The sequence below is a fragment of the Heliconius melpomene genome, chromosome 1 (genome assembly GCF_056956725.1).
Source record: "Heliconius melpomene rosina isolate 202511_hmr_F chromosome 1, ASM5695672v1, whole genome shotgun sequence".
NCBI lineage: Eukaryota > Metazoa > Arthropoda > Insecta > Lepidoptera > Nymphalidae > Heliconius > Heliconius melpomene.
In genome coordinates, this window is record NC_140389.1 from 16,287,615 (window position 1) to 16,575,972 (window position 288,358).

Here is a 288,358-nt window from a genome sequence, read left to right on the forward strand (position 1 = left end):
TCTGTAATTTACTTCAATCAGATATGACATAATGTTATTCAGAATACATCAAAGATGTCTAAGGTTTTATTAAGACACATCTATGTCTACAGACTAGGTATATTTTCTATAAGTAACTAATGTTATAAAGTTGTTTAGTAAGTTATTTTCTATAAGTAACTAATATTTGGTTTGGTAGAACGCGTTAATTTGCAACTATTATTTTGTTAGAAAATAATAGTGTAATAATGCTTGACTTATTATTAATAAAGAACAAGACACACACCTACATATATTCACAATACGTATTTATTTTGGAGGATTTCGTGGAGCAGTGGTACAGCGTGTGACTGTAACGCAACGCGACGGTTATGGGTTCGATATATTTGATATTTTTCATGTTTGAAACTATGATCACACCTGTTCAAAACATATGTGGATATTACAGTATTCAAGTTACACGTGTAAAGATCACATGATTGGGTAAATTTAGGTTCTCATTTCTTCATTGGGAGTTTCATCATTTTTTTTCCTTTCTTCCGATCTCATGTCAATAAATATTTAGCTTGTATAAATTATTAAGACAAAGTAATAAGAAATAATAATTTAGGTATTGTAAATACATTCAGAATAATATGATTTTTATTATTAATTTTCTGTATTTTTAAAAAAGCATAAACAGCAGTTTTAATTCCATATATTTTAATAAAAGGAGAAACTTAATATATAAAGCGCATTCAGTAAATATTTAAAATCAATAAAATTAAAAGTAAGTTAATATTAATACAAATTTTATTCGTATTATATTATATTCGTATTACCAAACGTAAATAAATATTGCTGCTTATTGAACTATCTGTCAACTGTCAAATATATTGCTGTCAAACATTCAAGTTTATGTTTTTCGTAAACAAAATTCCGTTTTATGAATATACTGTGTAAAAAACTGTAATTTTTAACATATCATATACAAGAAGCACATCCAGCGATCTAACTTTAGATGACTCTTGGACGAAAATATCAGTATTCTTCCGGGTAAATGAATCCATAGTCCTTGTACGGGAGTAACTGTTTAACCATGCATGAACCTCGGGTGAGAGTATTAATATGTGGAGGATTGATTTTTACCTATTTATAGGAATGCGGGGGACGCACGTAAGGTGTATGCTAGCCAGTCGAAGGTCGGGACTCTTTCAGGGTGCTCCTCTTCTGTAAGTGAAGAGTCTCATTAGTAATTCTTTATGCATGCCCGTGAATCACTTTTTCCTTAATAGTTGGTGTACGTTTGTATACGGTATGTTAGAAGCGTATATTTATTAACCTTCGCATGTTAATTAGTATAAATATTTATATTACTTACTCTAATTCTTATAATAGTACATAGCTATCTTATTAATGTACCTACATAAATTACTTCATCTATGTCTCTTATAATATACATAAAACCGGGTAAACTCAGGTTCCCTCTGCATCCCTGCTTTGTTGTTGTTTAAGACCCTGTTGTCTAAATATTTATTTGTTTTTGCTTTATATTAACAATGTACTTTTTTAGTAATGAACTTATGTGTTGGATACCTGGTTAATATTTAAAGCTAACAGACCCATTGTAAACTATGATGAAATGAATAGTCTTTTGGTTCATGTTCTTCCTAGGTTTGACATTTATAATCTTATCTTAAATACCATAAAAAACTTAATGTGTTCTGAATTTGCTTTACTTAAAAATAAAAAAACAAACTTTTTGTGTTGAAATTAAACATGCTACTCTCAATGTGAAAAAGTCAGTAGTTTTCTTAGTTATAACAATAGGTTCTACACTCAGAGGATTTCCCACCTGGCAAAGTATGCAGAAAAAATCAGGTCCGCCACATTCTCAATTAATATAATGCAAGGCAATTATTGAATATAGAAAGTATCTGACTAATTTTATGCTACTATGGAGGAGTGCCACATATATAATTACTGTAAGAGCTTCCTATACACTCTTTTTACTGATACAGACATATTTTATTAGTTAAGTCCTAGTGGATCAAGCTGGAAATGGAACAATAGTATATTATACAGGTTAACTTAACACATGTTAGATTTCCAGTTAGAGATTATTGTCCATTACTTAACTGCCTTTCCAGAGATATGGAATTTCCAAAAGCTCAATTCCTATTGTTCACATGATTACTGACGTGTAGAAAGTGGCACATACTCTCTTGACATTTTTACTTGTGAAGAAAAACTACTTAGGATACTCACCATGAGTAAAGGTGTTGTTGCTTGATGAGGCGCTAAGAGCTGGGCGCCTGGGACTAGCGACACATGTGCACATTGGTACTGTCCATCCCTCACTCTCTACCAACATCAACTTTGAAATGCTGAGCAAAACATAAAAAGCATTTTATGTCAGTCCTTGTCTTCCAACAAATGTTATTGATTATTATTTTCTTTTATAATTTGTTACCATCACAAATTTTTGGCTCAGACTTTTAATACTGATTCATATAAGTACATTCCTTATAATTTAACTAACTAAAGTTGTATGATTAAGCAAGATTGTGGATTCGATATTCACCTAAGGTAGCAAAGAATTTACCTCTGGTAAGACAAGGTGTGGACAACAACTCAACATGTGATATCACAAATTCCAACAAATAATGAGGAATAGTGTCCTCATACTAGGTTCTCACTGCCTACCCTGTTATTTATAGAAAACAATGTGAAGATAAAAATAATATTTGTCGTCCACTAGATATCTCTCTGCGATATGATCGAGCCGCCCGACTACGAGGAGGTGTGTGATAGGCTGATGGGGGAGCGCGACCCCCTCGCCTATCCCGCCAACGACATCGAACTGCTGACCGTGCCGCGTCGTATACGTACCCTGACCCATGTGCTGCCTGATGAGGATTTGTAAGTTATTTTTTGTTGTGTGAGAGTTGGAAATTCTTTTTTCATATCCATATATATTGTAAAATTTAATATTTTAAGTAAATTTTTATTAAATAAATCAGGCTCTTTATAAATTTCGACACAGCAACTTGAGTGTCTTTGATACTGGCTTCACTAACTGGCTTTTTATCTTCTATCTATTCTTTACCATCTTTAATAACTATTGAGATTCTCTATTCAGAAAATCTATTACAAAATCTGAACTAAATAACCAACTAGTTAATTTAATTTAATTAAATACATTTAAATATCATTACCATTACAAAAAAAGTACTTTAAGAAATTTCACCTTTAATAGAAGGATTGATACTTAAAACAACTTTTTCATCCCCGAACAGATCCAAAGCGCCAATGTTCGTCCGCGACTGTATAACCTGCTACACATCAGATTATACAGTAGTGGAGTACAAGTACCGCATGTACTCGGCGTCAGCGAGCGGACGTGAGAGACTTGGTGAACGTCTTGATAAATTACTAGCCGCACCTTCCCATCATTATGAGATAGACACCGAATTCAACTCTAGTTCTATGGAGGAATTGGCTTCTCAGCAGGTATCGTAATTTTAGGTTATTGTCATAAAAAAATTCATATGTAATGAATACACCAAATTTTCCGACTTCTTTTGAAAGGCCCAATAGCATAACTGTACAAAATCATCTTCCAGTTCGAATCGCAACCCTCAAGTGGTCGTCAATCAGTAGCTTCAATTTCCTCTTCATCATCATGCAACGAGACCCTTACACCACGAGGATCATGGGCCAGCCTGGACCTGAGAAGCTCATCTTCAGATCCCTTGTTACCTGACGTGTTTGAAAAGAAACCTCCAGAACAGGTTGATGCTGTTAATGAAGCTAAAAGGTGTGTGATTTTATTTACATTAAGTTTTTTGTGTTAAATTATATAAAGAACATTTACTATTATATAGAAAATAGTTTTGTCTAAATTAACTTTCACAGGCACATTGTAATGTTTTTCGTATAATAATGATTGTTTTTTACATAAATTCAAAATCTCGATGATTATCAGTCATTAAACTGGCTTAGGTGCAGGTCGCTGGTAACAAGACAAAGCGCGACGTTAAATTAACAACAATAAATTTTCATGTTCATTTAGACTAGAAAACCGTCAAGCAGATCTCCTAGGACTATACGCACCGTATCTTGATGAGGAAGAGGCGGTAGAGAGGAGACTCGCCGCCGAAATGCCTTGTGAACTAATGGGACACAGGATATTAGTTGCATGTCATCAGTTAAAGTAAGTTTTTGAGTAATTAGATTTTTTGTATTCCAATAGGTTAATAGGGGTAAAGTGTAAATGGAGGTTGTTTTGTTATTTAAACTCGTCTGTTTAATAAATTGTTTGTTACACTCTTCCCCACAATATAAATTAACATTAAAATTGACTCTCACGACTAGTATGTGTAGTAAAGATATAATTTCGCCATGGTATTTTATTTTTACAGTATCAGACTACACACTTTCTGAATGTGGTTTTATTAAATTATTTTTATATTGAATTGTAGTATGAAAATATTTTGATGTTTTTAAAATAGGAACGCAGAGCATCCCTCCTTTTACTGAATTATTTCTTCCTTAATTGCAAAATACACAGATAATATATTCCTATACAATTTCAGACTAGAACTCGACGTTGAACCATTATTCGCATCAATGGCGCTATATGACGCCAAGGAAAAGAAGAAATTATCAGAAAACTTCTATTTCAACTTAAATTCCGAGGCTACAAGGCAAATGCTATCTGGTCATGTCCCTCACGCGGACCTCTCAACTCTCAGCCGGAGTGCCATCTTCGATATACTGAACCCTTCGCCCGATGTGTTCCTTGTGGTGAGGGTCGAGAAGGTTCTACAGGGGGATGTTAACGAATGTGTTGAACCTTATATTAAAGATGATAAGGTTGGTTTTTAATGATTTTTTTTTAAAAAAGTTGTAGGTAAAAGTATATCAATGTGTATTGAACCATATGTGTATAAGTTCTAAAGATAGATATGATCCTGCAACTACATGCCCACTACAAAACTATAATACCTATTTTTCTACCATAGAATCGTGAAAAAGTCAGAGCAAGTGCCCAAGCAGCGTGCGCTCGTCTCGGCAAATACCGAATGCCATTAGCCTGGACAGCTGTCTCTCTATTGCATATATTAAGCGGGTCGAATAGCCTCGAGCGGGACCATGAACCCGCACCCACCACAAGTGTTACTAATACTTCCAATACTAATAGTTTGGGTAAGCATATGAACCTTTAATAGTTAATTCCACAGTGTATTCTAAGTTTGCCATTTCCAAAATTTTAAGTATTTGTAAAAAATTCTAACAAGTAAAACTTACTACACTGTACAAGAATATTTGGAGGATGAACATGTATGGAATTAATGTCTATTGAATGTCAGGCAGGATAGCTCCCAGCTAATGTAATAATAAAATATACCATTGACTTTGAAAAGAGCAACTGTTGAGTTTCTTGCCGGCTCCTCTCAGAACAACTGCCTTCCGAACCGGTGGTAGCTTTTTGTTGACATGTACATTCGACGATTCAAAAGTGCTTGTAATAGTTTATTTGAATAAAGAATATTTTGAATTTGAATTTAAATAACTATTATTTATTACAAATACATACTAAGCGAGTCGAAAAGCCTTGAGCCGGATTCTAAGAAGAGCGCCAAGATCTTGCGATTGAAAACGTTCATGTTGTGGGTTCGATTCTCACTCCAGGTAATGATATATCTTATATTTTTATTTCCTCGCTCTGGTAACGAGGCAAAGCGGAGCGTTGAGGTCTACCACTCGACATGTAATGCCTATAGAATTTGGCGGAAAGAATTTGAGGAACAGATGTGTCCTAATGGGAATGGAGTATCTTAATAGTGGGTTGCCAGGTTCCCTCTATGTGCAGGATGCCACATAAAGCTAAGGAAATACTTATTTTTGTCTCCCCCAGATCGTAAGGCATCATCTAGTAGTCTAGAACAACTCCGACGTCGTGCCGGAGAAGTAGGCGGGTCTCTTACAAGGAAAGGCTCCATAGAGAGACGGGCGCCCCCTCCCGATGAATTACAAGCACATTTGGATTGCTTCAAACCTATTGTTATCACTGTTACTAACTTTTTTAAACAGGTTATTAATCATTGTTGCTTTCATAGTCTTATAGAGTTTTAAATTTTAAAAGTAATGTGGCCGGATTTGAATCAAATTCTGTAGAAATGGTATGCATGTGCTCCAGCCATATCCTATACTAAATATATTAAATATAAATTTTATTCAGTTGCTGTAATTATATATTTTTTTGTAAGGAGCTTAAATTGGTTTTAATAAAGTGTCAAATTTGATGCTGGTTTTTATATAAAACTGCAATACATCATTTTATTCATTTGTTATTTAAATACATAGACATTTACAGTTTCAATATTAGAAGCTTCATTTATTTTTTGATATTTACATGTTTTTCTTTTTATAAATTACATATATTTCAATCAAATCAAAAAGATATTCATATAACGTGTTTTTTTTACTTTTTCCTTACATTTTTGTATTTTAAACCAGGAAACAGATAAACTGCGTGATGAAGATCTATACAAATTCTTAACAGAGATAAAAAGGCCGAGCTCTGCGCCCAAAAAACTGAAATGCATTCCCGGTACCTTCAAAATAGAAGTGTCGCCGTGTCCTGATGAAATTAAGAATGGTTTGACTCCAGAATTGGCGAAATTAGCGCCTTACAGTGGTAAGATATTGGTTTTATTTAATTTTTACTCTGTATATAGAGCTATTCGATGTGTTCTATATGTATTCTAACTAAACTTTGAAATTATTAGTGTATTTCTTTTAATTAATTATGTGATTTATGTATATGGAAGAAAAAAAATACTTATCTTATATATTGATGTTTAAAATTAATTTCACACTCCAATTATGTTTACTAATGACAAAAAGCTTTACATGCCTGTAGGCTTAGGCTAAGTCCGATATATTATCCTATTCTCTACTTTTCGTCTACTTTAATCATCATTTCATTTAATCAGCTTTACGCTGGATCCCACATACAGAAGGATAGACAGAGGGAACATAGTGGTGAAAGGCGGAAATTAACCCCGCGGTTCTGCCTCGGCATCAGAACAAAGAAATAAAAATATAAAATATTTCATTTCCTCGAGCGAACTCACAACCCGTCGCGTTTACAGTCACACTTTTGTGCCTTTACTGGCCTTTAAATTCATTACGACATGGATAACAAAATAAAACAACAATACTTTTAATATTTTTAAAAAGCTATTATACTTAGTGTAGTACAAGGTTTGTGCTACTATTACGTTATGATCACAGAACTCTAAATCTATCAACATTCAAAAGTTTATATGAAATTGGATCTATATTCCAGCGGAGGAAAAGGTCCGTCCGTGCAAGGAGGTACTTCCATTCCCGCTGTGCGCGCCCGCGCTTCCGCACGCGCACTACCGCAACCTGCTGTATGTGGGCGCGCGTGACCTCAACCTCGCCGCCTACGCCTCGCGTGCCGTCTCCGCCAGGAACATCGCCGTGAGCTCTCTCGCACTACTACACATGCTTTCGTACACGGTGTCCGAATTATTAATATATAAATATATTTTTTAACTTTTAGGTGCGAATTCAATTAATGGCGGGTGAAGAGCAGTCAGCTGCATTGCCCGCTATTTTTGGGCGAAGTTCCTGTCCAGAATTTAGCACTGAAGCTTACACTACCGTGCTATATCATAATAAGTAAGTTCAAAGAAACAATATGATTATATTGTCTACATAAAAAATCTTACTTTTTTTGTATTAGCAAATTCACCTCTCAGGGCCATCTTATTAGTGAGAAAATATAGTCGTATACGGGAAAGAGCGTGAAAGTTCCAAAATAATAATCATCGAATCTATCTCCAGAACGCCATCCCTCTACGATGAGATCAAGATGAAGCTACCAGCGGATCTCGGAGACCAGCATCACTTGCTCTTTACCATACTACATGTAGCGTGCCAAAGGAAGCCAGTCGCGCCGGAAATGGAAAAAAGCGTTGAAACAGTTCTCGGATACTCGGTTAGTTGGATTTTTATTCTAATTAGCCTTTTTATTGTGATTGAGAGGGTTATATTGTGGTATATTTGTGGTAGGCTAACTATTCTATTTTTAGATGAAGTATGAGTATGTGTTATTTATTCATCGTAAAACAACCGATTTTCAAAACATTGAAAATTTCATATATTAATAAATTAATACACAATGAGTCTCAGCTTGTCGTGAGAAATTTCACAAGATATATCTTAAGATCTATCTTGTTCCTATTATTGGCTATTCACAGTGGCTCCCACTATGCCGCAACGGCAAGCTCACCTGTGGCGAGTTCAGCCTACCTGCGATGCAAGAGGAACCTCCACCCAACTACTCGTATATCTTTCCTGATGTTCTGCTACCGGGTACAAGATGGATAGATAATCACAAGCCTGTGTTGAGTATTACTCTTGACGCCCATACTACTGTGCATCCGCAGGTAATTGGTTTTTTATCTTACTTATTTAGTTTAGTGACTCCCAAACGTTTTTGTGTAGATACCTACCTACTGGAGACCTACTGGAGTGTCTATTATCAAAACTACTTGGGAGATGTGGATGTTCAATTTTTTTTATTAATACACTAGGATATGGAAATTATGTTTACATACATAATTATATCTTTAATGACCAGTAGGAAATAAAGACTGTATTATCTTTAGCTTCACGCTGTACCCCGCACATAGTAGAGTATGCACCGAGAACCTTATCTTAAGACACTCGGTTCCCATAAGACACTCCCGTTATCCCCTTAATATTAGGTTCCCTCTGACTATGCGGAGTAAAATTGAAACTGCAAAATATACCTATTTTTTATTATATTTCTTTTTACTATATTAAGATAAAACGGCTCATATATTTTGGACATACACTTTTTTTAAGGCTAGTTGTGGCGGAAATGAGATATTTTATATTATCATTTTCTCGCTCTGGTAACGAGGCGAAGCGCGGCTCTGAGTTCCGTAATTCAACACGCATACTTACAGAATCTGGTTGAAAATGCAGAACGGAAGTGTCTTAACACTAAGTTCCCTCTGCCTACCCTACTATCTGCGCACACACCTAAACTTTTAAAAAATATTTTTACAGGATGGATATATCGAACGTTTTGCAATGGCGTGCGAGGCAGTGCAAGAGGGGAACATTCCGCCACGCATTGGACTTGCTAATATGGAAGCTGAATTGCGTGCCAGGTAGCTTAAAAAGCTTTGATTTAATAATAATATATTTTGAATTTTGTGTATTATATGTATGTTCATGTTAATTTGAATTTCGTTGAAGTATGTATATATTAAAAAATAGTAATAGAAATTACTGGGCATTTGACTATATTTAATAAAATTAACGTTTATAATACCAAATAGAAAGATTTATAGGGAAAATTGCCTTATATAAATCATACTTTTAAAGTAAATTAGTATTTAAAGACAAACTCGCCTTGTAATGTTTTCAATAATGAATGTCTATTATATCTTAGAAGACACTTAAGATGAAGATATCTTTCTATCTACCACATCATTTAAAATATGTTGCAAAGCACGAAATACAACGAAGTATCCTTTTCAGAATTACTCAAAATGCACATAATATATTTTTCTCCCAACACAGTATAGCGGAGCTACCAACAGCCAGCGTGGAGTCCCTATCGCGCTACTTGCCCGTTGTAGCGGACAAACTGCTGCAGCTGCTGGTGGCGCCGCCCTCCCTGGCCGGCGTCACGCTCAACATCGCGCAGGACGTATTCACGTGTCTCGCGCACCTGTTCACCGATGTCACGGTGCGTGTTAACCGACAGATAATATATGTATGCGATTATGGAGAAATCGTCATAGTAATTTTAATATTTTATTGATTTAACTTACTTTTTTTGCTTTATTGTATAAAAATGCACTTGTCTATATAAATTATAACTGTACCAAATTAGATATTCCTACGTCTGCACAATTTTCTTAAAAACTAGATACTAACAGTTTTTTTGTAAAAAAAATATTTTTATATTAATCATTCACACTGTTTTCTGTTTTTCAGAATATGAACGAAGGTGCAACATGCGACGCTCACGGGCGGAGCAGTCTTATCACCACATATATACAATACCAGTGTCATATACCAAGACCTTCGCTATCTGATAGGGACATTGGACTGCCCCTGCCGCCTTCTGGTAAGGATTCTACGATTTTTTAGCTACACATTTAGTCTTACATATAGCAAGATGGAGCTTAGTGTTATGATACAAATACAACTCAAGACACTGCATGTTGAGTGACGGAAATCATCGCCGGAAATTAAGATTCTCTTCCTTCGAATGTGCATTGAAACCATCCATCGATGGTTATAGGTTCAATGCCCACTATGGACTCTGTTGCAGCTATAACTTATTTATTTATTTTTATTCGTTACTGATATTGTGTGATCAAACTCAATGAGATTTGGACACGTACATATTATAGGAAGTATGTTACTAATAGCCAGAAGCTGAAGCTGCAGAAGTTGTAACAACTCCTATTCACTATGATATGTAAATAGATTTAGTGTCCATTAGTGTATAAAAATATATATAGACTCGCATAGTAATTTATATTGTCTGTTATTTCAGTACTTACAGACGGGTCTTGTAAGATCTTACATGAAGAGTTGGCTCTCCAGTGGGTGGTGGCCAGCGGCGCTACAAGGGATCTTGCTATGCAAAACTCTTGGTAAAATCTTTTAATATTAAAATTTTTTAGGAACATAAAAGCTTAAACCTAACGAGACTAAAAAAGCGCCTCTTGAAAATTGTCCAAACGCTCTAGTCTAGATTATCAAGCCATATCTTCCTTTGGAGTAACAATGAAATTCATCAGTGTGTGAAAAACACTAAAAAAAATCAATATTTTAATATTATAAAAAACAGCATTATTTTGTAATGTTATGTTGTATGAGCGACGTTTTCTTTTATTGAACTATTAACATATACTTAGTAATAAATGGCACATTTAATAATAATTAAATTTTAATACCTAATTTAGTTTTATTTATTTATTTAATCTGTACTTTAGTAAAATATTTTTTAATTTGTTTTCATTTTGATAGGGCCTTATTTGAACTGATGACCAAATCAATGGTGGAATACCTCTACTGGAGTGGAGCCTACGAGGCGCCACGAAAAGCACGTTTTCCGGACCAGTTCACGGATGATCTCAGCACGCTAGTTAATAATGTTACTGCTGAAATTATATCCAAGTTAGTTATTTGTATTTATTATTTAAGTAAATTAAGAGATTAATTAAAAAAAATACATATATTACTTAAATATTATTTAGTATTTAAGTAATATATGTAAATACTAGATGCCGTCGTGGCGTAGGGGCACAAGCGTGCGATGGTTGCGGGTTGGATTCCCACTCGGTGGACTGAAATATTTAATATTTCCATTTTCATGCTCGTAACGAGCCAAATCAACGCGCAATGCCTCAAGAACTCGGCCGAAAATGGGAACGTAAGTATCGCAATAGGAACTATACTCTGCCATTTGTTGTGAGATAAAACGTGAAGCTGAAATTAAATAGACTATGTGAGAATTGAAACCTACTTGTCTGTGATCATCGTGTTTGTTAGTCATGACAAACTATGATGACATCAATGTATTATAATGAATCTGATATACTTGGTACTGAAACATTTTAATGATATATCTTCAATAACAGATTATAACACTTCGGTTGTTTACGTAATGTACGTGTACGTGTAACTACAACATTAATTTTGTAATTCCAGATACGGCAAGAACAGTCGTTTAACACAAAGTTTAAACAACAGCCTCGCGTTCTTCCTGTTCGAGCTGCTCAGTATAGGCGACCGCGGTTACGCGCTGTCCCTGGTGCGCGGCTATCACAAGCAGATGTGCGCCAAGATAGCGTCCCTGCCGGACGCTGTGCCGCTTGTGCACTATAAGGTGGGTTTCGTTTTTTAAAAAAAAAAAATATTTTATATTTATTACTATTATTGATATACTATGGACATATTATGTTTCGTAATTTTTATTAACATAAGTGTTCTGTTCTACACTTTATGGTAACGATTTATAAAAGTTGTCTATCTATAATAATAATATCTGTCTTTTAGGTGGTCTCCTGTGCATCCTCCCGCCATGCAGGAGTCTCAGTGTCTGAGTACAAAAATGAAACTAATATTGATTCATCATGTTTCAGCTGTCATTCCTCCGCATCATCTGCTCTCACGAGCACTACGTGCCCCTCTGCCTGCCTCCTAGTAGGGACGGTGAGGGTGAGGGAGTGTCAGGGGCAGCCTCTCCCGCGCCCTCCTCCCGTTCAGCAGGATCTGAGGATGGCAGGAGGAAAGCGGTGTCACTGTCGGGAGAGTACCGGTCAAGGCATTATCTGGCTGGTCTGTTGTTGGCGGATTTGACGTCGGCTTTGGAATTGCAGTATGTGGATTTTTTGCTAGTGTATTTGTGGATGATAGGTTTTTTCCTCTTCTTTTTTTTTCATTTAAACCTAAAAAAATACTAACCTTCTTATATCGACATATAAGAAGGTTACCGTGATCAGTACATGAAAATTTTAATTGTTTTACAAAATTTTTATATAAGATATTCATAAATACGACTATTATTTTGAACCTTATTGGTTCATTTCAATTATACATTTCATAAATATCTTATATAAAATTTTGTAAAACAATTAATACTTTCATAAATCTTAACATAATTATGTAAATAGCATTTTTGAATCACAATATAAAATATTTAATATAATGTATAATATCTGAATTAATTTAAATTCTTATTTGCAATGTGATGTATAATTTATACATCAAAAAACACACTGTATTACACATTAACTCCTCCATCACAGAAGCCCAGTACTGCAATGCGCGGCGGTAAACGCCGTACTCTCTCTCCTAAGCGCACACGATGCGGATCCGCGGCTATCACAACCCGAGGCTAAAGCGCGAGTTGCGGCGTTGTACCTTCCGCTACTGGGAGTACTGATGGACGCGCAACCACAATTGTACAGAGGATTTGATGGGGGGAAAGGTATGTGATTCAAAATCTTAATATTTTATATCTAAACAACAATACGCCATAATGTATTTATGTACATACTTATTATAATTATAATTATAAAAACTCTATCTCTATTCCTCTAATTTTCTCACTACACCTAAATAATAAGAGACAAAGAGGGATAGAGATAGAGAAAATGATAATTACGGATGTGTAACAATGTCTCACTGTGTTCATAAGGTAAGAAATATTTATTTCTTACTTTATGAAAAAACTAAAATATGCGGATATACAGGGTGGAATTGTCAGCGGCACTTTAAATGAAACCACAGTTTTAACTACTCTATAAAAGCCTAATATAATTCGGAAAAAAAAATTCTCAAAAATGAAAAAGGTTTTTTTTTTTTTTAAATAATACGCCATTTGTAAAGTATAACATAGGCACGCACACACTTACCTGTCAAAGCGGCAACATCGCATACGTATGTGTGCGTGACACGAAATACAGGTATGGATAAAAATCGTGAAATGTAAAAAATGTAAAATCCTACGTCCAAACCGTTGAGGTACCTTGATTATTTTTTTTAATATTGGGTTTGAAATATTTTACCCTATATGCAGTTTCAGTAAAAGAAGCGCTGCCTCTTCCATCCTGTATATTATCTATGTTATAAAAAAATAAGTTGTGATTGATTTTCGATTTTTTTTTTCAGAAACGTTGCAACTAGACGGTGAGATGAATCAATTTGGCTATATGTATGCACCTTCATCACCTGATGATTTTAAACAGGTTAGTGTTGATTTAATGATATTTATTTATATCAGACCATCATACTGTAAAAGCGATGAATGTGGGTGCGATTCCTATCCCAATAGGATCAAAGAGATTATTTATATTTTGATTTTTTATTGTTTAGAATGGAAGACCACCTTTCAACAGTGAAACTAGTCGTAACCTCCTAATGTGTCTAGTATGGGTGCTCCGATGGGCTGAAAGGGGAGCTCTAGCGGCCGCAGTCGCAGAACTACCACCAGCAAGATTACACTGTTTACTTGCCCTTATTGATCTGTGCTTTAAATGTCAGGAGTATAAGGTTAGTGTCTTCGTATTAACTATCCTTCTTCAACGTAGCTTGACGTGAATATATGGCTTAGTGGTAAGAACACTTTGACGGTTTCCAAGGGGCGTAGGTTCAAATCTCGCTACGTTCAAATATTTATCTCTCAATTGGAAAATGATTAAAGTACTGTATTAAAGCCTAAAATAGCCTTCCTTGATAAATGGTTTATTCGACAAGAGAAGAATTTTTCGAACCAATATTTTAGTTCTCAAGATAAGTGTACTCGACCTATTCAGCTTTATAATATAAATATATGTATGTTTGTTTTGTTCTTAACAGGGTCGAAAGGAGATATTAAAATGCGCTCAACAGAATGTACGCAAGACTACCGATATAAAAGCCAAGTTGGAGGACGTGATCCTCGGCCAGGGATCTGCTCGATCTGATTTTATTATGCGACGTAAGGGTAAGTAAATTTAGTAAGAGATTTATATTAATTTCTAGCGACTCGCATGCGGCTCCGCCCTAGATTCCAATTTTCTAAATTAATAAACCGATAATTTTAAACTATTGTATGATATGAAAGATCTATATTATTAAGCTATATTGAGGAAAAGTGCAGACCCAAATAAATAGGGCTGCGATTGCCAATTTTCTTCAGGGATCCGATTTTTTGCAAAACATCACGAATTTTCAAGTTACTGAACACTATTAAATCGCGGAACATACATGGGAATTAAATGGATAAGTATAGAGTTACTAAAACTATATTGTTACAAGTACAACATATAAACCAAATGGAATGTAAAACTTTAGTAGTCCCTATTAGGTTCAACACAGCCGTAGACCCGAGCATGGGTTGGCAAGCGCTTGCAGACTCTTACAGCTAGGCAAGAAACAAATAAACAGGGTTGTTTATTGTTTATCCGCTTGTACTTACGTACGCTTGCCAAGTCTTCCCTAGCTTATAAATGGTTTATAATTAACACTACTATATTCGTATTCTACTCAGGTGGTTCGAGCACCCGCGGCGGTCGCGAGCGCTGGCGCAAGGAGTGGGTGCGCGGTGGGGCCCGCTCGCGCCCTGCCTCTCCCGCGCGCGCCTCTCCCGCCCTCTCTGCCGCCCTCGCCGCGGAGGTCGCGCTCACGCTGCTGCACGCGCTAGAGGTCATCGTGCAGGTGCGTGTGTGTGTTTGTCTGTGTGTACATATGGTCTCTCTGAAGTTACCCCGTTCTGAGATATAAAAAGGATAAAGGTTAGTATTAATTATTCCAAAGTATTTATGAAAAATATTAATACCATACTGTGTAAAATGAAATTAAATTTGTTATTATGTTTTGATAAATCGAAAGAAATATACAAAATGAATTAAGCCCGATTAAAATACTTATAAATTGCTGATATTAATAGTATTTTTAACATGTTCTAGGCGTGTAGCGGTCTAGAATGGGGACAATCGGCGTGCAGTGGCGCACTGGGCGTGCTGCTGCGCGCGCTACAACGCAACCAAAGTGCTGTTGTGTTGCAGCATATGTTTGCATCTGTTCGATCTCTTATATTGAAGGTATGTATGACATTGTTTATTACTGTTATTTATATAGTTGTTATTTAATTATATTTTGTATTTTAGTATTATTATACTAAACACAATAAACTTTTGACATAAAATTAACAAAAAGTTTTCACCTCACTTTTAGTTACATTACGATTGCTAAATTTTAATTATGAGTTTTTTTAGTGACAAAGTTATAGACATTAAAAAAATACTTTAAATTATTAGTTTTACACACATAAAATAATATTTAAACTATTTATTCTCCTGCTCTGGTTATTAGACAAATTTTACAATGGACTAAAAAAAGTGGAGGACAGAGTACCTAAAAAAATTGCTACATATCCTGCTTTGATGAAAACTAAAATAATGTCTTTCATATATTTATTACTTAATAATATCTACATATATATTGTCCCTAGTTGGGCTGGTCCTGGTGCTCAGAAGAAGCGGGTCCAGGTACCTGCCGGGTTTTGCTCCGTCACTGCGCGGCGCTCAGCGCCGCAACTCGTGCCCACGCCGCTGCTGCATTGTACGCTTTAATGCGACATCATTATCATCTTGGAAATGTTAGTATATATATTAGATAGTAATTTTTTTATTGTTAGCTGTTAATTTGGAAAAGTTTGGAAATGATGTTAATATATCATTTGCAAACTTTGTGTTTATGGTTTGAAATTCAAAATGGGTAATTAGATAGGGGACTTAATTTGAGCAAATAAGTTCCTCCTCTATCTAGCAGGTGTTTAATATAACAATTCAATCCATTGCTTATGTTATATCTACTAATACTTATGTATTTTATTTATACAATATAATATACGTTTATAATTTCTTCACCAGTAGGATTGCGTTGGCAAGCTCGTCTTCAAAAAATCTCACCTAAAATAATATGTAACTTACAGAATTTCAGCCGAGTCAAGATGCAAGTGACAATGTCTCTATCATCACTAGTGGGCACTTCCACCACCTTCAGCGAGGAGTCTCTGCGACGCGCACTCAAGACTGTCCTGCTATATGCTGAACACGATCAGGATCTGCAAGACACTACCTTCCCTGAACAAGTGGGTTTATAAAAAAATATAGTTTAGATCTTAAAAAATAATCAAATATATAGTTCCATATTACTTTATTTGATATTTTAATTTTACCAAATTACAACGTTTTATGAAAAATGTGTAATTTACTATGTATGTTTTAATGTGATTCTATCAAAATTGCGTAAATCTTAAGTATATAAATACAGAAAAAACTAATAAACATTGTCATAATAAGAATATTTTTATCCACCAGGTAAAAGACCTAGTATTCAATCTCCACATGATCTTGAGCGACACAGTGAAAATGAAGGAATTCCAAGAGGATCCAGAAATGTTGCTAGATCTAATGCATCGTATCGCACGCGGCTATCAACACAGCCCGGATTTAAGACTTACTTGGCTCAGTAACATGGCACAAAAACATATGGAGGCGAGTTCTTTTTTGCTTATTTTTCAAAAATGCTTGTAAAAGTCTATTTGAATAAAGAAGAATCCTAAATATAGGATAATATTTTTATAAATCTTAAAACATATTGAAATCCGTCAATAAATAACTGATAAGTCTACACAATCTATGACCGCCGAAGTCGTCTGTGAGGACTGCCCTAATCCTACACCGTGTAATAACCTAAATACTGCCCATAATAAGACTCCTAATCATAGTGCTGTAACTTTTTCTTAAACAATCATAGCTTGTCTGGCAGATAAAGCTGTCAGGGACTTTATCAGGCAGTGGTGAAACTGGCCCTACGTGACATATATGTATATTATCGATTCCAGCGCTCCAACCACGTGGAGGCGGGGATGTGCCTGGTGCACGGCGCGGCGCTGGCGGCCGAGCAGCTGCGCGCGTGCGGACGCGGCGCGGCGCTGCTCGCGCGCGTCACGCACAACGCGCTGGAGGAAAGCGCGCCCGACCCCCTGCCGCACCACCTCACCGCGCACGAGCTGCAGGTACTCGCTTACACACAAATACACACACTTACCAACTACTTTAAACACTATATTTCATTTTTACAATTCACGAAACATAAAGTGCCGTGAGTTAAGCCACTAAACACGCTCAGTCCAGAAAATTGGGCTAAAAAAACTGCACATTTGCACATATTGTTATCTTCAAACTATTTTTAGCTTCAAGCTATATGCAGGATATAACTGCATATGGTAGGATAAGCAGAAAGAACGTAGACTCCGTTTCCCACATTAAGCCCAATTTTTGAAAACATTCCATATTAGCTGACAAACCTCAACACCGCTCTTTGCCTACTTACCAAAGTGACCAATTGAAAATATTGAATTGCCCCGGGTGGTAATATTTAAAACGTAATTATGTTTCTCAGTCGGTACACACTTTTTACTTAAGTTATAACTCATTTCGTAAGAAGTTACAAAAAATTCTAGGAATATTAAAAATGCATACAAAAATAAAATTAAATGACTTACAGTAACATTACTCGTTCGGCGCTTAGTTCTGTCGCTTTTAATTTAGTAACTATGTTTATTTTTAAATATTAAGTGTATGTTATTTTCTTAAACACTATTGTCTTAGAACGAGAAAATATTAATGAAAATTAAATTTTAATAAAACAGGCACTTCTCGAGCATGCAGCCGGTGAATTAATGACCGCCGGCATGTACGAAGCCGTCAACGAGGTATACAAGGTTCTTATCCCCATCGCTGAAGAAAACAGGGATTATAAGAAACTTGCTAATATACACGGGTAAGAATTTTCGAATGTGGGGAACCGTTCTAAATGCTCTCTGCCTAAACTGCTGTATGCTGTAACTGCTGTAAGCTAAAAAAGCACTATTTACAGACAATGTCCAACCGCCGTCGGTTTGATCATTCATTTCCACATTTTAATAAGACAAAAGATTCGACCATTGAATTTCATCAGAAGGGTGGAGAACGGAGTGTCTTAATACTAGGTTCTCCTTGATCAAATTTAATTTAATTTAATCACCTTTACGCTCTATCCCGCAATCAGCAGCGTAGGCATGAGGAACCTAACATCAGAGCAAAGTACAGAAAAAATAAGTTTCATTTCTTCAAGTGGGAATCAAACTCGCAACCAGTTGCATTCATAGTCCCACGCTTGCGGCTGACCACCAGTCTAGTTTAATCTCTATTTAATCTATTTTCTCCATTATAGAAAACTGAACGAAGCCTTCACCCGCATAGAGCAGCTCCACGGTAAGCGCGTGTTCGGTTCCTACTTCCGCGTGTCCTTCTACGGTGCGCGCTTCGGAGACCTCGACGGCGAGGAATTCATCTACAAGGAACACGCTTTGACTAAATTACCCGAGATATTTAGTAGATTGGAGGTTTGTTTGTTGTTTTGTATTGATTTATTTGATTTCTTATTTGTAGGTTGTTTTACTTATGATTCTCAGTGACTTAATTGGGAAAAAATAAATTTTGTTTTTGACATATCGTTACAAAAGCTAAGGAAAGGACTTGTAATAGTTGTAATTTTTGTTTCCCCACTTTACGACTAATGGTAAATAGTGTAATTTACTCTTTTACTGCTTAAACTGGATGATGAAAAAAAAGTTATTTTTTGTAGACATTCGATCTATAAAATGTTTTAAAAATATTTGTTATGTCGATGATGATTATCCACCGTTTTAATTAAAATATATTATGAATCTAATCTTATTAAAATTTAAATTATAAAGACCTTTAATTCTTACAGAACTTCTATGGTCAACGTTTTGGTACAGAAAACGTAGTAATCATCAAAGACTCCAACGTCGTCGACGTGAGTTCCCTAGATCCGGACAAAGCATACATACAGATAACATACGTGGAGCCTTACTTCGAGCCACACGAGTTAAGAACCCGAATTACACACTATGAAAGGAATTATAATATTAGTATGTACTTTTAATCTTACTTTATTTAGATAATTTGAGATAATTTGATTGACTTCTTTATGCATGACTTAATTTGCTTACGTTAATGTGGTCTCCGAGTTTTTAAGTTTTTTAATAAGTAATTAAAAGTCAAATATGCAATACTTTTTTTACATTAATATTTATAGACGAAACATTAATTTATATTAAGTTACTGTTTGATCAGATATAGCCCAAAACAATTATTTACTTTCATCCAGCGAGTTGATTCAGTAATGCGCCGGGTGCGTTATCACCCAAAAGAATATTATATAAATTTTATTAAAATTTGCATTCCATATGACAAAGATTCGTATACATTTATTTTTTGTAATATTTATGTGTAATGTATATATTTTTGGGCATATTCCAGAGCGTTTCATGTACGCGACGCCGTTCACGCTGGGCGGGCGCGCTCACGGCGAGCTGGGGGAGCAGTGCAAGCGCAAGACGCTGCTCACCACCGCGCACCACTTCCCTTACGTCAAGACCCGCATACAGGTACTAGTGGAATATATATAGTACTTTACTACAGTAGAAGTTACTTTCAAAATAAGCATAATTATTAGTTATGGTATCAAATAAATAAATATATAATTTGGTATTTTTTACTCAGGTTGTACAAAGGACGCAGATAATTTTGACGCCCATCGAAGTGGCTATAGAAGATATACAGAAAAAGGTTACACAGCAATCATTTTTTCTAATTGTCTTCTCCGTTTTTTAAATACTCTATTTCCATTATTTCTAAATCCTTTTTACTAAGAACTATTTTGATTTACATTACATACCTGTGTTTTAACTTTTTTTATTGTATTTTTTTTTATTAGATCAATGAGCTAGCAGCAGCAACTAGTCAAGAGCCACCAGATCCCAAAATCCTGCAAATGGTACTCCAAGGATGCATCGGTACTACCGTTAATCAAGGACCTTTAGAATTAGCTCAGGTATTCAGTTTTTTTTATTAAACTTAGTTAAAATATACAGCATTGCATTGTTTTCATTATTTTGAATTTTTTTTTTTTTTTTTCAGTTTGTATTAGAAATTTTTGGTCTGGTTATATTACAAGTTCCTAGTTAGTAGTTCCTATCATGTTGATAATGATGATGACGGTGATGACAGTGGTAGTATTAAATATTATTTTGACTTCAGCCACACATTACATAATGCGAAAATAAATATGATTCGAACCGAAAAGAAATCATTATGTTCTATTTACTCAATCACTATTACTGTCACACTGCTATATACAATATTTTTGATGATAAGAAGAATACAAAATTATTTTTTTGAAGCCGCCGTGGCGCAGGAACTCACACATGCGACTATAAACACAACAGTTTTGGGTTAGATTCCCACTCGGAGGAACGAAATATAATTTCATTGTATGGCTCTGGTAATCGAGCAAAGCGTGGCTTTGAATTCCACTACGCGCAACGCCACTAGAATTTTGCAAAAAATAAGGGGCGGAATTGTCTTAATACTACGTTCCTAGGTTCCCTCTGCTTACCCTACTATGTGCGGGATACAGCGCGAACTTAAAATTATAATAATTAAAAATAAATCCATGTACAAATGTATTATTGAAATATACTGACATTGTATTTCATATTTAGGTGTTCCTGGCTCCAGTAGTTGAGGGGACTCAGCCGCCCACAAGACTCACGAATAAACTGAGACTTGCATTCAAAGACTTTTCTAAAAAGTAAGTTATGAATAACATCAGTTATTTATGCATATAATAAAATTGTTACTAATCGCTGCCTGTACACAGCAAATGTACTAGAAAAACTATCATTGGCAACGTTCGTCAATGTAATAGAACCCAATACAATATTTTTATTTATTTTTGTCTGTTTCTGTACCTATACGGTAATCTCAGGAATAGCTTAACTGATAAAAATATATTTTTCACTATTGGCAGACTCCAGATTTGGTGTTTGTTTTATTTCAATAGGATCATATATAAGAAAGTTATATAAATATTAAATATTTTGTTCGAAAAAAAATGCTGAATCTTTAGTTTTCAATGTTTAAATTTCAATAAATATTGAATTTATATCAGCATTGCAACATAGCAGCATTACATAAGTGAAAGAAAGCTTCCGAAAATAGCTAAAATAAAATAATCGAGCAGTGTCTTTTGTCTAACTTTTTTTTTGTAAAATAATTATATAGTTTGAAATATATTTGTTTTTCCGGTCTTTTAAGGCAAAGCACTGTGTAAGTTTCCTGAGTGGCAACATAGATGGCGTTGTAGGAAGTTAGATCGCGCTATCGTTACGTTCACATCGAGTGCATATATTCCGGGGACAGTTGTGGCTCGTTCGCTTTGTCTTACCTAAAGAGCGGGGAAATGAATTATTTATATTTTTGAATTTGCAGCTATCTGTACTGATATGCTGTAATATAAATCTTTATAAAACTTATACAAGTAGTAGTCTAGTAGTATGAAATTGTACATTGTCCTTTATTGGATGATTTCAATTCAAGTAGTTGTAGACATGTTTACAAGTTCGTCAAGTTCAATTAATGTGCAATGTCCAAAATTCCAATTTCTATAGTTTATTTCCATTTTCCACGATAAACAAGAGATATTGTCCGTTTTTATGCGCAAATCTAGGAAACGGATGAACACCAGACCGGTTTTATAACTTTTATGAGACTTCCACTAAAAGATAGAGGAAGAGGAGCTTGTGTCAAATTTATTAATATACGTATGGCATAGTGGCTAAACTCAGAGCAACTTGGAGTTTTTCCAAGAGGCGCGGATTCAAATTCAAATAAGTAAAAGGCAGTTTTTGAAGGCCACATTTGAACAGACATTGTATGTCATAAATACTATTTACTGCTATTTCTTCCACTGCAGATGTCACGACGCACTCAAGAAGAACAAGAACTTGATAAGCAGCGAGCAGCGCGAGTACCAGCGCGAGCTCGAGCGCAACTTCGCGCGCTTCACGGAGCGCCTCGCGCCGCTCATCCTCGCCACGCCCTCGCACGTGATGCACCTCACGTGCGTATCTACGTACTACCTAATATTATTTATCAATCAGGCCATTATTCTCTTTTGCATCGCCAAGTTGCATAAAAATGTCAGTATTGTTAGTCTTATAGAAAGCTACCACTAGCAGGGAAATTGAATTTTTTTTTACGGATTTTATTGTGTGTAACATTATTTGTTTTTTTAGAAAAACTTATATTGTACTAAATTATACGCAATTAAACAAATAACGTTTAAAATTCAATAATGTGGTACCTATAAACATGGGAATCAAAAAAAACCTAATATTGTTACTAATTTTAAATATTGTTTTTCAGGAATGGTTTGAGTAAAGGAGATTACAAGTACCAAGCTTGAGGCGATTCATGCTACGTGATAAGAATGAAAACATATTTGGTAGATGTACTTCTTATTATACAGCCAAAGACATTTTGCTAATCGATATTTAAATTGATAATTGTAAAAGAATCTGTTTGTAGTCGTTATATTCTATAAGCTGTATAATTTCTAAAAAACCATAATGTATGTAATGATTCAGTTTTAATTCAATATTTTAATATCTCTATGTATTATTCTCGTTTTCTTAAATTTGTAGAAATAAGTTTCATTTGTCTTATATTTTATTCAATATCAGACTTACTATCTTTAACTACTACAAAATATAAATAGTTTAATAACATTCAAATTAATACGTATTTAGGTCCTCATTTAGTACCTAACATAAGGAATTTTATTATTGCAAAGTATGTACTTTAATATTTTTTAATGAATACTAGTACTACTACTATAATACATGACCCAGTAACTGCTCAAGATAAATTAGATTATCTTTTATTGGAACTAAGATCTGTTTCAGTCAGTTATTTTCGAATTATTTTTTAGCTTAACAGGCAACCGAGTGTTTAGGAACTCCTTTCCCAACGCAGTGACCGAACTCAACGCCGCGCGTCGTCCTGTTACCCGAGCGAATAAATTAAAATAATTGATTCCACGCAGTGGGAATCGAACCCACTACATTAACATTAACTTACTACTAAATTTAATGCTCTCTCGTATATTAAAACAGATATTTTTGTTTTTTATAAACACTAAAGTCAGTCATTCATATAGTCTTTAAGTTTCCAGTCAAATGGTATTGACATGGTATTAAATAAATGGTATTGATTGATTTAGTGTCTGGTGAAATTGATGTTGACTTGTTCTACTCATAACAAGGCACTTTAGAGTAGGCAGAGCGAGGGAACCTGGGAACCTGGGCCACTCTGAGCCCATTAAGACACTACTAGTTAGTAATAACTTAATAAGAGATTTGTATGTTCATTAGTCAATACAATTTCATGTAATGGCTCCTAAAAATGTTTCCATAATAAACACAGCTTATAGTATAGTTGGTTTTATATAGCTTGATAGCGGTGCCATGTTTATAAGCATTGTGCTCTCTATTTAATTTCTATGTTAATTTTTTTCTTAATAAAATTAATAGTGAAATTTGTGTCAAAGGAATTGATTTTTCAACTAATAACTTAAATTTTCAATATTGATTATAAAAAATATATACTATTGAAAAAAAATCACTTTAATTCTTTTGTGAGATTTTCTTTCTTTGTAAGATGTATTTTTTTATTAGAATTAATTAATAATCGTATCTTTATTAAGTATTCTTGTATGTAATTTTTATTATATATTGTGATATATTACTTTGCATTTTTCTATAGATATTTTTTTAGCCTGGATTTTAACTTCGTCCAGATATGTTCGTGTTCGTTTTTTTTTATTTTTTAGGACTACTTTTTTGTTATAATGTCACGCACCCGGCCCCCCTTATTCCTACGACTGTACTGTTATTTAATCATATATTAAACTTTAATTACCTTATTATATTACACATTTAAATCACCATTTTGTAGGTTACACTTATCAATACAAAATTTTGTAAAATTCTAAACATAATGCCACTTTATTTGTAATGAAATCAAAAATCTGTTTCACGCTGTATCCTGTACACAGCAAGGTAGGCAAAGGTAACCTAGTGTTAAGACACTCCGTTCCCCACTTTCCGCCAAATTCTCGAGTTGAGAGGCGAAACTCAACGCCGCTGTTTGCCTCGATACCAGAGCGAAGAAATGAAAATATAAATAACTAGGGGCGCCCACCGGACCTCAATTTTGACTCGCTGCGCTCGCAAAATCTTGGTAGACATGTTGAGCGAAGCGAGATATTAATTTTTGAATTGTTAGAAAAAAAATTTCGCTTAAAAAGGTAAAAGTAGTCACTTGGTACTTGGTACTTGGTCATATCTATGTTTGCAAACTTTCTTCTTAATCGGTCAAACCGTTTGAGAGCCTATTGGTGACAAAGAGTGTAAAAATTCTCCAGTAGAACGGTTCGCTCGCCTCGCTCAAATATTTCATATCCTCGAGTTTCACGAACCGAGGAAACCGTAGCGTTACAGTCACACCCTTGTGCTGCTGCGCCTCGACGGCCTGATATTATTTGTATTAATCTCAAATTATTTATAGGAGAAATAAAAGTCATAAATTTAATATAAACACAATATATTCAACTTATTGCATTATAATTTGGAGCTCAACTATGAAATTCACGTCTTTGAACCCCCAATCACCTTGATCGAGCTGTTATATGATAGAAGTTCAGTTTTTATTCAGAAAATTTTATTAAACTTTATTCAATATGTATTCATTATATTATAACTAACATAACGCAGAGTGTGAAAGCGTAATAAAATAATTTTATATTTTATATAATATTCATTTCATACTAAATTGAATACAAATATAAAATATATATTTTTTTATTATAAAGAAAGAAATGGCATATATTATACAAATCCTTGGAACTTGTTCATCGAATTATTAGGGCATCTTTGCATTTAGCAATAGTAGCTACACAACTATCTTAGGAATGTTATTAAAGTAAAAATCATATATAAAAAAAGACGAATTAAAAACAACTTTAATTAAAAATAAACATAAGTTTATAGAACATAAATCAATTTCCAATCCAAAAATTGAAACAAACAAAAAAAAATACCAAAAGCATTAAGTAACTTATATAGTTATTATTTTGACATATATTTTGTACAAAAGAAATAATCAAATTTAATAACTTTATTACAATCTTCAATATTTTGTAATTGAACATCTTCACAAGATGGCCGCGCAACGTTTATCCGAAGTAAGTTAAGTAATATAAAAGTCCAGTATCAGTTACAATCACAGTCACTAGTTCACTCTGAATCGGCCGGGGTGTGCCAGGTCAGCCTCTCCTCGTAAAACGCTATTACCTGTTCAAATATTTATAATTTTATCATATTTTGTAATATTTAAATGATAATTGTGTAGATTTTAGTAATTAAAATGTCCATACACAGTTTAATTTGTTTCATTTCATGGAATCAGTTCACAATATCAGTCAAAGTGAGTTATTATTATTTTTTAGGTTTATGCTATATCCCCCTCGTGTGCAGCTGGGTAAATGCAAGGAAGCTAGTGTGCAAACTCTGTTCCCGTCTTCCGCTAAATTTTCGAGTTCGAATTAGTCTCTAAGTTTGCTTAAATTAACATCCCAATCAACTATCCCAATTCAAATCTACGAAAATTCTACTCTAACAGAGTAGCTAAAGCAAAATTCAACTTTAACAGAATAGAATTTGGCTTTGGCTACACAAATATTATCCCCCCATCAAACTTGTGTGTTGAAAAAGTTATTAATTTTTTTTTTATTATACATGGTAAAATAATAACATACATAGGTAAAAAAATTATGTATTTTTTTGTAAGAATTACCATTTGTGAAACGATGAAGGAACTGTTTTTACTTACTTACTATTTTTTATAAGTGGAATAGTTTAAAGTGATCATTTCAAATATAATTTTTACAATTATACTTAGACTAGATTTGAATAAGTTTTAATTACTCATGGAGTTGATGGGGATTTTATTTGTAATGGTATATCTAAGGTATTTTGTGAAATGCAATGTGAATTTCTGTTATTTAACTACTATTTTTATAGCTAATTTGACTGGAAAGAGATAATAATGATAGTAAAAAATAATCTTAAAATAGATCTACAAATGATGAAGACATAATATGTAATGCTAATCTCACCTGTTGTGGACATTTCACATTAGCAACTTTGGCGGGAACCAACTCCGCCTCATCGGAGTCCGCCCACTTCACCAGGAACATCAATTCTCCCGTAGCATCTGATGCCCCTATAAATAATACAATATGTGAAAATTATATACTTTTTTCAGCTACACACTGTTTCCTCCATATATAGTCATAGCTCGTCACCAGAGCCAGGAAATTAAAATATTAAATAGGTATATCATTTTCCTCGAGTGGGAATTAAACCCACAACATGATTGTTCAGTTGCATGTCCCTGAGTCATGACTGGCCTTTATATACTTCTGTATATGTGATAAAAAAAATTACTTTTACAAGTGAGAATTATCAAATTAATTTGACAGTAATTTGTATCTTCTTCTTCCTGGCATTAATCCCGGTTATTACCAGGGTCTGCCTAATTTGTATATTACACTATAAAAATTTACTATTTGATTTCATTTCAATTCTCATATTCTTCAAATTCTAGTCTGTGGTTCTTTATAAACTAATATGTACAATGAACATCATTTAAGTAGATGTTCATAAGCATGTGATAAGCTTATTTTGTATCAGCATCATGCAGTGTCCTGCATGTAGCAAAGTAGGCAGAGGTGTTAAGAGACATCTCTCCCCATTTTTACATTCTTAAGAGTGAAATAATTCTTTAAAACTAACCTATAATTTTCTCTGCCTTAAGCCCCTTTTCAAAACCAGATTTCAACTTATCATCTTTCTTTTCTTTCTTTGACTCTTTGCTTTCTTCTACAGATGATACACTGGTCCCTCTACCTTTACGGCTAGTAGTGCTTGCATCATCACCAGAGTCTCGGCTTCGTTTCTTTGGCCTCTCAGGCTCTGACTTTTTTGCCTTTGCCTAAAAGAAATTTTATAAATATAGCTGCAAAAGTATATATTTTTTGGTATGTAACAGCATTATAATATTCATACCTCCTTTTCTTTTCTTTTATCTTCAAATGCTTTTATTAATTCTTCACAATCTAAATTTTCTTCTGGCTCCCATGTGCTGTCTTCTTCTTTGTAGCCTTTCCATTTTAGAAGGTATTGCACCTATATAATAAAATATTTATAAATTAATAATATTTATATCTTCTATTTACAAACAGCGGTCAGTTAGAATTTTATTATATGTATAGTTATAGATTAATTAAGTCATAATCGTACCATTCATGTATTAAAGATCTCTATGGTTTGATATATAGTAAATGTTAAAATTATCGTAAGTTATTTTCAAATATTATTTAAGGTTTTTTTTCCTTAACTAAATACACTTACATTATATTTTAACTATAATATAATAAAATATTTATATTTACTAGATAGTTAATAGAGTCCGAATTCACGTGCAAATAAATGTGTGTATTTGTTAATAATAGTAACCAAGAAAGAATGTGACTTGTCTAATGATATATTTACATACATCGTTAAATCTTGTGAAACATTCGTAAAGCCGGTACGACAGTAGAAACGTTAAAAAAACATTTTAAACAATAACAAAATATACAGTAAGTTATTTTCATTTCTTATATATTTTTCCAAATAATAACAATAAGTATAGGCTATACATATTTATACAGGTTTAATATTTATATTTGTATACCTAAATTGCTGTTTAACAAACCTTTCCTTTGACGGTTCTTTTATTAAGAACTTTTTCTACAACGTATTCTTCTTCACTCGAACCCTCACTGGTCTCAGTTTTTTTATCTTTGCCCATTTTAATTTAATAAATTAATTGTACACAAAATAAACTATAAGTAAATATGCCTCCGAAGCTGTACTGAAATTAATTTCAGAAACAAAACCTCAAAATGGCGCGCGTCGCGAAGACGCAAACCACAGCTTATATTGAAAAGTTTGACAGCTAAATGTTGCCCATAATAAATATATTTTAACACTAGTGACCCCCTCGTGGCTTTTGCCCGCTGAACTATGCAATTATTTATTTAATAATATGAATTACTGTCATGTTCTTATATCAATACCATTTTAAAGACAATATCTATACCTTTCAAACTAAAGTTTGCGCCGTTTAAAGAACACAGTCATTTTATAGCAATTTTGTCAAGCAAAATACTCTATTTTCTCATTTCTATGAAACTTTTTTCTTTATAAACAGTTTCAAATAAACCTAACATTAAATAAAAATCAGCTTCACTTTGTATACTACATACACATACTTTGTACACTTTGTATACTACACAGCAGGGTAGATAGGGAACCCAGTGTTAAGACATTCCATTCCCCATTAGCCATCATGTTCTGGATGCATTGCGGATTGAGTGGCGGAACTCAACCCTGCACGGTCTCCGACACCAGATGGAAGAAATAAACATTTTAAATGTTTAATTTTCTCTTGTGGGGTTTTGGGTTCTATTATATTGACATACAATGACAAATATTCTCAATTCCCGAATTTCCCATAGATATCTTCTATTTACAAACAGCAATCAGTTACAAGTTTATTATATTTATAGTTATAGATTATTTAGGTCGTTTACCATTCATATATTGAAGATATCTACGGTTTGATATATTGTAAACGTTAAAATTATCGCAAGTTATTTTCAAATATTATTTAAGGTTTTTTTCCTTAACTAAATACACTTATATTATATTTTGAGTATGATGGCAACATCACACTATCAATATACACAAAATAAATAATAAAACACCAATATAATTACGATCTATTTATTATAATGTAGGAAGACCTAATAAAATATGAATACCTTTATAAAAGCTGATTAAAAATAATTTACTAACTGCACAGTAAAACTAACTTCACTATGTTTAATTTTCTCGAATACTCGATTGACTTGAGTTGTCAAAACATTGCACGGCCGCAATCCACCTCAGTTTCAGTCTGTTGACGGACTGATTAAGACGCTTGGACTGCTCGCGATGCACCGTGAAACTTAAACTGCTATTCCACAAGTGGTTCGTACACGAAAACGTACATTTTCGGATACTGTCGCACATTTCGGATGAAACAGCCAACAAAAAACCAGATAACGAGTGTCCAATAGTTAAGTGAACTGATCGAAAGTTTTATAAAGATTAAATACTGAAAGACTGCAAGATAACAAGTTTTTGTGTCGATCTGAGTGGTTTCAAATTGACTTTGACGTCACTAGGAACAACCAATCAGTAATCGGTACGCGCCAAATATTATGTAGTGGAGCGTGTTTATGATTACAAAACATCAAACAACTGTTGCTGAAATCCAAAGTTGAATGGGGACCACGTGAGCGTCGGAACTATGCTATTGAAATGTACTGCCGATGGGAGACGGATCAAAGTCAACGGAGCCCCGATCAGCCAGAGCAATGTGGCGAGAGGTATGTACACACAACTAATCCTATTACACATCACAAAAAAATATTTCTAATCGTAAGTAGTTGGTATTTATTGTACAAACGCTACTATCTAGACGGTAAAAGTAGATATTGTATCTTTATTTATTTTATTATGACACCAGTAATAGAATAAACAAGTTGTAATGCGCAAAGAATATTTAATTAGCTCGTGAAACTGTTTTACATGTGACTTTTACAATTTTATAATTAGGTATATTATTAAATATACATAATATATGTATATGTATAATGAGATACGATATTATAAAACATTGTTATGGCTTCTACGTATAATATAAGTAATCAAAAGATTAAAATAATATTCTAATTATAAAATGCCATTAAGATATTAGATATATTGTAAGCTAATTATATTAAGGTCTATTTTCGTATACACATTTGAGTAAATTATAAGTAAATAGCAGCTGTTATCTATATATTAAATATACAAGACAGGGCTTTTAATTATATAAAAATACATTCATTACTTATTTTATTCTTCATGGTTTTTAAGCCAGAGAACTAACAGTGAATACAGGTTATGTTATCGAAAGAATATGAATGAAAATAAGGGCCATTTTTTAAACGTATGCATGCATATCATATGCATATTTTGCATTTTTTGGTATAGAAAGGTAAATCTAGTAATCTTTTTTTTCAACTTTCTTTTCAATTTTCTGTTTCTTTTGTCAACCTACTGGTAAGATTATAAATTGATAATATTTTAGGCTTAAATTTTCATTGAAAAAATGTTTAGGCGAACCTTCATACATTTAACATGTAACATACGTACAACTTAATTGTTACGTGATTATTATACACTTTGATAGTACGATCGTACGATAATGATAAGTTTCTAACTTCTTATCGTGACGTTCATATTAGATCTTCTTAGAAAGGAATCATAACATTTTTTTTTTGAAAATTTATAAATATATTTTTAACATTACTTTTATTTTGTCTAAAATATATGAAAAACTAAATACAACGTCATTCTTTATTTTGTAAATTATTATCAATTTTTTTATTGTACCGATAATTATTGCTCTCTGTTAACAAAATGCGCACTCTAAGATGACTTGCAGTTGATAAACTATTTTTAACTTTTTATTTCTGTTGAACGATAACAGTTAAAATTACATAGCAATTGAGATATAATATAAAATACGTACATAACTTAACAAAACAAAAAAAATCGCGACACATTTAAAAAAATGTTTTAAATACAGTTTCACGGTGTATTCCGCATACAAAAGGTTAGGTTAAGGGAATCTAGAGTTAGGACACTCCGTCCCCAACTTTCCAGCGAATTGTTCGAGGCAAAAAAATCCTTGACTTCATATTTTCATAACAAAAAAAACTTAACTTATTCATGATCTCCTCTTTCAAAAATATGATATGTATACATACATTTACAGTATAAGTTTACATATACTGTAAACGTGACGGTTGTGGGTTCGATTCCCATTCGATTGAGTACCAAGGCAAAAGCAAATTCGGGATTCGGTGGTAAATGGGGAACGGAACTGTCTTAATTGCAACACTAGCTTCCCAGGTCCACTCTACCCTGCTATATGCGGGATAGAGCGTGAAGATTAAAAAAAACAACAATTTTTATACGTATTATCATATGTATATATATACTGTAAGTAGGTATATATTCCAAAAATATATTTACTTAACTCAACTTAAAAAATAAAATGTTTTAAGAGTTAACAAGTCAGATGTCCTTTATACTAAATATAAAATGTACATTTTCCACTGGGAGACTACACAGTTGCCTTGGAAACAGGGATTCTCTTTGAGATCTAAGCGTCGCGCGTCGAATAGATAAAGCTTCTGCGAAGGTTGCTTCTTCTATATATATTGTGTGTTAATTTTTCAAAGTGATTTCCACTTTAAAGATTAAGTAGGCTTGTTTATATTTTTTGATAGACATAAAAAAATGCTTATCTCGCCACATCTTGGTGAAAATTTATAAATTACTGTTTTTATTTTTGGGTCAGTTAAAAAAATATTTAGGAAGATTGGATTCCGTAGAACCGAAAAAATAGCGCGGAACACCAATATTCTGTTTAACTGGCATATAAAAAGTTATCTTTGTAAAAGACGTAGAATCATATTTTTAATATACAATACTAATATATAATAGGATAATAGATTTAAATGAGGTATTAAATTCTAACGCATCGAATGTATGATAATGAGGCACTTAACTCTTGGCAGTTTTATGAGTTTACGCTAGTCTTGTACTTGAACAATGAGTCTTCATTCTATAAAAAAATAACTGTTGCTATGACTCCTATGAGATATATATATATATATTTTACCATACAGCAGCATAGCCAGAGGGGCCCGTAGTCCACTGTGTTGAGTTGCGGTTTGTTTTGCCAGAGCGAAGAAATGAAAATATTTCAATCCCTGATTTAGGATCAAACCCACTACCATCGCCTTAACTCAATACGTAGTCGAGATCTTGTTAAAATGGTTTAACATTTGACGTTTAGTCAACAAAATGAAATAACTAAATATGTTAGAACTATGCCCAGTCCCCCAACGGCAAGAGCAACAAACAGAGTATTTATAAAGTAAGTGATATCGTTTTGTATATGAAAATATCCAAAGGCTTATTTATTTATACAGTTTATATGTCGGTCAATATTATTGGTCTTGGATCAAAGGAGCCACAGATCCGGCTCGCGGCGTGTAGTGCGGTAGCGACATTGACTGCCTCCCGGCGTAACTATCAAATGGAAACTAAACTAAAATAAAACGTTTAATTAGTTTTTTTTTCTTTCACGCTGTATCCTGCGCATAGCAGGGCATGCATAGGGAACCTGGGAAACCAGTGTTAAGACACTCCGTTCTAATTTAGAAACTTCTGTTTCCTACTATCCGCCGAATTCTCGAGGCATTAATAATTGAGTCGGAATTCAGCACCGAGATTTTTATTTCGTTATTGTCAATATATTTTTGTCCGTGAAATTGTCAGTTTCAATACCACAAATACTTAAATGACTGTAGTTTCAATTCAAAAATGGATTTCAATTAATCAATATTAATAAAATAATATTAAAGTAAGTTACAGCTTTTTTTAAACAACTTTCTTTCAACATCCAAAACAAACAAAACTCGCACCCACCGTACATACGATGCGATAGCCGCTAACCTAATTATAGAACGATTAAGTCAATACTTCAGTTTTTATTTACTTACGATACAATTATTAATATGGTGCCAACATAATTTGTTCACTAAACGCTTATAACCTCACCAAATAACGTGGCAACGGCACATGTAGTGTTTTGTTATAGTTGAGTGAGTATTCAATTGGTCGGTTATCGCGGTGATAAGCGGTTATCAGGCGCGCGCTATCAGGGGTCAGACAGGCGGCCGCTCTGTTTACTCCAAGATACGACCACGTCCACGCGAGAATCATATGACAAAGGCTGGTTAGCACCAGATATTTACCTGTCGCCATTATTCGATTATCGTTATCGATTTAGTGATGGCATGTTAAAAATTGTCTTATGTTAATTTAATAAATTATTTGTTCACGTTTCAGTACTTCTTAATAATGTTTGTACTGTACTTTTTGTACTATTATTATAATTCGAAAGCTCGGATACTTAGTAAACAAGTAACAATTGATATTTGATTAGGACCACTACACAATTAAAGGAGTGTCTTGACACTAAGTTCCCTTTGCATAACTTGCTGTGGGATACAGAATGTAGCCGATTTAATTTTTTTTTTTATTATAAATATATTTTATAAATATAAATTAAAATCGTACTCGATGTCATTATCACGTTGTGGTTAATATTTATCTCTATAATGTAAAGAAAAAAATATATTAGACTTAAACAAAATTCAGCTGAATCATTGTTTCATACAATTTTAGTTTATGAATTTGAGCGTACCTTGCGCCATTTAGTTATCGATATCACTCATTGGACAGGCAGGGTGACTGTGAGTGATGTGTCACTGGGTCGTCCCCGAGTGTAGATTTAATGATAGTCACCAATATACATCGTATTGCCTTTCTACTACAACTACCCTAATGTGCCTTAAAAACAAAAAAGTGAAAAATATGCCTGAACTCACAATAGCTTTAATCATAAGATCAAATTAAATAAATTGACTTGGACATGTTCATGTAGTGTATTTGAAAGTACATTGAAAGTAATTTTAAAAGCGTAACTTAACCATGGAGGCGAAGGGAGCCTTAGAACCTAGTATTCCCATCAATAACTAAATGAAGTCCTCACACTGTGAAATGAAACTCCACGAGCGTTCATCAAAGCTCGTACGATTTCTTCAGTCTGCCCTCCCCGCCTGATGACGCTGTAAAAACCAGACCCCAGGTCAACAGCAGTATAGCCAAGTCGAAAAAAAAAGTGAAATAAAAAAGTATGTGAATGAAAAAGCTTATCAGTTATTATAGCTTTCACCTTATACAATGTTTGCTTATCGATGTTCATTCAAATGCTTTTTACAAAATCAATAGAGTTTACGTTAGTCGCCTATCTAATTGAATGTAGGGAAGCCACAGATAAGATAATCGATTTGGGCGCCACCATTCAAAGTCGTTGACCGACGGCCACAACTCGATACATATGCACTTATCAATTGCATTCGATATTATATTTAATGTATATTTATAGATTATTTTTATTATATGTTAAGTTGAGGTTTTATTATCTGTGTATATTTTTTTTATTATCTGTGTTTTGTATCGTAATTGTGAAAGTAGTGTAAATATTTTTGTCGTTTTGTTATTTAATTATTAATGAACGTAGTTGAGTTTGTTATAGATGCGACGTAGGTATGAGTATTTTCTTTTGTAACAAATTTATTATATTTTTAAATATTATTTAAAATTTTGGTAGAATTAGTATCTAGTGTACATTTATGTATATTTTACAATCTGTTCTATTAAAAAAGTGCAATGAAATGTTTGATTTCTTACTGGTATAGCACCAGTTTTTTATATTAATAAATTTCCCACATTTCAGAGGACAAATGGTAAAAAGTTAGTCGCTGCGTTAGGTTACAAAAAGTGCGCGATGATTAAACCTTTAAGTTTCAGCGTTGATGGCGCAGCAGCAAAGCGTCTAGTGATAGTCAAACAAACCGTGTTGGTAACAAAACCCACAACGCGCAATGGCCAAAAAATTGGGCGAGACCCAGGCAACGGAGAGGTTTAACATTAGGTTCCCTCACCCAACCCAACTATATGCGGGATACAGCGTGAAATTTAAAAAAATGCAAGTGAAAAAACCAAGTCCACGGCTAAATTTATATTTGGTATAATAATTTGTAATATCGTTGAAAATTTACTTAGTCAAATGAATTTTTATGTTTTATTATCGTATACGATACGTTTTTATCACTTGTAATTTACACATACGAATCGCATCTATGAAGGCTAAAATCCAAATCAGTTCTTTGTTTGTGGCCCTTACAATATACTTGTAGATATGTACAAACAGTACAAAGTAAATAACGACGTCTTTAACTACCATTATTTATTTATTTATATTGTATTATTTTTAATATTCCCTTAATGGAAAATATTCTAATTCCTTTGCGCTGAGAATAAGATAAAGCACCGTCTAAATTGTTGCCATTCAACACGCGATGTCTCGAAAATTCGGCGGTGCCTATGGGTCGGAGTGTCTTACATTAGGTACCCTGTGGTTGTGGTGCTCTGCTATGTACGGGATACAGTGTGAGGTTAAAATAAATTTGTGACATAAATCTCTGTCGACTATTTTTTATTTTTTTATTAGTTATTTTAAAATCAGTTATTTTATAAGCATTTTTATGTGACAATGTAATAAATTGTTTGTGGTTATAATAATGTTAGAAGAAGAACATATCGTGTGAACCTCTAACATTATTTAAATTCATGCAGATTTTTATTAGTTTTTCTTAAAAAAAATTAAGTATTGAATATAATTATAATTCATAAATAAATAATATGAATTATTTATATTTATATTATATAATGTTCTACGCTTTATTAGTAAATGCCATATTTTATCACTGCTTAAATAATATCATAAAATTTAAATATAATAAATAAAAAAAATATTATATCATAAGTATATTTTTAAACCACATTTAATAAAGTTGTAGTTCCTTCGTTCTATTTTATAGAATGACGAAGTTTCAGATATTATAAAAATATATAAAAAAATATCGTGCATATAAAACACTGTAAAAATTGTCTATTCTATAATTATCTGTAAGAATCTGTCCATGCGTGACATTGAAGATGGTCATTGATGATCATTGGCCTTGGTGGTCTTTACATTATGACACGCGACAGAGAGTATAATACACATTAAAGTTCTTACTCTATATCTACAATATATTAATCTTACAAACAAAATATTTTTAAATTTGAATCCACATCCCCCAATTGCGTTATCTATTTATTTATCACTTTAAATTAAAAAAGTAAAGTAAAGAGAAAACTATTATTATATTATTTTCTTTTCTCTCCAATATATTGGAATGTAGCGAGTTCTATTTATAGTGTTCGTCCACAACGTGAAGTGTAGAACGTGACCTAACTCTTGGAATACTCAGATGTTATGATAGCGTTAAGAATATACCGATAACGTGCGTACTTCATGGCGGCTCCAAATGTTAATTGGAAATAATTTGCCGCATTTACTACCTCATACTGGTTTCTTTTTAAGAATTTTTTGGTGGATTAAATAGAATTTGAATAAGATTTATGTGACAGGTATTCTATTTTATAAAAGTAGTATAACGTCTGGATGTGCCCATCGCCGTCGACTTCCGCCATGTTATACGTAATGTCTCGAAAATTGGGCGGTGCGCGGGGTAGGAGAGTCTCAACATTAGGTTCACGCTGCCTACTTTTCTAAATGCGGGATACTTTTAATATTTTCGCGATCCCGAAACCAAGAATTTATAAAAATAAGATATTTATTGTAATAAGTATCTAATGAAGTTTATTTTGAAGCTTAAGCCGCCCTTCATTTGTATAAAACCAATAAATAACACAGTAAATATCCAAACTAAAAATATATTAAAGTTAAAATACAATCTTTTTAACTCACATTTGTAACTTACGCCCAATGTTAATAACCAATCCTAATCCAAAAATTGCTACCATAGATTGAAATAGACAGAGATGGAGGTAGGCATGCAGGTTAGTGATTGGATAGATATGTCCGACAGAACGAGATAGACGTTAACTGGAGATAGGAGATACATTATTAATATTGGGCGTTAGTATACTCGTACGTTATATGTTAAATATAAATGTGAGATTGACCATAAAGACAGGTATTTGGTGATACATTATTTTTTTGCTGCCTGCCAGTGGCGTAGCTAGGGGGGTGCGAGCGGTGCGGTCGCACCGGGCATCAAAAGGAAAAGGGGCATCAAAGGCGACGATTACTTTGTTTTTCTTTGTTTTTTTAGACTTTAGACCATTTTAAAGGGCATCAAGTCCCCTAAGCCGCACCGGGCATCAAAAGGAAAGGGGCATCAAAGTCGACGATCACGTTTTTTTTTTAGAACTCATCAAAGTCGGCGATCACTTTGTTTTTTTTAGACCTTAGACCATTTTAAAGGGCATCAAATCTCCTAAGCCGCACCGGGCAGCAAATACCCTAGCTACGCCACTGCTGCCTGCACGCAGTTTATCATACAAAAGAGATACAGAATTGCTGTATCACTAGATACACCCCCGTTTTCATTAGTGCTCCTTGTTAAAAATTTTAAATGTAGTATATTTTTTTTTTGCTATAATTATATCTGTTATAGTTTTCGTTTATAATAATTAATTTCGATATACAATTTAAAAAATAGAAAAGTTATTTACCTAATTTGTTCCAAGTGTACCCGTTTAAATTGTTCTCGACTAATTTCCCCTACACTAATTCCGTATAACTGTCGACATTATGTTTAAGTTAAAGTAATTAAACAATTACTATCCGCTGTCAGACATGATGCATTGCTCTAATTTCGTTAATGATTTATTTTCAGCGAGAATTTATTTTCAGCGGACGGCACTGAAGTCTTGTGATTGATCTCTTAGGGAGTTTGTAAACACCCACCGTGTGTGTTCCGTCTCGCTTGCGTTTGTGTGAATTTGTTGGGTGCGAAGGAGATAGATATATGTTTCACAACTTCGTACTGAGCGCAAGTTGCGGTCAGCCTTGACCTTGAAGAACTATCATATTTAGTGTTAGTGTTCGTCGAGTTATTTGCAATTTTGATACTTGTCGATTAATAAAAACTTAATAACCTGTTTATTGAGACAAAAAGCTTTAATTTTATTTATTTATTTATTTAATTAATAATTTTCGTTAGAATATTTTATATGTATAATTTTTTATTGTCATGTCAATTATTTATAATCTGTTTTTTTCTTATTATTTGAAATTATTACGTAAAGTATATCTATACATAGTTTTTGTGTAGCCTCAAAAATCTTATTTCTGTACTCATCAGCATTTCAAATATTATTATGATTTTATTAAAAAAAAACCTAACAAGAAAAAACAGTTGAAGCAGAACAATACATAAATCAATATGAATATGGCGACCTTGGCGAGATTCTCACTCGAAAAGTGCGTGCTCTAGGTTACGACATTTTTCAGCAAAAATGTGTTATTGGATCCACATAAAAAAACAATACCCAGTATAATACATTTATTTATTCAGCTTGTATATTCGTTTGCCGTATCCTATAAAGTGTTACATCACTGTATATTGTCGATGTTATGCAATACGCTGTACGCTACTTTGAATGAAATCTGAAAATAGGTTATTCTATCTATCTTTTTCAATATGGTTTTATTATCTATAAATATAGTTTGAGAGTTGTTTTTTTTTTACTTTTAAACTGGCTTTTTCTGCTGTTTTTTTTACTGCTAGCCTTACGAAAATACACAAAAGTACGTGTATAAAAAGTCTAAAAACAAACAAAATCAGATAAAAAAAAATAAAGCATGGTACTCAAAAAGAACGAAAGTACGTACTTAAGTTTGTTATTTTTACAGTACAGAACCCTCGGTGGGAAAATCCGACTCGCACTTGCCTGGTTTTTAACTTTAAAACCTTTTAACTTTTTTAGTAATTATAGTTGAATTGACGTCAGAAACGTATTAAGTGGCTGTATACAGAATCGAATCGAAGAATCGAATATAATGTTTTTGTGTGCGCGTTTGAGTTGCTAGTAGGCTAGATTCCATCATGTTAATGTTTTCTATGTAACCAAAAATTGACTGTCCTTTAGAAAGTACCATGTGTGATGTTTTGGTTCGATTCGATTCATGGGGGAAAATAGGGAACGAAAATATATGAATAGGGACAGGGTGTTTTAAGACTAGGTTCCCAGATTCCCTCTGCTTACCCTGCTATATGCAGGCTACAACGTGAAGCATATAAAAAGAAGATAAATGAATAAATCTGTAAATCTCTATGAGACACATCTACAAAAGCTTCCACAATTTCTTTCTCGAGGAGCAATAAGCTGACCGAGGTCGAGGGCCAGGATATTGCGACGTAATACCGCTATCAACTTTTATCACCGCTGCTGCTGCGTTACAAGTAAACAACCACTTGTAAAACCTAACGTTTATTATAAATATGAATATAAGTTCGATGACTTCTCGAGTTACTTTAATTGATATTGTTTGTTTTTAATATTTCCTTATTGGTGGGTTTCGTCTCATATAGTTATAGCGGCGGCCTGAGGCTGTTGTTGTGGATTCGAATCCACTCTAAAGAGATTTTGTGAAAAGTACTTCAATAGTAGATCATTAAAGTTCTAATATAACGAGATATAGATGGGTATAAAGAAGGATACATCGTGGCGCCTAACCGGCCGGGCCCTATTACTTTTTTTAATATATTGGCGTGAACACTTAATAATTAAAACTACTAAAAAAACAATTTATTTACTTTGCTGCAACAATGGAACTAATTTAAATTTGGTAATAATTTTTTTATTTAACACTTTTTTGATTTAATTATATGTATTTGGCATCTAATACATATTGCTTCGAAAGATCAACATGAATGATAAGGTATATATTATTTTCTTTATTGTATTTTGTAAATAATTACCTACTAAGTAAATAAAAACGTATTACTTGTGTAAAGATAGGAAATCAAACTAAAATATTTAAATCAAATTTTGATTAAATGTTATGTTGTAAAACAAAAGTACCTATATAAAAGCATTTATTTATAATTGCCTTATTTAAGTTCTGTTATAGTTATATGACATTTAGGTATCTTTTTTTATGGTAGCAACACAGCTTATTATTTTTTTAATTGGAAAAGTAATATTTTTTAAGAAAAGGTTTTTAAGTAGCTATTGATTTATATATATATATATTTTTAAAACATTACCGTTTTTTTATGTTGTATTTTTTTATAGTAATCAGTTTTTAAAAAAGATTTCTGTCTCTTCTTTTACAATCACTCAATACAAAAGCTCAGCTAAAGTCAAACTGTAGGTACCTACTTAATAAATGTTAAATTTAGTCTACTTCCACATGTTGCTCAAAAATGTACATTATCGAAATGACTCTCGGGCTTTTTTGCGAGTTTCTTCAAAATAGACTAGAATACGTTGAATATTTTTATTTACATATTTAAAAAAAAACGTATAGCTCGTGTGTAATGCGCACTGAGTGGTCTCCTTGAACTGTTATCGTACTAGACTTCTGACTTGTAAGCTTGAGATAAATACTAATACTACGGACATATCTAATATTTATAATTAGAACCATAATAGATAATTACCTTGAAAAGTATTAATAAAATAGTAATTATTATTAATTAATGTGCTAAAAAAATATGGAAGAAAAAAAAATACATTTATTTTTCGGTAGACACCAACCACGCAGTTTGCGAATTGAATAATGACTATTTCATTTTGGACGGGTCAGTTACATCCTGGTGTCAAACCGGTTGCTTTTTGTAGAAGAATACTCAACATTTATATAGTTGATGACGTTTGAGATATGTTTTTATTTCAAGGCAAAATTATATAAGTTTAAAATTTACAAAAATATTTTGACATTGCTATTTTATTTGAATTCAAATCTTTTAACTTTTAATAGTTTACCCATCTACAGCAATTAGAATACGGTAAATAATAGTTTAAAAGGTAAAAGCTTTTTTCGGTCCGCTATTGGTTGATTAGTTCTTTTTTTCTTTTCTTTAAAGAGCTGGCAAAGACTTAATAAAAATATTACTGATGTATGAATATAACTAGTAATTTCTAAAAGCTGCTTAGAAATTTATATGTAACTGGAGGTTCTTAAAATTTACATTTTCTATTGTAGTAAATGTAGGTGAACTAAAATCCTCGGTAAGTTTGTTAAAGAGAAATCATCATGCGAAGAGATAGAGAAGAGAAAGAATATTTTATTTAGCATCAGTCTTTATTCTAGCAGGGCAGCCAGAGAGAACGGAGTGCTAAACACTCTGCATACCTTTTTCAACTTGTCACAAGCTCTCCGGAAAGCTCTTATGGTATTTACATGACCTTTTTCGGTATCATTAATAGTGCTAATAATAATAGTGATAATAATTCCTAGTATTTTCTGTGAATTGTATGGTTAGTTAGGTATAAGTATATACCACAACTCAAATCGTTACTTACTTCATCACAATATGTCAGTTATGTAAGCTTCATCCCGATAAGAGAGGCACGTGCTCTTCTTCATATAATTTGAGTGACTACTCTTATTTTAATTATATATATGTTATCGTATGAGTTGTAGAATATTAGCATCAAAACAAACAAAAATTAAACAGGCGCAAACAAAAGTAAAGATATCACGCCATCTTTATTATCAGTTACAGAATGCGTTATCATAAGATATTATGTATTTCGCATTTCTTGATAATGATAAAGCGTCACATCACCTACACCTGGGTCAGTGAAGCTTATTATTCGACAACGTAATTTCAGAATTTGAAACGTGTACCTACCTAACTATGTCTTTCTTTACGACAGTTAAGACATTCCGTTCCTCACTTACGGCCCACTTTTCCAGACATTGTGCAATAAAAAAAATACTTGTAATAACAACATTTGCTCCAAATATATGCAAGAACATTTAAATATAAATAATCCCAAGTGAAATGAGAGCCAAGTTATAAATTAAGTTAATTAATTAAGAGGTATATGGGTGTCGATCTCTGTATTCATTTGGGGTAAAATGCAATTTTAAAAAATCTTAATATATTAAAATATATATTGTTGAATTAGAAATAGAACAATATAGCTATTTATTAAGTCTTACACAACTTCCTTATTTGCGGAATAGAAACAGATACCCCAGAATAAGATAAAGATAAGACTTTTCTATTTATAGTTCCCTTAGAAACTGGGTACGAGGTAAAACTTAACGCAAGAAACGCTTTGCTTAAGGAATACAATTTTTTTAAAATATTAACATTCCATCCAATGGATATTCAATACCTTTTTATTAATACAGTGTTTCTAGTGCTATTTCACACAAAACATATGAAAAAAGGACAAATAATAATAAAATAATCGTTGCCTTCCGTTGCGACAAAATAGTAGTAGAAAAAAAATTAGTACCTTAATAAATAAAAAAAATAGCCACTTCAGGACTAAAAATGTGGTACTGTCAAGGATTCTAAACAAGAATGCTTCAAATTAAGTGTGGTATTTGGGGCTATTTAATAAACTAGCGGACGCGCGCAGCTTCGCTAGCTCACTTAGGGGTGAATTCTAATAAACCATGCAACATGTGTTCAAAGAAATATTTTTGAGAGTCTAAATTTCTAATTTTACAAAAATCGGTGGCGATTTAAAAATTTTTCCATAAAAACTTTCAATCCCTTATTTGCGCCATTAGGGGGTGAATTCTAGAAAACCACGAAACACATGTTCAAAGAAATATTTTTAAGAGTCTAAATTTCTAATTTTATAAAAATCGGTGGCGATTCAAAGATTTTTTCATACAAATTTTCAACCCCTTATTTGCGCCCTTAGGGGGTGAATTCTAGAAAACCATGAAACACATGTTCAATTAAATATTTTTAAGAGTCTAAATTTCTAATTTCATAAAAATCAGTGGCGATTTAAGAATTTGTCCATACAAACTTTCAACCCCTTATTTGCACCCTTAGTGGGAGAATTCTAGAAAACGATGAAATACGTGTTCAATTAAATACTTTTATAAATCTAAATTTCAAATTTTATAAAAATCGGTGCCGATTTAAATTTTTTTCCATACAAACTTTAAACCCCTATTTCACCCCTTTAGGTTTAAAATTTTTCAAAATACCTTCTTAGTGGATGTCCAGATTACGAAAGTAAACTTTTGTCCAAATTTCACGTTTCTACGCACAGCGGTTACGGCTGTGAGTGCGTCTTACCTCAGTCAGTGAGGACAAGTCCTTTTATATATATAGATAATGGCATGTAGGGGCTTCTCACTCTGACGTATTCAATACTGTAATGAAAATTCTACCACCTCTATTAATTAGTCTGTATATAATAAGTATTTAACTTTTTTATGCAATGTTTCAAAATTAGACGGATGTGAGGTACGGAATGCTTTAATACTGGGGAACCCTCCCTCTACCTACCCTGCTAGGTGTATGCGGGCCTCTAAAGTGAGTTTGTATATATATCCGTTTCATATAAATAGCTATTAATACATATAATTTGAAATGAATTTAAATATTTTTAAACTTTATGCATTGAGTGCATGTAAAAGGCTAGAAAGAGACTACTTATACCCTGAGATCCGGCCGTTGAATCCTGCATATACGAGTTTTCTTAATTAAACCTATATTAATGAATAATACATGATTAGTAGAACAGATTACACCTGGGTTGCCTGGAAGAATCCTGCCGCAATCACCTTTAATTACATTTTTTCGTAACTCGTTTTTGGAGAAAATTGCACCCATACGTTTTTTATATGAATCGCACATCATTTGAAAGATAATCGCATAAGGAATTGGAAAATTAAGGGTTGCCAGCTCTCAGTCTGCCGCAAGTCTAGGGTTGCCTGGTTTAAACATGTCACTAAATGTTAATAATTTGCACTCATGTGTTTTTTTAATGAATTATATATCAAATTAAAGCTTATTTTTTTCTGAACACTATAAAACAGGGTTGCCTGGAAAATTCCTGCCGCAAACAGGGGTTGCCAGCGTTTAAAATATTTTATCCCGGTTCCGTTTGACTATGAGAATAGACGATGAAATGCGCGGTCTGCCTTACGTTTTAAAGTAAAATATTATATAATAGAAGGTCAATCTTAAAATCAATGTTTATTCTAATTGTTCACCTGTTAAATGATGATTTTAATCATATTAAGTACACGCAGAAAACTATTTAAAGATCATAGGGCAGAAGAAATCATACTTATTTTTCAAGTAAAATAATGAATCTATAATATTGAGTCTTTGCAAAATCTATTTTCTAAATACTAACATTTATTTATTAATTTAAACAACCCTTTTAAAACAACTAAATTATCTAATTAAGTAAATGTTTACAAATATCGATCTTCAATAAGGTATTAATTACAACATGTTTCCTTAATATAATGAGAGTGACAATTATTGCGGATATTTTTTATTAATTAAGAAAATATGGAAAATTACATTTCAATAAACAATCTCTCTCTTCACCCTCTGCTTGTTTGATTTGACAACGCCGTCCGTATCCGTAGAAAGAACTATGGCGCCCATCTTTTTGGTATGAATATTTACGTTTTTGCAAAGTAAATGAAAACTATTCAACTAATAAAAACTATTAAAAAATATAGATAAAAAAATGTAGCTAGCAAGAACTTGTCCGTTTATGCTGATAGTTTTTAAGGCATTTAGGTCTGAAAGAATTGTTCTTATAATTATAATAAAGCGTAATCACTCACTCACATCCCTAACTTAGTGTAATCAAAACTGAGGCAATTCCCACGGCCACAATTGTCTACATTTCATTAAACTATATAATATTCAACATTAAAGTATACTTACGTTTTGCATTAGAAAATAATTAAAAAATACTTCTTTATATTTTTGTTTTAAAACAATGAACTTTTTGTAACACTGTAAATGATAACCGTGCATTGTGTCACTATTTAAAAAAATGTCACTGTATTTAAAATTCATTTTTTGGCGAAACAATAACGTAATTTTACACTTTTAGAAAGATTCCTTGTTAAATTCGATCAGATTTTCACGTCTTCATTTTTGTCAAGTAAAAACGTCTTTACTCCAAAACGAAAGGTAAGTAACTAAGTAATATGCTCAAAAACAACTCATTTGGCCATCTGCACTTTTATTGCATTTAGAACAATACATCTTCGAAAATAATTTTATTGCATTTGGTTTGCTTTGTATCGCGTCGCAAAATGTTTATCTATAGTAAAAAATAGCCAACTAATTGATATTTGCCGACTCTTGGTCATAAACCGTAAATAGCGTTTATTAGTCGGCATTACTGTCGGATTTTCTTCGAAATTAATTTTGCTAACTTAGTTTTGTTTATTATAATTCTATTATATATATTTCTTTCCTATGCAAATTATTAAAAATTGCGTGAGAAAAAAAATTGCGGCAAGCGTTGTCAAATTAAACAAGTAGAGGACGAAGAGAGAGAGAGAGAGAGTTCATTGAAATGTATTTTTCAATATAATTAATAAAAAAAATATCCGCAATAATGGTCACCCTTCATTATATTAAGGGAACATGATGTATATGTATGTATATTAATAGTTTATAGAAGATCGATATTTGTAAACATTTATTTAATTAGATAATTTAATTGTTTCAAAATGGTAATTTAAATTAATAAATAAATATTCGTATTTAGAAAATAGATTTTGCAAAGACTCAATATTATAGATTCATTATTTTACTTGAAAAATATGTATGATTTCTTCTGCCCTATGATCTTTAAATAGTTTTCTGCGTGTACTTAATATGATTAAAATCATCATTTAACAGGTGAACAATTAGAATAAACATTGAGTTTAAGATTGACCTTCTATTATATAATATTTTACTTTAAAACGTAAGGCAGACCGCGCATTTCATCGTCTATTCTCATAGTCAAACGGAACCGGAATAAAATATTTCAAACGCTGGCAACCCCTGTTTGCGGCAGGAATTTTCCAGGCAACCCTGTTTTATAGTGTTCAGAAAAAAATAAGCTTTAATTTGATATATAATTCATTAAAAAAACACATGAGTGCAAATTATTAACATTTAGTGACATGTTTAAACCAGGCAACCCTAGACTTGCGGCAGACTGAGAGCTGGCAACCCTTAATTTTCCAATTCCTTATGCGATTATCTTTCAAATGATGTGCGATTCATATAAAAAACGTATGGGTGTAATTTTCTCCAAAAACGAGTTACGAAAAAATGTAATTAAAGGTGATTGCGGCAGGATTCTTCCAGGCAACCCAGGTGTAATCTGTTCTACTAATCATGTATTATTCATTAATATAGGTTTAATTAAGAAAACTCGTATATGCAGGATTCAACGGTCGGATCTCAATCTATTACAGTTAATACTCCACACACTTAATAGTAAAAATCACAAATTATTTCAATTTAGTTATTTATTCCAGTAGCGACTGAAGAGACATCGTCACACTGCGGCAAAAAAAAGATATATTTGTTCTATAATTTATCTATTAAAATAAATTATAAAGCTATATATTTTCGCACATTTAATCATATTTCCGATCTTTAGCTCGGCTATCTTATCAGAGGCCTTGCCATGCGTCTCTACGAACCTGTGTCAATTTGGTTGCGTAAACTTGTAATGTATTACGCAAAATATATTATCATATGATAAAATAAAATAGTTATTCATTATATTTTTATTTTGTAAGAAGTAAAATGTGAAATATATTTTAGTACTATATACTCGTACTTATTTTAATAATAAGAAACCACTCAAGTTTTAACAGTATGATAAATAGTTTAATTATCGTCTAGGGCTCACAAATTGATTCTGCCTTCAATATACAGGGTGGAAGAGGCAGCGCTCCTTTTACTGAAACTGCATATAGGGTAAAATATTTCAAACCCAGAACTAAAAAAATTAATCCAGATACCTCAACAGTTTTGACGCAGGATTTTTTTTTCATTTCACGATTTTTATCCATACCTGTATTTCGAGTGACGCACACATACGTATGCGACGTTGTGGTTTGACAGGTAAGTGTGTGCGTGCTTATGTTATAGGTACTTTACAATTGGAGTTTTATTTAACGATATATATATATTTTTTTTTAAATAACTTTTTCATTTTTGGGATTTTTTTCTGAATTATATAGCTTTATATAGCTTTTATAGAGTAGTTAAAACTGTGGTTTCATTTAAAGTGGTACTAACAATTCCACCTGTATAATCATGGAATTTACAGATTTGTTTTATTGAAATAATAAATTTTGCCGTAGCTTCTCTTTTATATGCAATACTTTAGAAAAAAGAGAAGGACAAAACGCTTGTTGTAGTACAGAAGTCATCCATGTTTATGTCCAGCCACAGATGCAGTTTCCTAGCAGAAGGGCCGCATACCTAACGGACACATCAAACTGATTATAATTTTATTATGGAAGTACTCGTCTAACTGGTTGTTATACGACATCTTTAAGTTATTTTACAACAGTACTTCTTTAATGGCACGTCACGTCACGTCATTAATATTTATGAAACATCATTTATGCACGTCGTTGTGGTTATTTATCTTTAATGAAAAGGTTTTTTGGTAGCGCAGTTGTCACTTATAAAGTTGAAGAATTTTGCAATGTATCCTTTATGAAAAATGGGACATCCTCATACGTCAAAATTAGAGTTGCCATTTTCTAGTTATTAAAAAGCGATTGATTTTTAAAAATGAGTAATGTGTCAAAGACGTATGTAATTAAATTATTATAACTTATCTTAAACTCAACTTTATCATTGTTTACGTTTTGGCAGACAGCGTTTGTATAAATAATGTGATAATGAAAAAGCCAATTATGTTTCTTATTAATTTGTTCCCAATAAATATATATTAGGTATAATGTAAACTTTTATTAGAATAAGCGTTATTACATAACATTCCGCTACCTATCAGTTACTATATTTTTTGTTAAGAAAATCAGATGTGTAAATTATAATTATTTAATTAGATTAGAAAAAAGTAACTAACAGTAAACCAAGGTTTAGTATAATTAAAAATAAATAATTACTTTAGTCGTTGAAAGTTAACTCAACGATTTCTGTTACAATGTTAGACATTAAAACTATAACATAAAAAGTTTTTATGTTTTCGATTTTCCTCAATAAGTAGCTAGGTACCCAGGTGCGTTGTTTACTATGCTAAGGTCGTTGCACATCTGTGTCACATTCATTTCTCGAGCCTTGATACACGTGTCTATATAAGCCTTATTTTTTTACCTTCACGCTGTATCCCGCATATAGCAGGGAAAGCAGAGGGAACCTAGGAACCTAGTGTTAAGACACTTTCGTTTTTACGATTATGAAAATTTAATTTAAATATTATGAAATTTAATATACCTATAAATGAAAACAGCATCTCAAGACCGATCACAGATTTGAGAGCGGTTTATAAATACGGACCTAACAGAGGATTTTCTAAGAGAAAGAGAAAAACGACCTTTTTTATCCATGCAAACAAAGTTACCGTCGATGACTATTTTTTTTATATTATCATCAGTTCTAAAAACATGTCGTAATATATATTTATAATTTTTTTTTCTATTGCAGGTAAAGACGGCACATTTTTACTCAAGATTTGGTATTTTTTTTTAATTATTAAGATTAATTTAAGAGCATGTACTACTAATACTAACACTATATGTAATAATCGTATTTTTATCCATTTCAGCGCAGAGGTAATAAAAAATATAGTACGTAATAACTACACGAGAAACAAAACAGCTATCTAATTTTTGGATCTTCAATTAGAAAAAAAACAATGTTTAATGTACTGATAACACATAACATAAAAGATAGACGAATTAAAAAAAAGACAGGGTACGCATGAGATAAGATCCTAGTGTTAAGATACTGTTCCACTCAGTTTTTTAAAACATTTCGAAACCCAGAACCCTCGATTAACGGTCAGAAACTGTACATAACCGGTTGCGTAAAATATAAAATAAACAGTATTTCATATACTACCTACACTGTTTTGGTACTTTATATATAATATATTAGGTAAACATATTATATACAGATTGCCGATAACATATACATATATTTTTTACACTCCAATAAAAGGGTATCTTTCTAATACTGTCCTCAGAGGGGACCGAACCCACGACCTGTGACCCTTAACATACCAGCTTGTGCCTCAACGTACAAGTTTGCCTTGTATCAAATCTGTACATTTCTTGATAATATTATTTTGTTAATTACTTTTGTTAATTTACTTTACGATACCGGTTCGGTTTGTAGGTCCTTCGAAATGGACTTTGTACTGTCGAATGATGTACGTAATTAGTACTGCATTGTCTGTGTTTGTCATATTTTGTAATTTTTCGTTGTTCTTTTTAGTTCCATCGTTCCAGCTTACTGCTGTATCCCATTCTTTCGCCGAATTTTCGAGGCAATTGTGTGTTGCGAGATGAAATGAAATGAAAAGATTGAATAATTCATTTCCTCAAATAAGAATCGAATCCACAACCTGTCACGTTTGCACGCGCGCGCGCTTTTGTTCTTGCGCTCTTGTGTACTAGCTGCAACCAATATAGCGGACTTTAACGCCGTATTCAAACCACCCCAATAAGAAATAGAGAACCTAAATAAACAAAACATCCCAATATGAGATTTAAATTCTCAAACACGCAAGGTTTCTTAATTGTTTTCACAACTTGTTTTTTCTACTTAGTAAATCCATCGCGTCTAACAAATAGGTATCTACGTTAGATAATTAGAAAAAAATATATAACTTTTATCTGCTCCCATTATATTGAATGAATGGTATTTATTTATTCGATGAGTATCTCCGCAGTTTGAATGGTTTGTTATAATTATTGCGGTTAGAAATTGAACGTTTATATTAAACTAGCTTTTAGCTTGTGGCTTCGCTCGGTCGAAACTATTAAGGTGCTGTTATATAGTCACGGGTGTAGGAATAGGCGACCGGCTCGTTCTCGTGCCCATTATGCTGAAGAAAATACTACAAAAACTAACAAAAAATTTTTCCTAATAATAAGAAATAAAAATTACATAAACATCTGTTTCATAGATGAAGTCCATCAACACAAGTTACACTTATTTCATTAATTCAATGTATCTTTTATAAAAAAAACATTTTTTTTTTAGTAAATACATAAACTATAACTGTGTCAAATTTCATACTCGTCCGTCCGCACAATTTTCTTAAAAAGGTGAAAATTTTATTAGTATCTTTTATTTTGTTTAGTTTATACATATACCCATATATCTATATACCTACTAAACAAAATAAAAGAATTATACAACGCGTGAAAAAACACGTTGCCGTGATACGAGATTAATTGCTATGGAGATTTCTTTTGAATGTCTTTTATTACGTGAATATTGTATACACAAAATAATAATATATATTATAACATAAAATGTATATAATATTTATATAAATATTAAGGGCCGTGCCCATCTCAGTGGGCTAGGTCTAATCATCCAATCTCCCTTCAGGTGGAGGGAATTTAGTGTTAAAACACTCCATTCCTCACTTTTTGCCTTATTTTCGAGACATTGCGTTGTGAGTGGTAGATCTCATCTCCGCTCTTTGTGTGAATAGTGAGAAAATATTAAAATAATCCAATTCCTCGAGTGGGAATGGAACCCACAACCATCGCTACGCCACGACGGTCTTATATCATCATCTTAATTTACCAATACAATAAATATAATTTTATAATTATACAAAGTATCTACAAGTGTTTTCATTAAGTCGATAAGCCAATAGCTACAGTGGAGTGTCTGAATAATCGCCTCGCTTTGTTGTAATTGAGACGAACGACCAGGAAAGCCGTGCCGACCGGCCGCTTCTAGGAAACCTATGTGTCTCTTAGACTGCCGCCACACTGTGCTACTCTGTGCCATTAATAATGTTTTTTTTTTTAATTTTTTTTTCTAACCTACCTTTGCTTTTTCATATAAGTAGCCATTCGTATTTTAACATATATTAATTTGTAAAAGTAGATTGAATATATTATTCGGACTTTTTAATAGAAAAACAAGTGATTATTCACTAAGTTAATGTTATTTTTTTTTCTTTGACAAGTTTTAGTTAATATGTTCGTTGTATTGTTAATAATGCTCAGAAATTAACTATAATAATACCTTTATGTCTTTACGCATGTCGCGTCGCGCAGGGTATTATTAGAGCCTCGTGAACCCATTCAAAAGATGTTGTGAATTAGGTGGCGTTTATCTAACCGGGCCTAAAAAATATTTTTCTGTATTTATAATTTTAACATTTTTTCATGTCAGAAACGGGTCGACAAATAATCGTGAGGCTTTTCGAACCCCATGTCCTTCAAAAAGCACATCTAACTCCACTTTAAGTCGGCAATGCCTGTAGATCTTCTGGTGTTACACGAAGTAGTGGGTGGTGGTGATCATCTACCATCAGTTGATCCGCACGCTCATTTGCCTCGTCTTTACCATAAATAATAGACCAAGTGTAGCGTTGAATTTTGCCACTAGCAACGTCTCGAATTAAGGCGGAACACTGAGAACAGAGTGTCTTGACTGTAGACTCTCACCTATCCTTCTAAATTCAAAATACAGTGTGAACTTGTAATTAAATACACCATTTTAGTAATTAGCCTTAATTCTGTCACCGATTAGGCGTCGATACCACACAGAATAAGTAATTCACCGCCATCATCGTGTAAAATGTATGATGTATTTCTCACTAATGGTCACATAAATGAATAAGTGGTCTACGGTCTATACAGATGTGGTCACGCCCTAAGCGGACGTCACCGCGGCTTACAAGGAATTATTCGCAATTAAATTTACGTAATGTTTACTTTATCCCCCTTTTATTCAGTTCGCGTTTGAAAGCCGGTCGATGCATACCTGTGTTTTGTAAAAGAAATAACAATATAAGTGGAAGTTAAGTGTATGTATGTAAAACAAATATTTTGTCAAGGTTTTGTATGATATTGGTTGGTTTTCAAGATTAATTTTGATTTAACTATTTTTTTTAGTTATATACAAAAAGTAACTTGCATTAACAAAACGATTTATAAATTAGTGTTGTGTTATTTGACGGTCCCAGACTTAAAGTGGATTTCAATTGACATTCAATAGATAATGTAACAAAGTGAATCTAAGTTTTGCAACATCCTTATTGATTCTGAACGTGTCTTTAAAACGTAAGTAGTTTTTTTTCTACACACTGGTTTTATGTAAGAAAAATACTTTTTTTATGTACCAATTTTATATTATAACAATGCCAGTAAAATAGGGTCACTAATACCTAAAACACAGTATACATTTATTTACATGTTGGCAAAATTAATACACAAATAAGAGCTGACACTATATATTTTTTTAAATATACTTTTAATCGATAGAACACATATAAAAACTGTTTCTCACGATCCTGTAAAAAGGAAAATTAAAATGCTTATAAGCGTTAAACAGTAAGGGAGAATCGACCCTTGATCCTTGACCACCGCGGTGAAGTGACGGACGTTGATATAAGAATACTACATATACTTAATTAATAGTGTATTTATATTCTGTAAGCTTGATAAGCTTATTACACCAAGTTTTCGTCTCCAAAAAGTTAATAAATCCTTTATGGGTCTGAGTATACGTGTATATAATAAAATTCCGCAGTGTATTCTTAATTTGCCACTACCAAAATTTAAAATATCTGTAAAAAAAATTCTAACAAGTAAAGCTTATTACACTGTTCAAGAATATTTAGAGAATAAGCATGTATGGAATTAATGTCTATTGAATGTAATGCAGGATAGCTGCCAGCTAATGTAATAGTAAAATATACTATTGACTTTAAAAAGAGCAACTGTTGAGTTTCTTGCCGGCTCTTCTCAGCAGAACTGCCTTCCGAACCGGTGGTAGCTTTTTGTTGACATGTACATTCGACGATTCAAAAGTGCTTATAAAGTTTATTTGAATAAAGAATATTTTGAATTTGAACTTGAACTACTACTGTACTGTACTGTACTGTGAAGAAATTATTGGAAAAGTGTTTTCTCAAAGAAATTGGTGGTTTCCAACTGTATATTTACCGTTTAGGTACATGTTTATTAAATAGATATTATAAACTGATATATTAAAAGTAACGTAAATCGATAGAGCACATAGGTATATAATTTACATAATGGTCTAATGACGTACAAACATTTCAATTATAAGAATATAATATAACATAGAAAACTGACCAAGCTTTACAGACTATGAATACCAAATACGAGTAGGTATAGTCTTGTAATCGTTATTAGATAAAAACTTGAACAAAAAACTTTTAAATTATCTCGTATATTCTATGAAAAATTATTAAATAATTAAAAAATAATTAAAGGCTGTTATTATCTCATTTTTAAATATTTAGAACGTTTACATATAAATTTTTTATTTCATTTTTCAATTAGAAAACTAAAAAATATTTTTGTATAGGAAATAATAATATTTTCTTATTGCGCAAGAAGACAAAATTCCACTCAACAGATTGTATACCGATAAAAAGTGTAGTGACTCTATTCTATACTTAAAATAAATAATCGATTTCTGTACAAAATCGATTTTAAATCGTCTTTTAAACTTTGGACACAAGAACGTGTGCTACAATTACACTTTTTCTTCTTATAAGTAGGTATAATTTCCAAGATATAATATGTAGGTACATTAAATCAATTATCCAAATGGACTATGTTTTATGATGCATAGAGGGCATTCTTCTCAGTATTCGTACGCGCTATGCACTTATATGTGGATGGTAATTTATGTTGATTGAAATGATAGTTAAGTTGAATGGATAACGTTGGAGTAAACAGTAGTTAGTGGGTGTGATATAGGAAAAATCGATATTGTAGAAAGAATTTTATTTAAATCCGAAATTTAAGCGCGAATTTTGCGCTTTCGGAGCGCAGCGGCACAGTTGTTGATTGCGATTGGTTGTGTGTTGGTTTCCCACATGGGATCCCACACATTGGTTCAATTGGCGGAGAGTGGGGAACGGAGTGTCTTTAACACAAGGTTCCTTCTCTGCCTACTCTGCTATTTGTGGGATGTAGCGTAAAGTTAAAAAAAAGATACCAAAACGAAAAATCTTAGATTTCCCCAATATGATTTTTTTTACAATAGCATTCACAGCCGAAAGAAATTTATTTGTCTTATGTCTAGATACATACCTCAGTAATATTTAAGTGATTCAACAACTTACCACAATTGTCTAAACAATTGCACGCAACAGTAAATCGATCTTGAACTCAATTCGCAATAATATTTTATATTATACTCACTAGTGAAGTGACGAAGACTTATAAAAACCGATACGAGGATAAATTGATCTTAATTTATATTATATGCGACTTAACCTGAAAGTTAATGATAAAAAAATTAAATATATATTTCAGACAAACGTCAGACATTCAACGTGGCTTATGTGAGAGGCTTACTGAAAACGAATGTTTTGCTCTAATTTTGCTATCAATATAATATAAATTTTATTTTAACATTTTGACATTTTATTTGTACAAAAATATTTTCGATGAAAAATATCTAATGAGATTTTGAGATATTTGAGAGATACGACAACAATATTCCTTTTGTTTTAAGATACTTCTATATCATATTTTTAATATGTAAACCTATACCTTGAAAGTATTATCAATACAAAAATAATTTCATGGTAAAAAGAACCAAACTAAAAGCTAAAAGCTAGTAAAGTGAACAACTGATAGCATATCTCCCATAGACTACAGTACTACAGCCTGTACTTTATAGCTAGGATTAACTTAAATTCAATGACCTCATATTCGATAACAATAGGATAACCGATGTAGCATCAAGTTTGGAGAACTGCGACGTAAAGTCCTTCAGACAGCAAAAATGTGCTTAATTAACCGCCAATTAAATACGGTGTAAACAAATCGCCTGAGTGATTCATAATGTTATTAGAATGACGTCGGTCAATATGTCGCTAGTATTGGCGTGTTAGAATTTAGAAGAATTTTAGCTTGATATATCCCGTGTAAAGGAACCCTGCCCAGGCAGAGGGAACTTGGGAACTTTGAACCCAGAACTGTCCCGTTTACGCTTGTGCCCCTGTGCCACGACAGTCTCTAGAATTTAGGAGTGATACTTTTAAACATTAACGGTATTTTTCTTCTATATTTAAAAACGCATAAAAAAATTAACATAGCGGGACTCGAATCCGCGCCATTTGGAAACTGTCAGTCATTTTGTTTGTCTTGTTTAAATATTATTAAAGAACGAAATAAGATAAATCTATCTTTATTTATCTACATTTTATAAGTAAGACATGCATTATCAATTACTCTTAATTTGGTTATTTAATAAAAATCTAATGATTCTTTTCTCGAATTGAAAAAACTTGAATAAAATACAATTATTGGTACAGACGAAGCCGTCTACGCTGTGGCTCGATGATTAACTCACAAACATTGCCCCCGCGCTTACGGCTCAGTACAAAGGAACTTAAGTAGCCGCTTTGTGGTTACATGTATCATTATTGTATTCAGAAATTATAACTAACTAAAATTTAAAGTTTATTACTTACGGTGATACACACCCGGATCTTGTTAGTCGTTCAATTGACTTTTATATAAAACGTCAAGTCAAAAGTTTTACATATTTTTTTCATACTTTTCCTATCACCGACAGCACACTACTACTACTGGGTTCACCTTTCATAAACCAACATTAACTTGGTCACTAAACAATATTTCACCAGTTTTTTAAATGCTTGTCTATTTTCAAATGGCAATCAACAGTAATGAATGACTTGTATTTTAAAACACCTTAGAAATGTTGTAAAAATTATATTCTTCTTTTTCGATTAAATATTAAAATATTACACAAAATAATAACTTATTCTTCAGTCTATTATTATTAAAAATAAATACACAAAAAGTACATCCCTTTTTCCTAAAGCAAGAGGACCACAGCAGTCTTTCCCGCTTTACTATCAAAATGGCACGCTCAACAAACGTGATTATATCGACATTTAAAAGAACATGTACAAGTCCTGCTACTATAGTAGCACACTATTTATACGCTTGCTATAGTTACTTAAATTGCGGTTTCCGACTAAATCGCCTTGACGTATTTTTATCTAGAATAATGTTTATTAATTCTGATATGTAATCCAATAAAACTGTATTGTTGTCTGTCTGCTTTAAAATTGATTTTATTCATTATTTTTAATGTTTATGTAAGCTCCGTTTTTATTTTTTTAATTATCATTAAGATATTTCTTCTCTACTACCCGCCGAATACTCGAGGCTTTATGTGTTGAGTGGCGAAACTCAACGCCGCGCATTGTTTCACAAACAAGAGGTGGGTTATCACAATACATCTATCCCCCGATTTATACGGTACTTTTTTTACACGTTTTTCCCAATTTTTTTTTTGTTTTTATCGCACTTTACTAAATGATTTAATTTTCCATATTCGTAAAATACAAGTGAGTGCATAATTTAAATTATTATAAATTAACGGATGTGATTAAAGTAAAATTTAGAGGGAAAATGCGGGAAATTTTGGAGGGAAATGATGGCAGTTTACCAAATAGGATTAATTAAAATAAAAAAATTAAAACATTTTGATTTGAATGAAAATTAATTATTAAACTTTTGTTAAACAGTCTAGTTATGGTGAATTAAAATAACTGGTTGGTGGTGTACACCTAAAAATATTGAAAAAACACAACTGTTAAATAGCAAAATTATGCATTTTGTGCAAGCTTTTCGATTTACACGGTTTTGACTTGAAAATTTTTAATTTTCGATTTACACGTTTATCTCAGGAACGTATCTACCGTGTAAATCGGGGGATAGGTGTATTCCCTTTACCTCTTCCAATTTTAATACAAAATTATAAAAACATAACAATATCTTAAAAACAAATAGGTAAACATTAGTTACAAATTTATAAAACAAAATATATCTTCCATATTATATTTCGTCCAATAATAATTTAATATAATAAACATAAAAACCATATTATAATATTGAGTTGACTCAACCGCGAAAAGCTTGGAATATAAATATTGCTTACCAGATTTATCTGGTACATATTTTTTTGATTCTTGTTTTACATTCAAAACATTTTCCTGTTTCAATTTTTAATTTAATCGTAAAATTATGATAATAGCAATTAATTAACGTTCTCATACATTTCTAAGCTCACTTAAATATTCATTGCGCATATATTGTTAAGGCACTAACCTACATCAAGCGTCAATTCCAATATCCTTTTGAGTGCGTGCTACTTTTTTTACTGTTAAACCTAGTAGTGCGTAACGATACAAAACTTTGTTTACAAATACGTATAAAAAATATTAATATAATAAAACTATCTTATAAAAAAAATATACACCGACACTATCTACATACAATTATTTGCTTTTATTAATTCTTATATTGTTTATCCAAGAAATTAATCGACCATAACCGGTGTTGTAATTTAAACCATGTCATTATTATAATAAGGTTATATTTAATTTGTGCGGTTCAAGTTGGTTTTTCCTGCAGAGTACTACGAAGGTGAACCGGGGATGCGTGCGTCAAAGCCACCCTTTCGATCTGACTCATTGCAGATCAAGGCCGAGAGGATCTTTCCTTTCGAACACGCGCTTGCTACAGGAAATGCACCCTTACTATATTCGATTATTCGAATATTGTGTGTGTTGTCTATAATCCATACAGTATTATAAACCGCAATCGAATAATTTATTCGATTTTACGATTCGATTGCGTTATTATATTGTCACAGATTAAATAGCATCTTAGTAATTGATATATTCTGTGGTTGGATTTGGTTTTTCCTATATTATTAATGCAAATTTTAAGGTATTCAGGCCACTTACGTCAATGCCGCCTACCATTTCGTAGTAAATTGTTAAATTATAATATTACACCTATATTAGTAGTTATCATAAATAAACAATTACATTTGTGAAGTGATAATCAATGGCAATAAATTATTATTGATAATTAAAATAAACATAATATTCTTCACATAATAGTATCTACATACTGATTGTAAAGCTAGCAATTTCGCATGCATTTACATTGATGAATTATATTAAATTGTTCATATTTTTTCATTTTAAATAGAAACTTTTTATATAGAAGACTTTATGGACCGACCTAGGTTATGCTTTAGTTAACTCACGTTAAACTTTAGGAAATAATTAAACAAATACATATATTATAAATATAATAAAAATAATATATACACAAGTACATATGTTTATCTATATAGAATCAATTTCGAGGTATAGATAAGTTGGACAACCAGTCTTAATGTAAATCCATCCTCTGTTTATAACTTTTACGAGAAAGATAAAATTAATAAATAAATTTAAAAGGCAAAGGTGAAGAAAAAAATTGTAATATACTTAAATATCACTGATTTTGCATATATTAGAAAGGGAAGTAAAATTTTATACATTAATGGAGGTTCTTCATCGCCTAAACAGTTTACTATGCAGGTTCTATAATGCCCCTTGAATATACTCTTAACAAATATTCCGAACTAGCTATGTCTTCGACTTCGTCTGCGTCAGAAAGTGAATTAATATAACTTTAATATTTATTAATTAATCGAAATAAAATAAACACAGAATGTTAGGAGAAATTTACCAAAATGCATTTAAATGTTTCGTTTCTGAGATTAGCACAATCGCACAGACAAACATTTTAAAAATAATTAATTATATTGAGTTCTGGTATACCTATACTAATTTATATTTTGACAAATGCCCTCAGTAATATATTTTGTCATATTTGTATTTTCCATGTAAAGATGGCGATTTTAGTTTAGTTATATTTTTATTTATTAGATGTATGGATACAGATAAAAAATCGTATTTCGTAGAAAAGAATTATGACCGTGACCGTCGTGGCCAGTATCCAAAACAACATTATACCTACTCTCTATGAAAATGTATAAGTTACATATTTTAACATAATTTAAGTAAAAACTAAAAAAATAAACCGTTCTTTATTCACCAATTGATTTATTCTTTTGGGATAAAGATATACATATATTTGAATAATGCATTAATAATTGTTCTATTTTCAATTGGTTATCTTATGGCAAGACAAACCGCGGCGTTGAGTTACGTCATTTTACTCATAGTGTACTGAATTCGGGCGGAAAGCGGAACGACACTAGATTCTGTTTGGCAGCTCTGTTAAATGCGTAATAAATCAGGAAGTAAAAAAATATTTTATATTTAACTTCCTTCCTTAGCCAACTCAGTCTACTCTAGCTAGCCTGGTCGCAGGTATTTTCATAGCAACCTTGCTAGACTAGTTATAAAAATTATACAGGTTTTCAAATGCCCATAGTGACCGCGCTTATTTAACAATGACTTCAGTTATTTATGTAATATGTTAATATTAAACAAATAATCTATGTATATTATATCGGATTTATAAGCTAATGGCGTAAAAAAAATGAAAAAGAAACAGATAAATAAAGCAGTTTTAAATATTCAAAATGATCCAAGACTTGCTAACGTCCTACAATGACTGACTAACATGAATAACGAATGTAAACGTTATTTATATAAGCCTACATCTAAATTGCAAAGCATACGTTTATTCAAGGATAGTAACGGAAATACATATTATGTAATTTTTTTTACAGTGACTTTCGACGAAAGTAGTCAATGTTTTGTCTATACACGTTGTTTCTAATTCACGACGTCGACTTGGACTGTCCAGAATATATTAAAAATTATCTCAAAAATATTAATATTAATTGAAAGTATACTTTTACTTTTTGAAATAGAAACAGTAAAGTAAATAATTAAATTATAAAAAACAAAACATACACAAAAGCAATGAAATCTCCACATTATTTACAAGTTAGAATGCCTAACTCCTTTCTCTCCTACTATCTCTATTAGCAGAACCCTTACAAGTAAATAAGTGCGTCCTGGCGTGTGGACGCGCGTCACCGGGTCATCGTTCTCGTTATCGACAATCGATTCAATAAACACTGCATCGTCGAGTGCCACTCCAACGATTAAGTCTCATTTTATACTCTTGTTTCATCTACCAACATGAAAAGATTAAGTTGCTCTTCAAAATGGCCTCCCCTAGGGTCAAACCAGTAGCTTACCTTGAAGTTTTCATGTTTCTATATAACTATTAATTTATGCTCAAGGCCGCCGCTCTTGTATGAATGATATTATATTCATTAATTTTAATCTTAGTTTTGTGTTTGTTATATCTGGAGTCCCTGATGTCTTGGCAGAGCTCATCTGTATTACAGTGTCGAAAATATTATCTGGCCTGCTAAATTATTTCAATATATTCATAGTATGCAAAAAACTTTAATTTTAAAAGAACTCAACATGGCACTTTTTGGAACGACACAGAGGTAAGTATAGGGAAGTATTTGAAACACTTAAATATTGTAGAGAAAAAAGACCATAACATTCCCTCGCGTGGGAACCTACGACTAACTGCACAACTATGGCCTTAAATAACGTTCATAACCTAAAAAAAAAACATTTTTCATTTTACTCGTATAACGAGCAATGTTAACCTTTTTTCCTTATTCTTGTTTACAAATACGATCAAAATTATTAAGTTAAATTTTTGACGTATTCGCTGCGGGCCTGTGACCAATCGTACTGTTAAATGCATTCGATACAATATTTACATAATGTTTTCCTTATAGTAAATTTAATAGCATTTATTTGTGTCTTTTTATCAACTTCTTAATTAATTAAAATGTATTTTGTTATTATCTGTGTATTTAGTGTCTGTATATTGAATGAATTTCATAAAGTTCATAAAATAAAGTATAGCATCTCTCTTTTTATCCATTTCAACTAAAAGAAAAACATTATAAGCTATCGTGGCTCAGGAGTATATATAATAGAAAACGGAACTTTAATCTAAGTACCTGGGTTCCCTCTGACAAAAATATGGTAAGACCATTAGAGATTGATAAAAATTTGTATAATTTTTTATATTTTAATGTTATTAATTTCAGTTTATAGACATTTATTCTCAATAAGACCTAAGCCACTTACTTGAGAACGATACTTTAACACAATAGTTAAGTTGTCGTTGTCAATTGTTACACTTACATTTACAAATGTAGCTTATAATAATTTAAGATTAAGTTGCTGTGACAAAAATAGTAAATTTTGTACTTACTTAACACATTGTTAATAATTATCGCGAACATATTTAGCCAATTGAAATTTAAATGTGTTAAATGAGTTAACATTTTTTATAAGTGATGGTACTTTATTGTAAAATTGCGCTCCTTCGAAAGTTATCATTTTTTTACCGTAATTGGTCCTTGTTCTGGGCAGCACCAATAAACTAGCTCGGCATTCACGAACTGAGCGTCCACTAACATCTTGTATTTTAGTAAAGGATATATTACTATGTACGGTTTTATTAAGTATTTTTCGTATATAGATACAGATGTTATAGACGCACAGTTGGCGAATTGTCATTATTTTTGTGTTTTCATAAATTTTTGTTGTTGCGTTGTTGATGCTAATCGTGGATAATTAAATATGAGTTTAATGCATTTGTTTTGAGCTCTTTGTAATTTCTATTATTAAATATATATAAATATATGTGATAAAATATATATAAGTTTGTCAAATAATATATGTTATCTCGAGGAAGTCACCAGTAAAAGCCAGTCCGTTCTTATTTAAACTGGATTGTAAAAAGGGAACTGCGCAGTCGTAGTCGCGTTCGTGTTGCGGTTACTTTGTTTATAACAAATATTAGCATAGTTTAATTAAAATATCTAATTGGTTTTATACACGCGTTGGTACTATTATTAAGTTAGTTTAAATCTATTTAGTTGCATTTATAAAAGCGGTGTCAACTTTTTTTATATTTCACTTAGTTTTTCCTTAAATTAAATATTTTTAAATAATTGTTTTACATAATTTTAAATGAGGACATCGTGGCGAACAAGCGTGCGACTAAACGCGATGATTATGGGTTCGATTCCGGGCGAAGCGTTGTTTTTAAATATATTGTATGTGTTATTTTATCACTATGAAATTGCTAGTACCTACAAGTAAAAAACAACATAACCACACTTTTGTAAACTTTCTTTGTCTTCAATATCAAGAATGGTTGAAATTTTAATATGGACATAATAACTAAGCTATTTTCCTTATAACTAACTGCCATGCAGATGTATGTTTGTATATATTTATATAGGTTAGTCAAGTACTAACTGGAGCTCATATAAATTAACTGATACAGTGGCCCCAAGGTCTCTAGATAGGCAAGCCAATATAAACCTACTTGTATAAATATTGATACAATTTGTTAACAAATTATTTTATTATTTCTGTTATTGTTATTTATCAATAATTTTTATAAGAGAATACAATTTTGCCCGATTAAAACGGAAAAATTAATAATTATTTTTCTTTAGCGGTTTTAACCTACAATCATAGCGATTACAGCCACTATGCCATGACGACCAATAAAAATTCTTAATTTTTATCCTAAACCACATTCTATTCCTTTAACTTGTATAAATATTTTCATTGTAACACACCTTTAGCAAACTAATGTAAGCTCGTTTGTTCGTAGCTGCCACTTGTCATACATGTTGCTGCGCGAACACTGTCGATTGTCAACATTATATCTTTATCTTTTTATTTGACTACTTCTATCAACATAATAGATATTTGTCGAGTATTGTTTAGTCAATATTATGACTGTTGCTATCGAACATAGGTTAAATCTTTAAAAAGAAATGGAAAAATTAATTCACCGGCTTCGTGGTATATTAGGTGCTATATATAGATAGGAGAAATGAAAATGAAAATTTCGCTTAGATTCGTGGAATATTAGGAAAAATTAATAAAAACGAAGATTTTTTATCTTTATAATATTTTGTCTTTGATGCTCTTTTCGAAATTGATTGCTGGGTTCAACTTCAAAGCGTAAATATAAATAAATTACAATTTTATAATAAATAAAAATGGAATGAGTATTCATATTAAAAAACCCACCCAGGTAAGTAGGGGGGGGGGGGAACCTTATGTTAAGACAGTCGGTTTACATTAAGACACTTCTTTTCCCCACTCTTCCCCTCCGCATGTTGGGTGACCGCACACGTTATATTTTCGAAATAATTTGTCAATGTAGTATCATCGGATCAATCGAGGCATAACATAAAGATAAAGTCCATTCAGCAACTTGCAAAGGTGGACAAGAAATGCAGCAAAACAAGATACAAATTAATAATAATAATAAAAAAATAAAATAACTTTTATGTCTCGTTCAAATTCACTACATCTTATATATACAACCCGCTACTCTCCTTTCACCACGCAACTCGGTCACGTAACGTCACGCTAATCTCACCCGTCTCTGTATATTACATAAAGGCAATTTCCGCGTGAACAGATAATTAAGATAAATTATAATAGACATTTAGAACAAAGTTTTATAAGTGTCTCGTAGAGTCGTGGTCGATAAAAAATATTTTTTAATTAAATCAAAACGTCAACGTAACGTGTTGTAGTGTGATAATTATGACTTAGCACAGCAGTGACTGCGACAATTCTTTTAAACTTACTGTAATTTTAATATATTCAATCTTATCTCAGATTAAAGGCTTATGAGGCCGTGGTGGCGGAGGTGCCACAAGCAGTAGAAATGCTGCTTATCCTTAATATAAAAACGGAACTTGCATATGATTATTTAATAAATCTGTCAAACGTCTCCTTGCAAAAAATATTAAAATACTGTCTCATTACAATGATTTCCACGCACCATTAAGAATTAGGATAAAAACTGAAATATACAGTATATTCACGTAAAATATAACCTTTCTCCCAACAAAAGAGTCACTAGAAATTAGCGCGAGTTCAACACACGCTTAACGCTTGCATAGTCAGTTATATGACGCGGTCACAGGCGCGGCTCTCAATTACGCCGGCCAGTGGCCACTCACTTGCAGTTACGAGGCGATTACTAAGAGGAAGTCGAGGGTCCTCAACCAACTACTATATTGGGTTTGGTGTCTATTGAGGCCAGTCGTAGCGCAGGAGCACAAGGTGTGACTGTAAACGTGACAGAGTGGGGGTTCGGTTCTTAATTAAGAAAATGAAATATTTCATATTTTCATTTCTTATGCTGCTCTGGTGTCGAAGCAAAACATGGCGTTTAGTTTCGCCATTCAACACGCAATCACAATCGAATTCACACTAGGGTTTCTCTTCTTAACCTGCTACTTGCGGGATACAGCGTGAAACTGGAAGGAAAATGTATATATGAATACGTGAGGCAAATACTGTGTACCTACCTAATTAAAAAAAAAATACTGAGGAATATCAAATTTTGCACAATTATAATGTATATAGAGGTGAGATGAATGCTAATATTTATAAAAAAAACAATACAATAAATAGAACAAACTAACATAACACACGCAGTTCGACTCTATACATTTTTGAGTAGTGTCATACGCGTTGCTATGGCAACGCGTCTTGTACGCGTCAATTGGTTCTCTGGTAGTATGATGATAACTGCATTAGTTTATTGGGTGCGGAGAGTGGCTATATCCCGTTGTAATATGCTTAATCTAATAGGCTAGAGTAGAGATGGCAGAGATCATTTGGTAGATTAAATTTACACCATTTTACTTATTATATATAGGTATTTTATTTTTAACGTGATATTATCTTTCATATGTTAAATTTGTAATAAAATTAAGCTTCTATTGAAAAGATTGAAAAGAAAATGTGCACCCCATAGATGACTGTGTTAGTCACGCTAACAATGAGTGAGAGCAACTTAATAAGTCTTCAGTTCAATCAAATTAAATTGAATTGCCGTCTCTTGTTAAATCTTTACTTTCTGGTTTTATTTTATTTCACACAGATATAAAAATATATATTATTACATTATTTATTTACACAATATTTTGCCATCATATACGTTTTTGAGTTTTTTCATTTTTATTTAACTGATTAGATTAACACTTTCTCATTCATTTAACTTACTCTCAGTCTTCTAATTCTTGTTTTATGGGGGATTGATGTCAAAATAATAGCCTATTGTGTCCCATAGACACGTCTACATTATGCCTGTGTAATCTAATCTAACATTAAATAAAATAAGTAACATAAATGTATAGAGTAGCTAGCGTTTATATTCAAAATATATAAAAACACAATTTCGTTAGAAATATGCAACAAAGAATGGTAGTGTTAATCCAAACATATTCCTTGTGGCATTTGTGTATTCGTATATGAAAAGATAGCGAAAAAAGTTATTTTTTTTGTACCAAAAACGACTTAATAGAGATGCAAAATACCCACACCTAATACTATAGATATATGTCCAATATGCCCCATTGTGCCCCCTTTCCCTTGTAGGTGTACATATCATTATTATCCGTTCCATCTTGTGGAATAATAAAAATTGTAATTCATCAGCGCGCGTGGCCCTAAACGTGATTTCTTATTTGTCTCGAAAATGTCAATTAAGTTGCGTTTATTGAAACGGTTGATAATGTAATTACCGGTTTTAAATAGAGCATTTGAGACACGTCGTGTTTCTTTCTTCATATATATTTTTAATTCTTTTAGACGCATTTTTTGTCTATTGTAGACAAGTCGTATACGAGTATTTAGCATCGGTTGAAAAGAAATAGATTTTAACGCAAAAAAAAAATGGTGTAATGTTTTATTTTTAAGTAGAACTTTTCTATATTAGCTATAGCTATGAACAAACTATCCAAAATAAGTTCATTTTAAAATTAATTATAAGTACTTTTAATTGTAAGTCATCTATATATATAAAATCGAAAGGTCACTCACTCATCACGAAATCTCAGAAACTACATGTGCTAGGAAACTCAAATTTTGCATAGGAATTATTTATAGGACGTAGGTGCTCGCTAAGACGGGAATTTTCAAAATTCGACTTCTAAGGGGTTGTTTTTGGGGTCGAAAGTTTGTATAAAACTTTGTTACTACAAATGCTAGGAGTCTCAAATTTTGCATAGACGTCACTAGGACGTAGCCATGAAGACAGAAATTAATAATAACATAGTTCACGCGGGTGAAACCGCGAGCGGGCCGCTAGTAATCTATATATATAAAATCGAAAGGTCACTCACTCATCACGAAATATCAGAAACTACATGTGCTAGAAATCTGAAATTTTGCATAGGAGTTATTAATAGGACGTAGGTGCTCGCTAAGACGGGAATTTGCAATATTCGACTTCTAAGGGGTTGTTTTTGGGATCGAAAGTTTGTATAAAACTTTGTTACTACAAATGCTAGGAGTCTCAAATTTTGTCGTCACTTATGGGACGTAGGTACTCATGGAGACAGAAATTAATAATAACGTAGTTCACGCAGGCGAAGCCGCGGGCGGGCCGCTAGTATTTTATATTTTTAGTTGTTTTAGATCGCAAAACTTTCATTATTATATAGATTTTGTATTTCCATGTTGTTATTTCAATTTGCCTTTATTATAAACCATCTAAACATTCTGAAGTACTACCTATATATAAAATTTAATTGCGTCAGCGGCCCCTGTCTAATTATTATTTAATCGCTTCACTTCGCGAAAATTAGTCGTTGATTTTAATCGCATTTCCACTACAACCTTGGATCATCAGTATTGAGACAGCTGACTTCATTGTGTATAAATAACTGCTAATATTTTTATTTAAACAAAATTACGATCTCTGCCGTCACGTGCATACGATTATCTTATCGTCGGCTTTGAGTCAAAATATATTATTCTGTCTACTTAGGTACGTGATATTGACCTAAGGCTATCAATTCTTATTTTCAATTTTATACATAACATTTTTGCTATAATAATTGCTTTCTACAGTTGTCTTTCGTATCGTGTTTATTCAATACATGAACGACTTAGAAGGTATAGTTATATAAAATTCATAATTAATTTAATTAATCGGCTCTTTACCTTTAATCTCAACTGATAGATATAGCTAATGTGTAAGAAATTATGACATAATTCAGCTTTAACTTTTTCAGCTTTTTATTAAGATGGACATAAAATACAAGACGAAGTTATTGTGTTCATCCGTTTCAATTTAGAATAATACGTAGTGGCTAAATATTTATTTAAAAAAACATATATAATTATCACAGCCGATTATATATGTTTTTCAGCCAAGTTTCATTTGAGATACGATCGCGTGACGTCACATGGGTGCTCGAACAAGTAATTTTTATGTGAGTCAGCATAAAGCAATAATAATGAGAATGACACCATAAACGTCAAACAAGGTCGTCAATTTAACGACTGTTTTACTGTCGGCAGTCATTACAGCGGGTGTAAAATATAGTCTACTGCTATCTACGTCTTGATCGGCAGTTATCTGATTCTCAAATCTGCTATGAACATCGTATGCTTATTGATGAGGCTGGGGGGCTTTTTTTATTTTTAGTATAAGCTACTGAAAATAATAAAATAAATAGTTCTCTTCTGTTCAGCACTCACTTCGCCAATGTCTCGTTGTATGGAGAACACACGGAGGTACGGTGGAGGAGTGCAGCAGAGTTTCATTTCAGTTCTTAATATATAGAAGTAAAAAGTTTTAGAAGTTTTGTCAAATATTGAATGTGAATATCTATGCAGCCCAATATCTATCAGTATAAAAACGAATAAAAGACTAACTTAGCATCAGATTATTTATGCGTAATCCACACAATATGGGGGATATGTAAAAATAGAAAAACAGTAAAAAAAATTAAAAAACTATATAATTTTAAACTACGTAATGAAAATTTGATTCGCATCAACTGTGGTTAAATTATTTTTACGGACATCTTTTTGTTCATTACACCACTGACTTTTACGTCATTGGATTTTACGCTACTTAACTGCAGTTTTTGTCGATACTTTAAAAATTACTCTCGGCTCTAGAACAATACATGTTTTATACTAACAGCTAGCACCTAACGCTGTATAAGGAAAAAAAAAACAATAATAAAATAACATATTGGAGTATAACTGAGGAAAGGAGTCGATAACCTTTATGTTGCTTATATAATATTTTTATTTACATCTTATATTATTGTAAACAAAAAGGTATTAAATATAAAAAGATTTTTTTATTATTTTTAAACGTTTCGTTTCCACTTTTCAAATTGAGTCCATTGAGAGATACATAGGTGAAAGGAGTAATAATAAAAATATTTGTAATGTATTCTTTTGAAGAAAAAGTAAGTAATTTAAGATATTTTACCTTTATACTTTATCACATGTATAGCGTGTACATAGACACACACTACATTCTCCGCTCTTCGCAGAGATTCTCGACAATTGTGAAGTGTGTGTGAAGTTACAGAACTCAACGCCGCAAGATCTACGCTAAAATGGCGTCAAAATATGTACAAAAACTGAGAAAAATAATTTTATATGATCTTTATTTTTCATAATAAATTATACAAATTCTTAATTAATATTTGTTTATGAACAAGCGCAATTTTTTTACTAACAGCAAGTTAAACTCGTTAAATAAAAGGTATAATTTAAAAATTAAGTATCACAAAAATGTTTTTTGTAAATAACATTTTTGTTCTTTCCAGAATATTCGTATGTAATTTATTATAAGTTAGTGTTAAAATACATTTTTTTTAGTTATAAATGTATTATAATACATACATACTAGGTTATTTGAAAATATTAAAAAAAAATCTTTTTATTTTAACTTCGAGGAATTTTAATTTAGAATAGGTAGGGGAAGACAATCCGTTCATATTAACTAACATACTTCCGTTTTTCACTTTCCGCCGAACATTAGAGGTATTGCGTGTTGAGGGCAACGCTGCGTGTTCCTGAAGAAGAAATGAAATATTAATAATAAATTGATTTTTTTATATATACATATTTATTATTGAATACTAATAATAAATTTAATTTTAAAACTTTTTGTCTAATTCTGGTGTAGGTGACTGCTATAATTTATCTGCATCTCTTTTAAACTTACAATCTATTATTATTTAGTTAGCACGTTCAAAACGCAACTACTAATTTGAAAAATAAAAGAAAAAATATCATACATAAATTCGATACCTGAATTAATTATTGAACTTGTATATATGACAAATAAGAAAATAGATGTCGTAACAAACAAATGCATCCCATATTCATGATATCACGTCCACGTCGATTTGAATGATATAAATATTTAGGTGTACCAGCCCGTATGCTGGCTGCCCGGCTCGCTGGTAATCAGCGTCTCCCTGACCCACTTACTCTTACTTACATATGTTGACTCTACGGACGGATTATGCCAATTGTTTATATTTGTTTTGTTATCATTTATCATTGTTTTCTTATCAAACAATGTGTGGTAATACGTAAAGGGATAATGATTATTTCGTTTTTAATACCATTATAGGATTAGGCTTTTGCTTAGATTTGGATATTTGATACAATTTCATGACTGTTGCAGTCAGAGGATGATGTGGTTGACGTGAACGGTTCTCACATGGTGGAATCAAACCCACCACCTTCACATGCAACTTACAAAACAATTTAATTTCCTTGATCTAGTAAGGAGTTATAGCGCCGTTCAAAACACAATGCCTCGATTATTTGTCCGAATTATGTAGAACGGAGTGTTTAAACACTTCAATCCCTCTGTTTACCGTGCTATATGCGGAATACGGGAAGTTTTTTTTATGAAAAATTTCAAAATTTTGATGACCTACGGCTACTCTACTTCAAATTATATAATAAGAATGAGGAGAGATTATCAATAAGTATGATATGAAAGAAGCATTAACCCGCTACGTTTACACCCGGAGATCATCACACAGTTTTAAATTGCGACGGTAAGAGATTTGCATACCCAGTAGTCAGTAACTCAGTACTACAGCGTGGGCGGCCTTACTGCACCTCGATCAAAAGGAGTGCGGAAAAATCTAAAACAATCTTATAAGTAAATTTAGTTGAACAAAAATTACTTTGTATTTATTTATTCTTGTTAACGTTGCGTAAGTGAAGTGTATGACCGAATGAGATGGACGTAGGTTTGAATTCGGATAGCTCGTAAAGAAGTTTAAATTTGAGGCCAGTCGTGGCCCAGGAGGGTTCATTTCTTCGCTCTAGCACAAAGGCAAAAGCCTGGCGTTGCATTTCGCCACTCAACACGCAATGCCTCGAAATATTGGTGATAATTGGGTAACAGCAGTGTCTTAATTAGCACGGAGTGTCTATACAGTAGATTACCAGATTCTCTCTGCCTATTACCTTGCCTTGCAGGATACTGCGCAGCTAAACTAAAAGACGTTGAAATTTGTAAATATAGTTATTATATTTGTATCTAATAATAAGCATTCGCCTAAAATTGAATGTAGAATCAGAAGTTGATACAATCTTTGTTCTAGAATTTCATTTGCATTTTACTTTACATACGTGAAAAAGATTTTAACATAATTTTGTATTTCAATGAAACTTTTTATAAATATTAATTAACATACAACATTTTATATTAAATATATATAGATATTAGTTATATATAGGAAGATAAAATGTTTGTGTTTATTGATTTCATAAAGCTATGTCTTCCTCATGTCATGTCACGGCTCTATAAAACAAATGCTACGAAGCTAAAGTTTGTCTTGGATATTAACATCAATTCTCACTATACGATCATGTCACCAAGAATGTATAGTATTTTACCGATTTATTATATTGTAGTAGATATGATCAGTAGTTGTGGATTAAAAATATCTTTGCCCTGACCTGGCGCATAACGCGGCGTTGAACTCCGCTGCCGCAAAGTAAATGAAAAATGGAGTTTATAGGAACATATACAGGATGGAAGAGGCAGCGCTTCTTTTACTGAAACTGCATATAGGGTAAAATATTTCAAACCCAGATTTAAAAAAATTAATCAAGGTAGCTCAACAGTTTGGATGTAGGATTTTTATCCATACCTGTATTACGTGTGACGCACACATAAGTGTACGGCGTTGCCGCTTTGACAGTGACTTTTGTGAGCTTTGACGCTTTGAGTGTGTGCGTGCCTATGTTATACTTTACAAATGGCGGTTTATTTTAAAACAATAATTTTATTATTTATTTTGTTTGAAAAAAATAACTTTATCATTTTTGGGAATTATTTTTTTTCCGAATTATATTAGGCTTTTATAGAGTAGTTAAAGCTGTGGTTTCATTTAAAGTGGTGCTTACAATTCCACCCTGTATAGTCTTAACAAGTTGCTAAAATGTGTTTGTCAAATATTACAGTGGCACTGTTAAAATTTTGTATGGAATTTCGAAGAGACTTCGGTATCGGTATATAATACACGTACGTTACTACATAAAAGTAGTTTAAAATCTACCTCTTATGTAACACACAAGAAACAACAGTCTGCCTTCATTTAAATAATTAAGTTAAACATATTTAATATACGAAATGCAAGAGTATCTGGTCCATTTCAAAGTATAATAGTCACGTGCAGTGCCACGCTCGGCGCGGTGGGGGGAGGGGGAGCGGGGAGGATCAGAGTGTCCACCGAAATGCTATTCATTTTGTGACCCATTCTTTATGTTACATAATATTTTCAATTTATAGAACCACTTCAATGTTCTTTGTAAGAGGTCACCGGGGCTATAGCTTGTGACTGTAAACGCGACGGTTGTGGGTTTGATTTCCTCTCGGCGGAATGAAATGTTTTTATTTAATATTTTCATTTCCTCCCTGAGGTAACAAGGCAACGCGCGGTGTTGAGTTCCGCCACTTTTCAAGCAATGCCTCGACGTGTTCATGGGAAGGGAGTGCACAGCATTACAGTCGCGCTGCGCACGATTAAAAAAAAAATTATATTCACTTTACTTATATGACAATACTTTAATTTTTTTGCAGTGACAAATCGCACTGATTACTCTTTAGACACGATATCTAACAGGATGCATACGGAGTTTTTGGTGATTGCAAATATTTTATAGTTTTGAAAGTTAATTATTTAGATTTTCTCACTTTGATAATAAGACAATGCGCGTCGTTGACTTTCGCCACTCAACACCCAATGTCTCGAAATTTCAACAGAACTCAACGCCGCGCTTTGTCCACCAAAGCGAGAAAAAAAGAGGTTTTATGTCTCAAAGTCTGCACAAACAAAGTAGAAGGCAACGACTAGTGTAAAGTAAAGAAATTTCCAACAAGGCGTGTCCATTGTCCATTAAATACAACATATATGTATTGGCATGTATGTATGTACCTAAGCCATTATATAGTAGTCAAGAGTTCAATACACTGTCGCGTCTGCACACTTATCACGATAGACGTCGGCGAAAGTGGACATCAATAATCAATATTATTTACAAACATATGATTTTCTATGTACCTACCTATTTATTTTAAAAGCTTACAATTTTATATATTTCAAGTAGGTAGTGGTGCAGTGGGGGGGTAATTTTAGTGGGGGAGTACAGTGGAGTGGGAGTGTTAACATGTTGTTAGTTATGCCACCAAGCAATGTTACAATTTGGGTAGATTTGTTTTGGCTTTTGATTGGCTGGATCATGAGGAAGGTCTTGTGTTAACAAAGGTACGGTGTCCATTAAATCACTTTCGTTGCCCATTTTCTGCTGAATTCTAAAAGCATTACATATTAAGTGGCGGAACTTATAATAATGTAAGAAATGAATCCACATAACACAAGGTACCATGACAGTAATAAAACACACCATATACTTAAATCACAAAATTACATCACACCAACGATTATATGAACAAGGCCGAATTTTACGACTGATGACTTCCTCCCGAGTCGCGACCTGCTGGAGATTTGTACTGATAACAGCGTTGAGATCAGATTGCTTTCAATTTTGTCATTGTACTTTGAATCACCTGTATATTGTTTAACCAACTTAAAAGAAGGAGGTTTCGAAGCACGTGTTAAATTTTAAGTTGAGTGTATGCATGTTTTCCACAAATATATTGGACAGTCATGTCAAGTATTTTATGGGCCATATATATAATATAGCTTAGTTCTCTGTATTTTTTTTTATATTCTCTAAATATTATTAAATATAGAAATTATTGATGTATAATTTTTTAGCTAGAGTACCTACTGACTCCATACATTTTAAAACATATAATAATTAAATAGATATACTAACTATTTATGAATCTTAAAAGATTTACTATAAACAACTTATTGACTGCGTGTTTAACCAGTAACAAACAAAAATAACAAGACAGTAATTATATAGGTACAAGATAAAGGTAGTTATGTTTTCATTTATATGTCACATTCTTCAAGCCTTTTTTAAAAGGAAGTAAGAGTCAATCTATTTTTAAGCATAGTAGCCTTCATATTATCGTGCACCTAAAATTATAGCCAATGGCGCTAACCACAACTTTAACAAAAAAAGAACCAAAAAAATATTTAAATAGTAGGTTTGTATATAATTAATATCAGTGAAATGTCTCCTGTTCATTCCGCGTTGTGGGAAAACCACAGTTTATAATACTTTTGAAATATAATTCTCTTGAAACTGCCTACTATAATTATTTCGCGGTCTTATTTGTTGCACTGACTGATATTAACTGACAGATACTAATGACGCTATCGGGGCTTAGTGGTTGTGAGCTCGCACTTGGGGGACGCAGCTTTGCAAAACTTTGTAAGCTTTCCTTTTATGCTGACATAATATTATAAATATTTGAAATTGTAGGCGTAGTATATGTAAATTTTATGATACGAATAATCTTTGTAAAGTTTGTGCCCGATTTTACAGTGTTTCTGATTGGGTATAAAATAGTAAACGGAGGCCACGGAACAGGGTTCTTTTCTGGTTAAAAATACTTTTGGTCAAAATACTGAAATTCAAAAGTCAAAATACTCGTATAGGTAGATAAAATATATTGTTTTATTTATCCTTCTCGTATATTGCTCTTGCCGTGACCTTCGTCTAGCCATGTCGGCTAAATCAGTGATTAAAACTTTTATAAAGATGTCGTATTTGGGCTTTGTCAGAGAAGCGGTGATAAGGAGTTCAAAGCTATAGGTGCAACGGTATATCTGTGAAAAAAGGGCGAACAATTAAGTAGAAGTAAGAATATTCCTAAAAATATAAATATATAATGTAGAAAAAAATGTTTTTAACAAAACGTGTAAAACCCTTGGAAACGGGACGCTCTGACTACTAAGGCATACATTCTTATCAAACTACACTAAAATTTCATTAGATAGTCCGCGTCAGTAGATAGAAATCATTTGCTCACTATAGTTTTAATAAAAATAAATAAATAAATAAATCAGCTTCACGCTGTATCCCGCACACAGCAGGGTAGGCAGAGGGAACCTAGTGTTAAGACATTCCCTTCCCGTACTTTCTGCCGAATTTTGGAGACATTGCGTGTTCAGTGGCAGGACTCAACGCCGCAGTAATATAGTTTTAATAGTATACATAATATCTTATGGCACGATTACGGTACATAAACTTTGTCTGTTCATACACTTGCCTCAAATAAGCTCCAATCGTCAAATAGTTAATGAATTCAACAAATTATACAGTAAAAACAAAAAGCGTCTCTCTTTCTTCTCTTTTTGATTTGATTTTGATTCTTCTTTAATAAATTATTAAACACTATTTCATTCAACTCACCCTCAAACAACCCTGAGAGGCCTCAATACTATTAGCCAGCATTGCTTAATAGATATTTACGCATGAATTTGGAACTGCTATATTTAGTCAGTTGTATGTGAAATGAACGTATTTAGGGTATCATTAGTTATCGAGGCGGTTGACGCAAGTACGATATGAGGCCAATCATATCATGGATTTTATATGGCTATAGCTGTTTACTGTCCTTAATACTACTAGGAATAATTCTATGTTTTTATTTAGAGTAAGAAAAAATCATAAAATAAAATAAAATCGCATAGCAGGATATGCAGAGAGAACTTTTTGTCACACGCCGTTCGTTAACGCCGGACTCAATTTCCTTCGCGGCTTTCAATTTATTAATATTCAATTTAGATACGTATTTATATATAATACAGGTGTACTCGTTTAAAACATCGACGTGACGACGGTACCAAGTTCCTTTTCAATTCAAATTTAAATATTTACCGATTCCATTTAAATTGTTGTTTTTAAATGTATTAAGTGATCTATGTCAAAAGCTTCTATCTACATACTATATTATACTTAGGCACGCACGGTGCTTGAATAGTAATTTTGATTTGTCTAAATATGTACACTAGCGTGTGACTGTAAAGGCAAACGTGACTGATTGTGGATTCGGTTCCCAGTCGAGGAAATTAAATATTTAATGTTTTCATTTCTTCGCTCTGATGCCCAGCCAGTTCAAGCATGGCGTTGCCTCAAGCAAAGTTCTGCCGCTCAAAACGCAATGCTTTTAGAAATCGGCAGAAAATGGAGAGCGGAGTGTCTTAACACTAGGCTTCCTCTACTTACCCTGATAAACGCGGGATACAGCGTGAAGCTAAAAAAAAATAAGTATTCACTACCATGTCCATGATTTATGGTTATTGACTTCGATCACTATCTTTAAAGCCTAGTGCCGATGAATTATTATGCGTGATACAATGCAGTTCAAGGTTCTGCTGGCGTCTGAGTTACCGACAAATAGACTTAGAATAAAGTTTATTTTATTCAGAATTATTAATTCATATCAATTTTTACATTAAACTTCTTATTGTTCAAAACAAAAACAATTTTACTTCTACCCTACTAATATATTTTAATCCAAGTGAATGAATAAACTAATAATAAATGATAACTAGATATGGAACTAACTTTTCTAATTAGAATTATAAACAAAATATTACACTTGAATTAAAATCAATTCATGTGGAACTTCTAAATTCCCATTTCTATCAGTTATCAGCCGTAAGCCGTTATTCAACTAAGCACTCCCTAATCACAATCGATCTATACAAATTATTGAATATTAATAATTAATTATTAATTAATAATAAATAAATAACAAAAACCACGCATGTTATTACATTAGCACGTCGGTCTAACAGACCCTGTTTGTTGACAGGCATGAAAATGACAATGTCCACGACAGCGACAATGAGCGCGCGGGTGCACAGAAAGGTGATGCGTGCGCCGCATAAGAGGCCGCATCCGGGCAAAATGCTGCACGGCGGGAAGTTAGTCCACCCCGGTAAAAACGTCCTCGGTCCCGGTAAAAATGTTCACGCAGTCCACGCCGGGAAGTACGCCCATCTCGGGAAGTTCGGGAAACTCGGTCACTACAGCCACTCGCACGCGCTCCGGCCTCCTGAACCTTGTGAGAATAGTAACGACAGCGGCCTTGGACCGGACCCGGTGAACAGGTGAGACTCTTGCTCCTTGCTTTGGCTTATTGAGTCTGTGGAATTATTTAATTTTGGTTGAATTTAGGCTGAAAGATAAAGGAATTTATGTTTTTTAGCTTCACGCTGTATCCCGCACATAGCATGGTAAGCTGTGGGAACCTGGAAACTTAGTGTTCCGATATTCCGTTCCCATTAAGACACTTCCGTTCCTCACTATCTGCCGAATTATGGAGATATTGCGTGTTGAGTGGCAATACTCAACTGATTATTTCTGGGAAGAAATTTGATAGTTTTGTTAATTTTGTTATAGTAGGACGCTATGCTTGCATTATCTTTTCTTTATTTTATTCACGTAATGCTTTCTTGTCAATTGAAGATATGAAAATATAGAGCTCAGGATGCTACTTAATACTGTTTTTTAATCTTTTTGTCACTAATGAGAATAGTTTACAAATAGACTTGCAATAGAGGATAATTTACACAATCGAAAATAATTCGTAGTAAATATTACCTCATAACATCAAATAACAAATTAACACTATTTGATTATTTATTATAGTATCCTTATGTTGACATTATAGTAAATATAGTATAATTAAATAAGAGGTAAAACAATAATATTATGTCATTTTTAAAGGAAGTTCCTCAAATATGTCGCTGTAAAGTTGTTACAAGTCACGAGTGCGGAAATTGCAATTTATTATTCGTTTAAGATTCACGACTGTGAGTCTAACATAGTGCAATTTTGATTTCTGTCTGTCTAATAGATAAACTAGTACTAGATAGATGGAGGCCAGTCGTGGCGCAGGGGCACAAAGTGTGGGTTCGATCCCCATTCGGGGAAATGAAATATTTATTTTTATTTATGTTTTCATTTGATCGCTCTGGTGTCAAATCAAAACGCAGCGTTAAGTTCCGCTTCTTAACACGCAATATTTCCAGAATTCGGCGGTAAGGGGGGAACAGAGTGTCTTAACACTAGATTCCCTCCTTCCCTCCTTCCTGCGGGATACAGCGTGCAGCTGATTTTGGTTTTACAAGATAAACAGACTAATGCCAGTAATAGCTTTGAAGAGATAATAAATTTGCTCGTACCTCACAGTTTACATTTTTTTGCTAATTGCCTATTATTTTTGTAATTTACATAGCTATTTATATAATATTGAATGTCAGTTAACGCACCGGCACTAATTACTGTATTAAAGAACATAAAGAATTTAGTCCAAAACTTCATATTGTATTTGTATATGAAACTCTTTTCTTTTCATGATTCAATGATGTGAATGTAATTAGTAACGATATTTTTAAAATAAAAACCATATTATAACAATGGCTATTGAAGGCGTGACGATTCTTTATTTACAATATGTGACGGTATGTTACGGTTTTATGAAAGCTAAGAGGGATTTAAAGTATGTTACCTTTGCTTAATTATTACAAAAATCTGACATTTAAAAAAATATCGACAATATATTAATTCTCATTGAAAAACAATAAAAAATACTCATTTAGGTACCAATTTTTTATACATTAAACGAAATTATATTACTAGAAAATTGTGCACAGACATACAGACAAATCTCAGGATCGAATACTATTTATATATATCACTATATAGATTAATAGAGTAATTAATATCTAACATTAGATTAATCTTTGTATTGACCAAAACTGCAAAGAAAATACCTGTCGGACTAAAGAAGAAAACATGCCGTGCCATTGAGAGGTATATAGTGTTAAAAAGAAACGTGATTAAATATTAGCTATTATGTTCTCTTAGTATCCTTAATGAACATCTAATATTTCACAATGATTAGATACTTTCTTTTGTCTGAAAAGAATTAGCAAACGAATAAAAGAAATGAACTAATTTTCCGCGTTAATCTCCGCCTCTATTTATCTCGCCTCAAATGATCGAGGACGAGTCTCGCATAAACCACGGCACGCCACATGGCGCGCGCGTGGGTACCGCACGTGCTAATTTGTATTTTTGGCACGCTGCGGCTGTGATTCATCTCTGATGCTGTCTCTATCCTGGCTCTTAAAGGTAAAAGCGAACGAAGGATCTTCCTTGATATGATATAATTATTGACTTGGACAACAAATAGTGTTAAAATATTAACATAATGTTACAGGCAGTCTAATGATAAAAGATAGTAATTTAAATTTTCTTATACGTCTTGCCCAATTTCATAATGTTGTGCGTGATTCACTTATAATCTTTATTGTTAAGTTTATTTAAAGACTATGTTTGAGATTTTAAGCCTTGAGTAGCAAATTTAAATTTAATAGCTAGCGTTAATTTAATTTAAAATAACTGAATAACTGAGAAAGCTGAATGAAATAATATTAAACGTAAGACCGTTTGCCAAAAATACAGTTGGTGCTAAGAGATGACAATAAACGAGGTCCACTTATAGAAAATTATCATTTTGCTCCAATTGCGTCATTCGTTACATTTATAAAAATATTTGTATACGCAGAACTATAAGGAAAAGGGAAATGTTATATATGACGTTTATTTGGATATACTTTGAAGAAGCAGATGAAATCTCAAAGCAACTAACTAAATAACTAGTTTTAAAATGTGGTTTATTTATTGTTCATCGTTCAGATTCTACGATAACAACGGAATGCAATATAACCAACATTTTAAAGAAAATATTTAACACGCCAACTTGGAAACCATTATATCGTTTTTGTCACGCGTTTTTGACATTTGACGGTGAAGGTAGAGAAAGTATAATGAGCAAGCATCTCCGTTTTCCTCTCCCAGGAACTGCTTATGGTTGGTGGAGTGCAATGATGCATGTTTTCATCATTGAGTTCCCAGATGTTTGTTTGTTTGCACAACCATCGCACGTACAGTCAGACACTTCTCAGCTATTGCATACTAATAATATTTTCCAGAACAACGCCATTTACATAAAAAATTAAACCATATCGCACAGATTGTCCGAGGTGACAGAGGAATGGGAACAGCCCGAGACGAAGCGGCGGCGCGAGTGCGACTCCGGGGTAAAGGTAGAGTGCGACGACGCGAACGACGCGTACGCGTTCGCGCTGCCCGCCGCGCCCGCGCACGCGCACGCGCACGCCGCGCCCGACGCTGCGCCCGCGCTGCCCATTCCCGCGTACGTTGCTTTGGATTCATTCATTTAATGACCAATTATATCTATTATTTGACTAAATTTTTGGAATTTTTATTTTTTTTATCGTAACTTAATGGGCGCAGCGTTAATGGGCCGTTATCTAAATATCGTTATATATGATACTTACCCTGTACTATATATAGAGACCATGTTGTCATATTTCGATATTAACGCTGCGCACATTAATTTTCTTCATTGTATGCTGCTCTAACCCCACATTTGAAGATCATTCAGAAACTTCTCACAGCACATTTTTTGCATATCATCCATATTTTACGAGAAAACAGATATTTTAACGAGACAAAAACCTGTGAGAAATCCTTTTTATGCTAATTAACCTCTTTATTGAATACGGCTAAAGGTATAGGCTAAGATTAAAGTACCTACTAAATATATTACAAATTACGTTATCTTTTAAATGTCGGCGACTGCGTGCCCTGTGTTGTGTCATACAAAACTTATAGTAATTTTCATTTGACCATGCGGACGAAGACGTAGGTAAAACCCGCTAATTAAATAATTTGACAGCACATAAATCGAAATTATATTTTATTAATATACTAGTGGACCCGGACGCGGCTACGCCTGCTTGGACTATAAGAATATTTTCGCGTCGGTCACACTGTGCCGCCCGTAGGCTAGGTGATTTCGAATCATCGACATCTCCTTAATTATTTATCAAACTTCATAAGGATGAATATCAAAATGTCGCGGTAACGGTTGCGTAGCGACGCGACGGTTGTTATTAACATGGCAGAATAAATTGCATGTCAATTTAGAAAGTACTTTAAAATTTATTAGTATATATGTGTAATGTAATGTTATATAGCCTATAGCACTTCTGAAGAATGCAGCTTTCATACAAAACAAAAACAATGTAAATCGGACCAGTAGATGCAGAGATCTTAGCGTTCAAACAAACAAACAAACAAACAAACTCTTCCGCTTTATTATATTAGTATAGAGTTAAATTAATTGATTTCTTACTATCTATACTAATATAATAAAGCGGAAGAGTTTGTTTGTTTGTTTGTTTGTTTGTTTGTTTGTTTGAACGCTAAGATTTCTGGATCTACTGGATCGATTTACTTTGTTTTTGTTTTGTATGAAAGCTGCATTCTTCAGAAGTGCTATAGGCTATATAATATTACATTACACACATATACTACTAAATTAAAATACTTTCTAATTTGACATGCAATTTATTCTGCCATGTTAATAACAACCATCGTCGCTACGCGACCGCGTTCGTTACCGCGTCATTTTGATATTCATCCTTATGAAAATAAATATAATAGTCACTTTTAGCATTTCATCTAGATTGAAATTATATTTGTATAGAAATTATATTCTTATATTTCAAGCAGGCGTAGCCGCGTCCGGGTCCGCTAGTTAAATAATATATGAGCTTGTGATCTTCCTTGACGAAGCTATAGCTGTCTATATTTAGTTATATAAATAAAATTAAATATTTATTCGGGTTCTTTATAAAATGATCCATCCAAATTAGATATTTCTTAATAATATCTGCCATCTAATTCTATAATCGTAATAATATATAATATAATAAATAATAAATATAATTATAAATAGTTAACGACTGTAGACGTTTATATATTAATATTTATCTACATATATTATATATTCAGCATTTTCAGTAACCATGAAAAATTTAAATGTACATTTTGTGGCACGTTCAAGGTAGTTCGCCACGTGAGGAACAAATCGATAGCTTATCATGCGTCTCGCTGTCTCCCGCCCGCGACTTTAGCACCTTCTGTTGTTTCTATTGTGATAGAAAACATAACGTTACGAAAAAGTTTATAATTATTTTACGTAAAATAATAATAATTATTAAAATTTAAATAAAAGAAATATAAAAAAAGATATTAAAAAAAGGAAGGAAATCAACGAATGCCTCATATTCAAATAATAAGTATGAAGCAATATGCATAAAAAAATATAAAAACATATCTAAATAATAATCATATAAAAAAGTAATTTTTGTCTTAGCAGAGAGAACCTAGTGCTTAAACGCGAGGCATAGCGTGTTAAGTGACGGAACTTAATGCCACGCTGTCTTATTACCTCCCAAAGCGAAAAAATGATAATATTTAATTCGCCAAGTAGAAATCGAATCCACAACCGTTGCAGGTCAAATCGACGGCCTCATAAAATATTTATAAATAAAACGTCTACTGAGATTAGAATCCACAATAGCGGTGTCGAGCACATTCTACTTAGCCAAAACGGTGTCAGTTTCTTATTGTTGTTTATTTAATAATTAATTCAAGCATTATAGGCCTGTTTTCCTTCTTAAGCGCAAATGGGTGACTGTTTGTTTGATCCAACGCGTATATACACGTATCACTAAATTCCAAGAACATTATCGCGGGCTTGGGATTACTTTCGTCAAATAAACAGCTATTTATGTGGAGCAGCTGACATGTTGTGATAGTAGAGTCTACTGCGCGCTTCCAGAACAAAAGACCACAATTAGGTTACCGAGCTTGATGAAGATCTTTGTAAAAATTTCGGACGTTTACGAATTAGTTTTATATCGTTTAAAAAGAGGTTCTCGTTTAAAATGCCCTGTATGACCCATACTTGAAGTTCTTTAACTTCAAGGAAAGGAATTAGGACTGTATATCTGTTACAACTATTTTCTAAATGATTTAAATATAACTTCAGAATATAGATTTCCTGTAGAATTGGCACGTTCAATGGATTACAGACGTCGACGTCATTGGAATTACGTGATATTTCGTAATGCTAATAATCAGTACGATAGGAGTGCTACAAAAATGTTTTATCTCTATAGACCTTCACCCCATTCTTAAATTAGTACAGTATATTTGATTGTCCATTATTTGTTTTATTTCACCGCCAAATGATTGCTTCTTTTGATAACAAATTATGTTTAAAATATTATTATTTAATAAAAATAATATCTAATTACAGGATAAGAGCAGGATGCAGCATATCTAGTCCAAGCATGTCGGAAACGGGGAAACGTTTCCAAGACCCCGCGTACAGATCGTGCGGCAAACTGGGGAATACTGGTAAATTGGCCAACAAATACGCCAGTGGAGGCAAGTTGGGAGGTAAATTGGGAGGCAAGCTGGGTGGGAAGTATGGAGGCAAGTTGGCCCAAGCGTTAGCCAGACGGAGAGCGTTGGCCGCCACGCACTCAGGCCCACCAGGCCTGTCCGCTCCGCTGACGTGCAAGTCGCGAGATGGTACAGTGGAATTACAGATATTATGTCAGCCCGAAACGCAACACAGAGCGAGGTAATTAAAACAATTTATCTTTATGGTTCTTTTTTACTTTTATTACTGTAACAGCCCAAATGGGGAAACCCCAGCGATACAAGTGTACAAAGAGAAATGGCAAGGTTAATAATGATTGCTTATAAAATAAAATTATCCTTGATATCATATATCCATATAAAGTAAAATTAATAAAATCCAAGAAAAGTCAACAGTTAACTATAGCCAATATTATAATGAATATTACAGGTACCAGACTGAAGGTAGCCGAGGAGCAGTTAAAGACAACTCGGGCAACGGGTTCCCCGTCGTTAAATTGGTTGGTTATGACAAACCGGCTGTGTTACAGGTAATTATTAATATAAAATATTTTATTATTATTTGATATTAATGTAGATTAAATATTTTATTATTTTTTGATGCAAATAAATAGCCCAGTTGCTCAATCCTTCTCTTGAGATTGGGCGTTTGAAAAACATACCAATATCGCGTTGTTGAGTTCCGAAATGTTGTCTCTATAAGATTTTAATAAAATAAACATGTATCATTTACTTCCCGCAGGTGTTCATAGGCACGGACACGGGCCGAGTGGCGCCGCACATGTTCTACCAGGCGTGCCGCGTCTCCGGCAAGAACTCCACGCCGTGCAAGGAGAGGAAGGAGGACGGCACCGTGGTGATAGAGATAGACCTGGAGCCGACTAAGAAGTGGGAGGTTACTTGTGATTGTGTTGGAATACTCAAAGTTAGTTGGGATATTGTATTACCTATATATCATAAAATTATTATTTTATTATTTCAATTTCGAGGCCAGTCGTGGCGCTGGTTGTGGGTTCACGATCACTTGAAGAAATGAAATATTTATTTAAATGTATATTTTCATTTCTTCCCCCTGATGTCGAGGCAACACGTGGCGTTGAATCCGCCACTCAACACGCAATGCCTCCAGAATTCGGCTAAAAATGGAGAACCAAGTGTCTTAACACTAAGTTCCCTCTGCCTACCCTATTGTTTATAGCGTGAAGCTGATTATTTAGAATTTAATTAAAACCTTTAAAGAGCCCAACCAATATACACTATATTGGTTATTACACAACAAAAAGTAAATAGAAATTAATTTGAAAGTTCAACAACCCATATATGGGCAGTTTATAAATAGAGACGTTCCAGTAACCTCTTGACATTTCTAAGATTTATATTAAAAATGAATATTAACATAAACATTATATATTATCATCACGACAAATGAAATATGTCGGGTTTTTATTTTGTTTGTTTTGCTACATAAATAATTTAACCTTTTCCGACCTTATTAGGCATAGTGCAGCGTTAAGTTTCGGCACACTCAACGAATTTTCTGTAAAATGGGCAAAAAATGGATAACTAAGGCCAGTAGGTCAGTCCTTATAAACCTATTTATAAATACGGCCCGTATTTATATAATTTGTAAGTGATTCTTGCAGGGTCTTTTTGTCAGAAAAGAGTAAAGATCAGATCTATATATAACAATCTGAGGTAATATTTAAAATTTACACAGACATAAAATATTTAGATGATTTCACGTTAATTTATCATTGCGTAAACCTTGAAACCGCTTTCAACCAGTTTATTGCAAACGAAATGACAATCGACTAAGCAAGACAACGACTGATAGTAATAATTTCGCAGTAAGGTCGTACAGAATACCACAATTTAATGAACCACCATAATTTAAAAAATATATATTACCGCATTTTTTATTTTAACATATTTGCTTCTTCTTTATAGTTTTAGATTATCAAAAAGATTCTGATAAAGTGCAGGAATCATAACTATGCAAACATTACTTTAAATTGCAGAGTTTTTTAATTGAATATTAGGAAATCAAAATTTACTTCTCCCAGGAAGATGGGAGTACTCTACTCTCTCCCTCTGTTATAATACTTTTGATATTTGTTACATTAACATCAGCATAGATTAAACAATAGTAAGTTGATCAAAGTCAATAGTATATTTTACTATTACATTAGCTGGCAGCTATCCTGCCTGACATTCAATAGACATGAATTCCATACATGTTCATCCTCCAAATATTCTTGTACAGTGTAATAAGCTTTACTTGTTAGAATTTTTTTAGATTTTTTTTTTACACAATCATTAAAACAAGTTTAGTTAAACATAAATACCTTACAATATTCTTAGATTACACTTAATGTGTTTAAAACCATTTGTAAAGTAGGGCATGGAGTGTCTTAATACTAGGTATCCACAGAAAATAAATATTCGTAGAATTAATACAATATTTATAAGAAATAAGTAATTAATAAATAAGTCATAAATTACATAACGCTTATCAAACAATGACCCAATTGCATATGAATAGAGCTGCACCGGCACGTGGCTATCAGCGTGCCGCTTCGGCTATCTGCGCGGTCAACGTGCCGTACTATCTCAGCTAGTCGGAAATATGCATAGGATGGACAACTTTAGCTTTCCTTATTACTTTTGTAATTATAATTATGTTATTTATTTAACTGACGATGTTTTTACACAAGAAATGGTTACCTGAGTATACATTTTGAACTTCTCTTTGATCAGAACATAACATGTTGGTTGCTCAAATTTGGCAACTGTCACTTTGTGTCATATGTGAGAAATCATTACTATCTTTTTATTCGTTTAGTAATGCAAAATGTATCTTTAAATGCTATAATTTTGCGAGCTTTTAGTTTTTCAGGCTTAAATCCTGTCTCTAAGACTATCCTACAATGACGCGACTTTAAACTCCACCGTCCTATAATGATATTAAACTATCAATGATAAAAAAACACAATCAAATTGTTCTAGGAACGTAATGTGGATGTTGAGCATCGTTTCGGCGAAGCGCTAGGTAGCGCGGCAGGAGCCCACGCGGCGCGCGGCAAGAAGAAGTCCACGAGATGCAGGATGGTGTTCCGAACTGAGATCATGAATGCAGCCGGTCAGCCGGAGACACTGCAAGTGTGCTCCACTCAGATTATATGCAGTGAGTTGATTTTTTAAATTTTTGATTGTTGATTTTTCTTATATTTTTATAATAGGTATATATTTGGTAAACAAAGACCGTATCGCATTAAGAAACCCCAGTGAGATAGAGTGAGAATATCTTGCATCTAACATCTAATGTTTTTTGCATATTATCAGAGAAAAATAATATAATGATTCACCAATTCGTTCGTCATATTCGCCTACTTAGAAACTGTGCTGGGTCACAAAAAACAGTACATTTTGTCTTTATAGTTGCACTTTGAAATTGAAGCAATTTGCATTCTAAGATATCTAACTATATGTAGAATTGAAATGTATTGATGATATATTCGAACCTATAATTAGACCCACATTCTATTCTACAGCGCAACCCCCCGGCGTACCGGAAGTATGTCGCAAATCTCTGGTTTCCTGTCCATCAAATGGAGGCCTAGAGCTTTATCTTTTAGGAAAGAACTTCCTGAAGGAGACGCGTGTGGTATTCAGAGCGTCACATGATGGTTCACCCTGGGAGGAGGAGGTGGTGCCAGATAAGGAATTTCTTCAACAGGCAAGCTTAGCTTAATAATATTAAATATTATTTAAGATCCTAAGAACCTTATTCATAAGATTTTACCTAACCTTGATCATAAGAATCTATTATGTTGTTTATTGATCATAAGAATCTATTATGTTGATTATGTTGTTTTCAAAAATATATAATTTTTTCTGTAAATTATATTGAAATTGCCTTTACCAAGATAGTGGGGATTAGACTGATGTGTCACTTTCATATATACCTATAATATATTGAATTTAACACCATATTACCTGATAGATAACTAAACCTCAAATTCTTTAATGAAATACACATTTGTAAGCATTTAAACTACAAAACTAAATCTGTTGAGAAAAGCCGGGTGTGAGCCAGTTTTTAAAAATAAATAATGGCAACCTAAATTGCACTTGAACAACCATAAGAGAGAGAAAGAGAGAAAGAGAGAAAGGCACTTCTTGCTATATCCTATACATATATTACATAGAGAATATGCCTATTAACGATATAACCACATTCCACAGACGCACCTAGTATGCTGTGTACCACCGTACCGCCGCACCGACATAGCAGAGCCGGTCTGCGTACAGTTGTTCGTGAGAGCCGGTGGCAAGGCGTCAGAACCCCACGCCTTCTACTACACCCCCGCGCCCCGCGCGCACGCGCCACCCCCCCACTGCACTGTTCATCCCCATGCTGTCAAATACTCAGGTATGACACGACTTGTTGTGACACGTCAATCGTGCTGTGTCATGTCACGATGTGGCAAGCTAGACGTGACGTGTCATACGGACAATGTGTGACACGTCACTGTATTATATTATAGTGACGTTCAATTATGGCTATATATTTGATGACAGTGTTGATCGGTATAGGCGGAAGTTGTTTTTTTATGGTTTTTTTTTTAAAGATATCCTCATTAACAGTTTACAGTTCTCATTAGCAGTTTAGTTGAATTCAACCGTTAATTTTATATTGCCAAATCAAAATGTCCTGTATGTGTTAAAAGATTTTATTACCTATATTATATACAAATCTATGGATCAATTAATTACATTATATTATAAAAGAAATATACTAGAATGTTGCATGACTAACATGATGTAGAACAAAATGCTTATGTACCAAATTTTTTTTAAATGTTCCAAATTGCTTAATGTAAGTTTGTATTGAATTAAAATGTTGCTTAAAATTAAAATACCGTTAAGATAATCTTATCTTAATTGCTGAATCGATTTTGTAATATGTTTATTGCCTCTTGTCAAATTTAATAAATGGAGCTTTATATATGAATATGTTTGCTAAAAAAATTTGCACCTCTCACGCTAAATCATTTATCTATTTTGCTAACATTTTTCTTAAACTTTTGGTTTCTATAAATACCTAGACTAAAAATATATTTTTTAACCTATTTTACTATTAATGTTGCATAACATTTTTCAAATAACATCAAACTAACAACCTTTGATAAAAATGTATATTTAAACATAATAAGTTAATTAATCACATGTTGTGTAAAGTAAAATTTACACTTAAATACACATTAGCGAACTTGAACTGGTTTAGCGTGAATGGTCCAGTTGAATACACACAAATTCACACAATATACATATTTTGGTAAAAAAAAACGGTGTATATACATGGTGTTTACAAATATACAACATTTATCATTTATGAATCGAGGCCAGTCGTAGCTCAAGGGTACAGGTGTATGACTGTAAACGCGACTGGTTGCGGGTTCTATCCCACTCGATTCATTTTTTCGCTCTGATTTCGAGACAAAGCGCGGCGTTCATTTCCGCCACTCAACATGCGAAGCCTCCAGAATTTGGCGGGAGATGGGAAAAGGAGTGTCTTAACACTAGGTTCCCTCTGTCCACCCTGCTGTGTGCGCCCATACAGCATGAAGCTGATTTTTTTAAAAGAACGCGCGCGCGCCCTGCGCCCGTCACGCACGCCAACCGCACCAACTAAATTTATAAATTTGAAAGAAAGATATTACACAAATATTTAATTCATTTTGAGTAATTTTATTGATTTTGTTCATTTGTAATAAAAATGATCTCAGCGACTCACAAACCTTCGTGAGCTCATGCACAACACTTTTGCTAAAGATTGTGACATGATCAAATGCTCTAGTTTACGATTCTATAAAGAACAATGATTATTTTTTTATATATTAATTATTTTTTATATATAAAGATTTGGTTACAATTTGCCCTTAACCTGCCGTCTATTCTCTCTTAAACTTAATAATGGTTTACTATTACAGTAATTATAAATGAATTGACACATTATTTAAATGCAATAATTTATTAGGAATTTTAATTTTACCCATATATAAAAAACAAATTATATCACCTTGTATATACACTACTTAGCCTTAGGTTATGTTGCATTTAACCAAACTAATTTAGCAAATCACTGTACTATCACTTGCGTTATAACAATATTGTGTGTATTCAAACAAAAATAACAGATTATACAAAGCCTGTACTAACTACACCTTGCATGCTCCATGCATTGTTAGATATATAGTTTTTATATAATAACATAGTATATAGTACATATATAGATAAGTGAAGTTGGGAAGAAATGACTGATGTGTATTTGCGTGTTTGTTTCCCGTCTGTTCAAGCTAGGTCTGTCTAGGTAGCGAGCGAGCTGCCGCCCGCCGCCGCGCCGCCCCTAACTATGGTACTGACACTCACACGCAAACACAAACACACAAACGAACACACAGTCATGTCACACAAATAAATATTTTATTTATTACTGTGCAATTGCATACGTTTGTACACTACATACACGCTATTTTTACGTCTTTATAACTTTATAAACCAAAATTTACGTTGAAAATTTACATTTCTTATTTTCGACATAACGTTTAAAAATTAATTTAATTGTATCGCTTTTAAGTTGTTCAACAAAAGTACAACAAATTACAGTAAATTTACATTTTATGAAACCATTTCAAAATATTTACTACTCACCTACAAATTGACTACAACCATGTTTGAGACATCTTACATAAACACCTACATGTAGATAGATTAATTTTAAAAACGTAGGTCACTATTTTATGATTTCTTAAATACCATTAGTTTCCCCCATTAGTATTTACTGACAGACCAACAAAATTTAAGACATATTCAGTTTTTCCAGTCTTAATAAAATTAAGTTAGCTAGAATTGTTCAATTTTTTTCAGAAAGAAGAGTTTTGTTGTTTTTATCTTAATTTTTTATATATACTGTTTATAATGTGTGTACTTTTTCCACTTTGTCCATTTAGTCATAGCAAAAAGAAGTTTCAACTTTAAACAAGAGAGAAGAGGAGATTTAGATTAAATCACTTGCTTGTACTTGTGTTAATTTTAAGAGCTCCTTAGCTTTGCAGCATTAAAGTATAAAGACGAAGTAAAACATTATAGTCTTCTTTGCACTTTAATCATAATAAATGTTTCGCTATTTGAATATGGACACACATAATTAAAGACACACACAATTATACTATACATATATATACTTGCATTTTGAACTCTACGCTATTGAACATAAGACATTACGCAGTGACACTCTTCCCACGTTGCTAGTTGCATTTTGTGCCAAACGTGATTATTTGTCTTCATATTTAAAATTACTCCTAAATCCATTTCAGTTATAACCTATTATATCTTATAACACCATACATTTTCTAAATTCACATGAAAAAAAAAATCATCACATCATTTAGCTTAATATGTGAAAAATGATTATTACCACACTGATTACTGAATATACTGACTTAAAGGTAAAATACTACTGACTACTAAAAACTATTGTAATCTCACTACTATTACTATTATACTCTCTATTATGACTGTAAATGACTATGAAAAGTGAGAGACTACTGACAATGACTATCGGACAACGTGCGGTATGGTGTGGTACATGAACTGAAATGGGTTTACCCGGCACGCAGCTAGGCGTATCCTGGTAGAGCCTGTGTAACGTGCCCCGTGTTCAGGTGAGGAGCGCTCGTGGGGCGCCGCCCTGATGCCGCCGCCGCAGCCCCCGCGCCGTCCCTCCATCATCGTGCACGATCCACACTCGCCCATTGGTTTGAAGAGCGAGGTGTGTATACTTAATTTTTCTTTAGTTCTTAAGTGCGGTATACAACGCCTGTCTCTATAATTTAAGATTGTAATTTTTTTTGTTAAATTTACAATAACTTTAAAATATCCTCCATCCAAAGTCAGTCCATCTCAAATTTCAACTTTCAATATTGTGATGGTTTGCAGTTGAAAAGATTCTCATTGACCTTTGCAAAGACGTTCATTTCATACATTCTTTATCATATTTTTGTTACTATAGTTACAAGATGAATCCAGTCAACACTCATTGATCGAAGGCGCTGAGGGCTGTTCGGATGGCGACAATCCGCTATCCGAAGACCTTAGTGTGATGGACCTGCGTCTTAAGTCCGAAACCATCACGAGAGACCCAACCACACAGGTATGATGAACATTTGAAGTTTACTCAATTGTAGTTCTTTTCTTACAAGCAAATAAGGTGTACTTTATTAAAAATATAATAAGTATTAATAAAAAATATTTTTTATTTAAAGGTTGGCTTTGTTGGTGCTTACGATTCAATTAAATTATCTCCAAATACGCCTTCTCAAAATGAATCGCGATTGGTTTCGTTTACTCAACAGCTCCAAGCTATACAGAACCAGGCTCAAACCGATAAAATGGTAGAATCAGTGACGGCCGCCATCTTTAATTCGGACAATGCCAACAATATATATGTCGATCCGCCCATTCTCCCCATGAATACCATAGACACGATGCAGCAGCTCATCTCTGCGAAAACATCCATGAACTCACTTGAGACGGAGATGAAGGTCATGAACCCTGAGCTAATGATGACAGACTCGTCAATGCAAACGGCCAGCGAGCAAAGACTGATGGTGTACAACCAAGTGCAACAGAATAGGGAGGAGAGTTTCAATCCCTTCAGCGCGATCACCAAGATGGAGGCGACGCAGATAGAACAGCGGCTGGCGCGGCAGAGCGCGCACATGGAGGCGCTGGTGGAGGACGCCATGAAGGCCACGGCCGCCATCTTGCCCGACGACGCCGCCAAGCTGGACGAGCTCGTCAACTCACGCGTGGACGACCACCTGTCGGGCTCCACCACGTCTCCCTCGTCCGCTTCACACGCTTCCGACGTGTTGCTGAGCCCCAGCGCGGCCGGGCTGCCCCTACCGCCGTCCACGCTGCTGCCGGCGGGCGCGGGCCAGGATGAGCTCATGATGATGCCCGACATCCCTACGTCCGTGAAGACGCCGCCGTCGGCCGTGAAGTCCATGATCCTGAACGCGGCGGCGGAGATCCTGACGTCGGACAGCACTATGAACGCGCTGGTAACGTCGGCCATTAACACGGCCAACATCCTGAGCACGGAGCCGGCGGGTGGAGGCGAGGTGCCGCCGGCCGCGGGGGAGGCACCGGCGGGCGAGGCGCCGCTGGCCGCCATGTCGCAGGCGGTGTCACAGGCCGTGACGCAGGCCGTTTCGCAGGCGGTGTCGCAGGCCGTGTCGCAGGCCGTGTCGCAGGAGATGACGGCGCCCGTGCAGGGCCTCACGGACATGAGCGACCAGGACCTACTCTCCTACATCAACCCGAGCACCTTCGACCAGGGTGAGTACATGGACATATGCTTCTGCGCAGACCGCTCCTACGACCACGCCTACCCCTAGTCCAGTAGTCCCTTGCTCCCTTTGAACTATCCTATTAGGTTATATTATTGAAAGTTTGTCGTCATACAGGTTTTTCTTTTTTTTCTAACTTAATAGCGTTGATTTGATTAAGTTTAAAATAATTATTTAGTATTTAAAAAGTATTGAACAATAATTAGGATATAATAGATCTGATATTTCTGTTTTGTTTTTGTGTTTTATAATAAGAATTTTGTCGGGTGCATTTTCTCTTAATATTTATACGCTTATACTATACTTTATTTTATTTTTAGTTTATTTTTATACTTTTACGTATGTTTGTTAATTGTTCTTATAATAACTGCCGATTTGCCAAAATACACTACGAACTAACTTATTAAAGCAGATGACTTCACTTAATTAATTTTAGGTCCAGTGACCAGATTTTCAGTACAATATTCTAGTCAATATTATTTATAGTCATTAACATAGATTGTATATACCTACATCACGTATTATATCAATATAATAACAAATAACCATTTTTACCTGTCCAGTTCAAATTGTAAGAAAACTGACAGACATTCCATGTGTAAATATGTATATATTAGTTTATTGAATTATAATCGGTAAAGTAAAAAGTTTCGAAAGTTTTCAATATTTATTTTTAAAATAAAGTTAACAAAATTTAAATTAGTATTTTTGGGGTAATACTGTCGAATCTATACTGTTTTGTTTATAATTCCGAAGTCCGAGGATAAAAGAAATACTCTAGTGGAAACTGGCTTTTTACCATCAAGAAAAGTTATAATATTCTTACAAAAATGTCATTTAGTGCCATTGTAGTCCAGATGTTACGTGCGATACTACTAAATATGTGAGATCACCTCCAATCAAGGGGTTTGACGTTTCCCTTAATAAAACTTCTAAACTTTTGAAAGATATTTGTATCTTTTCCTGTTGCCCAATATTGGACGTCCTTCGTTCGCCCTAAACTAATTAGCTCAAATTTACTAAATCTCTGGATTGGAGCAGATCTATCTATCTTCTTACCTACTCAGTCACCGCTTCTGGCAACCCCGGTGCTAACAGCTGATTCCGACTGAGAATTTTAATTTCATATAATTTAATTCAATTTGAAGCCCATTTCCACAATAATTGCTAAATTTAATTAAGCAAATAGTGTTACTTACGTAATTATAATAGTTTTTATGTTTTAAATAGATTTTTACACAATTTACTTAATTTATTTATGGAGCCAACCAGAATAACTCCTACGACTAGTACTTGTATAGATAACATATTTACTGACATTATTCCATGCTACAAAAGCATTATTAATAAATTGGATTCTGACCACTCTGGTCAGCTAGTAGAATTCTATAGTAAGAAAAAACAGGTGGCTAAGAAAAGAATTGCTGTTGTACCTGTCACAGCTAGTCGTTTGGAACGTATGAGAGTTAGTTTACTAACTAATTTACTAGTTTTAGATATAACTTTACCTCCCAATTCTTTGTACAATTCTTTTTTTTACTCTTTTATTAATAAATTTCATTCAATATTTACTCCCAAAGAGATTACAATTACTGATAGTCCTATCTTTGGAGACTGGGCCACAGCAGGTATTTATAAGAGTAGGGAGACACTGTATATGTTATATTATGAAAAACAGTTTAATAGTGGTGAAGAGTTTAAAGAGTACTTAAAATCTTACTCTAAAATTTTCAAAAGAGTTTGCAAAATTGCTAAATCTTTATTTATTAAAACAAAAATCAGAAATAGTAATAATAAAATTGAAGCCACTTGGAAGGTTGTTAATGCCGAGACTGGGAGAACTAGGGTGAAAGATTCTAATTTTAAACTTAGTATTGACGGTCACATTGTTGATTCCGATTTGGAAGTGGCCATTGCATTTGAAAAGTTTTTCTCTACTTTCCCAGTCAGTCTAACAAACGATTTAGGTTCTTCCACCACTATTGCAGAATCGTTAATTAAAGACAATGTTCCCGAATTTTATAATGGTTTCGTTTTCCGTCATGTAAATTCTTCAGACATTAGTGTAGCTTTCAAATCAATTAGTATGAAAAAGACAGCCGACTTGTGGGGTGTCTCAGTTAATATCATAAATTCTTTAATTGATATTTTGATTCCTGATTTAATTACAATTTTTAATAGATGTATTGATTGTGGAGTGTTTCCTGATTTGATGAAATATAGTAAAATAACTCCATTGTTTAAATCAGGTAGTACGCAAGACCCCACAAATTTCAGACCGATTTCAGTACTACCTACGTTTAGTAAAATTTTTGAAAAGCTGATACTCAGTCAGCTTCTTACTTATTTTAATAAAAATAAATTACTGCACACAGGTCAATTTGGTTTCACTCGTGGAAGGTCAACATCTGATGCTGGGGTCAAATTATTAGAGAGTGTATTCGCGGCTTGGGAGGAGTCACGTGATGCCTTTGGGGTGTTTTGTGACTTATCCAAAGCATTTGATTGTGTGCAGCATAAAACTCTTATCAGGAAGCTACACCACTATGGTATAAGAGGCATTGCTTTGGATCTTCTCACTTCTTATTTAAGTGATAGGATTCAAAAGGTAAATGTCAACGGGAAACTATCACACGGGTCACCTGTAGCATTGGGGGTGCCACAAGGCTCTATTCTGGGTCCGTTTTTGTTCCTTTTGTACATTAATGACTTACCTCACCTTATGAGAGATATCTGTGAAATGGTGTTGTTTGCAGATGATACATCTTTAGTTTTTAAGGTTAATAGACGGCTATTGGAAATTGACGATGTAAACAATGCTCTTTCTAGGACATTACACTGGTTTAGTGCCAATAACTTGCTTTTAAATAGTAGTAAAACTAAATGTATCAGGTTCTTTACTAAGAATGTTCAACAAGTAGAAACCAGGGTTTTGATGAACAATAAGGAACTTAAAGTAGTTAATGAAACTGTTTTCTTAGGTATAACATTAGATGCTAAGTTACAATGGGGTCCGCATATAGAAACTTTATCTGGTAGACTTAGTTCGGCAGCGTATGCTGTCCGCAAGATTCGTCAACTGACCGATGTTGACACCGCGCGTTTAGTATACTTCAGCTATTTTCATAGCATTATGTCTTACGGCCTATTACTTTGGGGTAGTGCCGCTGACATAGATACCATTTTTGTGCTCCAAAAACGGGCTGTCCGAGCAGTCTATAAAATGGGTCCACGGGAGTCACTAAGGAATAAATTTAAAGACTTTAACATCCTCACACTACACTCCCAATATATTTACGACAACTTAGTATATGTGCATAAGAATATTAATAAATTTAATAAAAACAGTGACCTCCATCAATATATTTTAAGAAATAAAAATAAGCTTGCTGTGCCCTTCTCTAGGTTCCATAAAGTGTCTCACTCATTCGTAGGTCAAAGTATACACTTTTATAACAAACTTCCAAACGACGTGGTTAATTTATCACTGAACAAATTTAAAAAAGTGGTAAAGCACAGGCTCTGCCAAAAAGCTTATTACTCTGTTAAAGATTATGTTCGCGATAAAGATGTTTGGAAATGAGTTGCTCTATTTCTAAGTTAAAATTGTTAATTGTGATTTATAACAAATGTTGGCATTTAAAAAGAGTGGCCATGAGTTTCTTTGCCTGTATCTTCTCATGAGCTCAACCATTTGAACGGGCTTTTTTCAAGTCAAAATTGCACATTTTTTTTGGTTATTTTGTTTTCCATTTTTTTTTTTTATCTTTTATGACATGTCCAAGTGAATGTTAAGCATTTTTATGGAATAAAGATATTTTGACTTTGACTTTGACTTTGACTATGTCAAGGCTTCTTAATTAAACCCGTGATGGATTTGAAACTGTTACTCTTACATGATCATTCTGTAATCCGGCCTACTTTTCGGGTTGCTTTGGCTTGTCCCACGACATTTAACTACAACAGCGTGCCACCCAAATCTGTCTTATCCTCGACGGTTTTAGATATATGGACTAATACGTTACCAGTCCGGAAAGCTTCAGTGTCATTTAGTCGAAGAGAATAGTGCCTAATCCTACACGCCTGCACATCAAGGCACTTTTTTAAACATTGAATAGTAGTTTAAAATTGCAAAATCATTTAAAAAGCGCTCAAAACTTTTTACTTCACCCATTATGCTGTTTTTTTTTCATACAAATATGACTTACAAACTAATTAATTTGCCTCTTTTCCAGTGTGAGGGGTGACACTGATGCATTTGTATCGAGTTCGGGCTCAAACGCAGTTTTTATGTGAATTATTAGCGTAGTATAAGCTATTATAATCTCCATGGATGAAAGTATGCTTGGTCAATTAATACGTGAGTCAGTATTACAGGGCTAATGATTAATGTATTGTGAAGTTTGACGAAACTTATCTATTTTGTTATTAAAAAATATCTATTTACTTAAAAGTTGTTAAATAACTATCGTATTCATAATTTTCAATCAAATTTTTAAGACTGCTGATTGAAGTCTCGATTAAGATTTTGAGGTTTCTTTTTTTCATGATTTCTTTTTCTGCAATTTAAAATAAATGTTTCGTTGAACTATTAACGCGTCCTAAAAATAATTGTATGTATCCAGGTGAATGTACGCGAACGATTGTGTTAGGTTATATTTTCGAATTTTATTATGTAAATAGTGAATAGCTTTGTATTTATGTCGTTGTTGTTGACGTGTGGCGGCAATCTTGGAAATGCGTACTTTTTTCTAACAATCCACATTATGTTGAAACGCACAAAATGACAAAGTGAAAATTTTTATAAAAAATATAATTGAATATTTGCTATTTAGTGGTATTTGATTCTCGATAGCCGCCATGTATTTTTGCCCGCTGTGTACACTTTCTGATTATTTACAAAAGTATAAAAGTTATATGATACTGCAATTTTATATAATATATTTTATAAAACTTTACAATTTAAATCAAAACAAATAAAGGAGTGAACACACGGGCGTTGTATGAATGTTAGACCTAGTGTACACTAAAACACCATAAAACTTTTATTGTATTGCAAATACATGTGCTATAGTGTTCGCGGGTCTAGAAAAATGTTTTTCATTAGATAATTGTTTATTCGTAAGACGAAGGCGGTATTGCATGGCGGCATGATTTTAGAATAAAAAAAACACTTTTAATGATATTAATAAAAGTTGAAATTATACTTTTAGTATAAAATATTTTAATTTTTTTTTTTCATTCTCATAAATAAGCCGCAATGCAATACAGCCTCAGCCTAAGGACAACAGTACTGATGTGATAGAGCAAAGATTATGTAACGTAGTGTAATGTAATGTTCATTTATAGGTCGAGTCGAATGCTACATATTAATGTGCCATTTACATGTAACCTTAGCGTTAGGTAGCCTAGTATTGATGTCATCTCATTACCGGCCGACGGCGGCCGCTACGTAACAGAATTAGAAGCTTTTATTCATTGTATTTATTTAAAAAAACACACACACACTATTCAAATTTAAAAAATCAGTGAAAAAGTCACTTTGACGTTACTTGTCAAACAATTTGGCGCCAAATTTTTAATGTAACTCTCGTTTCAATAACGCTTCACTTAAATTTTAAATAGAACTGAAACGTAGTGTTTGGATTTTTGTTTCCAACCACAAGTTTTACGTCCATTATGGATAATTCAAATTTCTTGTATTCACTCTATTGAATGAATTAAACAATTCCTTACAAAAGTTCAAATGTTCTAGCCAAGTATAACTATTGATTGATTATATATAAATATTTATTAAATGTTTATCAGAATTATTAAAGTCTATACAAATTTTAATATAATAAAATATTTATTAGAAAAATATAAGTATTTCACGTGTATTTTGTACTGGTATTTAGACCAATTTTATAAAATCTTTAGAGGAATATTTGTGCTCTTGGCACATTTTCTTGCTATATAGTACAGTACTTAGGGACCAGATCGAAAAATATAAATTAAATGTAGAAAAGCAAAAAAATGATAACCTTTTAGTAATATTGAATCTCTATGAAATATAATGTCCCTAAATAGAAAAATTGTTATAGAAAATAATGACTAAACGAAATGTTATTTTTGTTTATACTGTAGCATTTTGATAATAGTGTTGTTATTTACATATTTTACAACATTATTATGAAGATGTGGCCTATAAATGAAGTGTGTTTTCCAAAGAGAAGTGACTATTAAAAAAAAAGATCTAACTTATATATAACTCCTTATAGATGGATTTTACCAAATTATATGAATGGTCACAAACAGTTGGTCTTTTGTATTTTTACAATAAAATAATTGTAAATTTTATTATTATTAAATGTACACGTATCCGGTGCCAGAGTGTAGCGCAACTAACATCACATTTTTGTGAACTTTTTTTTATATAAATCAGTCTTCCATTTTTATTTTATTATTAAGATAAAAAAACGAATGCATTTCACAACGAATCATGTGGAGCTCATTGTTTGTTAAAACACTTTTTTAATTATTTTGAAATTTCGTCTAACAATTCAAATTGTTGCACAAAATTTCAATTGTATAATAAACTTGAGTGTATAAAATTTCAGTATATTGCAAAATAAAGTGTTTTAAATTTATTTAACATTAATTTAGACATGATTAAGGCAACCTAAAATGTCTGTCTGTACAATATATGGTTATATAATAAAGCTATTATATTATGTAATGTGAAGTAAGCTTCGAAAGCGTGTGGAGTGTAGCATAGATCTCTAGTCGGTCTAATTCAATGCAACTTGCCGAGGGTTACGATGATCATCTATATGTTATTTGTTTTGATGTAATTAAATGTTATTAAAAAAATTATGGGTTTCATTTTGTTTATATTATATAGGAATAAGTCAATGTGGTTAACAATTTTATGCCCATTTAGAGATATTAATTGAGTGGCATATAAAAATTATTTGAAATGTAAAAATAATAAACGCATCTACTACTGATAGGTACTTCCCAACTGGGACACGTTGGCGACATTGAATTTGAAATTACAATTATAAAGACCTTTTTAGTAACAATAAAAACTAATAAAAAAAAATACGTTTGACTACGTAGATTATCATAGATCGAGACATTGCTAATGTTCAGATACACAAATTGTTTTAGTATCATAATATTAAATGAGGACCTTAACACTGTCACCCAGTAAATCAATATATGTAAATCAAATATCCAAAGTTGCTGTTTCTTATGACGTTTAGTATTTCCTGACCATTTTCATGATCAGGACGAAATTAAATATTTAATATATTGATTTCTGTGCTCTGGTAATGAGGCAAGCTGGCGTTGAGTTCAGCCTCTCAACACGCAATGCCTTCAGGAATAGAATTGTAGAAATCGAGTCAAAGTAATTATTAATTGTATTAATTAATTAATTATTTGAAAGGTTTTGGATAATAAATTCTATTAACATATATGTGAATATTACGTTTCATTTACGATTAGACAGGAATGATTTGGAAAATAATCGGAATTTAGAAAGTATAAAAAAGTAAAAAGTTCAAAAACTAAAACCAGACTACTGAAATATCGCGTTCCAAAAAGTATGAAAGCTCTTTCATTCGATACCCCACACGATACCATTAATTTTTTTTTTTTTTTCATGAGATTATGTCACATTCAATTTAATGTAACTTCACATAGAGTGTAAGCAGCGGACGATCTAGACGCTTCTTACAATACCTTATTTGTAAAATTATAGTACCTGTGGGTACCCTTTGTTGAAAATGTCTTGTTTTAGAAGTCATACGCTTTTTGTTACTTCATGTTGGGTATTGAAATAGAAGATACGACTTTAATATCAAAATACAAATTAATACAAAACCAAAAAACAAAAACTCATTCAAATCCATAATTCATTTAATTGATTCTATTTATACAAACATACAAGACAATGCCCTGTGTATGTCGTCCGCCATTACCGAGCACTCCCAACACTTTACATAATATCTATATTTATTTATAATTCTATACATATTATATAATATTAAATAATTTCCTTTTTATATACCTAGATATGAACATAGACAAAAAGTGCAAAATAATATAAACACGATGAGTATGATGGCGACCCATGCGGGCATCGTGTCTGTGGACAAAAAACATGTAAATAGTAATATAGAATTATTTACTCATCAAAATTAATAATAAGCTTCACGCTGTATCTCGCACATAGCCTGCTATGTGGTACCCTACCCTGGTAGGCAGAGGGAATCTAGTGTTAAGACACTGTGTTCCTTACATTGCGTGTTGAGTGGCGAAACACCGCACTGTGCAGAATGCTATATTTTTAAAATGCATAAAAGATACTGTAAACAAATAAAATAAGTATACGCTTTTGTACTTATAGTAAGTGATGACATACGGCAATGCGTCTACGGGTCCTCTAGTATATATAAAAAATACTCACTCGCATAAGGTACGGTATGGACGACAAGACGGTTGTCCACTGAAATGGACAGCAGCGCCGCTTCACAACGCGCATGAGGCGAATCCGAACCCGCACCCACCCACTGCAGGCCGGTGACGAACATGCCGTGAGCGCCAGCTACATGTAACACACGCTGGAAAAGAAAGAAAAATATTATCTATTTTTATACACAATAAATATGTTTTGTAATTTATGTGTTTCACGCTGTATCCCGCACGATCCTAGTAGTTAAAAACACTCTGTAAGATTTAGGTCCCCCACTTTCCGACGAAGTCTTGACGCATTGCGTGTTGAGTGGCGGAACTCAACGCCGTCACCAGAGCGAGGTAATAATAATATTAAATATTTAATTGGTAATAATGAAATTTTTAATATTATTATTACCCAATTTTTAATATTATTATTACCTTATAAATAATAATGTATGTACCCTTACCCTCGCATCACACCCTTGTGCCCCGGCGCTACGACGGCCTTAATGCCAATTTACAAAATGTAAAATATAATTTTAACACATAAAATGTAGATAACACATAAGTAACAAAAGAAACCTCACCTGCAAACTAAACGCAATATAAATCTCTACAGAACCACTGAACATGGTGCCGACTCCAACAAATCTACCGTCGTCTCTCACAGCTAACGCTGATAAGGACTCTGTTATCATCACCGTTTTCTTTAAAGCACCACTTTTAGGGTCCCAAAGTTGAATCAAACCCTGGGCTTTTCCCGATCTAGATAAAGGATTCGCAATTGTGAACATCCTGTATTCATTCTGTCTATCTTCTATTGCACCAAATCTGGAACAAAAGTTATTGGAATATAATATAATCATTGAGTTGAAATTTTACTTAGATTAAAAAAACAATTATTTAATAAAAATAAAATAACATGTTTAAAAAAAGATGATAAAAATTGTATTATGATCATATCAGTATGTCTGCTTTGCAAACCAGTCACAACATCAAGCAGTGAGTTGAATTAGGGCTGCAAGATTTTTTTTACATATAAAGATAGCAGCAGTATTAAAGCATTTAGCAGCTTAGCTAAATCTAAAGTTAGCTTAGCTAAATCTATCTTCACTAAATAAGTAAGGAATTAGAATTCAAAATTTTTGAATGCATTGACTGAGGGTTTATTTTGTAAAACAGATAAACATTATACATTTGCATAAAAAGTGAAATTTTTCATAATGAGAAAAATCTTACTTGCATCTTCTGAATAAATATTTAGTGCCATTGGGTGGTTGACAAGTGAGACTGAGCAGTGGTGCGGCTTTGGCATTCGTCCCCCACAGCAGCGCTTGCCCATCTTTTGCTATACTCACCAATTTATCATCAAATGGACTAAAATCTAGATCATCCAACTGTAAAAAGAAATAAAGAAACAACTTATAAGTCAAGTAAATAAGCCACTCCCCTGTGAGAAGATAAATGCACAACCAAATTCATTTTACAATCAGATGTGTTAATGTACCACAGATGTAAGATTCTAAGGAGTATACACATGTAATAGTCCACTAGGTCACAGTGTTATTAATTATAGTATAATAAATTAAATAAGGGGAATCTTAATTACAATGAACACATTGTGGTCTCATATAATGTTAAACCTTTTAGTTTACTATGGGATTAAGCCAATTCAAAAGAATCATATTGTAGTATTGGATGTTAGCATTGAGTTTTATTATCTATACTATTAAATAAATATCATGAGGCCCTAGTGGTGCAGAGGGACAATGTCAGAGAGTCGAGCTAATGGGAATAATTATATTTGAATAATTTTTGAGATGCTAAGTATGTCAGTTTCCATTGCCCAACACTGAATTCCTGATATTGGGGTTGTAAAAATTTAATTTTCTCTGATTTTTTTACCATCTATGGGAGGTGCATGAATGTAAAAAAAAGTAATGCTACTATTATGGCTGCATACCTCTTTAGTATGTCCTTGTAATTCAAACAAGAGTTGCATTTTTGGAAATGACCATATTCTAACTTTGCCATCCACTCCACCTGTTGCCATTAGTTTTCCATTATGGCTGATTGTTACCACCCTTTGCAGTGGATCTTCACTGAAATAATTGTATAGCAAGATAAATTATTATGATACAGCAGAGAGGTTTTATTTATAGCATTATTAAATGTGATTAGTACTAACGCGAAATCTGTTTGTACACTCTCAAACGGCCGTATTTCAAATGACATCCTCTTATCTGTACTGTGGTTATGGCTTTCCATTTTTGATATGTTGTCATTTTCAGATATAGTTCGACGACGACGTACTAGCCCATTTTCAGCCCTGAAACTACCACGGCGCATCTCTGCTGCATCTACCATTTTAACATTGACTTTATACAACTGGCAGTGACTTTCCTGACCGGCTGCTAAAAATATACGATTCTGCGCGTTTTGTACTGAACATGTCATCACAACATTAGGTCCTGTTTCGTACCTCATCACCTCTTCCGCAACAAAGCGTGTTCCATTGTGTGATAATTCAAATATTTCCTAAAAATAAATAAAGATATATACGAAGTAACAGGTTATTGCATTAACACACAATGTAAACAAGAATCTAGTAATATAGTAAAATTGCTGACGCGTATCGGTTTGCAAGTAACAAAAAGCAAAGTGCAGAAGTTGTTTTCCTTGATAAGCATTAAGTAATACTTACGAATCCATTCGCGACGCCTGTATTAGATGCTCCTCCACCGCCAGCCACGAGTACATGACGACTCGTCAGCGTTTGGAGTGTGTAAAGAGGAAAATCGACCTTCGCAAGTAAACCATCACACCTATTTCGAGACATCTTCACTTAGAACATGTGTTAATCTTTATTTTATTACAAGCCTAGATCAATTATCACTACTTAATTACTAGATATAACCACATCAGTCTTTAATATACTTCTAAATTATAAATACTTAAAATAATATGTTTAAAACCAGGACCTAAACAACTGACTCGAATTGGAATTTTACTACTTCCAACATGACAAAAGTCAATTTGACAGTTGTCAATGTTAAAACTTAAAAGATTCTTTTCTCTGATGAAATCGCGGAGTGAATAGACACGAAACCAAAGAAGTTTTTTTTATATAATATCCAATGATTTTCGTTAGTAAATCTACTACCATTTTTTTATTATTTAAAGAACAAATTTATTATATAATGGAAGCTACGACGACGTAAAGTTGGGAGAGGTAAAATAAAAGTTATTTTGTGGTACGGAAAGTTTGGTAGTTTTTTATCGTTAACGTATTCTGTATCAAAATATTAATATTATTATACTGTGATTAATCATTAACTAATTTAATGTATAATGTGTAATGTGTATATACTGTATAATGTGTAAATACACTAGCACAACAGTAATCACTTTAAATAATTAAAATTCTCTCTATTTTAAATGACAGCTCTAGTATTCACATGACAACATAGGACATTGTATTATTATCATGTGAAACATAGGCGGTTTATTCAAACAATTAAAATTATGTCAAGGTCTAAGAAACAAGGTTTATTTGAATATGATTAATAGGTATATTTAAATGTGTACTAACCCCATTTATTTATATATATCGCAACGTAAGTAAAAAAGAACTTGGGGTCAACTTTACTCCCCGTTTAAAGACGTGTCGTTGCAAACAAAAAAGTTATCTAAATATAAAATATATATGTATTTGTATATGCTATCTCGAGAACGAATCGAACCCACAACCGTCGTATACGATCCAAAATCGTCATGACGCCCTTAATCTATGAACTTTACTTATATATATTATAAACATAACAAAAACACCGCTTCCCGCTGTATCCTGCACGCAAGAGGGTAGGTAGAGGGAACCTGATGTTAAGATACTCCGTTCCTCACTTTTCACCGAATTTTGGAAGCATTGCGTCTTAAGTGGGGGATCTCAAATATTTTATTTCCTCGAGCAGAAATCGAACCCACAACCATTTATATTTACAGTCACACTTTGTGCCCCTGCGCCACGACTGGCCTAACAAAAACTCAAATTTAATAAATTGAAAATTTTAAATTCCAAATCAGAATATTTTACTTGTGTGCTTAGGTTATTTGTATAAGTTTTTAGTTAAAAATAAGAACTCATTTTTAGCCATTCTTTATTGTTGTATTATTGTACTTCTAAACCATACATTACCTAAATATTAAATAACATAGCAAAAATAAAAACAAATTAAAACTATTTGGTACATTGATATAGTAAACACTGACACAAACTTGAATAATACAGCATAACGCCAGGTAAATTATAAGTACGCAGAACAAAGTTTTCTCCACTTTCTGGTCAATCGTCGATGCGTTAAATGTTAAGTTGCACAAACCGACCGACCAACCGCCTTGTCTAACAGAACGAGAAAATAAATAATTTTATATATATATACAATCATTCCCTTGAATGAGGTTCGAACCTACGTCCTTAAATTTTATAGTCAAACTCGGCCCCACTGCAACACAACGGCGACTATTAGTTAGAAAACTTAATATATTAATCATAGCTTCATACATTATACATTAATTAAAATTTAAAGCATAAAAATGAAGAAATACCTGATATAGGTAATACTTAGGTATTTTTTAAAAAAAATGATGCAATTTTATTGTCATTATTTTATCATAAATTTTACTTACAGTAAAACAACATTTAGCAGCAAGATAACTTTACACATAATAGTGAAGGGAGATACCTAGTGTAAAGACGCTCCATTCTCCACTTTTAGCGCCAACCTTTATATTGAATGGAGAAAACCTGTATTTTCTCATTTAATTTAGGCCTATCGTTAGTTAAAATTGATACAGTCGAAAATAATGTATTGAATATTTTAATAACACACTATTTGCTATGTCCTCTGCCTTAAGGTTGCCTGGCAGAAATTGCTATTAAGCAATAAGGCCGCCTTTTGTACATTTATATAATGTTATTGTATTTTTTGTGTCTTTTCTTGGGTGTACAATAAAGAGTTATTATTATTATTATTATTATATTATGTCACGCGCACTGCGCGTAGCGAGCTTAGCTCGCGCCCGGGGCAAAATAGTTTTACAGAAAAATTTAAAATAAAAGCTTTCTCTATGGTCAAGTGATTTCCTACAAATTATAATAGTCACTCTCATTTTCAGGCTGTAATATGTTAGTTTTGTTTTCTAAGTAACATTCCACTCAATTTATTATAGATTATAATAACAAATTAATTCTGAGGATTTATTTTGAAGATGGCTTTATAGTTATACAATATCTTCAGTATAAATGTTTATTAAGTAATAAAAGAAAATGTCCATCAGTCTGTTGTGTATTAGAAAATTAGGTCACAATTTATTTTTGAGTAATATGGTAATAAAATGTTGCTGTACTTTTAAGGAACAATTTTGTTTGAGTTAATTTAAGAAAAGTTAGGACCGTGGTGAAGTCCAAAAGGAGTTTTGTTTTTAGCTTGTATGTATTTATGTATTTGTATCTGTTGTAAAGCCAATAAGCTGATTTAAATAATCTAAACATAAGGATACTCAGAGATGTATAAAGATATTGAATATTGTGAATGTACAGCAAATTGGAGGTATAATCATTATAACAATCTTTACAACAAACATGGCTTATGTTTAACATTTTATAAACAAAAAAATATATCATCCTTTTCTTAAAAAACACCATGAATTACAAAATTTCATTACCACATTATACAGTATATGTTAGGTTCAATAAGTAAATATAATAGATCTAATAAGTCCGTCTCGTACTGAGTCACTGCTGTGACCGATGCCAAAGTTGAAGAAGACCGATTCAGCTGCAACCTGCTGGGCGCAGGTGCCCATTGGGTACCAACCCATTTTGTTGAACACTATACCTACTTTGTACACCTAGACAAAAGTAGGTATTACTGTTAATTTATCAATATTGTAAATATAAAACATATTTGTTTCAATTTTCATGCTGTATACATGAGTATTGAACTCATATAACAGGGTAAGCAAATTGAGCCTAGTAACACTAGGCTCAATGTTACCCTGTTACAAGTACTTTGTTTTCTAATTTCTGCCGAAACTTAGAGGTACTACATGCTGAGTGGCGGATCTCTACGCTACGCTTTGCCTTGTCACCAGAGCGTTAGGTTCTCTCTCCCTGCCCCTCCCCCACTGCTGTGTGCGGGATACAGCGTGACGCTGTTGTATAGTAATAGTGACTACCAACCTTATTCCTCTGTATATAAACGCGTCTATTGAACATAATGTCCAGCAGGTGCCGGTACGGCACGCGGCTCGTGTAGTGCGTGTAGGAGAGGCGCGCGCCGTCCGCGTCCAGCAAGTGAGCGTACAGTAGTTCCGAGTAACCTCCGGAACCGGTCGATGAGCCGGAACAGGCGCCGCTCTCCTCACTAGGGGCTTGGGTTGGCACCTGAGAAATTAATGATTTTCTTTTATTTTTTACTCAAAATAGAAACATTGTGTTTTGGGTGGCGGACGGCGGAAGTCAACGCCATATTCAGTCATTTGGTTCCATTGTCAGCTGGTTAAAATTTTATTTACAATTATAAATATATTTTTAAAATAAATAAATTTAATATATTTTTTTTAATTAAATAGTTTTAAACATTAAACTCACTTGCACTCCCAACACATATATATTCTTATCCACCATAAAAGTGACGGAACAGTCCAAAGCACTAGTATTCAGACAGTCAGTGTGCTGCACCATGGCCCGCTGGCAGTATATTTTGTGTGTGTGCACATTGTTGTGCAACTCCATGTGGTCCATCACGCTGACCCCCATGCCCGCCATACCAGCCATTGACGCCATGCCTGTCATATTTGCTAGACCTGCCATGCCCGAAATCAGATTTTTAGTTACATAATTTTTTTATCAGTTAGCTTCATGCTGTATCCTGCATACAGAACGATAGGCAGAGCGAATCTTGTTACCCACGCATCATTTTATTTTCGAGACATTACGAATGAAGTGGCGGCACATAACACCGCACTTTGACATGAGTCAATGATACCAGATACTGGTAATGATACCAGACCGAGGCATATTAAAAATCACTCCCTCGAGTAGAAATCAGGTAAGATGCTGTTCCACTACACCATGACTGTTTATATACTTTGTTTTATTATCTTTGCATGTTATATTACAATATTTAAGTGGCCAGTGCAGGTACATAAGCTTGAGACTGTAAACGCGACAGGTTGTGGGTTCCTTTTCGAGGCATTAGTTATCTTTTACCTTTCATTAGTTATCTTAAACAATACAAATTTTAATAAAAAAAATATTATAGTGTCGCGCGAAGGATTATAACCATCTTAATTGTAACAAATAAGTTACAATATTGATGGTGCTCAATATAAAATGCTTTTGGATATTATATAAGTACTATAAATTATGTAGGAAAATCAAGTGAAATAAAAGGTAATTTAATACCTTCTTGACGTGTAGGTCTTGGATAAGATATACAAGGCTGAGGTAAACGAGACAGTTCTGGAGCGCACCACGATTGCTCCACTGTCACCGGACTTGGTGTGTCTACTGTGAATGTTGGCATCTGAGAGAGTACACAAAAAAATGTTTATAATTACTATATCAAATGTCAGGCAGATATCTTTGGTCAGTCTAGATGAGGGTAATGGAGGTATTAGGAAATGGTGAAATGTCATAGATACATGTATAATGTCTCCATATATCTAACCTATACTATATCATAATAAAACAATAAGAATATTTTGTCTGTACATTTAGTATTTTTGACTGAAATGGATAGACGGACATTTAAAAAAAATAATAGAATACAAAAATATATATTTTTCAATTTTTTGTTTGTCTGTCTGTATGTATAGTCAAGCTTATCTCTGAAAGTGGATTATTCGATTCAATTTGGGTATTTTTTGTAATATGCAAAGTTATTTTACAAAGAATATTATAAATCCTTACCCAAATCAATAATTTATCATTTAAGGCTGGTTCACAACGAGTAAATTAAATTATTCATTGACTACAACTCATATGACTGTTAGAATTGAATTCTATGAAAATACCAAATACCAAAACTTACATTACAAGAAGGCCCACCACCAATCAACTGTTTCCTCGGGACCCTTGAAGTAGAAAACCCACTGGGCATGGGAACATCGGTGGAAGCTGACAATATATTCATTAGTACTGCGAAAGCCTCGGATTCACTTAGCAGGGACGACCTGGCGGGACCTGCTGCAAATTGCTGAGGAGAGAGGGTTAAGAACCTGATTTTTTCTACCGCACTCCTTATTGATACTTTCTCTTTATGTTCTGGAACAAAAGGAAATAAGTTATTTACTTAAAGTTAGTTGCTGCGCTGGGGCACAAGCGTGCGACTGTAAGTACAACAGGTTGTGAGTTCGATTCCCAATCGAGGAAATAAGGACTCCCTCTGAAACAAGAATATATTTTTAACAACTTATTAACATTATATAACAAGCATGACCAAATTATAGAAAACAAATTACCTTACCTGTCTTAGGTTTCTTATTGTGTTCCACGGGAGGTACAGTGGTGTCGGGGTCATTGGTGCGGCAAGTGTCCATCACAGCTTCGGGACTGCTCTCCGCACTACTCTCTACGTTTACTACCTACGGTAGTTGAGAAATTAATTTACTAAAGTAAAATATATATCTTTTTATTCTGTTCCAGTCACCTCCTGCGATAAGCTTTAATCCTAATATTGAGAAGTAGACATTGAACATAAAATTGTCTATTATATGTTTTAGCGGGCAGAAGACTGTAGATATGTGGAGTGGAGTTTTACCGCTTAAGACGCTATATCTATAATTCCAGTAGAAAAAGGTTTTTTTAAACTTTATACTGTATTAGACACATTGCTGGGTAGACAGAGGAATCCTGGGAACCTAGTGTTAAGATACACCATTTACCATTAAGATATTTCCACGGTGGGATAAACCATTAGGCTGAAAAGTGTGTACTTAGCATCAATATTTTTATCATAAAATTTATAAACAATCTATAGAAAATTACAAAAAATATTTATAATATACTAATATGATATTTTTATATTATACCTGCTCTTTTTCTTGTGAAGTAGAAGGCATGGGGCTTTTCTGTCTGTTTTCATTGAAAGGCGCTTCAGTTGGGGGACTTACACTCCTTTCTAATCTTTTTTCTAAAGCTTTTGCATACCTAATAATAAAAAACCATTTTGACACATATGAATTTTATTGAATAATGATAAGATTAAATAATGATAAAGAGATTTTATTGAATTATATATTTTTATCCCACATATAACAGGTTAGGCAGAGGGAACATCAGTTCAGTTCAATTTATAGAAATTTATTCTCAATAAAACCTAAGTCACTTCCTTGAGAACCATATTTTTAACAAAATAGTTAAGTTGTTACAGTTACTAAATTTTGTACTCACTTTACACATTGTTAACATGTGTTAAGACACTCCACTTCCACCCAATTTTTATCACATTAGTTATTGAGTGGCAGAAGCTAATGCCACCTAATGCCTGAGCAAGGAAATAAAAATAACTAAATCCCCAATATAAAAAAACTGGTTCTTACCTTACAGCTGCTTCAAATAAATCTAATTCGCTATCAACATTAAGATGATCTAAAGAGAATACAGTAATAACAGTGTTCAATTCAACTTCTTCAAAACTGCTATCATTTAATACCTCCTTAGTATTAGTGCTTATTATCTGCAAACATACAAATATCAAGATATTTAAAAACTTTCATGGAAAAGATATAAAAAACTGTATTATTTTTAATTTATGGGATAAAATCAATCTAACTAGATTAAAATAAATTGACATTTTCTTGAAGTACTTTTACTGAGGCCGTTGTGGTGCAGTGGCATAAGGATGTGACTGTAACTCGATGGTTGTGGGTTTGATACCCACTCGAGGCAATGAAATATTTGTTTACATTTATACTTTCATTTCTTCGGTCTAGTGTCAAAATTTGTGGTGTTGAGTTCCGCCACTCAACACACAATGCCTCCAGAATTTGGTGGAAAGTCTTAACACTAGGCTCACTCTGCCTGCTGCGTGGGAGATACTGTGTGAAACTGACTTTTATTGTTTTTTTTACATTTCAATGTATTGATGAGGAAATTGTTTATTTAATATATTAAGCATATTACACTTCCAATGAAAAATGCTTAATAATTTTAATAAAAATAATAATATTATATTTTTTCATTCGATAATTTAGCATGTAATGTCTTCAATTTGATTGGAAATCAGAGAACCACATGTTATAAAACTAAGTTCCCTCTGCTTACCAATATTTTATAAGCTAAAGTGTGAAGCTAAAAAATCAACTTGTAATATAAAATATACCTGTATACATTTCTCCATAAGAACACTTTCTTCAAATAATCTAGCAAATTCATAAGCCCTACAAGCATTCTTAGGATAAAGATCGGACCAGAGATATCTTGTACATTCCTTAACTAAATGTGGCAGCATATATTTCTTTGCACCATAGCACAATTCACATGCTTTGTCAAAAGAACTAATATTTATATTGCCTGTGTAGATGTATCTAAAATTACAATATCGTTATTTTTTTATGAATTAATTTCTCATCAATAGTTAGATTTTTCGCTGCAACTTACTCTAATAATGCTTTAAAGGCATCTATCTGAACATCAACTATTGGAATCGGTTCATTACGTTCTGCCATACCACCATAAAACATAGCTTCAAATACTGGAGAAGCCATAGCTAGAATTAGTTTATGACCAACTAAAACAACTTGGTTAGGCTCAGAGCCTACAAGAAAAGTACAGTCAGACCATTGCCCAGTTTGCAATAAATAGGCTCCTCGCTGCTTCAACTCTGTACATTCTAGCTGCCAATCAGTTGGTGCCGCCCCCATAATTGTGTAATATAAGAATTCTTCTAAGTTATATTAAGAGAAAACTTTAAAATTGCAAAAGCGATAGGGCCTTCTAGATATTTATATTTTTATAGACTTGACACTTGACATAAACTGCCGCGTGTTACCATAATTTAAAAAGAGATGTAGCACGGGAAATAAATGACCAGCCCATAATACAAACATCAAGAAAAATACGAAAAATTAACGTTATATTAATTGACATATATTATATAAATTCAAGTTCTATTTAAATTAATTTGTTGTAATATTATCTTTTAAAAATTGGGCAAATACTCCAGAAAAAGATTTTCGAACATATAAACAATTTATATGACTGCCAATTTCAAATATTCTGTTGTTTCTGTTAAACCGAACCGAACCGAATGTAAATTTAGAAGAACTAGATTCCATACGATTTTTCAATGTGATTTTCTATACAAATAACAATTTCTTTTCGACTATGGTACCGGCAGTTAAATACCGTACGGTGTGTAGTTGAACTTTATTATAATTAATAAAGATTTTTTAATTTTTGCTTACATATGAAGAACGCTTTGTAACAATATTATTTTAAAAACAAATATTAAACATTAAAATTACTGTTGGTTATTATAATGCCAAACAATATTAAATAAGCTCGTTCGTTTCCAAACTAAATCGATATAAAACGTCAAACCTGTCAATATTAGTAAACGAATTTGAATTAGGGATGCCCAATGTTAGAAAATCATCGATGTTGACATCTAAAGAAAAACATGGCTAACATCGATGTCAGCAAACAACGATATTTTTTAACCAAAAAAGTACGAGAAGCGCGAATCGACGACCCTCCGCCCTCCAATATTGATTATGTGTCCCTGCTGATATCGATGTTACGATGTTTCATGTAATGCAACATCGATATTTTAACTGCTACGATGTTAGCATGTTCATCGAAAATCGATGATTATCGGGCATCCCTAATTTGAGTTGCTAAAGTTATGTCAAAAATTGAAAAAATCGTATTAGATTTTCACTAAAATTAGTTTTATTTAAAAATGAATCACGAGGAAATAAAATCCGTGGTTCAAGAAAAATTTTTGTCAAGTGAAAAGGTTACGGCGTTCCTGTGTGACGCCAAAGTACTCCACCCAGAATGGGTTAAAAAAGATAGACTCCTAGCGATTGTAGAATATGGAGACGAGAAAGCAGTGTTTTGTTTATTTACATCATGTTACCCACCGAAATCCTTTACCGATTTATCTATAGAAATAGTGCTTCCTATCGATAATTCTTTTAAATGTGAAATTGACAACAAACCATCTGATCCTGAAGCAATTTTGTACCTGAATTTACAATCACGTAATAATAAATATAAGTTTGAGATTCAAATGACTCCACGAGTTGATAATTTTGTGGACGACTTATTTCGAGGGATAGAAGCTGTTAATAACCTTCAAGAACAACCAGAATTTCTATGGCTACAGAAATACAATAGCAATAAAGTTGATGATATTATCACTCAAGGTATGGTTTTGCCACGAGGTCTTATAAACACACCTTCTGCACCAGTAGCTATAAGAGAAAGCCTGATAAAGCATAGAATGAGTGACAAAGAGTTTGATTACACATTTACAAAGAAGTTTACTATATTCTGCGGCACTTGGAATGTCAATGATAAATCTCCAGTAATGCCTCTCAAAGACTGGTTATGTATTGACAAGGAGCCTCCTGATATATATGCTGTTGGTTTTCAGGAGCTTGATTTATCCAAAGAAACTTTTTTGTTTGACCAAACATTTAGAGAAGATGAATGGTATAATGCTATAGTAAGCTATGTAGATAAACGGGCAAAATATGTAAAGTTAGAGAAAGTGAGACTGGTTGGTATGTTACTTATAGTACTTATTAAAGAGAAACATTACTCACATATTAGCAATATAGTGTGTGACACAGTTGGTACGGGAATCATGGGTAAAATGGGCAATAAAGGTGGAGTATCCATAAGGTTTGATTTACACAATACCTCCATTTGTTTTGTTAATTCCCACTTGGCAGCACATGTTGAAGAATTTGAAAGACGCAACCAGGATTTTAGAGACATTTGTAGTAGAACAAGGTTTGTACAACCAAATCAACCACCTAAAGCCATTAAAGATCATGACCATGTATACTGGCTTGGGGATCTTAACTATCGGATAACAGAATTAGATCCGCAAAGTGTCAAGAAGTTAGTAAGTGAAAGTAATTTTGCACCAGTCCTTGAATGGGATCAATTAAAACAACAACATAAGAATAACAATGTGTTTGCAGGCTATATTGAAGGTGTAATTAACTTCAAACCCACTTACAAATATGACCCCGGCACTGACAATTGGGATTCCAGTGAAAAGCATCGAGCACCAGCCTGGTGTGATAGAATTTTCTGGAAAGGAGACAACATTATGCAATTGGCATATAGAAGTCATCCATCTTTAAATATAAGTGACCATAAGCCTGTTTCTGCCCTATTTGTTTCTGAGATCAAAATTATTGATGAAGAGAAGTACAGAAAAGTATATGAAGAAGTTATTAAGCAGTTAGATAAACTTGAGAATGAATTGATACCGCAAGTAAAAGTTGATGTTACAGAAATCGATTTTGGAACAGTTAGGTACTTAGAATTACAAGTGAGAACAATTACTATTAAGAATATAGGTAAATTGCCAGTGGAGTTTGAATTTATAAAGAAACTAGATGAAGCAAACTTTTGCAAAGAGTGGCTTATAGTGGAGCCATATAAAAAATGTATTTGTGCTGATGAGGCATGTGAAGTTCAACTAAAAGTGCTCATAAATAAGACTTCCGCCTGCAAAATGAATGCTGGCACTGATAAACTATATGACATTTTAGTTCTGCATTTATATGGTGGTAAAGATATCTTTATTACTGTCAATGGGACTTATCAAAGAAGCTGTTTTGGGTGCTCTATAGAAGTTCTAGTTAACTTAAACATGCCAATTAAAGAAGTGAATGTTGGGAAATTAATAGAACTAGAAAGTAAGAGAGACCAGTGTGTATCTAACCAATCAACATACTCTATACCAAAGGAAATATGGTTTTTAGTCGACCATATCTACCTCCATGGCCTCAAAGAGCCTAATTTGTTCGAACAGCCAGGTCTACATTCTGAAGTGTTACAAATAAGAGATTGGCTTGATAGTGGATCTATAGATCCTGTACCTGGTAGTATACATTCAGTAGCTGAAGCACTTTTACTGTTATTAGAAAGCACATCAGACCCCATAATACCTTATAATCTTCAGTCTGTATGCCTTCGAGCATCTGCCAACTATTTACAATGCAAACAAATAATAATGGAACTGCCAGAGTTCAGAAAAAATGTTTTCCTCTATTTATGTGAATTTCTACAAGAAGCTTTACAACATTGTGCTGAAAATGGCTTAGATGCAAAAACATTGTCTACTCTTTTTGGTGCAATATTTTTAAGAGATAATCCCAATGTTGTACAAGAATTACAATCCCGAATAAACAAACAAGTAATTGACAAAAAGAAAGCCCAGTTTGTATACCATTTTATGATAAACGATCACAGTGACTTAATATTCTCAAGATAGTTTGGTTGTATGTCATTAATTTATTTAATTTTAATAATACTCAAAGCATTCTCTATGTATTTATTTTAACTTATAAGTTTTTTTGGTAAATCAGAATTGTTATTTATACACTCTTATCTACAGCTGGAGGTGAGCTTTATATTAAATATTTTATATAATACAAATATAATATTAGAAGCCATACTTTTTTTAATCTCAATGTGATTAGTGATGTAACTGATAATTTAATTAGAATTATAATTGATTGCATGGGCATATCTATTTTCTTCATACAGTTATTTATATAAATTGCTCACCTCCACTGTTTACAAGATAAAATTAGTTTTATCAAGACATTAAGTGGTATTTTAAATAATTAATTGATTTAAGGACACCACTGTGAGTGCACCTAGTACCTAGATCTTGTTTCATTAATATTATGATTACAATATATATTTTTTGGACCTTTACTCAAAGGATTTTAATAATGTGAAATGCAATTTTGCTTTTTTAATTTATGTTACATATTTTGATAAAACTGATTGTTATCTATAAAATAGTATGCACTATACAGTTATACAAAAATATATGTACGTAAAATGCCCAGTTCAAGTGTCATTTTTTTTTATTATTTTAGTCAATATGAAATCAACGAATACCTACAATGTGGCCAACATATAGATGTAATATTTTTTAACTTAACAGTATGTTATATATTTGTAGTTTTATGTATATTATTAATTAACTTATGAGTTGACTTAGCTTTGCTATATATGAATTTATAATCATGAAATATATAATTTATCTACAAGCTTTGTAAGATAAGTTTTTGAATAACTGTTTAAAAGTTTTGATATCTGCCACTTAAATTACATTAATTAATAATAGTAATATTCTGATATGTTTGAAACACTTAACTTTTTTTTTTAACAATAAACAAATGTATAATGTATATGCTTCTAAATAATTAGAATCAATAACTAGTACAATTTAGTATGAATTGATGTATACAATTTAGATAACTAGTAATGTGAGTGAGTAATGAATAACATAGTGTGATAATTAAACAGGTGTAATGCACTTTTTTAGCCGTAAAATAAAATAAGATTCCATCACAATATGGGTTGAAGTGAAATGGAGTGAAGTCTCCCTTGTAACAAACATTTTAAAATGTTTTCATTTTACAACATTCCATTAAGCTTCAATAATATAGTCCTCTCATGGTACAGGATTAATGTAATTATCCTTTAAAGAAATGTTATTATTTCTCTCAGATACTTATATTTATTATTTTATTATGAATTTCTGGCCTAAATAATAATATTAATACTTTAATTGCTCGTTATTTCGCTCATTTTTAACATTGTTTGCCCCAAACTATATATTGTATCTAACATCACACATTGTAACAACTTATAAAAATAATTGTTAATAATTTATTAAACATTGATATCCTTAAAGAAAATTTATTTTAAAATTCCCAATAAAAATTGTCGCCGTTTTGTTGCAGTTACCAGTTAGTAATTGTTTATTTATATTATGAGAATAATAAGTTCGATTCCATCTCGAAAGAATGAATTTAAAAATATTTCCTTTTTTTCAGTAGGTACTAATGAATAATTTTACTTAAATTCTTTGTTTTATATTTAATATGTTCCAACATAAACCATACAGTTATAAGAATAATATGTGACAATTGCGGCCATCGCGTCCCACGCCGTATTACAAATAACGTTACAAATAATTTATCCATTAACCGTAATAGTTTCAACTCTTTATTTATACAGAGAAGTGAATATAATATCATACAACCCTCGTATCTTAATTAGGCAAGCGCTCAGAGTTGTAAATCAAATAAATAGCATAAAACGCTAGATTCTAACGAATACAACAGACGAACGTCGGAATGGTTTTATCATTTTTATTATTAAGACATTAATTATATCTTGATTTTTAGCAACAAAATATTAATAATAAATAAATGTATATATCCCGACCTCTTTAACAAATAATCATAATAACATTTTTAAATAATATTGCATATCTTGAACGCACTTTTTTAGATCCTAGGTCGATAACTATTGAAAAAAAAGGGCGGGAGATTCAACTTCCACCAATAGCGGGCGCGCTAGAGCCGTTATGTCTATTCCAATTCGTGTCAACGAAGTTCAATCATATTTACAAAAAGTACAAAAACATTGTTTCCGATTCCAACGATCTAGGTCCTTCAGTAGCTCACATCCTGCCTCATTTCAGTTTAAATTTAATTTGTAACTGTTTCAACGGTGTGCCTGCGAAAGTTAAAAAGTAAGCGCTGCTCCGAAACACGATATATTTCGCGAAGCATTTGTATTCGGCGGACGCATTGCATCCAGCATCCCTGCATTTTGTTTTTCTTTGTTTGGTCCAGTTATTTTCTACATAGCAATGGAAGTTGAAAATAAATGTAAGTTATTCGTTTTATTATTTTAATTTTTCTTATATATTATTATTTCTTTGATTTAATTTTAGTTGTCTTTTTATTTGGGTTTTGATTAACTAATATTTTTCGCCCTTTTTAAATATTTACCTGATATTCCATCAGATTTTTATATAAAATAAACATTGTACATATAGAAATATTTTATTTATGACATGTACGCGATTTGAAATGAAATTTTAAACCCTACGATTTTTTTTTATTATTCTATTGTTACCTTAATTTTTTTCTTCATCGCAGAAATATTTTAAATTTATACATTTTTGATTTTTAAATGATATATATTATATTATACAAATGAGTAAACTTCGTATAATATAATACACATTTATTTATATGCACAAGTTTATTTCAAGTGTATTGATAAGTTGAGAATACACGAAACCGGCCATGTGAAGGCAGGCGGCGTAGTCGCATCTGTTTCTTATCGTACTTACTATTTACTTAGCGCTTTGTTATTTCATTCCTCAAAATTTCTGTATATATTGTATGAAAAAAAAAAATTAGGAAATTTATAATTGTTATTTCTCTTATAAGAATTTGCCCGTCCCGTTTACTATGCCGAAGGCGCAAAATGGAAATTAAGCATTTGTATCTTTTTTAGCGGGAACTGTTAAAATTTTTTGTCGTTAGATCTTTTTATTTAGATATTATCACGGCGTAGTAAGCTTTTCACTTTGAACGTGATAGTTGTAAGTTTGATCTCCACTTAGGAGAACAAATTTCTTTTACGTTCCCGCTTTGATTAGAAGCGTCGTTTCGTTCCGCCATACAACACGCAAAATCACGCATTTAGGTGGTAATCAAGGAACAGGATGTAGGTTGATACTAAGTTCTCTCTACCTCTTGTCCTGCTACATGCGGGATAAAACGGGAAGCTGACAATGTGAATTTCTGACCATTCATCAACGTTAAAATTATGCGTGTAGGTTGAGAAAAAGAGAGAAAAAAAATCAAGTGTAATTCGTTAATTCAAAGGAGATGAGTAATATATCAGTAATTTCGACCGTTAAACAAGTTCTTACTTATCTTTTGTGTTGTCGAATGTTTGTCTTGGCGATAACTGTGTGTCATACCTTAAAATAAATTTACTTTTATCCTATAATAATTATATCATAGCGGAACGATAATTAATATTATTTTTAGAATTATAAGAATATAAAAGCTAAACAATAAAAACAACTATTCAACAACTCCTTCGTTAATTCAATTCAATAGATTGTTATTTAAGAATAAAATATTTTTCTAGGTAAATCGCCTAGTTTGTACAGAGTAGATCAATTTTATCTTTTTATTGAGAAACTAGCGACCCCCTTGCGGCTTCGCCCGCTTTTACTACTGTATTATTCATATAATGTATGTTTGCAAAGCACTTAATATAATGTGAAAATTAATTAAACCCTAATGCAACCCGCATTTTCGTAGTTTCAATAAGGATTTTCCAATTGTTTTACACAGCAAGGATTTTTTAGTAGGTACCGTAATTTTAAATCTGTGCTACTAATCTTTTCAAGTACTTATTAAAATATATTTAAATGACTATTTTTAGATAGTTAAATGACTATTTTTAAACGGAAGAAATTATAAACAAAAGCCTACCTACTAATAACTACTACAAAAAATATATCGCGCTGAAATAATACATTCAACTCTAATTATCCAATACGTGCAAACGCATCTAAATCTTCGTTGCTATAAAGGCAGGCGGGTTTTTTTTTTGCTTGTGGTTAATGCTGAAGAGGGTTTTCTGTCCCTGATGAAAAGCAAGCACTACGTGGCTGCCTGTGAGGAAAATTAAATAGAATGCATCGGCCGGGAATCAAACACGGGCCGCCCGCGTGGCAGGCGAGCATTCTACCACTGAACCACCGATGCGTGTAAGGCAGGCGGGCGCGGCGGACGCATGGCGAGTGGCGAGCCGTTTCGCAGCAAGGATTTTTTGATAATGTAACAACTTCTAAAGTACTTATTAAAATGAAAAACAGTAAAGACAGTTTTGATCTACATTAAATGGCCAACGTAACTAATATACTTATTTATATGCTGAGAGTAAGGGATAAGTAAAACTTGAGTCGATACTGCTGAAGTGTCAACGACGTGATGTGTCAACAATTAAATGCGTTTTTCTCTTAAACTATTCGCAATTTCGAAATTGTGTAAAAAGCAAATTTTATCTTCGTTTAACGTAGAAAATTAATAAAGTATTTTAAAGGATAAGGATTAATACCATTATGGAAAAATATCCCTCACAATAAAAAATATATTGAAATTATTATTTTTAGACAGAAATATGATCACTACACGTTATCCTTAAAAGATAAAAATATGCTCTCGCGGACTTTTTTGTAGATCTCATTGAGAGGAACAATACTCCAGTACATTTTTTTCATGTAGTACTTACCATTAAAGCAGCGCATGCGCGAAGGTGTCTCAGCGGGTAGGACTTTATTCATATTTTTCGTATTTATGTTAATTTACATAAGAATGTACAAATAATAAACTATATATAAACCTTCTACGAAAAATACTCGACCTAATGGTGAAAACCGCAATAAAATCCGTTGGGTGGTTTAGAAGAAGAAGAGTTAGAAACAACAGACAGACACGAAAAGCGACTTTGTTTTATAAGATATAGGATAGGATGTTTTCTACTTCAGATTGATAGCAATCGGCCCTGCAGACGTTGCCTGAATGTTATGTTGTTTATGGGCTCAAATACAGTAGTTAAATTGTAAATTCACGGGGATGTACATTGTATATAAAAAAACCATCATGTTGCGGAAAAATATCTGATTGTAAATTGGTTCTCCACTTTGTCTAGGCAATGCGCGGCGTTGAGTTCCTCCACTCAACAGGCAATGACTCGGATCAAGGCGGAAACGGATTTTCTTGACCCTACATTCTATCTGACTGACCTCGCTATGCATTTTTTTTTTAACCGACTTCTGTAAGAAAAGGAGGTTATCAATTCGACTGAATTTTTTTTTTTTTTAATGTTTGTTACCTCATAACTTTTAGCTGGGTGGACCGATTTTGATATATTTTTTTTTATTTGAAAGGTATAGCTTCCCGAATGGTCCCAATTTTTTTGGTCCATGTCTGACAATGGTATCCATGAGAAAATCACATAAGTCTTAAATTTGCATTATGCATGTGCGCGACTAATAGCCGAATAACTCAATGTCGCGCCAACCGATTTTGATGATTCTTTTTTTATTTGAAAGGATACACTTCAAGGATAATTTGGTGAAAGTTTGGTTAGGTTTCGATTATGGAATCCGGAGAAAATTGAGAAAGTTTGTTTTTTTTGGTCAAAAATTAATTATACTGTAATAGTTACAAGCAAAAACTTTTTAAATTGATGTCAGAAGTGAGATTCCTGATCGTTGCATTTCTTTTCAACCAATCTCAAAAAAGAGGATGTTCTCATTTTCAACCAACTTCAAAAAAGGGAGATTCCGAATTCACCCGAATATTTTTTATGTTTGTTCTTGTCAATATACCAAAATGTAACTTTGCACAAAAATAATAGCTAATTAAATGAAGTTTTACATAGAACAATCACAACCACTCGTTGACAACCACAACCACCACCATCACCACTCGTTCAAGAAGCATCATTTTAAGATCTACCCATCACTAAAAATCGTAAAATAAATTAATTTTTAACAAAAACAAAAACCGACTTCTAACAACGAACTAAAAAGTGAAAAATAATTATATTAAGATTTTATAATTTTGAAGTCGGTGTCAAACTAATGCTACAACACCTTTACTACAATATCTAATTACTAAGCCTGTTTGTTTTACTTGGCACCGACTTCAAAATTATAAAATCTTTTCTTTATATAATAAAAGGACTTGTCCTCACTGACTGAGGTAAGACGCACGCACAGCCGTAACCGCTGATGGTAGAAACGTGAAATTTGGACAGATGTTTACTTTTGTAATCTGGACATCCACTAAGAAAGGATTTTGGAAAATTTTAACCCCAAAGGGGCGAAATAGGGGTTGAAAGTTAGTATGGAAAAAAATTAAAATCGGCACCGATTCTTATAAAATTTGAAATTCAGACTCTTAAAAGTATTTAATTGAACACGTGTTTCATAGTTTTCTAGAATTCTTTCCATAAGGGTGCAAATAAGGGGTTGAAAGTTTGTATGGAAAAATTCTTAAACCGCCACCGATTTTTATAAAATTTGAAATTTAGACTCTTAAAAATATTTTATTGAATACATGTTTCATGAGTTATTAGAATTCACCCTTAAATACGCAAGCGAAGCTGCGCGCGTCCGCTAGTCTTTATATAATTATTTTTCACTTTTTAGTTCGTTGTTAGAAGTCGGTTTTTGTTTTTGTTAAAAATTAATTTATTTTAATTGGATCTATATTGATATGATACATACATAACATTATTTCCTACAAGGTTATGTCTGGTCACCTACAGAAGCTAGAAAAATAAAGAAAGGAAGAAGTTTAGTCAGTACTACCGTAGATGCGTTTATTTTAAATGTATTGTGAGCGTTCCGTTGAAACCGACCGTTGACCGCTAAGTAGTCTGTTGGTGACTCACGCACCTCTTCCGAGCCCACGCCAACTGTCTATTTGCAGTGTAAATTTTGCTCCTTTTAAGGCACAATATGACCGTTTAAACTTTATAATGAACTGAACGTTTTAACAATTTTGTTTAATATCTCTGTTGTTTTGTAAGGTTTTTTCTGGTTTCCCTGCAAACATAAAAAAAAATCTGCTATTTTTCCATATCTATGATGTCGTAAATATTGAACAATTTCGTGCGTCATTTACTCCACCATTAAGTTTTGGAGGCACTCCACTCCCATAACGATTCCTTCGTACACTGTTCATACCAAATGATGCAGAAATTCATTGCTTTGTTTCCTTCTATATTGTATTGTTATAATTGTAACAATGATTTCTGATTTTACATTTTTTTTTGTTTTTATTTTATTTTGATTAAAGTACAAAAATAAACATGGTTCATAAAAAGCTTCAGATTTTAATTAAAAAAGATTAATTGAATGCAACGTGTGTGTAAATGTACTTTCCCTGATATTAATTATATAACATTCATATTATTTATTTTATTATATTTACCATACGTTTAAATAAAATTAAAAGATCATAAAAAATCTCGTTAAAGTATTGCAAGTATGAAGTATTAAAGTTCCAGGAAGTCCATCTTTTATACGTTGGGCCTATTTTGTCTTATTATCATAGCTCGTACCATCTATGGTAATGGAGGAAATTACGTTATTGATCTACCGTCTGCTGCATTGGATGCAAATTTAGTTTACCCTGGTTGTATGCCTATGTTCATCAAATTTCAGGATTTCAATATCCGTATTTAGTAAATATAATTGAGCTGTCGGTTTTTTGGGACCAATTGAGATGGGAGACATATGATCCTTCCATATATCACGAATATATATAGTACAATAAATCTTTATATATAAAACCCTTAAGCCTGATTTCCAATGCGAAAGAGAAATGAGCCGCCGCCTAATTTACGTCTTAAAGTCATGCCAATGCAAGTAAAAATTGCGGGAGAAGACTAGTATACTTATATATAAAAGGACTTGTCCTCACTGACTGAGGTAAGACGCACGCACAGCCGTAACCGCCGAAGGTAGAAACGTTAAATTTGGACAAAAGTTTACGTTCGTAATCTGGACATCCACTAAGAAGGGATTTTGACAAATTTTAACCCTAAAGGGGTGAACTAGGGGTTCAAAGTTTGTATGGAAAAAAAAATAGATTTTTAAAAGTATTTAATTGAACACGTGTTTCATCGTTTACTAGAATTCTCCCTCTAAGGGTGCAAATAAGGGGTTGAAAGTTTGTATAGGTTTTTTTTAAATCGTCATCAATCTTTATAAAATTTGAAATTCAGACTCTTAAACGTATATAATAAAGACATGTTTCATGGTTTTCTAGAATTCAACCCCTAAGGGTGCAAATAAGGGGTAAAATTCTTAAATCGCCACAGATTTTTATAAAATTTGATATTTAGACTCTTAAAAATATTTAATTGAACGTATGTTTTATGATTTTCTAGAATTCACCCCCTAAGGGTGCAAATAAGGGGTTGAAAGTTTGTATGGAAAAATCTTTAGATCGCCACCGATTTTTATAAAATTTGAAATTTAGTCTCTTAAAAATATTTCACAACACATCATTGAAAACATGTTTCATGGGTTATTAGAATTCACCCTTAAATACGCAAGCGAAGCTGCGCGTCCGCTAGTATACTTATAAAATGAATACTATATGTATGTCTATCGTGTAATCTGCTTTGTAACAACATAATGCATTCGCATCACCATTTCGCTTTAAACCTGGGACGCGACGACGCTAATGCGATTTAATTGTTACGGGCTTACTTACGGCTGTTTACCAAGTTGTTGTTAGTCACAGTTGACTGGATGGTAAAACACTTTACTTTGTGAATATTTTAAAGTTTTCAATTTTATTTGTTCCTTTAAAACAGTCCAATATTTATTAACATTTAAGTTACTATTTTAATTACGTAGAATTAAATCAATTTGGTCATTTTATTTTATTATAAAATTTATGTATTTTACTTATCAAACAAATGATCAACTTTTTTACAATCAGTGTCGTAATTAATAAATTTTTAGAGACGTTAAAAAATTAACGTAGATGGATTTAAACCCGCCTCACATGGAAACCTTCCTAGAGGCAAGGGGGTTCATAATTGTTTTTCATATTTAAAAGTGTAAATATCACATGTTATGCCAGTCGCTTAAACAAGTTCCTCTGGCGCTACTGGAGTGGAAAATTGTGATACACACTACACAGTTTATTGATCAGCGCGTTACATGACTGGAGTCTAGTACTAGAGAGTTATGACGTCACCGTCAGGCAAAAACTAGGCCTCGTCGCTATTTTTGAACTAAGTTCAAGGAGACGTAAAAATATAATGTAAGTGTCAATCTTATTTCAAAGGAAATTATTAAGATTATTAACGTATTTTGAAAAAGGATTAATACCGATATTGTTGGAATTGGATAATATTTGAGATGCGTTAAATTTCGTACGTGTGTTTGTATAATTGCAAATTTCTCAGAAACTAAATGTCATTTTGATTTGACTTTTTTCGATTCATATAACGTGCGTATGTATTTTTTTTTTTTTCAAATAAATTGCATCAAAAACGGTTTTTGAAATATGAGTGTAATAATTGTCTGATAATTGAATTTAGTTTTTTTATCACACGATCTGAAATATATATTTTTATATAAATAGTGTTTCATTTGCATATAAATTAATTTATTTCTTGATGTATATTACTACCACCATAAAACGGCATGTAGGTTATGAGTTTATGACTCAATATAGTTAGTTGTCTTTCATTTAAACGGCTTAGGTACATGTAAGTTATCACCCCGCCTAGCTTCAGACTTCTTAATTAATTGTATGAGATAAAAATATAAGTAGTAAAATATGGTAAAATATGAGTATAGATTCACGACATAGTGAACTAATTTAAAAACATAAGTTAAAAATACAGACAAACTGCTAAATATATTTTTTTAAAGTAATAAATACATTGTACAAAAATATATTATTTTTGAAACTAATACCGTATGTAATCAAAAACAAACAGTTTAACGCTTTTCGCGTTAAGATGAGAATGATGATGAAAGGTGATGAATATTAAGACACTTTTTTCCCTGCTTTCTTAAATTTTCGAGACATTGCGTATTGAATGACGGAACCCTACATCATGTTTTGTTGTCAAGAGCGGGGAAATAAAATAATTCTTATATAATTATTGTCCTAATCGGTGCTCGAACTGCTGAACGCTGACGGCCTTATACATTTATATGTATTAACTATCATATAGTAAAACCCCCATAGCGTGTTTACTTCCAGTATTGATTTTGAGCTGCTAATAACAAACCCAGAGGTAGTTGAAGTAAATTGAAATACAATAAAAGCGAGTAATGCAATTCTCTCGGCGTTTAATGGCGCAGTCTGGGGGCGTAACTTTGTTCATTTACAAAATCGTTGAGCTCTACGAACTGAGAAATTGCTTAGATCGTGTTTACAATAGATTTAAAATCGTACTTCTTAGCGCTGCGGTACCTATGTCTCTTTATAAAGTATATCTTAAAAGAATATAATTATATGTGAATCTGTATGTGTTAAGGAATCATAATTGTTTATTAAATAAATAAAAAAAAAACAGCTTCACGCCGTATCCCGCATACGCAGGATAGGCAGACTAATGTTAATACGCACCGTTCCCCACTTTCAGCGGAGTTTTTCGAGGCATTGCGTGTTGCGTGGGGGAACTCGACTTTGTGTTTTTGATGAGATATTCCCTCGAGTAGGGATCGAACCCACAACCTCTGCGTTACAATCACATCCATATGCCCCTGCGCCACGACCGCCTCATAATTTGTATTAATGTTATTTATTCAATAGAATGTATAGCGACTGTGCTGTGCTGTTTTGTTACTTTATAAATATGAGAAACTAAAGTAATTAATTTTAAGTTTATAAATGCATAATAATATTAGCTTATTTGTAACTAACCTACGTTAAAATATATTCTTACTAACAGTAAATTACCTCCTATAAGGGTTTTCAGCAAATATTTCAAAAGGGTTAAATGATAATTGAGTTGTGACGATTACATAATGTGAGAGTCGGGTCGAATGCAAATGGAGACCATTCTGTGTTTGCGAAACTCCACCCTTGTAATGGAGCCGACCCATATTTGAGACGAACTTAATTCTATTTGTATATATGTTTAAGTATAATACAGGCAATGAGGCCGTCATGGCGCATGGGCGCACAACAGTGCAAATGTAAACGCATCGGTTGTGGGTTCAATTTCTACTCGGAGGAATGGAATAGTTTATATTTTCATTTCGTCGCTCTAGTAAAGAGGCAAAGCGCAACGTTCAGTTTCGCCACTCGCGAGGGATAGCGGAAAGGGAAATGTCCAGGACGAGTAGAAAAAATCCTACTTCTAAATTTTTGAGGTATCATGATTATTTCTTTAGGTATGGGTTTGAAATATTTTAAGCGATGACGCTTTCACGCTGTATATAAAGTGGTGGTATTTTATTATATTTACATTGTAACACTTCTCACTGTTATATCTCAAATTACAAATTAATATTCTTTATTGAATAATTTTATTACTATTTACTTCTTCCTACCTAGTTTTGGTCAACGCCATATAGCTTCACCCTTATTTGGAAACCTTCATTACAATCACAATGTATCTGGAATCAAATATTGACCTTTGTCCGTTACGTGGTGGACAATGGGTTTATTTTACTAAATGCGAGGGGATTTAAGATAGGACAGTATTAATGCAGCTCCCGGGCCCATTGTAGCGTGTAGCGCTGGAAATTATCCAAAATTATCTGGGTTATAAAAATTTATGTCTATATATTATAGAATGTATTTGTTTTGTTCTACTTTAAGTTTTTAGTAAGACAAACTAAGTTAAGCTTTAGTGATGTTGATTGTGGGTTCGATTTCCCGTTGAATATTTTAGATATTATTTTCATTGTACGTGTTTATTTAAAGGCTGTCGTGCTGATTATCACGACAGTTGCGGGATCGATTTCTATTAGGAAGAATTAATTAATTACATTTCCTCATTCATTCCTTTTAATTTACAGTATATTTATATTAGAAATAGACAAATTTCCCTTATATAAAACCGAAAGACTGAAATATTATTTCAAGCGTCGCCGTAACGAGTCGACTTTCAGCTGAGATTTTCAAGTGTAATTGAATCGATAAAGAAGATTGTCGACGTCGCCGCCGTTGTAAACTAGATTTAGTCCTGCACTGTTTTCATTGCTGCCGTTTTACTATGTTTAAAGGGAAATTTTAAAATGTTAACTATTAAATTGGATTTTATAAGCTTTTTCTTTCTTTCTCTTGAAATTATTTAGATTAGAGACAGATGTGATTGATCCCTCAAGTAAAAATCGAACCCACATGAAAAGTATATTTTATTGATTTTGATTTTCTTGTTCTGGTGAATCAAACTGCAGTGTAGAGTTTCACAACTCAACATGTAATGTTTCGAAATTGAGAATAAAAAGAAAACGGAGAGTGTCTTGAGTTGACTTAAGTTGTCTTTGCCTACCGTGTAAACACTATTATTTTCTATTTGAAGTTAGCTCTAATTTCGTGTAGACATGATTCAAAGTATGACTAAACTTAGACCGCTAGAAACTTCTCTGCCTATACTTTCACTAACCAATCATTATTATAATTAGATGCAATATATTATAGAATACATTTAATAAATTTGAATTTAATACAATTGAAATAACTGGTCACTTCCCACATGACTTTCTACGACTTTTTGCTCGCAGCTATTCTATAGTCCTAATTACTTAGGAATAAGGAGGTGATATGTCTATATACGTCGTAGTTTTTGTGCATTCGTTGCAAGGAGAGCCCGTTTGACGAGTCCCCAGTAAGGCAAGACGTGGGCGGGGAAGCCGGCACCCATAGGTACTCGGTGTAAGCGAACGTCGGATAAAGTGAAATTCCTTACCAAATTACTGGTTTACTGGTCTTTTGCTTTTGGTGTTTCATTTTAAATTGGTCTTTACACTTTAAATTTTAATTTAAATTAATTGTTTATTTTTTTATATAATTTTCTTTATTGGACTATTTATATCGTGTATTCCTTTTAAGCCTCACGCTTTATCATAGCAGCATAGTTTAATACTAGTTACTCTGTATTTTGTATTAATATGGTAATAGAAAATGCAAATCAAGAAAATAAACAAGGTTCCTTTTTTCTTTTTCTTTCTCTTTATTTCTCTTTTATTTTATCTGAATTATTAATTTTATCTGATACCTACGCACATTAAAACAACACCAAGAACATAATTAATAAAAAACATTAGCATATAAAGTAAGTATACCTATAATATTGAATGTATTCCCAACAACCCAAAAAATAGTATCTATATCAACAATTACTGTACACGCATTGGGTCATCAAACTTGTATCGTGCATTACAACGGTGTGGAGATGCGGCGCAACAAACACATGTATACTATAATTGTAAAAGCCACTGGCCTCGTATATATAGACCTGACTCACTCTGCTTTACTTTGACTTTGAATAGATAAGGCGATTCCTGAATATGCTTCATTAGTCAAGGTCGTTGTGGTACAGCGTCTGCCTGTGGGTTCCTTAGCCACTCCTCATTTCCTCACTCGGAGCGCAGCGTTGAGATCCGCCTCTCAACACGCAATATCTCGAAAATTGACCGGATAGTGGGGAACGGAGTGTAGCAGTAGTTTCTTTTTGCATACCCTGATATACGAAAAAAACCGTGAGGCTCACAAAAGACCTGAGGAAATGGTTATATCGTTCATTTAAAATTTAAATAATGATTTAAAACTGATAACAATAATCTTATTAGGAATTGTATTTTTTAATTTGGGTCAAGGATTTTAGTTTCGCATTTGTTTTTATTTTGAAACGAGTAGGTATTATATTGTTGTGCTTTTTATAATTTTGTATATCTGGAAAATATTATCAATTAAGGATATTTTATTATATTTTAGCATATTTTTTTTGAACTTCATGCTTTTTTCCGTATAAAGCGGAGTAGGAAACTTTAATATAGAGTGATCTATATATTTTGACATTAAATCCATATATTAAAATCTCCTAGGACAATCTTTTCTTCGTGTGAATGAAGAATCGTGTCATTTACATTGTGTAGATTTGAATACATCACAATTTATGTTATTGCAGTTCCAAGCATAATTTTCGTTGTAAATAAGTGTGTAGTGTATTCGAAGCTAATAATCATCTGGGGAGTCAAGTTTCGGATCTCATGTTTGTCCCCTCTAGTTCCATCGTAATTTGATTACGCCATACATTCTCTGAGGCAAAGTTAATGAAATAGAGCGGTCTGTCCCCCGTCGTTAGTATTGAAACATATTTGTATATGTATAACTATATTACTCTGTTGTCTGTTGGTCGTACTGTTATGGGATAGTCAATGTTTGTTCATGCTAGGTTTTCTAGGTGAGGCTATGTTTATGCTTAAAATGTGGTGTATAATATATAAGGTAAATAAATCGGTTGCTTTTTTACAAATAACAAAAATTCTACTGCCATTTTATTTATAGCATCTACATTAAAATTACTTGTAACAATCTTTATAGGGACTATAAAACGAACACAGTTTGTGTTGTTTGTGTCTTTGTAAAAGCTTCAAAGTAATATTAACAGCAATAGTTTTCAATCATCCTCTCCCCTCAACTCCTCAACCTAGACCAAGCGCAGTATCTGTCCAAGGCGCACTACATTTCCGCAATAAAAACAATGCTAAAGGGCCCACAGCCCCACACTCGGGGACAGACAAAGGGCCGTCTGGGCTATACTTTTTGCGAGGATCATCATCATTGTCTGCCACCCTCATTAGTCACGTTCAAAGAGCTACCACTTCATTTCACCACTACCGTATGTTATCTATGCTAAACTGTTTCTTATTATAAGAAATGTGATGTATTTTTCTGGTTCTACGTTAGAATATATTTTCTTTTTTTTTATTTTATATATTTTTTCAAGTAATGCGACGCTATTAAAGCGATTGTGAGTTCTGTTCCCACTTGGGGAATGAGGATTTTATCTTTAATTTTCTTGCTCTGGTCCTATTGCAAAGATTGTGATGGTTGCACCATTAAACATTCAATGTCTCAAAAATTGAGCGGAAAATGGACAACGTGACAACAAAAAAAACGAAAATAATTGTATTCCACGAATATAACAAACATAAGGAAAATTTATTTATCTTGTGTTTGCTTTAGGCTCGTAACAATTTCATCTAAGTAATATATTTTTGGCAGAACAACAAATTGTTGATACAACTACGTACATCTAGTTTATTTTTGAAAGCAGAATAAGAAAGAATGGAAGGAATGTATATCTATAATATAGTAAAGAGACGCTTGACTGTTGAATGAATAAATATAATTTAGTACATGAATAATCATATTGTAGCTATCATTAATACTAATTAAAATATGTAATTTTTATTTAGGAATATAATCTTATTTCCTTAGAAGTAGTAATTGGGAACTTTCCCTAAATTGTTTGTATGCGAGATATTATTTAATTTATTTTTTAGCTTTACGCTATATCCTGTAAGTAGCAAGGCAGCCAATAGAACCCTGTTTTTAAGACAATCCGTTGCCCACTTCTCTCCCAATTTTGAAAACATTGCATGATGAACGACGGAACTTGACGCCGCGCTTTGTCGTATTACAAAAATAAAGATATAATTAATTCTCCCGAATGGGAATTGAACCTACAACTGTCGCACTTACACAATCTCTAAGCCAGGACTACGACGTCTTCACTTATTTATGGACTTTAAAAGTATTCGTATATACTTACTTTAAACAAATATTAAAACATACAATACACTAGTCTCAGTTTCGTAAGTCTGTGTGACAGTCAGTCGTGCCAGCTAACGGTAATTGCGCACTCGGGGGAACTAATAATTTGTTTCTAAGATAAATAGCAAAACAATTTGTCAAGACGAGCTTTTGTAATAGGCTTAGTGGTTTATTGTGGGTACTAGGTATATTATACGGTTAAATTGGTTGATTTTAGTAAGTAGCGGGTTCAAATCTGTAATAATAATGTAATTATGATATATTAGATTCGAATCGATTCTATATTTTGTACCATACATAAAATTTTATCGTTTAAATATAGTGAACAATCCTTCCGCTTTATTTCCTTTTTTTTTATTCTTCAAGGTGTTGCTTAAATAGACCAGGAAAAGAAAATATTGGAAACATAAGTATTTTTCTCACTTAAATTTTAGACACGACGGCGTCAATAAATAACAATGATTTGTTAAATTAATATGATGAATATAGATAGGCACGTGGAGGCCGTCGGCAACGCATAGATCTTGAAAATTGAGTGGATAGTGGAGAACGGAGCTAGTACTAGGTTCCTTTTAATAATCCTGATATTTGGGAAATAAAGCGTGAAGCTGAAAAAAGGGGGGTCTTGTTTTTATTTTATATTTAACCGGAATAACTTTGTATTTGCAATAGCACTCTAACCTTATTGACATGTCACCTTCGTACATCCTCAGCAATCTATCATAGTTTGTAGTTAGTTTCCGTAGCAATAGGAACCCCTTTCATCTTGATTTGCACTCCTGTGCTACAGGATATTGCATATTGCATCTATATGTGTGCTGCATATAGCGCGACGGCCGTACAGGATGTGCGACAGCAGAACATGGTACACGTGGCTCTTTCCTTACCTATCGTTACTAGAATACAAATGTCTCGTTGTACTTGTGTTTTTAAAATTTACATTTTTTTTATAGTAATGTATCTGTAATATCTGTAATTCTCTTATGCGATATCAACCATTTTCCGCTGACTAAAAAAATGTGTTTTCTAAAATATTTTATTTAGAGATCAGGCGAAACTAAATATTTTTAACGGAACATTTTCGAGCTGTGTATGGCCGCAGCGGTACAACGTTTATGATTGTGGATTTAATTTCCTCTCGGGAAAATTATTTTTTCCTTTTCCTTGTTCTGGTAACAAGACAAAGCGTAGAGTTCAATTCGGCCACTCAACATGCAATGTCTTGAAACTTGGACAGAAAGTGAATACGCGGGATACAGCGTGTACTTTTTAATTTCAAACTATACTATCAGGCACTTCATAAATAGGCCACGATAATGTTCTTAATGACGTCAACAATAAAATATAAGTGCTTAACAAAGTCACAATTAAATACGTTCAAATATTAATGACAAAGATAGAAAAGGGGAAATCGAAATTGAAAAGCTTCATTGTATTCAGCGAGTGTGCTATCGTTTACGATTCGCATTTACCGCATCGTGGGGCTTCGGTTATCAAATTACATTTGCCGGTTGACCCGACATTCTGCGGTTTTTGGCTTCTCAATGACGACTTTGATCCAATTTAATGGACGATCTATGTATTTAAGGATAGTTCGCTAACCAATACCACCATTGATACTGTAACCTGAACAGAGTCTCACCGCATTGGCAAGATGCCTTGCCCGGGCAGTGAGAGCCTTCCTGTTATCAAAATAAGCAATGACTCATCCTCATTCATTCTGCTGTCAGTGAAAGAGGATATAGACTATTCATCAGGTATGTTGAACTTTCAATTTAATAGACATTCTATTATACTAATGATATGAATGAATGATAGTAAATTAATAATGTAAATGAAAGTATTTTTTAGAGTCACTTAGTCATATTATAATTTGAATAGTTCAGGTTGTTGACACACTAACTATCTTTAAGTTGTTTTTGTTTGAATTTTTTAACAAAAACAATAGCTGAAGCGTACATTGTTTCTTATTCCTTTATTTGCAATGCATCAGTTCTATCCTTGAGATTAAAGTCTTACTCATCGATTTCCACTCACCTTGAAGTGGACGCGGAAATGTATTTTAAATGCTGTGAGTGCATTTTTGATGCAATAATGTACACATTATTATTTTTATATTTATTATTTACATGCGTATGTTCTTTGTGTATGACTATAAATTGGCTATCCATTATATTTCATGAATATCCTTGATTTTTTTTCTATTATAAGTTAGATTTAATTAATAAATTATTTTCATTTTTCTTCTTCGACCAACCGAGCAAAAGTGTTAGCTTTGTCATTGTGTAATATCTGTGCGGAAATAATACGATCCTTTATTACATTCTTTATACTGCTCCGCGTGCTGCGGAAGTTTTGATAAATATTTTCTTAAGTGTGTACTTAACGAGCTGTGTAGATCTCCCTAGATATATAGCACTATAGGAACAAATCCTATTAATAAATTACTCATTTTTTAAATTATTTTTCTAATTTAATAAAACACGTAGATCCAAGCACCAATCAATCATCAAAGTACCAACACTCACAGATTAACATTTCTTTGTTAAGTAGAAAGTGGATAGAGAGCACATGTGCCGAGCAGACATTCGCGCAACGTAGGCGTCTGGCCTTGATCGATCCGTCCGTGCGTGTGTCATTCTCCACGGCTCTGGCTTTCCGTGCCCCGAGCCCCCTTTATAGCATTACGAGTCCTTTATACACCATCTCTAAGTATGGATTACTATGCGGAGGAACGTTAAGTCAGATACGAGACGTCCTAAACTTTGTAATGGCAATGTTTTACAAGTTTTGTTTTATAAAACGAGATGGTTGCTTTAATAAAAATTATTATTACAATATTTTAAACATTTTTGTTTAAGGCCGTGGTCGTGATGTTTGTTTGGCGAGTTATGTTTAACAATCGCGGAAGTTGAAGAACTTGAAAATATTGTTTTAAGTAACTATTAGTAATTAAAAGTACTACTAGTAAATCTATAGGATTGAGACCAGTCGTGGCGCAGGGGCACAAAGAGTGACTGTAAAAGTGACTGGCACTGGGTTCGAGCTCCACTCGAGGAAATGAAATATTTAAATTTATATTTCCATTTCTTAGCTCTGGTGTCGATCTCACCACTCAACACGCAATGCCTCCAGAATTCAGCGGAAAGTGAGAAACGAAGTGTCTTAACACTAGGTTCCCTCTGCCTACCCTGCTCTGTGCGGGATACAGCGTGAAGCGTAGCGCAGCTAAAGTGTATTTGTACACTTCATACAAGATTCATATAAGATTATATAAGACTACAAATATGATCAAAAATTATCACAAAGAAAAACATAATCCCAAGCCGTTGTGCAAACATCAATCACAGTCAATGAAGTGATCCGTAAACCGAATGGGACATGGAGGAAATGAAGATGTAATACAAAGCCGGGGTCATTATAATATCACCCCGGTCGACCCCACTTTATGTTAGCCAAATTGATGTTTCGGTTGCCAATCGTGCTTTCGGGAATGTTGGTTTTTTTTATGATTTTCTTTTTTTTTCTCCGTATTATATGGAGTGAGCAGGGAGAATTTAATTATACATTTGTGAGACTCACATGTATGTTAAGTTTAGAAAATAAGAGGAGGCATTATAAAACCTTGTAAAAATACTTCGTATACATTGACATATTATTGCAGCAGCACCACATGCATGCATGCATATATTCTTTTTACTAAAGTGATTGCGAACATAGTTACTTTTGTTACAATCTGACTCATCCATAGCCGTTCTTTACCCAATTCTTACAAATATTCCCGGTTATATTCCTTTCGCTACAATAAAAGTAGGTATGCATTTTAAATGTAGTTAAAAAATTTAAAATCATATTTTTAGTATATTTGAATTATGATTAATTTGTAATTAATTAATTTTCGTTGAAACCGAAACGCTATGTTGAAACGGTGGGTTCTAAAACTCTCATCACTCATTGTCTCAAAAATATGGCCGAAATTAGGGTATGGAATACCTTAACACTTAAAGAAACGTGAAGATTTGTCTGAAAATGAAAAAATGAAATGAATATTTGTTCTGTTATATTATGGCCAAATAATAGAAAATCTTTGAAAAATTGTACCCTGTGTGTTATTCTGGTTAATGTTCATCCCCACAATTTCACATTTATATTATTAGTAGGACGAGAAAAACAACTCTAATAACCTCGAAAAAGTAAATTAAATTTATGAACGCTCCATACGTTTAAAATTATTGTAAAAATAATCTCTTTCAATAAAAAGATTTATATTAAATACATAAAGTAAATGGGCAGACAAACAAATGAATTTAATAGTTGGTAATCGGTTCTACATTTTGTTTGTGTTTGTCAATGTCGTCTGTGTTTACGGATGTCGTCATCAATCATACTAGAGGAGGGGCGATCGTACAAATATACGACTTGGAAAGGAATTCTGAATTTATAAAAATATTACATTTGATTAATTAAATATTGTTTTGCTTCCTCTAAGAGTTAAGATTCCGTTACTCATTCTGAGAATGAGAATCACCACTCATCACGCAGTCTCGAACTTGGGCGAGGAGACAAGGACGGAGTATCTTGAAAAAAAGGTTTTTTTTTCCCTACCTTGTTATGTCGGAACAAGAGTATAATCTATCTTTTTTTTAGCTTTCCATTAAGACTTTTCCGTTCCCCACTTGCTGCCGAATTCTGGAGGCGTAGCTTTTTCAGTGGCGGAACTCACGCGACGAAAATGGCGGAACTTGCTTATCTTTGCTTCTTTGCCAGCGTGGGTAATCGAACCTACATTAATATTATTTATATGTATAATAAATAAAAAAATCAGCTTTACGCTATATCCTGTACACAGCAGGGTAAGCAGAGGGAACCTAGTGTAGTTAGTGTAAAGTACACTGCTTATCGGACTTAAAGTCAACAAAAAACGCCAAAACAATTGTCTACCATTTTTTATGTATACTTTTTAAAATCACTACAGAAAATGTAATTATTATAAAACTTATTCATAGGGCAAATTCATCCGTAGTAAAGCTTTAGTAATTCATAAGAATTTCATTTGCAAATTATTTTGAATATTTGAATATTACATTCAGCGAATGATAATATATATGTATTAGTAGCGTTTATAAATGTATATTTTTATTAAACATCATGAAAATAAAGAAATAATATATTGTTATGTTTTAAGGCATAGATATTCGAATCGTAGGCTGCAGGCCGCAACGCTTGCGTGGGTAAGAGTGTATTGGAATAAATGAGTACGCAATCCTATGAGAGTTAATGGTGGTTGTATCTCTTTTTACAGTGAAACCTCTTTTATGTGTTGTTCATACAACATCACATTGGCGAAGTGATGAGTGTTCGACTGACACGTTCGTGACGCCATAATCAAAGAACCAACTTCGATCAAACCTACATTGTAATTATAATATATCTCAGCATTGTAGACCAATTTCTTAAAATCTGACTACGAGTACATGCCTAATGCACCTGAAGATTTGATCCCTATCTATCGTATTTAGTTCAGATATCACACACAAAATATATTGAAACAGTAGAATATAAATCTTAAAAGAACTTTTCAAAAGCTTAAATATAACAGCTGTCTACTTATACACTTGTTATCCTATATTCGACGTTACTTATCTAATGTAATTTAAGAAGGAACGTCTTGGCAAAGTTCGCGAAACTTTTCCGGGGCCAGATGGTTTACTGCTATGTCTGCCTTTTGTGGCAAGAGCTACTTTATGACATCGCAATGTGTCGCTATAGGAAATCAAATGTTAGAACTGTTTTCCGTTTGCAAATTGTTTTTCGCTTAGTTTGTAAAAAAATTACTGGTTTTAATGTCTAGTATCTATATTTTGGGGGTGCCTTGGGGCCTTTGGGGGTGAAATTGTGGGAAATGGTCAGTGAATTAAGGCTAGTGGTGGCGCAGGGGCACAAAGTGTACCTGTAAAAGCGACTGGTTGTGGGTTCGATCCCTATCGGGGAATTGAAATATTTATTTAAATTTATATTTTGTTGAGTTCTGCCCTTAACACACAATGCCTCCAGAATTTGGCGGAAAGTGGGGAACGGAGTGTAAAACACACTAGGTTCCTTCTGTCTACCCTCCTGTGTGCGGGATACAGCGTGAAGATGATTTAATTTAATTTTTGATTTAGTGTCTTACTGATCCTATTGGTTTCCGCTTTCATTCTCACTAGGAAATATTTACTTAAATAGTTATATTACTAACTTTCATTTTTAACTACCTTTCTTATATTATTATCTCTAAACTAAACCGAAAGTTGACAACCATTTTGTCTCAGCCTACTCTCTGCACCATACAAGGAGAGTGCAGAATATAAAAAAAATATAATCATCATAGAAATGGAAATAACATATTTCCATTCTATGATGCGATGTCTAGACACGGTGCATAGTGTTGCCAGAGTTGTAACTTGTTAATTGGTTTTGGAACAGGAACCTTTCATAAAAACTAAAAAAAAAAGGAAAGGATTTCCACGACATGTGAATCATTGTGATAAATTTGCAAGCATTGAAAACTTGGCACGAGCTCTGCACAATAATTTGTTTTCTGTGTGTAAGTAAGTGTGAGCCCTAGATGTGGAACATAAAGTTCATAATTCATATGGCTCTTAATGTTTTAGTTTCAAAATGAAATTTTCCCGTTATAATTCTACAGTTTTTGCAATCATAGTAAATAATTGAAAGATGCTTTTAGTGATAATGTTATTTAGATATTAAGTTTGTGTTTTTTTTTATGTGGTTCAAGTCCAAGTGTCCTGCGTTGAGCAAGCCAAGGATGGGATGGCGATGATGGTGAGGTTTAAACGTATAAAGTGAGATATATACAAATACAGAAGTAGAAGTTAGTAATATAATAATGTAGTAAATTTTGAAAATACTGACAGTATAGAATAATTTAATCTGAGTTTCGCACCAAATCAACAAATATGAAAATTAAATTTTAAATATTCCTCTTTAAATTTTTATCTCTCAGGGAGTAATAAAGTCTAGAGGTCAAATTGTTACGTTTGAACAAAACCTGAAAACGCCTGAAACAAGGCGAATCGATACTCCGTCGCAGGCGGACGCGCGCCGCTGCTTCTTAATATTCTCTGCCAAATCCAATGAGCACGTGACTCAACTTGTTGCCGTGCTAAAAAGAGAAGTAGCTGAGTGGATGGTATATCTTATAAGAGGTATATTAAAGTATTGATCGTTGCGCCAGAGTCTTAGTAAGTTTATACTTGGAGGTAGTTATTATTAGATTATTAAGGGGGTGATTGGTGAATGGGTTGAATCTTGTTCTACACTATAATTATTATATAGTGATGCTGTCGTATTTTTATTAAATATATGCACACTTTTGGGGTGACACACGGACTTTTATTCTAGTCCCACATTGGGCGCCACATTGCAATCTCGGTCGGTGCAAACGAATTATATGACAATTCTAATTCAGAACAAAAACAATATTTATCAATTTCTATTTTATTTGATTAAAATTTATAGGTATTTGTTATATTTGAAAATTTTATCTGTTTCCAATACTTTTGTATTTCTATCTATTATTAAAGCTTAGACGGATGTCCGACGCCGCAAGTGGTATTTCCACATGGTTCGAGTACGGATTACTCCTGGAATTCCCAGTTATTACCGCAGGGGGACGCGGTCTCGGGGTTGTTGCCCGGCATCGATCGCCGCGTCACGGCCGCCGATGTTACCGGTGCACGAGGTTACGACATTAGTCGCACACTGCAGTCGCACAAACCGTGTTTAGCTCTGAAAAAATTAACATTCAAATTATTTACTTTATCCCAATGCTATACCACTTGACATTTGACCGAATTATAATACATTGTATAACATGTGCTCTTACAAAAATGACATTCATGTTTTTAAGGTGTTAAAAGCAATTCTGTTTTTTTTAAACGGAATATCAATCGGAAGCAATTCGAGTGGCGAAACAAATTCAGCGTTGCGTTGCTGGCTGTTAATTGGCTGCGGGTGGCGGCGCCGAGACGGCGGCGGAACCGCCGCATGGTGCCCCCTCGCCCTACCCCGCCTTACTCCGCCCGCCCTACCCTCCCTACAGCGAACAGTTTTTATGACCGAGAAGCCCACCAAGGCCCGAACGAGTCTGGGCTATACTAAAATTAGTTTGTCTTTTCCGACCTTAGCCCTGCAGTTGCTAGGTGTAACGGTCACATTACATATTAATGTTAAATATTATTTTTTTCTTAATATTACACATCTTCAATATTTTGGTATCAATGAAATCTTTGATCTTTGATGTAAATATGTTTGCTCCTAATGATATTTTTTGCGTTGGGTAAAACTTTAAGTGAAGGATACGTGAGATTAGTTTTGTTTTATTTTTCATTCGATGAACTTATTTTCTTCTGTGAGGTTATCAAGTTAAGGACGACGGCGCGGTAGGGGATAGCTCGGGGTGGGTCTGCAGGGCGGGGGACACACAGTGCGGGGTACAGCTATCGACCAGCTGCTCTCCCCCCGGCGTAGCTCAGTTTCCGGACGAGAGTCGCGCAATCCGCACGCGCCGCGACGCGACTCCGTCTCACATTAGATAGATAGTCAATTTGAAGCCATCACCATGCTGATTGGACTTGTTCGAGACTCGGTTATGCAGTGCTTTTGCCACTCATGCCGAGCACCAGTATTGCCTGCAGGTTGGAATAAACGCAAAGGAGAAAACTGCTTTATGGAACTAACAATTTTTTTCTACCGGTGACGCCGGCACGCTCGTAACGTGGATGAAACGCCCACTTGCTTGTATTATCTACAGTTTTGTCTAGACAAACATAATGATCTATGTTATTGTTTCTATACAGAGAATATGAAAAAGGTAAAGGAACGCGTGGGTATTTTCACAATTATAATCATCTTTTTATTTTTGCTCTAATATGTTACTCTTTCTAACGAGGTGTTGAAATAGTTAAAGTAGTAGGTATCTTAAAAATATATATGTATATTTACAGTTTTAATGGAAGTTCCTTCATATTCAAATGTTTTTTCTCTTTCTTGTTCGCTGTTCCTGTCACATGTAGATTTAAACCGGCCGGCATTTTCCTGAGAGTTGGTGGCTTTGGAAAATGGACCTTACCGTTTAAAGTTTTTAAGGAATTTTCTTAATTTTATGGAATTTTCTTAGCATTCGGTGATTTTGACAATTATGTCGAACATAATAAGGAAATTAGGATCTCTAACTCATAATAAGGGAATTAAGAACTTTTCAACAGCACAATCCAATGTACGCTAAAAAGTAAGCTTATACTTATATATAATATAGTGTATAGTGTATCTCTTACGTATAATGACAAGTATAGTATATTAAAATATAAATATTAAAAAGTCAATTATTTTTGACTTTTTACTTATTTTTGTTGCAGATAGAGTACATGTAACTACATATCGCCTTCACTAGTGATATTGATTGAACATTACTGCATAATGTCAACCATTTTGTAGAGTACACGAAACTACGTGCGGCCACCATTTTGTTTACTTGTATATGATTATTCTTCTGAATATGTGGGATTATTTTTATGTCTATAGATGTTGTTTCATAAATTAATTTATTCAAAATTAATGCTAATTCAAAGCTATATCCGTCACATGTTATTCATAATATTTTTCTTATTTTTTAATCCATCCTAATTCATATTAAAACCTCATCAATTATGTTTTCTATTAATGTTTTCCACTTTTTATTATTAACCGTTAATTCACCTGCCTAAAATGGCCTATGTCTACAAATGATTGTCATTTGCATAAAAGGTTAGTGTGTTTGTACACAAATTGCCAATGTACCCTTTTGTAAAGAGACATTAGGGGTTTGGAGATGACATAATTGTTTGGGGTGGGAATATTAGAGCTGAGTTTAATCGACTCAACAAGTTTAACACCCCTTTAGAATCGTCAAATGTGTAATTAATGATATTAGGAAGCATAGAATGTAACTAAAAAATATATTATATGTGTATTAATCCAATTTATTTATAACATATTTTCTTGACATAATTAGGAATTGAGTTCTAGAGATTTCGCGTTTACTAGTGCTACAAGATTTACTCGACCCAGAAACTGGGATACACTTAAGTCCTGATTTCTAGGTCGAGTGATGTTGGACGTTTTTTCTTGCAACTAACATTTTATTTTTAAGCTATTATTAATAGCACTACTGCATCCGCTATTGTGCCGTATAAAGATTCTGATCATACAGATTACACAGAGTATGCTTTACTTTGACAGACAAAATATCGGACGTTAGACCTGTCAATGTCATAGTGATGCATTGCGGCTTAGAGTTTGCGTACTCAAACTACTATTAAAGAATATCTCTTACTCTAAATACTAGAATAAGAATTGAAGTTTCTTGGCGAAAAGTCAATTGTCTTTTCTAGCAATATTTATCGTCATCTATAATTAATTTTGAAAATATTCAACTACATCACCCTGTACTCGTCTACTACTGCTGGACATAGACCTTCTTTTTCACTCGTAATAAATCATTATTAATTTAAATCATTATTTTTGAACAAAAAGAAAACGAAAGACCCTAATGTAAAACAATATTTTCTTGAAACTACAAAGTTCTCGACAAGTACGTATGTACGCACATGCAATCACATTCGCGCCCCTTTTGAAAACACTTCAGGTTCAACATTCGTATTCCCAAAGGCTGTAAATTCGTTTTCCGTCCCACCCTCGCGAGTTTCAAAGCCTGTTTTAAATATATTATCAGTTTTCATGTCGTATCGTGTGGCGCCGGTGGGGCTGCTCGCCCTTCCACTTGTAACTACTACATTAAATATTTATATTAGGAACGTTTGTTTTAGTTTACTTATATTTTACAAATATTCAAACCTTTATCTAATATTTGGTCACAAATTATTGAGACTATTATAAAATTTTAAATTGGAACATATTGAATTGAATTGTATATAATTATTTGTACCTACATTAAATATGTTATATACCTTTATTTATACGGTATAATATTAGGTACTTTATATTTTGATTTTTGATTTCAAGTACCACAGTGAATGGTTATGTAAACTAGGATAAACAGTTCCTTACGCGGAAAACCGCAATATCGCAGCATCAGTGCGCATTAGTGAGGTCGTGGCCCGCGTGACGTAAGTCACAGTTCAACTGCATTGTCTACTAGTACAAATATTAGGCGTAATGCACGACCATACAGCAAGGATTCCAAGATTTATATATAAGATACAAGATTAACAAATTTAGGTATAGGTACTCACTCACACAAGAAGAATTCTGTGATCTTAATAAAATAAATAGCATTGTTAGGCAATAAAATGCAATACATACTTCAACAATTTCGTAGATTAAAATATACTCCTAGAATTATTTAATAATGATTTATAAAAATTTAACACTATAGTTAGCTATATTTATCTAATCTCTGAACCCTCAAGCGACGATTTTATTTCATCTGTCTCCTAGACGTCTGCCATTTTCCCCGTAAATTGTAAAAGGCTTTCTATGTTTGCTGGCCGATCTATCTTTTCAGATCATTCTCGTCACGTACCACCTTCTCATTTTACTTTGTCGTCGCGTCGCCTTATTACCCGTTCTCATTGCTTCACAGAACAAATTTATAACTATGTAGTACATAAATTAAGATTTATGTAGAAGCTTTCTTGGATATATATGTTAAAAAAAATATGTCCAATATTCCTTGTTAATACATGAAAGATATTTATGTTAGAAATTTAAAAGTTATTTCGACTTCGATTTGACTGTCCGTAGTTTCAGTACGACGATTTTTGGATCTGTCACGCGACGATCGATAGCCTTTCATTAACTGGGGTTCGAATGTTCTCCGAATAAACATTAACTGACCGTAATAGGTATTCGATTGTTGTCGCTGGAGGGGAATGTGATGGTAATGGAGGTTAGGTTGTATCTATTTTATAATTTTTAGATTTCAGTTTGTACATCATGTATGCGATCTAAACTTTGCACTTCACTTCGTTCAGGTTTATAATCTGTATTTGGAAAATATTCTGGTTCGTTTATATTTTATATAATTTGTCGACTTATTCATGAATTCTTTTAAAAAAATAAACTGTCACTATTTCTCACAAAGTGCGGAAAGATGCTCCGCGACCCCATTTTATGTTCCTGTCTTTTGTTTACTCCACTCTACAAATGCTATTGTATTCAGGGTATGAAACGTATGAGATATACATAGATATGAAATGAGATTGATGATGCTAAAAAGATTTTCATATTTTCACAATTGAATATGAGGCGCGCTGTCTTTAGAATTTAGATAGTGTTATATCACAACGGCAAGTGGGTGTTTATCCTCGAAAGAGTGTGTCACGTCGCCATATTGATTACTTCTGACTAAATGTTATTATTTAGCGCACCGGCGTTCGGCACCCGTAAAGAAACCAGTCGGCAAACCAAGGACTAAGCAACCCAAGAAAGTTAAATTTATCAGTAAGTGAAGTAACGTAGACAAACATTATAAATTATGTTTTGTTGCTTTTATGTCTTGTCAAATATGCGCTTCATTTTTTGTTTTCCTGGCACTATTCGAGTTGCAAAATAGTTAGTCCATCGGGCAGATAATGAGAAAGTACTTGAAGGTAATAAAATTCCTGGGGAAAATTACTCACGTACTCCCATGTATAAAACGTATACGCATTAACCTAAGTGTAATGTTACCGTGACTCATTCGTCGGGGGTGGCCCTCCACGCTCCCCTTCTTATTATGAAATAACAAAGACATGTTCTTGGCTCATTCCTGAATAGTTAGCGAGTCGACCTTGAAAATATCTTTAATTTCAACACGAGGGTCCCTGGATACCGAACATTTTTAAAATACCAAAGTGTTATATGGAACGGGGGCTTAATTAAATGGCCTTTGTAATGTCCCCGGCGCCGGGGTGTTAATTGCTCTGTTATCATAATTTAATGCATTGTACAATATTTGGTCTGATATTCTGCATACCATATTAGACTTTATGTATTGGAATAGAGAGTGTTTTTTTTTATTTGAACAGCCAAATTGTTAACAATGTCAGCGCTTTTGACGAGACGATATATGGCTGTTTGTAACAGCGATGAATCACGTTTAATTAATTGGCCAAAGGTCTGTTAATCGGAACCTTAGTTAATCAAAATAGCAAATAATAAACTATTTGGAATAATTTATGAAGAGTGTTAAAACTAAGATTAACTTAATGTTTTTGTATGTCGCACTTGCCTTCCATACGAGCCTTTACCAGCTTTATATCTTTTTTTCCAGCAATTGTTGTTTTGATTTACAGAAAGCGATTTATAATTTTTTTAAATAATAAAATTCTTAAAATACAAAATATTCTATCAACAGCTACCGAAATTCGTTGCCAAGAGATGTCGAAGGGTGGGCTAGCGTACGAAGTTATCCTAGCTGAGCCTGTGGGCGTGCCCGTGCCGCGTCGCGCTGACTCCCCCGAGAAAACTCCCTCAGTGGAAGAAATTCAGGAGAAGCTCAAGGCCGCTGAAGAAAGGAGACGTGTATGTTGTGCTAATGATAAATAACAAATTTTATTCTTGTTCATATTTCATATTGAATCTTCAATTAAGCAAAAAAATTTATAGGTTTTTTTATAATTTACCACACTACCAGGTATAGGCCTATATATATAGTGTGGTAAATTTTAATATTCAACAATTTCTATTAAGGAATTTCATTAAGTTTGCTTTGATATTTAGAGTTTCAATTTTCGTTTACTCTCGTCCATAATAATATTCCTCGTACCGAACGAAGGCTGTCTCTAAAACAAATTATTATCTACATGAAATCGATCGCCCTTGATCTATCTCTTAACTTTGGTCTGTACTATAGGCTTCTGATATACAGATACGCTTTGCTCATAAAAGGTAGAACGGTTGATCGTAAAAGTAATGCTACTACTTTGAGGCTACAAAGGGATTTTTGGGACTTATAAAAAGTTACTGTTCAACATTGTGCTTAATGGTTGGTTAGTCCACTATTTGCTATTTTGCTTAATAAAATGTCTGGCCCATAAATTTTCTTGTAATCGCCCATGTCTTCTTCTTATATAAGTGTACAGTACGGTCAACGAGTCCTGGCAACCGTTAAGTTGGGCTTTTGCCCATTGTACATTCGGAATTTAAAAGTAAGAAAAAAATCTAATAACAAATCTGTGCAGCCGTCTACAGCTAACTTGAGGGCGGCCACGACTTGTCGACTGTACTGTAAGAATATTCTAGAATGTACTTTTACAGAATTTGGAAGCCAGCAAGATGGCGGCTATCGCACAAAAGATGCATAAAATCGAGGAAGCCTCACGTATTCGCAGCGAACAGACGAATAACTTTATTGTGGCCACAAAGGAAGCTCTGGATGCCAAGATGGACTCTCATGAAGAGAAACGTGAGGCGTATATAAATGAACTTCGTGCTCGTCTTAAGGATCACCTTGAAGGTGTCGAGAAGACAAGGTATTATTTTATCTTATAATATTTTTAGAGACCGTGGGTTTGTAGGTTCGATTCTCATGAAGGAAATTGAATTATTTTGTATTTCCTCGCTCTAGTAAGAAAACGAAGCGTATTGAGTTCTGTCACTCAACACAAGTGTGTATATTTTTTTAACATGACGTGACTAGGATACTAAGGACTTTATGTGATAGGTTGACCTTGGAACAGCAGACTGCCGAAGTATACAAGGCGATCGAAGAAAAGATGAACACCGCCGCCGACAAGCGCGACGAAAATATTAAGAAAATGCTGGAACGTCTTCGTGAACATGTAAGTTTTTTATCGTTAGAGTTTCATTAAAAATATTTTATTTTGGCCGTTTTAAGTCAGGAAATTGTTAGGTTTTTATAGTTGAATTGTATTTCTTTTGTTACATTTCATATGTTATTTGTTTTTGCTAATCGATATTCTAGATTCTGCGGATTTATCTATAGGCTATAGGTAACATTAATAAAAAAATTGATTAAAAGTTGTAGTCGGTAGCGATAATTAATTAAATATATATTGTTTAAGCAACGAAAATGAAATGCTGTCTTTCTGAAAGCCTTTTGTAAGTTTTAAATTAATTAATATCGAATGTTAAATTCTTTCGAAATTTTATTCAAATATTATTTCGATAGCAGCCATATATATAACTAGCGGACCCGGACGCGGCTACACCTGCTTGAAATATAAGAATATAATTTCTATAGAAATATAATTTCAATCTAGATGAAATGCTAAAAGTGACTATTATATTTATTTTCATAAGGATGAATATCAAAATGACGCGGTAACGAACGCGGTCGCGTAGCGACGACGGTTGTTATTAACATGGCAGAATAAATTGCATGTCAAATTAGAAAGCATTTTAATTTATTAGTTTATACGTGTAATGTAATGTTATATAGCCTATAGCACTTCTGAAGAATGCAGCTTTCATACAAAACAAAAACAAAGTAAATCGATCCAGTAGATCCAGAGATCTTAGCGTTCAAACAAACAAACAAACAAACAAACTCTTTCGCATTATTATATTAGTATAGATTTAGGCTTTATTTCTTTGGTATTTAAGAGAAGATTAAATTAAACTTAAATAATAAAACCAACTGAAAATTTTAACGAGCAATTAATGAGGAGTCGAAAATGACTCTCGGTTTTCATTTCATTGTTATTATAATAGAGGCGCATCAAAACTATCCTCGAATGAATTCGTTTGGAAAGTCTTATTGTTAAGAAAATCAAAGTCAATTGTAATATTGTGTTGAGTCACACTAATAACTCCAGGAACTAGAAGGATTGGTCTGATTTTGTAAATTTTTTTGGGTTCCATACTTTTTAAGGATAAAATTCCTTTTATAAGATCAGTTATAAGATCCCTTATAAGAGATCACTCTTTTGTCCGTCTGTCTCATCTCATGATTTCTTAAAGAAAAATATATTTCTATTATATTTACTATAATAAAGATATAGCCGTTTATATAGCAAAAAACGCGTATTTCGGAATTATAAAGAGAATCAAAATTAATAGAGTACTTTCGGTTAACTTAGAATGATGAAATTTGGTAGCTAGTCAGTTACACAGGTAGTACTAGTTTAAATGATATTATATCAAATAAGCGATACAAAAATCGGCTAAAAATTTCATCAAGCAATTATAGTATAATACAACAATGGCGTCAATATTTGACGTCGCAGGAGGAGCAAGTGCGCAAGGTGCGCGCTGGCAACCAGGAGCGCTTCCAGCAGCTCGAGAGCGCCATCCAGGACAAGCTGCAACAGGCCGCCGACCGCCGCCTGCAGCTCGAGGCCGAGCAGCGGGAGAAGCTACGCAACCATGTGAGTCCGGCTGGAGTTTGTTGCTTTTTCTCTTGTTTGCTCTCTTCTCTAGCGTCGGATTTTTGTGAGAATATATGGTGGAGTTCGCAGCTTGTGTCTGTAGACTGTCAGTAAGTTATCAGGTACGTTAGTTTAGATTTTTTTCTAGCATAGAAATCTGGGCGAAGGTTGAAGAGGTTAGCTTTTATGTGTTTACAGCCTTACAGCCAGATTTTTTAAAGTGTGTTGCGCCGCTTGCAACTCGAAGTCCAGAAATGCCAGAATTTGCATACCATATAAGTTAGTTAAGCGATAGCTTGGTTTTCCTTTTTTTTGTGTGTGATTTAAAAAGAAACACGGCGTCGTGGCGCGCGCGGCGGGCACAAGCGCATCTTAATTTGAATGGAGTGTCTTAACATTAAGATTTCAAGTTCCCTTTAGGCCAATCCTACTATGTGCGGGATACAGCTTCATGTTCTCCGAGATACAGCGTACAGCTAAAAAACTCAGAAACTCGTAGCTCCACTACTTAGTGGTTTGAGTCCACTTTTCACACGTTTATTAACAACGGAAGTGTGAAAAATGACCAAAAAATTTTACGTACAATGCAAATTTTATAATCCCATCGTTTCAAGCTCCCCTAGATCTGATAGAAGCGACACTAAACGACTAACAAAACCACCCTCTATATAAGCACTACTTGACCCGAGGCCTCGGTCATGTCTATATATAATATACAGCCGGTAATTATATTCATATATACCTAGATAGATTTTTATGTAGGGTGTTTAATCTATGTAAGACAGCATTTTTTTAGATTCACGTTCTATCCCGCACATTACACGGTAGGTAGAGAGTTCAGACATGTCCGTTGCCCACGTGCCGTCTCACTCTCGAGGTATAGCCTGTCGAGTGGCGGAACTCAACACCGCACTGTGCCTCGTTACCAGAATGAGCAAATGAAAAAATATATATTTTATTCCCCCGAATGTAAATCGAACCCACAACCTGTCGCGTGTACAGTCACACACATGGGACCCTGCGCCACGACGACCTAACACAAAAAAAACAGTTTTTAAAAACTAAAGCTTTTTTTTCGTTTAACAATCCAAAATTTCAATTGTAAGTGAGTATGTACTATATTCCAAAACACATGTTTCTAAAATCTAATGATAAAATCGTTAAGGTAAGGCATATTTTTATTAATATTTATTTATTTTTGTCATTCATATAATTTGTAGAATAGTATGTTATTTCACTGTTTTTCATCTAGTTTTGTTTTTGTATTTTACATTACTACTTTATGTTATGGTTTCTATTTCACGCATTTTCAATATTTTGAGAGATTGGTAGACAAAAGTGAAATAAATATAAATTACAAGTTACTTAGAAGTACAACTTTTTTAACTCATTTTAAGTGCTATTTTGTCTAATGAAACTAATTAAACATTTAATTGTTGGAATTTGAATCCAAAACGTAAGTATGAAGCTAAAGACGTTCAATTGCACTACTACCATATTTTCAATTATATTTGAATTACTACTAATAGAAAATTGTTTGGTTCACACATCAAAATCTGGGTAATGTTGTATTTTTTTCTATAAAGGATATAATTTATTTTGGTATCGCCCACGTAATGTTTGATCGAGTCTACAAATAAATACCAACTGCCTACAAGATAATTCAATTCAATGTATTAAAATTTTCTCGAGACACGAAAAAACGTGAGATAAAAACAACTTATTGTTCGTCGTAACTGTATTAGTAACTGTTGAGCTTTTTGTCTTCCCTCGCGAGCTTCGAAGAATTTTTGTATAGCAATTGTATGTAATTACAGATGCGTAATACTAGTGCATAATATAATATGATATTATATAAATAATTATAAACAGATAGATTTTGTTTTGATCGTTCTAGTAAATTGCAGTCTCTTTTGTGGTATTGCCTTTTAAGACGTTGGTAGCTTCCTATATTACTGACAATATTGTTATTTTTGGGTTAATTGATTTGAATGTGTTTGTAATAGTTCATTCGAATAAAATGTGTTTATAAAAACATATTTTGATTTTTTTCTCATTTATTTTGTTTTTATGTATTATTGTTATTTTATTCATGTTCTATTTTACGTTTGACCATTATTTTATTTGTTTTCATTTCATTGACCATCTATAGAATAATAAGCTCGCGGAGGTCCGATCAGTCATAACAGCCAAGATGGAGGAGATCACGAAGGACATTGAGACCAAACTGACCACCGCCGAACAAAACCGGGAAAAGGAAATACAGAAGAAACTCGACTTTGTTAAGAAAGAGGTTTGTTTGTTACTTACGTAGAACACATCGCAAGTACTTTTGTGATTTCTTTACAGTTTGTGAAAAAATTACTATGTTCATTCACTTAATTTTTTTTGTTATATACGAAGAAACTAATTTCGTTATATTGTAACATTATACTTCATTTTCTAATTGGGACTGATTTAATTAAACTGTTTTCCGTTGTTGTGTTAATTACACACACAAATATTTCGAATACCTAATATGAAGGTTTAAGTACAAATATAACATCAAAGTACACAACTATATACGATTATTATATTACAAAGAGGTACAATTGTATCTCAAAATATGAAAAATAATACAAATATCAGTGTTATTGAATGGTTAAATATTTAGTTATTTTGTCCCCCAGGAACGGCGCGCGGAACTAGTGCGACAGAACAAGAGCGCGCGCGCCGAGAGCGACCCCATCTCCGGGTAAACCTTCACTACGGCGGGTTAAACATTTACTAATACAGCTCATTCGTTCATTCATTCATACGCGTCTTACCTTTGACCGTTAACATGTATTCTTTTAATTGTTTAGTTCATTCGTTTGTACGCATCTTGCCTTTTAACTGTTAACATGTATTCATTCATTTTTTAATTTGTAGTTGATGTACTTATAGTTTTAATTTAAGGGGGGTTTTCGCTTTTTAATTTTGTTGGTAGTTAATAGTATTGTTTAAGGAGAAGTTTGTTTTTTGTTTAGTGTTCTGTTTAATCGATTTAAGGGGTAGATCTATTTTGATTTTATATATTCACAACTATTTCTCGATATTAAATAGGTAATCCGATTTATGTGTATCTCACTATTGTTACATTTTTATAACAAATAGTAATTAGGCAACTGAATTTTGTGAAATGTGATTTTGATTGTTTAGTACACTATCATACCCTGTCGGTTATAGTATTCATTGGTTAATCTGCCACGAGATTTACCATTGTATTTCCGCCATTTTGTTAACTCCCCAGTAAGTTAGATTGTTGCCTAGCTCAGAGCACAGACGGTTGGTATTAGTTTCATCCGAGCAAGATCTTTTAAATTTTATCGTATTTTTGCCGCGTTTTATTAATAATATTCTGCGTATTAAAGAGTTCGGCTACTCTAATATAAAATACGGCGCGGAGACGCTCAGTGTGTACGACACGTAAAAATAAAATTAATAAAAAAAAGTAAAAGGTAACACTCAGTTACGCCTTAGATATATAAAACAAATCTCCCTTATGCTTAGAAATATTGAAATTAAGTAATTAATTTTAACATTATTTTCACATATGGCAATATCGCATCACGTATCATGGCCTATTAGATGGAATATGGAATATGAAGTTTGAGAAGTCCGGTTTTTTGTGATTCGAATTTCCTGTGATAATATCACTAGAACGATCTCAACTTCGAATTACCAAAAGCTAGGTGTGGGTTCGACTATGGTTCCCCCAACACTATCTGGGGAACCTTGGAAATGTATTTTTCTACGGTGGGATGTATGGAGGGGTTTTCCCATTAGTTTTAGACTAATATCATTATTTTTAATGTCTAACATAACGCAACAGTATTTTAGGGAATGTAATCTAAATTTAAGTTCTCTCATAGTATATCATGAACACGCTATAGACTGTCGGTTATAATATCGTATATTTCAATAATTTTTTATATGTATGTATTTAGCGGAGGTTCGTCGTCGCGGGTTTGTGGGTGTTAGGGTCGGTGGATGCTTTGCCCGGAATTAAATAGTTTTGACACTGGATCTGTCTAATACTGCGTTACAACACGTTCAAATCCGATAAACAATATGGCGGTATAGACAATTGCAGTGTTTTAACTCGAGATACTAATCAGATCTAGTCCACGTTTAAATTTAAGTACACAAATTCTTATGATCTCAAAAGGAGCACAATAAAACCAATAGTTATTGTTAGAAAGTGCCTCGAGCGAAGACGTTTTATATTTTTTTAAACGTAGGATGAGGCGCCGGCCCTCGGCGTCGACACAAACTGCTTCTGTGATGTTCGCTCTAGTGATATCGATTACTCGGTAAGGCACAAATTATATCGATACATTGTAGGATTAATCGAGTCGGCGCCCGGTTATCGATTTTTATCTATAATCTTTAATAAAATAGGCTTTGCCGACGGTGGACGGGTGCGGCATCGATCGGGTGCGAGGAAAGAAGAAAGTGACGAGTGATGGAGATATAAAATTTTAATATTTATACGTATATATGTTTTCCAACGGTCGGCCGGCGGTCGGTCCGTCGGTTGGTCCGTCTGTATATATGTATTTGCTTGGCGGCGAGCTTGCTGCTTCACTCTATGTTAGCAACGAGTAAGAATTAGGTGTAAGTGAGCTTCTTTCGGTGAAGACGTGAAAACTTCTGACCAATTTGCCTTGGGTATTGTGTAGCCTTTTAGACTCGATCGATACGAATCATGTATAGCGACGCCAGTATAGCTTTCTGATATTTCTAATTATTTTTTTATGTTCTCATGTGTTCATTTTTAGTGTTCTACGGTGTTTATGTTTATTTTTTATATATTTTATGTATTATTATAATTAATATGTGCTTCAGTTTGTGAGGTATAAGAAATTGCTGTTTGAAGTGCAGGCAACTTTTTGTAGTTTCATTGTCGTATTGAATAAAGTCATAAATACTAATACATTTTGATTCTTTTATTGAACCTTGTCCCTTCCTTTGGAAAAAAAATTTGAAAATTAAACGTTTATATTTGATTACTACGTAATACGACAAATGTCTAAAAACTGAGAAACCTATAAAATAACAACGTACAACTAAATATAGTTATAGAATTACTTATAACAAACAAAATAACGGAAATATGTGATATTAACAAACAGCAGACAAAGCTCCAGACAGATTGGTGCGGAATGCTTGGAATAAAATATTTAAGCAAACATATCTATATCTTTAGTAATCTATACTAATAAATCTATCAATAAAGCAGTTTATTTGCTTGCGCGCCTTAATCTCAGGAACTATTAGTATAAAATGAAAAAATATTTTTTGTTAGATAGTACATGTATTGGGAATAAAAAAGTTATATTACGTCGTATTAAGATGGAATGGAAGTGAAATAAGAATAAAAAATGTTGCATATTATTAAAGCTGCCATTGTTTTGCTAGAAAACAATATATAATATATATAAGTGCGCTGCAATCATTTATTAAAACACTAACAAATATAATTTATTAAATAAATAATGGTGTAGTTCAAGCGAGTGAAGCTACGGGTGGATCACAGGTAATAAATGTATGCAAAAGTTACAGTGGAAATAAAGAGAATAAAAAACCTAATATTACTGTAATTTGAAAAAAAAATCAGGAAATAACAGAAAGGTTTCACACAGTATCATTCTTATTTTTCTATAAATTCCTCCATATGGTGTATCTATTGGTCCCACATTCAGTTTGAATAGAAATGACATACATTTTTGTATTTTATTAAATACAAGCGACCCTCTCGCGGCTTTGCCCCCTTAAACGACATAACTATTAACTTATGAATCTGCAATACTTTCGTTTTATAATAACAAAATAAAGTTAAGTTATACACCAGCAACTTGCTCTTCAATATGGCCTTGTAGAATTGGAGGTGCCTTACTACAGGTACAATCTCATGTCTGTTCTTGAAAATAGCTGTGCTTTTCTCTACTGGGATCGGTCTATTATTACTAACAGGTATATTGTTGCCAATAGACCTGATATAGTACTAGTAGACCGAGTCGCACGCCGCGCAGTGATTGTTGACGTTACTATCCCACATGACGACAATCTCGTGATAGCCCATGAGATTACCGCCATGTGGGATGTCAATACGACTATCATTGTGCCGATAGTGGTTTCGGTTAACGGTTAAATAGCGAAAAGTCTCGACCAACACCTTAAGAGGCTATCGCTTAGCTGTTGGATCAAGAACCGGATACAGAAGGCAGTGTTACTTGAGACGGCGCGTATTGTGCGGAGGTTCCTCTCTCTGGAGTCCCTAGCCACCGATGGCTTGGACTCTTGTCCCACCCTCGGAAGGGTGGTTTTTTTATAGTTTTAAATGTATTTTTTTTATACAATTTATATTTAAAAATGTAAAAATGATTCACTAATTTAATAAAAGTATAATTAGGTTTCAGAAGTGAAATATGAAAATAAAACTATACAACACTAATGTTACAAATACAATCTTATTTATTAAAAATCTAAATAACTATAAACTGAAGTATAAATAACTAGAAACTTATATAAAACACCAACAACATTCGAAAACACATATAGCTATTTACTCAGTGTTAATTATAGCAGCTCTTTTAACCAATTCACAATATTTATTAATTAAAACATTTAAATTACTTTATAACTTGCTAATAATGATCTATTAACAACCTAGTAACAAATCACATCGACTACAACACGTGTAACCTCAAGTATATGAGGGCCAAATATGTCTTCCCGCTTAAATTAGTAACTTAATAACAAAATGAAAAGAGCGGGAGCGGAAGACATTGACAGTGACATTGACACATTGCAGTACTATATTTGACAGTTGACATTTGTAGCACAGAAGTCTCCTAACTCGGCCATTCTGACCATGCGTCGTCCCCGACGTAGCTGATCCAGTTGCCTGATCACATGCTGGTGCATCCCGATTAGCCCCAAAGTCATCAGCGTCGTTTCATGGCTGTATTGATGAAAATTCTACAGTAGTACCATATTCGCTGTCTTCATCATCTAAAATTTTAAGTTTATAAATGTCTAAACATTACAACATAAATGGATAGGCAATCAAAATATACAGACAAAAGATATAAAAATAAAAAGTTTTGAGAGCTCTCATTTTTAACCCTGTAAAATCTTCATATCCAAGTATGTTCAGTCCGGTGCAGCAAACTCCGGAACCTGTGAACAGAACAGTCAGAAGGCGTCCCCTCTGTCTGCCAGGACCAAATGTCCACATAGACGTCACATGGCCACAAAGACCAAACGTCAGCAAGGACCAAATGTCCACAAGGCCATAATGTCAGCAAGGACCAAATGTCCACCTTGACCACAAGGACCAAACGTCCTTCAGAGCCACATGCTCTTCACAAAATCTTTCAGGGCCACACACCCGTCAAAATTTCTCAGGCCATATGCCTCATCAGACCAAACGTCTGATACAAGTCAAAGTCAAAAGTCAAAGTCAAAACACCCAACCCAACCCCATGTCTGTGCCCAAAGGGACCACACATCCAATTGAACTCAATAAACAAACTGCCACATTACACCAGTATTGGACACTAAGCCCCACCTTAGTTGTCAGACAAAAATTAAACATTTAGAAAAAGAATCAATGGAGGAAGAGAAAAATAAAATGTCGGTCTGTATGTATGTAAGCATGTAATGATTTAGAAAGAAATTGTGCTAGACAACAAAGCAAGAATTAGTGCAATACAGTTAAAATAACTTGACAACGAAAAAGGCAGTACAAATTTCCAGTTACTAATCCCCATGCCATTGTACCATGTTAGAACTCCTCGAGTGGTTTAACTACCACCACTCAATAATTAATTGCCTCAGTCTTATAGAAGCTCGGCCTAACCTGACCTCTATTTATAATTCAACCAACATGTTCAATTTCTGTTGAAGTAATAAACATATTCGAAATTTTATGGGAAAATTGGTTTTTTTTTTTTTTGTTTGAGTATTAATAGTGACTGAATCCCATCATAAAGCATTATCAACACATCATCAACATATTCTAAAACATGACCACATTCAATATGTGTTTACATAAAATATGACAACATTCAACACATGTTTACATAAAATATTCATAACCACCCAAATTATCCTTGTGTCATCATCAATCAAAGGGAGAAGATAACATCCTCTGACATCCAACCCTTTCAGTGCCCCACAATCAACACATATCCAGTCATACACACTTTGGATTGCACCCTCCAACACACATACTACACTCCTCTCTTCAAGATAGCTGACAATTTCATGTACTTTAAGCTTGTCCCCACCCCATATAGAAGATAAGCATTTTCCCATATTTACCGTTGTTTGCACATTTAATGGCACCGGCGATCAAATAATGTGAAAATTTATTTATTATGTACATAAGAGAATCCAGCTAATAACTTAAGTGGTACATTAATGTGTTGCCAAACGCTGAATGTGCTGACAGACACTTCAATACAGACACACACTTCAGACACACTTCACACTTCAGACCAGGACAGACACTTCAATAGACATTCCTAGGCATTGCTTACTCCTCACTAATTAAGTTGTCTGAAATTGTCTCCTATATCATAAACAATAAATTATTATTTACTATAAACATTCTTCTGGTTTCAATTTCCCATTTTAATTTGTTTAAAATAATTCAAACTCTGTAACCTCATAATAGTAATACACAGAAATCTTTTGCTACAATAATCCCTCCCGCTAATTACTTATATAGCTATTAATAGAGGTAAGTCTAAATATTGTATCCTCAGTTATATAAGTAATAGTTGTAAACTTAGTCTTAGCAAAAATTATTTATGTAGTAATCTTAATGAACTTGATGTAATCGATAATCCTATTTGTGAAACTGAAATTATGTCTATGTATGTTATGGCTTTTAATTCACTTCCCACTATTTGTAAAACAAATTTTATTTTAGGAAATTTACATTTTTGTCAATCACTAGGTAATAACTGATGGGTCTTTATTTATTCAAATCTACTAAATTGCATGTTAATTGTAATAACAATGATTTCAATGTAACTTTATTTGACACTGGAATTTTAACTTTGAAGCTGAATTTATTTACTCAGAATGTTACCTACAACATATATTACAGATGTAATTAATTAATTATTAATATTTAGTCTCCATATACCATTAGGCATGAAAATATTACATTTGGTTTTATTAACATAAAATTTACAATTTTTATATTTACTTGTTATGTAAAATTTATTAGTTCAATTAATCCAACAATTAAATTAAATTCTACTCATTCTGATTTCAATCTTATAGCAGACAATTGTTGCAATTGCACTTAAATTAAAAATATTAATAATCCTAATTTGTTTAATTTAATAAATCCTAAGTTATATACAAGGTCTGCACCCTTATCTGCAGCATTGGATCACTTCAATATTATGTATGCATTAATAAGTCATTCGTATAAAACATAGTTAGTCTACGTGAAACTCTCCTAACAGCTACACATTTTTCTATCTCCACCGTGACTCAATTCTATTTGTTTTATGATTGAGATTTTAATTAATATGTTTTAAATTATTACCAAATCTCTTTTTAATTGATTAAATCTTTTTTTTTTTTAAAACAACTTTAAGTCAAATGTACATAACAGCACACACATTCTACATACAATAACATCAGCATCTATAATAACTAGAACAGGCATGCAAGATCTCAGAACAACTATCAAGTCGGCTCCAAGCGAGAGCTCATCAATAGCCAAGGAAACAAAACCATTTCCTTCCAACAAATTAACAGTATTACTCACCCTCCAAGTGAGAGCTCATCAATAGCCAAGGAAACAAAACCATTTCCTTCCAACAAAGTAACAGTATTATTCACCCTCTAAGGTACAGTTTATTGATTTTCCCTCACACAACTAACATTTCAAAACAAACAAAGATTACAAGTCATACTGCTACCATTTCTAGGTTTCCTTATCCAATGTTACTCACACCCCCTTCACCAACCATAAAATTGTTCCAATCTAAAAGAATTGTGTAACGGACGCCCAGTTATTAAGCGATGAATCTCTTGTCTTTCTTTTTTTATTTTAGTCACTGATTTATGCTCAAATGAATTGTGCTCATCTGGCAAGCTCGAAATGCCATATATCAAGAATTCAATTCAATTCACTAAGCCCTATATACATTGACAAGAATCATCTCAAGGCAAACTGGCACCCGTCTCTCCTCTAGCACACTAAGCACAACCACAGGACTCTTCAGAATCAGCCTGCATAAAACATCAACCACCTATGATCACCAGTAATCACTCACTCACTCATTCAACCATGAACATCACCCTTAAGGCGCCCAGAGTCATGTGATAAACATTCTGAATCATTCCAGTTACTAGCACTTCTAACCCTCTCCACCTCCTCATACTATAGCTCAATATCATTGATAACAGAGTCAAAGTTTGATATAAAATAGTTTTGTATTATTCAAATATTTAAAGAAGATATTGCATCAGAAAGATTACGGGCTAACTTGGTAACCCCTGAAGTACATTGAGAAGGTGATAAGGTATCAGAGGCCATACATTCAGATAATGCACCTTTGGGAAAAGTATCAAATCTAACAGTTAATCATTTAAATTTGTTTTTATCAAACTAGCATGACAGGTTGAATTATGAGAAGAAATATTGTTTTGTGTACCTTTTTCAAGTTTGTCTAATCTCCAAAGAAATGCATTGTAATGCTCACCAGTAGAGGCACTCAGATACCTGGAGACACACAGAGACGCGTCGCGCATTGCAAGCAGAAGCGCGCATACACGTGCGGGGACGCGTCGCTCATCAGTATCAGAGGCGCGCAGACACGCTCGGGAACCGCATCGAGAACAGTAGCGCGCAGATACGCGCGGGGACCGCATTGCGAGCAGTGGCGCGCAGATATGCGCGGGGACCGCATCGCGAGCAGTGGCCCTCAGGAACTTATTGCGCATCGCGAGCAGTCTCGCAGACGCATCGCACATTGCGAGCAGAGGGTGTGCAGACGCACCAAGATGCGCAGGAATGCGTCGCACATCGCGAGCTGAGGGCGTGCAGACCCACACCAAGACGCCCAGGTAAGCGTCGCGCATCGCGAGCTGAGGGCGTGCAGAGGCACACCAAGACGCTCAGGCAAGCGTCGCGCATCGCGAGCTGAGGTCGTACACAGGTACACCAAGACGCGCAGGAAAGCGTCGCGCATCGCGAGCAGAGGGCGTGCAGAGACACACCAAGACGCGCAGAAAAGCGTCGCACGTCGCCAGCAGAGGTACACAGAGACACGCGGGGACGCGTCACTTGTCGTGGGAGCAGAAGCACCTCATAGCGGCACGGCGGCGGCATGAATGTCCTGCAACAGAACCATGAAAGCACCAGCGCGAGCGCTCGAGACACCCTTAGCGCTCAAGTCTCGTAACATGGCTTTCAAATGACTTAACCTATCTCGCTAACCGCGACCACGTGTCGTGTCCGGTCGACGTGATTTGTTTTGTGATTTACTTCCAGCATCACCCATATTTAACACAGTATTTCTATATAGGCAATAAATAATTTAAGAAAAGAGAAATGATGAAACTGGTGTTTTATTTGCTTTCACAAAAATAACAAAATTATAAAGTACAAGGATCTGGCCTGATGGGCTTAGATAGGTATCCCACTTCTGAAATTAGGTTTCAGAAGTGAAATATGAAAATAAAACTATACAACACTAATGTTACAAATACAATCTTATTTATTAAAAATCTAAATAACTATAAACTGAAGTATAAATAACTAGAAACTTATATAAAACACCAACAACATTCGAAAACACATATAGGTATTTACTCAGTGTTAATTATAGCAGCTCTTTTAACCAATTCACAATATTTATTAATTAAAACATTTAAATTACTTTATAACTTGCTAATAATGATCTATTAACAACCTAGTAACAAATCACATCGACTACAACACGTGTAACCTCAAGTATATGAGGGCCAAATATGTCTTCCCGCTTAAATTAGTAACTTAATAACAAAATGAAAAGAGCGGGAGCGGAAGACATTGACAGTGACATTGACACATTGCAGTACTATATTTGACAGTTGACATTTGTAGCACAGAAGTCTCCTAACTGTATATTCTGTAAATAAAGTTAAAAACAATATCTGTACTTACATTGAAATGTAAAGTTTCATATAATTCGATAAAACAGTTATTTATAGCAATTTTGTCAAATAACATCCTTTAAAATGGTTTCATTTTTTTATTTATAAGTCGATAGAAAATTGAAATAAGACAAATATCGAATTTGAGGAAAGGTTGCCACAGTACAATACTGAAAACTGCAATTAAATTAAGCCGGTTCTGGGATTAGCGTCAACAAACGCAAAAGCAAACGGACATTTTTTTATTATTATTTGTGATTCTTTTACGTTTATACTTTTATGTAAGTTTATTTTTATATTATTGATTGATTTTATTATATATTATTTAATTATATTTCATAAAATTTGTACTGAGACGTTGTCCCCTTTCTCCTCATTACAATTTATCCGTAATGTTTCAAAGGTTGTCTGGTAGAGATTGCTTAAAGCAATAAGACCGCCTTTGTATTCGTGTTTTTCTTTCAATTTTATTTGTGTTGTTCTTTGTATATCGTCGGTGCGCCTGCCAAAACCGTTATGTGTATTTTTTTGATTTTTTTTTTATTCGATAAATAGCATTAAAATAGTACTCTGCACAGCCTTCAAAAACAAATATGTAGTATTTCCGTCTAGAAGTCGATTTAACAAAACCGATATGTGCACTTAATTTTTATTTTTGGCAATGACAAATTCGTTATGTGCAGTTATGACCCAGCAGCAATGATTCGATGAGGAAAGTAATACATTATGTAATGTTATACATTAAGGGGAACCGTCACTCGAGCCCTACCTTATCGGTATATAATGAGGCAGAGCTCAAATCTCAGCCATTGCCGATAGAAATAACAGATTCAGAGCGAGCATAGTATTGGTTGAGAATAAGACTCATTTGTACCTAGATGAAGCTACTGGAGAATTTGTAAGCCGGAAGTCAGCCGAACTCGGAACTGGTCACTTCATACTAGATAAATGAGCTGGAGAAAACTTCAAGGAGATGGATATTGATGAAATATACAACAATAAAAAAGCGCGACTTTAATACGAAGCAACGAGTTATAGGAAAGGCGTACTTAATACAATTGTAGAAGACACTTAACTAACGATACTTTTAATTCATGGATAAAGCAATTGTATGCCACCAAACCAGAATCATCTCCTGAAAGTAAACCAAGAAATCCTTCTTGTAAGTCAGCTTCTGTAAGAAGCCAGTGAGAATGGTTTTAGGCTTATTGCCAAAAGTTCAAGTTTAATCATTACTGCAGAGCAAGCACATCACGACACACATGTTTGAAGTACACAATAAGTATAACAATTAAAAAAAACCGACTTCCACTGGATCTCATAATTAGAACACAACCAAACTCTCATCAAACTATCTCTAAAGTGTATCCTTTCCAATAAAAAAAGAATAATAGAAATCTGTTAGCATGATATAGAGTTATTCTTCCATTTGCTGCGCACATACTTAATGCAAATTTAAGACTTATGTTACAAAAGTAATGGATAAAATTGTCAAAAATAGACCAAATCAAAGTAAAACCACACAGGAAGCACCAGCTTTCAAATAAACAAAGAATAATCAAAATCCGTGGACCCAGTCAAAAGTTCTGAGGTAACAAATATAAAAAAATACACTCGAATTGATAACGCCCTCCTCACTTAAATCGATTAAAAAGTGAAGACAGAAAAATGAGGAGGATACAATAAAGAGTACTATTTTCATTAATTTGGAAGCTGATAAAGTTCCCATATTTAAGCCAAGAAAGGTTTAATTTGACATGTGCACCGTATTCAAAGAAAATTTGTCACTAGAAGAATATGAGGTACACAAAGAAAAAAAAGCATACCATAACAAGAGGAACGCACATTAAACAGCGTAGAGGACAGCACACGGCCTTGGGGGGCAGCGTTCACGGGCATGTACTCCAAGCAAAAACCGTCGACAGTTACCAGTGAGAAAGCTAGCGATCCCCTTGCATAAATTCTCGGAAAGCCCATAGGATGGAAGTTTTACAAGGAGCGCCTCATGCCACACGCGATCGAAGGCCTTCGGCATGTCCAAACTAACTGCCAGACCCTATTCCTTGCTTTCAATAGCCGTAGCCTACGGGTGGATTAGGTAAACCAGAAGGTCACCGGTTGAGCGGCCATGGCGGAAGCCATATTGACTGTCATTAATCAATCAGTGATTCTCCACTTAAACCAAGAGCTGGCCATTGATGCCAAAGAATGCTCTCCATCACTGTCAAGAGCAGGGGTGGCAATAGGCCTGTAGTTAGATGGATCGGAACCATTGCCTTTCTTTGAAATCGGTTGGATAAGAGCACTCTTCCACAAGTCTGGAACTATACCGATTGAATAAGAGTGCCAAAACAGACCCATTAGCACAGGTGACAGCTCAGGAGCACTAAAGGAGAGATGTCATCTGACCCACTCGACTTGTGGATGACCAAAGAAGACAGAGCTCGCCTAACAGCTTTTTAGCTGAACTTAATTTCAGGCATTAAGCTCTGGCACGGGTGTGCGCGCGGCGCTATTCCTTGGTCATCCATATTCGAGTTCGAGGCAAAGAGATGTACTGTAGTAACGTCCATGCATATGTGTGGCACGAAAGCGACAGTGTTACTTAAATTTAGTTTTAGTTATCTTGATAAAGTTTATTGCAATACTTATTGAATTCGCTTTTTATTTACTTCAAATTTACCTAGTTATTTAAGGGATAAGCATTAAAGGCTTAGTCTATCTATAAACCGAATTCGAATTTTCTATTAAACATTTTTTTGTTAATTATTATTAGTTATAACCATAGGACTAATATAACGTACCATACTGTTTTATCGTTATCAGATTAACCGTTTTTACGTAAAAAAGGGCCAAACCAACAAATCTTTACGCTTATTACTAATCATTAGTATACCTACATGTTTGTTTTAAGTTTAATACATTTTTGTTATCGTCATAATAACACTAAATAAATCCGATTATGTTCTTTTCCAAAACTGATATGTGCATATTTTTCACTTGTGAGAAATGGTGGTTACAAGACAATTCTGATATGTGCATCAAAATGGTTAAAAAAAATTATAATATTCTTTATTGCACTAAAAAAAAATACATAATAAACAATATATAGACATTTAGTGTACAAAGGTGGACTTATCTCTATAAGAGATCTCTTCCAGTCAACCAGTGGAAGTGGATGAGTGAGTAGCGAGCAAAACAAAGTACAATTTAAGAAATAAACATTATATACTAGTAACAAAATACAGCTAATATATATATATATATATATATATATATATATATATATATATATATATATATATATATATATATATATATATATATATATATACGTACATATATAAGAGTAAACTATTATAATACATATATACATAAATACATACATATACACACATACATATAATACATAGATATATATATATATATATATATATATATAAAATATACATACACTATTATAATATATATATTAGAGATGAAAATGCGGTAATAAAGCTTAAAAATTGTTTAAGAACTACGTGCTTAGGGAAGCAAGAAAATATTTTTTTAATTTGGATTTAAAGGAGATTATGGATGAGCTTCTCTGGATGGATTTTGGGAGTTGGTTCCATAAGGATACGGCATGGACTGAGAAGGATTTTTGCAGGAATTTGGTGTTGCTCTTCGGAATATCAAGCATCGGTATGACACAAGACCTCCTAGAGCGTGTAGGAGTGGGAAGTACGGTAAAGCGGGAGCGTAGATAAGAAGGGAAATGTTGATATTTAAGGATTTTAAACAAAAGTGAGAGGATGTGCATATCTCGGCGAAGTCGGATTGGGAGCCAATTAAGCTGAGCTCGAAATTGGGAAACGTGATCGTATTTACGTAGACCAAAGACAAAGCGTATAGTGAGGTTTTGAAGTCGCTCTAGCTTGTTAAGTAGCTCCTCCGTCACATCTAAATAGCAGACGTCAGCGTAGTCAAGAATAGGCAAGAGAAGAGATTGCGCTAGCATAATTTATGAGGGAGGAAATATTGGAGACGCTTAAGAGAATGGAAAGAGAAATGTATGCGTTTGCTGATGTCATTAATATGCGACGCCCAGGACATATTACTGTCAAAAGTTAGACCTAAGTTTTTAATTTTATTACGGTATTTAACTTCAACACCTGAATAAAGAATTTTTGGCGTTGAATCCCAATTTATTTTAACTCTAAGTTTATTACTGCCAATAATAATTGCTTGTGATTTTTTGGGGTTAACTAGCAATCCAAAAGATTCAGCCCAAGATTTTATAGCACTGAGATCTTTATTTAAGGATGCAATAGCCTTGGGTAATTCGTTCAAGTTGCAATGACAATATAACTGCAAATCATCTGCATACAGATGGTAGGGAGAAGAAATGATTTTAGAGATATTATTAATGAATATAGAAAAAAGAAGTGGAGAAAGAACGCCGCCTTGAGGGACGCCAGCAGTGAGTTCTAACCACGTCGATACAACATCGTTAGCTTTAACACACTGCTGGCGACCGAAAAGGTAAGAGTGGAACCATTCAATAACTGAGGTTGAAAGGTTAACTGCACAAAGAGTGCCTAGAAGTATATCAAAATCAACAGAGTTGAACGCGCTGCTGAAATCCAGAAGTACCATTACAGTGAGCTTGGTATTATCCATAGCACACCGTATGTCCTCCGTGATATTCAACAACGCAGTAACTGTGCTGTGGTAAGGACGAAAGCCGGATTGGTAAGGACACAGTAGGTTATTGGAGGAAAGGAAAGAGTAAAGTTGATCATTTACGATGGACTCAAGGACCTTGGACAGGATTGGAAGTATAGATATGGGACGATATTCACTGACACAGGTGGGGTTGGAAGTTTTAGGTATAGGAACGACACAGGCCTTTTTCCACTGAGCTGGAAAAACATTACATGTCAGTGAAAAATTTAATATGTGGGTGACCACTGTTATAATGCTTTCCAACACAGGAAGGATCATGTCGAGACTTAGACTGTCACTACCAATGGCTTTAGTGGAAATAGATTTGATATACTTCCTGACATCATCCTCAGTAACCGTTTTAAATGAGAAGGGAGCAGAGTCGGGTAGGTCAATTTTAGATAGAAGCGTAATTATTGCAGATGAAGGGTACATTTTATCATTTTCGCTTGTATCTCAGTTCAAACATAATATATTTTGTCACCATACTGCATTTATAATTTTTTGATAAAGCTATTATTTAATAAATAAGATAGTTTTTTGTCTCTCCTGAAAACTTGACTAAAAACACATAGCGTTTTTGGCAAGCGCAACGACCATATATTTGTTTTATGTGTGCAATAAAGTATATTCTATTCTATTCTATTCTATTCTATTCTACGTTATTAAATGCCACTAATATTTTTTTCTTATATATCATCCATATATAGACACCGATGCGTTACAATTTTATTATAAATATCGATAATGAATATTAAAAAAATACTAGTTGGTAAATGTAAAACCACTATTGTCTCATGCTTCAATATAGAAATTGAAAATCGAGAGAATTCTTAAAATGTAATTTAAATTCGAAAATTGTTCCTATCCACCCCATTTAACTGTAAAGCTGTTAATTACAATATAATTAGGTTTCAGAAGTGAAATATCAAAAGAAAACTACACAACACTAATGTTACAAATACAATCTTATTTATTAAAAATCAAAATAACTATAAATTGAAGTTTATATAACATGAAACTTATATAAAACACCAACAACATTCGAAAACACATATAGGTATTTACTCAGTGTTAATTATAGCAGCTCTTTTAACCAATTCACAATATTTATTAATTAAAACATTTAAATTACTTTATAACTTGCTAATAATTATCTATTAACAACCTAGTAACAAATCACATCGACTACAACACGTGTAACCTCAAGTATATGAGGGCCAAATATGTCTTCCCGCTAAAATTAGTAACTTAATAACAAAATGAAAAGAGCGGGAGCGGAAGACATTGACAGTGACTTTGACACATTGCAGTACTATATTTGACAGTTGACATTTGTAGCACAGAAGTCTCCTAAGTCGGCCATTCTGACCCTGCGTCGTCCCCGACGTAGCTGATCCAGTTGCCTGATCACATGCTGGTGCATCCCGATTAGCCCCAAAGTCATCAGCGTCGTTTCATGGCTGTATTGATGAAAATTCTACAGTAGTACCATATTCGCTGTCTTCATCATCTAAAATTTTAAGTTTATAAATGTCTAAACATTACAACATAAACGGATAGGCAATCAAAATGTACAGACAAAAGATATAAAAATAAAAAGTTTTGAGAGCTCTCATTTTTAACCCTGTAAAATCTTCATATCCAAGTATGTTCAGTCCGGTGCAGCAAACTCTGGAACCTGTGAACAGAACAGTCAGAAGGCGTCCCCTCTGTCTGCCAGGACCAAACGTCCACATAGACGTCACATGGTCCACAATGACCAAACGTTCACATAGACGTCACATGGTCCACAATGACCAAACGTTCACATAGACGTCACATGGTCCACAATGACCAAACGTTCACATAGACGTCACATGGTCCACAATGACCAAACGTCAGCAAGGACCAAATGTCCACCTTGACCAAATATCCACAAGAACCAAACGTCCACATGGGCGTCACATGGTCCACAAGGACCAAACGTCCACATGAATGTCACATGGTCCACAATGTCAGCAAGGACCAAACATCCTTCAGAGCCAAACGCTCTTCACAAAATCTTTCAGGGCCACACACCCGTCAAAATTTCTCAGGCCATATGTCTCATCAGACCAAACGTCTGTTACAAGTCAAAGTCAAAACACCCAACCCAACCCCATGTCTGTGCCCAAAGGGACCACACATCCAATTGAACTCAATAAACAAACTGCCACATTACACCAGTATTGTACACTAAGCCCCACCTTGGTTGTCAGACAAAAATTAAACAATTAGAAAAAGAATTAATGGAGGAAGAGAAAAAATAAAATGTCAGTCTGTATGTATGTAAACATGTAATGATTTAGAAAGAAATTGTGCTAGACAACAAAGCAAGAATTAGTGCAATACAGTTAAAATAACTTACCAATGAAAAAGGCAGTACAAATTTCCAGTTACTAATCCCCATGCCATTGTACCATGTTAGAGCTCCTCAAGTGGTTTAACTACCACCACTCAATAATTAATTGCCTCAGTCTTATAGAAGCTCGGCCTAACCTGACCTCTATTTATAATTCAACCAACATGTTCAATTTCTGTTGAAGTAATAAACATATTCGAAAGTTTATGGGAAAATCGGTTTTTTTTGTTTGAGTATTAATAGTAACTGAATCCCATCATAACGCATTATCAACACGTCATCAACATATTCTAAAACATGACAACATTCAATATGTGTTTACATAAAATATGACAACATTCAACACATGTTTACATAAAATATTCGTAACCACCACCACCACCAAATTATCCGTGTGTGATCATCAATCAAAGGGAGAAGATAGCATCCTCCGACATTCAACCCTTTCAGTGCCCCACAATCAACACATATACACACTTTGGATTGCACCCTCCAACATACATACTACACTCCTCTCTTCAAGATAGCTGACAATTTCATGTACTTTAAGCTTTTCCCCACCCCATATGGAAGATAAGCATTTTCCCATATTTACCGTTGTTTGCACATTTAATGGCATCGGCGATCGAATAATGTGAAAATTTATTTATTATGTACATAAGAGAATCCAGCTAATAACTTAAATGGTACATTAATGTGTAGCCAAACGCTGAATGTGCTGACAGACAATTCAATACAGACACACACTTCACACTTCAGACCAGGACACTTCAATTCCTAGGCATTGTTTACTCCTCACTAATTAAGTTGTCTGAAATTGTCTCCTATATCATAAACGATAAATTATTATTTACTATAAACATTCTTCTGGTTTCAATTTCCCATTTTAATTTGTTCAAAATAATTCAAACTCTGTAACCTCATAATAGTAATACACAGAAATCTTTTGCTACAATAATCCCTTCCGCTAATTACTTATATAGCTATTAATAGAGGTAAGTCTAAATATTTTATCCTCAGTTATATAAGTAATAGTTGTAAAGTTAGTCTTAGCAAAATTATTTATGTAGTAATCTTAATGAACTTGATGTAATCGATAATCCTATTTGTGAAACCGAAATTATGTCTATGTATGTTATGGCTTTTAATTCACTTCCTACTATTTGTAAGACAAATTTTATTTTAGGAAATTTACATTTTTGTCAATCACTAGGTAATAACTGATGGGTCTTTATTTATTCAAATCTATTAAATTGCATGTTAATTGTAATAACAATGATTTCAATGTAACTTTATTTGACACTGGAATTTTAACTTTGAAGCTGAATTTATTTACTCAGAATGTTACCTACAACATATGTTACAGATGTAATTAATTAATTATTAATATTTAGTCTCCATATACATTCTACCATTAGGCATGAAAATATTACATTTGGTTTTATTAACATAAAATTTACAATTTTTATATTTACTTGTTATGTAAAATTTATTAGTTCAATTAATCCAACAATTAAATTAAATTCTACTCATTCTGATTTCAATCTTATAGCAGACAATTGTTGCAATTGCACATAAATTAAAAATATTAATAATCCTAATTTGTTTAATTTAATAAATCCTAAGTTATATACAAGGTTTGCACCCTTATCTGCAGCATTGCATCACTTCAATACTATGTATGCATTAATAAGTCATTAGTATAAAACATAGTTAGTCTACCTGAAACTCTCCTAACAGCCACACATTTTCCTATCTCCACTGTGACTCAATTCTATTTGTTTTATGATTGAGACTTTAATTAATATGTTTTAAATTATTACCAAATCTCTTTTTAATTGATTAAATCTTTTTTTTTTAAAACAACTTTAAGTCAAATGTACATAACAGCACACACATTCTACATACAATAACATCAGCATCTATAATAACTAGAACAGGCATGCAAGATCTCAGAACAACTATCAAGTCGGCTCCAAGCGAGAGCTCATCAATAGCCAAGGAAACAAAACCATTTCCTTCCAACAAATTAACAGTATTACTCACCCTCCAAGTGAGAGCTCATCAATAGCCAAGGAAACAAAACCATTTCCTTCCAACAAAGTAACAGTATTATTCACCCTCTAAGGTACAGTTTATTGATTTTCCCTCACACAACTAACATTTCAAAACAAACAAAGATTACAAGTCATACTGCTACCATTTCTAGGTTTCCTTATCCAATGTTACTCACACCCCCTTCACCAACCATAAAATTGTTCCAATCTAAAAGAATTGTGTAACGGACGCCCAATTATTAAGATGAATAATTAATAAGATGATGAATCTCTTGTCTTTCCTTTTTTTTTTTAGTCACTATGAATTATGCTCAACTGGCAAGCTCGAAACGCCATATATCAAGAATCTAATTCAATTCACTAAGCCCTATATACATTGACAAGAATCATCTCTAGGCAAACTGGCACCCGTCTCTCCTCTAGCACACTAAGCACAACCGCAGGACTCTTCAGAATCAGCCTGCATAAAACATCAACCACCTATGATCACCAGTAATCACTCACTCACTCATTCAACCATGAACATCACCCTTAAGGCGCCCAGAGTCATGTGATAAACATTCTGAATCATTCCAGTTATTAGCACTTCTAACCCTCTCCACCTCCTCACACTATAGCTCAATATTATTGATAACAAAGTCAGTTTGATATAAAATAGTTTTGTATTATTCAACTATTTAAAGATTTTATTGCATCAGAAAGATTACAGGCTAACTTGGTAACCCCTGAAGTACATTGAGAAGGTGATGAGGTATCAGAAGCCATACTTTCAGATAATGCACCTTTGGGAAAAGTATTAAATCTAACAGTTAATCATTTAAATTTGTTTTTAACAAACTAGCATGACAGGTTGAATTATGAGAAGAAATATTATTTTGTGTATCTTTTTCAAGTTTGTCTAATCTCCAAAGAAATGCATTGTAATGCTCACCAGTAGAGGCACTCAGATACCTGGAGACACACCGAGACGCGTCGCGCATTGCAAGCAGAAGTGCGCATACACGTGCGGGGACGCGTCGCTCATCAGTATCAGAGGCGCGCAGACACGCGCGGGAACCGCATCGAGAGCAGTGGCGCGCAGATACGCGCGGGGACCGCATCGCAAGCAGTCTCGCAGACGCATCGCACATTGCGAGCAGAGGGTGTGCAGACGCGCACCAAGACGCGCAGGAATGCGTCGCACATCGCGAGCTGAGCGCGTGCAGAGGCACACCAAGACGCGCAGGAAAGCGTCGCGCATCGCGAGCTGAGGTCGTGCAGAGGCACACCAAGACGCTCAGGTAAGCGTCGCGCATCGCGAGCTGAGGGCGTGCAGAGGCACACCAAGACGCTCAGGTAAGCGTCGCGCATCGCGAGCTGAGGGCGTGCAGAGGCACACCAAGACGCTCAGGTAAGCGTCGCGCATCGCGAGCTGAGGGCGTACAGAGGTACACCAAGACGCTCAGGTAAGCGTTGCACATCGCCAGCAGAGGTACAAGAGACGCGCGGGGACGCGTCACTTGTCGTGGGAGCAGAAGCACCTCATAGCGGCACGGCGGCGGCATGAATGTCCTGCAACAGCACCATGAAAGCACCAGCGCGAGCGCTCGAGACACCCTTAGCGCTCGAGTCCCATAACATGGCTTTCAAATGACTTAACCTATCTCGCTAACCGCGACCACGTGTCGTGTCCGGTCGACGTGATTTGTTTTGTGATTTACTTCCAGCATCACCCATATCTAACACTGTATTTCTATATAGGCAATAAATCATTTAAGAAGAGAAATGATGAAACTGGTGTTTTATTCGCTTTCACAAAAATAACAAAATTATAAGGTACAAGGATCTGGCCTGATGGGCTTAGATAGGTATCCCACTTCTGAAATTAGGTTTCAGAAGTGAAATATCAAAAGAAAACTACACAACACTAATGTTACAAATACAATCTTATTTATTAAAAATCAAAATAACTATAAATTGAAGTTTATATAACATGAAACTTATATAAAACACCAACAACATTCGAAAACACATGTAGGTATTTACTCAGTGTTAATTATAGCAGCTCTTTTAACCAATTCACAATATTTATTAATTAAAACATTTAAATTACTTTATAACTTGCTAATCCTATATCCTATATCTTATAAAACAAAGTCGCTTTTCGTGTCTGTCTGAACTTTCTAACTCTTCTTCTTCTAAACCACCCAACGGATTTTTATGCGGTTTTCACCATTAGGTCGAGTATTTCTCAGGGAAGGTTTATATATAGTTTATTATTTGTAAATTTTTATGTAAATTAACATAAATACGATAAATGTGTCTAAAGTCCTACCCGTTGAGACACTTTCGCGCATGCGCTGCTTTAATGGTAAGTACTACATGAAAATAATGTACTGGAGTATTGTTCCTCTTAATAAGATCTACAAAAAAGTCCGCGACAGCATATTTTTATCTTTTAAGAATAACGTGTAGTGATCATATTTCTGTCTAAAAATAGTAATTTCAATATTTTTTTTATTTTTCCATAATGGTATTAATCCTTATCCTTTAAAATACTTTATTAATTTTCTACGTTAAACGAAGATAAAATTTGCTTTTTACTCAATTTCGAAATTGCGAATACTTTTAGAGAAAAACGCATCTAATTGTTGACATTGGATAATTGGAGTTGAATGTATTATTTCAGCGCGATATATTTGGTTTCATATTTTTGTAGTAGTTATTAGTAGGTAGGCTTTTGTTTATAATTTCTTCCGTTTAAAAATAGTCATTTAACTATCTGAAAATAGTCATTTAAAAATATTTTAATAAGTACTTGAAAAGATTAGTAGCACAGATTTAAAATTACGGTACCTACTAAAAACATCCTTGCTGTGTAAAACAATTGGAAAATCCTTATTGAAACTACGAAAATGCGGGTTGCATTAGAGTTTAGTTAATTTTCACATTATCTTAAGTGCTTTGCAAACATACATTATATGAATAATCCAGTAGTAAAAGCGGGCGAAGCCGCAAGGGGGTCGCTAGTAATTATCTATTAACAACCTAGTAACAAATCACATCGACTACAACACGTGTAACCTCAAGTATATGAGGGCCAAATATGTCTTCCCGCTAAAATTAGTAACTTAATAACAAAATGAAAAGAGCGGGAGCGGAAGACATTGACAGTGACTTTGACACATTGCAGTACTATATTTGACAGTTGACATTTGTAGCACAGAAGTCTCCTAAGTATATTATCATCATTTGATGATGATGATATTTATACAAAAGAAATTGAAGTAAACGTTTCTATAGCAGTTTTGTCTATGAAAAAATTTAACTTTGAAGAAGCGGTTATAATGATAATAAGTTCAGTTCAGTTCTTAATTTATGGCGTTTCGAGCGTGCCAGTTGAGCACTAATCACTTCGCCAAATAACGATGATTATGATAATAGTTATGAAAGAAAATTTACTTGAACGCATCTTTAAACATTTTTATCTATGAACTTTCACGTTAACACTTCTGTCAGTCATATAATTGTCATTTGTCAAAGCTAAAATGGCTGCACATTGTTGTAGTGTTTTTCTCATTTACTGAAATTCTCTATAGTTTATCTATTAGATTTTAAATATATTGCAATTATATTCATTGTGATTTTTAAACAAAAGCGTAGTTATTTTATAAGAGTTTCGTATTCTGTAGTGATATGGATAAAGATAGGGATAATAAACGTAAAAAAGACAAACACGATGATAGTGACGATTATAGAAAAGAAAGAAGGCAAAAAAAGCGTCGTTCAAGATCTAAATCACCCAATAAAAAAATTGATAGGGATTCAAGACGGAAAAGGAGACATTCTAGGTCTAAATCACCAAATGTTCCAGCCAAACAAGATAAACGTCGTGATGACGCGCCAAAAGATGTTGAAAGCAGACCAGAGCCACCACCGCGAAAAGTGAAGGAAACTGATATGTTAAATACTAGGACTGGTGGTGCTTATATACCACCGGCTAGGCTGCGATTGATGCAGGCCCAAATTACTGACAAATCCTCTGTAGCTTACCAAAGACTCGCTTGGGAAGCGTTAAAAAAATCTATACATGGACACATCAATAAGATTAACGTTGGCAACATCGGTATTATTATCAAAGAGCTTCTAAAAGAGAATATTGTCCGAGGTCGAGGTTTACTGTGTCGATCTGTTATTCAGGCTCAAGCAGCCTCACCTACATTCACTAATGTGTATGCAGCTCTTGTCTCGGCGGTAAATTCACGATTTCCGAATATTGGTGAATTACTCTTAAAGAGATTGGTAATTCAATTTAAAAGAGGTTTTAAGAGGAATGACAAGTCCATTTGTATTTCATCCGCATCTTTTATAGCCCATCTTGTTAACCAAAAGGTAGCTCACGAGATTCTTGCTTTGGAGCTACTAACATTACTGGTAGAGACTCCTACAGATGATTCAGTAGAAGTAGCCATTGCATTTTTAAAAGAATGTGGTCAGAAATTAACAGAAGTGTCATCTAAAGGTGTAAATGCAATATTTGAGATGTTAAGAAATATTTTACATGAAGGACAATTAGACAAAAGAGTGCAGTATATGATTGAGGTTATGTTCCAAGTGTGGAAAGATGGTTTTAAAGACCACCCAGCAGTAATTGAAGAGTTGGAATTAGTTCCTGAAGAAGAGCAGTTCACTCATCTTTTAATGTTAGATGATGCTACTGATGCACAAGATATCCTGAGTATATATATACTATTCTTATTTTGTTATTTAATTTTTATGTTATTCTACATATAATTTAAGACCATTGTGGCACAGTTATGATTTAATTGTTAATAAGATTAATTGTAGTCAATTCATTTCCAACTTAGGGAAATGAATTGACTGTAAGAGAAATTGGGATATGGAGTTCAGCTCAATTCAATATGTATTTTCCATATTCAGTATTATATGTATGTGCGATAGACCTAGCTAGTGAAGAATTTTTACTTTAAGAAATATATGATTTAGAAAAAATGGAGAACAAAAGTGTCTTTTAAGGAACTGAGTGTGCTAACACTAAGTTTTAAAGGCCAGCAATGCACCTGTAGTTCCTTTGGCATTACATGGGGTTGTGGGTGGCAGTGTTCATTTACCATCACTGATTGCTTTGGTTTTTGTAAAATGGTTCCATTTATATACCCTGCTATGTGCAGGATACAACATAAAGCTAAATAAAATTTACCATCTTTAGATAAACTAGAAATGCTTTGTATAGTTAAGGGTAAGGTTAGAATAACACTGACGTTAAATATTTAAAATTTCAGATGTATTCAAGTTTGATGAGAAATATGAGGAAAATGAACAAAAATACAAAGGACTAAGCAAAGAAATTCTAGGATCTGATGCTGAATCAGGAGAAGAAGATGGTTCTGGAGAATCGGGGAGTGAAGAATCTGAAGAAGAAGAGGAGGAGGAAAAAGAAAAAGCAGTTACTATTATTGATAATACAGAAACTAATCTTGTTGCTTTGAGGAGGACCATCTACCTTACTATAAATTCAAGTTTAGATTTTGAAGAATGTGCCCATAAGTTGATGAAAATGCAACTTAAGCCGGGTCAAGAAATTGAACTATGTCATATGTTTTTAGACTGTTGTGCAGAACAAAGAACTTATGAGAAATTCTATGGTTTATTAGCACAACGTTTTTGTAACATAAATAGAATATATATAGGTCCATTTGAGGAAATATTCAAAGACTCATATTCCACTGCTCACAGATTAGACACAAATCGTCTCAGAAATGTGAGCAAGTTCTTTGCACATCTGTTGTTTACTGATTCTATAAGTTGGGAAGCTTTAGAATGTGTTAAGCTGAATGAAGAAGACACTACTAGCTCAAGTAGGATTTACATTAAGATTTTATTCCAAGAGCTTGCAGAATATATGGGTTTGAAGAAGTTGAATGATCGTCTAAAGGACCCGTAAGTACACATAACATGTTATATAGAGAGTATTTTTGTCATCACCACTTTAAACGAAACTACAATTTTAACTACTTTATAAAAGCCTAATACAATTAAAACAGAAACACATCTGTATCTCTCCTGGTAATACACAGAACAAATGGATGTTATTTTCTTTTCCATAAAAGAATAACCAATACTATCTAATGAATCTATTTAACCATATTAATTTTATATATTTAGCACTATATATATTAGGAAATCCACATTTTTTTAACACTTTACAGTAGTCCATAGTCACCGGGTAGACTGAGGTGGATATGTCTATCAGTTGACATAAATATTATATCTCACTACTGACAACAATTTGAATTGCCATACATACTGCCCTGGATCCTAGCAGAATGAGCTGACTGTATCTTGCCCTCTGGTATGGTATGGGGTAGAAAGTTACATCCTCTCTATTGAAATTAAGATGTTTCGGCATTCTCAAATCATTCTAGAAATATAAGCTATCCACACATCCTCATTATTTTCCTTAATCACGATGTGTGGATTTTCAAACCTGCACTTCACACATGTATGACACCTCAGTCTTTCCATGACTACAGCCAACTGTAATGTGTTTGTCATGTTCTGGTTGTGTGGTGGTATGGTGTTATAATAGTGAAAATCAAAGATCTTACAATACTTTCTTTTTTTCAGCACTTTGCAGGAGGCCTTTTCTGGAATATTTCCTAGAGATAATCCTAAGAACACAAGGTTCTCTATTAATTTCTTCACATCCATTGGTCTTGGAGGACTCACTGATGAACTGCGAGAACATTTAAAACAGATGCCTAAGGTATTATTTTAGCATATTTTTTGTTTAAAAAAAGAATTGTGGAAGTGACTAAGAAATATTCTATATATAATGGAAATTGGGTTCATATATGTTTTATGACCGATGCCACACTAATGTTTTGTGCCAAATTCACCTTGTGAAGCTTAATTTTACCGTCCCTACGTCTACGAAATCCTGTGAGGCAAGAGCAAAATCATAAGCATGTATCAAAATATGAAACAATGTTATCCATACTACGACAAATGCCCCATGGTTATCTTAATGTTCCCACAGTTCAGACAGAAATTGACATTATAGTGTTGCGGCTTATTGTGGATTTAAAACAGAAAATAAAAAAACATACTAAAATCAAATCCATTTAGCTATTTTTCTTTTGGCCAGCCACAACTTGTAGACCATAGACTATATTTTTTATTCAGCTCTTCTGTATTCTAAGGGCAGAGCCTACTATGAAGACACTGCGAAAAGTGGGTTTCTGCTCAATTGTGGAGGCATTGTATGGTGCATAGCAAAATTTAACGCTGCACTTTCTCTCCACAACTGAGAGAAGAAATAAAAATATTAAATGTGTCATTTCCTTGACTGGCGATCGAACTTACAACCTATCACGTTAAGAGCCACACGCTTGTGCCCCTACGCCACAACTGGCCTCAAAGGCATTATATTATAAATCATATTTCAGAATGTCGCGCCACAAATAACCGAGATAAAGCTGGACTCGGATTCCAGTTCAAGTTCAGACAGCTCCTCCTCTTCATCCAGTGACTCCAGTGATTCAAGCTCAGGTGCTGTAATGTTTTATTGATTGTTATATAAACAAGCCAGAAACGGATTGTATTTAATTTTGTTTGTGTTCCCCTTCTGGCAAGGCAAGCAAGGCAAACTTAATGTAACATGTAAGCATTGGGCTAATACATTTCACAATGAATATTTTAATTTTTTTTATAAGAAATAAGCAAATTATGTTTTAGTGAAAATTATTTAGTATGAAAATTATTAATATCAATTATCGGCGCGATGCTAGAGGGATTGATTCCAATTTATGGCATTTTTTTTTTTTCTTTTTACTTTCTTTCGTATAACAAGATAAGCGCATGTGGATTCAGCCACTTAACGCGTGTCTTCTTAAGATTGAGCAGAGGATGGAGAATGGAGTGTCTTAACACTAGTTCCTCTCTCCCATCCTACATGTGGGAAATTAGTAAAGAAAAAAAGCAAATATTTTATATAAATCTTAATAAGCTAATTTTATTTCAGATTCAGAGCAAGAAAAAAAGAAAAAAGAAAAGAAAAAGAAGAAGAAGGACTCAAAAGCTGAAACCCCTGAACCTGCAGAGGAGAATAAAAGGCCTCAAGTAAATGAGCGGTGGGGGCACGACGGTTTCTTTGAAACATACGGCAAAGACAGCGGATTCGAGTCACAGACAGACAGACCTAATGCCAGGTCTAAAGATACTGACAATTTTAGAAGACCCAGACAAGATTTTAGAAATGATGACAAACGTAGATATAATAACGATCAACAAATCGAGATTGAACGGTTTGAAAGGAACCCACGAGATGATCGAAGAGGAAATCAAAGAGAAATGGAAGTTGAGAATTATAGAAGACATTTGGATAATGATAAAAGAATAAGAGACGAAGAAAGCACGAGCAGAAGGCGCGATGAACGTGATGATGAACATTCAAGAAGGAGAAACGACGATAGACGAGATGACAGAAATAGAGAAGACGATCGAAGGAAGAATGATGAGAGAGATTACGATCGTAATCGTTATAACAGGGATCAACAAATCAGAGATAAACGTTGTGACAGAGAACAAGATCCCCGTGAGAAGAGAAATGAAAGTAATAGCGAATATACCAGAAGAAACCAAGACAAAAATAATGGGAGACAAGATTCTAGATATGAAGATAATCGAAGAAACCGTGATAATGTTGAAAATTCAGAGAGAAGCCGTGATGACCGCGATAGAAAAGAAAGAAATGATAAAGAACGAAAAAATGAGCCAAACAGTCGAGATAGACTTGATAAAGGAGACTCTAGAAAAAAGGACGATAATCCTAGAGGTCGTGAAAGAGAAGATACCAGATCAAGGCGACCAGATGAAAGAAATAGACATAACGATTACAATAACATGGAAGATTCTAGAAGTCGTGTTATTTCGAAACAAAATGATGACGACAGACGAAGCGGTCGTAAAGAATACGATAGAAATAAGCTTAGAAATCAAGAGATCAATGATGAAGAAAATGATAGAAATAGAATTTCTAAAAATAAAAATGACAAAAATGATGAGAAGAATCGCCGTAAAGATAAAGATAGCAGTCCAGAGAAAAAATTGCAAAGCAGTGACGAGGAAGACACAAAAAGCCGACGACGGGGCAAGAAAAACGAAAAAAACTCAAAAGTAAATCAAATAAAATCGAAGAGTAAAAATAAGGAAAAACGAAAAAATAAAGAAGAATCAGATTCAGACACTACTGACAGTGAAAGTTCGTATGAAAGGAAACCTAAAAAAAGTAGTAAAAATAAAAAGCGGGATAAAGGACCACAAAAGGATAAAGAGAATATCGAGGATGACTCGAATCATACAGATAAAGAACAGAAAGACTTGGGCCGACGTTATTGGGATAATTTTGATTTGGAAACCAAAAACGGCTCCAAAGAGAAATTTGAAGGCGGTACACCTGAAAGACGTGAACCAAACTACCAACGAAAGCGGGATCGCTAATTGCTTAATTAAATATATCGTTTTCAAAACACACTGTACACTAAATGTAATAAAATTTTGTAAATATGAATCCATTTTAGTGTTATGGATACAATAAAAATATTTAAAAAATTAACATAGCTTTGCTCAACACTGTCTTAGTTTTTATATTTCTACTTTAAGTATTTATTTCGTAATAATATTCGATTCGATAAGAAAAAAAGATAAAAGAAGTGTTTTGACATAATTTTTTGCAACTTTCTATATATCGTTTTACTTTAATGTTATAATTTGGAACTGATCTTAATGAAAGCCCGGTATCCTCCGGCTTGGCCCATTAAATAGTCTAGTAAAATCGCAAGAGTAAGCTGTATGCTTGTATTTCCACCAATCAACATCAACCAACAACACCAATCAGGATCGAGGGAGCAGAATCAGTTGAAATGAACTCGCTCAATTCTACGGAGCGAAGCAAAGTAATTACAAAATACAAATCTTCGTGATGCCGTCGTGGCGCAGAGGCACTAGGGTGTGACTGTAACGCGACGGTTGTGAGTTCCCCACTCGAGGAAACGAAATATTTGCTTAAATTTATATTTCCGTTTCTTCGCTCTTGTATCGAGGCAAAAGTGCGGCGTTGAGTTCCACCATTCAACACGCAATGCCTCCGGAATTCGGCGGGAAATGGGGAACGGAGTGTCTTAACATTATCTTCGCTCTGCCTACCCTGCTGTGTGCGGGATACAACGTGAAGCTGACAAATCGTTTTGTTGGTGGAAATGTAAACACCTAATTTATTTAAAAGGAATCCGTTCCGCCTAAACATTAGCATACACGCTTTCTTCTCTTTCACGATGGAAACCTGGCTTTATTATCTTACTATTGAGGTTTGAATGTAAAAAATAAATAGTGAATGACACTAGTGACAACTGATTAAGGAAATATTATAATTACAATTATCGCCTCAATCTAAATTTCACCAAAATGTGTGAATCAGGAGTCTGTGATATAGATTCTGAGGACATTGAAAATGATAATCTAAATGTAAATCCTATTCGTGACAAAGCAAAATCAGCACCGATCGATACTTTACCATCGGAAGAGCTATTAACAGTACAAATTTCCGCTCCATCATATTTTCATTCTTTAAAAGAGAATCAGGCTCCTCCATTCAGGAAGCCGGAGAAGGAGAGACGCCCTTGCTTGTTACTGGATAACCTTGTAACTGAGGACGAAGTAGTGGTGATGGTTGCAGCTGCAGTTACTGAGGACAGCTTAAAGAAATATTTACGTAATTTTACTGATTTTGACTTAATTATATTTTAGCTTTAAGTTGTGTCCCGCATATGGCTGGGTAGGAAGAGGGAACCTGGGAATCTAGGCTTAAAACTTTCTGTTCACATTAAGGCAATTCTGTTCTCCTATGTCCATCGAATTCTGGAGGCATTGCGTGTAGAGAGGCGAAACTAAATGGCGCGCTTTTTTTAGCGAGGAAAATTAAAATATTGCATATTGCATTTCCTCTAGTGGAAATTAATCCCATAACTTGTAACACCACATGTGGTCCTGCGCCACGACAGACTGAAATAAATACCTGTACTTTTATTAATTTTCTTACTTTTAGGTAAATATCTCGTTATTAAGAAAATAGTACATAATTTCAATATTTCGGAACGAGACTTTTTAATAAGTTTGTTAATAGAATGTATGGATTACGCAGCACAAAGAGATTTCCCTGCTTATAAACTGGCCTGTCTTTTGACTATATATTTTACTACTCATTTGTATTTTAAATTCTATTATTGGCTGCCACCGATTGCTGTTTGGAAATTTTTCAAAGAAATTATGATACGCCATACTATAGAGGTATTGTTTTAGATTAAAAGAAGTTATTACTTATTTCGAAAGTTATTTTATAATATTTTGTAATAATACCTACTTAAATTTATTATCTAATCTGCGACCCTAAAGTCGAACTATAATTATCTACTTCGTGCCGGAGTCAGACACTGTTTAACTATAAACGCGATGTTTGTGGATTCTATCTCTACTCAGGTTTTTCTAGCGTCGCCAGTATCCCGCACATAGGAGGGTAGGCAGAGGGAACCTAGTGTTAAGGCACTTTGCTCCCATTAAAACGCTCTCATACTGAATTTGGGAGGCACTGCGTGTTGAGAGGCAAAACTCAACGCCGCGCCGCGCCTCGTTACCAGCTGAGCGAGGAGATAAAAATATTAAATAATTCATTTCCACGAGTGGGTAGCGCACCCACAATCGTCACATGTTTGTGCTCCTGCTCCACAATTACCTCTAATATACTTATAACATTAATTTAGTATATAATTTTTTAAACTATTCATAAACAAATAGAAAAAAATATTTTTTATTATCATTTTCAGGATTCCCCCGATGGACAAGAACTCTTTAATCCTGAAGAATGCTATGACATATTGTCCCATTTCCACACTATTTATATGAACAATTTGCCATTAATACATATTCATACATTTGGTGTTCACCGATTAAAATTTGTTTGGCCTTTCAAAGGAAAGGCTTAAAAATCTCATCTTAATCTAAAAAACTTTTTGTAAACTGAGTTGCCTACAAAAAATATATTCAAATTCAAAATCTTCATAATTCAAATAGACTATTATAAGCACTTTTGAATTTTTAAATAAACATATAAGCAAAAAGCTATCAATGGATCGGAAGGCAGTTCTGCTGAGAAGAGCCAGCAAAAAACTCAACAGTTGCTCGTTTCAAAGTCAATGGTGTAATTTAATTATTACAGCTAGCAGCTATCCTGCATTACATTCAATAGATAGTAAATATAGTAGTGTAATATATTGTACAGGCATGTTAGAATTTTGGTATAACTTGATAAGAAGGCATGGCTCAATTGGCAAGGACCCCTTGGACAATAAACAAGAGTGTAGGATTGATTAATTCCCCTTATAAAGTTAAAATTTGCATGTTTCTAAAATAAATTAATGTTAGTTGCATATTTTTTTTTATAGAAAGCCTTGAAAACAGTTAATAGGATTGTTTTTAAGATCCCTTATTATATATATATATGTGTCATAATTCTATTAAAATATTGCCATCCTCTATTTTCTATTGATTTCTAAGGCATTGTATATAGAGTGACAAAACACCATAGCCACAATCTTCCCATTTATAATCAGACCCTTGCCCTATGCCATAGGGCCATGACGGCTCAGTATAATTTAAAAATTATATAATACAATTTGAAGTAAATAATCAATGGTATATAAGACCCTCTATTTTGTAAGAATAGAAATAAACTTAATATAAATAAAGTACTAACAGCAAATGAATATTTTATTTCTCAACAGAAACCTGCACTAAAGTAGGTTTAGATTTTTTTCTTTTCCTGACTTTTCCTTCAATTAAACCATTTTGCTTCTTTTTATTGACCTCTGGTTTTCTCTTCTTTTTTTTACATGACAATGGATTAGGATTTTTAGACTTTTTCTTTTTCTTTACAACTTTTGGTTCTTCAACCTCATCTTCTACACCAAGAACTTTTTTCATATTCTTTAATGATTCATCTTGAGTTTTACTTATGAACATGAATTGATTAGTTTCTAATGTAGAACCGGCTTTATTGGAACTGGCTGTTGAAGGTTTTTCCAGTGTAGGAGATTTATTGTGTAAATACAAAAGTGGGACTCCAGCTTTTAATCTCATCTTTTCCTGTAAATCTCTATCTTGCGTTGCCAATATATAATGTTTATCGTTTTTCTTACCAACCATAGATTTAATACACTGGGCCCCAGAAATGGGTTCTTTGTGGTCACATTCATGAATACCAAATTGTTTTAATATTGTAAGGGCCCCGTGTGTCTTCTTTGCAATTTTTTCTGTTTCTATTATTATACATCTAGTTGTCAGGAGCTTAACGTGTCCATTGAGATATTTGGACAGCTGGTCCCTTATGTTGATATGTTCCTAAAATTATAAATATAAATAAAGTTGTAATTTAATAATAGATAATCTCATTACTACTTCTCATAAATTATAAAAAGGTACCTAGTCTAGATTACTGCTCGCTGGTTCTGGAAAATTCTCCTGCCATCTCATACTTTGTTCCTTTAATGACAAATGAGAGTCGGCGCTATCTGCTTCAGGATCTGGTAATTCTTCTTGGGGCACCTGAATATCTTCGTCAGGTAGTTTTTCAGCCTTCCATTCTTCATCGACTATATCTATAAGTCTACCGTTGCGACGGTATTTACTATCCATATTTTACTAAAATGAGTATGTGTTTTTTATATATTTCTATATCTGAAATACTTCGAGCAGTAATCGAAACTAGGTAACCTGAAATTTAAACATAACTCACTTTAAAAGCTGAAAAGCAGAAAGTTCCGTCGATCAATACTTGATACGGCTGGTGAAAACCGTAATTATTGTAATAAAATTTAAGGTATTTTTGAACTTTCTTATATCTCGTTATCTTCATGTTTATAATTACCTTATAAGCTAATAATTTCTAAGTAAACACTTATGAGTAAGTGGAAATTGAGAATAATCATGAAAAATTGCACGTTTTCAAACTTAGACAAATATTTATTTGTCCCTTGTCACTTGTCAGTTGTCACTGTCAGCGTAAATGAGGTTTGCTTCTGTGCTTGTCAGGGTCATTCAATATTGACCAAAGGTAGTACACAAGCACAGATAAACAAGATAATTAGATTTTATAGTTAAATAAAATTAATGTTTTAAAAAGAAATTGATATTATTGAAATTTAGTACATTATCAATAGAGAATTGCTGTAAAGTATACTCATTTATCAATTATTATTACTGCATACTCAGTTCTAAATAATAATAGACAGAAATTTATCCATGACCATCGACAAGAATTTATATTTTATGAATTGTCTTGCTCCCTCTCGCTTCCATGTTTGTTCGTGGTCATTTCGCATTTCTGTGCTAGATTTTTCAGTTTAGCAATTCAATTAATGATTTCATTCGTATAAGAGTGTAATTAATGAAATTATCCGAATCACGGCGACCTTGCGAGGATTTGTCGCCCAGTAAAAAGTGTGTGACGGCGATATAATAACAGGGAGGGTACGTCTTTCATGTCCTTATAATCTCGCAAATGCGTCATTTTATCAAATAATTTAGAGTACAAACTCAGCACCGCTAGATTCAATCTCGTAGGCAAGTTGGTTTTAATCGTGCGATTGAAAGTTTATTCTGAGGTAGCAAGATATTTTGCAAGGTACAGCTGATTGGGTCGGGGGCGAAGTGATAGGTTCGTCGGAGGAAATGTATTGATACGAGCTGGCACGGTTAGTCATCAGCAGCAGACGCGACGACGGCGGCGGCCGATAAATTTGTGGATAAACGTGAACGCAGCCCCGCGAGTGTCAAGTAATCACCGATAAGTTCCATTGTTCGTAGTTCTTTGTGATTTTGATGATATGCACGCAGAGATAAAACATCTTGTTTTCGTTTCTATCATATTTGTTTTGTTGCGAAATCAAATCTTTAAAGTTGTTATTTAAAAGTCGATTAAATCTAAAGTAGTTGTCGCGGACGTAATAATTTAATTTGTGTAAATTGTCGATGGTGTTGGCTTGTGTTTTTGTGTCATATTAACGGTAAGTTAACTAAACCAGCTTGTTTTCAGACTACCGCTTAGCAAGGCCCACAGATCTTTTATAGATTTAATAATTTTATATATATAATAATTGGTAATATGCACAACTTATTAAACTGAGATGAAATATTTTTTTCACATATGTACAACTAAATAATTTTCCTCGTATATCATACAAATAACAATGAAATGACTAGCTTTGTTGATAATGAACAATAGATGTTAGATATTATATTGATTCAAAATTATTATAGTAAAAAAAAGGTTTCATCATAAAGAAAAACTTATGTTATTATTATATTATATTATTATTATATTATATTATATTACATTAAAAATGTGTTAAACTGAAATATATAAGCAACAATTTTAATGGTAAACTAATATTCTATGCATGTTTCTTGTGTTACATTGTTTATATAACTGCCATTGCTCAGCTCTCTATTTTAAACATATGGCATAAGCAATCTTATAACCAAAGTAAAGGTTATTCTTATACATAATTAAATTGATTAAATTTATTAAAAAAAAAGGATCAGAAATTCTGGAATTATCTATAAAATTTAATTATATCTCATTGTATGTATTGATTTATAATTCACATGTAATACTACAATTTATAAATGAATATTTATGAGTTCTGCAACAAGTTTTATAAAGATAATTATCACAGGCTTATTATTATTTTACTTAAATATTTTATTTTTCAAATGGTCTATGGTATTTTAAATTTCTTTCTATTTTTTTTAAATTGATTAACTAATCTAATTGGATCTTTTAAATGAAGTTTTAAAACAAAACATTTTATTGTGTGACTCATAGTGTCACACCACACCACTCATGTGTAGTATAGTAGAGTAAAGAAATTAGAATTTTAAATATTTTGTTCTTGCCAGTGGGAGTTGAATCCACAACTGTAGGGTTTACAGTTCCATGCTTGTGTCCCAGTCATACAACTGGTCTCTTCTTCATACATATATTTTTATAACTATGTAATCAAGTTCATTTCTCATTTCAAGTGTAGTCTTATTTTTGTTACTGAATATTACTATTAAAAGGTGTTCAGAGTTAATATTATAATTTTTCATTACAAATTATTGATTGATGTTTGAAATTTTTCTTACAACATCATTTCTCACATGTCCTGTAAAAAACTTTTAGTAAAAGGTAATTAATAGATTCAGTGGCGGAACTCAACACCGGACTTTTGCCTTGGTGTCAGAGCAAAGAAATAAAAATATATTATTAAATTAACTTTCCATTATTATTTTCAATTCAATTAGTTTAATTGACTGAACACTTGATGGTAATGATAATGAAATGGGTTATTAATTTAATACTATAAATTGATTGTTCATTAAAAGTATTTTAGGCCATTAAGTCTGAAAATAAATATTACTTCTATTTAAAATGTAGGTATTTTTTTTACTATGTGAAAAAATCCAAAATTTCAGTCATTGTTTATTTAATGCACCCCACTATCTGGAGCCAGAGTTACCACTTGCACTTACATTGAGCCTTGTGTATATACATACTACTCTTACTTGTTTCTCATAACATTAAATAAAAAAACACAGTCAAATTGATAACCTCCTTCTTTTACAAAAGTTGGTTTAAATGTATTTTTATTGTTGCTATTCTGTATTAACGTAAACATATAATTTTGTTTATATATATATATTGCTTTGAACTGCATCTTCATCCATGTGGTTACATTGGTATAACTAGCTGACGTCGAAACTATTATCGTGATGTTAATACAAGGAGTTTTCAATTTAAATATGCCTAAGAAATATTAAGCTTATTATTACAAAATTATATCGCATAAGTTTGGATAACCTATGAAAATATAGCATTTTGCTGTAAATTTACATTTAAACTTATTTATTTTTCTTGCAGGCGATGGCAACAAACCGAAGTGGTGCGGCTCAGAGGCCCAACGGCGCGCCCCAGACAAAAGTATGTCAGTTCAAATTGGTACTTCTCGGCGAGTCGGCGGTGGGTAAATCTTCCCTCGTCTTACGCTTCGTCAAGGGCCAGTTCCATGAATATCAAGAGAGCACCATAGGGGCAGCTTTCCTAACTCAAACGCTTTGTTTAGATGATACTACTGTTAAGTTCGAGATTTGGGACACGGCGGGGCAGGAGAGGTTGGTGTTTCACTTGCTTTTTTTATATTCTTTCTTAATGTTAAGATAAAACACTGTGTTCTTCAGATTTTGGAGCAGTTTAGCTTTGGAGCAGGTTGGCTTGGAAAATTTAAATTTTAAAATTGGAGATATATAAACATTATCCTGGATAGAGCGTAAGAAAATTCATATCGAACGCAACGTAAAATCGTAAAAAACATAACATTAAGAATTACTGTTTATAAAGATTTTATTCACTCTTCTCATTAATAGAGTATAAATAAACAAGTGTTCAAAAGTACTTTGATCTGTTATCAATGTGATATCAGTGTAAGACTCGTGTATTTATGTTATTTACTAATGACTTACTATGAGACTAGACATATATACTCCTGTAATAAATACATAAATGTATATGGAATTATTAGTGGCGAACAGAGTGTCTTCACATTACGTGCCTGTTACGTGCGAGATAAAGCGGGAAACTACAGAATTATTAAAAATATACTGTAGAAAATTTTTGATTTTTAATTAAATCTCGAGATGATTTTTGTATTTGTGGACTTACCGTTCGGGATATTTTATTATAAACTAGTGACCCGCACGGGGCTTCGTCAACAAAATTAAACTGTGTATTTATTAATCTGAATTACTTTCGTGTTCTAATATCATTATCGTTTTCAATGCAATATAATTACCATAGTTAGTTTTTTGCTTTTTAACTATTTTCGCACAAAATGAGTCTGGTGAAAATCGGTAAATTAATTTCAAATTTTCAAAACAAACACGCGTAAAATAAAATCATTACATTTATTTGTTACTTTTTTATTTTATCGAACACGTGACAATGCATTTACGTAAGTTCACCGTCGGCCGTGAATTATTAGCAATCGTTTACACGGAGCTATGAGTTATAAGCTACATACAGTTAGTATGTATCGGGTACACCGTTTACATGGCAATGCTAATCAAACGGATATCATTTATATGCATTTCTTATCAGATAATATAAGGTGAATAAAAAAAACTTAGTGATCAGTCACTTAGTTCTCCGTAATGCAACTTCACGCTTGTTCCAGCGTAGCAGGGTAGGCAGACTAAATCTATTGTTAGGACACTACACCTCCCCTATGGCATGAGTATCAGAACTCAATGCCTATAAGGTTAGATATGATGAAGATAGACCTTATTTTTTATAGTAAATAATTGTTTTCCAGGTATCACAGTTTAGCACCAATGTACTATAGGGGCGCGCAAGCGGCAATTGTAGTCTACGATATAACTAATCAGGTAATGCATTATCTCTATTTTATTATTATATTAGGATTACGCGTTATATGCCTTTATTTTTTCTCTATAAGTAAGCGGCCGCGTCATTTTCGTCGTCGTCGTCATAGCATTAAGAAATTAACTATTTTTATTAATTGTCTCGCCAAGACCTGCAATGATATGGAATCTTAAAGTTATTAAAATAACGTTAATGGTATATATGTAGTTTGCTTATTTAATCTTAGATTATATATCGATATCACTTATAATGTCAATTCTGTGAGTCCAGTGGAAAGTCGATTAGGAAAGTTGTTCTGCTTGGAAAAGCTAAATAGTATATGTACAGCTCTTTTTGAATATTTTTAACATTTTTAAATATATAATTTTTAGTAACAATTATATTAGCCACAGAAGTAATGAATAATAATAAAATGTATAAAATTTCAAGTAATTTAAAACATAATTTTGTGGTTACAAGGTTCACATGTTTATATTATTTTTTACATTCACTGATGGTACTGTATGCAACAGCAAATGGAACATACCTAGTGTTAAGGACCTTTACCTAGGAACGGAGTGTCCGTTCCTATTAAGACACTTTCGTTCCCCACTTTTACTAGTTATAGTGTGATATATTGAAATTTTTAGAAAGTCATTGAAATCTACACTTCACAACCCACACGGTATTGATGTATATGTTGGCTCTCATTGTAATAGTTATGTAAGTAGAGTCAGCAAATAAGTACGTTTTGGTTTGGCCATTGTTCGTTATATTTCCGTTAACCCAAGAATTATCGAGTTTGTGATGTACTTTAGACGTTTCCGTTCAAACGCGATGATTGTAGGTTCAAGTCTTGTTTGTAGTAAAAGCAACATTTACCTCTAATATAGCGTTTTTGTCAGTTTAGTTATGCAAAATATATTCTTTTTATCGAAAAGTTTAATCTTAAATTAAATATTTATTTAATATTTATATTTATTTAATATTTATATTTCCATTTCTTTGCTCTGGTGTCGAGGCAAAAGGCGGCGTTCAACACGCAATGCCTCCAGAATTCGGCGGAAAGTGGGTAGTGTCTTAACACTAGGTTCCTTCTGCCTATCCTGCAGTGTGTGGTATACAGCGTGAAGCTAAAAAAAAGTAGGTAATGTTTTTTTTTTTAGTAGTTTCTTCATTGAATTAGAATCAAAAACCATCGCGTGTGGAACATTTCCACTGAAAATAAGAATTTTATTTCTTAATGTTTGTATACTTATATATGTATATTTTTTAATAGAGTTCATTCTATTTAAAAAAATGTGCATTCATTTATTAAGCACGGAAAATTGCATAATAAATGAGATATTATTATTCGAGAAAGAAGTGAGATAATAATCACACTTATCGAGTTTAGTTGGCATTTACTTGACATTAAATCAATGGATATAACCACATTCACCTCATTTTAACGTACCTTAAATGCTAATTGACGTCTCAAAGTGTATTAAAACATAGCTGTGCCTACTAATCGTGCAATATGAGAGAAGGCGAGGCCGGCTGTGTGTTTCTTTATTCGCCTTATGTTATGATCAATAACACGTGAGCTATACTCGTCTATAGAGGTGACGTCGAACGTCGATATAGCATGGTGTTGTAGAGATTTTTTGCTTAGAAAAAGTAGATTTTTCTTGTAATAATAGACGTCTATTGGATTTTTAAATAAGAAAATGTAAGGTATTTAAGACTATAGTCTTAAGTTCCGCAATATATTGCGGAACTTAACGCTACACTTCACTACTAGAGCAATGACAATAATCCATTCTTCCGAAAGGGGATCGAACCCACAACTATCGCGTTGTAAAAGATAAAATAATAATCACGTTCTCTTATTCTGGCCCACTATAAGTTTAAACTATAACATTTTTTCCGTATGAATATATTTTCTCTATAGTATCTATATTGTAATCAATTCATAAAGTTTCTCATTATTTTACTTTTAGTTAAAATTTACAATTCTTGAACAATGGAGTTTGATTCTATAAGTTGTATATAGGTAAGTTGTTTTGCAAATGTATAATGACAACTAAAGAAGTGAATAACTTTCGACGTGGCTTGATGAACGATCCAAGAGCCACGGGTTCAAATCTCGCTACGTTAGTTTTTATACGTTTTCCATATAATGAAATAATGTTTTGTAATAATAATATTCAAATAAGCCAGTGTTATCATCTCACAGTATTTTTTTTGTTTAAATTTATTTCACTCCGTTTAAAGTGAGATTAAGATGTAGATAATAATGATTGCTACATAACGCTTCGTGGTCGTAACTCGTTAAAAAATGTGTTAAATATTTAATATTCTGTGTTAGTTATAACAAGCTACAGTAAACGTATTAAAATAATTTCACCATATGTAATTTTTGTTATATGTTATATAATATTATTGGTGAGGCTAGTCGGCAGCGCAGGGGCACAAATGTGAGTCTCTAAAAACTGCCTCGGTCTTCCCTCTGCCTACCCTGCGTATGCTGTGACGGGTAAAACGTTAAGCTGAAAAATTATTACACTTCGTCGTTTTAGAGATATTGAGTAGTGATTTGTATGGCGAAGATCTAGGGTTCATGTGTAATTTAGGAATTGGACATAAATTAATGTCTTTTTCTCATTTATTTAAAAATATCTTATTGTGGGTATTTCAGGTCACTCTTTAGTGCCCTTGAAATCAAGTAACGCTCTGTTACGTTTCTATTAATGAGACTAAGAAATTTTAACCAACTGTTGAAGCAAAAAACCATAATAACTAAACTACCCAACTTCGACAAGCACTTTTACTTCCCCATGTTGATCTAACACCCAAGACCTTTTACACAATACATGTTTTGAAGTCGATTTCTTTTAGTTTAGTATTGACATAAAATGCTTACGTTATCGCCCTTGACCTCCAAATGCTTGAAGCACCGGCCGCACGAACTGTGTGTTAGTGTTAGATAATAGAAAATATTATAAGCATGCACGCGTGAATGCCCACTAGTATAGTCTACTTAGATTACCTTTTTTTAAAATTTGTACTTTGGTGCCATTTCCGTTTTAAAAAAATCTAAAACCTTGTTAAGACACTTCGTTCTTCGTTTATTTCGTTTCGAAAGTCTGTCCCGCGGCCACCGCAATCGAAAGTACTAATCTCATTGTAGTGCACTGTTTCTTTCTTTCTCACTGTGATAATTATTAAATTTTTAATGTATAAAAAACGCATTTTTTTTTAATATTCCTTATTACTTAAACGGCGTTAAGCCCCGCTAGTATATACGCAATAACTGTAATGGAGTGAAAATTTCGAAGTGACAACTTGCTAGACTTATAATATAGCCAAGATTTTTTCAAATTATACTATAAATAATCTAAAGGTATGTCATTGACCCGCTTGAGAAATATGTGCATATTAAAACTGATTCTATGGTTGACAAATTCGTGGGAATTTAACTCTCAAGGCTGACTAGACTCTGCCAAAGGAACACAAAGTACCTATTTAGTTTTAATTAATTTAATTAGAAAGTTATTCCTTATCCGTAATATTATTTTTAGAGATGGGAAGCGGTTAATGTTTTAAAAAACAGATAAAAACACATATCTGCGTTTCTTGGGGTTGATTCTTCTTCTTTCTTTCTTTTTCACGTGTGTTTCCTTCTAATAAGGGCTGTTGCCTTCAAGAAATTGCCCCCGATTGCCACAATTCCATTGCTTTTAAAGACCTTTTCACCCTCATCTACCATCTTTTATACGAGTTTGCTAACAATATATTGATAAAAAAATATATAAATATTATTCACACTACCGTATGGACTGCCGTAAATTTTCTCTCTCGTACAAAATGTAAAAAAAAAACAAACATTTAACCTAAGTCCTTTTATATACTTCTTTATCTTCAGCTGTTATATGCATAACTTTAAAATTTATATAGCTAATTGAAGCGGAATTTAGGTAGTGCCTACCTACCTACCCTTTCTCGAAACGCTTCACCGTTTTATTGAACCCCCATAACTCGGATATGAATTTACCAAATAAACAAAATTTGAAAACTTAATATGACATCAGCAGGAGGTTCATTTAATATGTATTTTTAGGAATCAGAAGTGGTTAATATAAAAAGAGATAATTCAGGATGGATTACAAGCGGTTTATTACAGAATTGACATTATTTCCGAGTGAATAAATCTGAATACTCAATCAAACATAACTAAACAATAACTAAGACTTGACTAACAATATTACGTCATGAACTGATTAAGTTACACAATGAAGTATAATTAAACAATAACTAAGACTTGACTTGACAATCGTTATTTTACATGAGACAAAGTTATCAATAACAAAATAATAAGAATATGGAACGGACTCACAGTATCAACGCCAACCACCTTACGCACGATAACCGACCCGCCACAAGGAGAGCGCACCCCCATGTGCACTAGCTTTTATAAGAATTGAATGTAGCGCGGTGGTGGTGGGTTTCGATACTCTTCTAACACAGGAAGGGTCCTGCTCGCGCGCAGGATATTCCGTCGCACGTTGGCAGCTAACACGGCCTCTCCTGACCGTGCACCGCCCTCGGCTGCATTGAAGATTTCTTCTTTTGGAGTTTGCCTGCTTCGTCAGTGACGCGAAGCAGCCATCGTAGTAGCACCTGGGCGGCGGCTTCGAAGTTGTCGTCGTTACAATCTAAATAAGAAATTAACGGTTAATGAAGCACGACAACATACAACATTGCCTATTCTGTCATTCCTCACACAATCGAGGCCCTCATACAAAAATAAACTTTCGTGACAGAGATAAAAACACTCCACATTCAAGATCGATCAATCATTGTCTTGTAAAAGGCTCATTCAAACTCATACTTGAATCGTAAAATCGTAAACCAATCCTGATGTGTTTTAAAAAAACACACAATCGGCGAGCGCGCCGACCGGACAGCACCCACCCGGAGCGCGCTGACCGCACGTCGCCGCGAGCACGCCGACTGCAGGAACGCGATGACTGCACGCCGCTGCGAGCGCGCTGGCTGCACGCCGCCGCGAGCACGCTGACTGCACGCTGCGAGCGCGCTGGCTGCACGCCGCCGCGAGCACGCTGACTGCACGCTGCGAGCGCATTGACTGCACGCCACCGCGAGCACGCTGACTGCACGCCGCCGCGATTACGCTGACTGCACGCCTCCACGAACGCGTCAAATAAACAGGGCTACGCCTCAAGCGCACCCAATAAACAGGGCTACGCCTCAAGCGCACCCAACAAACAGGGCTACGCCTCAAGCGCACCCAACAAACAGGGCTACGCCTCAAGCGCACCCAATAAACAGGGCTACGCCTCAAGCGCACCCAACAAACAGGGCTACGCCTCAAGCGCACCCAACAAACAGGGCTACGCCTCAAGCGCACCCAACAAACAGGGCTACGCCTCAAGCGCACCCAACAAACAGGGCTACGCCTCAAGCGCACCCAATAAACAGGACTGCGCCACACGCCAACAGCGCGCTGACTGCACGCCCCCACGAGCGCGCCAACTGCAGCACCCGCCAAGAGCGCGCCTGCTGCACGCCTCTCTCGGAGCGCCTCGCCGTTCGCAGCCTTGGAAACTCGCCAGCACCACACATAGTGCACAAGCCCTCGCTGCGTACCACTGGAGTATTTTTTCAAATTATAAGTTAGCTGTTGGCTTGTTCATTTTCTAAAAAAATGCACCTCTCCAAGGACTGAATTGAATAAAGTAGTGCATTGAATTTCGAGCTCGGTCGGTCCTGACCATGATTAATAACGCGACCTAAGTACTCGACTTTAATAATAAAAATGAACACTTGAAAAATTATTAACCACTGCGGATGATATTTAGGATGAAGAATGAACAATGAAGAACTTAAAGCAGTTAATGAAACTGTTTTCTTAGGTATAACATTAGATGCTAAGTTACAATGGGGTCCGCATATAGAAACTTTATCTGGTAGACTTAGTTCGGTAGCGTATGCTGTGCGTAAGATTCGTCAACTGACCGATGTTGACACCGCGCGTTCAGTATACTTCAGCTATTTTCATAGCATTATGTCTTACGGCCTATTACTTTGGGGCAGTGCCGCTGACATAGATACCATTTTTGTACTCTAAAAACGGGCTGTCCGAGCAGTCTATAAAATGGGTCCACGGGAGTCACTAAGGAATAAGTTCAAAGACGTTAACATCCTCACACTACACTCCCAATATATTTACGAAAACTTAGTATATGTGCATAAAAATATTAATAAATTGAATAAAACACTGCTCTCAATCAACATAATTTAAGAAAAGAAAAAAAAATAAGCTTGCTGTGCCCTTCTCTAGGCTCCATAAAGTGTCTCACTCATTCGTAGGTCAAAGTATACACTTTTATAACAAACTTCCAAACGACGTGGTTAATTTATCACTGAACAAATTTAAAAAACTGGTAAAGCACAGGCTCTGCCAAAAAGCATATTACTGTTAAAGATTATGTTCGCGATAAAAATGTTTGGAAATGAGTTGCTCTATTTCTAAGTTAAAATTGTTAATTGTAATTTGTAACAAATGTTGGCAGTTAAAAAGAGTGGCCATGAGTTTCTTTGCCTGGATTTTCTCATGAGTTCAACTATTTGAACGGGCTTTTTTCAAGTCAAAATTGCACATTTTTTTTATCTTTTTTTGACATGTCCAAGTAAATGTTTAGCATTTTTATGGAATAAAGATATTTTGACTTTGACTTTGGATACATTGATAGTACCACTGTCTATTAAAATATCAACAGGTATACCCTGAATTACGGCTGTACTGATATCGCTGATTTTACTAGTGCTCGGTAATTCGTAACATAAGTTCACTTTATTTTACTGTTACTTTGAGTTTCAAAACGAGCTTTGATAAAACAATGTTTCTCTTTATGTTCCACTTTCTTACAAAATGAACAAAGAGGTTTAATGTTCTTATTGTTCCTATCGGCGGAGCTTCGCTCCTTCGGCCATATGTTTTCAAGATGATCGAATTGACCGTTTTTTAAAACATCTATTTTCGACTATATTCAAACCGTCACGTCGGATCGATCTTTTTATTGCACTAAACAAAACGGCCCGAGCTACGATAATCATAATTTGCAGGTCGGTTTAACATATGTGGATAAGAATGAGACAAAGTTTTCCGTCGTAACGTTAGCGTTGGTGGCTGCCGCGCGAACTTGTATGTCGCTAACACCTTGGACTACTATTTGAACCATGAGTTCTTCGCTAAGGCCTTTAATAATGCGTACGCGCAATAATGACTGACGTGCATACTCCGCGTACGATAAAAAATCATCCGATGTGGTATTCAACATTTTTTTGGAGAATTTGTACGTGTAATGACTTAAATTTTTTAACGAAATTAGACCACGAACGTTCATGTGTACTCTACTCGTATAGCCAAGTTTTTGCTTCCCCTTTTAAACAATGAGCTACACGGGAAAAACACTCGAAATCGTCCCAACGGTTCGCACGCCTAGCTCGGTCCACTTCAGCGCACCATATTTCAACGCTATTTATTGCCGGGTCGAAATTTGAAACATAGTAATTGCTGGGTTTATTTTTTGTCATGAAACCTAATCCATCGACGAGTGTTTGGGTCGTGGAATTATTATTTTTTGTAACGGAGGTCTACCACCAAGAACGGACGATGAGATTTGCGTATTATTGGTCATGCTCGCCCCTAAGGCCGTCAATCGCGCTATAATCGTACCCAACGCGGTTTCCGTAATGCTGTCGTGAGTGTCGGGAAATGATTTACTCTTGCGACGGTGTGAGTAATCCGTACCTGATTACGACCTTTTATCGGATTGAAGATTGTCGCGGCTGCGCGAATAACCACGACCTGAACGACGCGAGCGTGATATACCACTACGAGAGCGCGGGCGAGACCTGCGGCGATGGGACTGTGAACGAATACTTCTACGACGTGACTGCGGAAGAAGCTTATTGAGTCGCGGGGCTTCATCACTACGATTATCACCAGCTAAAACGTGGGTTGGCGTCAAAGCCAAATTTTTACACGACGCGCGTAACATTTCTTTTTTTTTGATCGGAAGAAACGCACACGGTTAGTTTACTTTTATGACGCTAATATAAGTCGTATCGGCGGAAATCAACGACAGCTTGCTTTCACCAAGCTAACATGCGTATTGTTTTAATGAAAAATAACGATTATTTATTTTAGACTAAGCTAATTGTGAGCGATAAATTCGAATCCCACTTCTGATTTTAGGAATCAGAAGTGGTTAATATAAAAAGAGATAATTCAGGATGGATTACAAGCGGTTTATTACAGAATTGACATTATTTCCGAGTGAATAAATCTGAATACTCAATCAAACATAACTAAACAATAACTAAGACTTGACTAACAATATTACGTCATGAACTGATTAAGTTACACAATGAAGTATAATTAAACAATAACTAAGACTTGACTTGACAATCGTTATTTTACATGAGACAAAGTTATCAATAACAAAATAATAAGAATATGGAACGGACTCACAGTATCAACGCCAACCACCTTACGCACGATAACCGACCCGCCACAAGGAGAGCGCACCCCCATGTGCACTAGCTTTTATAAGAATTGAATGTAGCGCGGTGGTGGTGGGTTTCGATACTCTTCTAACACAGGAAGGGTCCTGCTCGCGCGCAGGATATTCCGTCGCACGTTGGCAGCTAACAGTATAATTAAGTTTTGCATAGTGATAAAAACCTCCCATTTCGTCACTGACTCACGGATGATCATCTAAATACATAAGTCACTTTATACCCTTGAAGTAACAAGTAGGGCATCCCACACATTGGGACTTAGGTGTAGAGCTAAGATGTATGTAATTAGGAACTCGGTTCTACATCAGTTTTGATAACTCTTTGACAGCGCGAGCCATCGCCTCTTGGACGAAGTTTCTTTAGACTGGTTCGAGTTTTAAGGTCAATGATCATAATACTTATGAAAAAATGTGTTGATGTTAGATTAATTTTGATAATTGCGATTATCAAAAATTACTATTTCTTTCTATTCTCCTGAAGATACGGGGAAAATTGTTTATATTTTTTAATTGTTTACTTTGTATATTATATGTTTAAATATAATTATTGCAATGTTTAATATAAACGTGGTGACAAAACGATTACAAAATGTTTATACTAGCGTTTAGTCCATATAATGTATTCAAAATGATAAAACCTGATCCGCTTATCATCAGCCAGCGTCCATATATTATACAATCTGCAGTTACAGTTCCATGTGGAATATTTGATATTATTTACGAAATTCCCTTATATCGGGTAATATTCATATTTTAAAAATACACAGGTGTCCTGTTCGCGGCTTCGCCTGTTTTGATAAATTCATCTTGAAAACAGCATTAACATCTGAGATCTCTGAGAAATGGCTTTGTTTTATACTGTATATTATTTATACACAGAAAATGTTTAAATAATTTTTAATATGTTTGATTATTTTTTTAATTTATTTTCATATATATTGCACAAATCGTGTTTACAAAACTCAAAAAGCTATCTTTTTAGTTACCGAGGTTAAATAGTAGAATAAGCTGTTCTCATCTCTGTCAGTTCTCTCTCAATGTCAGCTTGATCCATTAGGTCGCAAACGACGTAGAGCCCTTTGAATCGTTGGGAACCCAATGTTCTGTGAAAAGGCTTGACACTTTGGCTTTGCGTAGAGACGTCTCTTCGCTGTGCGTTCTCTACCACATTTATCATGAGAAGTTTTCTGAGGAAGTGTTTCCTGAACCCTGCCGCCGAATTTTTTAACTGCACAGTCACAAACTCACCATCCACACCATCTGGATAATTGTTATATGTTTCTAATCATATTTTTTTTTCCTTAGTGTGAGAAAAATATTTAAAAAAATATATAAGCATTATCATCAGCGGAGATCGAACTCACTACTACATCACCACGACGCGCATCGTTGTGTTATAATTTATTAATATATTACAAACAATTTGTGCAATTATTTAAAATGGGGGTCAATGGAACTCGGTCCATTCACAGGCTATTAGCATCTATTGTTATCAAAAGGAATGCCTCTGTATACGCACATTGTGTGTGTCATGTCCGCCCCTCACGTGACACGTGACACGTGACACCTTATCAGATACCGCTGTTTATTGTTGTTCGTAGACTAGCCGTGTCACGTCTCGTCTGTGCTATTAAAACAATTAACAAGTTGATAAACTTACTTATTTATTTAAAGTAAGACTAGGATACGTCTCCACTGTCGCCCGAAGTTATTAAGCCACCTACATTTTTTTATTTAATATATAAGTTAAAACTTATTAATGTATTTGGTTTAGTCATTAATATTATAACATTTTAAATCCTTCTTTGTGTCCATAAAGGATACACTTAGTTATAGCAATTTTAATTCTTTCTTTTTCAACATAATCGTATGTAAGTTGTCTTTTCTCATGTCATGTCTGTTGTTGTGATAATTAAAACTAGTATATAGGGTAGAAATATTATTTTTTTATCAATAACACATATTATTTATAAACTGCTCATTTCAGTGAGATAGCCATTTTAAAGTAGTTTTATCTTGTGAAGCGGAAATTGAAAAAAAAATCCACATACAACGCTTAATATTGTCATTGCGTCAATGCCGGAGTGTTATCCGACATAGTCTTGTTACGTATCGAATACCTATAGGTATTAGAACAATAAAGGTTTTACCACCAGGCTTATGCACGCCAACAATTTTCTACACGCTATATTTTTACTTATTTATCTTTACTTTTTTATCCAAATCGTACCTGCTAACGTGTTTAAATCAGCGTCACGTTGTATCCCGCACACACCAGGGTAGGCAGAGGGAACCTAGTGTGAAGACACACCGTTCCGCTGAACTTTGGAGTCATTGCGTGTTGAGTGACGGAACTCCACATCGCGCTTTGCCTCGAGACCAGAGCATATAAATTCATATAAATTTAAATAAATCATATCATATAAATATAAATTCATTCATTTCATTCATATATTACATCATATAAATTTAAATAAATAATTCATTTTCTCGGGTATCGAACCTACAACCAGTCGCGTTTACTGTCACATACTTGTGCCGACCGGCCTCTGAACTGATTTTAACGTGTTTGCTGTTTCTTATCTTATCAATTAATATGTGAATTAAATACAATATATTTTATAATTATCATATTTAAGTCTATAATTTTATTTTAGTACTATCTAAGTAGAGCCGAGATTAGAGAGTAGAGATTAGTCTGTTTTTTCTTTTTTGTTTTTTCCCTACAAAATATTATAGATAGATTTGTGTTTAATTAAATATGTTCAGATTCACATAGATCTCATTATAAAGTAACAAACCCAATGTAACAATCATTAATTGTTATAGTTGTTGCGCAAGGACATTTTTTGTTTTTAGCTCAAATAACTGGTGCCTTCCATGAACGCTTACTATTTATTATTTAATTAGTGTTTTTTTTATATACCTAATTATGAAATTATGATTTAGCAGAAAAAATCGCCCTTACCCTTACACATTATATTTATACATTTATACCCTTTTCGGTTAATGATGAGTAATAAATACTAGTTTCTAAGAAGGTACTTTATGTGTTTATAAAAGGTTGAATAATATTTTTCATAGTTAAAATTGTTCAAATTAGAAATGACAGTTGTTGGTCAACAACGGGAGTTAGTTTTTTTTCATACTTAGTTTAGTTTAAATAAATATTATTTTATTATAAATTAAATATAATATATTTGTAAATTAAATATTGTTATTTAATGGTCAATATATCAATATACTTTTGGTATTATCTACCTGTTTTCTTTTTTTTTTACTTTACACCTATTGTAAGATATTGGATATAGTGTGACAAGTATCTAACCTCTACGCAAGTATACATTGAAGTTACTACCACCGGGTTCAATCAGCTGTTTCAATTACGTCACTTTTCAAGAAAAAAGTAAACCATAAAAAGTGCCATTGTCAAACAATGTAGGCTAATTTCAAGTGCAGCAGTGGCAATGATCATAATATTTTCGACCGTGACCCAAAAAGTGACGCGTGATTTGAAGCTGAAGATGACCACGCTGACCGCATGTGCTGTACTAAGTCCATCATCATATTAACTCAACGTGTGTTGAATCTATCTTGTTTGTTGGAAGTTATAGATAGAATGAAGTATAAGAAAGGGAAGGTGTTCAGTTTTGGTTCCGAAAGTTGACTGGTTTTCGTTTCATGTTTAATATTATTACAAAAAAAATATTTATTTTTTTCTTAAATCAAAGTGAAATGGAAATACAAATAAATATTATACTAGTAGATGTAATGTAAGAAAAAATATTGACGATTTTGTGATTTAGTTTGGAAAGTGGTGTACAAGTTGGTGGTAATCTAATTATCTCATTGTATTTGCTATTACGTTTTAGGACATATACTATTGCTTTAAAGTGATGAATATACTTTTTTATACATATTGTGCTTCTTCTTCTAAGGCATGGCGTCTTTCTTGTTCATAGTATTTATACAACATTTAGTTATTTGTTTTTAAATTAGGGAAAAATATAAACAGATAAAAAGAAAAGATTATAAGCAGACGATTCGATAAACTTTAACTAACCTCTGGCCTTAAATAGTGTTATGAAGTTCATAATCACTATGACAGTGGGTCATGTCGTCTCAAACTTAGAACATGTTTTAAAAAAAACAATCATATTTACAGGCATACCTTTTATTCCATAATCAGTTTTGGAAATTTAAAAATGAAAATTCTTTAATGAAATTATTTCGGTCTTAATGAATGAAATATGAAAAAAAAGATTTTTACTGCGTTCTAGAATATTTTTTAAATTTTTCAATTAAAGCATTATAAAATTAATAAATATATAATTATATATTTATATAATTATTTATTAAATTAAATATATTTAATTTCAATTTGGTCTTTTTTTACTTTTTTTTATGGTTCACAGATATAATTTTAATTATAGATAACTACAAAAAATATTGTTGAATCGATGTTTACCAGAATTTTTATTGTAAAAGTAAAGTGTTGGGGGGTAGCCTATTCGAATAAAGAATATAGTGAATTTGAATAAAACCACGATATTTTTCATATTTAGCTGGGTATATTATAGGATTTAGTATTACGATGGCGTGCGTCATGCCACCCTCCCACCCCCTCCTGTGCGTAGCGGGCAATCGTATTATGTGTGTAAGTCTTCCTAGGTTCAAGGGCGGTGCGGTGCGCGTACGGACATATGTTTGTCGATCGATCGCGTAATGCGCTCTCTTGACTATAAATAATAAATATAAATTATGATTATTGAAAAAATAATGTGTACAGGGGGCTTAGTCGAAATTTAGGTTGAAATCTGTTTTGCTTGTTCTGAGAGCTTTAAATGTCACAATTTAGCTTTACAATTTTAAGATTTTCTTATAACATATCGAATGAAAAATATTTGTAGAAAAGTTGTAACAGTTATTTTAATCGACTATAAAAAAGAAAGAGGCTTCTTTACGAATATTTTGCAAAATACCCGCATCATCTGTACAATCTGTAGAAATGTTATATTGTACAACTTAGTATAGACGAGGCAGGTACGGAGATAGCTGATTAACATGATTCTTGAGATAATGTCCTACTTCTTTGAAATTGTATATATAAAAAATATATTTTTATTATTTAGGTATTTTGTTTACATTGCAATTTGTCTGTGATCTCTTTACAGTATAAGTATCAGTGGTTTGGCCTAATAATATTTTTACCATTTATGAATCTTAACAAAAGAATCAATATTCACCTATTATATTATTATAGTTAATACATATTACTTTGACAAGAAGTACAGCTGTTTTATTATATATGTTTTATTATAGTTCCTCATAGTGTATTTATGAACATTTTGACTTAATAAAATATTAATATGTGCGCTTGCTTAGGACGTCAATAGTGAACTTTTAATATAAACAAGTATAGTACAACGACTTCCTACAATATATTTATTTATATAATTTTTATTACGCCCAAACACATGTACAGACCGACACCGATAGTGTTATCAGTCAACCCACTCTAGTACAGCATAGTTCATCGAGCTGCAACCACCTTCTAAGGCTATATGTTTAAATACACATGTTTACCATTTTCTCTCCTTTTTCTCATGTCTTCTCCCTTATTGCAGTATATAGGGAGATTGGGGTATGTCAGTATTTTACACTTTTCTTCCAATAAGAGTTTTATTCTGTTTCTCCCGCATAGTAGGTGAAACCTAGTGTTCACTTAGGACACATTCTGAACTGAACTCGCAACTCGCGCAGAGAAAGTCACCAATGAGCCACAATACCATCATAACAGCGCTTATGAATGCTAATTTCTATTTATATGTGAAAACAGATTGTACGACGTACGTGTTATTTTTGTTTACTTTATCGTGTCGTTGATGGAAAGAGGTAATTGTACTGTTTACTTGGCGTTTTGTTTTTGAACCATTTATTTATTAATAGTTGTTGATACATTGATCCCGTTGTGGGGCTGTTGGATAGCTTCTGTGGGCGATGCTTGTGGATATAATTTGGTCACCCGAATGATCTGGGGGCGGAGGTGGGGACAGGCAAAGTCCAGCGCCATGCTGGGAAACATCCTAGACTACAAACTGACAATTCAACTAAAATATTTATCCCGAGTAAGAATTAAACTCATAATCATCGCGTTCACAGTTAAACTAACATCACTGACAAAACTACATTTACTCATTTAACTGTTCTTGGACTCGTGTTTAATTACTCTCTCATGTTCTTCCCCAGGACACATTCGGTCGCGCGAAGAATTGGGTCAAGGAGCTCCAGAGGCAGGCGTCACCGTCCATCGTCATCGCGCTCGCCGGCAACAAGAGCGACCTGGCCGCCAAGCGGATGGTCGAATTTGAAGAGGCTCAGGCCTACGCGGACGAGAATGGACTGCTCTTTATGGAGACCAGCGCCAAGACGGCCATGAACGTGAACGATATATTCTTAGCTATCGGTGAGTTTGTTAGTTAGTCGTTTAGTTAAGTTGCTCACTTAGTTAAGTTAGTCAATTAGTTAGTTGGTTAGTTAAGCTGAGCAGATAGTTTAGGTCGAAGAGGCTCAAGCTTACGAGAACGAGGCATTCTTAGCTATGGGTGAGTTTGTTAGTTAGATCGTTTAGTAAGTCTGCTAGTTAGTTAGTTGAGTGGATGGTATAGTTCGAAGAGGCTCAAGATGTAATGACCAAGCCTGATTTGTATCAGGCATGATATACTTCCTCAGGTAATTAATAACAATAAATTACTTCATCGTTTATGTAAAGAGTTAAGTAAGAAAGCTTATATACATATAAGAAAGTTTAAGTATGTATAATATAGTCTAGTCTAGTTGTTTTCATTTATAGTATATAAATGTATGTATGTTTTTGATTTAAACTATGTTCATATATCTAGTATATATATTAGCAGAGTAGACAGAAAGAACCTAGTCTTAACTCACTTCGTTCTCCACTCTTTGCCCAATTTTTGGAACATTGCGTGTTGTTTATAAAAAATATTTAGTAAATTACATGTTTATATGATATCCCATCATCTACTTTCTTCTACTATTACTTTCTCTATTCTCACAATAACTGTAATATTATAAATTCGCAGCCAACAAGTTACCAAAAAGCGAGAGCGTGGGCGCGGCCGGCACGCGCGTACTCAACAACGCGGACGCGCCGCGCGCCGCCTCCTCCTGCTGCAAGTGATACCCGCAGGTACCACACATCACCACACACCACCACACTCCAGCCCTCGACTTATTCAGTTGACCGTTGATATTTTATAAAAGTTTATTTGACCCGAAGCGAGGTGAAACGAATTCTCATTCTACTATCGTATGGCCCCATACACAGTATACAGGACATATAAATGTCACTATTGAATTCTACTGTTTTAGAAAGATTTGGGTTTATTGTTGATTATTTAGATATATAACCCTTTTTTGTGCTATGGTTTTATCGTTTTATATTTCTTTATAGCTTTAAGCTTTACCCAGCATAGCTTGCTTAGCGCGCAGGACAATTGGAGGGAACCCAGTGGAAAAATACTTCGTTCTCCACACATCGCAAAATTTTTGAGGCATTGCTTGTTAAGTGGCGGAAGAAGACAATGCGTGACGTTGACGTTATGTCTTGTTACTAAAGCGACGAAATGAAAACATTTCTTTCTTCCGAGTGGGAATCGAACTTACAACCGTCGCGGTGTGCTCCGTCAGCCATTTTGTTATTTTAATTTAATTACTTCTATAATATTATAATTGCTTACATTTCAGACCGTGTCGCTACAGAGTGAGGGCGCGCGCGCCGCCTAGCCGCGCCGCAGTCGCGCTGCGGGACGCCATACACACACACACGTACACACCACTACACACACACACACTCAAACATCACTACACAAACACACATATACCACAACACAGCCACACATCGAAAGTGTCTGACGCATGTATGCATTCTAATACCAACATACAGAAATTAAGCAACATCCACAAAATGCACCCCTACACTTACACCCTCTTCTATACACACATACACTAAAAGCGTCTGACCTCTATGTACGCACCAATACATAGCCTTACACACCCATCTACACATCCACACAAACAAAATGCAATGCACACATTCAAGTAAAGTCTACTACACCCACTTACGTATATAATAACATTTCTGTGAATCTGCCTCAATTGCTCTGTACGCAAATTGAACCTGTGACCCGTTTTAAAGAACATTTATCTTAGTGGCACGATCACTACACTATAGTGCACACCAGGCTTTACTCATTTTATAATTTTACAATGAAATGTTCATCAATTATTATTATTATTATAATTAAATAATATTGTCTTTTTTTATTTAAACATAGCTTAGGTTAACAATCGGGATGGTTATATAATTTAAATCAATTAACGTGTTATGTAATCGATTTTATTTATTTTTAATTTTTTCGATTTCTCTCACTATATTGATATAATATACCCGCGGCGTCTCGCGGCAGTTATAGGATTAATTGTAACGTAAACATATACATATATATAAATATATATACTTTTAAAAAAGTTTTTTTTCTATCATGTTATAGTTATTTCGTTTCTCCATAGCTTAAGGTCACTTCTGGTTTATATTTAATAGGATGGTGAGTATGGAGCCGTCCATAAATGACGTTGACGAAATATGACAGTGTGTGACTAGGGTTTCCTGAATTTCGTGACGTCACATATCAATGTATAATATCTTAGTATTGTAACTTATGTAAAATTACAAAATATGTGACGTCACAGTAGCTAGGTGTGTCAAAAATTAAAATTCGTGTTAAATAATTTATGGGCGGCCCCTAAAGCAGTGTAGATAATTAATAGTATACCCACTAGCCCTTCTACGATTGCAGTGTACACACTCTCCTCGCGCATCTATAAAACACATTTTGGTATCGACAATAAAATGAGATTATCAACACGCTAGCACGCGCCGAGAGTGTGAGCTCGACTAAATCGTTTTGTATCATAAAAAGTTCAATCGTTTATTAGAATTGGCTGTCTATATGTACTAGCTTGTATGCGATACCATTTTAAATGTCCCATGTCGATATGTAAATAACAGCTTAAAAATATACACGTTATATGTACAAGATATATTGTGGGCCATTACTTCTTATTTTTTGTTTATATTTTATTATGTAAAAAAAAAATGTTGATTACAATCATGATTATGATCTATTTAATTTTAAATTGGAGTTGCCATTTGTAAAATTTTGTTATTTTTAAATATTGATTTTTATGCAACTGGCAACATTCGTAATTAATAGTGAAAATTGCTCTACAAACACTTACAATCATAAAAGTTTATATTTTACTAAATAATAGTATAAAATTATTTACCCTTGAAAAAGCTTATTCATTAATTATTAATATAAATAATAAAGCATTACGTGTGTTTTGTATCGATCACTTTACGGTACCATAATATGTAGGGGGATAGTTCAACATAAAACAACCTATCTACTTTCATGTAATACCTATTTAATGAAACAATAACTTACAAATCATTTGAAAAATATTTGAAGTAAATATATTTGTTTACAAAAAACGTAAGGTTTTTTTTTCATTAGATGGATTTATGCTATTTTATAATTTTAAAAAAGTTATACTATCAGTCTTTTTCTTTATTTTTTGAGTAAAAAAACGAAGAGTGATCGATCATTACATTTCATATTTTATTGTCGATAACGCATTCCACGCGGTCTTTTGCATACCGCGATTTATTGAAATTTAATATTTATTTGTTACTATTTAACGCCACGAGATATCATTTTATTTGTATTTTTTATAAATAATAATATCGATTTTTTATATTATATTAAATGTTAAATTTATTCCAAAGTAACTATTGTTTTTTTTTTATTGACTTTTATACAGTGATTGGAAATTATTTAGTATTACTTTCAAATGTTTTCCATACACTCATTATTATAAACATGTAAACAATGTGAAAAGAGCGCTGGTTCAAATCTTGACACGTTTTAATTTTATTATTATCTTTTTTTAATATATCTTTTTTATTTACTCGTGGCTTTTTATGTATTATTGTTTATAGCTTATAAATTGTGTAATTTATTAGCAGTTTATTTCAATATAATGTAGCAATTGTAGTGCATTTGTAAAACAATCGTCATACATTTAGAATCCATTTTTTTTCAATAGATAACCTTTTAAATGATAAACATGTGAATTTATATATTTTGCATATTTCTAGAAAGTTTCTGTATTCCACACCCGTAAAATCAAAAAAATATTTATTCATAATGATTCTAAAAAGGAATATTATAATTTTAAGGGCATAAACATAATGTGCAATCGATATAAAGCTTATCACCGCTTCAGAACAAGTAAATATGTATTTAAATGAAATAATTAGTTATAAATGAAGTAAGTGGAGGGATAGTATCGTTCTATAGCATAGTGTAGACGGTTACTGAAAACACATCAAGTATAAGTGAATCATCTGAGGGAGGAGTCGACGGGCGTCATATAGTATGTTTTTTGTATTGTGTAAATATTTTGGATTTATTAAGATTATTATATTGAATAAAAAAATATTGTAAATGATTTTTTTGGTCGTTTTATTTCTTTTTGGATTTTTTTTATTCGTGATTAATGTCACGGTAATTGATTGAATTAATATGTATAATAATCTAAATTTAAGATCAATGAGTGTGTCAAAACATTATCATATCTCACCCAATGGTAACGGACATGCTGTGCTTTGCTTCGAGGGTAATATACACCAGGGTTGAAAGGTAGTGAGTATAATTAATTACGTTAATAGTTGCTCTAACACAGTGTATCTGCGGTCCAATTTACTTTTGGCACTTAATGCTTTTAGTTATTTGTATTTGAAGGACATAATAATCTGACTCGAATTCGAGACATTCCAGAAATCACTCTATGTGTTCACGAAACCCAACGCTGCAGCGGCGTGAAAAAGAAAATAGTTCATTCTCATGAGTGGGGGTAATTATAAGATATTACAACCAACTCGCTTGCTTAGAATCTTCTCCACTCTTACAATCTTCAACATAATTATTTTATATTTATATTGATAATAGAAAATGAAAAAGAATTTAAAGTAAACCCATTAAAATTTAAAACTACTTTATTTAAAAGCTTTACATTTATATTAATTATAGAAATAACACATTTAGATAGTTCTATGAATAATTAGATAAAAAATTAGTTATTAATATTTATACTACATTCTATATAGTTAATTCAGTTTAAAAATGCTAAAGAGAACACATTCTGAAACAATAATTGAAACTAAAGAACAAAAATTGCAAAAAATACTGGCCGAATTTATTTAAAAAAAATATAATATACTATGACTAGGAAATATAATTTTCATTACATTTAGTAATATGGCTTGAATTTGTATATAAGTACTTAATATTCAAGAGGTAGTTACTTAGTTAAGGCGTAACAAAGACACCACTTAAGTATGATAAAATGGAGTGAAAATTTCAAGTCAACGAACAAAAAATACAATAAAAATACGCAAATATAATATTTTAAAAACATGTGTAAGCGATTCTGTCCATTACTTTTGTCCGAACAAATTGAGAGCGGTAAATATATAGAAACTTAATTGTTATTTAAATTTCTAAATTAGGATCGATAAAAAAATAAAAGTTGGGAAATAACTTCACATAATAAGTATTAATTATTTATTATAATAAGAAGTAAAACGGTGTAAGAAAATAATGTAATTTGTGCCGTTTCCACAGATTAAATGGTTATAATGTTGCCAGCAACACTTTCCAGAAAAGAAGTATGTGCCAGAAATGAAAGTCTTGTCGAATTAAGTACTTTAAAGTAATAAATCAGAGACCTATATCCTATAAACAACACATGAAGAATAAGAAAATCGAGTTAAAATCGTGCAATCGATTATTACATTTTGCTATAACGATTATTTGACGAATATGGCATCATTAGTATTTTCAGACATTGATTGATATATTGGCATAAACTATTCTATAAATATTTAAATGACAGATCTCAATGGAGAATCTAAATACGACTTCCATTCATTTAGCATATTTTCTTTAATTTTAAAAAAACAGTTGTCATAAAATTTTTCGCATAAATGAAACGTCATGAATGCTAACAGTGAAGTTAGAAATATTAGCATTTTCGTATGATATCTGAGATTGGTGCGGACCTCGTCGATTTCTTGTCTCGTGAGGTCGTTTTCGTCTCACAACTCGTCGTCAAACCTGTCCACGTCGGTGTATGAGTCGCTCCCGACGAACACGTGGTGGTGTTTGAGAACCTCGTCGTAGGAGAGGCGCTCGTCGTGGTCATCGTCGGCAGAGGCCAGGAGATGTTCGACTTCTTCGTCTGCTATTTCACTGTAGTCAGGTGTAAGTTATAACTTAATATGGATGCTTAAGAGAAATATTATGTGCAAATATTGTTTTCGCCCTTTCCATTTTTTATAGTAAAATAGATTTTTTTTATCTAGAATTTTTATATAAAGGAACAGGTAGATAAATTATACATTTGTTTATTTGAGAGACGACAACATCTACATAGTAGAACAGTCAGTGTTGTTGTCAGTTGATTACAGTGCTTGAACGGTTTCCAAGAGAATAACACTTTAAAAATAAAAAAAAAATAGCATGATAATTTGACGATAATAATTTCCTAAGTACGCGATTCGTATAAACATATATAAATATGTACATCTGTCTGTCTGTATACAACTCACTCATTATCAGGCACTATCCACCGCTTCAGTTCCTCAGCGTCCAGCACCCCGTCCCTGTTGACGTCCAGGTCGTGCTCAAACTTGTCACGTTCTGATATTAACCACTCTTTATCTTGCTGTGTGCCTGAAGTAAGGAAAATATATATTTAAATATTAGTCAATAAAAAGGCGATTAAAACAAAGGAAGTGTTTTAATACTTTGTTGTAAAAAATATTACAGTGTAGTATAACCTACTACATAGGTAGTCTATCTAATTCAAATATTTTTTTATCTTTAAAAATCTACTATTTTTGTGAGATATGCAATATTTAGAAACGAATAAAAAAATAGCGATGCGGAATTCGAACCCGCGCCTCTTGGTTACCGTTGAAACGTTTTTCGTCAATTAAATCACATGTTCTTGTCCAGCCTCGTCCAAATTCGCTTTGTCCACCAGAGCGAGGAAATTAAAATAAATTAAACCAATCGCTCAATCGCGTCAAATTTACTTAAGACACAATACCACAATGGCAACATTTAACTCTAAAATAAAGGTACATGCATGAACATTAACATGAGTCCTATTTGATCCTGCACTCATCGCAAATCCAATCGGCGAATTATTTATACACCGCGTGTAGATTTTACATGCACTGCGATGGTAAATGTTGTTTCGTCTCCATATCATACCATCATATCGTCTCAGTAGACAGATTTTTTAAAACCATCTACGGATTGTTAAAAATTTAATACTTGTTTCTGTATCCCGTCCATAGCAGGGCAGTGGGAACCTGGGAACCTAGCGTTAGGAGACTCCGTTCCTATTAAGACACTTCCCTTCCACACTTTCAGCCGCATTCTGGAGGCAATGCGTGTTGGGTGGCTATTCATTAAACATTTCATTTTTTTGAGTTGAAATGAAACCCGCCGACCCCGTCATCGCGCCACTGTTTTCCTCTAACTAGCAAATAATTTATACATAACAAAAACAAAAAAACTTCTTTTGTGTTTGTGTGATCTTTAAAATATTCAATATTATTTTTCAAGACGGAATTAAAAGGTGTTATAGCACAACACCGACACGACGGAAACGTTCTCACCTCATAAAGTTTATTTATAAGCGTCGTCTATAGCACTACACATATGCACAATGGCGACTGTTATTTCTTATCAATCATTTATAGTTACGTTTTAAATATTTTTAACGTGTCATTAATATGACATTATCAATGTAGGATGCTCTCACAATCATCACACATCACAATACAACATTATCGAACTGTATAATGTTTAATTGTTAACGATAGGGTTGTAAGTTCGATCCCGACATGGGCACTTAGACATACACTTTTTTTCGTATATCAGGACTCTCCGGTGCCGCCCACTTTCCGCCTGTATATCAAGATACACCTGCTAAATAACGGAATTCAACGTCACGTTTTGTGTACTAGGACGGAGAAATGAAAACACTTTAAAAACTAATTGTTCCCCTCAGCAGGAGGGACCTCACAACCATCACGACCACTACGCAGTCCACCATAACGTCCTTCCACATAATATACAGATAAAAATAATAGTTTCCCATAACATAAGCAATGAGCCTGCATCAAACATATGTATTTATAAATAAACAACCGTCCCAGAAAATAGAATAGTGTTAACTCCATTCACCCGAAACACATCACTTACAATTAATATTCAAATTGATACGTTAATATTAAACAGTTGATTAATAGTATTTAGTGTTCACTACAATGACCCACGGTGGCGCAGTTGTTACACGCGATGTGTGGGTACAAATCCATTTCAAGATAGTGTAAACGTAGCGGGACTCGAAAAACTATATTGTTGTTATTAAGTATCTTTGAAAATATTATATCGTCAGCTCAGACCTGCACTTGCACCTGCACCAGCGCCTGCTAAATTCTTAAAATCGTTGATGTGTCGAGAACGGAGTGTCTTATCACTAGGTTCCCTCTGCCTACTCTGCTATATGCTGGATACAGTTGGTATATATTTATTTATTTGCTTCGCGTTGTATGCAGCACCCCGCACATAGCAGGATAGGCAGAGGCAACCTGGGAACTTAGTGTTAAGATACTCCATGGCCATTAACACACTTTTGTTCTGCACTTTCAGCGTCTTTGTCGTCGCGCTTTGCCTCGTTACCAGAGCAAGAAAATTAAAATATTTCATCTCGAGTGTGCGCAATATCTGTTTAAAAAAATAAACTACAGAATAGTTTAATTTGATAACCTCCATATCTCACCTCTCTCACCGACGTACTCGCGGAAGTCCAAAAGTCCGTCGCCGTTGTTGTCCTTCTCCCGCAGCGTTTGGTTGACGAGGAACGAGTGCATGGCGGGGTGCTCCTCTGGACTTGTGAATACCTGTGGGCAAGTTGGTATTGGATATATTATTGTTTTTGTTGCTGTATGTTTATATTAATTTAATTCCGTTGCGGCGCAGAGACGCAAGAGTACGACGTGTAAATGAAACAATTGTGGGTGCGATTTCCATTCAGGGAAAGGAATTACTTAACACTAGGTTCTAAGGTTCCCTCTGACAATCTTGCTATGTGCAGGATATAGCGTGAAGATAAAAAAACAATCTATCAGCTTTATGCTGTGCTTCGTGCTATTAATTTATTTTGACTAAAACCTGCAACTTATATTAAATTTAATATTGAGCACAAGTAAAAATTGGGCTGAGTTTAGCTTATATCAAATGTACTAACTAGTATTTTTTGGTAATATATAATTTTTTTTTAATATTTATGTGCAAGTCAATTACTTAGTAGGATACCGAGTAATTGAATTTAAGAGTAATCAAATAATCAAACTCAAACTAAAACTAATCAAACAATCAATTAAAATAAAAAAATAAAAAGATAATATTTTTCTTTATATCGATTCTTACCGCAAATTCTTCAAAATTGAGGCTCCCATCCCCGTCCATGTCGGCGACTCGCCACATCGCCTTCTCCTCGCGCACCAGCTGAACAAACATTATTCCATTGAAATATCGATTACATGCAACGCTATTGTTTTTTGACATTATTGTTTATCGCAACTATAGAAATTAAATATTTTCTTTTACTTAAGATTTCGAAAGAGAGAAGGAAATTTCGTTTGCTACACATATTATATTTGGGGAAATGTCCTTGAATGGCGACCACGTCTCTGTAAAAGGAGTACAAGCCACCCTCCAACCAGGTGGAACGACGACCTAAGAAGACAGCGGGAATCCGCTGGATGCAAAGGTCTCAGGACCGGACGGTGTGCGAGCATTAGGGGAGGCCTATGTCCAGCAGTGGACTTTGAAAGGCTGATGGATCGATTATAATTATTTATGCAACTTATTCGGACGAAAGATAAACAATATAAATAGTATTTTATTTACCGTCTTATTATTCACAAGAAGGATATTTGGTCTGAACGTGACGCAACAGCATAAAATTAAAAAGTGTTGTTCCATATTGATAACATGTGGTTTTATTATGATGTTAAAATTTTATTTTTGAATGAAATTTCATACTTTCACGCCTCACTTTTAAGTGTTTTCTTTTTGTATGTATTATTTTTACAAAGAAAATCCCACTATTTTCAAAATGAAAATAAAAAAATCTGAATATATGTGTAATATAAAAAACCGTTTAAAAAGGCATTGTAACTAACTTCTCTGTACTAACATGAATAAAAAAACATTGTTTTCAGATCTATCACAAGAATATTCTCATATTCTTTCTTGGCATCAAAGGCATTTTTAATATCAATAGAGAAGAAAGAACGCAAACACTATAAGCATTGAAGAATTGTAATGTCTACTTTAAAAAAGACTATTAAATTAATATTCTACAGAATTAAGGCCGTCGTGGCGCAGCGGCACAAGGGTGTGACTGTAACGCGACGGTTGTGGGTTCGATCCCCACTCGAGGAAGTGAAATATTTATTTACGTTTATATTTCCATTTCTTCGCGCTGGTGTCGAGGCAAAGCGCGGCGTTGAGTTCTGCCATTCAACACGCAATGCCTCCAGAATTCGGCAGAAAGTGGGGAGCGGAGTGTCTTAACACTAGGTTCCCCCTGCCTACCCTGCTGTGTGCGGGATACAGCGTGAAGCTAAAAAAAATTTATAAAAACTATAGAATTAAACACAGCTTCGCCCGCTTTTTAGAATATGAATATTTTACCGTGCTGTGTTCGTGATACAGCGTGAAGTTGATTTATCTTTGTTAATATTTTTTTTAAATAAAAAATATCCTAAAATTTGTGTGATAATCGGTTAAGTAGATTTGGCGTGAAAACGTAACAAGCAAACATTTAAAAGTATGAAGTATGATAAGTGATAATGTTAAAATATATCAGAATATTATTATAATAAATTGCCCTTCATAAAGTATTTTTAACGAGACACGGCGACACGACTGCGCGTCAACTATTACAATATTATAGCAGCTGGCCTGTATTATACATGGCAATATAATTTCTATTTATGGACAATGACAATTTTTGTCTATTACTTACTTTTTTTTTTGTTCTTGTATCTCATTTTACGTGATAAGAAAAGAAAAATGACTCTACCCAACTTTACATGAATATTAACGTAACTTAACTTACTAAGCCCGTGTCCCCAGTGTCCTCTGGCCCTATCTCCTCCTCTGCATCTACTCCGAAGGCATCTTTAAGATACTCGCCCCAGGTCACTATACCATCTCTATTGTCGTCAGCTTCTGACATGCGTTCTTCTGCTTCTTCTTTAGATAGAGTCCTATTTTGCAAATAATAGTTAGCATTTATAAAATAAAGTACAGTCTTTTTCTTGACATTGGGTTACCAAATAGCAAAAGAAAATTTATCAGTTATTGATTTCTATTATTATATAAAGTTGTTCAAAGAGTAAGGAACATGTAAATGTACATATAATCTGTACTAAGAAATAAAAAGTAATAAATGAAAAAAGTTAAGTGTAATATTTTAGTTTTTAGTCTATTAGTATATAATAGTATAATTTTTTAATAATTTTAGTATATAATATTATATCTACATTCATTGCAAACTAAATACAGACTTATATATCAACTCAAGTCAGATGTCAACAAAGATAAGTCTATAATTCTACCAGTTCTAGTGGCATGGAACTGATACAATTTCATAGTACAATGAGTAGACCCATTAACACTAATTGATGTCTCTAAGTGCAACTGTCGCAAAATAAAATCAGTATATGGATACAACTCAGGTGGTTCATGTCCACTCCAGAAATTTTATTATCAATTTTATTTTCCTCAAAAATAAAAATAAAATGTTTAGACAAACATAAAATCCAGGCCCCCATCAGAAAATATCTTTAGATATGCTAATGGGAATGCATTTATCTAGAAAGGCTGTAATATATTAGATGATGTTAAGTGCTTCAATGCAATCCACTATACAGAGTTACAAACACCTCTTTTAGCTATTCTCATTTGGGCAAACAGACCTAGCCTACAGGTTAAAGCTTGCTATATATATATTTTAATTAAAATGTCATATTTTATAGCATAGTAAAATATAAAAGATAAAACTAGGCTGACTTTACATAAGTCACCATGTAATGGGTATGCAAATTAGCTTTAAACTTTTAAGCTTCCTTTTATCTAGAATGAACTTCATTATTCATATAATTCTTTATAAGTCATAAAAGGAACATAGATGTATTCAAAACAGAATTGATTTATGCATGAGTGTGAATTGTGAATGAGACTTACAGTTTATAACAGCTTCAAAGCATTTAATATACAATATGTAGAACAATTAATTTGAAATTTTAAGAACAACAATTTAACTATATTAAATATATTTTTAGTCTTCCTGATTATTATTATTAATAGTTACAATAATAAAATCTCAGTAATTTGAATATATGACAGTATAATTTTTTTATATCAAATTTTAAGTTATATAAATATTGATTATTAATCAAAATTAAAATTATTTCAGAAATTAAACATAATAATAGTGATACAAATAAGACAAAAAGCTGACAAAAAAGATATAAAAACAGATAAAAAAAATACTTACGAGAAAGAATTTAAGATCCATTTCTTTAACTCACTGCGGTCAATAGAAGAGTCACTGTTGAGGTCCATCTTGGGCAGAAGCTGGGACAGTCGCCTGCGCGACTCCTCAGGACTGAGCCTGTCATACTCCTCAGCCTCCTTCACGCTTCCTATGGAGAAATAATAAGTAACCACCAGAACACCAGGCACGAGCAACAAAAGAGCGTGTTTCATCGACATCCTATCGCATTCCTTATCAACGACTAAGCACTGTGCATTGCAAAACGTTGCGCCGGAGCAGCGTGACGTATAAACAGTAAGACGCACCTAAAATCGCTTCATGATCGAATTCGACGTTATGCCCGGCGTCGGTGTAATGGTCAGAATCTCGCGGGCGATATGCGCCGTCTGATTCACGTTCAGGGCTATCCACGCTGTGGCTGTGTACGGCGGCCGAAGCACAAAGCGATATATTGGGCGTTAATAAAAACACTAACAATGTTAAATATTGTGCAAACATTTTGTCTGCCACAACAACTCTCGAAATCTACACACAAATTTACTCTTATGCTCTTATGAAAAGATTAATATTAATCTCTATTCTCATAAAAACAAAATTTTCACATTGTATGTATCTGTAAATAAAATACAGATGACAGATAGATTGCAGACTGAATGACAGATAACACCGGGCTGTATAAGATGCGCATCTTCCAGTTGGTTTTCAATGTTTATATTCTGTGTAAAATTTTATTTTTAAAATATACCATTGGCCGAAATATAAGAACTTTCAATTATCGGCCAATAGGGGTAAAATATGTGTTACCTTACAATTTGAAGGTAGTAGAAAACGTTTCAAATTTGACATTTTGTTTCTTTTCTCAGGAAGTAAAGGTCAAGGATCGTTCATTGTACAGTCAAAACAAAATTAAATAATAGAAACTTTATAAAAATCAACAAAATAAGAACATAATTAAAGATAATTCAATAAATTTGTGGCAGCCATTATAATTAAATTAATCCGATGGCTAGCGACGTGACTGGGATACCATTTGATAAACTTGAAAAGATGTTTGCGCACTTCTCCAACTACCAGCGGCAAATGTGCACGAGTAGTTTGATCGGTGATATTTAGATTTATAATTGCTTCTTCCAAGTATCTGTAAAATTTAAATATTATAAATATGCATACTTCAAATTTCTGAAACAACCATATCTCGAAAAATATTTATCTTATGCATATCTCTTAAGAAACGCTTTAATAAAATGACTAAAGATGAAAACGAAAGACTCATTTATTAACTACAATAATAAATAATGAACAGATAAGTCAATAACCTGCACTTAAGTTGTGTGTCATGTACCATATCGGTAACTAGTTGTTGTATAAGAGATAAGAGCACCGATTGTTTAAGGCTGCAAGGAGGACCAAATATTTTAGCAGGATCAGCCGCCTTGCACGCAACCACCACCAGTGATAGATCAGATGACGATAAAGCTTCCTCAAAAGATTTACCTATTTCGCCATTCATTATACACTTACTTATTTTAGCTGATTTCATCTAGAATGCAAAATTAATTTAAAATATATATAAAAAGATATATTTTTTTTAATTTTAAGTGAATGGTGATTTTTATCATTTTACAATAGGCAATATGTATCCAATGAAATTATGAGAAAGATAAATCTTACAAATAGTCCTAAATGTATTTTTTCCAAAAATAAATTTGTTGTTGATATTTAAATAAGTAATAAATTTACATGTAAATGCTGTTGATACAAATTTTATTTAATATATCTTACCAATTGATCAATTACAGAGCATTCAGAATCAGCTCGTTGTGGAGAACTACTAGAAGGATATGATGCGGCGACATCACTAGCCGAATCTGGCTCCATATTAGTTGAGTTACATCCTTCTTGTTTCTCCGGTAATAACAAAATGGCCAATTTCTCACGCCATTCCTTTAGTTCATTTTTAAGAATCCTACGATTCACTATTACAATTAGGACTTTTATTAAACCTATTGTAGTATTTATAGGACATCTTTTATATCACGTATCTACTTAATCGTTCTCTGATATTTTTAGTTTAGTTTAGTAAGATCTGTCTAGCTTCGAATTACAAAGCAGGTGAAACCATTTAACGCAAATAAGAGTTTGTGTTATTTAGAAAAGAATTCTAAAACAATTATTGAGGCCGGTCGTGGCGTGGTCTGGCGTGGCCAGTACTTTTGACTTTTGACTGTAAAACCGCATGGTTATGAATTCGATCCCCACTCGAGGAGATGAAATATTTATTTAAGTTTATATTTCCATTTCTTCGCTCTGGTGTCCAGGCAAAAGCGCGGCGTTGAATCCCACCACTCAACACGCAATGCCTCCAAAATTTGGCGAAAAATGGGGAACGGAGTGTCTTAACAATGGAGCTGATTTAATTATTTTTGTTTTTAAAATAAATTTAATTATATATACTTTAATATAATAGATTTAAAAAAACCATACGATTCCAAACTATTCTGAAAGTTATCGAAAATGCTTCCAATTTTAGTGTTTTCCAACAGAGTTTCATGTTTCTCCAGCGCTGCACGCAGAGAGCGAGAGGTACTATGAACTGATTTAAACAAGCCCTCTGACCCTGCTTCCACTGTAGAAGATAAACAATATCTAATAGTATAAAAATAAATATTTTCCAAAGATTATAGATTATAAACAGACACATAATAATAAAAGTAAACTTGTTTACGTACTTAGTTGTTGTAAAAACATACAAAGTGATATGGGTTTCGGTTTTACCCTTTTATGTACGGAACCCTAAAAACGACATAAAAAACATTGTTACAAAAAATGTTTTTCGAACATGGATCCGTATATCTTACGTTCACTGAAAGCATTTTCCAATGTCCTAGTGACGTGCTTCAGCAGTCTCCGATGGGCCTGCTCCAGCACGGGCAGGCAGGCCGCCGGGAACGTCTCTGAGAACGTCACGCTTATTGCTTCTCTTACACTGGAGGCTGTTGCTTTTGTTATATGGTTTATGAGGTCCTGGAATTTTTGACTACTAATATACTAATATATAGCTATGATATGTGTGCAAATCATGTCTTAGAAAATTAAGTTAGTTATTTGTATAAATACTTAGTTCAGTAAAATTGCTTCTTATTATTTATTATTTGTATATTTCAATTTATAGCAACCAAAATGCGTATCAGACAGGAATAATTAATATATATCTCCTATCCACACAAAGACAGATCTTTAATATAACAATTACAATTGTTTAAGGTACTTAGGTATACACATTATTATAGCAAACAGTTAGTTCAGCTATAAAGACAAAAGACAAAGGACTTACGTCACTTTGCAAGAGCGTGTTCAGAACGTCTCTTATCTCCCGATCAGTGCGTTGCACTTGCGACCGCTCTAAAGCGTTCAAAGGATTTTTACCTCCAATATCCTCATTTATGATATTAGTACACTCATTAACAATATCTCCTAAGTCCTCGACTCTAAAATGAATTCAAATGTTAGATTCTTTCTTTAATGCAATGGATTCAATAGTTATAAGTAAATTTAAAAAAAATAGTTTAAAATTTTCCTCAAAGAAGTTTATTTCTTTTTTTTACAAAACAATGATGTCAGTTAAAATCATGACAAAATTAATAGATTTTCCTAATAAATCAATAAATATTACACTGATGGTTGTAGGTTGACACCCATTCAGAGTAATTAATTATTTTCATTTCTTCAATCTAAGCAGAGCGGTGAAGACGCTCGACAAAGTGCATTTCGGGAGAGAAGTGACTAAGTACTCTGCTTCGGGGAGAATAAAGCATGAAGTAACTAAAATAATAAATAATGAGTACTCACGTTTCATTGGAATCTTTAATACAGTCTGATTTATCTGATGCTGCGAAAGTTGCCGATAATACTTTAGAGGTAATCAGTTCTTCCTTTAAAGACTTTAATAAATTATGCTGTTCATGTACTACGCCTGTAACATGTGATAGTCTTTAATTTTTTTGCTAGAGATATAAAATTATTTTTCAACCCAGTATTAAGATGAGCGTAATAAAGGGTATTTTCTGAATCTCTACGCTATTTAATATTTAAGATAACTGTCTATTTGATAATTTTTTAACCCATATATTGATACAACACACTCTACTCAATATTTTTTGTCCACTCAGAAAGAAACTATACCTAATATTTGTTACCTTGTAAACATACAAAAATAAAATCTTAACTTTCAGTGACATATTTATAAAGTAGACATACCTACATCTTTATAGCCTCACACTGTATGCTCCACATAGCAGAGGAAACTTGGTAACCTAGTGTGGAGAACCCATCATTCCTTAAGACTTTAGCGTTCGTCACTTTCCGCTGGATTTTGGAGGCATTGGCATTCGTGTTGAATGGCGAAATTTAACCCGATTGGGGAAATTAAAATATTAAATAAATCATTTCTTTGTGTTTGAATTGAATCCACAACCTGTCACGCTTACAGTCACACACTTGTGCCCCTGCGCCAGATGTAGATACATTTAAATACTACAAATCTTCTTTTGAGGTTAGACGACTCATCAATATCATAATAGGGCTCTCCAATGGCACGCCACTGAGCACTACCTTTAGCTCTTCGTATCACGCCGTTGCCAGCCACTGTGCGATTGTCGTCACCCCATCTAGCTGGAGGTCGTCCTACGTTACGCTTAAGAAGATTCACTAGGCATAAAAGCAAAACCAAAGTCAATCTTGCTCCTCATTTCTCACCTGTAAGGTTATTTATTTTACGTTCCAACTGTGACAATTCGACAATTCTTTCGACATTGACTTCAGCCATTGCATTCCCAGCATTCATATCTTCAAGAGATGAAATATCAGAGCGGTCATCCGCTATAAGACAAATGTCGAAGGAAGATTCGCTTGGACGATGATTATCACTATGATAATCACACAAACGATGACACTTATCGGATTTATTGGATAAATTCAAGGAACCAGTTGATCTTGAACGACTTAGATTAGACTTGGAAAACATTCTGCAAAAACTTTGTAAATTTATATTAATCGGTTAGAGGAATCAGAAATTGTACGTACAGTACAAGTAGCAATAATTTAGAATCAAGTTGCGATGTTATCTATTTTTTCAACTCTACCCCCTATTAACTTTTATTATATTGGACAGATTGGGACATTTACATTAAGGTAGGTAGGTATTACGAAAACATGTCTGCATGACATTAGCGATATAAATTGTACTGAACTGGCACGTCTACTAGCCATAAAATAAGAAACAACATAACCATTTAGATATCTCAAGTTCACGCTCGTAAATTTGAGTTTGTCAATATTTAAAGAAATCACTTTCCTGTTGACCGACAATCATGAAATTGGTACAGAATCCACGGTGGGCGAGATCAGCAGAGCCTACATGCCGTAATTTTTAACGCAGACGATGAGCGACGAAATTGAATGCTGCGTTATGTCACGTTACCAGAACGAGGAAAAATAACTTATTCCTCCGACTGAGAATTGAACCCACAACTGTCGCGTTGCTGTAAAAACTCCGGTTTGACATAATCCGCTATTCTTATGAAGCATAAAGTCTGTTACTATAGCACGTTTTAAAGTAAAAAGAACATTGTACAAAATCCTTAAAATGATATGAAACACCATATAAAATGAACGTGCAGTACAATATATGGCTATAAAATGAACGTTCTATATTTTCAAACAAAAACAAAATTCGTAGAAACAAGACTTACATAATTGTTTATTAAATTATTTTCAATGTACTATTGTTTTGACAAGGCATCTTTCACTTTTTAATTCAAGGATGGGACATTTTAGGGGAGGGATTGATCGATTGATGGTAGTGCGTTTTTCTTTTAGATTTTTTGAAGTATCCGTAAAGAATATAAATGTGTGAATTGCAAATAAAAAGTACAAGCATCATCATCATACTCAAATAAAGAAAAAGGAGAAAAAAATCTCTTAAGTTTAAATAAAAATCATTAGTTATCCATATTGACTCAAGACCGCTGGGTTAACTCAATATAAAATTACACAAAAATAATTACTTATGAATGGGAGTTTTAAATAAAATAAAACAAATACATATAATCAAATTGAATAGTTGAGTATTCATTGTTTAATTTTAAAAATAACTAACAAAGCACATATTACAATAAACTAAACATTTTTTTTCAATCAAGCATTTAAATACTATTAATAATATACATACATCTCATATAAATTACAATATAATATAATGAAATAGATTTTGCATTAAAAAATGCAAGTCCTTTTTTTTATATATGATGTTCAAAAGTAACACCAGTCTAATAATAATCAAAGTCTATAAAAGAAGTGTTGATCAAACTTTAAAATAGATGTAAAAGTTTTTTTTTCAAAAAATTATAAGCTGTTAAAGCAATATAGATAGCATCATATATTACATCGCACCTCTATATGAAAGTGACATAACTTAGAAAATTGCACTTTATTTATATATTATATTATATTACACTACTTTTCATTGTTTTTTGGGAAAAATCTAATAAACTTTATATTTCAATTACATCAACACTCCCATTATACTAACAATACAGTTATATTATTAATAAATATATTTATATATACTATTATATATAGTAATAATGTTACATAGTCTTTTTCATTGACTTACTTATACAATATCAGGTAAATACCTATTATAGGGCAAACACTAGAATTTATTTTCAACTTGTCATATTATGCTTTTAGTCCAGATGTTGCAATGTTCTATCAGAGTAGGTACAGGTTCAAATCCTGAAATTAAGAACCTTTACGTATTTTTTATGCATTCCAATTTCACAAGACATCATTCTTGTGATGATAAAATGACAAAGGAAGGGGGAACCTGGGATCTTAGTACTAAGACACTCCGTTCCACACTCCCGCCAAATTTTTCGAGACATTGCGTGTTGAATGGCGGAACTCAACGCCGGGCTTTTCGCCTTGGTGCCAGAGCAAAGAAATTAAAATATTAATAAATAATAATTCATTTCCTCGATTGGGGATCGAACCCATAACCGTCGCCCGCTGCGCCACGATGGCCTCAATATCATATGATATCACTTTAATTGTTTCCACATAGCCCAATGTACCTACAGCACTTAAAATGTCTTATATGTCCAATAGAATTTATAGTTATTTTCATTTGACCAAGGGGTCAAAGCTAGTACATAATGTTTTTAAACATATTCATAAAAGCATAATTTTTTTTATGTAAAATACCAACAAGCGATAAAAAAGTTTTTTATTAATTTTCACAATATATTTATAAGAAATTCAATACTGATGACTATAATAGCTATTTTTGTTCATTATTAGTTCACAATTTCTTTATTTATTAATCATATAAGATGGAGATTATATATTAACTTATGGCTATTTACTGTTCATTCATAGACATAGCAATAATAATAGGAATCATTTAAAAAAACATCACAATAAATATAATTATATGAGGCACCTGTCATATACACTAGAATATAGGTACGTCAAAACAGCAAAAAGCAAACAATCAGACTTTTTTATAATTGATAGTACTGAGGCACCATCAGAGTCATCAATCACTAATCACTAATCACTATCATGTTTACTGGTTCACTATCATATAGCGTCATTATCACTGTATTATAGTCCGGTATAGGCACGGGCAGTGGCAGCAGGGCCGTGGTCAAACAGTATTTTTCACCAGTGAATCGGTAGCCATGAGTAGCATTCGGAACTGTCTGCTGAGGGCGTGTCCAGGGTTTGAATTCAGGAAGTTTAAGATTTGTTTTTGTAATTCTCGGATCACTATGGGTAGGTGCTCCCGGGTGACAGGGTTAGTTGTGTCTAAGTTCATGACTGCTTCTTCTAAGTACCTGTGAAATGTTATTTTTACGTTAGAAAATTAATATTGAAAAAAAAAAAATCATTATAGTTATAGGCGTGATTGGGTGTGTTATTATGAATGTGTGTACCTGTGCTTGAGGTGCGTGTCCCTGGTCATGTCGGCGGCAAGTTGCTGCACGAGCGACAGCAGCACGTGCTGCTTGAGGCGCGCGGGCGGCCCGAAAACGCGCGCCGGGTCGGCCGCGCGGCAAGCCGCCACCACCAGCGCCAGATCCGACGCCGACAGCGCCAGCTGGAACGCGCCGTTCACGTCGCCGCTCATTAGCAGCGACTGGATCTGGCTCACCTGCATCTGGGGGGCAGGGCGGCGTTCATTATACCGACTACTTACTGGGAAAAATCTATTTAAAGAAACAAAGATTATTAGCGCATTAAAAAAATCCATAAACAAATTATTGATAATTGAGCGAAAATTTGAGATTGTCAGTATTTTGTTATAAGATTACGCTTTATGTTCAATTTCTATCTAAAGATATATGATCTTCGATCTTCGTCTGGTCTCTGTTTTTACACGTCAACAAAGATATTCATCAAACTGAGATTCTTTTACTTAAGCTGGGCTATTAGAGCTCCACATGTGATGTTCCTGACGTTTAATCTATATATATAAAATCGAAAGGTCACTCACTCATCACGAAATCTCAGAAACTACAAGTGCTAGGAATCTCAAATTTTGCATAGGAGTTACTTATAGGACGTAGGTGCTTGCTAAGACTGGAATTTGCAATATTCGACTTCTAAGGGGTTGTTTTTGGGGTCGAAAGTTTGTATGAAACTTCGTTAGTACAAATGCTAGGAGTCTCAAATTTTGCATAGACGTCACTAGGACGTAGTCATGGAGACAGAAATTAATAATAATAAAGTTCACGCGGGTGAAACCGCGAGCGGGCCGCTAGTTTTTATATATGAACAAAAATTGATGCAGCAGTCCATTTGAAAAACGTCGCCTATTGTATTTTTTAAATGTTTTAGGTGTTTTTTATAAATATACGTAATGCCATGATAACTCTTAAATGCAGCTCTTAAAGCCAGTAGACCAACTCGTTTTATTGTGGGAGACATCAATCGTCGTATTCGTACTAAAGCTGGCCATACACGTAACGATATGCTTGTGCAAGCGGAGACTTATACAAATACACGTATATCGGAGATAACAACAAACGGCTCAAGCATGCTTGCACAAATGTCATTTTAATGGTATTTGTACATGCAACGAGCTACTAAATATAATTTCATGAAAGTGAGCTACCGGCTGTGTTGTTTTATGCTATGGATGATGCAATACCATTAGTTGGCTTTATTTTAGCGACAAAAAAACTTAAAACTCACATGAGCTTTTTTTTTTTATACCTGTCATGGTAGTCCCTATTTTTTATTTGCCAAAGATATGATTATTTTTTGTAAATAATTATAAATTATTCTACAAATATCGTGAATTCCATGCCTGTCGGTGGGTAGAACGATACTGAAACTTGCGCACAATGCCCCAACACACGTTCATGCAAACTTGCGCATGTAAAACAAAAAAATTGGGCACTTACTTCTTAAAATTTGGGCACTTTCAATATACGTTACAGTATATTTGCAGAAATCTGTACTCGCATGTCGCCCATAAAACTTACCATATTTCTCTTATCGTTCATTTTTTTCGCAAGAATAGGAATAGGTAGTATAGCCGGCAGACTGTGTTATTTCTCTAACAGTTTTTTTCGATACCTGAGTCTCTTTAGAGGCACAAAGTGTGATTGTAAACGAGACAGGTTGACAGGATGACAGGACAGAGTCCGATCTCGAGTTTCCCACTCGAGGATATGAATTGTTTTTATTATGCTCTAGCATCAATGGGCAAAGGCAAAGTCCGGCGTTGATATATATTTTACTTTAGTTGTATTTTTTTTACTTTTGTTTAAATTTATTTTATATCAAAATACTGTTTTATTTTGTAAATTTAGTTTTTGTTTTTTAATTTATATATAATATTTGAATACGAAATTTCATTTTTTTTTCTCTAATAATTTTAAATACTACATAAAAACCTTAACAAAACCTTTTATAAAATCCAATCTTCCCTGCAGTTGTCAATTAGTATATCTCTCTGTATATTGTACATCTTTTACATTTTACAGCTAATTTTTAATTACACTAAATAGTTTACTTGAATAGTAACAACAGTAGCTAATAAAGAATTAAAACGAAATTATCTATCTAAATCACTATAAACCTAATAAATTATTATAAAATTCTATATACTCATACAATTTATTATATATTCATAGTTTAGTACTGCACAAAAAATATCAATATAAGATATATACTCTGAGCAAAGTCAATGACTCTTGAACACAGTTTCTGGTATTACGAGTTCTCTGAAATTGTTCAAAAAATATTTATTTTTATACTATTTATGTCTAAATAATATTTATTGTGTACTTAAATAATGAATATATTAAAACGAGTGAAATTATTACCTCAACTGACGAATTGTTCTGTAAGGAAAAAATAAAACTGTAGCAATAAAAAAAATATATAGATTTACAAAATTACTTTAAGCTTCATTAATTATAAGATTGTGTCACAAATATACTATTGATTAAAAAAAGTTGGAATTACAGTATTGAGTTCTTCCACTTATCACTCAATTTTATATAGAGGGTTTTGTTTTGAGTGATAAAAACTAATATTGCTGTATGTTTTAAATACAAAAACATCTATGATCATTTAACGATTAATATTAAAAGTCACCCATTACATCAAACCATGTTTATTTCAGTAACGCAAAAAGAATTTATCAAATATATCAATAATTTATCAAATATAAAATAATGTATGAGTGTGTCTCTTACAAAGAGTACCCTTTCATCTCTTTAATATAATACAGTGTTCATCTACCTATATTTTTATAAAGTACTATAGCCATAGTATTATTATGTTTGATATCATATAAAGACATTATCTTCTTTCTTTAAAGTATGTTCTAGAAATGAACTGATTGTAGTAGATGTAGAGATTTTGCTAATATACTTTCCTACCTAATACAAACTTTAACTAAAAAAACCGAGTTCATTAATGAGTTCAAAATTCTTATTATCATTAAAACAACAATAATTTCTAAGTCAAGTAATAATAAAAAGTGCCATAAATAAAGCGATAGTATTCGAACCCGCGTACCTGCCGGTCAGCGATGGAGGGCGCGGCAGCGGGCGTGGCGGGCGAGTGCGCGCGCGAGGCCTGCACCGCGCGCGCTTGCTCGCGCCACCATACCACCTCCTTTTCTAGTACTCTGTTGGAAAGAAAGAAATATGTTTCTCAATAAAAACTTTAATACATAATAGGATTAACCTATTAAAACTTTAAACAATAATGAAATGTAGCATATTTATTTAGTTAGGACCTGCGGGTCTGCCTTCTTGGTCAAGTGATTTTATTCAAAGTAAGAAGTTACAAGCTTTATTTTTAGAACGTCATATAATTTACCACCAGTTCATCAAAGTTAATGCGTAAAAAGAACCGGCGCAAGAAACTTAGCGGGATTTTTTTTAGAATCAATTTTATACAAATACAATATATTAAATTATTTGTGACAATGATACTTTTGAAACAGACTGGAGCGAGAATTTCATTCTCAAGGCATATTTATAAAAACATTAATTCGGTAACCTTTAACACATAAACAACTTTTCACAATTTTTTAAAATTGCGATATACACTTATCTATTCGCCAAGTAATAACTATAAATTTTGTATTGCATTTTGTCGGTTTGAAATGAATCTTTTACCGAGGATATAGTGGGTTATACCGAAACTGATGTAATAAGGCTACAGTGTTCCTCGATAAATGAAGTATCCAATACAAAAAGCAATTTCATACCAGTATTTCCTAAGAAAAGACCATTCAACCAAAAAAGATTAAAAATAAATTTAAATCTATTATTACAAAAATGACATCCATACCCATGAACAACTTCTTTTATCTGATGCGCATACCGGTGCGGTTCCACCGTACTGGAAGCCAGCACTTCCGAGTGTCTTTCCAAAGCACGAAGCAGAGAGGCCGCTGCGGTGGCACCTCCCCGTTCCGCTGCAGCACGAGCTGCTGCCTCTGTGTTGGCTGCGACTGGAAATTAACGATTTCTTATTGTACTAGTTATATAGTAAGTTCGACATTTCAGTGAACACTCTAAAGTTAGCTGTAGAAGGTTGCACAGATTGTATGTTAGAAGTTCAGAAAGCCTAACCTACGGCCACGATCTGACGACTGATTTGTCATGTATAAGTAAAAAATATCGTCATAAATTTTGTTCACAACAGTGGATTTCGTAAAGATACTAGACGAGTGAGGTGAGTGTGAGGTGCAAAAGAGTGGAATTGTATCTTATCTTTAAAAACATTGAGTAACAAATTTATCCGCCTATAAATAATTGTATTTATTCTTTTAACCTTAACGCTTTTTGCTTTAAAAAACTATTAGTTCATAGCTAGATGGGGAATGGGGTGCCTTAACACTAGGTTACCTTAAGCGTATTCTGCTATAGCTAGAAAAAGCGTGAAACTAAAAAATAAACAAAAAAACACATACACTCCTTAGTGCCAGTCTGGAATGTATGATTAATCTGTCTAAATATCTGCGCGTGCGCTTTTTCCATGACGGGAACGACGCTCTCGAACAACGCCGCCCTGAACGACTCCCGCACCATCTCTGTGAGGGAGGTTGCTATTGACGTGCTCAGCCGTTCCATTACCGTCTGGAAAGTTTTTAAAGTTTTTTTTACTGTTAGAATATATTAGAAGTTATAGCAATAGTTAAAACAACAACAAGCATTTGTTAATGTGTATTTGAGTAAAATAAATAGAGCTTCTTATATCATATCAATCAAATTGAACTCAATTCTATTGTGTATCAATTAAGTTGTGAAAAATGAGGGACGGAAATGTCTTAATGGAAATATTATAATAGGGTGCCTTAATAGACTGAGACTAATACTGATAGAGTGAGACTTATCCAAAACTACGGACTATGTAGCTGATACAAAAAAGTGTAGCAAAACTCTGTAGTAAGTGTAGCAGTGACTGAATGTATGAATGATTACCTGTTTGGAATGGATGACCGAATGAGGAATGAATTTTTAGAAAGAAATATGAATATATCAACGTGATCATAATCACCTTGCTAGTCGCCAGTTTCTCAATATTATCATGTAACAATCTGTCAGTAGCTGATATTTTAGCTGCCAGTTCGTGTTGTAAAGCGTGTGCCAGCGGTTCCAGAGCTCTCGCTGCACCAGCACCAGCAGCTGCCGCTGCCGCTGCTGATGCTGCTTCGCCGAGACGGGAGATACGCTCCCATCTGGAAGTTATGTACATTACGTTTAATATATAGAATGTTGTGTATGTACATTTAGAATTCTGTTTACAGGCGTCATGAATTAAATAAAGACACCACCCGGCAAAATATCTCCGGAATTTTGGTTTGTCAATTCAAATGAATATTTGTATTTTAAATACAAAACAAAAAGTTGAATACAAGACACATATTTAAGAAAAACCATTCTAAAAAATTGTTTTAACATTCATTATTAAGTGACTATATGTGATAATGAAGAAACTTTCACAAAAAAAAATAAAGCGTTGTAGTAAACCATTTTTAGTTGATTAGAAGTTAGATTGTTACTTTTAAATAATCGTTTCTAAATGATAAAACTTCTACCTTTAAAGGAATATCATTTATATTTACATAGTATTTATAATAAGGACATGATCATTAAGGATCATTTGATTGTATAGCCCGACAAATCACTTATGAAGTTTGTGAATCACAAATAAATAGTTGTGTGTGTCATACACAAACTGACTCAGTTAATGACATAAGTGACATGTGTGTCGTTGTGAGTGGGCTCGCGGGGTAGTGGGGGCGTCCCTATTAAAGTTTATCCCTAAAATACGCATTGCGGGGAGTGATGTTGATTCATAAAGTTGTTGTGGGGCTATAGCAAATGAAATAAGAAAGTCGCAATGCTCACCCCTTTGCCATGGCGCCGTCGACGGCGGCGGCGGCGCGCTGCCCGTGTGCGCCCAACGCCTCCTCCAGCTGCGCGCGCGGCACACACACCTCGCCGCGCAGCGAGCGCAGCTCACGCGATTGGTTTGTTATTATTTCTGTAAATAAATATATACAAAAAATTTTTATTTACTTCCACGAAATATGCAGGTGGGCCGAGAGACGCTCTGTTTTATGTATTACCGACCAGACAAACCAGAGCAGGGATGCATGGAATATAGAAATAGTTTAACTATACTCTATAATTCATTGCAGGTTGTTATTGTCTCTATAATTTTACGAAATCCATATCCAAAAGGTGTATGAACAATATACAAAAAGTAATTGATTTTTAAAAAAATGAAGTTATTATTTTTTAATAAATTAATCAATTATATAAATATGTAACACCCAATTATAATCATAAATAAATGGATGTCGTTATAAAAAATGTTGATGGAAAAAAATAAGAAATATATACATAATATATCATAAATTTTAACATCAGGTTTCAAACAATTCTACCACTCAAAAGGCAATCAATGCTTTCAAAAATGACAAAAAGAACTAGACAAACACGAGACGGAAGGTAAAAAACGGAAGTGTCTAATAGATACGGAGTATTAACTATTACTAACTATGTTCCCAGGTAACATGAAAAATAAAATAACTTACCAGTCAACTTATCCAATTTCTGTTCCAAAGATTCCAATTTATTTTTGGTAGCTTCATCCACTACAACTCGCTCAATTCGCTCAGGAGCGGGTGGAGGAGTAGGGAGGGGGACGGCAACCGCGGGTGGAACAGACGCCCCAAGCGACGTTGCAAGCGAACTGGTTAAAGGTGTTGTAAGCGAAGTGCTCAACGGAGCCTTGACTGCAGTATTTAATTGAGCATTGAACGAAGTGTTTAATGGAGCGTTCAGCGAAGTGCTCAATTGAGCGTTGAGTGAAGAACTTAAAGGGGCGTTGAGTGGAGCGCTTATGGCGGTGGAGAGCGGGGCGCTAAGCGACTGCGTGCTCGACTTCTCGCTGGACGCTTTGCGCTGGTTCGCTTCGGTTATTTGAGCGAGCGATATTTGCGGCCATGATGTTTCGCTGTCTGCAAGTTTAAGATATTGTTAGAATATTTTAATAAAATTTTAAAAGCCATTAATTTTAAATAATTTAAAAATGTTTCAAATGACTAATAATTCTTCATGGATATATTTTTTTATATTCCAGAAAAGATCAAAGAAGTACAAAAACATTAAGGAGATGAAATATTAAAAATAACCATACTAGAATGCGTAAGCTTAGGTTTCTCGGGCGAAGTGTACAGCTCGGGCGCGAACAGCGGCTCGCTCACACCTCCGCCCGCCGCCTGCTCCCCTGGTGGGGTCACTTGCTTCTCCTCCTCTTCCTCTTCCTGTTTAAATATTATTAAAACATATAAGAAAATAAACATGTAAAAAAACTTACAAGCCTGTTTGTTCTACAAGGATGTAGCTGAAAATATATATGCATACTTCATCATTCAGGTACATAAAATATTTTTATTATTCACCACAATTTTTGCAATAAAACAAAAAAAAAAATACTAAAACTTTGATTCGGGTAACATTGACAGTGGGACCTCGGAACTAATTTCGATCATTTATCCGTACAATAATCCGGTCCATAGACCGGAGACCTTTTCAACTGAACTGAAACTTGGAAAGTAATATGAGAACACTAGTAAAACCGAAACACTTTTGCAATGTGCTTTAAATTTTAAGATATAGATATAGTGTAAAATATCGTCCGTATCTATCAAAGTTACCCAGGTTGACCATGTAGTATCTTAAACATACATTTTTGTATATAAAAAAATCCATATACATAAATAAATCAATATACATACTTAAGATAAAGAAGAAAGATAGAAACTTATTTCTATAATTTTGACTATTGTAGGGAAGTGTGTCAGCATCAGAACATAAACGCGATGGTTGTGGCTTACATTATCATTTGGGGAAATGAATAATTTTCATTTTCTAGTTTTTGTAAGACAAACTCCCGTGTTGCGTGAAAGTCATCACAATGTTTCGAACTCGTAATAAGTTGAACGCGAAAAATTCAGAAGTAATTAAATTGAATTAAAAAATATTTGTGTTGGATTGTCCATTTATCAAATATGTTATATAGTTTCATTATTTCTATTAAATAAAAGATAAACCATAATAAAATAGCACAAGCCAAAAGAGAATAAAAAATACTGATATTATTACCATATCTTTATAGAATGGATGATCGTTATGAGACATTATTTGTTGCACTTCACGACTGGGACTCGATCCTCCAGAGGTTTTACCCTCCACTTGTACTACTTGATCTTCTGTCACACCTGAGAAAAAATCTAATTATTTTTTTGTAGTTTATTTACAAGAATTAACAAGAATTAACAAGAATTTTTTTTAACAAGATTTTTTTATGAACACAATAAAAAAAGGTAAATAGGTATAACATAAAAATAAAACGGTAGTAGGACTCAAATCAGCGTCTTTGGAATGGTCCCGTTAAGTTAATTTTTTTATATGTTTCTAAATTAATTTACAATTTTAATATAATTTGCACTTTAATATAAAATTAAGATGAAGAGTGAATATTCAATTTCACTTACACCTTAATTCAGGAGGATGTTATAAGTTGTTTGTAACATTCTCCTGAATTAACACAAATTAATTGTTGTTTGTTAAAATAAAGTGAAAATAATGAAAAAAAAATATTGTACCTCCAGTAGACATTCTGGGCTTATTAATAATTTCTGGTGTAGCTGATAGAGGAGGGTCGTCATCCTCCCTCTTGCCTGGGGAACTGTGGAATAATACATAATTATTCAAAACTTTGAAATTTTATTAAATAAATGTCATAGCACAATCAAATTCTCTTTCAGATGTCAATTAGATGATTATCAATATTAACTATTACAAATTTATTTGCAGTACAGTAATAGAGAGTGAACTTAATATTAAGATATCTTTTCTTTATTTTACGCCCCATTTTGAGTGGCGGAGCTCAACACTTTTGTCGGGAGAAGAAAATAAAATAATTATAATATAATTCCCCCGCCCAGTGTGAAATTATAATGAAGTTACATTTATTCCGTATAAAGGCGTACCTGAAGGCATCAGGGGTCATAAGATTCAATTGTGGTAGAGTTGAAGGTGATTCTGGACGTTGACCAATCAAACTGCCTGGTTGAGTCTGAAACGATAAAAACGTAAAATAAAAAAATCTAATCATTTATAATAATATGTTGTAATTATGTCTAAAGAGGAAATTCAAGCAGTATCTGAACAAAACCCTTAAATTCTGAACTTTGTGTATTGTGTGAAACTTAATGCTCCAATATGTCTTGCCACAGCAGGATGTGTGAATGAATAAGTGCTTTCCCTAGATATTTTTAATCGAGCTACTTAAAGCTGCCAAGCTTCTTGGCAGTACTGCCTTGCTGACATGTTAATTTGACGATTGATCAAAAAGTGCTTTTGAAAGGTTATTAGTTATTAGAAAAAATAATATTTTATATTTGAATACAAACCTGCGACCTCATGAGAAGACTTTTGAGTTGTTGTGTTTGCTGTTGTAGGATGCTGGACGGCATTGCGCTCGCTTCTGAACCCTCTTCTAGGGTTAGATCTTCTAATTCTATGTTAAAAAGTTAATGTTCAATAGAAAAAAATGATATACAAGTAGATAAATAATTAATTGATATAAGAATACAGTAGAAACTCGATTATACCGGCCCTCGGTTATACGGATTCGCGATTATCCGGATTATCGACCGCCATGATTATTTTATACAACCTACTACAATGAAACCTAAAATAATAACCTAATAATTTATATGTACGTAAATGTGGAAAATGTTAATAATTTCTGAATACATGTTGATTTTCGTTAATATGTACTTGTTGCTTTTAATAGACTGATAGCAATTTTGCTATATATGCACAAAACTAGCTATTCTTTATTGATTGGATTATCTGGATTTTCGAATATCTGAATGACCAACGACAACAATTACTCCGGTTAATCGAGTTTTTACAGTAATTTAGTAATTTAATTGTAATAAATTACAATAGACTGTTAATAATAATTATTATGAATAGTTTGTCTCTTTCATTAAAATCAGTGTGTCTCAATAAATAATTTAAGAATAGAATCACACAATATATGAGAATAGCTTGGATCTATAAATTGTATAAGCCTAATCTCGAATGGTTTTCTAATAACCTCTGAAGAGTTCTAATACTCAGGCTCCATCATCACACCAGCTCGTTAATACAATAATATATAAGCTACATATTATTGCCAAGTTTCATGAGGATACATTTATTACAAGTAGTTCAAATACAGATTCTTAGATTTTATTACATAGTTTGTTACAGTTCAACCTAATAAAAATAAACTCAAACACAAAACACATTATTGAGTGATGGCACTCTCTAACCATGGTAGCCTGGATTGATGCCAGGGGGAAGAAGCTAAAAATACAATCCCACCTCGCAGTTTAGGCTGTAGCGGGGCATGTGCAGGGTGTGGCGGCGCGTACACCAGCTCGCCCTCCTGCAGGCCCTTGGGCTGCACTATGTAAAGGCGCACGCGCACTCGCTTACCGCCCTCCTCGCACTCCCCGCACGAGCCCACGACCTCCTCCTGTTGGCGTAATATAGTTTTGACATTATATACGGTATTAACAAAAAGGATATCTATATACTAATATTATAAAGCTGAAAAGTTTGGTAAATGCGCTAATATAGGTTTCATTATATAATGTTAATCCCTTTGATGTAAACCACTACTTTGCGTATTTTCTGTTTTTATGTTATTTGGTTGCATAAAAGTAGACCACTTAATATGCAATATCTTGAATGCGTAAGTTTTATAAGTTTCTCTGTAGCTTAGCCCCTACTATTGACATGAGAGGATAAAAAAATATATATTATAATTAAGTTTGCAAAAATAAACTCACATCATGATGTATCTCATAGTCTTCGGGTGAGTCGCCCGCGTCGCCGCCCGACCCGTTCCTGTGGTAGGGGTCGTCGCAGCTTGACTCGCATTTAACTTGTTGTTCATCTTAAAAGAAATTGTTAAATTATATACAAGTGCAGAGATAAAGAAAACCAGATTTATTTATATGGTTTTCTGTATCCTGCACAAAGTAGGGTAGGGTAGCCAGAGTCTAGCTGTAAACGCGACAATTGTGGATTCGATTTACAGTCGAGGAAGTAAATTATTTGCATTACCATGCTCTGGCAAGAAACCACTCCACACGCCATGTCCCAAAAATTGCATGCATCGATACAATTTAAAAAGTATAAAATAATTATATATATTCTTTCATTTCTATTTCCAATATCAAGTATAATTCAAAGCACATTTCAACACTAACTTAATACAAAACTCACCAGCATCAACAATACAAAAACTCAAGACGGGATAGGGCAACAAAAACTCTGAAATACTCTTGCAGTAGGCCGTACTATCCTGGCCGTCACGAGCCATGTTCAGCACGTACAGGCACCTCGTCTTAAAGTCCGACAGCAGCAGGTAGTTGGCACTGGCGTCCAGCATCGCCTTCATACCCAGGGTGTCATCAGTGAGAGACGGAGAGAATATTATAGATTGGAGGCAATCCCAGGACTTGCAGGACCAGATTTTTATCGATGTGTTGTTGTCTGCTCCTGTGACGGCGAATTTCCAGAATTGAACGCTGAAACCAAATTGATAGGTAGCAATGGCAAAGTGACCATATAGTGAGATTTTCGTTACATTGACTTTTGTAAATTTTAATAAATTGAAAATAATAAAAAAACTCTTTCTGGAGTCCTAGCTACCGATGACTTTGACCCTTGTCCCACCACCGGAAGAGTGTTCTTTTTAATTTTTTTTTAAATGTATATTATTAATTTCTATTTAAAAATGTAAAATTTATTTGTCTTTAGAATAAAAGTATATATTGATAAATACAATTACTTAACAAATCTGATCTTATCAATCTTTTATTGACAATGCAAGGGTTCATACATAGATTTAGTCTAGATCAAATTTACTTTTTATATTTAATTTTGATGCTGGCTTACTTTTATCGATATTTCAATCTTGGCCGTGACTAATTTTACTTAGTTAAAAACAGCCTGGTCAGCAATAATAGCTAGTAACAATAGCTATAATAGAAAATATATCAATTTATATAATGAAGTATCTTACTCAGTATTATAATTTTTATGATTGTCCAAGAAAAACAAACAGCTTAAGGGTTTCCCTTCGTGCGGCTGCCATTTATGCAGGCAGCGGGGGCTGCTCTCATTGTTCATGTACACCTAAAAATGTATGTAAATGAAATGAAATAACATATTATACAAATGGCGGAAAGGAATAATAAAACATAAGGATTATTATTTTTTTAGCATCACACTGTGTCCCGTAAATAACAGAGTATGCAGAAGAAACCTGGGAATTTAGTGTTAAGAGTACTCAATTTCTATTAAGAGCTTCCGTTTCCCATTTTCCGCTCAATTCTGGAGGCCTGACGTGTTGAATGGAGGAACTCAATACCACGCTTAGTGTCATTACTAGAGTGAGTAAGTGAAATTATCAAATATTTCATTTCCTCTGCAGGGAATTGGATCTACGACCTGTCTCGTTCACTACTATTACTACAGATTTTTTGTCTATTTAGCGTCACACATTATTTCGACTCAATGCATCGTTATATCTTGGTGCCAGAGCAAATAGAAATAATTTAAATGTTGTTGAATGACTGACTGTACTGACTGTATGCATTATTACGATACGACGGCGTATTTAAGTATGAAAAATTACAAGTACAAGGCAAGTGGTCGTCGTATACAACTTTGATTGCACGTACATAGAACGTGCGTAAGTAAAATGGAAACGTCTGCTATTTCCCTTTTTCATAGGAATCATGATGTTTTTAGTGCTTCCCTACAGTTTCGTTTGGGCATTATGTGAATCGGTCAATTTTTTTTTGTAAGATTAGTATTACTGTTAATCAAGAATAGTCTTTACTGCGTCACTGGGTGTGGAAAGTCAGTCGGTAAGTTGTCTAAAAGTAAAAAAATATGAAACCAAATACCAACATTCTAAAAGAAATGTTCCGTCAGCTTTACACTAAGCCAACAGAATACAAACCTGGGCGAACATAACATATCCGTCAGCGGCGGCCGTAGCCAGCGCCGTGCCGTCGGGCGAGAAGGCGGCCGCCAGCACGGCGCCCGCGTGTGAGCCTGCGCAGCGCCCTGCGCCCGACGCCAGCGCGCCGCCCGCCGATACCTGACCCCCACCCCCACTACCCCCGCTGCCCACACCCCCCGACAGCGACACCACCGCACGGATGTTCCACATGCGAGCTGCAAGGATTAAATTTCTGAGTCAACGCAAACCAACAAACACAACCGTCTATGCTTCGTTTTCGCCACACATTGTATGAAATTCTCCACGTAAACAAGGCCTATATGGAAATAAACACACTCAAAAAACATTCCAATAGGTAGGGGGATTGGGAATGGGTATAAAAAATGTTTTTGTAAGGAAATCTCTTCGAGGCTAGACTTTATCCCGCGTGTAACAGGGTAGACAGATAGAGCTAGTACCAACGAGAACCACCGTACTGTTAAAAACTAAACAGTATGGTATGCACCATACTATTAAGAACTAATTTTAATAAAGTGGATTACGTAGTAATATTGCTGTTAATTTGTCTAATACGCTCGCGTTAAACATAATCAAACCTATTAATAAATAGCTCTTAATTTAACCCCAACTATGGTAGGGTTGGAGTTAAATTAAGCCAATCGCACCCGCTAACAGCGACACCACAAACAAGCTAATTATAAAAAAATAGATATTATCAAAAATTTTGCGTTGTATTAAACTCAAAGGAGAACAGCAGAATGACATAGCCATATACTATGACTAATCAAGGCTAAAATCTATATAACTATCTTTTTCATGCACTTAGGATTTACCTCACACACATAGGATGTCATGATATGATGATACACAATTCAAAGTAATTGCCATTTGACAATGGAAACAAGCTACACATACAATATATTTTTTAATAATACCCTGATTAGCATGTGTAGTCAATAAAAGCCTGGCAACATCGTCATCAGGCGCGTCATCCTCATCAGGTATGTAGGGGCACCACACTACCCTATGTGTAGAGCCACCCACACCTGTGTCCTCTCGCACTTCCAATGACAGAGTGCAGCTGAAAAAATATCAAATGGAATTAAAAAACAAAAATTGTGTAACAATAAGCGAAGCTTAAAGAATATTATAATGGCTATAATAATCAAGCTTATAATTTAATTTAAGAGTATTCAATTTGAATATCTAAGTAAAATTTTATATAAAAAAATTAAAACAGAAGAAATTCAAATTACAATTTATTATCTACGATTTTGTATATAACATTGTTAAATTAATGTATAATATGAATAGTCAATATATTAATTTAATTTTTATAATGATTTTTAAGATTAATTATTTTCAAGGTTTTGCTACATAATTTAAATATTTTACCGAAGACCACTATCAGTGACCTCAATTTCATGAATGTAAAAGTTGCCCATCTCATCAATACTGGCCAACACAATTTGATTAGGAATATGAGCAAAGGCTAAGTCTTGAACCTGAAATAAACAATTTATTTGTTAATATCATGCTGTATCCTGCACATAACATGGTGAACCTGGTGAACCTGGTGGCAAGACACTCTGTTCCCATTAAGTCACTTTCTTTCCGCACTTTCCGTTGAATTCTGTAGGCATTGCATATTGAGTGGCGTAACTCAACGCCAAGGTTTGTCTAATTTCCAGAAGCGAGAAAATTAGATGAACACAAACAACAACTTTTGAGTAATAGAACAAGTGATTCATTTATATAAACTACTAGCGGCCCGCTCGCGGCTTCGCCTACGTGAACTACTTTATTATTAATTTCTGTCTCCACGAGTTCTACGTCCTATAAGTGACGTCCATGCAAAATTTGAGACTCCTAGTATTTATAGTAGCGAAGTTTCATACAAACTTTCATCCCCAAAAACAACCCCTTAGAAGTCGAATATTACAAATTCCCGTCTTAGCGAGCACCTATAAGTAACTCCTATGCAAAATTTCAGATTCCTAGAACATGTAGTTTCTGAGATTTCGTGATGAGTGAGTAAGCTTTCGATTTTATATATATAGATTACCCTTGCATAAGATAACATTTCACATATTGGCATTTTCCAGTAATGCAACAGAAATTATCGGTATCGGGGAGAACGATATAATCAAGCAAATTCTACCGAAACAGTGTCATACCGTGGAGAGTCCTTCATTGTGTGGGGTGGCATAACTTTAACTGCCTGCACTGCTTTGGTCATAATTGATGGCAGTTCCGTAACTGCACACTGATATATGTATAATCAAGATTTTGGAACCTCATGTATTGCCTTTTGTCCCATTTATAGGCCCAGATTTTATATTTATACACGATAAGGCACGGCCCCACAGTGCTCGCGTGGTTTGTGATTACCATAATGAAGTCGGAGTTACTGAATTGGACTGGCCAGCACGATCTCCAGACATGAACCTGATAGAGCATGTCTAGGACATGATTTGACGAAGAATACAGACAGAACAGGACAGAATTCCATCTTCCAGGAATTTGAAGTTTAAATAGGCGCTAATTGAAGAGTGGGACAATTTGTCCCGAGAAATGATTAAAAATTTCAACAGAAGCATGAGCAAACATATTCAAGCTCTATTAATTCCCTAGAAGCAAAACAAGATATTGATTATGATTTTTAATGACCTTCGCAAAGAAAATTTGATTTAAAAAAAATTGTACAATTCAAAATGACAAACATACAAAACATCTAGTAATTAAAAAACTATAGGCCTTTTTTGTATTCCTTTCATTTTGCCCCTGTGTATAATTATTGTATATAGGATTTTCTTTTTTTTTTTTGTATAAACGGATAAATCAAGTGGACAACTCAATAATAACTTAATGCATGTACTTTATACCTTACTACCAAACTCAATAAATCTATATACTTACTTTAACCATTGTATTATTATTTTTTATTAATATAAAATCTCACTTTTAACCTTTGCAGAACTAACACTTCCCCAAATTAAGAACCTTATAATATTAAAGTAATAAATATTTACCTCTCCCTTCATTCCTTTGATGAGTGTTCTCCGATCAATACCTGGTTCAGGGTTGTACACAACACGAACCATACCATTCCATGTGCCAGGGTTAGCTGCATTGGGTGCTGTAAATAAAATGAAATATCTGTACTGAGGCTATTGTGACAAAGTGAGACAACATTTCAATGTTAATATAATGATTGCAGGAAGATCCCACCTGAAGGAACAAACTATTTTTATTTTCTCATAAACTCACAGTTAAGATCACTCAATCAACAAGCAATATCTCTTATTTACATTACTATCCAAACACTAAAATATTTTGACAAAAAAAGTACTTGCATATATTTACACATTGAATAAATACTATAATTCTGGCTCTAAGTAGGAAGAATAAGAGATACAGAATTGCATTTTAACTACCAATCACCACATTTATTCAAATATATGGAAATCATGCTAATAGAACAATTATATCATTTACGTTTGCAAAACAAAATATACATTTTAAGTCACATGTCATACCTTTTATACTGTAAGCTAAGTATTTTCCACTGATATGTACAGCCAATAACTGTCCAGGGTAAAACTTGGGCTCCCAATTGTAATCAACAAGGCTCTTCAATTTCACTTTGGAGCTTCCATGATTATGACTACCGGCATTGGTGGTGACCACTACATCAGATGCATAGATCTCAGAGCTACATACACCATCTCCCTCTGAGAATGATCTGAGTGGACATGAAAATTATGTTAATGGGTCCATTAGGTATTAAAATAATAATGGATGCTTTAATAAAATATTGAAATTTTGAACAAATTATTTTCAAGGAGGTGTAGGTAAATTTAATATATTACTTTAAAAATAAGTTCATTGAATTGATGGTAAAATTTTAGTGACGTACATATATATATATATATATATATATATATATATATCCACATAAGGCTTTGAAGCAAAGCATTTAATTCAAGCAGTACTCTATGTAATGGAACAGGTTATATCATATTTAACTTTATGTGATTTTCTTTTTTTATATCACAAATATATTGCTGTATATTAATAAAGAGCCTACGCTAAAGTCTGAAAAGTTTCTTAAAAATATAATCTAAGCAATTTTAAATTAGAAGTTACTCACATAGTTTGAGTTGTATCTGTAAGCTTTGGAAGCATAGTTGTAGGTTGCATTTTTGGGTCAATCTTCAATTCTACACATTAATTATAAAAATGTGAGTCAATCTTGTAACAAGAGAGAAATTTTGCCTAAAACTTGCTCTAAAAATTTCGCGAACGCGACACTAAAGCCGACCGACATTCGACATATAATACGTTTCGTTTCATATTTTATGAAAGTTTTCATTACTACCCGTTTTTAAGACAAATATTATATTATATTCAAACAATATAATAATTTTCTATTCGATATAAAATTTTATATTTCACCAACGGTTTACTTAAAGTATTTTAAATTTGTGGAGCATGCATATAAATACAATTTTATACTGCAACAGTCATAAAATTATAATATTCTGTATTTGTATTCTGAGCTGTCACATTGTATATTATATGTTTTATCTACACTCAGAATATATCTGACAGCTGACAAGGCAGTGAATTGATTTTCCGAAAATGGTAAAATATAATGATTTTTTAATTTTAAATTATATATTTGTAACATTTGGATATATAATTATGAAGTCATGTATTACAGTCGCTGGCAGACAAAATAAATATGCTCATGGCCCGGCCAGGGCCAGAAAATGCCCAAAAAGATGACGTTCCCTGGTGGATGCGCTACGCTGCCCGAGGGTTGGGGACAGTTGGCAGTTCACGTATGTATCATTTTCTCTTTTTGCCTATATATGTTCGAAAATGTGATTATCTTATACATAAATACGATACATTCGGACTAGGAGATCTGTTGATTCTTTATCTTATCAGGTCTTATTGTCCTAACTATTACCTAAAAGAGAAAGGTGTATTTGTAGGTAAAAGAAAAATTGTGGGGAAAAAAGGCATATATATTATTAAAAATTAAATACTTATTATATATAGGAAACATTATATTTTACTTACAGAATGTAAATAAATAAAATATGTAGTTTTTTTAAAGTTGGCTAAAAATAAATCTGTATATACAAAAATAAAAGGTATAGTTGCATATTATATCATTATATAATATTTATAATTAGCATGTATTTCTGCTTCTCTAAAAATTGTATAATATTCAACATCCTTTAAATCAATTGGTCACAATGACTCAACAAGTATCCTTTATTACAATAATTAGACAATAATAGTAAGGTATTTTTTTTTACCAACATATGAAATTTATTAAAATATACATTATTAAAAGTCAAATTCAATTATACAGTCTCTACAGACTTATGAATCATATAGTCTTGAGACACAAATGGTCAATCATAAATATCTTTGCAATAAATGTTTATTATTTTTGACGCTGTTGTGGCACCACAAGCACAATCTCCAGAAGAATGTTTATGTATAAATAGTAATAATTATACCAAAGATGATATAATTATTTACTTTATTTAAAAATGATTATATTGAACATGCACATCATTATAAAAATGCTAACATTTGAATAGAACCCACAACTATCACATACAGTCAAAAACATTTTCTTTATACCTTTTAAGTATTGTTATTCATTAAATTATTGATTTAAAGTCATAAAATTTAATCTTATTTTCTTTAGGGTAAACTACACCTTGACCTAATTTTATCTTTTGTTTACTAAAGTTGATAAAAAGGATTGACATCACTTTATAATTTTTTAAAATTAAAAATAAGACAAAGATAACTTTGATATATATTTGAAATATTATAAAGAAAGAGAAGAAACAAATTTGTAAATTGAAAAAGATATTTATTTACCCTGTCTCTAAGTAGTATTAAAAAGACAGTTTTATTTTTCTTGGATGTTTTTTTTTGTTTCACATTTCTACCATCAGCAGATACGGCTGTGCATGCGTCTTACCTCAGTCAATCACTAGATGTCCTTTTATATTTATATAGATTAGTATTGACAACATTGTAAACTATTATAAACCCAATAGTTTTCTTTATAGTTTTTTATTTAGTATGGTAATTATTTTTTTCCTAATTTCCTGTTAGGATTGCAATATGAATACTTAACTAAATGATGTGTAACTTACAAAAACTAAAAACACTACATTAACGGCATTAAGAAGGAAAATCTGTAGATTTCATTATCACTACAATGCTTGCGCTGTGAGATATCTTCTGTAGCCTGTGGACACTATAGTTGTGGGTTCCAATTTCAATATTAAATTTTTCCACTGTGATGAAGCAAAGAACTACATACTGCACACTGCAAGGTAAGCAGAGGGAACATAGTATTAGGAGACTCGATTCTTCACTTGCCACCCATTTTTTCGTGGTATTGCGTGTTTAGTGGCAGAAGTCAACGGCAGGATTTTGCGTTGTGCCAGAGCAAAGACGTGGACATATAGCTATCCCGTTACGGTCACCCCCCTGTGCCCTTGCTGCCACAAAATATATGGAATAAAGTTAATAAAAAAACCTGTAAAAGTAGACTTTTTTAAGACACATCCATTTCTCAGTTTCTGTCGACGGCTGAGCGACGAAATGAAAATAGTAGATACTTTATTCCCCCGATAGGGAATTAAACCCATAATAGTTTACAGTCGTATGTTTATGCACCTGCGGCGCAACTGCCTCAAAGTGTGCAAAATACACATATTAATATTACTTATGTTTATGTTCTGCTTGTTTATTAACATAATGTGCCCCATTATTTCTATTTACATTCAAATTTATGTTAAGAACATTTCCATGTATAATCGTCCTGCGTCACGATGTCGTCTTCGTCATTATTTAATTAATATACTGTGTGTGTATCAAACTAATGTATTTTTTGTTTGTCACTTTTTTGTTGGTTGTTGTGATTTCCTGTTATACTTCCCTTTAAAGACAAACAATGTCTCCAGAATTCGGCGGAAAGTCTTAACACTAGACTCCCTCTGCCTATGCTAACAAAAAAACATTTATTGTATCTGCACGCTTTTTACCGCTTAGCATGTTAAAATAGCCCGTAATTACTGAAGAAGTTGAAAGTTTTACGTAAAACTTAAATATTCCATTCCTTTCCAGTCGCCATATTCATGGGTATCTTCAACTGCATCAGTATAGTATTCGCCAATGTGGATTGCATGATTGCTGGTGTATGGCAGATGCTGGCGGGCTTCCTGGTGATAGTATGCGAGGCACCCTGTTGTTGTTTCTGCATAGATTACGTACAGGCACTATCTGATAAGATTGAGACGAGGCCGTATTGGAACAAGGCCGCTATGTATATGGGGTGAGTTTAATTACATACATGTTCGATAATTTACTCTTTTAATCAACAACTGGAGATGTAAAATTGATACCATATTTAATTTCCTCTTCTTTGAATATAATTTACTAGTGGACCCGGACGCGGCTACGCCTGCTTCAACTATTAAAATATTTATTAAATATATTCATGAAATTATTCTCAATTTTCAATAGAATTAGTAAGAAAATATATGCTTAAATAATCAAAAAGAATAATAAGTAGAGACATATCATTAGAAAAAATTATCTGAGTTATTGAAATGAACCAACAAAAGGATTAAAAGTAACTAAAGGATAGCTATTTTTAATATTAGAAAAATTACTATTTTCCGTGCGTGGGTACATAGATATCTACTCTATGAAATAACTAAATATTTCTCTCTATTAAATAGGATAATTTTAGCGGGCAATATCAAATAAAATAAGAAGAAAACCAAAGTGTAGTTTAAATTAATTATAAACAGCAAATAATTACATAAAAATTTACAATAATTCGAAAATGTATGAAAAATTATAAAACCCGTTCGCGTCGGTCATACTATGCCGCCCGTAGCCTAGGTCATTTGGAATCAGTGACATCTTCTTAATTATTTATTAGAACGTTATACAGTAAACTATAATTTCAATCTAGATAAAATGTTAAGAGTGACTCTTATATTTATTTTCATAAGGATGAATATCAAAATGTCGCGGTAACGGTTGCGTAGCGACGCGACGGTTGTTATTAACATGGCAGAATAAATTGCATGTCAAATTAGAAAGTACTTTAAAATATATTAGTACATATATGTAATGTAATGTTATATAGCCTATAGCACTTCTGAAGAATGCAGCTTTCATACAAAACAAAAACATAGTAAATCGGACCAGTAGATCCAGAGATCTTAGCGTTCAAACAAACAAACAAACAAACAAACAAACAAACTCTTCCGCTTTATTATATTAGTATAGATTACAAAAAATAATATAACATATCGTGACACAAAGTGTTACTGTAACCGCGACAGGTGTTGGTTCAATTTCCACTCAAGAAATGCAATATTTATTTAATACACAGCACAGCCTACCGTGGGGGTAGGGTGAGGGAACCTAGTGTTAAGACAGTTACCCATTTTCCATTGAATTCTGGAGGCGAACATATGAAGATATTAAATATTCCTCGAGTGGGGATTGAACCCATAATCAGTCGCGTTTACAGTTTCAAGATTATTATGAGCTAAAAAACCGAAATACATTATTCACCAGAAGAAATGAACTGATCAGCTCAACTGTACCATACTATAATGTCACCTGATATATGTATAATTACTTAGTTTCATGTTCATAATGGAGTTATAGAGGAATATTAAAATTTAAATTATTTATTATTTTGTTGAGACAACGTTGAGTTCCGCCCCCGTTCAAATTCTCTAAAATTGGGCGTTAAGTGGGAAACGGAATGTCTTAATACTAAGTTCCCAGGCTTCCTCTGTCTTCTGTGCTATGTGCGGGATACAGAGAGAAGCTAAAAAAATAATGGAATTCATTTTCCATTAGTCTACCTTACTATGCGGAAAAACGGTTAAATTATCACACATTAAATTATTACTACACAGTTACAGCTCCGCCTAATAAAAGTACTCTAAAAAGAAGCTAATTTTATATTTTATTTACAGGTTAGCGCTACCCCCCTTCTTCATGTGCTTCTTCAGTGCCTCCACGTGGTTGGGCAGTGGTCTTATATTCGGCACTGGCATTCTGTACGGCATGATGGCACTGGGAAGGAAGTAAGTTTATTTTCAATATATAAAATATTCATATAAATAATTATAGGTCAATTTTTGAAAGAAAATTAATATTTTAACTCAAAACTTGATAACATTTTTTAAAATTATGTTTTTTTAATACAGTTTTTAATACAGTGTGGAAAGCTTCATCTATATTGGTCGTCACCGTTTTTGTGTAGTACACTAACAAATATTTAAAACTGCGATTTTTCTTTCTTATAACTTTATAAATAATCTATATTTTTATATATTCCTTTTTTAAAAAGGCTCTCTTATCGTTCTAGTAATGTTGAGAAACATAAAACTAATCAATCGATTTTAATTTGTTACGTTTTATCGGAACTAATGGATGTTGTTCTAAAAATATAAAAACATTTTATTTATCGGGTATTGGACTTTATTATAGTACATATTATATTATAGTACTTATTGAATATAAGCTTTATATTGTTTGTCCAAATTGTTGTACATTTGAGGATATGACTGAATGAAGGTGATATGTTGCAAAATAACAATTTCATGAAAAATCATCTTAAAATTTTTAAGTGTGGACAGTTACCAAGAGGCGCGGGTTCAAATCCCGCTATGTTCAAATTCTTGTACGTTTTCTAAATAAGTATTTATTTGAACCCAACTTTAATTAAAAACTGAAACTGATAAATGTGAAATAGTTTCATACGACCTCCATATATTCATATCTTCATTTGTCAAAAGGGTTATTCGTTCCTAATATGTGTGTTTATACTGTGTTAACATGTTTAAACTCTAAGATAAGCGTTTGTGTGTGTGTGTGTATTTTGTGGATAATATTTTTTTTATTATACAAAAACAAGTTCGAAATTAGGGGTTCTTAGTGTTTTTGAGATTTCATGTTTCTCGTAAAAAAACCGTTTAAACTATAATAGCTCGACTTTTGATTTTCATAGTCAAATCGATTATAAAAAGTATGTATTATATTGAATTATACAATAAATTCACAAAACACACACGCACGTGTACGCGACACGTAAACATTAACAACGTGTCTCGTGTCGTCACTACTGCGTGTACATTACTAACGGACTCGGGGCACGGGCTAGGGGCACGCGGGATGACATGGCCGCGATGGCGGCGGGCGGCACCACGCCCCCCGGCCCGCCCGCACAGGACCACACCGTCACCCTCATGGAGGATCCTGACGTGTGGCGCCCTAACTAAGGCAATAAACGTTACTCATCATATGTCACAGGCGGCTCGCTTGCTTGCTTCGTATTATGTTGGATACACAACACACGCACTTACACACACACACACACACAAACACGCTAACACACACACAAACATACATGACGAAACTTTTGCTTTACTTTGCATGTTGTAACTGATAGTGTTGTATTATTAGGTTTTGTTTTTTCGACTTTAAAATCAAAATGGTGTGCCCTATGTAGTGCTCTTACCAGGGCAATTTGTGTTTATGATAAACTCATGGATAGTAGGCTTGTATTGCTTGCTTTGCTTCGCTTTGCATGGAATTACATGGTAGTTTTTTCTTTTTATCTTTCTATCCTAGCGTGGTACCTAGAGAGAACGGAGCGCTAAATGCTACGGTCTCTGCATACCTCTTTCGCCTCGTCCACTGTTATCAATCTCCGAAGGTCCTCATTATTTTTGTCGAACATTGACCGAGATCTTCCCTTGCCTTTCTTACCACTCACTCATAGTTCATTAATATTTGTTGCCATTATTTCGTCACTCATTCTCTCGACATCGCTAAGGCACTGGAACACGTTCCTCTTCATTATTACCGTGAGATCCGCGCTAGAAGCTGCCATCCTGTATATCTCTTTATTGCTGATTCGATCAGCTAAACTGACTCCGCATATCCTACGAAGAAAATCGAATTGAAGAGATGGTATCTCCACAGCATTCACATTGTTGTGTTGTTTTGTGCTCACAGTGATATCAGATTTAATTATTTATTTAATATATGTTTAGTCAATTTTGATTTTTAATCGCCTTTTAATGTAAATAATAAAAAGCAGAATTATCAATTAGTTAACGTATATTCTGCTAAGTGTTTTAGATAAGAGTTGTAAACAAATTAGACGTCACATTTCGTGCCATTGTTATCAATATTTACTTTGCTATTTTCTTTTCATTTTTTTTAATCATAATATGGATTTAATAATTCGCTTAGAGGTTACAGTTCCATTACAGTTATCTGTTAATCACTTTAATTCACTCTGTTGAACCAATCGCACATACAATCAAACATAAGTGCATTTTTCATAAAAGTACTTCTTCAAAATAAATTTGTTGTTCCTGAAACTTATTATTTTATAGAGCGTCAAGAGACGATATGAGGACGTCGGCTGCCAACATCGAAGCTGGCGTGGGTCAGTCGACGACTGCGCCAAAAGCCAACTTGGTCACCAACGAGCAGCCTTTCAGTTTTACCAGACCCCCACAATGATGTAAGTTAACCAATATTGGGCATTCAGTGTTAGTAATGTTGGTCACCATTTGCTGGTACTTTAATGTTGACTTACCAATATTGGTGGTTCAATATTAGCAGCCAAATGTTAGTCACCGTATGTTGATCAACCAATGTAACTCAATCACTGTATTCTATTCGCTGTGGATAATCCCTTTAGTTGTAATAGATCGACTTTAATTGGACTGTCTTTATGCTTTTAATATTGATCATATAAGAACTTAATTGTTATATTTTTTTTTTCTTTTTGACTAGTTTAATCTAAAATTACTTATAAATTTATATAAATACATATTTATATGTATATGTTTAAGGATTTAATATGTATTTTGACTTTATCTTTGGCTTTATGTTGAATAATATATGTGGTAAAACTACCTCTTGTATCCAATATCCAATGTTGGGTGCCAATATATCATTAACATCGATACTACCAACCGATAATCCCGTAAATGTCTACTTAAACAAAAATAATATGAACTATATGAATTGAAACAAATTTAAACAATTAATATCATATTATATCTACATAAATTTACGTACAGTAATTTAAAAAAAATACTTTATATAAAAGTAACTTCTATTATTCCATATATACATTTATTAAATTTTAAACAAACGTTTTATAAACTTTTGTGCTTCTAACAAAAAGGGGTATAAGTCTTAAATTGACGAAATTTAGTTTATAATAGTTATCAAGTGAGTTGATCTAATAATGTAATTATATTACGAATTTCTATAAATGAAATATATATCAAAGGGTATAAAAAATACACCAAATATACTCTAAAACATTGGGAAACTAATTGCGGACTTAAATTCTGTTACAATATTATTTTTTTAAAGTGTTGCTCTTGCAGTTTCGCTTAAATTGAAAAAATAAGGCTGATAATTGAATTATTCTGTTTATTAACGAAAACTGTATTAAATTCCGTTATGTAGCTTAAAGTATTTAAGCATACATTTTTGAGAAATGACTTTGTTTTAAATTTAAAGGATACATTAAAAAAAGTACTTTAACTTTTACTAAAAGTTTTTAAACTTATACCGGTTTTTTTAAGAAGCTTAAATATATAAAACGGTGTTAAGAAAGAAAAATTGTTGTCATGTCCTCTATTTAAGATGTGTGTTTGTATATAAGTGTGTGTTTAATGTTCTGCCAAATCTTATAAACTAATGGCAGCTTCTCACCTATGGATATTATTAAAAAGTTAAATATAATAATAAATTTAAACAGTCGCTCACATATCCAGTTTTGAATTTGTTGCTAATATTAATAGAATTATCTAAATTACCATTCGAATTTGACCGCATACTGTAGATTTTTGTTGTGAAATTGTAGTTAACAACTTACTGGTCACATTTGGTGGGAAATTTGTATTTATATTTCAATGGATGGTTTGAAAATACGTTTGGAGCATTGAGAGATGCTGTACGGTAAGAGACCAGACAAATTAAATAAATCAGTAAATAAATAAAAATATTAAATATTATAATATAATATTTTAAATTATATAATTTTTTATGACGATTAACTTTCGGGGAGGACAACGTCAACGTCTGGCGAGCCCGACGTTGATAATATGAAAACATAGAAAATATATATAACTTGTTCAGTGTCATGTATGTGTCTTTAAATGAACAGAGCTACAGAACGGAGTGTCGTGTCATTAAGCTATTTTTATTTTGTCATTAATATACTCGACGTTATTATATAATAATTAATCAAAATCTATAATATGCGGTTGTTATATTGCACTACACTACAGTCAGTGTTCGAAAGTCCGAAGTAAAATAGTAAAACAATAATTGTTATTCATAGTTAATTAGTTATATTAATATTTATATTTACACATGTTATATGTGACGTAGTAATATCACTTTCGTGCTCATTATTAAGAAAATGTTAGGATAATGATCTCCATACCATAGATCCTTGTGTCCTTCCACATTGTGTAATGCCAAACTTAATATGCATTTTTATCTGTTATATGTTTTTTTTGGTAAAAAAAAATATAAAATAAACAAATATGATTCATTAAATTCAAAAAAAATCTTAAAATAAAAAATATTCGTTATTTGGACCAAAATATATGAATCACACATTAATTATATTTTTAGTATTTTAATTTTTAAAACATATCATTTTCCTTTTTTTTATTAACATTTAGTGTTGTTTCTTAATATTGGAGACACGATGCATAAATATTATATACATAATTGTGTTAGATAGTTAAATTATATTAATATTAATGATACATATAAAATAAAGCACTGTAGTCTAAAAAATCAGTTTATTATAACTTTTATAAATATCTGAAATCGGAAATATATCCTTAAAATTACAGAAAAAATAGTTTAAATTATTTTGAAGTTTCAACTCAAGCATATTGATATCAAAAGAAAAACTAATACTACTAAAATTATGTTCGTAACCGAATTATTTATTTATTTAATTAAAACTGAATTCTATTGAAATACATTCCATTTGATTATTTTGGTCTCATTATTCGCCATTTTATTGAAATCGAAAAGAGTAAATGACATGTAATTTGAAGACATTTTATTCTGTATATTGTAAGAGACAAGAAGGGTCCATTACATTATGCCATACTTCTTTCTTTTGTGCTACGAAACCATAAATATCATATTTTTTTTTTCTTTTATTAGAATAACTATGTCAATTTTTGACTGCCTACTTAAAAATAATCCTTACAAAATGGCTTTATAAAAATATTTAATGTTGTATAGCAATAGATAAAATATATTTTTTAAAATAATACATTTTATTTTTTTAAATTGCAACCCTTTTATACCGCATAGAACAATTTATAGCAACACTTGGACACTAAATCGTGGTTCGTTTTGTATCCAATTTTCTTACGATTTCTGATGTATTCATTATTAAAATTTCTTAAATTTCATCGTTGTTAATATTTTTGTAAGATATAGGAGAGCAATGGAGAAGTATTATTCCATAGAGAGAAGGCCCTAGTCTGTAGATAATGTTAGTTCTAGTTTTAATACTTAGTACTTGCTCATACAGCCAATCTTCAACATTGCCAGTATTATTTCTTTTAAAAGAAATTTACCAGTTTGCTTTTGGCAACATTACTGTCATGTATTTATGATGTGCTTCCCCATTTGATGAATTTTATTTTTATCTTGCATTCATTTACTATAATAACAGTTACAAGATTATTTATATTAAGTATAAAAAAATATATTTTAATTTGTATATACTATGTCTTATAATTTCACTATATATTAGTTCCATACATTTGTTTATTATATAAGTTAACTGAAAATTATGTGGATATTTCAAAGTTTATGTAATAGTAATACAGTAATTGTAAATTAAGGCAAGTATTTTGTTTCGGTTGACGAGGAATATCAATGATTGTTATTCTGTATTTATGTAAACATGCACTTTACATATGTTCATGCCTTAATAAATGTATCCACATGAGATCACCCAAAAAGTAAGTTCATTCAAAATACTTAATTTATTTACTTTGTTCAATTGTCCTGTTAATCTTTTTTATATTTTTTTTTCTACAAATACCAGGCATGGATATGTGTCAAGACATAATATTATAAAAATAGTTCTAGTAATATTGAAATATATAGTTTTTAATAGAAAAATATTTAGGCTTGTCAATTTATGCTAAGAAAATTATCTGAGTAAATGTTTTTGAATATATGGCATAAACTGGCACTTGTTTGTTATGGTGCGCTTACATGTTTGGCAAGACTCGGCAAGCCTCCCCTTCAGCCATAAACTTTATTTGCCCCAAGCTTCCATTGATTTGACATAGAAACTAACACTGGCCTAGATCGGCAAAGTTTTTTTGCAAGATCCAGTAAATCAAGCCAAGTGGATGCTTGTCAAGCCTTGTCAAGTGTATTAATGCACCATTGCAGGTAGCTTGCAATGTTTAAGTTTAGACGGTAGATATGTTACTGCATTGTTCTTGTCGGTTAATGTTTAGAAAGGCATATCTGTAATAAATGTGTGTATATTGAGAATTTATTGTTTTACTTTTATCTCCTTTTATTTATTTTTGAATGATTTTGTTAATATATAAAGAATTATAGGATATGTTTAAATTTTGAAGCCAGTTGTGGCACAGGGACACATATTTGCGACTATAAAAACTACAGGTGATGGGTTCGATTGCCACTTGAGAATGAAATATTTAATATTTTCATTTCCTTGCTTTGGTAATGAGGCAAAGTGCGGTATTGAGTTTTACCATTCAACATGCAATGCCTATTGGGTGGATATTGGGAAACAGAGTGTCTTAATACTAGGTTCCTAGGTTCCCTCTGACTGATCAAAAAAATATTTATTTAAAAATAATTATTACATCATTATTACAAGTCTTTTTGACATGATAATTTTCTTAATACCCTATATATTTTTAATTTTATTTCATGACGGAAAGGTTATCTGGAAAAAAATGTTAATTAGCAATAAGATCACATTTTGTTCTTCGTACAATGCTATGTGCATTTACTAGATGTACGTTGTAACTGCTTGTTTTCTATTTGTGGTATACATTAAAGTAAATATGAATAAATAAATTGTCTGAAATTTCCAGAGAAGCAGACAATTTTTCTGTTACTACTGCAACATGCATGATAGTTTAAAGCTAGTTTTTCGAAAAATATATAAGATTAACAAGAATTTAGTATGCTTAACTTAACCACACTTGAAACTTATAAAAAAAGAAATTATAGAAATAAGACAAGTCAAGTAATACAATATTTTCTTATTAAAACAAGTATTTATTTAATGTATATAAATATGTACAATTTGTAACACTACATTGTTACAAACAATATATTTATTTTAATATATTTTATTTTTGGGTTAACAGTTATGATATTTTTTTTCATAATAGAAAATAAGAAATCAGTTCACTTTTAAGTTACAGAAAGATATATTGGGAAACTAACACAAATGCAATTTTTAAAACATTATAATTGCTTACATGTTGTTTTAGATAAAAATTGCTCACTATTAGTTACAAGGTCTATATAATATAACTCTTATGCTTTTTGCTTAAAAACTGCACCGGTTATCGTACCATGTCTCTGTATTAGACAAATTTTACTGTCAGTTTCCAAACATACAGTAGGAGGCTTCAAATTTGGTTGTATTTTACAAGCTTGTTCAGAAATAGCTACGATTAGGCCTGCTGAGTCAACGTGCGCCGTCCCTTTTGAAGCTAAACAAAGTCCTTGATGGTCAGCCACTAAGCAGCCGCTCACGTTAGGTGTAGACATAATTTCTTCTACCACTTTATCTAGTTCCTTTTCCATATTTAGTATAATAGGATTAATATTATAAATGTTTTGAGTACTTTTTCAACGTACAATTTGACACATCTGACAACTCAGAAAGTTTTTGTGAAGTCAGCTGTCAAATATCAGATGACGGCTACGCTCTATTTTACGTAATATTTGAGTAATAATTGAACTGTTATTTTTATTTTAATATTGAATTCAATTAGAGACTACCTACCTATATAAATAACAATAAATTTCTCTCGATTGAAACTTAAACATTATATTAATTTTCAACGGAACCGAAATTTACAAGAGTCATTTCACATAACCATGTTTTATAATAAATATAATTAGGTTTCAGAAGTGAAATATCAAAAGAAAACTACACAACACTAATGTTACAAATACAATCTTATTTATTAAAAATCAAAATAACTATAAACTGAAGTTTATATAACTAGAAACTTATATAAAACACCAACAACATTCGAAAACACATATAGGTATTTACTCAGTGTTAATTATAGCAGCTCTTTTAACCAATTCACAATATTTATTAATTAAAACATTTAAATTACTTTATAACTTGCTAATAATTATCTATTAACAACCTAGTAACAAATCACATCGACTACAACACGTGTAACCTCAAGTATATGAGGGCCAAATATGTCTTCCCGCTTAAATTAGTAACTTAATAATAAAATGAAAAGAGCGGGAGCGGAAGACATTGACAGTGACATTGACACATTGCAGTACTATATTTGACAGTTGACATTTGTAGCACAGAAGTCTCCCAACTCGGCCATTCTGACCCTGCGTCGTCCCCGACGTAGCTGATCCAGTTGCCTGATCACATGCTGGTGCATCCCGATTAGCCCCAAAGTCATCAGCGTCGTTTCATGGCTGTATTGATGAAAATTCTACAGTAGTACCATATTCGCTGTCTTCATCATCTAAAATTTTAAGTTTATAAATGTCTAAACATTACAACATAAACGGATAGGCAATCAAAATGTACAGACAAAAGATATAAAAATAAAAAGTTTTGAGAGCTCTCATTTTTAACCCTGTAAAATCTTCATATCCAAGTATGTTCAGTCCGGTGCAGCAAACTCTGGAACCTGTGAACAGAACAGTCAGAAGGCGTCCCCTCTGTCTGCCAGGACCAAACGTCCACATAGACGTCACATGGTCCACAATGACCAAACGTTCACATAGACGTCACATGGTCCACAATGACCAAACGTCCACATAGACGTCACATGGTCCACAATGACCAAACGTTCACATAGTCGTCACATGGTCCACAATGACCAAACGATCACATAGACGTCACATGGTCCACAATGACCAAACGTTCACATAGACGTCACATGGTCCACAATGACCAAACGTTCACATAGACGTCACATGGTCCACAATGACCAAACGTTCACATAGACGTCACATGGTCCACAATGACCAAACGTTCACATAGACGTCACATGGTCCACAATGACCAAACGTTCACATAGACGTCACATGGTCCACAATGACCAAACGTCAGCAAGGACCAAATGTCCACCTTGACCAAATATCCACAATGATCAAACATCCACATGGGCGTCACATGGTCCACAAGGACCAAACGTCCACATGAATGTCACATGGTCCACAAGGCCATAATGTCAGCAAGGACCAAACGTCCTTCAGAGCCAAACGCTCTTCACAAAATCTTTCAGGGCCACACACCCGTCAAAATTTCTCAGGCCATATGCCTCATTAGACCAAACGTCTGATACAAGTCAAAGTCAAAACATCCAACCCAACCCCATGTCTGTGCCCAAAGGGACCACACATCCAATTGAACTCAATAAACAAACTGCCACATTACACCAGTATTGTACACTAAGCCCCACCTTGGTTGTCAGACAAAAATTAAACAATTAGAAAAAGAATTAATGGAGGAAGAGAAAAAATAAAATGTCAGTCTGTATGTATGTAAACATGTAATGATTTAGAAAGAAATTGTGCTAGACAACAAAGCAAGAATTAGTGCAATACAGTTAAAATAACTTGTCAATGAAAAAAGGCAGTACAAATTTCCAGTCACTAATCCCCATGCCATTGTACCATGTTAGAGCTCCTCAAGTGGTTTAACTACCACCACTCAATAATTAATTGCCTCAGTCTTATAGAAGCTCGGCCTAACCTGACCTCTATTTATAATTCAACCAACATGTTCAATTTCTGTTGAAGTAATAAACATATTCGAAATTTTATGGGAAAATCGGTTTTTTTTTTTTTTGTTTGAGTATTAATAGTAACTGAATCCCATCATAACGCATTATCAACACGTCATCAACATATTCTAAAACATGACCACATTCAATATGTGTTTACATAAAATATGACAACATTCAACACATGTTTACATAAAATATTCGTAACCACCACCACCACCAAATTATCCGTGTGTGATCATCAATCAAAGGGAGAAGATAGCATCCTCCGACATTCAACCCTTTCAGTGCCCCACAATCAACACATATACACACTTTGGATTGCACCCTCCAACATACATACTACACTCCTCTCTTCAAGATAGCTGACAATTTCATGTACTTTAAGCTTTTCCCCACCCCATATGGAAGATAAGCATTTTCCCATATTTACCGTTGTTTGCACATTTAATGGCATTGGCGATCGAATAATGTGAAAATTTATTTATTATGTACATAAGAGAATCCAGCTAATAACTTAAATGGTACATTAATGTGTAGCCAAACGCTGAATGTGCTGACAGACAATTCAATACAGACACACACTTCACACTTCAGACCAGGACACTTCAATTCCTAGGCATTGTTTACTCCTCACTAATTAAGTTGTCTGAAATTGTCTCCTATATCATAAACGATAAATTATTATTTACTATAAACATTCTTCTGGTTTCAATTTCCCATTTTAATTTGTTTAAAATAATTCAAACTCTGTAACCTCATAATAGTAATACACAGAAATCTTTTGCTACAATAATCCCTTCCGCTAATTACTTATATAGCTATTAATAGAGGTAAGTCTAAATATTTTATCCTCAGTTATATAAGTAATAGTTGTAAAGTTAGTCTTAGCAAAAATTATTTATGTAGTAATCTTAATGAACTTGATGTAATCGATAATCCTATTTGTGAAACCGAAATTATGTCTATGTATGTTATGGCTTTTAATTCACTTCCTACTATTTGTAAAACAAATTTTATTTTAGGAAATTTACATTTTTGTCAATCACTAGGTAATAACTGATGGGTCTTTATTTATTCAAATCTACTAAATTGCATGTTAATTGTAATAACAATGATTTCAATGTAACTTTATTTGACACTGGAATTTTAACTTTGAAGCTGAATTTATTTACTCAGAATGTTACCTACAACATATGTTACAGATGTAATTAATTAATTATTAATATTTAGTCTCCATATACATTCTACCATTAGGCATGAAAATATTACATTTGGTTTTATTAACATAAAATTTACAATTTTTATATTTACTTGTTATGTAAAATTTATTAGTTCAATTAATCCAACAATTAAATTAAATTCTACTCATTCTGATTTCAATCTTATAGCAGACAATTGTTGCAATTGCACATAAATTAAAAATATTAATAATCCTAATTTGTTTAATTTGATAAATCCTAAGTTATATACAAGGTTTGCACCCTTATCTGCAGCATTGCATCACTTCAATACTATGTATGCATTAATAAGTCATTAGTATAAAACATAGTTAGTCTACCTGAAACTCTCCTAACAGCCACACATTTTCCTATCTCCACTGTGACTCAATTCTATTTGTTTTATGATTGAGACTTTAATTAATATGTTTTAAATTATTACCAAATCTCTTTTTAATTGATTAAATCTTTTTTTTTTTTAAAACAACTTTAAGCCAAATGTACATAACAGCACACACATTCTACATACAATAACATCAGCATCTATAATAACTCTATAATAACAGGCATGCAAGATCTCGGAACACCTATCAAGTCAGTTCCAAGTGAGAACTCATCAATAGCCAAGGGCACAAAACCATTTCCTGCCAACAAAGTAACAGTGTTACTCACCCTCCAAGTGAGAGCTGATCAATAGCCAAGGAAACAAAACCATTTCCTTCCAACAAAGTAACAGTATTACTCACCCTCCAAGTGAGAGCTCATCAATAGCCAAGGAAACAAAACCATTTCCTTCCAACAAAGTAACAGTATTACTCACCCTTCAAGTGAGAGCTCATCAATAGCCAAGGAAACAAAACCATTTCCTTCCAACAAAGTAACAGTATTACTCACCCTTCAAGTGAGAGCTCATCAATAGCCAAGGAAACAAAACCATTTCCTTCCAACAAAGTAACAGTATTACTCACTCTCTAAGGTACAGTTTATTGGTTCTCCCTCACACAACAAACATTTCAGAACAAACAAAGGTTACAAGTCATACTGCTACCATTCCTAGGTTTCCTTATCCAATGTTACTCACACTCCCTTCACCAACAATAAAATTGTTCCAATCTAAAAGAATTGTGTAACGGATGCCCAATTATTAAGCTATGAATCTCTTGTCTTTCCTTTTTTTTTTAGTCACTATGAATTATGCTCAACTGGCAGGCTCGAAACGCCATATATCAAGAATTTAATTCAATTCACTAAGCCCTATATACATTGACAAGAATCATCTCAAAGCAGACTGGCACCCGTCTCTCCTCTAGCACACTAAGCACAATCACAGGACTCTTCAGAATCAGCCTGCATAGAACATCAACCACCTATGATCACCAGTAATCACTCACTCACTCATTCAACCATGAACATCACCCTTAAGGCGCCCAGAGTCATGTGATAAACATTCTGAATCATTCCAGTTATTAGCACTTCTAACCCTCTCCACCTCCTCACACTATAGCTCAATATTATTGATAACAAAGTCAGTTTGATATAAAATAGTTTTGTATTATTCAACTATTTAAAGATTTTATTGCATCAGAAAGATTACAGGCTAACTTGGTAACCCCTGAAGTACATTGAGAAGGTGATGAGGTATCAGAGGCCATACTTTCAGATAATGCACCTTTGGGAAAAGTATCAAATCTAACAGTTAATCATTTAAATTTGTTTTTAACAAACTAGCATGACAGGTTGAATTATGAGAAGAAATATTACTTTTTACCTTTTTCAAGTTTGTCTAATCTCCAAAGAAATGCATTGTAATGCTCACCAGTAGAGGCACTCAGATACCTGGAGACACACAGAGACGCGTCGCGCATTGCAAGCAGAAGCGCGCGTACACGTGCGGGGACGCGTCGCTCATCAGTATCAGAGGCGCGCAGACACGCGCGGGAACCGCATCGAGAGCAGTGGCGCGCAGATATGCGCGGGGACCGCATCGCAAGCAGTCTCGCAGACGCATCGCACATTGCGAGCAGAGGGTGTGCAGACGCACACGAAGACGCGCAGGAATGCGTCGCACATCGCGAGCTGAGCGCGTGCAGAGGCACACCAAGACGCGCAGGAAAGCGTCGCGCATCGCGAGCTGAGGTCGTGCAGAGGCACACCAAGACGCTCAGGTAAGCGTCGCGCATCGCGAGCTGAGGGCGTGCAGAGGTACACCAAGACGCTCAGATAAGCGTCGCGCATCGCGAGCTGAGGGCGTGCAGAGGCACACCAAGACGCTCAGGTAAGCGTCGCGCATCGCGAGCTGAGGGCGTACAGAGGTACACCAAGACGCTCAGGTAAGCGTTGCACATCGCCAGCAGAGGTACAAGAGACGCGCGGGGACGCGTCACTTGTCGTGGGAGCAGAAGCACCTCATAGCGGCACGGCGGCGGCATGAATGTCCTGCAACAGCACCATGAAAGCACCAGCGCGAGCGCTCGAGACACCCTTAGCGCTCGAGTTCCATAACATGGCTTTCAAATGACTTAACCTATCTCGCTAACCGCGACCACGTGTCGTGTCCGGTCGACGTGATTTGTTTTGTGATTTACTTCCAGCATCACCCATATCTAACACTGTATTTCTATATAGGCATTAAATCATTTAAGAAAAGAGAAATGATGAAACTGGTGTTTTATTTGCTTTCACAAAAATAACAAAATTATAAGGTACAAGGATCTGGCCTGATGGGCTTAGATAGGTATCCCACTTCTGAAATTAGGTTTCAGAAGTGAAATATCAAAAGAAAACTACACAACACTAATGTTACAAATACAATCTTATTTATTAAAAATCAAAATAACTATAAACTGAAGTTTATATAACTAGAAACTTATATAAAACACCAACAACATTCGAAAACACATATAGGTATTTACTCAGTGTTAATTATAGCAGCTCTTTTAACCAATTCACAATATTTATTAATTAAAACATTTAAATTACTTTATAACTTGCTAATAATTATCTATTAACAACCTAGTAACAAATCACATCGACTACAACACGTGTAACCTCAAGTATATGAGGGCCAAATATGTCTTCCCGCTTAAATTAGTAACTTAATAATAAAATGAAAAGAGCGGGAGCGGAAGACATTGACAGTGACATTGACACATTGCAGTACTATATTTGACAGTTGACATTTGTAGCACAGAAGTCTCCCAACTATATATTTATTTTTTTAAATTTATGTTTTGCGTCGAGGCCACTCAGCACGTAATTCTGGAGGTATTGCGTTCCGCATTCCATTACATTCTGGTTGGTTGTGCGCGGGATACCGCGTGAAGCTGATATTTTGTGTCAAAATCAACAACTGTGAACACTACCTTTACCTGGTACGCTGTCTACACGAATATGAGAAACCTTTTTACACATAATAAATACATACGTAAACATGTCGCGAATTGACATTCAGTTATTTTTAACATTAGCATCAAATGGAATATAATATGCAAAATAAATGCTTATTCATTTTGTTTTTTGTGGCAGATTGAATGTCTCCTTGAATTTGTCGCATTTTGTAAATAATTTGCTGAAATCGTTTGATTAATATCATTATCCATAATTACCTATAGTAAAATCTTCTATACCACAAAGATCATGCAGCTATTTTATGTAATTATGAAATACCAAACGCAACACAGGACGTTGTGGGTTCGATTTCGCTCTGGTGTCGAGACAAAGTGCGGCGTTGTGTTCTATCACACAACACACAATGCCTCCAGAGTTCGGCGGAAAGCTACCCCACTGTGTGCAGGATACAGCGTGAAGCTGAAAAAAAAATAATAAAAGCCGTTATCTTACGGTTGCCGTTATTTATCTAAAACAATACTAATAATAAAAATGTATTGGATTATATAATTCCTTTATAAATACCTACCGAAGCGTATGTTAAATATGAAATTACTTAGGTATTATAAGTACCCACCTATGTAAGAAACATTGAGTAATGAGTTGATTTCCAGAGCCTGGGGGCATTGTGCACATTAATAATAAATTATATTGTTTTATGGTAATTATAGATAATAATGTAATATATAATATGAACTGATAAACTATAATAATTATGTAGAATATGACACCGTTATTAGGAATAATTTAAAATGATATGCATAGGTTAATATTACGTATTCCGTAAAAAGGAGAAAAAAAAGAAACAATAATAATGTGATGAGGAAATAGACGGCGGACAATAAACTAATAAATATTTAATGAATAATATTATATGATATATAAATTAACTACAATAACATTTTAAATTTTCAGTATATATTCATCGTGGCGCAGAGGGAAAGCATTACACTGTAAATGTGTGGATAGTGTGTTCGATTCCCACATGTGAAATTAAATATTAAGGCAACACGCAATGCCTCAAGAACTCTGCGGATAATGGGGAGCGGGGTGTCTTAGCATTAGGTTCCCAGGCTCCCACGATCTTCAAAAAAAAAATTCTGTTCTAAAAGGACAAATTATGTTCCGCCTTTTAGTCTTAATGTCAGAAATTTGGAAGAATAGAGGAAAGCGTGTCCTGACAGAAAGTGCAGCTAAAGTAGATATATTCCTACCAGCCCACGTCCGGATTTTTAGCCCAAAATCAAAAGTCCCAATTGGTTTCCCCATTTGGTTGGTTTCACTGTAAGATTATTCTCGAATAAGTACCTACTTTGACTTTTTAAAAATCATACAAACTACTGATTATGCTTTTTTGTTAAAAATGCTTTAAAACCTCGTTTACCCCCAATAAAAATCTGGCAATGCTGATACGCTCTACGTACCAATGTAGCAATTATTGAACAAAAAACATTAAATACATATTAAAGATTTGGTAGAAATATGACTAAATATTAGTAAATAATGATTCTAATTCGATTTCTCATTAAACGTCTAATTTACCTTAATACTTACTTGTTTTGGATTTTAAATAATAAAGTAACTTACTCTCCTGCTCCTTCCCGTTGACCTACAAGCTGAACGAGCACAAGCCTGACTTGCAATTGACCTTTTTTTTTAAATTTAATCTTTTTATAAATCTAAACGTGTATACATTATTTTGGAAATAATTTAATTTTGTGGAGTCAAATAACTATCTATACCTTTGTTTCTATTAATAGGCAAATGTAGGTGTCTATATTCAATTAAAAGTTACCCATATATTTTTTACAATAGAAAATCCAGTTTAACTTTAGCAGTTGCAAAAAAATGAATTAGCCAGATTGGTTTTCGTAGTCGTCATCTAGGTCTCGTGTTGGATGCACGGCTTTAGTGAGACAAACAAAAATATAAAATTAATTTAAAAAATATCCCTAATAATGCTAGAGTTTCTCATTTATTATTTATTAGCAACTCTAACTATTTTAGCATTTATGGAGTTTATTAATTATTGCAAAAGTGACGCCTGTAAAGAAGCCCGGTCTAAATATATTGGTAAGTTTGATATAAAGTAGAAAGTAAATTTATTGTGATAGTTATATAAACATATTAAAAGTCCTATTTTTACCACAAAAAGAGGGTTATGTTTTTATATATTCAGACGTGCACGTCAGGGTAACCTAAGAGAATGTAATGCTCCATCCTACTTTTACTAAGCAGAACGATTTATACTGTTGAATGAATCTGAAACGTTTTTATGTGTTGACACTATGATAGAATATAGTTTTTCATATTTTGCTCATAAAAACAAAAAAACATATTTATTAATTATCTTTATAAGCTCTGAGCTGTAGATGTTTAAATCAGTCAATTATTTAATTGTCTTGCAAAATTCTAGTTTAGTATTTATTACGTTTATATTTTTGGTCCTTAACTAGGTAGATTATTATTTGAATCGAGTACATTTTTAACGCAAATGAATATTACACCCTGTTACTAAATACTGAGTCATCTATTTCGTTAAGCCTTGATTAGCAAGGTATCTTTTAAGGCGCTAATTGGAATTGAAATGTCGTTGCGTTGTTGGTACTATCAAGGCCAATATAAAAAAAATGACATGCTAAACAGAAGAATGACGAGAACACCTAGTAATAATAGATTCGACAGGACTATAACATGTTAATACTTAAAACAGAATACAAACTCTACACAAAAAATAAATTGTTTTAAGTTTAACTGGCTGTTTATGTGTTTATTTTTTTATGTATTATATGCCTATGTTGTACATTTTTTAAGCAAATTATTATAATTATTGTCCACACTCTTAAGGCTTTACCTTCCCTCTACATCATAAGGTTGCCTGCAAGAGATCACTGTTTTCGTGATAAGGTCACCTCTTGTATATTAAATTTTTTTTGTTGTTTCTATACTGTTGCCTTTTTTTATGTGTGTACAATAAAAAAAATATTATTATTATTATAAATTACAATTACTGAATAAAACTTCTATACAGCCGTACTGTTCAGTTACATTTCTTCCTTCAAAATAGCAACGTATATATTTTGTTTTTTTTTAAATGGCTTCAATTTCATTTTTATGTTTATTTTAATTTTTAGAGTTCAAAGTCAAACAATACGTTCAATTCATATAAAATATATTAAATGTGACCTTATAATATTTTTTATTTTATTGTTTGGAAAAAAAAAACAAGTATGACAATATTGGTTACGTACCTAATTATATTTTATTTTTATATTCTTTCAGAAACGATCAAAGTTGTTATACAAAAGAATAATGGTATTAGCCCACTGCAGAAACCAGTTCCACCGCCTATAAATGAAACGGACAACACTAATAAGATTATATGCGTTTAAATAATATGATTGATTAAATTAAAAGTTTAAACTTGATACAAAGACTGAATTTATAAATAAAAATATTTTTTATCAAAGTGGTAGCGCAATAGAGAATTTAATTGTGCTTAATGATTGTGAATTAAATTTTCTCGATTATTTATGAATGATGATTATATGTAATACTAGCGACACACTCGCGGCTTCGCCCGCTGGAGCCACGGATTTTAAAAATTACTAATTTGAATTACTGTCGTGTTCTTATGACAATATCATTGTTTAAAAGACCTACGTTGCTAAACTAAAACTAAACTAAAGTTTAGCCATTTAAATAAGACAGTTATTGTATAGTAATTTTGGCAAATAAAATACTTTATGTTGATATATATGTTTATTTATGAACCGAATTAAATGAAAAAAATAAGTTTGCCAAAATACAATATTGAAAACTGCATTTAAATCGGTCTATAATTTGGCCTTTAAATGCCTCTAATAATAGATTTTTTCTATATCTCCTGACTCCTCCTTGTACAGACAGCGACAAGATACAATTTCATTATGTGTGTAGACATAAATATAAAATTAATTCTAAAATGGACCGAATGATAACTATAAAAAAAGTAATTTAAGAGAGCCTAATTCATCAACACTTAACCAATAAATCAAAAAGGTGGACTTAATTAAGCACATTCATGCCTTTTAGACCCGACAAGCTAAAATGTTACTTAAATAGTACTTTAGGAGGAGGTAGACTGACTAAGTAATGGAATTAAGTAAATCGATTACCTTGACATGTGTTGATTGATTCTGTTGACATGAAATAAAAAAAAACCATTTACCATTTGAGTATGTAAACCAAACGAAGATCTCCTGTGGAAACTAAAGACCAAATAGATAGTAAGGGCGTTAGGGTAGGATATGGTCAGTCTCCTCGCCGTATCCTTAGATGTGGTCAATGCTTTTAATAGCCTGCCGTTCGAGACGTTACGAGAGGCGCTTCGTTATCATGGTGTGCCTTTCTATCTCCGGCGGTTATTAAATAAATACCTTCAAAATAGAGTGGTGTTATGGACGGATAGTGACGGTCAAATCGGGCGTCGAAGGGTGGGTTGCGGAGTGCCACAAGGGTCGGTTTTAGGCCCGATACTGTGGAATCTCGGATACGACTGGCTCCTACGTTGTCGCCTGCCCCCCGGTATGGGCATCATTTGTTACACCGATGACACACTTGTTACAGCCCGGGGAGGGAATTACAGTGAGGCAGCACGTTTAGCTGAAGTCGGCATCCACCACGTCGTCGATCGCATTAAAACACTGGGCCTGAGGATTTCCAGTGTAAAAACGGAAGCTCTGCTTTTTCATGGACCACGCAAGGGGCCTCCCCGTGGAGCCACTCTACGTATACAGGGCAGGATGTGGAAATTCGAGGTCAGATGAAATATCTGGGTCTGACCCTGGATAGTCGATGGTCGTTTGCTTCACACTTCGCTCAGCTTGTGCCGAAGCTTGTGAACACCGCCGGGGCCCTCGGTAGGCTACTACCGAATGTCGGAGGACCTGATGCCACATGCCGACAGCTTTATGTTGGCGTGTTGAGGTCTATGGCGCTATACGGTGCTCCTGTGTGGGCTGAATCTCTTACCGCTCGCAACAGGATCCAATTGCGAAAAGCGCAGCGGGTCATAGCGGTAAGAGCTATTCGGGGTTACCGTACTGTGTCATGGACGGCGGCTACTCTCCTGGCGGGCGATCCTCCTTGGGAGTTACAGGCGGAGGTACTGGCTAGAGTTCACGCATTCCGTATAACTGAGCGGTCGCGAGGTGAACGACCATCGACAGAGGATATTGTGCGGATCAGGAGAAGAGCCGATGAAGCCCTGATGCGGCGATGGGAGTTGGACTTGAGGTCTCCGGCGGCAGGTTTGGTGATGGTGGAAGCTGTCCGCCCCCACCTTAAACGCTGGATCCAAAGAAACTTTGGGGTTTTGACGTTCCGACTGGTGCAGGTACTAACAGGGCACGGTTGCTTTGGTAAATACCTGCACCAGATTGCACGTCGGGAGGTATCACCAGCGTGTTACGAGTGCAATGCGCCGGTGGATTCGGCGCATCACACACTGGCCGAATGCTCTGCTTGGGCCCCACAGCGCCATGTGTTGATGGATGTAGTCAGTAGAGATCTCTCACTGTCAAGTGTGGTGGGGGCCATGCTAGATAGTGAGAGGCACTGGTCTACCATGGTCTCCTTTTGCGATTCTGTGATGGCATTAAAGGAGGCCGCGGAGCGGGAGCGCGAGTCCAGCGCAAATGCAGGCCCGCTCCGTCGTCGTAGGCTTGGGAATAGGAGAAGGCAGTACGCTCATCTCCAACTCCCCTTACCCTAGAGAGTCACCAATAATATGACGGTGGTCCGCTACAGGCGGGCTTACCACCGAGTCGCCGTAGTGGAATGCGTGAGCGATCCTGCGGCGTCTTGCTTAGGTGGGTAGGTCTCGCTGGGTTTTAGTGGGTAGTATCGGGTTCATTCTCCGGTGAGCCCCACAGTACCGCTCTGTCGGTCTGCGTAAACTGCATTTCCCAGCGTTAAAAAAAAAAAAAAAAGGATATGGTCAGTCATTCTCCCGCCCTGAGCTCGTGGTCTAGTGTAGTATCTTTAAATGGAGTGTATATTAATTGGACAGAGAAGCATTGGCTTTCAAAAAATAAGAATCATCAAAATCAGCTTACCCAGTCAAAAGTTCTGAGGTAGCAAACATAAAAAATTACAGACTAATTGATAACCTCCTCCTTTAAGAAGTCGGTTAAAAATAAATACTACCACGAAGCACAAGCTTATAAATAAAATATTTCACAATTATTCTGATATCAATTATTCTGATGACATCATCAATGTTGCCAAGATTTTATAACTTTATTTCCATTTTAAAAGTTATAACGCGTTATTGGTAGGATATATTAATAACGTATATTGACGGTTTTGTAAATAAGTCATATATTTTCGATCTACTGTTAGTTTTTGTATGGTAATTTGGTTTTTTTTATTAATTCACATCTTTTTGGTTCTCTTCTCTTATTCGAGTAGTAGATTAGTTTGGTTAAGTTTTGTTTTATTCTGTTATTATATTTCGTGTTACTTTTAATTAAAATACTTTTCAATATTTATTTTACGTTGTCGTTTTAATAATCGACGTAAAATAAATATTGAAAAGTTAGTTTACAGAAGATTGTAAGATGTGTTGATTTAGAATACTTGTCAATAAACTACCATTTTCGAAATATTACTTTCTTTTTGTAAAAACCTTAAGTGTCCGCCACTAGGGTACTTCCCTCTATACATTTTTATGTATAATTTTAAGTCTTTAGACTTGGCCGGGAATTATTATACAATAAAGTATAATATTTAAAAAAATCATGAAAAAATAAAACTTGTATTGATGTTGTAAAAAATCAAGCCTCTAAATCAACGCAATCAAAAGATACGAGCAATAATGCACCGTTTTTTGCTTACGTTAATTGGTGGGCGTGTCTAACTCGCACTTGGTTGTTTGTTGGTTTTTAATATTTTAATTCCGTAACAAGCAGGCATAGAAACAACATCCTGCGAGTGGCGCTTACAGGCAGAGGCTGTCCCAGTGCGCCATATTTATACGATGAAAATTATATAAATATATATTATATATATAAAATTAAATAAAAATAAAAATATATTTGATGATACGATGAGTATCATCAAATATATTTTTTGTTTTACGGCTGGCACTTCCCGTGTGGTCTCATTTTAATTTGGTCCAGTCCTAACAATGCCATCCATGGGAAAATAATATAAATTTTAAATTTTCACAGTCGGTTTTTTTACAAGCTTTTATTTAACTTGCCATGTTGGTCTGTCTGTTAATGTATGTGAAAGTTTATATCTACTTCCCAGTGTCCGATTGAGCTAAAGTTTGTATAACGACTTCAGTTGAGTTTCTTGCCGGCTCTTCTCAGCAGAACTGCCTTCCGAACCGGTGGTAGCTTTTTGTTCATATGTTCATTCGACGATTCAAAAGTGCTTATAATAATTGCCTATTTGAATAAAGAATATTTTGAATTTGAATTTGAATTTGAATTTGAATGAGTATAAAATTATATATAATCTTTGTTAATCCAAAATGAACGTCGCGCCGCGTCGCTTCAAAATGGCGTATTACAACTTTTTGCACAACCCACCTAATATGGATATCAAATCAAATGGTTTGCATATTACAATACACAATAAAAAAAACCTAGAGAGCTTGTTTTAAATAAGGTTTTTCAAATAATATTTTATTTATTATAATGCCAGATATTTTATGTAAGGAAACAAGATATCAATAATAAAGCTGAACATAATATTATAATTTGTTTATTTATATACTTTTTATCTATATATATAAAATCGAAAGGTCACTTACTCATCACGAAATCTCAGAAACTACAAGTGCTAGGAATCTCAAATTTTGCATAGGAGTTACTTATAGGACGTAAGTGCTCGCTAAGACGGGAATTTGCAATATTCAACTTCTAAGGGGTGTTTTTGGGGACGAAAGTTTGTATGAAACTTCGTTACTACAAATTGTGTCAAATTTTGCATAGAGGTCACTAGGACGTAGTCATGAAGACAGAAATTAATAATAACATAGTTCACGCGGGTGAAACCGCGAGCGGGCCGCTAGTATATTATATAAGATAAAAATAAATATATACATATGTATATATTTATCTTTCATATGAATAATTATAGCATTTGGAAACGATATGCAAGGTTTAGCTGTTTTCTGTGGTGACCAGTATAAACATAATATTCTATTTTGAATGTGTAAAGTATATACACCTATTCCCCGATTTAAACGGTAGATACGTTCCTGAGAAAACCGTGTAAATCCAAAATTAAAAATATTCAAGTCAAAACTGTATAAATCGAAAAGCTTGCAGAATACGCATAATTTTGCTATTTAACAGTTGTGATTTTCTTCAATATTTTTAGGTGTACACAGAAATAAAAATAAAGTGCATTGACAGATTAAAATATGATTAAATACGGAAACATTGTTTTTTATTTAATTAGAATACATTAAACAGAAGAACAAAAAATAAAACCAAAGGTGTTTTATTATCATTCATCACTGTTAGAAATTAGTCTCATTCTTTTTGTCGGAATCGAAGGTTCGAATTCACTTTCATCACTTGAACTTATTTGTGCCGATTCGATGTTTGAAGCAGTACAACCTATATTTACATTATGAGAGATGGGTAATAAAATCGGTTATTAACAATTGCTTCGAATTTTTTGTCTTCATATGCAAGATCTTTGTAAAATTCTTCATATTGAACCAAGCAGCGATTTATGTCACGAGTGCGATATAAACAAAAAAAAACTTATTTGGAAAACCGTGTAAAAGCGAAAACGTGTAAAAATAGTACCGTGTAAATCGGGGGATAGGTGTACTTGCTTTTTTATCAAAAATATGTATTTTTTGATATCTTAAGTGATATGTATAAATTTGATTTGCCTTCTTTTAATCACCTGTTACTGAGAGTAGACGCAGATGCAATTTCTGATATGTTTATATTCATGAAATTTTTATATAGCCAGCCAGAATAATCTGTTTAAAATAAAATATATTATTTGCCATCAATAATAAAAAATTAAATAAGAAATATATCAATTCGTTATATCATCAAGAACAGTGTCGTGCCTATGATTTTTTCTTTTACTACTTGGCTATATACATTTTTCTATTTGTGTGGATGTACACATACACTATCTGAGTACACACGCACACACAAATCCAAAGCTTGGCTTATGTGGTTATTAGGTGCCCACAATTTCATGGTATCATAATAACACGCTCAACACGCTCGCAGAGCCAAGTACCATGAGGTTTTAATGGGTATTCCCATGAGCATCTCCTATATCTGCCAGTCCGCAAGTAAGTTACTTGGGCGAGTATTCGTTACAGGATTTTCTAACGTTAAAAATACGATATTAAAAATCCATTTAGATGGTATCACAGACAGCTACTGCAATTAATTTTTATATAATTATACTAGATGTTGAGATTCAAACTCATTTTCATATAAATTGTTTATATAAACAAAATATAATAAAAGCTCACGAATCAATCTTATTTTTTTAACGCACCTTGATTCTTGATTTAGAATTGGCTCAGTTGTAGTATTACTGGTTTTGCTCAGTCAACGTCAAAAAAATTAAAATACTTATTGTATATTGTTTATAAGTAAACTCTGGATATTACTCTTGATTTAATGGATAGACAATATTGCTATAACTGTTTTATTAAGTTCGCTGAAGCTTAAATTTTTATGTATAGATATTATTTGTAAAATGGTTATTTGTAAATTTTATGATACTAAATTATAAATAAAACCGGCCAAGACTGAATCAGTCACGCCTGTGAATGGCTCTGGGGTTAGCAGCATACAAAAAAACACTCTATTCCCCACTTTCCGGCGGTTTTTTCGAGGCAATACGTGTTGAGTGGCGAAACTCAACGCTGGGCCTGGTGCCAGAGCGAAGAAATAAAAATATTAATAAATAATAATTCATTCCCCCGAATGGGGGTCGAAACCACAACCATTGCATTACAGCCACACCTCGTGCCCCTGAGCCACGACTGCCTCGGTCTTTGAAGTTTTCATTGAATTTATAATCTCATTTTATTACTTTCCCTCCTCAGTGGTTTAAAAGTTAGACATTACAGTTTAAAACAAAAGAAGTAAGAAAAGTGCGGGCTATATTTTGACAAACTTGATTTCAATGATGGGTCTAGGAAATAGTGACGGGGCAAATTATAATTTTACTGAATTCATCTAATTTCTTTCAAAGACGAATTCTTGATCTTTCCCACGCAGACAAATTGAAGAGCGCAGATGGTAAATACGTGGCATGGTCATGGTAGTTATCACGTGCCTTATGTTTGTGCATAGCAATGTACGGGAATGTATAAATCTGGTTCAAAAATAGCGTTTCTTCTCCTGAGATTAATAAATTAAGTATGTAACGTTATTTGTTTCCATTGAAATTTAGTAATTTCATAAATTATTAATCCTAACATTCATATATAAATAAATTGGTCACTATAACTTGGTCTTTTGGGTTTGGTCTAGAAATGAAAAAATCATTGCCTTTTATATTTTTAACGCAATTCTTTGTGATGCCCAAAATGAACATTGCTATAAAATCGAAATACTATATATTTGTATTTGAAAATTAGAGAAAAGAAAATATGTATGCGAAAATATAATCAATATATTTAGAAAAAAAATCTATTGGGCATTAGTTAATGTTTACAACAAGACAGTTTAAATGCTTTGTGTTTAATGCAATTGGCTGAACAATTTCACGTTCTTCAATGGGCGTATCTACAGATATTTTCCAGGGTTTCCTTGATTATAATTTTTGGTGGACACCAGACTATCTTGGGGTGGGTACACCACTCGGCTCTCCCCAATCCTACACCCATGCGCTCGCTACCCCTAATATAATAGGGTTGGCAGAGGGAACCTAATGTAAAGATATTCTGTTAAGCTTATAAAAGAGAAATAGTTGGATAGACAGTTAGATAGTTTAGCTTATAAATATATTTTTAAAATTTAAATGTAAATGTAATTGAAGCATACAAATCGATTACTATCGATGAATCGAATTTGAAATAACATAACACAGTAAGGCTACTCTCCTATCGGAGTACGGAGTGCGAACCTCAGTGCCGTCCGCACCGTCGCGATATGAGGACGTGTATCGCTATTTAATCGTTAACAACACAATTTCTTATCAAAATCATAGTATTTTTGTTTACAAAATGTATCTTTTAATAAGTTTAGCTGTGATAGGTGCTATAGCGGTAGCGGTTTTCATTATAGATTCTTTATGGAGTCTCTTGGAACTGGTATCCTCATATCTCATGCCCTACTTCATTCCTACGGAAGTGTTACCCTTGTCAAAGAGGTTCGGACCTTGGGCTGGTGAGTTAAAGACAATATATTATTTTTTTAATTACATTTTTTATTGATTTAACCCTTATTGTATCTTATAATGTAATGTGCATAAAGTGTCGGTAATATTGAAGAAATTATTTATTGGCTTATAATAATTTTAGCTGGTAGGTACTAAGTTTTAGTTAAAATATTTTTTAGTTTTAATTAATTTACTTCAGGACGATGGTATAATTTTGAAGGTAAAATTTACAAAGAATTTTTAGAAATATTTATAATACTGACGTTTGTTTATGTACGTACATGTGAACTGTGAAGTGACCTTTATACATTAAAAAAATCGTTACTTAAAGCTCTTTCTAATATAAATTTATTAAGTGTCGACTATTTATATTATTTAAAGGCAAAAAAAAACTTTCATCAAACTACCCTTGAAGTGTATCCTTTCAAATAAAAAAAGAATCATCAAAATCGGTTTACCTAGACAAAAGTTCTGAGATAACAAACTTAAAAAAAATACAGTCGAATTGATAACCTCCTCCTTACGGAAGTCGGTTAAAAATTCTGTTTTGTATAGAATCTAACAAAGAAACGGAAGTTATTGTGAAAATAAAAAAAAATCTTGACTTACAAAATAGATTTTATACTATTTTTTTCTATTACACTTTGCATAATTATGTCTTTAAATTTAAAATATATTATATTTACATATGCTACGTTTCAAAATTTCACGTCGCCTCTTATAAAAACGACTTGACGCTGCTTTTGTAGAGTCATTACAAAATACGATTATATTTTGTCCTTTTTTTTTGTTTTTGGGTGATACATAATATCTCTGAACAAAAGATGACAATATAATAATACTTTTCTAAGTAAAACTAAAACCCATAAAAAAATAAAAAAATAAAAAATAAATTAGTGCTTTGTAATTTTCCAGTAAGTAAATTTAATGTACGTTGAGTTCTTACCTATTGCAATTAATACTTAAGAGTAATAGTAAATATGTTGTCTGTAAATTACTGTATTTTTTAATAGTTAAAATTAAAACCGTAAATGAGTTTCATATAAATAATAGAGTAAGTTAAGAGAGTATAGCAATACGTACGTTTAGAAGCATTGTGACGTCAGTCAGCTATGTGGCAAATCAGGTCAATCAGGCAATCATTATTTTAATAAAGAATAACTAACTGTCTATATTAAAAAATAATAAAAATAAACATTTTCATTTAACCAGAATTTAGAATTTCTAGCTCACATACTAGGAAGTACTAAAAGATAATATGCTCTACTTTATAATACCGACTTAGACATCACTAAAATAAATATGAATCCTCAGCATTAAAAAATTGTGTCTTTAAAACTTTTCAATTACTATTATAAAAAAAAAAACAATCCATTAAACCTGACTGTGTCAAATATAAATAGTACAAGAAGTAGCAAAGTATGCAACATTAGGTTGTGCAATGACATTTTCGAAGATGGTTCGAAAGATTTCGCCACAGCTGACAACACTGTTGCCTGCGATGTTGTATGAACTACGGACGGAGCCACTGTTGAGAAATGAGGGTCATATGAATGGCATGGCTCGCCATAATCATGTATGAGATGTATGAACGTGTATTTTACATACGGAGTATTTGTAATTATTATATTTCATTTAGAAATATAGGCCGTCGTAGCGCAGCGGACAAGGGTGCGATTGTATACGCTTCACCTGCTATATGTATGTCACCTACTACAAGGTGAACAGTTCCTATATAAGATACTAGCGGCCCGCCCGCGGCTTCGCCTGCGTGAACTACGTTATTATTAATTTCTGTCTCCATGAGTACCTACGTCCTATGAGTGACGTCCATGCAAAATTTGAGACTCCTAGCATTTGTAGTAACAAAGTTTCATACAAACTTTCAACCCCAAAAACAACCCCTTAGGAGTCGAATATTGTAAATACCCGTGTTAGCGAGCACCTACGTCCTATAAGTAACTCCTATGCAAAATTTGAGATTCCTAGCATTTGTAGTTTCTGAGATTTCGTGATGAGTGAGTGACCTTTCGATTTTATATATATTGATAACAAAACTGCAAAATGTATCAATTCATATAAAATATCGAGGCCAGTGGTGGCGCAGTGGCTCACTCGAGGAAATGAAATATTTAATATTTTCTTTTCTTCGCTCTGGTATCATCACTTCCGTTCCCCACTTTCCGTCTAATTCTCGAGACATTGCGTGTTAAGTGGCGGAACCCAACGCCGCGCTTTGCCTCGATGGCAGAAAGAGGAAATAAAAATATTTAATATTCCATTTCCTCGAATGGGAATCGAAGCCACAATCTCTTGCGCATAGTGTCGCACGCTTGTGCCCCTGTGCCACGACTGGCCTCAAATACTGAATATATATATATATATATATATTTATTTTTGTAATTAAGTATAAATTAAACATCTTATGATAAAAAAGTAGTAAAAACTACATGCTATTTTATGTACAGTATAATGTAATTAATATTTACAAAATATTTTTATTACTTAGTCATAAAATTTTATTGCCTTAAATTTACCTACTAAAAATATTTTTTTATTTAGATATTATATTAAATTTGTGTGTAATTGATATTCATAAAAATTACACAAAGATTGTTTTTGGTTTCGTGATACTTTTCATATAAGATTTAGAACTTACATAATGTAGAGGCTGAAGCATGCATCTTAAAGTTGCGTCAACAGGCTCTTAATGTAACCCAGATATAGCTGATGGCTGTTTTATTATTTCCTTAACAACAGATAAAGCTTCATCAGCTTTAAATTACGTTTTGATTTGCAATCATAAGATTATATATTAATGTGTCTATACTCTATACCTTCACTTGGCGTATTGGAATATTTATCGATAGTTTGTTGCAAATACATAGTTATACCTAGTACTTAAATTTACTACTTTTTATTTTTTTTATATCAATTATTTAGATACCATATTTTGCTATAATGATACCTATGTATAGGAATGGATATATCTAGAGACATCTTTCAGGGTGATTGCGCCTGGCTTTCGTTGGCGCCTGGCGTTCTGTGGCTTACTTAGTTTCAATGACAATATGGCACTAACATATTATTTAAATATACAGTGTGTTATTTTGTCGATTTAAATATTTAATATAAAAAACCAAACTTAGGAATGCAATTTAATTAGTTAAAAAGGCTAACAAAATTGTCTCTCTGTGTAAAGTATTTTGTTTTTAATTTTTCAGTATTTTCTGTTAGTTAAAATTCTAGGGTACCGGAGTATTCTGAGAAGTAATAATACAAGCCTGGTACCTCGTCTCAGTGCCAGTGAAGGTACCTGGCTTGTATAATTGTATATACATTCCTGCCTACATACTTATGATACATCACTAGCATTTACCTGCGACTTCGCCCGCATTCATTCTGTGTAATTCATATCGCAGGTGTGGATTGCACAAACGATTAACATGATGTACCTTATGTATAGTATTCCTCGATAAATGGACTATACACTAATTAGTAGTTCTTGAGATTAGCGCGTTCAACCAAACAAATGCGGATATTGAGGTTTCAACCGTCACTAGGGGAAGTGTTCATAATTGTAATTAAGGTCTTTAGTTCAAAAAATGGTCCACGTGGACCCCAGGGGTTTACGGAAGACTTGAGGTCTACGGTGGCGTGGCCAAAAAATTGGGTTTCAAGTAGGGTCCGCGAAAATTTACTCACTTTCGAAGTACTAAGAAGTTGGTTTGACTTCACCTATCAATGTAGGCGGATAATAATATTTTAACGATGTAATTTTAAGAAGCTTAGCGATGTAATTTCGAATGGGAAATTTTCTGAATGAAATAAGTGAGAATTGATTGGTTCCTTGTACTGTGAATAGTTAATTAGTTAATTAACCAATCAATATATTTCTTAGAAAACTACTAATTTATGGATGGAACTTTATATTTTTTGTCGAGTTTTGGAAATATAGTAGAAAATGTAGCAGTATAGGTGGACCGGAACCAGTTAAAATTTGGATGCGGTCTATGAGAAAAGTAAGTCTGGAAACCTCTAAATTACACCCAGTTTTCATTAAGAATTCATGGCATTCAATTTGTTCGCCAAACTCTTCTTCTCGTCTTTAGTATGGAAAATAGATTGTTGGATGATTGGTAGGATATCAATGATCATTGTGTGTAGGTACCTTCTTTCTGTGTGGGAGATGTCTGAAGATAAAGAAGAAGTAGGTACCAATAGTATTCTTGTAAGAGGTACAATACAAGATAAAAAATATACAAATATATATGTTTTATAGTCACGACCAAAACGACTGGTTTTCGAGGTTGCGGTATTTTTGCACAATTTTAATCTTTAAACGATTATTCGATAAATCTTTGGTTGTTTCGTCACCAAAATTAGTTTCGTAATTATATTTTAGGTAAAATCCACCTTCAAGCTTGATTAAAGCGGTACATTTCGTAAGAACGAATTAGTAATTTGAAAATATTAAAAAAAGTTTTTTTTTCGCACTGCATCAGGGTAGGCAGAGGAAGCCTAGTGTTAAGACACTCCGCTCCCCACTTTCAACCGAACGCATTACGTGTTGAGTGGCGAAACTTAACGATGCGCTTTGCCTCGACACCAGAGCGAAAAATTAAAATATTAAATATTTTATTTCCTCGGGTGGGAATCGAACAAACAACCTGTCGCGTTAATAGTCACACGTTTGTGCCCCTACGTCACGGCTGACCTCAATCTCAAAACAGGTAACATACACATTTTTAAAACTAAGGGTTCCTACCCTTAGTTTTATAAGAATATTATTTAGGCTCACTCCACCACTTCCTGCCCATTTTAGGAACATGTTTTTGTGGCGGAACCTAGTGCCGCGCGTTTCTCTTACCAGAACTCCGCGAAATTAAAATAAATTATATTATAAACCTATCCCCAGTTGTAGTGAATAAAAAAAACATATAATCCGTGTGGAATTAAGCTTTAACAAAAACAAATTACATATGTTATAAAGTCCTTGAAGTATTCTTAAGTTATAAATATAAACATTGATTAAAAAAATATTAAACGAGTACTTACGCTTATAATTCGTACATAATATATGCATATGCGCATGCGCAACAACTTCAATCTGAACGACATATGTATACCTATTCATATGCATTGTGAAACTTCCAAAATTATACACGTCAGGTTTTCGCAGTATAATCTCGCTAGCCGGCAGGTCATGGCCGTTGATTTGGCCGGCTTGGTCACTCTGACCGATTGCAAAGCCATTGAATGTTACAAAATAAATTATTTATGGTATTGAATACAATTTGTATCGTAAAATTAAAAAAATAAATAAAATAAACAGAAATAGAGACCGTCTTGGCGCAGGGAAATTTTTATGAGTTTATAAGATAAGTACAAATACCATAAAAAAGACGTTATAAATTGTTACGTTTTTTAAAAATGTAATAGGTAGATACTTATTGGTTATACATGATCATCATAATCAAACTTTTGTGAGAGGAAAGAGTAAGGCCACTTAGTTTATTATGTGCGATATTATTTACCTATGTATATGGCGGTTTGTTAGATATCACGATTTCTCAAGTCTTATACTAACACTTTATATGTAAATCGTTTGTGACGTATAAATATAAAATTTTTCCATAAATAAGTACAAAAATCAATATATTTTAAATTTGTATTAATATAGAAATATTATATATTAATACGGCTTCCCGCATAACAAGGCAGAGGGAACCTAGTGATGGATACTTCGTTCCCCACTTTCCTCTCAATTTTCAAAATAGAATCGAATCCACAATCATATGTTTTGAGACATACGCTGTCTCACTACGACAAGGGGGCTGTGAAACTCTAGAAATGAACATAAATATATTATGCTTATAACGTAAAATTCTTCATAATTCTTTAAATAAGGAATAGAGACTTGCTTGCTTTTCATTTTATATCGAAAATTATGTAGCCTTTTATTTGATTATTTTGTAAGAACATTTAATTGTATATAACAAATTGATTAATCTGAATATAGTCTGCTTCATTAACATTTCAAGGTTTCAACACTTTCGAAATATAAAAATGTTAAGAAATTATAGTTCCCATACATCGAAATAAAACTTCGATTTCTTTTTGTTTTTTGTGAAATTAGTTTGCTATGGTAGGTGTTTTTTTGGAGTTTCATACTTGTAAATGACATTTCTCTCTTTCCATCCAATTTACAGTCAAGTCTCTATCCCACTGCGCCAAGACGACCTTACATAGGTGATAGATAATATGTTCAAAGAATCGCAAAAAGATTTTAAATAAGAAATATAACCTTGTCCGTTGTTAAAGCATTATATAATTAGGTAATGTAATATAAAGGCTAACACCAAAACTAAACATTATAAATTAGCTAATTTATTTGGTTTTTATTCTTATTAGCTGATTCATGATTAAAAACAGCTTTTTTTAAAATGAAATTAAATTTTTTGTGCATACATTTACATATTTCAGTTAAACTAAAATAAAGTTTAAAGTTACTTTAAGCGAATTTTTTTAAGTAATTTAATGAACAAGAGTGGATTAAGTATTTTACAACCTTGAGTGATTTTTTTTCTGAGTTTCTAGAGAAAACCTATTTAAAAGTAATTTTTTAACTAACTAGTAACTTTTCCGCTTATTGACATTTTCGGGACTTCACCTGTAGGGTTGCGGGATAAGAGGCCTCATTTTATTTTCATTATTTAATTAATATTTCCCTGTGTACTTTAATAATAATGTATCAACATTCTCTTATAAGTCAACCGATTACAACTATCGTATAAATACAAAAAGACAGAATCAAATACGTCGTATTTATTTACAAAATTTAAATAAACCTAAAGTGATTTTATATTTATACAATTTGAACATATTTACTTTATTAGTTATCACAATTTCTTGCTTCCAACCACGTCAGGTACAATACAATACCTACATAGAAGTGTTTGACATAACGCGGATATTTAGTCTTTATAAATCAAATATTATCTCATGTTTATCAATTTACTTGATTTAAACATTGAGATGTGTCAAATATGTACACAATATAGTATTTTATAATGTTTTGGAGTTTTATCGGTGAATAAAACTTCACAGTATTATAAAATAATTAAATATATATTTCCGTCGTGTCGTCATTGTCGTCGTATACCTCACTTGGAGGAATAAAGATATTTTCATTTCTTCGTTCTGGTATAGTCAAAGTGCGGCGTTGAGTTTCGCCACTCAACATGAAATGAAATCGACATTCGACAGATGTCGAACCACAACTTGTCATGTTTACAGCCGTACGCTTGTGCCCCTGCGCCTTGAGTGGCCTCTTATAATTATAATAACACAACATTATCAAATATACCTTAATCACATTTGAAATCGTGCTAATCATATATTTATATAATTTTTTTGCTCATTAAAGTAAGAAAAAAAAAACTAATCCAAAGATGAAAACGTCTAAAATATAATAAACGACTTCTATACGTATTTATTTAATGTTGTTTCATATTTCATAATAATTAAATTTTAAATGTGTAATTAAATTTAATTGAGTAATTTTATAAAATATATATTTATATAATATACGTAAGTTGAATTAATAGTCAATTATCAATTTTTCGCAAAAAATTGCAGTGTGCTCCGTGTAATGTATTTTTATACGTGATTTTTTTCATAATATGAAGGTAATATACCTCATGCGCACACACGCACACACATACACGCACACACACACTCATACACAGGCACAAGTGTATACATTTACGGCCCCTTATTTGTGTTCTGTTATATCTATTAACTATTCTCTAAGCTTAAATGTACCAAACGGAGAAGCGAGTCATTCCCAACACAAGTTTCCTCGATTACATACTGGGAAGTCTCAGCGACTCAACTTGTAAATAAATAAAGCTATTTTTTTTTTATATGTATTAAGTATGAATTGTTTTTATATTTATAGCAATCACCGGCAGCACAGATGGGATAGGGAAACAATATGCAATTGAACTGGCCCAGAGAGGCATCAACATAGTACTCATCAGTCGAAATCCTGGCAAGCTGAAGAGTGTTGCTGAGGAAATAGGTAAATAATATATAGATCATACGATCTGTTTTATGTATAAAGACGTCATAGTGGCATAGATGTAAAATGTATGTCTGATCGCACGATGGTTATGGCCTCGATTCAAAATGCCAAGCACCTTCTCTAAAATGGAAGAATGGATTGTGTTAACATTTCACATCTTGCATACTAAAAGTAATTGTACTGGTATTGTTTGAATTGTCTTATTTGTAATAGTTAAATTTAGTAAATTATTACTTTTTTTTTTTAAAGAGGCAACATATGTACCTATATCTAACGGTCACATATTGCGTGGCCGCACCCAACGCCGCACTCCGTCAAAGCAGAACAGGGAAATGAATATAATTTATAGTTTCGAGTGGGAATCGAACTCGCAACCACCGCGCTTACAGTCAGGCGCTGCCCTACTGAAACACGTTGGCCTATGATTGCAAATTGCTGATATACGCTAACAATAAATTCAATAATGTCTATCTAAATGAGTACCAAGAAGGTGGAAAAAATGTATATTTCAATTATGAATTTTCAGAGAAACTACACAGCGTAAAAACGAAAACCATAGTTGCTGATTTTAGTAAAGGTATAGAAATATATCAACACATTGAAGAGGAACTGAAGGATATACCTCTGGGAATATTGGGTAAGTTCATTCAGTTCATATTTCATTTTTATAACGAACTCATGAAGCATTCGAGTTACTCGTAACAAACTTTGTCATTAGGCACATTAATTCTTCAAATGTTAAAGCAGAGTTAAATTCTCGAGGCATTGCATGTTGAGTGGCCCCCCACCGGGAATCGACCCCATAACCGTAGCGTTCACAGTGGTAAAACGGCCTCATAATTTCTTGTTATCCGAAATTTCAAACGCAAACTTGAAGTAAATTATCGCTCATAAACATTTTGGAGAGATTTGGAACAGTTACATCTATGTATATTATTGCCTTTTTCACATAAATATACACATTTTTTATTAATATTTTCTTGCATTGCCACAGTTAACAATGTAGGCGTACAGTACGAGTACCCAATGAAGCTCTGCGAATTACCCACAAGTAAAGCATGGGAGATCATCAACGTGAACGTCGTCGCGGTGACGACCATGACGCGCATGGTGCTGCCGGGCATGGTGGCGAGGGGCAGGGGCGCCGTCGTCAACGTGTCCTCTGGCTCGGAACTACAGCCTTTACCGCTTATGGCTATATATGGAGCTACTAAGGTTAGTAGTTAAGGTCAATAGTGGCGCAGGGGCACAAGTGTGTCACTATAAACGCGGTAGGCTGTGGGTTCAATTACGATTCTAGGAAATGATATACTTTTTTTTCTTTTCCGCCACCCAACACGAGGATTCTTGCAGAATTTGGTGGCAAGGAATGGAAGTGTCCTAATGGATACGGATTGCTTTAACACTAGGTTCCCAGGATCCTTTTTGAGTACTCTGATATGTGCGAGATACTGCGTGAAGCAAAAAAGTGGTATTAGCGATGTAAGCTCAAGGATTTGAACGCGTTAATCTCAGAAAGAATTAAAATATTATTTTTATGTTAAATAGTCCATTAATCGAGAAAGGTTATATTACATCACGTTAATCGTTTCAACGCTCATTGTACTACGAGTATACTGGAAGTCGCAGCTCAAAACGAATGTTTCTGTAAAGGCGGAAAGTCTAAAGTTACGCTGTCCCTGCTCCATCTAAAACACGATATTATGAAAATTAATATTATTGTCACTTATATCAATTTATTGAATTGGGGTGAATTTCTGAGTTCCTTGAAAAGAGTAATAATTCTTTTTTTTATATGTAATTTTTATTGTTAGTTTACAACAAATATTACAAAGCATATTAATTGATATTTTCAGGTATACGTCCGCAATTTCACATTTGCCATACGAGAAGAATACGCGTCAAAGGGGATCTACATACAGCATCTATCCCCTCTCTTTATTTCTACCAAAATGAACGAATTCTCACAGAAACTGATGGACGGTAACTTGTTAGTGCCAGACGCAGCAACGTATGCCAAAAATGCAATATCTACCTTAGGAAGAGTTCAAACTTCCACTGGATATTGGCTTCATGGTATACAGGTAATTAGTTTAAATGTATATATAATGAAAACGTATAAAGGTTTTTGGGTACATTATTATTCACTAAATAAATTGTTTTATTTATTTTTTTAGTATTTGTGTTACTTGTCCATACTGTATTTAATACAGTGAAATGAACTGTTGAACTTGGATTTTAAAGATTTTAGAGCTTTTAACTAAACCAGCTAGTTAGTTAAGTTCCGCCACTCAAAATGGGAAATGGAATGTCTTAACACTAGTTTCTCTATAACGACCCTGCTGTGTGCGGGTGCGGGATACAGCGAGAAGATGATTTAATCGATATAATAGAATGTAAAAAATATTTTTCTCCTAAATTGAATTTAAAGTAGCAGCACCCTGGTGTAATGTTAGCCATTCACAAATATTATAATAAAATGTTGTTTTTTGTTTAGTATTTCTTCATCAAGTTGGCACCCGAATGGGCCAGAATAAAGATCGGCGCATTCATGAACCGAGGCTTCAGAAAAGAACACTTGCAGAAAGTCAAAATTAAAGCACAATGATCATATTAGATTTACTAGTATTTTAGTGCAATTTTTTTAGTTAATATAATTATTTTAATATTAATATAATATTTTTTTGCAATAATATACATTAAATGTATATTATTATTAGTTGGGTGATGCGTTATAGTGTTTATTGTTTATTACATAATTTTTATCGTATGTGGCAACATTCCTCTATTTAAGGTTTTAATATGCTTATGTGTATCGTGAATTAATTAAATAAATAATTAATCATATTAGTCATTCTAATATATTTTATATGTAAACTGTTATTTAAAGTATTTTATTTAATTAATAAATTTATCATACATTGATTTAGGGTTTGTGAACTCACTGTGCTTGTCAATATAAATTTAAAATCAATAACGTAAAAACGTTTACATTTCAAAGAACATTAACCTAGAATATAATGCTGGAAGATTCCATTGACAAGGTTTAAAAAAAACTTTTATTTTTAAATACGTTCGAACTTTGAAGCTTCATTAGAAGTATTAAAAAATATGTACTTGTATTAATGTAATGATTTTGTTTGTAAATATTCTAATTAAAAAAAGATATTTTATGTATAAATCTATATATATTTTATTTTATAATTATAACACATTACATCAAATACATTTCAATTTTCCTACATGTCACATTAAAAGAGGCTGTATGAATTGTGATCTTATCCTCTTTCCAATACAAACTAAATGTTTTTGGCTCGAAATGCAAATCTTTAATTTTAGTAAGTACTGTAAAAAAAATAAATTTTATATCAGAAAACATTTTTTCTTTAGCTTCACGTATCAGGGTAGACAAAGGGAACCTGGACCCCTAGACATTCTGTTCCCATTTAGACGGTTAATAAAAAACAATCGGCGTTATTGTTATTTACTTATTAAGGTGCGTGAAGGTTGAATGTGAATAAAAATAACATTGGACAATGTTCTGTCACAAAATCTGTCGATTCACATAACGTCAATGATAGCATTTTTCATAATAATATAATGTTCTTAAAGTTTGATTATATTCCACTATGTCAGCTAAATATAGACATCGTTTACTTAGAAGGAATACAAGGAGCCAGATAACTTCAACGTTCGATCTACCGGAAAGGGTATATTTGTTAAATTCTAGAAATTGAAATGACTTAAAGCTTCGTCATAATCCCACTTATGGAAAATATAATTATTTAATGGACGAAAAAATAATTTATTTAAGTTTAACTATGAGCATGACATTTATTAAATTAAACCATTTCATTATCGTTTCAATTTTTATATCACTGTAATGCAGATAGAACGTAATTATAAGATTCATAATTTACGAGATACTATGTGTTGAGTAGCGGATTTCAACGTCACATTTGGTCTATAGGAACGGACAAAAATCAGTTGCTCAAACATTTGCTCTCTTGAGAATAAAACTGATGTAGGTGGTGGTGGTGGTACTGCGCTACGATGGCCTCAAACTTTTTTTTAACTTTACGCCTCATCCTGTACATAGTAAGATAAATCTAGGAAACTTGGGAATCTATTGTTAAGATACTCCCATTCCCATTAAGATATCAAATATTTCATTTTCTCGACTGGGAATCGAACCCACAGCCTGTCGCGTTTACAACGCGCATGTCTGCACCAAAACTAGCCTCAAGGTTTTATGGATACTAAATTGTTTCCAGGAGCACCGTTCAAGATGGTCATGGCTGTACATTAACCAAATCATACTCTCTCTGCCTGACGACTCTCTATGGAACACCATATTTTGCATCATGGTGTTTATAGCTATCATTATCAATATCACCCTGGGCTACTCGGACCCTTGGATCCGCCTCTGCGATATAATGTATAATATTATATACGCCTCTTATGTGATAGTGCTTGCGTATTACTTGATTGTTAACACAGATGATGTTCGTGTTGACTGGTGTACTTCGTGTGAGTGTTTCATTTATTTGCCAGTATTTTATTTGGTGGGGTCATCGTGGCAGCGACGTGGTTATGGGTTCTTTTCTCGCTCAAGTGAATTAATTATTTCATTTCTTCGCTCTGGTAACGAGACAACACGTAATGCCATGGCAATTGAATGGAAAGGAATATATTAACACTACGTTCCATAAAGCATTAAACGAAAGATAGAAGCCAACTAGGCTGTACTTTTATTCGTCGAGCATTGGTTTTCGTTAAAATGGGCGAAAAGTAGAGACTGTAGTGCCTGAACAACAAGTTCTTACTGCCAATTCTACTCAACGCGGAAGATGCTCGATGAATTGCTAATGAAAACAATATTAAATATTTGTTGATACTTCAAAATCCAAATCAAGATATTATTTATTCCATTAGAGCCTAGGCCGTTATATTAAATTATGATTCAATTTACATGTTAGTACCTAGAGTAGAAGATAATAGAAGAAGCTGTAAGATGCCACTGCAGTTCGGATGAAAAGACCTAGCGACAGACAATACCTATATAGTTGCTTTAAAGGCGTATATTTAATTTCTTATTTCAGTAAGCTTTTTATTGGATATTATAAGTTATATGTTTTACATCCTCGAGAAGAGCACCGTGCAACATGTTAAGACCTTTTGTTACTGTCTGCGGCTACATCGTCCTCTCAGTTATTTATGTTAGTACACATTGATTCAACAGATTTCTCTTAATACTAGGAAGTTTTTAAGCACTGTATTTTTTTTCTATTATAATACATTTAACTGCTTATATTGATATGGATTGATCCATTAGTATCTTCAATAATTACCTAAGATATACTTGCATTTGAAAAGCCAAGCATTTTCATATACGTAATACTTCTTTAATCCTTATACAGGGTCATTGAATAAAAATTATATGCAAAGCAGCGTTTTAGGCACCACGCTGAAATATAGTTATATATTTTTGGTCCTCCGCCTTTTTTGGGTCATAGTTTGGTTTTCGGTCAACGCCTTATTTCAGGTATTTTATGATTAAGAATTATTTATTAATTATTATTTATATAACATAAAAATTTATTATTTTATGTATTTTTTAATTTATGATCTTTTATTATATCTCCTATAACAGGATAATGAAGACGATAATAAATCTATAGTCAAAAAAGACACCGTGCGTCAGTTTATTACCTCTGTTTACGTTGTAAACAAGATGTTTCTGCCTATCGGGTGAGATAATATTATGCATAAAATTGTTCTTGTATCCCGTTTTCCGTTCTCCACTTTCCAATGAATTCTGGAGGCTTTGCGTGGTAAGCGGCGGAACTCAACGCCGCACTTTGCCTCGTTAGTAGAGCGCGGAAATGAAATATGACTAATATTTAATTTCCTCGAGTGGGAATTGAACTCATAACCAGCCGTGTGTACTGCCACATGGTTGTGCCTCGGTTGGCGTCAGAAGGCCTCATATATAAACAAATATCAGAATATCGGTAATAATATATATTTACAGTATTTTATATTTTGTACAAAATATCTGTCTTAATATAAAGTTATAGTATTTTTTATAATTTATTTGACTAAAATAAGTAACTTAGTTATGTATTATTTTACAAACTTTTTTAACAATCACTCTATAAATAGAATTAAAAAAAAATAGTCTACAATAGACCAAGTCGAAATCGTGTATACCTATTATTAATATATACTAAAATATTTAGTCCATCGATTGTCCCAAAAAACGACTTGGAACGTATAGTCTGTCTCATGGTGATGCTCACTGGATGCATCATGGTGACGGGCGCGGCGGTCGCGTCCTTATCTCTCATCATCAGCATTTATATGAGACCTGAGGAGACCTTTAGAACGAGATACAGGCTTATTATAAAGGAAATGGTAATTAAAGACATATTATGTTTTCCGTTTTCTTTTTAGGTTCGGGTATGCAGACAGAACTTCTTGACAAGTACGCAACGCAAAAATCGTAGGTTGGATTTCCACTTGGGGAAATTCTTCTCCATTTAAATTATTTTCATTTCTGGTCAGTTCTGGTAGATAAATAGCAGCGTTGAATTCCGCCAAGTAAGTGTGAGCCGCAGCGGCAATTACATCGAACGATTAACGATGTCTTCTCCAATAAATTGACTATAAAATACAAAAATGTTTTTGCCTTCGAATCAGCAGTTCCTGAGATTCTTCAGCTTTATTATATTAGTATCGATTTATTTAACAACTTACTATAATTTAAGGAAACATATAACGTTCTGCCAAGTCTTCGTGACAAAGTGAAAACGTTTTACAAAATGTACTGGCACAAGCAGCGCGCTGTGTCCACGGCCACCTTGTTGCCAACTTTTCCTCCGTGCCTGACCGCTACTATATATACTGATATATACTTTAAAGCTACGCAAAAGGTAATTAAAAAGATTTTTTTGGTACATATGTTATAATATGTGTATTTGTTTTAAGGTAGATTAGACAGATTAGACATTTTTTTTGTGGAAAAGACAAAGCAAAAGAAACCAGAAGAAAAATGTATTGCAAATTCTTAAAAAAGGATTCCCTGAGGGTCTTATTAATAGATATAATGCTCTTTATGTATTGTTTTTATTATGAGTACGGTATAAAAATTATAAAAATCTTTATAAAATTTAAGTGCCGAATTCTACGAGACCTCTCATACCAATTCCTATCAGAAATTGCAAAAAAGATGGAAACGATCCATTACATTCCAGGAGATGCAATTATAAAGCGAAATGAAAAGAAATCCTCGATTATTTACATTGCATATGGTGATATTGAAGTAAGAATCTAGCTGTTATAAATATTTTTTTGTTCTAAAACTAGAGAGAATAAACAACTATTTGTATTATAAATAAAAAAACCAGTTTACTGGATCTTTTAAAAAGAGATGGATAAATCCTGATTATTCTCCAGATGCTAACAGCAGAAGACGATAGCACAGCGATGCTAAGATTGATCCGTGGTACGATCTTATCTCCTTGTGGGGGGTGCCCAGCCGCGGGCAGCGGGAGGGCCCACGTGGAGATCAGGGCGGCCACCTTCTGTACCGCCCACGTACTTAGTGTATGGGAACTGTGGAAGACTGTGGTCAAATATGGCAGGGAGAATGGACAGGGGGAGCTGGTTTTATGGTCGTTTGAAGTATGTGTATTTAACCGATCACTTTTCTTTATATGTTCTCACAACCTGACATTAGCGAAGTGATTTTGTGCTCAACTGGCACGTTTGAAACGTCACAATTAAAGAAGTGATTGTTTTTTTTACATTTTATATAAAGTAGCTTAATATCTTCCAAGACACCAATATAAATAAAAAATATATAGCGATTTAGATGATAGACTCTTATGTGGAGTTACTAAAGTAGTAAATTTTCTAGAATTACATTGAAATTACATTTATATATGCGGACATATAATTTCAGGAACATTTCGAAAGAGTGAAACGACATTTTTATTCGCGCTACAGTGAAAAAGTAAAGTAAGTAAGTTTAAAGTTAAAAGTGGATAAAAATGTTTTCTGCATCATTTGTTCATACAGTTGACGATAAATGTATTTAAATCAAAATTAAATATGTTTATACGTTATTTGTATTTCGTTACTTTTTATGATAGTGAAAAATGAGAAAAGGTTAAATCTATATCTTAAGTGTACTTACAAAATTCGGCGGAAAGTGGGGAACGGATTGTACGTTAACACAAAATGCCCGTATTTATAAACCATTCTCAACTCTGAGATCGATCTTGAGAGTCCGATTTCATTTAAATATTATAATTTATACATGAAATAGGCATCTCGAGATCTCTCTCAAGATTAATCTCAGAGTTAAGAGTGTTATCTAAAAACGCGCCTAAATTCCTTGTTTGAATCGATTAAAGCATTGAAAAAAATATAGTTATACTTTTTTTCACTTTATACATATATTACAGTTTACATTAGTATTTCATATATTTGTAAAATATATACGTTTGTATGTTTTAGATATAAAAGTAGTATTTTACACTTCAAACGTAATTTAATGCATCTCAAAGAATCAAAAGACGATGAAGGAAACCCACTTCTGGATGAAACTGATGTTATGATTGAAATAGCCGGATGTTATATAATGAGGAATGTTAGTGCGGTTTACGTTACTTTTAGTTTTTTAGTAGTAAAATTAACAGCGAATATAAAAAGAGTATCTTTTAAAGTCAGTATAACTCCTGATCTTTGCATTTTTCTTAATGTAGGATAGGCTAGTGATAAATAGTGTTTATTGTGCGAATTATATAACCCATGTAAAAAAATGACATATATGATATAAATGAGACATGTTTCAATCATGGTTTATTTGATTGTATTCGTTGGGTTTAGGTGGTGTAGTGCTACCTCAGGGTATGTTCTTACTTAAAATCAACGAAAACAAAATGTGATAAGAAGCTATTATTAGGTAATAGAAAGAAAAGAAAAATAAAACAAAACAGAAAATGAATAACTAATATCTTTTTTAAATAAAAGAAAATATTTTATATACAATTTTTTAGAGAGCAGACGCGTCTCTCACAGATGAAGCCGATGCGATATGTCTAAGACCGACGTTTCCTTGTATCTTGCAACCGGAGTCCTCCCTCCAGGTTGCCTGGAACACTTTTGTGACGTGCC

At 33.4% G+C, this 288,358-nt stretch overlaps 21 protein-coding genes and 1 long non-coding RNA gene across 35 annotated transcripts in view; 11 read left to right on the plus strand and 11 right to left on the minus strand.

Moving 5' to 3' along the window:
• The first annotated feature begins 844 nt into the window (after positions 1-844).
• On the plus strand, positions 845-25,962 carry Zir (dedicator of cytokinesis). 2 transcript variants are annotated; one of them, XM_085192315.1, is made up of 40 exons: positions 845-1,014; positions 1,118-1,190; positions 2,720-2,880; positions 3,258-3,471; positions 3,585-3,778; positions 4,034-4,174; positions 4,557-4,836; positions 4,986-5,169; positions 5,882-6,057; positions 6,484-6,664; positions 7,319-7,476; positions 7,559-7,677; positions 7,843-7,996; positions 8,259-8,447; positions 9,097-9,200; positions 9,616-9,784; positions 10,036-10,168; positions 10,604-10,703; positions 11,080-11,229; positions 11,764-11,941; positions 12,198-12,433; positions 12,864-13,045; positions 13,729-13,805; positions 13,933-14,109; positions 14,416-14,542; positions 15,089-15,255; positions 15,507-15,641; positions 16,052-16,198; positions 16,535-16,693; positions 16,923-17,099; positions 17,450-17,623; positions 18,260-18,390; positions 18,823-18,994; positions 19,366-19,546; positions 19,938-20,065; positions 20,181-20,246; positions 20,395-20,511; positions 21,182-21,270; positions 22,435-22,581; positions 22,887-25,962. In XM_085192315.1, the coding sequence occupies exons 1-40, from the start codon at positions 980-982 to the stop codon at positions 22,924-22,926; spliced, it is 5,922 nt and encodes a 1,973-aa protein (XP_085048441.1). In that variant the 5' UTR covers positions 845-979; the 3' UTR covers positions 22,927-25,962. The 2 variants fall into 2 exon arrangements, with proteins under 2 accessions (XP_085048441.1, XP_085048451.1); XM_085192325.1 differs by lacking the exon at positions 1,118-1,190 and having other exon boundaries at positions 847-1,014.
• LOC146541766 (chromobox protein homolog 5-like) lies at positions 25,108-28,565 on the minus strand. The gene is made up of 5 exons (XM_085192364.1): positions 28,341-28,565; positions 27,650-27,769; positions 27,377-27,575; positions 26,698-26,804; positions 25,108-25,873 (listed from the first exon to the last, which is right to left on the minus strand). Exons 1-5 carry the CDS (start codon positions 28,434-28,436, stop codon positions 25,817-25,819), a joined length of 579 nt encoding a protein of 192 aa, XP_085048490.1. The 5' UTR covers positions 28,437-28,565; the 3' UTR covers positions 25,108-25,816.
• Positions 28,566-29,547: 982 nt separating this feature from the next.
• On the plus strand, positions 29,548-99,176 carry NFAT (nuclear factor of activated T cells 3). Of its 3 annotated transcripts, none has more exons than XM_085192338.1 (13): positions 29,548-30,060; positions 76,371-76,668; positions 79,602-79,784; positions 82,764-83,093; positions 83,322-83,421; positions 83,634-83,816; positions 85,898-86,075; positions 86,443-86,627; positions 87,137-87,323; positions 90,619-90,725; positions 90,966-91,106; positions 91,219-92,296; positions 96,543-99,176. In XM_085192338.1, exons 1-13 carry the CDS (start codon positions 29,982-29,984, stop codon positions 96,545-96,547), a joined length of 3,054 nt encoding a protein of 1,017 aa, XP_085048464.1. In that variant the 5' UTR covers positions 29,548-29,981; the 3' UTR covers positions 96,548-99,176. The 3 variants fall into 3 exon arrangements, with proteins under 3 accessions (XP_085048464.1, XP_085048480.1, XP_085048470.1); XM_085192344.1 differs by lacking the exon at positions 29,548-30,060 and adding an exon at positions 52,162-52,481; XM_085192354.1 differs by lacking the exon at positions 79,602-79,784 and having other exon boundaries at positions 29,550-30,060.
• A 1,018-nt stretch (positions 99,177-100,194) lies between these two features.
• LOC146541768 (guanine nucleotide-exchange factor SEC12) lies at positions 100,195-103,786 on the minus strand. The gene is made up of 7 exons (XM_085192363.1): positions 103,457-103,786; positions 102,941-103,290; positions 102,716-102,854; positions 101,992-102,149; positions 101,340-101,583; positions 100,763-100,916; positions 100,195-100,441 (listed from the first exon to the last, which is right to left on the minus strand). Exons 1-7 carry the CDS (start codon positions 103,589-103,591, stop codon positions 100,356-100,358), a joined length of 1,266 nt encoding a protein of 421 aa, XP_085048489.1. The 5' UTR covers positions 103,592-103,786; the 3' UTR covers positions 100,195-100,355.
• A 1,106-nt stretch (positions 103,787-104,892) lies between these two features.
• Positions 104,893-111,802, minus strand: LOC146541769 (uncharacterized). The gene is made up of 10 exons (XM_085192362.1): positions 111,419-111,802; positions 111,141-111,345; positions 110,359-110,495; positions 109,849-109,966; positions 109,284-109,401; positions 108,849-109,081; positions 108,221-108,341; positions 107,405-107,619; positions 106,994-107,197; positions 104,893-106,662 (listed from the first exon to the last, which is right to left on the minus strand). The coding sequence occupies exons 1-10, from the start codon at positions 111,679-111,681 to the stop codon at positions 106,501-106,503; spliced, it is 1,776 nt and encodes a 591-aa protein (XP_085048488.1). The 5' UTR covers positions 111,682-111,802; the 3' UTR covers positions 104,893-106,500.
• A 734-nt stretch (positions 111,803-112,536) lies between these two features.
• Positions 112,537-116,724, plus strand: Ocrl (Oculocerebrorenal syndrome of Lowe). The gene has a single exon (XM_085192365.1). The coding sequence runs from the start codon at positions 112,722-112,724 to the stop codon at positions 115,278-115,280; it is 2,559 nt and encodes an 852-aa protein (XP_085048491.1). The 5' UTR covers positions 112,537-112,721; the 3' UTR covers positions 115,281-116,724.
• Positions 116,725-117,409: 685 nt separating this feature from the next.
• On the plus strand, positions 117,410-152,522 carry stai (stathmin). Of its 6 annotated transcripts, none has more exons than XM_085192367.1 (8): positions 132,806-132,947; positions 143,617-143,694; positions 144,590-144,756; positions 145,492-145,706; positions 145,898-146,015; positions 147,423-147,563; positions 149,716-149,856; positions 150,233-152,522. In XM_085192367.1, exons 1-8 carry the CDS (start codon positions 132,845-132,847, stop codon positions 150,299-150,301), a joined length of 1,032 nt encoding a protein of 343 aa, XP_085048493.1. In that variant the 5' UTR covers positions 132,806-132,844; the 3' UTR covers positions 150,302-152,522. The 6 variants fall into 6 exon arrangements, with proteins under 6 accessions (XP_085048497.1, XP_085048495.1, XP_085048496.1 ...); XM_085192368.1 differs by lacking the exon at positions 132,806-132,947 and adding an exon at positions 139,713-139,889; XM_085192371.1 differs by lacking the exons at positions 132,806-132,947; positions 143,617-143,694 and adding an exon at positions 117,410-117,705.
• Positions 152,523-154,038: 1,516 nt separating this feature from the next.
• LOC146541772 (uncharacterized) lies at positions 154,039-159,750 on the minus strand. The gene is made up of 2 exons (XM_085192503.1): positions 158,344-159,750; positions 154,039-154,601 (listed from the first exon to the last, which is right to left on the minus strand). Exons 1-2 carry the CDS (start codon positions 158,700-158,702, stop codon positions 154,598-154,600), a joined length of 363 nt encoding a protein of 120 aa, XP_085048629.1. The 5' UTR covers positions 158,703-159,750; the 3' UTR covers positions 154,039-154,597.
• A 12,667-nt stretch (positions 159,751-172,417) lies between these two features.
• On the plus strand, positions 172,418-178,615 carry LOC146541773 (uncharacterized). Its single transcript, XM_085192517.1, has 5 exons — positions 172,418-173,622; positions 174,188-174,845; positions 175,533-175,671; positions 176,354-176,456; positions 176,929-178,615. Exons 1-5 carry the CDS (start codon positions 172,581-172,583, stop codon positions 178,404-178,406), a joined length of 3,420 nt encoding a protein of 1,139 aa, XP_085048643.1. The 5' UTR covers positions 172,418-172,580; the 3' UTR covers positions 178,407-178,615.
• A 606-nt stretch (positions 178,616-179,221) lies between these two features.
• Positions 179,222-181,085, plus strand: LOC146541774 (uncharacterized). Its single transcript, XM_085192540.1, has 3 exons — positions 179,222-179,676; positions 180,010-180,251; positions 180,785-181,085. Exons 1-3 carry the CDS (start codon positions 179,370-179,372, stop codon positions 180,941-180,943), a joined length of 708 nt encoding a protein of 235 aa, XP_085048666.1. The 5' UTR covers positions 179,222-179,369; the 3' UTR covers positions 180,944-181,085.
• Positions 181,086-181,709: 624 nt separating this feature from the next.
• LOC146541775 (rRNA-processing protein UTP23 homolog) lies at positions 181,710-182,886 on the minus strand. The gene is made up of 2 exons (XM_085192528.1): positions 182,752-182,886; positions 181,710-182,357 (listed from the first exon to the last, which is right to left on the minus strand). Exons 1-2 carry the CDS (start codon positions 182,869-182,871, stop codon positions 181,728-181,730), a joined length of 750 nt encoding a protein of 249 aa, XP_085048654.1. The 5' UTR covers positions 182,872-182,886; the 3' UTR covers positions 181,710-181,727.
• Positions 181,710-183,023, minus strand: LOC146541776 (anaphase-promoting complex subunit 13). Its single transcript, XM_085192594.1, has 3 exons — positions 182,884-183,023; positions 182,439-182,729; positions 181,710-182,357 (listed from the first exon to the last, which is right to left on the minus strand). Exon 2 carries the CDS (start codon positions 182,649-182,651, stop codon positions 182,439-182,441), a length of 213 nt encoding a protein of 70 aa, XP_085048720.1. The 5' UTR covers positions 182,652-182,729; positions 182,884-183,023; the 3' UTR covers positions 181,710-182,357.
• A 251-nt stretch (positions 183,024-183,274) lies between these two features.
• On the plus strand, positions 183,275-206,603 carry Rab5 (RAS oncogene family member Rab5). 4 transcript variants are annotated; one of them, XM_085192554.1, is made up of 6 exons: positions 183,275-183,485; positions 185,920-186,170; positions 187,367-187,439; positions 202,257-202,473; positions 203,111-203,217; positions 203,775-206,603. In XM_085192554.1, exons 2-5 carry the CDS (start codon positions 185,923-185,925, stop codon positions 203,206-203,208), a joined length of 636 nt encoding a protein of 211 aa, XP_085048680.1. In that variant the 5' UTR covers positions 183,275-183,485; positions 185,920-185,922; the 3' UTR covers positions 203,209-203,217; positions 203,775-206,603. The 4 variants fall into 4 exon arrangements, with proteins under 4 accessions (XP_085048680.1, XP_085048699.1, XP_085048708.1 ...); XM_085192573.1 differs by lacking the exon at positions 183,275-183,485 and adding an exon at positions 183,648-183,813; XM_085192582.1 differs by lacking the exon at positions 183,275-183,485 and adding an exon at positions 183,673-183,791.
• LOC146541778 (uncharacterized) lies at positions 191,537-196,021 on the minus strand. The gene is made up of 4 exons (XM_085190885.1): positions 195,959-196,021; positions 195,236-195,433; positions 192,373-193,099; positions 191,537-192,113 (listed from the first exon to the last, which is right to left on the minus strand). The coding sequence occupies exons 1-4, from the start codon at positions 196,019-196,021 to the stop codon at positions 191,971-191,973; spliced, it is 1,131 nt and encodes a 376-aa protein (XP_085047011.1). The 3' UTR covers positions 191,537-191,970.
• A 529-nt stretch (positions 206,604-207,132) lies between the features above and the next one.
• On the minus strand, positions 207,133-215,472 carry LOC146541779 (reticulocalbin-2). The gene is made up of 7 exons (XM_085192410.1): positions 215,111-215,472; positions 214,806-214,953; positions 213,363-213,513; positions 211,664-211,741; positions 211,014-211,134; positions 208,765-208,888; positions 207,133-208,405 (listed from the first exon to the last, which is right to left on the minus strand). The coding sequence occupies exons 1-7, from the start codon at positions 215,301-215,303 to the stop codon at positions 208,252-208,254; spliced, it is 969 nt and encodes a 322-aa protein (XP_085048536.1). The 5' UTR covers positions 215,304-215,472; the 3' UTR covers positions 207,133-208,251.
• A 239-nt stretch (positions 215,473-215,711) lies between these two features.
• LOC146541780 (enhancer of mRNA-decapping protein 4-like) lies at positions 215,712-219,957 on the minus strand. Its single transcript, XM_085192395.1, has 8 exons — positions 219,561-219,957; positions 218,655-218,778; positions 218,140-218,293; positions 217,664-217,829; positions 217,290-217,431; positions 216,588-216,771; positions 216,122-216,345; positions 215,712-215,943 (listed from the first exon to the last, which is right to left on the minus strand). Exons 1-8 carry the CDS (start codon positions 219,826-219,828, stop codon positions 215,757-215,759), a joined length of 1,449 nt encoding a protein of 482 aa, XP_085048521.1. The 5' UTR covers positions 219,829-219,957; the 3' UTR covers positions 215,712-215,756.
• A 947-nt stretch (positions 219,958-220,904) lies between these two features.
• On the minus strand, positions 220,905-240,298 carry LOC146541781 (enhancer of mRNA-decapping protein 4-like). Of its 2 annotated transcripts, XM_085192607.1 has the most exons (24): positions 240,106-240,298; positions 239,492-239,697; positions 238,985-239,091; positions 237,348-237,457; positions 236,888-237,033; positions 235,950-236,167; positions 235,005-235,117; positions 234,203-234,507; positions 233,764-233,870; positions 233,294-233,447; positions 232,330-232,436; positions 231,907-231,992; positions 231,520-231,602; positions 231,017-231,132; positions 230,049-230,175; positions 229,444-229,869; positions 228,752-228,887; positions 227,898-228,078; positions 227,311-227,476; positions 226,686-226,848; positions 225,903-226,014; positions 225,203-225,220; positions 222,803-223,026; positions 220,905-222,703 (listed from the first exon to the last, which is right to left on the minus strand). In XM_085192607.1, exons 1-24 carry the CDS (start codon positions 240,153-240,155, stop codon positions 222,514-222,516), a joined length of 3,651 nt encoding a protein of 1,216 aa, XP_085048733.1. In that variant the 5' UTR covers positions 240,156-240,298; the 3' UTR covers positions 220,905-222,513. The 2 variants fall into 2 exon arrangements, with proteins under 2 accessions (XP_085048733.1, XP_085048742.1); XM_085192616.1 differs by lacking the exon at positions 225,203-225,220.
• Positions 240,299-240,509: 211 nt separating this feature from the next.
• Positions 240,510-247,623, plus strand: fwe (calcium channel flower). 2 transcript variants are annotated; one of them, XM_085192642.1, is made up of 6 exons: positions 240,510-240,599; positions 240,679-240,799; positions 243,126-243,333; positions 245,006-245,116; positions 246,196-246,314; positions 247,439-247,578. In XM_085192642.1, the coding sequence occupies exons 1-5, from the start codon at positions 240,597-240,599 to the stop codon at positions 246,311-246,313; spliced, it is 561 nt and encodes a 186-aa protein (XP_085048768.1). In that variant the 5' UTR covers positions 240,510-240,596; the 3' UTR covers position 246,314; positions 247,439-247,578. The 2 variants fall into 2 exon arrangements, with proteins under 2 accessions (XP_085048768.1, XP_085048758.1); XM_085192632.1 differs by lacking the exon at positions 246,196-246,314 and having other exon boundaries at positions 247,439-247,623.
• A 4,736-nt stretch (positions 247,624-252,359) lies between these two features.
• Positions 252,360-253,014, minus strand: Lamtor5 (Late endosomal/lysosomal adaptor, MAPK and MTOR activator 5). The gene has a single exon (XM_085192658.1). The coding sequence runs from the start codon at positions 252,915-252,917 to the stop codon at positions 252,645-252,647; it is 273 nt and encodes a 90-aa protein (XP_085048784.1). The 5' UTR covers positions 252,918-253,014; the 3' UTR covers positions 252,360-252,644.
• An 8,484-nt stretch (positions 253,015-261,498) lies between these two features.
• Positions 261,499-263,469, plus strand: LOC146541784 (uncharacterized). The gene is made up of 2 exons (XR_014878408.1): positions 261,499-261,789; positions 262,999-263,469. It is a non-coding gene; the product is annotated as an uncharacterized LOC146541784 (long non-coding RNA).
• Positions 263,470-270,822: 7,353 nt separating this feature from the next.
• Positions 270,823-282,551, plus strand: LOC146541785 (inactive hydroxysteroid dehydrogenase-like protein 1). The gene is made up of 6 exons (XM_085192423.1): positions 270,823-271,094; positions 279,050-279,172; positions 279,702-279,812; positions 280,170-280,390; positions 281,032-281,259; positions 281,673-282,551. The coding sequence occupies exons 1-6, from the start codon at positions 270,932-270,934 to the stop codon at positions 281,781-281,783; spliced, it is 957 nt and encodes a 318-aa protein (XP_085048549.1). The 5' UTR covers positions 270,823-270,931; the 3' UTR covers positions 281,784-282,551.
• Positions 282,552-283,539: 988 nt separating this feature from the next.
• The window catches only part of LOC146541786 (uncharacterized), a 22,395-nt gene continuing 17,576 nt past the window's right edge, over positions 283,540-288,358 (plus strand). The window contains exons 1-10 of the mRNA XM_085195770.1: positions 283,540-283,705; positions 284,596-284,720; positions 284,829-284,926; positions 285,418-285,592; positions 285,946-286,110; positions 286,353-286,499; positions 286,634-286,861; positions 287,142-287,197; positions 287,699-287,831; positions 288,241-288,358. The exon at positions 288,241-288,358 is cut by the window's right edge and continues 20 nt beyond it. Coding sequence (XP_085051896.1) covers positions 283,540-283,705; positions 284,596-284,720; positions 284,829-284,926; positions 285,418-285,592; positions 285,946-286,110; positions 286,353-286,499; positions 286,634-286,861; positions 287,142-287,197; positions 287,699-287,831; positions 288,241-288,358 — 1,411 coding nt within the window. The remainder of the gene's footprint in view (positions 283,706-284,595; positions 284,721-284,828; positions 284,927-285,417; positions 285,593-285,945; positions 286,111-286,352; positions 286,500-286,633; positions 286,862-287,141; positions 287,198-287,698; positions 287,832-288,240) is intronic.

What these genes read in the sequence shown, in the direction of transcription:
- Zir (XM_085192315.1), top strand. Translation starts at nt 980, where the DNA reads ATGACTCTTGGACGAAAATATCAGTATTCTTCCGG. An exon ending in GTTGCATGTCATCAGTTAAA is followed by an intron (nt 4,175 to 4,556) that starts GTAAGTTTTTGA and finishes ATACAATTTCAG; the next exon opens with ACTAGAACTCGACGTTGAAC. An exon ending in ACTGCCCCTGCCGCCTTCTG is followed by an intron (nt 10,169 to 10,603) that starts GTAAGGATTCTA and finishes CTGTTATTTCAG; the next exon opens with TACTTACAGACGGGTCTTGT.
- LOC146541766 (XM_085192364.1), bottom strand. Translation starts at nt 28,436, where the DNA reads ATGGGCAAAGATAAAAAAACTGAGACCAGTGAGGGTTCGAGTGAAGAA. An exon ending in AAAGAACCGTCAAAGGAAAG is followed by an intron (nt 27,770 to 28,340) that starts GTTTGTTAAACA and finishes TTTATTATATAG; the next exon opens with GTGCAATACCTTCTAAAATG. An exon ending in ATGTGAAATGTCCACAACAG is followed by an intron (nt 25,874 to 26,697) that starts GTGAGATTAGCA and finishes ATATTTGAACAG; the next exon opens with GTAATAGCGTTTTACGAGGA.
- NFAT (XM_085192338.1), top strand. Translation starts at nt 29,982, where the DNA reads ATGCTATTGAAATGTACTGCCGATGGGAGACGGATCAAAGTCAACGGA. An exon ending in CCAGAGCAATGTGGCGAGAG is followed by an intron (nt 30,061 to 76,370) that starts GTATGTACACAC and finishes GTTTGTTGACAG; the next exon opens with GCATGAAAATGACAATGTCC. An exon ending in CCATGCTGTCAAATACTCAG is followed by an intron (nt 87,324 to 90,618) that starts GTATGACACGAC and finishes CCCCGTGTTCAG; the next exon opens with GTGAGGAGCGCTCGTGGGGC.
- LOC146541768 (XM_085192363.1), bottom strand. Translation starts at nt 103,591, where the DNA reads ATGTCTCGAAATAGGTGTGATGGTTTACTTGCGAAGGTCGATTTTCCT. An exon ending in CAGGCGTCGCGAATGGATTC is followed by an intron (nt 103,291 to 103,456) that starts GTAAGTATTACT and finishes ATTTATTTTTAG; the next exon opens with GAAATATTTGAATTATCACA. An exon ending in TATTTATTCAGAAGATGCAA is followed by an intron (nt 101,584 to 101,991) that starts GTAAGATTTTTC and finishes CTTTTGTTCCAG; the next exon opens with ATTTGGTGCAATAGAAGATA.
- LOC146541769 (XM_085192362.1), bottom strand. Translation starts at nt 111,681, where the DNA reads ATGGGGGCGGCACCAACTGATTGGCAGCTAGAATGTACAGAGTTGAAG. An exon ending in GCCTTTAAAGCATTATTAGA is followed by an intron (nt 111,346 to 111,418) that starts GTAAGTTGCAGC and finishes TTGTAATTTTAG; the next exon opens with ATACATCTACACAGGCAATA. An exon ending in GTGGTGGGCCTTCTTGTAAT is followed by an intron (nt 108,342 to 108,848) that starts GTAAGTTTTGGT and finishes GTACTCTCTCAG; the next exon opens with ATGCCAACATTCACAGTAGA.
- Ocrl (XM_085192365.1), top strand. Translation starts at nt 112,722, where the DNA reads ATGAATCACGAGGAAATAAAATCCGTGGTTCAAGAAAAATTTTTGTCA.
- stai (XM_085192367.1), top strand. Translation starts at nt 132,845, where the DNA reads ATGCCTTGCCCGGGCAGTGAGAGCCTTCCTGTTATCAAAATAAGCAAT. An exon ending in TGGAACGTCTTCGTGAACAT is followed by an intron (nt 146,016 to 147,422) that starts GTAAGTTTTTTA and finishes TTGACGTCGCAG; the next exon opens with GAGGAGCAAGTGCGCAAGGT. An exon ending in GGGAGAAGCTACGCAACCAT is followed by an intron (nt 147,564 to 149,715) that starts GTGAGTCCGGCT and finishes GACCATCTATAG; the next exon opens with AATAATAAGCTCGCGGAGGT.
- LOC146541772 (XM_085192503.1), bottom strand. Translation starts at nt 158,702, where the DNA reads ATGCGCGACGCTTACCTGGGCGTCTTGGTGTGGGTCTGCACGCCCTCA.
- LOC146541773 (XM_085192517.1), top strand. Translation starts at nt 172,581, where the DNA reads ATGGATAAAGATAGGGATAATAAACGTAAAAAAGACAAACACGATGAT. An exon ending in ATTTAAAACAGATGCCTAAG is followed by an intron (nt 175,672 to 176,353) that starts GTATTATTTTAG and finishes ATCATATTTCAG; the next exon opens with AATGTCGCGCCACAAATAAC. An exon ending in CTCCAGTGATTCAAGCTCAG is followed by an intron (nt 176,457 to 176,928) that starts GTGCTGTAATGT and finishes ATTTTATTTCAG; the next exon opens with ATTCAGAGCAAGAAAAAAAG.
- LOC146541774 (XM_085192540.1), top strand. Translation starts at nt 179,370, where the DNA reads ATGTGTGAATCAGGAGTCTGTGATATAGATTCTGAGGACATTGAAAAT. An exon ending in CAGCTTAAAGAAATATTTAC is followed by an intron (nt 179,677 to 180,009) that starts GTAATTTTACTG and finishes TCTTACTTTTAG; the next exon opens with GTAAATATCTCGTTATTAAG. An exon ending in TGATACGCCATACTATAGAG is followed by an intron (nt 180,252 to 180,784) that starts GTATTGTTTTAG and finishes TATCATTTTCAG; the next exon opens with GATTCCCCCGATGGACAAGA.
- LOC146541776 (XM_085192594.1), bottom strand. Translation starts at nt 182,651, where the DNA reads ATGGATAGTAAATACCGTCGCAACGGTAGACTTATAGATATAGTCGAT.
- LOC146541775 (XM_085192528.1), bottom strand. Translation starts at nt 182,871, where the DNA reads ATGAAGATAACGAGATATAAGAAAGTTCAAAAATACCTTAAATTTTAT. An exon ending in TCTGCTTTTCAGCTTTTAAA is followed by an intron (nt 182,358 to 182,751) that starts GTGAGTTATGTT and finishes TTATAATTTTAG; the next exon opens with GAACATATCAACATAAGGGA.
- Rab5 (XM_085192554.1), top strand. Translation starts at nt 185,923, where the DNA reads ATGGCAACAAACCGAAGTGGTGCGGCTCAGAGGCCCAACGGCGCGCCC. An exon ending in GACACGGCGGGGCAGGAGAG is followed by an intron (nt 186,171 to 187,366) that starts GTTGGTGTTTCA and finishes ATTGTTTTCCAG; the next exon opens with GTATCACAGTTTAGCACCAA. An exon ending in CGATATATTCTTAGCTATCG is followed by an intron (nt 202,474 to 203,110) that starts GTGAGTTTGTTA and finishes ATAAATTCGCAG; the next exon opens with CCAACAAGTTACCAAAAAGC.
- LOC146541778 (XM_085190885.1), bottom strand. Translation starts at nt 196,021, where the DNA reads ATGGGGGTGCGCTCTCCTTGTGGCGGGTCGGTTATCGTGCGTAAGGTG. An exon ending in AGGTGGTTGGCGTTGATACT is followed by an intron (nt 195,434 to 195,958) that starts GTGAGTCCGTTC and finishes CCCACGTTTTAG; the next exon opens with CTGGTGATAATCGTAGTGAT. An exon ending in CGATAAAAGGTCGTAATCAG is followed by an intron (nt 193,100 to 195,235) that starts GTACGGATTACT and finishes ACAAGCCAACAG; the next exon opens with CTAACTTATAATTTGAAAAA.
- LOC146541779 (XM_085192410.1), bottom strand. Translation starts at nt 215,303, where the DNA reads ATGTTTGCACAATATTTAACATTGTTAGTGTTTTTATTAACGCCCAAT. An exon ending in CGATCATGAAGCGATTTTAG is followed by an intron (nt 214,954 to 215,110) that starts GTGCGTCTTACT and finishes ATTTCTCCATAG; the next exon opens with GAAGCGTGAAGGAGGCTGAG. An exon ending in TGGATAGTGCCTGATAATGA is followed by an intron (nt 208,406 to 208,764) that starts GTGAGTTGTATA and finishes ACCTGACTACAG; the next exon opens with TGAAATAGCAGACGAAGAAG.
- LOC146541780 (XM_085192395.1), bottom strand. Translation starts at nt 219,828, where the DNA reads ATGTTTTCCAAGTCTAATCTAAGTCGTTCAAGATCAACTGGTTCCTTG. An exon ending in ATTAAAGATTCCAATGAAAC is followed by an intron (nt 218,294 to 218,654) that starts GTGAGTACTCAT and finishes AATTCATTTTAG; the next exon opens with AGTCGAGGACTTAGGAGATA. An exon ending in GGAAAATGCTTTCAGTGAAC is followed by an intron (nt 217,432 to 217,663) that starts GTAAGATATACG and finishes TATCTTCTACAG; the next exon opens with TGGAAGCAGGGTCAGAGGGC.
- LOC146541781 (XM_085192607.1), bottom strand. Translation starts at nt 240,155, where the DNA reads ATGCAACCTACAACTATGCTTCCAAAGCTTACAGATACAACTCAAACT. An exon ending in ACTATGAGATACATCATGAT is followed by an intron (nt 233,448 to 233,763) that starts GTGAGTTTATTT and finishes TTACGCCAACAG; the next exon opens with GAGGAGGTCGTGGGCTCGTG. An exon ending in GAAATTGGATAAGTTGACTG is followed by an intron (nt 228,888 to 229,443) that starts GTAAGTTATTTT and finishes ATTTATTTACAG; the next exon opens with AAATAATAACAAACCAATCG.
- fwe (XM_085192632.1), top strand. An exon ending in GGGGACAGTTGGCAGTTCAC is followed by an intron (nt 240,800 to 243,125) that starts GTATGTATCATT and finishes ATTCCTTTCCAG; the next exon opens with TCGCCATATTCATGGGTATC. An exon ending in ATGATGGCACTGGGAAGGAA is followed by an intron (nt 245,117 to 247,438) that starts GTAAGTTTATTT and finishes ATTATTTTATAG; the next exon opens with AGCGTCAAGAGACGATATGA.
- Lamtor5 (XM_085192658.1), bottom strand. Translation starts at nt 252,917, where the DNA reads ATGGAAAAGGAACTAGATAAAGTGGTAGAAGAAATTATGTCTACACCT.
- LOC146541785 (XM_085192423.1), top strand. Translation starts at nt 270,932, where the DNA reads ATGTATCTTTTAATAAGTTTAGCTGTGATAGGTGCTATAGCGGTAGCG. An exon ending in CTATATATGGAGCTACTAAG is followed by an intron (nt 280,391 to 281,031) that starts GTTAGTAGTTAA and finishes TGATATTTTCAG; the next exon opens with GTATACGTCCGCAATTTCAC. An exon ending in ATTGGCTTCATGGTATACAG is followed by an intron (nt 281,260 to 281,672) that starts GTAATTAGTTTA and finishes TTTTTTGTTTAG; the next exon opens with TATTTCTTCATCAAGTTGGC.